The sequence below is a fragment of the Haemorhous mexicanus genome, chromosome 5 (genome assembly GCF_027477595.1).
Source record: "Haemorhous mexicanus isolate bHaeMex1 chromosome 5, bHaeMex1.pri, whole genome shotgun sequence".
Lineage (NCBI taxonomy): Eukaryota > Metazoa > Chordata > Aves > Passeriformes > Fringillidae > Haemorhous > Haemorhous mexicanus.
The window spans coordinates 13199158-13444374 of NC_082345.1; the positions used below are offsets into that span (position 1 = coordinate 13199158).

At 40.5% G+C, this 245217-nt stretch overlaps 2 protein-coding genes across 2 annotated transcripts; both read right to left on the minus strand.

Annotated features, from left to right (window-relative positions):
• Window positions 1-16678: 16678 nt before the first annotated feature.
• On the minus strand, window positions 16679-94699 carry PTN (pleiotrophin). Its single transcript, XM_059845930.1, has 5 exons — window positions 94445-94699; window positions 40886-40995; window positions 39256-39429; window positions 38088-38249; window positions 16679-23390 (listed from the first exon to the last, which is right to left on the minus strand). Exons 2-5 carry the CDS (start codon window positions 40992-40994, stop codon window positions 23338-23340), a joined length of 498 nt encoding a protein of 165 aa, XP_059701913.1. The 5' UTR covers window position 40995; window positions 94445-94699; the 3' UTR covers window positions 16679-23337.
• A 24345-nt stretch (window positions 94700-119044) lies between these two features.
• DGKI (diacylglycerol kinase iota) lies at window positions 119045-243435 on the minus strand. The gene is made up of 32 exons (XM_059845932.1): window positions 243329-243435; window positions 233619-233714; window positions 231032-231106; window positions 228592-228648; window positions 227868-227933; window positions 222066-222137; window positions 221649-221765; window positions 215693-215767; window positions 214398-214493; window positions 212488-212570; window positions 210657-210721; window positions 207521-207630; window positions 206854-206991; window positions 205649-205727; window positions 201675-201730; window positions 200745-200807; window positions 200448-200521; window positions 198773-198884; window positions 195577-195776; window positions 184753-184853; window positions 175203-175282; window positions 173301-173345; window positions 170163-170232; window positions 167664-167704; window positions 165938-166065; window positions 165274-165399; window positions 147609-147634; window positions 133157-133194; window positions 131478-131598; window positions 123997-124033; window positions 122008-122107; window positions 119045-121081 (listed from the first exon to the last, which is right to left on the minus strand). The coding sequence occupies exons 3-32, from the start codon at window positions 231047-231049 to the stop codon at window positions 120965-120967; spliced, it is 2511 nt and encodes an 836-aa protein (XP_059701915.1). The 5' UTR covers window positions 231050-231106; window positions 233619-233714; window positions 243329-243435; the 3' UTR covers window positions 119045-120964.
• Window positions 243436-245217: the final 1782 nt, after the last annotated feature.

Consider the following 245217-nt stretch of genomic DNA (forward strand, 5'->3'; position numbering starts at 1 on the left):
TGGCATAATCAGCCCTCCTTGCACTAATAAACAATTAATCCATAGAAGTGGAAGAGCTACAGCCCTTGAGATTGTTTCTCAATTCAAATAATCTGATGCATGCAGAAAAACAGTTCACTCTCTGCTGTTCATCAAGCTTATTTAGGCTCAAACATGCTAGTGTTATAGATCACCTGACAACAATTTGCAGGGGGGACAAAAATCCTTTTCCCTTCCCTTCCCTTCCCTTCCCTTCCCTTCCCTTCCCTTCCCTTCCCTTCCCTTCCCTTTCCTTTCGTGAAACATCTCCATTCAAGCTATGTTAAAAGGCTCAGTGAGCACTTGCAGGGAGAAGTATGAAGTGATCACAGTAATTTGGCCTCTAATGTTAAAATTTGGCCTTCAATATAAAGCTTTGACTACCCTTGAGCCCTACACATCTTCCATCAGAAATAGAACTACAAAAGCATTTTTCCACAAAGAGCAAACCCATCAGGGAGTATCTCTCCTCAGGATGATGTTTTTCCTTGCAATTCTGAGTCAAGGAGAACCTGAGAAGTTCTCCTTGGCACCAGGAATGCACAGATAATCACTCTCCCCACATATGGTGTCTTCACTCATTTTCCCTCCTCTCATCCCACAGTGTGGTGCTAAGCTGTGCAATCCTTCCTTGAAGAGAAGAGCATTTACTCTGGTGGGAATTGCACATGCAAGCAAGAACTCACTACCAAAAGTAGCTGTGCTAAAGGGTTGCTTTACACTTGTTTTCACTCCAGGCTCAGCTGGAAGAGCAGGGCATCTCATGCACTCCAGCAGAAGGGTAGGGGCAAGTCGCCTACCTCCTCCTGTGCCTCACCAGCTGCTGCCAGAGCAGGCTTTGTGTGTTTGATTTGGCCTTTGCCATCGATTCACACAAATTATTCCTGAGCTGAGTCTCTATAATGCATGAACTCACAGGTCCATTTTCTTGCAGATGTGTGCTCAGCAGAGATTGGTCTATAAAAGCTAGCATCAGCTATTGTCAAATCAGAAACCAGAAATGTTATTAATGAGAATTGTGGTTCTTTTTTCAACTAGCTATGAATCAAAGCTCTATTGCTTGTTTATTGAGTTAGAGGATATTGGCAAAAGGATACCATTATGCCCAAGGAATGTTCTTTCCTTCTTTTTTTTCTATAATGGCACTGCATGCACTGTTATTTTGAAACCTCACTTCCTCTGGATTAAGACAACCTGCACTGCAGGGCATCTCACAGTTTAAGAACAAAAGTGATGAGAGTATCTCAATACAATGGCCAGGCAGAAGGGAGAAATGCCCCTTGCTCTGAGAAGCTGCTGGAAGAACTGTTTATTGTACCATTTCTGCCCTGCCACCAGCATCTCCAGGAGCTCTGAGCTCCTGGCAAAAGAAAACCAGAGCTCAGGAGCTGGGGACAAGCTTGGAGAATGTAGAAGCAAGGGAAGGAAGTGCTCGTCTGGACACTAATTGAGGAGAAGAAACTGAAGCTGATGGGGAGCCATAACAAATTCTCCTCGTGGCTGTTCATCCAGTTACATGAAGGCTGGGTAAATGTTTGCCAGAAAACTGCAGAAAAATCTCTGGAGCAAGATGGCTCTTGAGTGATTTCCTTCTCCTGAGTGAATCTGCTATAACTTAGGAGAAAGAGGAGTTCCTACAGCAGATGTTTAAGAAACAGAGCTTGACAACCACTGAAAATAAGCTTGGCTCCTATCTGCCATCTCAAAAGATACCAAACGTGCTAAAAGATAAAAGAAGAGAATTTTTTCCAGCTGTAAACTCAATTGCTGATCCAGATAGTGGCAGAAGAATGTCATAGTTTAATGCATTTGTATCCCTGGTTATTATGATGATTAAATGCTACTTATTACTTGCTACCTTTGGCAAAATAGAAGGAGTCACAACCAAAGAGGCAAATAAGCTGAAATTTTGCTGTTACAAAAGCAGATTGCTTTCTGCAGATCTTTCTTTTCATCATGTCTCTGCTCCCCACCTTGGTTGCAGAACCCGTAAAACATTATCTTTCATCCTAAATATGCCAACAGTTGTAATTGCACCTGGCAGGAAGCTGGAGACCTGCACAAGAAAGTAGCAAATCCAGAATGCCTCTCCAAATCTCTTCAGTTAAGAATTGCCTGAGTTATATGAAAAGGTAGAAGTGAGAAGGCACTATCCTGATCTAGAGCTGTCCTGATGCAGTGACTGTCTCAATGACATCACTGGTGTAGAGAGCTCTGGTTCTGTTGCTGAGCACTGACCAACAAAACTTTCCAGCTACCAGGGCTTTGCATCTTGCATGGCAAAGGAGAGAAGCTCCCTTTCCTTCACTCACCCTGCAAATGGGAGTTTTTAGACTTGCTAAAATATTTTTATCTCAGAACAGAGCAGTCTCTTGTAGCTCCTGTTTACCAGGCAGATCAGGCAGACGATGCAGAGGAGCAGGCCAACTGGAGCCATGGTATTAATAGTGGTGAAGAAAAGAACATTATCATGTCTAATACAGTTATGGACAGATGGCCTGCTTGTAGCACAGTAATCCTCCAATCCAGTTTCAGTCAGTAAAGTAAGTCCTCTGCCTCAAAATAAAACACTCCAAAGAATGACTCAAGGACCTCCTGCTTCCTTTCGAGGGGCGAGTCTCATTGCAAAAATAAGTTTTCACTTTTTTGGCTGTTTAAACCAGCAGCTTTTCTTACATTGAAGTACATCAGTTTCTCTGGGTCTGGATTGAAGGCACTTGAGATGGTAGTTCATGTTCAGTCTCAGGTGTTTATTATTTCTTATCAGTAAAACAGTTTCACAACCATGAGTTTGGCAGCTTTTCATTAGAAGACACAAAATGGCACACAGGCTCTTGTTACAAGGTCTTTTAAGATTAAACTATGCAATGAAGAGCTGACACCTGGATTATTTTCCCTTTGAACCCAATAACTGATCCCAAAGAGCTGCAATGCAGACTTTTCCGCCCAATTACAAAATGCCACCCAAACCCATGGAGAAGAAGGAAGAAGAAGCATGAAGAGGAAACCCAGGATGACACCCTGTGCCCTCCATCTTGCTTCCATCCACAACATACCAAAAATCCCAACACCTAAATTTCTCACCAGGTGATACATCTACACTACTCTATATAATCTATTTCACACTTTAGTGGATTCTAGTCTATCTTGAAGTCTAGGAAACTTTCTCCATGAATGAGGGTCAAAGTTAGTGCTCCCCTGGGGGTCAGGACACCCCAGAGCATACAGAGAAATATTCCCAGTGCCCTGGGTTTCCACAGAAGTATACAACTTACCATCATATTTTTCTATGGCTACACTGCTTTCCTGTTGAATGTGACTCCCTCTCCTGCATTTTAGCTGCCTGCCCTGCCTCAGTTGCAAGGTGTCTGTGAGCCCCTGCAGAATGCAGCAGCTTGCAGCAAAACCCTTACAGGAACAATTCCCCTGCTCCCTCCCACCATCATTCCCCCAGTGCCTGTGAAATCTCAGCAGTTAGGACTTGTCAGGCTGCACTAGAGCTTTGCACAGCTCAGTTTGAAAGATGCCAGACAAGGTTACAAAAAGGGGAAATTTTACCAGGTACTCTCTTTTTTGACAAGTTGATGATTTTATATGGGAAAGATAAGAACACAATGATTTTTTTTTTTTTTTTTTTAAGAAAGGAAGTAATGATTAGAAAGAATGTATGGGGGAAGGTAATCACTTGGCAGCTGAGAGGCAGTGAATCACTGCTGGCATGTGTCATGACAGCATCTTTGGACTGTGCTAAAATGCCTTATATTTAAAAGCTCTGTGTACCTCTGAGTTGCTTGGTGATGGGCTGGGCACACTGGCCATTCTGAGACAGGGCTGAAGGCAGCTTGAATGTTTTTGGACAGCTTTTAAATCTCATTGGCTTCCTAGCAAGTGCATTCACACTGTACAGTTTTAAATATGACCTTGGAAGGGCAAAATGTAAGGCAGGGTGCCCTCCCAAACTGGTACAGCTCCAAGTTCCTCCTTGCATTCAAATCTGACAAACCAGACCCTGAATTCCCTGCTCTCCCTGCTCCACCTCTACAATGATTATTAAGAGTAGAAGCTACTGTGCTGTCTTCTCTTTTATCTCTCACACAGACTTGTATTTAGATTGTTGCTAATGGCTGTGGCTGCTGTTTCCTCAGCATCTTAGAAATCTTTGCAGCATCCAAAATTCACATTTTCCTTTCTATGCCTACTGCCAAATCCTCTTATTACTGCTTTTTTTGGCTTATTACTGCTTTTTTTGGCTTTTTTTGGATCATACACTGGTTTTCAGTGACCTACTGTTTAGAGCAAGCTCACACCTGCATGGACTATAACATCTCTCAGGTAACCTCTAAGCCATGTAGTTCAGGTACCAGCAGCAGCCTCACTGTTATAAACACAGTAAAATAATCCATGCAATAGTGTAGCTAAAGAACTGCATGATTCTTTGGCCAGTCTACAAGATACTATGAATAAAATTATCTCAGATATCCATATGATATTTTCAAAGTACAAAACAAATATAATCCTAATTTACCAGGGAGCACCACACACATGTATTCCCTCCTTCCCCTGTACCTTGTTTGGAAATAAAACAAAAATTCAGTATGTTAGAGCTGAAAAGCTAAAAACACTAAATCAGAAAAGAAAATACTCATCCCTTGGCAAGCTGTGTCCATCTATAAAGAAAAATAAAGATTTCATGTGCTGAAAAGTGCACAAGACAGAACTCTGTACTAAGGTGGTTCATTTTCCTCCTTGCACCATCTCCTGGTGCATTCTGGATTCAAGGCTGGTGTGAGGATTATCATTTCAATCTGTTCATTTTATGACTAGCACTTCTCTAAATCCTCATCTGTGAGGCTGCACACAACTTCACCTCAGCAAGCTCCTCTGCTCAGAAGCACAGCCCTTGCCTGCTGCCACCCACAGCAGCAGAGTGAGGCAGTGAAGGGGGATGAAAAGCAGTGGGGACACAATGGGGACCAGCCCAGCCCTGTGCAGCTGCCATGCTCAGCCAGATTGCTGCTAACAGAGCCCTGAAAGCAGGGACTAGAAGGCTGGAGCTGGGACTAGAAGGCAGTTCTGTTGTCTGATAAAGCAAGTGGATGTGCTGCACATCCTTGTAATCTGTGATGCTGGATTCCCCATTTTCCATGATTCAATCAATTTTTTGTTGCAGAGAATGGGGGGTGGAGAACAGGAGGGAAGAGCCTGGATAAAAAAGCTCTTTCATTCTTCCCTTCTTTGGACAGTCTGGTTTGTTTTTTCTATCTTGACTGTAGGAAAGGATAAAACAGCCTGCTTTGGGACTTGTGTAAACATTGTTAGCAAAAAGGTTTTGTTTGCTCTTCCCTTCATGATTGAAAGTTACAAGCCATTAAAATCAGCTGTCAATTTTAAAAATGCTCTTGACTGTGCATTTTAGATACAATTGTCACTGTTCAAAAAGCCAGGCACCAGCAACAGCCTGGCCAAAGAAGTGTACAAGAGTAACACTAAGCAGCAAATAAAATACTGCTGATGTAACCCACCCTTTTTCTTCCCTCTTCTCTTCTTTGTTCCACCTGGAGCTGGGCTCATTCCTGTTCCCTCCCTGGTAGCACTGAGCATCCCTTCCTCCCCAGAGATGCCCAGTTCCTCTCCTGTTGAGATCTCTGAGCCTCACTTTTGGTTGTCACTGTGGTCTCTTTCCCAGCTAGTGGGACACTGACCTGCTTCATACACAGCATGTTTGCTTGATTATGGATGCTGCAGCCTCTGTTTCTGGCCCCATGTAAAAATTACAAGAACAGGGCATTACACACAGAATTAGAATTATTCCAGAATAATTCCACTGACAGAATATTTCTGGAGCATCACTTAGATCCCAGAACATTTGCTATTTAACTAAAGCAAGTTTTCCTGCAGTCAGTTTGTGCAGATGCAAACATTTCCTCTATCCTTGACCAGTTATTGCACAAGTGATTTTTCTCAGTAACTGTTCTTTCAGTCACCCCACACCATCAAGATATAGGAAAAAAAAAAAGAGAATAAAACTGACCACATGAGGGAACTGTGGTCAGACTATTCCTGGGGGAAGTTGGATTAATGAAAAGGCCCTGCTCCAGCTTCTTTTTCCTTTGCTGCTCTTTGGATAGAACTTCCAAATCAGAAAGTGTTTTATGGATGGCTTTCACTGCCTTGCTGCCAGGCTGGTAACTGATTCTACCACCTCATTAGCTAATCCATTCCCAAATTAAATATGGACTGGATTCAGCAGGCACATATATAGGAAGGGGTAAAGTAGATGAGTGTAATGGAAGTGTAATTGGTTTTAATGTGATGCAATGTCAGTAAATGCTCTGCATTAATTGGTGTCCCAGGGCAATCTGTCTGGTCTCCAACCTAACTGCTCATAGATGATGGAGCCTGGGGAGAAATATATACAGAGAAAGCTTTTATGTTATTCCTCTGGTGTAAATGACAAATCAAATGACACTGGGATGGAAAAAGGACGCTGAATAAAGCAAAATTCCTATGATGATAGTGTAGGGCTTTTTTACATAGTCCATAAGGTAGATTTGCCCTCACTTGCCTAAGGTTTCATCCACTCAATACAATGACTTGCAGCCCTGTTTTTACCCCAACACGCTCTCTCAATCTTCACTTGATTTTTCAGTAAAGATGGCAAGGGCTATTACTGTGACCAATGCAAAAATGGGATGTAAGTCCCACATCACCTGAAGGCAAGGACAGCAGGAAATTCCTGAGGCTGGCCAAGCAGAAGAGCTCAGCCACAGGTGCTGCCAGATTAGGGAGGACCAAAAAGGATAAAAGCAACCATGAAGTTGTCCCAGCTAAAACTTGCCCTTAGCAGTGACCCTGCAAAGCACTGCACCATGTGGCAGGGACCCTGTGGAAAATCAAAATAAAGGTCTGGTGCCTGCACAACAGGTACAGTCTGTCTGGCACCAAAACATCTTCACTAGTCCACCCAGTAAATGATCTTTTCTAGCCTTTTTCTTCTGTGGGGGAGAAGATGGCTGTGTTGGGAGAGCCATTCAGCCCTTGGGATTCCTGCTGGATGCCTGGGAAGTCACAGCAGACTGTCTTGGTGTCACTGTGTTTGCAAAAGGAGGTCATCTCCAGCAGCAGAGACAGCTAAAAGCTGGAAATGTGTTTTCACAGCTACAGCAGTAAGAGGGGATAAATTCATGGAGTTCACTCTGTCATGAAAATTGCATGACAATGTAAAAAAAGGGAGTAATGAAAAAAAAATCAGTAATGATGTTTTCAAGATGGAAATAAGTAAAGATCAAATAATTTCAATATAAGCTAATGCTGTGTCTTTTGGTCAAGTTCACTTGCATCATAGGCCAACTATGTATATTTTTAGCCATGACTGGAGAGAAAAGCTTCAAGTTATTACTAGTCCCCTGGATTGCCTGGATTTTTTCATCTTCCCAGAAAGCTTTTTTTCTCTTCAGCAATGTATGGACACAGTAGTACAACTTTACTGTCTGCTCATGGGGTGACAACCCATCAGCAATGACTGGTTTGCATTCAGAGTACACACCAGCACCTTACAAACAGGTTCAAATTGCAACTACACTACAGGAAAACAAAAATATATAAGCACATTCCCTTGGCAGAAAGACAACCTTCCCATTTATGTTTCAGAGTATGAAAAATAATTATCTGTGCAGAGGTGTTCACCTGTTACTGAAATTTCCCAGCTTCAAATAAAGAATTTTGTAACTGTTAAAAATGAGGGCATGATGGTTCAATTCCTCCGATTGTCAGGCTTCCATGTAGTTCAGTGGAAATTTAGCCAAAAGCAAAAAGACATGGAGTCTCAGATAAAACCAAAAACTCTCATTAAATCAAGTGTAAAATGCCTTCCACTAATAGTAATTCAGAATTTAAGTGGGTTCCCTCTGAATGCACAGATGCCCTTTTTCTGTTAGCACTCTGGAAAGAACACAGCAGTGTGGTTTGCTGACAAAAAAAGTCAGAATAAATAGCTCATCTATGTCAATTTTTGAATCTGAAAATGTTATAATTTCTGCCAGCAAGGCAATTCTAATAGTTTCACAGACTCACTTAGGGACAGAGGCTTAGTTCATGCCATACTGCAAGTGCATAGCTGAAAAGCCACCAAGAAGTCACACAACAAATCCCTGCAGGAAAATGCTTGCAATTAATTTCCAGTAATGAAAGCACCCGTGTAGAACAGCATGGAGGAACTGTTCAGGAACAACAGACTTATAGAAGAGTGGGACCAAAAGAAAAAAAAAAAAAAAAAGGCATGAGAATTATTTGCTCATTTAAAAAATATTAGTGAGTACAGGATAAATAGGACAACTTAAAAGCACTAATATAGGACTGGTACATGACATTTCAGGCTTTGCTCAATTCTGTGGCAGGGTTCCAGAGTAGAGGAGGGCAGAAGACATGACAGGATGGCAGCAGCCCTCACCTACTGTATTTGCTGGGACCCCGTGGCAGGAGGAAGGAAGGATGAAACTGACCCCATGTTCTCAGAAGGCTAATGTATTATTTTATGATACTATATTATATTAAAGAATGCTATACTAAACTATACTAAAGAATACAGAAAGGATACTTACAGAAGGCTAAAAAAATAATAATGAAAATTTGTGACTCCTTTGAGAGTCCCAACACAGCTTGGCCCTGATTGGCCAATGAGTAAAAACAACCCACAGCAGAAACCAATGAAACAATCACCTGTGGGTAAACAATCTCCAAATACATTCCACATGTGAGCACAACACAGGAGAAGCAAATGAGATAAGGATTTGTTTTCCGTTTTCTCTGAGGCCTCTCAGCTTCCTAGGAGGAAAATCCTGGGCAAAGGGATTGTTCAGAAAATGTGACTGCCACACTCACCTTGGTGGTGTGCAGCAGCAGGACACACTGCCAGGCTCCCTGGGAGTGCCTCTGAGTGCAGGGTCCCTTGGGGCTCTCTTTTCTCTCCTTGAGCTCTGTTCCACTGTGCTCACAGACACCAAATTGCTGTGGCAGGAAAACAGAAGGAAATTTTGTTTACTAGAAGCTGCAGCATGAGACTGCAGTATGAGTATTATTGCAGCTAAACAGCTGGAACGTTTGGAAAACAAGGTCAAACAACCAGGTAGGTGGTGAAGTCCAGCAAGCTCTGTGTGCTGCCTCCACATGGCCAAAAAGTTTTGTGGTCTCGTCCCTTTCTCTTTTTCTGAGTATTGTTCCACAACACTTTAGTTTTAGCTGCTATTTTTTTGCCTTGTTTTGCCTGTTGGGGCTAGTACTGAGGCAGTTTTAGAGGTCAAGCATCATCCCAGCCTTATGAGTTGCCAGTACAGTCAGGGACCAGTGGCATCAGGAGAAAGAACAAATTCAGGGAAAGGAAGACAACCTCTGAACTCCTAATTAATTTGTACTGCCAACTGAAATGCTACCTCTTCAAGGTTTCTTAAATTACAGACAACAGCTCTGTATTTATCAGTCCAGAAAGTTTTGGCGTATTTTTCCTATTAATTTGTCCAATCATTATTTGAACCTGTTTAGATTTTTAACTATGATGGCAAACTGAATAGAAACAGTTCTACAACTTAAGCATACACTGAGTTTTTAACAGAGAACCCAAAGAATTCACATATAAGCTATGTAAAAATATATTTAGATATAGGCTATATGTTGAAATCTATGTATCTATATTAAAAAGGTATGACTGGCATAAACATAGTATAAAGCAGCCATCTCCAATGCATTCTCTGCCTGTGACAGATAGAAAATGAACTCTGCAGGGCATCATTAACACAAATAGTGGATAAAGAAATAAAGAAGGCTGAGAACATTGACTGTGTTTCTCTTCACCATCCCACCTCATTTCTTTACAGCCCACTCTTGGGGGGAAATGGAGATAAAAGCTGCTCCAAATGCTGCTTGTAAACATGATGCCTCTTGCAGAGCATCCTGCCTCAGGGATGCTGCAGTTGGGTAAAGAATATTCAGGATTAGGTCAAACCCAGGCCTTTCCCAGAGGGTCAAGAGGGAAGATATCTCTGTGAAGCAGGGCTCAGGGCTCTTCCAGACCAGCTTTTTAAAACAGCAGCTAGTGCTAACTCTTCCTTCACTATGTTTGCTTTCAGTTGCATAGAAAAGAAGTCAAGATTTCTTTCTAAATATTTCCAACATTCAAGAAATCAAAAAAGGAGTATGGGAGGTTCTAATTAAAAGAATTCACAAGTAGAAAGCTAATGCATGGAGAAAAGCCTTTAGCTCCATCCCATGACTGTTAAATATGTGTTTTGGAACCAGCCCTTCTAATGAGGTGAAGATTAGAAAGCAAGTAGCTCAAAAAGGCATAATGTGCTTTGACAGAGAGCAGAGAGCCTAAGCAGAGGTCCCTCACCACAGAGGTGAGCTAAAGTCCCTAAGCTCTTGGCAAGATATGAGCATGGCATGTTGACATCTTGCTGGGTGTTTGGGATGAATGATGCTAAGCAAGAGAGTTTATTTCAGCCTCTCATTCCAAGCCAAAAGGTACCTGCAATCCATTCTCCTGCCCTTTGGAACCTCTCACTGCAGAGCTGTTGACTGCTTTGAGCTGTAGTCAGCCTGACTTTGTGAGTGCTGTTTTGCAAGCCTACCTGGCAGACTAGGAAAAAAAAAAACCTTCTCTTTCTCTGGCAAGAGGCCAGGGTGTGCCCTGCAAGCACTAGATACACGTAGGAAGAAAACTTATCCTGTCATCTCTCCAACTTGCCAGGCAAAACCTCCTCCAAACTATAAACAAAACTTAAAAGTTCAGTTTACTTTGGCTCATATTCTTTGCACACTTCACTGTGAACCTGCTACCTTTCTTATCCTGTATTTATTCATAATTTCTCATTTTGTCCTTTTCTCACATAGTTCAAGCTGACTTTCTGGTGTAGATAGTGGCTATCCCTTTTTGTCACTGGGGTGGGATGACTGGAAATGACCAATCACATCCTTGAGTTGTCCATCTTGTTCCCACAGCATGACTGTGGTTCAATGGCAGACTTTCTTGTGAATAGAAAGTTGTGACTTGTAGGAATGTCAGTTTAGTAGTTCCTAAATTACATGCTTGTCGGCAATACAAAAAATGAGATTCTTACCCACACAGTTGTTTCTTTTTCCATGGATATGTACGAAGAGTCTCTGCATGTCTAAAGGCAGCTTCTTTTAGTTTAGAATCTTTCCCACTAGACCTATTGCTATCTGTCTGCATAAAAAGTCACCCTCTCTCTTTTTCATAAATCTACTCTAAGTATTAAAAGCATGAGGCAAATTCAGCACCCCAAGCCTTCTGCTCTAACTCATGGATGTGGCATTTCCAGATTAAATGGTTGGATTTGATGATATAAAAGGTCTTTTCTAGCCTCAATGATTCTCTGATTCTCTGGGCTTAATTCTGTTTTTCCAAGGCTCTCTGACACTGGCTGACCCTCTGGATCAATAGCACGGCCAGCCAGCTGCAGCCCCAGGCCTGCTCTCTCTGGCGTTCACACCTCCCAGCTGGCACTGGCACAGAGAGCTAAATATGTGATTTTGTCCTGGCAGAGGCTCCCACACGCCAGGCACTTGGCTGAGGGCTCCTGTCAGTGCAGCTGCTGATATGGGAGCAGGGGGAAGAGCATCGGGCTGGTGACAGCTCACCCGCCTCAAACAGAGAGCAAGTGAGGAACTGGGCTGTGCAGAGGAGGGGCTGTGGGTGCCAGGGTAATGGTGTTTATGTAGCCCCTTGAAATTGAAGAATTTAAAAGGTGTCCAGATGAGGTTTTGACAGAGAAAAGTAGTTAAGGTGCTGGTTTGAGGCCTCTCAGGAGATGCTGATCGCCTTGTGGGACAAAACCCTAAATCTGTCAGCAGGAAGAGCGAGATAAGGAGTGGTCCTGCAGAGCTATTCCCAAACCATCCCACTCTCACTCCATGGCCCCTTCCTGGGCTCGCTTGTTTCCAGGAATTCCTGGCCTGCTGTTGAGAAATGCGGCTCTGCCCTGGTTCCCAGCGGGAATGAAAGGAGCGGGGTGTCGGCGTCCAGCCACGCATTCTCCGGGACAGGAGCTGCCCTGGCACCTGCTGCCTGCCACTGAGTGCCCGCAGCTCGCCAGGGACAGGGCTCAGCCTCCCTCCCTCCCTCAGCTGGGGCAAGGAGAACAAAAGCAGGGACTCTGTCTCCCCTCTCCTCCATGCCAACACCAAGGAGGAGGCAGTGAGCTCTCCACTATCACCTCTGTCCCACTCTCTGGTCCCTCTCAGCTGTGCTGTGTGGGCAGTCCTTCCATCTGGCAGTGGGACTTCAGATAAACTCACTCACTGCTGTAATACGTGGCTGTAGCCCACTTGTCTTTTACCCATTTGGGTCCCTGTATTCAGGGCTGTTAAGACACTTTAGTTTTTAAATTCCTAAACACTTTTGAAGTGCTGCCTTCCAGTTTAGCAGCTTGCAACCTTATTGGAAGGGCAAACTACCAAGCTAAACTCCAGTCAGCCTCATACACTTCATTTCCCTAAGCTCCCTCAGCATCTAGCAAGGAAAGAGGCCCTTTGTGACATCTTTCAGATTTGCTAAACTAGCCCTCTAGTTTGAATCACCTTCTGAATAGACCTGTCATGCTCCATTGACTACAGAGGGAGCTTAAGGACAGCCTCTGAGATTAACCTCTGACCCCACACACCGGGGTGGTGGGTGCTCAGCACTGCCAAACTGCATGAAAGCCTCTGAATCAAAGGTGTTAACTGAGAGTGTATCACTACACTGCAGCATAAATCACAATAATGGTTGTTACATCGTTGTTGTAATTGCTGCTAATAACAACAGCAAGTAAAGTATATTTCTGGATTTAAGATTAGACCGTTTTTCTTCTCCCTTGATGAAGTCTCTGGAGACCTGTAGCATAAATGCTGCAAAGTAGGAAGGTGGCTGCCTTTTCCATTGCCTTTTTCTTACTCTGTTGTACCAGTTTATTGTGACCCTTATGTGAAAGGTTGCAGGGCACCCTGCACTGAAAGAAAACTGACTGGTCTTTTTCCTTTGCATGTGAACAGATAGAGCAGTAGCTTATTTAGGGAGCTTTCCTGATAAGACAGCAAGCAGCAATTGTGATAACCCAGGCCCAGTTCAAATTCAGCTACTTACAAAACAGTGTTTATCAGAGGGGCTGCATGTTTTGTCTCTGAGACACTCAGTTATACAGGGGTGTGATGGACCCCTGTCAGCAAAGGAGGACAGCAGCAAAGAGAACAAACATGGCACTTCATTCCCAGCTAAGGATAGATGGAGACCTGGTCTTGCCACCCCTTTTGGCACTGGGAAGTGTCCTGTTGAGTCAGTAGGACTGCGTGCACAGCACTCATGTAAATTGTTACAGGACTGAGATATTACATATTTTAGGATCTTTGCATATTATATCATGAGTCTCAACACATTTTTCCATGCTGAAAATGGGCCAGTTCACATTTGGAATATATCCAAAATCAGGTCCTGAATTCAACATAAATCCTTTTAAGTATATCTTGTCAGATATACTAAATATATATATGTGTGTGTGTGTGTGTATATATATATATATATATATATATATATATATATATATATATATATAACCTATATATTTTTATATGTCAGATATACTTGGCTTACCTTGCAGCCAGTTCCAGCAACCACCCAGGCAAACCTATATTTGGGACAGGTTTCTTCAGTGCCCCAGTCTGTGTCCTTTCTTGTATTTTTTCTAGCACACGTACCCAGTTTTTTGTTGTGTTGATCTTTACACCAGGGATTCTAGTCCCACTTTTCAAAACCACTTCTCCCCAGAATTTCTTTCCATATCTTCTAGCCCCATAGAAGTTTTAAGACTATTTACAACAGTGACTCCATGTAATTGCTGACATCCTGGACACGTTTCTTCTCAAGTAATCCTGAATTCCAGGTCAGCAGCGTGAGTCCTAAGTCCAAGGAAAAAGTGGAGGAAAGGAAGAAAGCAAACAAGCAAGAAAGAAATGAAAATAAAGGAAGGGGGAACATCTCTTTGGCTACTACCTCCACCATAAATGCTTTGAGGAGGAATTGGAAGCTGGTTCACCCTTCCAGCTGGAGATTCCTACTGCATCAAGCACATCCCCGGGCAGCCACTTCATCCTAGTGACCCCACTGTGCACCCTGGGGCAGCACCCACTGCACTTGACCAAGGTTGAACATCTAGATTCCATGAGCATCTCTAGTGAACTGCAATGAGTCATAAAAATTTTAAAAATCAATGGAATAAAAAAGCTTTCAGCCAGAAAGCCCCCACATAATTATACAGGTGCAGAATGCTTTAAAACCCTACTATTGTAGGGTTTTAAAATTGTGTATCGGGGGAGAAAAAATCTGTATCTCAAAATGCAAGGGTATGCAAGTTAATTATCGTTATGGAAAGATCTTTGCTTTTCCCCCATTCCCAACATGAAACACTTTTCTCTTACTCTGCCTCCAGAAATTCCAGTAATAATCACCAGTAATAAACACTCTTTAATAATGCTGTTGATTGATTGAAAACAATCTTTTTAAGATAGATTTTTTTTTGGTGTGTTTTGGTCTTGCAAAGCTTTATGTACTGAACAGAACAAAAAAAAAATTGTTACTGACCTTTTCAGATCCAAGATTTCATCTTTTGCTCCTGTGGTAGAAATGGTGTAAAGCAGCAAATGAAAAGTGTTAACTAAGAAAGCAGAGACTAAATAAACACAAACAAAAAACATTCTTTGTCAATGGAGATAATAACTTCAGTGATGATTGTGTAGCAACAAAGCCTTCTGTAAATCAGGGTACCCTGTAAGGATGGAGACATTTTTCTGTAAAAGATAGTCTCTCTGTGTATGTGTATTTGTATTTAATGTCAAATCTCATTTGACCACAAATGTAATAATCTTTCTTCAGAAATGCTCCCAATGAAGATTTTATAACAGAATTGTGTTTTACTACAAGATTACAGGGTTTTTTTTCTTCCATTTGGTTTTCACTGGAGACAATTAGTACCAGCTAACTAAGAAAAACAGAGAGAATCTCATGTAGGCAAATTCCCGTATCGCCATAAAAGATAATAATGGATAAAAACCTGGATTGCTATTTTGTGGGAAGGTTTCATCCTGAACATGAGGAGTTCATTTTGCAAATTCTCTGTTCTCAGTGAAATTCAGGTGCTGCTGCATCATGTACAAGGCAAGGGATGAAGTGAGTGTGTCTCTGTGTCTGTGTGAGGGCGGCTATCACGCATTTGAGATTTATTTACAAGTCTATCCTGTGCAAGGGCAGAGGGATGATGAAGTGCAAAAAGGCTTTGAACTGCAGCTGTAGTAGTGCACCATATTAGCTCTGAGGTCTTAAAGGCCTCAAAGAGGCTTTGTGCTGCTAGCAGATACTTGCCTGCAGACATCTCACCCCAGTCACTTCTGACCCACCTAATGAAGCACCATTCCCAAAAGCTTGGAGCACAAAGTGGGAGCAGAACTTGGGTCTCTTCTGCATGAAGTCCTCTCCATTCAGCTACTCCATACATAACAAACCGAAAAGCTCCTAAGACCCTACTCCAGGAAAGCAACCCAACCAAAAAGAATGGGTGTAAAAGCTCTGTTCCATGTTTATAGCTCAGTCAGTATCTGAGGACAGAGGTGGGAAGGACATGAGAAATCCAGAACTGTGTCTCCAGCATGATGGAGCTCAGGGAAGTAACCATGACTTGACACTCCTCAAGCAGATCACATTTCCTGACAGGATCAGATACCTCACATGGAAGTACAAGAGCATCTTAAAACTCTCTCACTACCCTGTAAGCTAAAAATGTAACTAACTGCCAAGCAGCATATTAAAAAGGAATTAACATTTTTCTTTTGTAAATAAACAATAGTGAGTACTTGGTCTCCTTTCCAAGGATAGGATTTCGGTTTCTGAGTCCATTAGTGCTTTCAAGAATGTACTGTCATTTTTTATACCTTACAATACTTAATTTTCTTCCAAACAGTTTTAGAAGCCTATATCAATCTCCTTGTCTTGTAAAAAATGTGAAGCATCTCCCTCTTTTGGCAGTGACTGATGGAATGGTTTTCATGGAGTAATTAATTAAGTATTCTAAGATTTTAACTAATAGTTGGACACAGAAAAAAACACCCAGAGAAATTGGAATGTGGCTTCTTTGTTGTACTCTTCAGTCTTAATCACCTCTCACCAAATGCACACACACACACACACATTAAAGTTACTGTTAAAGTAAAATAGCTGAGTGTGACAAGGCTGGGAATGAGGGTTTACCACTGCTTACCTGATAAGTGTAATTTTTTTTAAAAATCAAACTCTTCATCTGTAATCCATCATTGTGTCAATATAACACAGGTTGAAATAACTGTACAGTGAAACAAGCTGCTTAAAAGAACTAGAAAGTGCCAGGAAATCAGGACAGACAGGCTTTAGTGGGCACAAACCAAAGAAATGTTTCCTGCTAGATTCACTTTCTGGCAGACCTCTTTCTACAGACTAAAACTTTTTCTGAATTTACAGATCTCTTCGTGTGACAAGCCACACCTACAGCCAACAAAAACTAGTATAATAAAGAGACACCATTATATATTTAGAATAATTTCAGAAATTCCAGAAGCAGTTTCCACAACCAAATGAGAACACCATGAGTCTGTGTATTAGTTTATTTAATTTTTTATCGCCACTAAGAGCAAGTAAATTACGCTGATACAATTGGTAAACATATACATTCGCTAGAGCCCCCCAAAATCCCACAGAGCTAAGGGAAACATCAAGGGATGTTACAGGATTAATGCTTTCATTCTACAATATGGATATATGGCTTTCATACAAGTTTTAAAAAATTGAAAAGGTAACACACTGCTAGCTTACAAAATCAATATACAAACTGGAAAAAAAAAGGAAAAGGAACAGGAAAAGAAAGTAACCCATAAGAAGATATCATATAGCACTGGTTTAATAGATATATACAGAATTAGAAATCCATTGAATATGATATTCAGGCTTTGTTATTTTGACTTTCATTTCTCCTTTCGGTTTACCACTCAAAACACAAGAATTAATATGATTTCTCTCTTACTTTTATTTTTCCATCTTATTTTACCTATTTTCCTCACTTTTTATTGGCAGAGAAAAAGACTTTTCCTGTCTGTGTGTATATGTTCACACTTAACTGAAGCAGTTCATCCACTTCGAAGCTTTGAACAAAGCCCTTGTGTGTACTTGGTGTGACAGAAGAGAACATCACTGTGACATTAAGTCCTTTTGGCCATTACAGTGGCATGTGTTTTGCATTCCCCTTGGACACAGCTATCCTTAAACTGAAGTGCTGGCAGGTGGGAAGAAATCTAGTTTTTCATCCTACTCATATATCCTCACTTAAACAACAGCACAGGACAAGATCTTTTATTTCAACCACAGCCTGAAAACATGGCAGCACCAGTTGTGATTCACATTTAAAATTATGTATGCACCTTTCTAGAGTTTTCCCCCATGTATGAATGTATATATTAGTGTGTATATATATATATATATATATATATATATATGTATATATGTGTGTGTGTATATATATATATATATATGCATTGTGCATGTGTGTGTGTATTTAGAGAGCTGCTGTGTCTGATGCTGACATCTGCATTAGGTGGATTCTAGCTCCAAGCTGCAGCCTGTCTCTGCTTCAGGCCACCTCAGCAACCACAACACACTCTGCACTATCACAGCCATTTCCTCCAGCTGTAAAAGTCTAGATGAACTACATGATTGTAATATGGGGAGTGCAATGAATGATCTAATATGAAAAGCTAAATAATGTTTTGTTGCCAGATAGAATAGAGTGAGGGAGTTCAAACAGCAAAATAATTGAATGAAACTGGCTGAGGGTAAAACATCCCTGCAGAGGCTACCCATTTACCTAGCTTCCCATCACTGGATTCAGGGTTAAAGGTTTTGTACAGTCTTTAACTTTCAATGTAATGGGAATACTTGTGTGCCTCCATTTTTAGCTCATCAATAAATCCACTTTTTGGACATGTTTGAAGTTTTGTTGTGGTTTTTTTGGTTTTTTATTTGTTATCATGGGTTAAGAAAGGAGTCAAATCTGTAGGTACAGCTTTTAAATATACAACTCACTCAAAGCCAAATGGTTTAAAGGCTAGGAGATACTTACAGAGTTCTTTAGCCATCTGGGACTCCAAGACATCCAAATTTAAATGGCAAACTGCAGAAAGGGCTAAAGGATTGTAAAACCCCACCAACTGAGATAATAATAGTTGAATGTAGCTGAATTCTCATGCTTTCCCAGATTCTTGCTCAGTTCAGAGTGAGGAGGCCACAAGACAGATGGCCATTTGTGAAGAGTGGCAGAAAGGGGCCATTAGGAAAATGATTCCATTTCAGCATTGTTTAGTTTTGGTCCAAAAGCAAAGTTAGATGCTGCTATGAATGAGACTACCTACATCTTCTCCAAATGCAAACACCCATGGGTGGAAGAGGCTCTCTCCATGCTCTACACCTACTTAGGCAAGTCTTTCACTACCCCTGAAACTCTATGCACCACAATAATTTGATGATAAAAGAGGTCAGTGGTAAAGGATATAGCTGCTTGCCACTATTTATCTAGTTAAGGTGGTTTTCTCTTTTCTATGTTTTTTTTTGTTTGAAGACAGATGCTCCTGCATCAATGTCTCTAATTTTTGAGATGATCATTTTATCATTTCTGTCCCCTAGTAAGCCATGACAAGGTCAAGTTATGAGGACAGTTTCACCACCAATCCATCCTACTAGCAAATCCAGGGACTCTCTTTGCTCAATATCATACTTTCTTGTTCATTGTCATACAGTGATTAAAAAGTTGGTACTGTGTCTTTTAATTTCAGAAGGACACAGTTGGAGGAAATTTGTGGTATAGACTTGGGCTTCCTGTTGTGCAACAATCCAGGATGAAATGGAGAATATAGTCTCAAGGATGAGGAAAGAACATCAACATCCACAGAAGTTTAACTGAGAAGTAGAGTGCCTTAGCAGGCATTGACAGTAAATGCTATCAAAATTATGGATAAGTGTGGGAAGGCAAGCAACAGCTATAATATGTGTCTGCAAAGAGAACTCAGTCTCAACTTCAGAGAAGTGCTGTCCTAGAGAATTAAAACAGACTGAATACAAGACACCTACCCCCACTGACCTACTGTTTCCCCTTGGGAGGATGTGGGAGACATTTTTCATGTGGAGACGCGAAATCCCACTGCTGTGGGATATCAAAATGGTGTCCACCTCACCAATATATTGCTTTAAAAAGTGGTGAGTTTACATTGCTAATGTTGCTGCAGTTCCTAGACTTGAGGGAAAATTAGGTTGTTGTCCCACCCTCAACATTGACATTAGCCTGTATACTATTGTCTCCTTTTGACTTTGTCTCTACATGAACACTTTCTCTTGAGGCTGAAGTGGGACTTTGCTTCTCTGTAACACTTTACATTTGATCTGTTTTCATTAAGGCACAAATAAGGGAAAGCATAAAAACAAATGTGCCAACCAGTAGTTCTGCCTTTTGCATGTAAGGAGCAGGCAATAGAAATTTGTATAAAAGGCTCCTGATTTCCTATCTTTCTCTTCTTAACCGACTCTCCAAAGCTGCCTCTTTATAAATTTTGTAATTGTTATTCTTTCATTTCTTCTAACTTTTCTCCTTTGAAAAGCAGTTCAGCCCAGAATGTCATTATGGAATTAGAATATAAAAATCAGTAAATTACAATTTAGTATCTACCTGCATGTATAACAAACATTTTCCCTTCCTGGAGCCTTGCCCAGAAGTTTTGCTGCACTTAACAGACTGTTAAACAGGCCAGGCTGAATTGGGCATTTCTGTCAGAAGCCATATCTAAGTCAGAAAATGTCCTAGTCCTCAAATATTGTTTTAAATCAAGATATAGACAGGCCTAACTGAAAGCAGCATTGCCTCAGCTTAGTTAGAGAAAGAGAAAGGAGATATACCCAAATATATTCAGGTTTAAACTCGCTGGAATCTAGAATCTAGATGCAGATTCAACCATATCCGATGTTCAGCAACTCACCCATCTCTTTTATAACAGATTTGATTGCTCAGAAAAAGGCTGCCATTTGGGTTTTTTTATCACCTTCCCATACTCCATTACAGCTGTAGCAAATGAAGATGCAAACCACTCCTCGAGAGGGACATTCTTGAAACAAATTTCTGTCCGTTAAACTAGGTAAGCAACACATCTATGCTAAGTCATTTTTCATTGTAATAGGATAGCACCAAGAGGGTAAACACGTTTTTCATCTGAAGTAGCTGCTCCCACAGCACTGTCAGACCAGCTTGCCCTCCCAAAGCAGGGAGGGTAGAAGATTAGAAAGCAGATATGGAGAAGTTTCAGAATGACTGAAGTAGAAACTGATCAAGATGAGTGGGAAGAGGTTTTTTTCAGAATCTTGCCTTTTGCTTTCTTGATAATGTCACTAGTGAAACAAGGGCTCCTTTTAGGTACTGGGAGCCTCCTTTCAGAGCTGACCTGACTGACCTAGTCAATCTTCCTCTGTGTTCAGCCATAAATTACTTTACCACCTCCTGCATAGCTAGATTTTCCACTGAATGTTTTCTTCTGGCTTACTATAAATTTTCTTCATTTTAAGTTTATAAACTATTACTCTAACTGCTGTCAACAATAAGATGCCAATATAGATCCAAACAGATTGGACGAGTCGTACATAAGAAATGTTCTCCTATTTCACACCCTTTGCTGAATTTTCTTCTGGTCCTAACATGATATTTTTTGTTTTGTTTCTTTATTTTCTGTAAACTCTCTCCATGAAGACCCTATGGCATCACAGGAACCTGACTGGCTTCTTTCAAAATCTGTTAGGAATGTTCCTTTAAAAGCCAGATGGGCAGTTAAACGAAAGGACCGTTGAGGCCTCAGAGGAAACACAGGGGAATTTATTTTCTTTATACTCACAGAGGTGGAAATAAGTAGTCACATCTAAGGTTTGCTAAACAACAATCAAAGTGTTGGTCTCAACATCATTCCCAATTCTTGCCAGCTCCCTATGAAACATGGACTAGATTAACCAGCGTGAGACAATGGTGCAACAGTGTTGGCACTCAAAGTTGAGCCACTTCAAGTGAACTGATGCAGCATGTAGACAGACAAACCTTTGGTGAGTGAAAAAAGTTTCCTTCTCCCTTTGCTTTCAACCAGACCTACCAAACCATTAGTTTAAGTCTGAGGCACAAGCACAGGTAGACCTGATTAGACCATGAACAAACCAAATAGCACCCAGAACCACCTAAATATGAGCCTTTAAGATTTTAGATTTGGTCATTGCACCTCCACCATGTGTGGGGGACATTTTTAACTATACCACAGACTCAGGTATGTCTAACAGAATGGTCAAAATAACAAGGACATCAACACAGACTGCAAAACACACCCAAGGAGTCTGGGAAAGAATTGTGAGGCTAGTCTACCTTAAGCTATGTGCAGCCTTGGCTAGGAGGCTTCAGGAGTGTTTGGGAACAGAAGGACTTGCCTCACCGTGAGTCTAGATCAGCCGTACCCTCCGCAGGAGAAAAAAGAGGGCAAGCTCTACAATTGTTACAACTCTTTCTCATAATAAAGGGGAGTGATGTTAGTGTGAAAAGAAAAAGACTCTCTGCTTGTCTACAAGCTAATCCCAAGAGAGAAATGTGATTTACTCAGATGAACACAGCCTGCTGCAGCTTCACCAAAGTCAGTGGGTACCGTGCAGGAGTACAGGGGAGACTGTTCCTCTTGACCAGCCTGCAGCCCACACAAATGGCAAAGATTATTTCTTGCTGCTGAATTTAAAGATTTAGAATTCCAAAGCAATGATTTTGAACCTAACCTGGACACTGAAATCCCTTATGTTTCCTCTAAAAATTTTGGTCTACTTGTTGTCAGCTCATTAAACAACCCTTCACCTTGAGACAGACCAGCCATTGGTCAGATCTTTTTTCTACTTCGTGACTTCCTTCAGGATTCAGAATCATTTAAATTAGGTAAAACTGAACAAACTGAAAAACAGCTGGTTGTAATTTTTCTTTTTTTCCCCTGCAAACTATATTTTAAAAAAATCATAACTAATTTTAGGTTGACTGAGCTTTTCCCAAGGTTTTTTGCTTATATAAAAGTATAAGAAAGCAAAAGATACTGGTTTTGTATTTCCCTTCTGTTTTACTGAAAGATAAACCAAAACTTATTTCATTACTATTGGTTTCAGGTCCCACAAATTGTCCCTTTCTTGGTCAAATATATTAACTACCTCTGGTGGTTTTCAAACAGATTTCTCCTTTTATTTCCCACCAGAAATTCTAACCAGCTATAATTAAGATTAACATGAATATTGCCACTGATACAAAAGAGAGCTGGGTTAGGCAGAATCACAACAATTTCAACTGGATCTTTTATGAAAATTATTTTCCCCCTTCTGTCAAAATTAACAAATAAAATACAGCATTTTTCAGCTTTGATAGGTGAAATGGAGGACACTACCATCCACCCACACTGAGATGCTGAAAAGTGGCAAGTTTTGTCATCATTCCACTTTGAAAAATCATTGCTAGAAAATCATGAAAAATTAGGACTCTTTTATGTCCCGTTGTTGAAAGATTTTAGATTTACTGCCAACATTCAAAATATGGTTAAGGAAAGGAGTGTTACTGGTTTTTACCTGTAGATGGTGACATTTTGGAATGAACATTAAGCACACATCCAAGAAAATACCATACTTGTAAATACTCAACAAAATGCCCCCATCCTTTCCTTAAACAAACAGTTTCATACAGTTATGCAGATGTAATCAGATATTAAGAAACAGGTCTCAATTTTTCAGATATAAGATCCCAATCTTCAATATAAATGCATCCAGCCAGAGTGCTATGTTCACACAGGGTACCACTGGCTTCAGCAGAGCCCCACACAGGCTCTGGTTCTGCTTGCATGCACTAATTACCAGACTGAGACCTATGGCAAGACTTGAGAAAAAAAATTAAAAAGCTCTACATTTTCAATATACAATAGACATAATTTTCTAAATGAGTTTGGAGTCCTTTATTACAGGCCTCTAAAAATTGTTGTTAGGGTTATACATTAAAAATACTAAAGTAATATAAAAAAAAAAGGATTTTTTTTCTGTGTTTGCTTTTTTCCTTCTATGGTACCATTAAGCTATAAATAATTTTAGGATAAGATGCCTAGGTTTAAATGGAACTGTTAACTGATCATGTTTGCTGATGTCCCTTTCTCACATCGCCCAAGTTGACTCCATTAATCCAGCATCTTCTCTTGTTTCTTGCCTTCCTTTTTCTTCTTCTTGGATTCTGTCAAGATATAACAAAAACAATAAAAAATTAGTGTCTAGCAGGCACTGCAATAAATCTCATTTAATACTCGTGGATGTTCCCCTTTTTTTTTTCTCTCCATGCACCTAAGAATTGTCTCCTCATTTTGAACAAAGAAAGGGAAAAGAGAAGGAAAAGAAGAAAAATAACAGGAAAGGTCAAGGCAGTAGAGAAGATGGAGAGGGAGTTGCATGTTCAGTTCAGAACCCTCCCTATGTGAGGGCTGACCCTGTTTGGCATGCAAAGCATTGTCTCAGGAACTTGCTTGGAAAATAAGAAAACAGCAGGCATCTCCTGGAGAAACCGGGTCACGGCTCAGTGGAGAGCGGGAAGAAAGCACTGCACACACTACCCACACATATACCCTTCCCCTGCTTCCTTTCTGTCTCATTGTGAGCCTTTGGCTTTCTCTGAATGTGTGAGCAGCTCCAGACCAGGAGGAGAAAGCTCTCTTGTTTCTCCCGCTCCTCCAGTGCCAACCCTTCCCCGTTCCCCTGGGACAGACACCTATGCGCACTTGGGAGGCAGCGGGAGCTTGGCCTGCATGGGACTCACATTCTCTGAACCTGAGAGAAGCAGTAAGAGAAGCAGAAAAAAGAATGATCAAAACAATTCTTATCTCATTCGCTGCTCCTGTGTTGTGCCAAAGGAGAATGCAATATGGAGATTGTTTACCCAGAGTGATGGTGCTTTGTTTCCTTGGCCCATCAGGGCCAACAGCGAGGGCAGACTGTCGGTCAGCAGACAGCCACAGGATCCTGGGCAGCTGAGTGGAGTTGGGTGTTTGTGCAGTTTCAGTTTAAATGTAGTATAATACAGTATAAAATAATATAATAAAGTAATTCATTAACCTTCTGATATTATAGAGTCCTCCTCATCATTTTCTCCCCATCGTCAGGATTACCCTGCTTTTACTCTAGGCCTGGGGCCCTGGGAGCACGGCCTGTCCAGCCAGCTGAGACTGATGGGATGAGAAAAGGAATAAGGAGCACCTGCTTCTCTCATTAATTTGGGGTACATAAGGGAAGGATGGGAAGGCACAAGGGAAAATTTGTGTGTAGTACTACCACCTGCAGTAACTTTCACTGTACTCTAGGGTAGTGTGGTATTCGACAGGTAAAGGAAATCCACAGAGGGACCTTGGAAATTAAAACAAATTAAGAGGATCAGGTACTCTTGTGTCACATGTCACCTTGTAATGGGGAAAACAACAGCTCTCACTGGGAACATGAGTGAATCCCTATTGACACCAGCACAAAACAGCACAACAGGTACCACAGAGAGACAGAAACAAAGCTCCTGTGAAGCACCTTTCCTGGAACCACAACAGAAAGCAAGCCGACAAAGGTTTGCCTAAGCCTTGATATCATTAACCAAACCAAGCAAAACTATCGTAGAATCATAGAACACACAGAGTTAGAAGGGATCCAGAGGGATCACTGAGTCAAACTCCTGGCCCTGCACAGCATCACCCAAAAAAATCCCACCATGCTGCCTGAGAGGGCTGTCCAAGGACTTCTGGAACTCTGTCAATATTGCTGCCATGAACACCACCTCTGGTTAAATAACAACTATCACCTTGAATGAGAAGAAAAGCACTTGGCCCTTAAGGTGGAATTGTTATTTTTAAATATAATTCTTTTCCCTCTGACTCATTTACATAACATAGTCTAGGAATCACCAGTTGTGGTAAAAACAGCTTGTCTTCATTAAAACCAAGGCAACTACACCAACTTCTTTCAGGTATGGATGGGGCCAGGTACCTCCAGCAGAAGGTGAATTTAGGCTACCACATTTCTCTGATGGTTGTTTTTCCTTTTTCCTAGTGTTTCAAACCAACATTTTTTTTCTCACTTGTTATCACAAAACAAAAATTACTTTCCATAATCCTTTAGTAAAAGTAAAATAAAATACTTGTTTAGTCACATAACCTGCTCTAAAATATCTTTCCCTTAAAAACTCTGCTTAAATTTCAAAGGAATAATAATTATTTAATTTCAAAGAGATAATTTAAAAGAATAATTATATTTTTTTAATTGAAAACTATTTTTTCCCTCTGCTTTTGCATGTGTGTGTGTGCTTGCATGTGCATCTGAATGTCTGTAGTCTGGAGCTATACACACAATTTGACATTATTCCATAACCTGTCATGAGAAAAAGTAATCTTTCATTGATTTAGTATCTAATTTGCTTTCAGGTACAGCTTTCCCTCCACACTGCAAATTTCCTGTATCCCCCCTCAATCTCTTTTACCCACATCCTCCACTTCCTCCAATTTTGCCTCTCTATAACACTGACCCTCCTGGATTCTGCATTGATTGCACTCTCCCTCATACTTTTTATTCCCCACACAACACCACTTTCTGTGAAAGAAACGGTGGCATTTTATCAATCAGACCAGCACTGGAATCTGCAACGTTTATTGAGACCCAGCACAAGCAGCAGGGCACTATGCAGACTTGAACCACATTTACTAAGAGCTAAGGAGACACATAAATGCAGGCAGACTGCCAGCAGGACTCTGCAGAAGAGTCCAGGAGAAGGCTGTGGTCTGCAGGCACATGAATGCACCAGGTCCCCATCATCACTCAACCTGAGGTACCAGGCAGCCCACTGTTTATCCCTTTGCACTCAATGCCTGTGGGTCCACATCTCTTCCTTTCTCAGTTCTTCCCCTTTGTCTGCCTTGTGGTGATTTGCACATCATCCAAACTGCCAAACCCACCTATCTCCAAAGACAAGTGACTCTGCTTTGGGCCTCAGCAGAGTAAAACTGTCATGAGCCAGATGGAATTCCTCCCTCATTAAAAGTACTCACACCACCACAGCTTCATCTTTCAAACAGGTAATCTGGACTGATGCACAGCATATTTGCTCCGTGACAATTGTGGGAGTATGAAAAAAATAAAAGAATGGAAAAAAGGAAACTGCCCAAATATTTCCATGCCCTTAGGCTCTTTTATAATTCCCACCACAGACACCAATACCCATGTGCTGACCCATGAAAATGTTGATGTTCATATGCTCATGCACAAGTCTGTTCACAGCTACACTCTACCTGCTTTGATTATGATCAGGCTATGGTATGTCCATGGCTAACAATGTATAAAGTTGCTTCAAGATGCACTTTGCTCATGTTTTTTCATTTCTCTACATTTGTATTTATCAGGCTTTTATTGTCCTCACCTCTGTTCACCCTACGCTATGATTTCCACTTTTATGACTACTGCTGGGTCACAGCCACACTGGGAACCACATCACCCTGATCACCCTGCCAGTGCTACCCTCCCCAGAATAACCAGGAATGACTGAAATCACCATGCTCAAAAGGCTGCCAAGTTCAAACAATGAGAGTTATCTGCCAGCTCATCAGTCCCAAACTCCAGCATCAGCTTGCTAGTCAAGTTAGGGGAAGATCCCCTAGGTACGCTGTCCAACAGTCCCCTTCAGTTTCCTGTTCCATACATGAAAATGGTCAAAATTCAATTCAGGTTAGCACAGACTGAATGTCAAGACCTTCAGTTCAGCCATTTCCTATCAGGCATCTTAATGTGGTCCCATCAGAAATTACAGTGACTAAGCAGAGCCCACTGAGACAGCCTGGCTGATGGAGAAGCACAAAGCTGATTCCACATCTCACTGGCACTGCAAAGCAGTGTGACCCCAGCAACACTCACCACTGAGCCAGAGGGGAGCAGGAAAAGCTGCCCAGTAAGCAGGGACTATTCTGAGCAGAACCCTGCCATTTTCAGGAGCTTTGGGCCTACAGCAGCATCCTTCTCCTCACCCGCCCCACTGAGTGCAGTATTTCCACAGGCAGAGCCATAGAGCTATGCACCAGCTGTCCTTTGCCTTCAGGGAATGTGTTTGCTGCAGACAAGCACTACCAAAAATACAGAGACACACTATGGTAAAAACACTTAACCAGATGAAACTCAGGTTCACACCAGCCCACACAGACTTTGAATCTAAATCTACTCACTGCCCTATTTGCTTTCAAGTCAGATGGCCCACTTGTGCCAGACACCAGTTGGCGGTACCTTTATGAGCTATCTATGGTAGAATTCAGGGTCCAGAGGGGCAGAAGCAAAGCAAAAAGAAAGATGAAAATCCTGGATATCAGAAGAGCAGATTCTGGTCAGTTCAGGGACCTGCTCAGCCAGGCTAAATATCCTGGAGCAGGGCACATGCAGATAGCAAATTGCAAATGCCTGGTAATCCCTGCAGTGTGCAACATCCAAGCAGTGCACAGCCACTCTGCTCCCCCCTAGAACCAGGGCACTTCCAGCAAGATCAAAACCAAACAGCCCTGCAGGAGCAAACTGTGTCAATGCACAGGCACTGGATTATCTAATCCTTCATCACCAGAATAACCCCACTAATAGTCACAAGACTTGGAATTATTCACAGGATTAAAAACTGGTCATGGATTAGCACTGGACCCACTTTCTGTGGGCCCAAGATGATCAGTAACAAAAATTCCAGTCAGGTTCTTAGCAAGTAAACAAGTTAATTTGATTAGCAGAACTTTCTCTATGCAATTTGGAATTGCAGCAGTCCTCTTTAAACAGTCATCTTTATTCCAGAATCTCATTCTTACAATGCAAGCAGCAAATGAAAGTAATTCAGTTGAGCAGGAGCCACACACCATTTGAAGCCACTCTTAATGTAAAAGGCACAAAAGAGAGGTAATTACATTTTAATGGAAGTCAAGCTTTGTAAGCCAAGATTTGCAGGTCTTAATTTTCATTTGTTGAAAAGAAGGTAACAATTCACTCATGGCACTGCTGAACTCCTGTGCATAAAAGTCAAGCAGTGTCCCCAAAAGTAATATAAATCATACAAAATAGCAAAAGCTGTGCTGATAGAAGGTTAGAGCAAAAAAGTTCCACATCAGATTTTCAGGATACAATTTTCCCAGGGCCTAGCACTCACTCAGTCTTACCAAGCTCAGAGGAAGGCATGTTTTAGAAAGGCCTCTCTACCTCTCAGTCGGAGCAAATTTTCCAAAGCACCAGGTTTCTATGGTGGTAAAGGGCAATGGTGCCATGAGGTGCAGGGAACTTCTGAATTTTGGGGATGAAATGCTTGTCCCTGTGGAATGGAGAAGTCATAGCTTTGGTATAATCAAGGATTTTATACCTTGGGAAAAAAAAAATCTCCCAGAGATTCACACTCCTGTCTAGGAACAGAAACTGTAATACTTTGTGATTTCCAGGACTGTAAAAGTACCTGGATTTTGGAAAACCCTTTAAAAATAGTATTTCTTTTCCTTGTAGAGGAAGAGAACTTTTCATGGTTATTTAAATCCTTTTCTTCCTTTTTTCCTGTACTATACAGCATTTATGTATTCCAAATGGTTTAGAAAGAAAAACTATATTATGGTAGCAACTTTGCTCCCTAAGGAATTCTTCTGAAAAGCCTCTTTGAGAAACACAGTTCTACTGGATGGGGGAAAAGAGCAATAATCCACCAGCTGAACAGCTGCAGAAGGCACCTCTCCAATCAATGATCCTGATGTAAGTTTTACTTCATTAACAGATTAAAATTGATTGCATTCCTTATATTTTAGCCTGTGCTCCTTACCAGCTTTCTCTTGTTATCTGTGTTCCTCAATTCCTTCACACTTGTGCACCCTCCCCTCCATCAGGTTTTGTTCTGCTTCCCACTTTTCTAAAGTTTTGTTTTGGATAGACTTTCATTTGTTCCCGGTTGAACACAAGAATGACTTGATTTAGACCTAAAGGCTGCAGCTGCCCCATTTAGGTCAGAAAGTCATGCTGCAAAGTGTGTTAGGAATGGGGAATAGCCAAATTTATGCTTATAACAAAAACTAACATGTCTAACAAAGGAATGGAACCAAGTCACCACTCACAGAAAATGTGTCAGTAATTTTTCTTTCTCATTAGAATTGCAAGAAGAAATAAATGTAGAGGAAAAATAATCCAATTTGTTCTAAAATGAGCCAAAAAACTCTGAAATTATCTTAGTCAGAAGCCACTTCTTGAACCTGACATACTGATGTAAGACCTTTAAACTCTATCCTTTAACATCCCAACTTAAACTAGTCAGGAATAACAGGGAGCTTTTATTTAAGAGATAATTTGCTGAAACCAAGGATTTTCATCAGAAAATCCTTTGATGAATTTCTTCCTTCATATGTTTGGGAGAAAAAGTTTCAGAACTGCCTATGGAGAGGCACTCAAAAGACCACAAAGACACACACAACTTCTGACTTTGTTCAATGGCCTAATAGCCCGAAGGCAAAGAACATGAAAGTTTCATCTCATTTTCTTTACATCTATGTTAGCCCTTGACATGTTAGATCTTAAGAGTAAGTATTCAGAAGATTGCAATGGATAAACTTTTCAAACCAAGGCTGTTTTGCAACTGAAGCCTGCTACAGGGGTCTGGCTAACACTTTCAGAAGTAGTTCACTTTGCTCTTCCAGCTGGCTTCTCATCTGCCTTGGGTACATTCGCACTGCTGCTTCTGTAGGGCAGGGACTTTCTCAGTGCTCTTCATCATGTTCTGAGCTCAGCACGAGAGGGACACAGTCCCAGCTGGCTCTTCAGCCCCCTCCCTGCCCATGCTGCACACAAGATCCCTCTCGATGCCAGCAAGACAGGTGCAGGCACAGGCTGATACATTAAGGGTTTACTCGATGCATTCACATGTCTGCAGGAGACTGCTGGAGACAGAGAGCTTTAATAATCCATTGGGACTTTAGTATATACCTATACAGAAAGTTATTTGTGGGATAATGTCAATAGAGAACCTATTTCATTCAGTTAGCTCTTGAAAACCAGGCACATGCCCTTCTCAGCTGTGCTTTCTGCATCTGCCCCAGATGAGCTCTACCCTTGGAGCACAGGACACAGAGCTGGCTTTGATCAGTGCTGCCCACTCTGCAGAGTGCAAAAGTTTTGCAGTGAGCACAGATAGAAGGAAAGATAGAGAGATGGCAATGTGGAAAATGAGATGGAGGGAATAAAAAGGGGGAGAGGGGTGGGGGGAAGAGAGCTTGAAAGGAAAGGAAGTGAAGAAATAGAAAAGGAAAAGAACAGAATGGAATGAACAGGACTTTGTGTCACTGCTGGGAACAGTAATGAGGGTGAGCATTTGCTGATGGCATACCTTTTATCACAGCAAATCCCATAGCTTAAGGCATTTTCATGCCTCTTAATTAATGCCAAGGAGGCTGGATTGCTCTTACAAGCCAAGAAAGTGAGGCAATGAGCACATAACAGAATTGACACACACAAGGCTATTTAAACTTTCACCCACAAAGGTCTGCATTAAACCCTAAAAGAAACTCCTGCAGGTACAACAGTGTTAAATGAGAATTTGTCAAATTCAGTTTTTTATCTTTTGAAGCAGCATTGAAAAAGAAAAAATAATCTGAAATACAAATGAGGGGGTCAGAAAAACATGGGGATTAAGGTTTCCATTAAACATCCCAGTGTTTTTCTTTTCAAAAACACCTATGAAAGCTGCAGAATAACTAAAAATTGCAAAATATTTAGTTTAAAAAATATTTCTCCTCTTCCTCTCCTACATGCATTTCCTTCTCCCTGGAATTAGGGTTGTGTCAATCAGATTGATATTATGCTATGATCTGACAAGGCATTCAAATTATTTATCCAAACAGTAAAATTTTTCACAGGTACAAAAGCAATCTCAAGGGAAACTACAGCACAAAGCCTCCAAGAAACACAAGGAAATGGAAGCAGAAAAGCAACCATTAAAAGACATCCAAACTTTATTAGTTATGAGCTACACTGGCAGCTTATAAGCAGCTTGAGGCTGGTCCACACTGTAAGCACAATTGTGTTTTGTTTTTCTCATCTAGCTTATTCTCATTCCCACTGAAATTGAGAAACATCATCTTTCCTCCTGTCAAGGCAGCAAGGAGCCAAATGACAGAGTCATGTCTCAGAGCCTAAAGTTTCCAGTGAGTTTTACTTCACCTTGAAACATGAGCCATGTCCTCAGACTAGCACTGGGAAACACAATCAAGCATTTAGTGCCCAATCTCGCCTCTCTGGACCACTGTTTCTTCTCTTGATTTTCACATTTCCCAGTGCCATAAGGCATAAATTATTCATGGCAAAACTGCTTCTCACAATGTTTATGCAATGCTTAGTACAATGGCACCCTTTTTCAGCTGGGGCCTCTGGGCACTCGTGCAATACAAATAATCATGATGATAGCAACAATAATAACAGCCAGCTATGCTTTTCCCACTGGGCACACACTTCCACTGTCCTGTCCCACAGAGCTCAGATCACTGTATTCCTCTAGAGGCTCCTGGTCAGTGCCAGGGGCCATTCTCCAGTAAACCTGTCTCACCCTTTAGAACCAGAGTAAAACCTCCCAATTTTACCTTTCAGGTTGTTCTTTAACTATCACAGCTGTTTCCTAATATGAGAAAATCCCTCATTTTTATAACTAATTAGTTTGAGCAGATTCTATTATTCTGCCTCCTGTAATACTAATTATTACACTAGCTGCATGCCTGCATGAATAATGAGTTACATTAAAGCTGGGGAATTCTAAAACCTACAGAGGGAAATACAGCATGACTGTGAAGCCAAAACAGGAGACACCAGCATCTTTCAAACAATACAAAATCACAGCTCTAACAAGTCATTTCCTCCCAACAAGTCTGTGTCTCCTCCTGCTGCTTTGTGCTGTTGCACAAAGGCAAAGTTGAGGGAGGGCACCCCAGAAAATGCAATTTGTCCAACATGCAAAATGAAGTTGTCCAATTTCATCAATGCAGCACCCAGTTTGTCTGAGGAACAAATAGCTCAGGAGAGCAAGTCACTCATACACCACTGTCAGCTCCTTGCAACAACCAGCAGTCAAGGCACCCTGCCAAAGCTGGTCAGTCTGCACTGGCAGCACACTGCAAGTAAGATGTTCCCCCAACAGGTAGGAATTTGCCACTGGAGTGCTTAAAAACCATAGGCTGTTTTCTGTTCCTGCCAGCAAAATAAAGACAGGGATACACCTGCCCATTAACACAAGTCCATCTCTATGGTTTGACAAGAAGTTTCCTAAGAAGACCCAAGGTAAAATGGTGTTTAACACTGATGGGAGTCCATTGAGATGACTAACATAAAACCAAGGACCCTAATTAAAGACTGCAGTTTAGACACTCACCTTGAAGTCAATTGTCACATTCTGATAATTTTATTTACATGGTAAAAGTGATCAGCAGCTCCTGATAATTTTATTTGCATGATAAAAGGGAGCAGCAGCTACTAGCTACATGCCTGGATCGGCCACTGATACTTAGTCAATCTGGGAAATCAGATTGACTAAGTTTAGCCTTTCTGATTTTCAATTACTATTTTTCTTCTAATTAGACTTCCTGAGCTCCAAGGAGTGATAGCAGGATTAGCTCATTGCTGCCTATAAAGATATATAGATAAAAAAACAAGGTAGGGCAGATTATTTATACCTCACTCAAGTCTTAAGTAAAACTCTTCAAATTATATTAATTTATTTAAAATACAGAGTGCAGTCATTTCCTCCATGCAGTAGCATGCACACCGTGCCAAACACAGGGAACTGTACTGACACCTTGCTATGCTCTCAAATGCCAAACCTGACCTGAATTATACAGAAGAGATTACAGCCATTAACAGCTCAGTTAGGTCTTGCCTTTATGTGGAAAATCTCTCCAAAAGCTGCATGTTAGAGGATGTGATCTTTGGTTGGCACCCCAATTACTAAAGACAACAGTGGTGTGAGCAGTGTTAATATTTGCCAACCTTAGCACATATTTTTCCTGTGTGGCAAGGACTGAGCTGAGCCATGACAAAGTAACTCTTAGATGTGATATACTGTAAATTGATAAAGAGTTGGGAAGGGAGATTTATTAAAAAGAGCTAAATACAGCCAGATGAAAAAATTATCAGAAAGAAGTTCAAAAAAAATTCAAAAAAAATGAAGGGTACATTGCAGAAATGGCAGGTAAGCTGCTTATTCTATTTAATTTTATTTTAATCAGAAGAATAAATATCTGAAAGTACAACAGTTATGAGGAGAGAGAGAGAAAGAATGAGAGTGATGGAAAGAGTATAGTAAGAAATAAAGCTCATCAGGCAACCCAGCTCAATGAAAAGAAATTCCTCCTCTCTTAGCAGTTCGAGCAAAACGTTTCCTGAATCCTGACAATCCTCCATTCTTCTGCTTTCTGGCTGGCTGGAACCTGAACAAGCATCAATCAAGTCTGGGTGGGTGTGAAGCTGGCCAGATGGAGGATGTCGGAAGCATTTTGTGTTCCTCAGCACAAGTTGGCCATTAGAGCAGCCACTCGACCGAAGTGCCTGAGTCTGTCACATCTGTCAGGACAGTTTAGGGAGACCTTCAACATCACCAGCCTTGCAGACACTGATTAGAATATGCAACTGTGTGTGCTAGAGAAGAGGTGCCTGCCTCCACTGGGATTTTTTGATAAAAATCATCCTTTCATCCTTTCTAGACTTTGTGACAGGCTTTCTCATGACCTCATTTGTGGACTAAATACACCACAAACCGTGGTGCCTGGGACATCACTATCACATTGCTGACAATCTGCCTGCCTAAATGCACAGTATTCAAGAAGGAAAGATGTTTTTCATGCTGTGTTACCTACACTTTAACCCAGCAGCCCAGGACCAAGCCACTTTCTTCCAGTCTGAGACCATGTGAGCAAAGCTATGGAGAAAAGAGCTTGTCAGGAAGCCAGGTAAGATTAAAATTCCTGGTTCATCATCTGCTCTCATTCTTAAAAAAGTTGTAATCCATAAGACAGCTGCTTACAAGTAAAAAGTACTGACATAGACCAGTTGCTAAGAAGAAAATATTTATTTTTTTGGTTTCCAAAAAAAAGGAGAGTGCTGAAAAGGTTTTAAGCTTTTCTATGGATACTTATTAAAGATAAAAGAAATCCATAAAAACACTTAGGTTACCAGTTTATGAAGAAAGAATTTATTCTCAAAGTTTATGAGCATCTCCTGCTTTAACTTGGCACAAGTCTTCTCAGAGATCACAGAAGTCCTGGAAAACCAAACAATTTTATCAACAAATCTGTAAAATTATGAACCCTGAGGGTTTTTTTGCAGGTATGATTTTCCTTCCTGTTAAGAACAGATCCAACTCCTATGAAGAGCAGTTGTTTTTGAAATCATTGAGAGGAGGGAGACTCATCCTACTCATCCACAGCTGCCATATGTTGATGGGCTGAAAAGGTGGATAAGCAACAGCAGAGCAGCGTCTACACTTGAGATCCATCAACTGGCATTTTCCTCAAAGAGCAGAGAAGGTGAGGAGGAATTTCAGACACCACATCCCATGAAGGAAATGTATCAGGTGAAACTTGGTGCACAACACTTCATTGGTCATCACTAGACAAGATAACCTGTCTTACCCACACAATTCCTGGAGTTCTTAAATAATCACATTAATTTTTTTTTAATTTGGAATAATTTTGAAGGTCTCAGAGACTCCCCATGCAAGCAATGATCAAAATTAAAATTATATTTAGCTAATTTAGTGGGTGTAATGAACAATAAGAACAATGAACAATAAGTGGGTGAACACTATGAACAATAAAGTGGGTGTCCCCTGCAGAGAACATGCTTGGAATACTGCTTACATTCCAGTCTCTCCATTACAAAAACTCTTTTGCAATAATAGAAGGAATTCAGGTAAGTCCAGTAGGGAGTATTCTTATTGAGGATAAATTCTTACACCAAGAAATACCTAAGTCAGAAGGCTTAAAAGATGGCAAGTGACAAAAAATTAAAAGAAGATATATAAAAATACCATTGATTGGAGAAGCTAAATAGAGGCTTTTACTGATCTCATTTACAGTATGAAATCAAAAGGAAAATGGATATAATGGAGAGGTTACAAATACAATCTAATAGAATAAAAGTTTCACCTCACTGGAAAGGAGTTAGTCAGGAAAATCACGAAAACAACACTTTTTTTCTGAATATACTGGTATTTTTCAGTGCAATATTTTCAGTCAGTTCACATCTGCTTTTGGTGCTCTCAGCCTGCTGCTGTCAGAGAGGCATTCATTGGTGCACCTCTGGAAGCAAAGACCAGTCAGAGAGGCAACCATTCACAGTAAAACAGATTCCTCAACTGCTGAGCCCCTGGCTCACTGCTCTGCTGCCAGAGCACCCAAATGCCAGCATCCCCTGCCCTGCTCAGCCAGGCAATCCCAGTAGGAATGCCCAGCCCTTGATCAGCACCCACAGATCTAGCTGGATATCAGTACAGACCTTCAGAAAATGACGTGCTGCTTCCAAATAATGCATCATGGGCTTTCTTAGTTATACTCTTGAGGCACTGATGCAAAGTCAGGGGTGAAAAAGGAGCCTGACATGTAACTGTAGACCATTTGAAGTGCTCAGGATATAATCCTTCTTCCCATTTCCAAATAAGGAAATTCATTAAGATTCTAGGTACAGATTGAATGCAGTTTAAATATTTTCCTATTTCTTAGTTGTGGGTTTGGACTTACCTCCAACCTCTCATTTCCTTCACCTCAGGAAGAAAACAAATACTCTCATTCCAGCCAACAGGCCAGCACTCTGATTTTTAACTCAGAAATAAAGTTCAGTGGGGCAAAACTCCTCACACAGTACTAATCTACTTGACCTAATTTCTTCCTCTAGTTCCTCCTCCTGGGGCCAACACACTGCCCAGTGTAGCTCCCGTGTAGTTATACCCACAGATCTGCAATATGGACTTAGCTCTGAGCCCAGGCAGGCTCTGTGTGTGTGACTCCCATGCCTGCTGCTCCTACTAATGCCAACAGCAGATGAGTGAGCAGGTGGCATGCAGGAAGATTTCTAATGCAGATCAGGAGAGCAGAACTGCCCACAGTTATTATGATTAAAAACCCACATTTCCTACCTGTTTCTCTTTTTGCATTCCTTCAAATCAAATAAAGCCAGATTTTGTAATTAAGTCAAATCCCATAACTGGCTGCTGCAGTCGGTCCCAATCCAATTTTCAGTCTCAGCTATAACTCACTCCTAGACTTTAGGATCAGTTAAAGTTTGACTCCAATCCAGCAATTTCTCAAGCTCTGTCTTTAAAATTCTAACTTGAAAATGAGCCTGTGCCACCCAAGAGCACTGCTCTCACAAACAATGCTGCATCAATGCTCTGCTTTGTCCCCCTCTCCCCCTGCTCTGACAGCCACTGACAGGATATAGATACATGACTCAGTGGCAGCAGGACAAGGCAGAGGCTCCAGGGGCAGAGGCCTTCTGGCAGCACCGTAGGAAGCCTCATTCAGTAAACTCCCAAAGGCTACTTAGGCATGGAAACTTAGTGAAAAAAAGAAAACAGCAAAAACATGAAAAAAAGTCCTGCCCCCCAAACTGCTAAACAATAAAATCACACATCTCAAAGCCCTTCCAGCATTCCCATCCAATCACTTCAATCCCTAAACGATGTTTGTTGTCACCAGCTCAAGCAACTCAGGTGGTCTCTGAAAATCTAGTTGTAACTTTGCTGCTCCACAGCCTGTCACTGTCTGCACATGTTCTGGACATGTCTGATAACTCCATGGATGGTGTGCAAGGAAAACCAGTCATGTGGATGGATGGATGGATGGATGCACACACACATGCACACACACACGCACACACACAAAGTGCCTGCAACTTCTCTGGTTGCTCAAGTAGAGCAGGACACCTGTAGGTACTCTTCTGTTCAAAGGTGCACCACAGCCCACAATTTGAAAATTGCTTGTCCCAGGTGCACCTGTCACACTTAATCACATTTATTTGTATTGCTATCCAAGTATTCAGAGCCTGGAATGTGTCAAACCCTGCTGGTTTTAAGTAAACAAATGTCAGGGTAGCATAGCTTTTATAATCTACTTAAAACACATTACTTTTGTATCTCAAACAGGATCTCACAGTTTTAGCTCCCACTATAAATCATCCTATACACATAACACCTGCTATTCCAACAAAAGAGTACATTAAAAGGTTTTAATGATTAGAAAGAAAATAAGTTTTTCTAAGGGCCACCTGGAAACACAAATGCAGGGCATGTGTCTTTCTGTGTAAAAGGAATTATACTGTCAGTCACACTTAAATAAGACATATACAGTCTGTACTCTTCTTCCTGCTATGTTTGAATAAAGAATAAACAGCCCCAAGGGTGCACAATATTTTCATATTTCAGAGTGCAGTGAGAAGAATATCCTTTCAATGTTACTTGTCCAGAGAAAAGCAGTCCTTTTTTCAACTAATCATTATTCAATACCAAACAAAACCTATATAAAAAATGTCTTTATCAAGGGATATTTTTTCATGTTATTATTATTAGTCTGTTCCCATTGACAAATTACAAAAAGAATCTTTACTCTAGAAGTCTAATAGTGTAAGCAAACGGTAACAGTACAGGTGGTCTAAAGTTAAAATTGGAGCTCTAATCTTCAGCTTTCCTTTCAGGTGTGAGACAGCCTTGACTATGCAGCTCAGGAATATTCCCTGCCTGAGCCCTGACAGACAGGAGCAGTGCAGAGCTGAGGAAAGGCCATGAAAGTGCAATATCCCCTACAACTGAGCTCCCACTGAAGCATGCAGGACACCACAAACCCAATGATTTAAGTGAACTACCATGCAGCTTTCAGCAAATGGAATTTACCTTGAGGTTTGGGTTTGGTGAGCTTCCCACAGGGCTTTGAGATTGTGACAGTCTTCTGGCAGTCAGCGTTATGAAGGGCTCTCTTTAAGTTCCCGGTCCGAGTCTTCAGGGCCGTGTTCAAGTCACATTCTCCCCAGGCCTGGAACTGGTATTTGCACTCCGCTGCAGGAAGGGAAAAAAGGGCAGAATTTAAAACACAATGACTCACTGTGAAAACAAAAATGTTGTGGGTCTAATAGGATATCACAGGCAGCTGGTGCTTACAGACAAAAAGATGTGCAACTGAAGAAAAGAATTCCAAGAAAACTTTAAAGATTATTTGCGGTGGTAATTGCAGTCTCCCCCCTTCCCCAGTGCTTTAAAATTTAATCCTCTTGCTTTTGCATGGATATTGCATTTTTTGGCATATAAAGAGAAATCTATTCAGCTATGAATAGGAACAGCAACAACAATTAAAAAGAAACAGCAGTTTGAAATGTTGTTTACATTCCATATGGTTGTTTTGTCATTTGTGTGACACCAGAGGTTACCAAATAAAGCTTGAACAGTTTCTAGAATGTATGTGCACCCATAAACTTCTCAAGTCTAAAACTGCAGCACTGATTGTGTTGGTAAGGTCACAATAATTTCAAAATCATGCAAGCTGTTTACTAGGAAAAAAAGCCAAGTTTGCAAGAGTAATCAAATTTGAGTTTTGGACAGACATCTTGTCCAGGACAGGTCTGACATATCTTCCTGAATTGGTACATACAAACTTTCTGAACTGAATGGTAAAAATGAAATACACTGGTCTGGAATGATAAAAATACACTGGAATCACTCCCACCTTTCACTGCACACGGATAGCCAGCCCCCCACACTCCACAGCACACGTTTTAAAGCCTGTGATAGCCACTGCAGAGGTTCACAGCTGTGAACTTGCACTGCTGCCCCAAACAGGGCTGAACACCAGAGAGCAGATTTCAGCATGCAGGAAGACAGAGTTTATAAGTTATAGGGACTGTCTGCAGAGGAACTCTGAGGAAGCTGCCTTCTGATGCCCTGCATGTTCTAGCTCTGATGAACCTGAAATGCAGGACTAATGCCATCACCAAGCAGAAAAAACAGGCTTGCTGCTCCATACTCACAATAAAAACCAAAATAAATCCCTTAAGAGAGGGATACTGACCTCCAAATTGCTTCTTCCAGTTGCAGGGAATCTTACACTTCTGAGTCTTGGTGGTTTGCTTGCACTCAGCTCCAGTGCGGGTGCCCTCACGTGTCCCCAGGCCGCAGTCGCCGCTGGTGGGCACACAGACACTCCACTGCCATTCCCCACAGTCAGACTTCTTCGCCTTTTTCTCTGGATGAAGACAAGAAACCAAGCAAGAGAAGTTCTCAGTACCCAAAGCCTACAGAGAAGTTGCCTAAACTTAACCAAAGTCACAGCACCTGGAAGGGAGAATAAGAATGACATTCGTAACACAATGGCCTTAAAAGCAAAAGGTCTGACATCCTCTTCACGATTCTGCAGAGACAGGTCAGCCCCTCTGAGGCCAAAGCAGGATGACCATTCAAACTCAGTCCCACTGCCACGTTTACTAGTCCATTCAGATATTCTCAAGTGGATTCTCATCTTCAGAAATCTAAAAACCCACAGGGATCGCTGACCAAAACATGCAGAATGGATCTCACTCAGAAAGCTCTGTCTCCGGTAGCTGGTGGCACACAAATATCCTCAGCTCCAGCTGAAGCACTATACACTAAACAATGAGAAATATATGTGCTGAAATTGTGTATCAGAGGATTTGAGCACCTCCAGGAAACAGCTGTGGGATGCAAATTTTGATTTGCTATATGATGTCACATTTTATAACAGAATACATCAAAGGCAAAGGAGCTACATGGAGAAGTGTACTCACAGTGCTGTTAATTCAGGTGGGTTTGTTGCTCAGGGAAAAAAGTAAGGATCATGATTTTATTTAGATCCTTAAACAAAAGTCTTATGAGAAAAGATAGCAATGTTATCAAACCCAAGGATTCACAAAAATAACTACTTAGGTCCCTAAATCATCACAAGTAATTGTAAATATACTTATATAAATTTTTTTTTCTTCTAAGTCTTGTATGTTTATGCTACCATTTTCTCGTATTTCCACCAAAACCAAAATGGTTAAAAAGTTTCCTTTTTTTACTGGGAACACTAATTCTGATGGACTCACAGTTCATATTATCTGGTATAAGTTGCCTGAAAATAATAAGACCTTAAGAAAAACACGTTCTTTAAAAAATGTCAAAACTGAGTTTGTCAGATATGAATTTTCCACCCTGGGCCAGTTTCTCTTATAATGAGGCCTGAGTTCATCACTGACAGAAAGCAACTACTGCTGGATGTCTGGCTGTCCGTGCAACAGCGAGTTAGTACAGTTCTTTGTCACAGGATTTCCACATCACACAGCATCAGTGTAGCACTGCCATGTATAACACTGAGCAAGTGACATAACTGCTCTTTCATCACTCCTGTTTGGTTCCCCCTAAGTCAAGCATGAAACTATTCACAGAGCACATGTTAAGCTGCTTTGCACTATCCACTGTGTGATAAACCACAGACTCCAGTCTCTGGGGCTGTCAAGCTGCCACTTGACATGGAAACCCCTTTCTGCTTCCCTATTTAACACAGAACAACGTCATAGCCAAAAATCCTACCCTGATGCCAAAAGGTTAACAAATGACCTGATTTCATACCAAAACCAGAAGCATTTGACATTCTCACACGCATGCAATCTTGGGGATTAACTCTGAATCAGACTGGACCTTACCTGGTTTCTCTTTCTTGCCAGCCTCAGTGGTACTCACGGCTGCCAGAAGGAAAACGAGTGCCAGGAGGGCAGCTGCGAACATTCGACGTTGCTGCTGTTGCTGCTGCATTCTGCAGATCAATGACAGAGAGGGGAAAAAATGCTTAGTGAGACTGTAAAAAGTGGGACTCCAACTAAAGCAGTTTTGGGAAGCTCTGCTTCAGGACCACAAGATACAGACAGGTCAAACATAATTAGCTATTGCCAGAATGGGCAATAATCTCCACTCCAGAGAGAATACAGAGATTTTTAACTATTTACCAGCCTCTGTAACCAAAGCCCTGGTTTACATCACTGATGTTTTTGGAGTTTTGCCATGGGAAGTTCTGTAACTACTGCTTGTCTTCTAGAAACCTGTTAGAGAAACAAGGACAGGTGTGGAACTCCTCTCCTCTTTTCTGACCTCTGACTATATAAAAATAAGCAAAACATACACTTCATTTTTCAGTTTACCAATTCATATGAAGTAAGGAACACTCTACTGTCCACCTTGCAAGGGCTGAAGTTCCTATTAGGCTTAAGTGAGATCTGAAAAGGGCTGCCTTCACAAAAACATATAGGTGATATGTGATGCATTATCTTAATTGTCATTGGCATGTTGCTGCATACTTCTTCCTTCTCCTCCAATCAGTGTCTCTTCATAATATAAATTAAGCTAATTGTCTGAAATGCAAAGTAGGCACAGGGATAGGACTTGCACACACTGCTAGAGGCTATCCACAGCATGCTGATAAACCTGAAATCTGGATTTGGGAAGTAAATATTCAAATACAAAAAGGTATTAAATAGATTTGCTTGGGATTGAAGCATCATTCACTAACCAGTCACCAAAAGTAATTTGAAGTTTTCCCTTTCCTGTTTCTGTAATTTTCACCATCTCATTTTGGTACTGCTTATCAGAACACAGGGCCTTCAATACATATGTTAAAAATAAGAAATCTCCCCCTTTTCCTAGAGACATCTCTCCAGTAGGCAGCCAGGTACCAAGATAGTGGACTAGAGATTGCTTGCATGAAAGGAAGGTTTCCCCAATTTTTTGTTTTGTTTTTCTTCAAAACAGGACCCATGACGTTCATGTTACACCAGCCTTCAGAGGGGTAACAGTGGCACTAAAATAGTCTTTAAAACTCAGCTAGACTGATATTTACAGGGAGTTTAATGGCAGCCTGATCTCATTCTGCTGAGCACAGCAACCATGAAGGAGAAATATTTCTCAACATGAACAAAGAACAAAATGTATTTGAAATTTAATTTGGCACTCCTCAGTATTCTCTGCTGGCAACCTCTTGCTCAAATGCAACATAATTATAACTGACATGGAAAACAGGAGAGGAATCCCAAACGTGGAGACTTTTAAGTATCTGGCTTTAATATCATTCTAGAAGTCAGATGAGACAACTTAATAGCTGTGTTGAAATAAAGTTCATTTGAAGACTGCAAGAGGCCTGGCACTCAAATGTCTGAAAGAGCTGTCATTAGCACCAGTTTCATTTACTTCAAAAGAAAGCATCATTTCCCATGAAGAAGAAGAAAGGACCACCATTGTTTCCAGCAAACTCAGAGCCCAGAGTAGAGCACGTGAGTTGCCAGAGATCTTGGGTTTGTTTTTCCTTTTCTTCTGCTGCATGTTTCCACTCAGAGCCTCTCATGTTTCACAGAAAATTAATAAAACCAATGAAATAGATAAATAAATAAATACATTAAATAAGCAATTAAAAACTAAATATGCAACCTGCCTCTTAGCTCAGCTTACTTCAAATTGCTTTTCCATAATCAAATGAGCACCTCTTTCATAAGGAAAGGCTGAGAGAGTTGTGTTTGTGCAGCCTGAAAAAGAGAAGGCTTGGAGCGACCTAATTGCAGCCTTCCAGGACCTGAAGAGAGCTCCTGAGAAAGATGAAGAGAGGAGCATGTAATGCCAGAACAAAGAGGAATGAATTCAAATTGAGAGTAGGGTTGGATTAGATATTAGGAAAAAAATCTTTATGGTGACTGTGATGAGGCACTGGAACAGATTACCCAAGGAATTTGTAGAAGCCTCATCCCTGGAAGTGTTCAAGGATAAGGTGGACAGACTGCTGAGCAGGTAGTCTAGTAAAAAGGTGTCCCTGCCCTTGGCAAGGGGTTGGAATTAAAGGATCCTCGAGCTCCCTTCCAATCCAAACCATCCTATGATTCAAACACAGTTCCCATACTATTTAAAAATGAAACTCCACACTCAGTCCCTTGTCCCTTTCCTTTGGGGGAGCTTCCCCACCAGTAACACTGCACATCCCCTAACATCCCATTTTCACTATAATTTGTCTTTTTACTTCATCTCTTCCAATCAGCTTTCCAGAATCTTTTGTTGAAGGAGAGAGTTAATTTCATGGAAGCACATATAGCAGGAGATACAAACACACTCATATCTCAAGTCACTGTCTGCCGGGTGTCAGAAGCTGAAGCAAAGGCAGCACTAGTGGTTTTACTCTGCAAGATGCCACCAAATACAAGAGATGGTCACAGTTTTGGGGCTGCCTCCTTCATCCTTGCTGCCCACCCCAGGGACCTGGGATGTGGTCACACATACCCCAGAGGCTCCCCAGTCATTGGGAGTCATGGATGATTGTTACTAGGGAAGCTGCCTCATATTAAGTTGAAAGGAACTCAAATTTAAATCAGACTGACATTCTTTTCAGCAAAACAGATGGGGAAAATAGTTAGCTTTTGGAGTCTGAAACATTCCAGAAGCCCTATAAACAAAACCCCACAGAGCCTTAATATAGCATGTTTTCCTAAGACTCGAGACTCCCCTACAGCCAAAACACTTGCCAAATGTCTAATGCAAACACTCAACCTGCAGAGATATAGATATTTTGTCTCTCTGCAGAGACCCAGGCTGCTTCCTGAAGTGCCTTTCCTATACCCACAAGTGAAAAGCCAAGTTGTACAAATGGAGACTTTGCCTCACACCACACCAACACCTCAAATATGATGTAACCAGTACAACCGCAGAAAACCATTTAACTGTTTTGCACGTGGTAAACAGCAAAGGTGGGAGCTCTCACAAAATTACAAGCAGCCCATATGTAGTACTCACAAAACAGTAGGTATTTTTTTCCAAAAGGACAGAAAATGCCATCTACCAGCAAGTATGTAAGTCCAATGTTCAGTTTTTCTTGCAAATATTTTAGTTGGCAGTTAAAAGATAGATTAGGATTAAAACTCACCAGCCCAGACTTGTTTCTGCAAACAATGTATTCTACTGAAAACAACTGTGTCTTTTTGGTTTACTTTTTCAAAATTCAAAGGTGGCAGTTCTTCCTTTTTATCAGATTCTTTGATAATGTTTTCTGTTCAACCACTGATTTAAATAACTGCCAGAACTGGTAACAGCAATGACATAAAATGTGTTACACTATAGACAAAATGGACTCAATCAATGGATATTGATTTTTGTAATGAGCCCTCTGGCTACACCAAGGGTAACAAGTAAATCATGTGCCATGAGAGGAAAGCATCTCTAAAATCCTGTATGACAGTCCCTAAACAGAGCAAGGTGGCAGCATTTAAACAAATTGCAGGGGTATTTACAACCACAGAAAGACAAAGATAAAAGTGAAAGAAAGAAAAGAGATTTTTGAGGCGTGGGCTGCTACAGGAAACTTCAGAGGAGAGAAAAGGTAAAGAGAGAGAAAGAGAGCTTAGAACAGTTTAAATGGGAAGTTGGAACAAAATGAAGAAAAGAGAGTGAGCAATCACATAACGAGCACCAAAATAGAAAAGAGAAAAGTGGTTAATGACAGTTAAACACTAAACCAGAAAGTGTTAAAAAAGCATGAAGTGTAAAATGAAAGGAGAATTGAAGACCAGTTGAGATACACCACAGCAAGCAGCTTCTCGCAGCAACAAGAAGGAATAGGAATTACTTCAGGCTTACAGCTGATTTCACAGTCAATCTCTGCTTGGGAGTAAAAAATGAAAGGAAAATTTTAAAATGGCAGGCAATCAGAGAATTAATGGCTTAATCAACCATCCATCCATGGTTTCAATTACATGTTGAGCCTCAGAAAGAGAATCAGGCAGAAATCATTCCATGGCTGCAGTTTAAGGGACTTTCTGAGCAAGAGCTTGAACCTCCCACTCTAAATCCCACACTCCCCCAGCCTGATTTTACAATCCCACTCAAGTGGGCAGCCCAAGACAGCACAGGCATTTCCATGTTGTTCTTCTTAGACCTCTGGGTCTCTGCTAGAGCAAGTCAAGCTCGCCAGAGTGACTCAATCTGCACTTAGCCAATTAACTCACACCCAGGTACTCCCAAATCTGAAGTCTTTCCTGAACACAAGCATTCAGAACAAAGCAGACAACTTTGGATGAAGCTCTATTGGTGAGCAAGAGTTTATTTTTCCTAGCCTGACTGAAGCTGGCATATGCAACACATCCCAGGATCACATATGCCTTTTACAGGTGGCTTTTTTTGCTGTTAGTGACTTTTATGCACAAGCCCTTCCCTTCATCTGCTCTTTCCAAAGCAACTGGCAAGGTCCCAGATTATAGAAGCAAATATTTCATTATTAGTCCGTATGAGCGCAATCTACCACTCTGAGCAATCAGGTCTTCTCACATTATTACAACAACCTGTCCATATCCTCCAGCTCTTCCAGTATAACGCGGCAACATCAGCTGTGTTGATTATACTGTTAAGCTGCATCTATAGCAAGACTGAAGGTATTGCCATTGCTAATGATGGGCCATGGCCTTTGGAGAGCGTTTGCCAGGGCTCTGGACCAAGGCTTGATGAGATTTGCCCTTTCTGAGCATTCCTTGGCCTGTCCACAGCTTTGTCATGTTTGCTTTAGCTGCAACAGCATTTCTTCTAATTGACCAACCAGCTGTGGCTGATTTGATTTACTTTTCTTTGTCATTGTATGGAGCCATACAGGTTTTGTGACTCTGTTATGATAATATCTTATAAAGAAATGCAGGGCTGGTATGCTAGCAAAGGCCTTGAGAAGTGGAGACACAGGATACAGCGCAGAGGAATACAGACATGGAAGATATGAGATGGGGCACCAGCTTATCAACAGAGACACAAACACTTGCTATAAACAACTGCCTCAAGGTCAGATAAAGAAATTCAGACATGGACCTGGGCAAAACTGGATATCACACAGAATCACAGAATAATGAGGCTGGAAGAGACCTCTAAGATCATCGAGTGCAACCTATGCCCTTACACCTCAACTAGACTATAGCACCAAGTGCCATATCCAGTCTTTTTTTAAACACATCCAGAGATGGTGATTCTACCACTTCTCTGGGAAGAGCATTCCAGTACTTTTTTATTCTTTCGGTGAAAATTTTTTTCCTAAAAAATATATAAAAGATATAGGGGTAAGAAAGATGAAGCAGAAATAATTTCCAATATACCTAAAAGGTGTCTTTAGGAAGTTTAGACATAACAAGACTGCAGACCAATAAAGAGAGAGAAAGGTATCAAAGCATGCTAGCAAACATTAAAAAAAAAAAAAATAACCCCAGGTTGATCCTAGAGCAAGGAAAAAGAAACCAGTAACATGAACATCCTCCTGGACAAGGACCCCAGAGGATGACAGGTCACCATAACCCTCTCTACCACCCACACAATGAAAACACCAACCTGAGGGCTAAGAAGAGCTGGGGAAGGGCCAGCATAACATCAGGAAAAGCAGTTGAATCCAAGTGTATTTATAACAACTGGTGGTGGCATTGTTGTTAACTTTATTATAACACCTGCATAGATATAATCTTTTTCTGCAATAATTACATCCGTACTAATAACAATCCTTGGGTTAAACCATTAAGATTTAAATTATACTAACAATAAATCTTAGGCTTAATATAACTATATAAAAAGGTATGGTTCCTCTTTTGCAGTAAACAATATTTTGAGCTATGACTCCCAGCTTCACACACTATTATTTTCATCCCATGACCACGAATAAAAAGGCATCCCTAGTGCAGACTTAAGAAGTTCCTGCAACCCATTATTTTTCTTCAAAACACTGCTCAATCTGAGTCCTCTTTAAACTCCCTGTCCACTTTAGAACTTTTGCATTAATCCTTCTTTTTTCCTGCTTGAATGAATATTTTCTCATCAAGTCCCACAACAAATACTTTAATAAATTACAGTTTGATTAGCGGCAGATTAGTCACCTCTACAAAATCAGTTTTTAAATGAGCTAGTTTGGGACATCAATCTCCTTTCAGTAAACACATGCTGTGTTTAATGAAACAATATTTCATTCCAGTTCTTAAATTATTCTCCTATTCAAAATGTGCTCTACTTTGCAGTCCATTGAGGGCAGATGTCTGCAGCTACCTGGATCTGCTTCTTTCCCTCTTCTCAAACGTAAATATTTTACTTGCTAAACTGCAGTTGTACAACAGCAGGAAATAAAATCTGATCCATGGTTTAATGGTCTTAGTGAATCTGAAATGCCACATGCCATTTTTTACAGTGGTCAGAGATGGAAACACAAAGTTTTCTCTGTAAAAGAGAAATTAAGAGCAGTTGACTCTTCGGAGTTTTACTACAGAAACACTTGAAGAATCTTTTGCTTCTCCAGGTCTTTATCTCATTCACCACCCACTGCACACCCCTTTGTCCTACCTGATCCCCCATATGGAGAACTGAGGCAAAAGCTAACATGCTTCTGGAGCCAGACCTTTATGAGCCATAATCTTCCAGCTGTAGCATGTTCCCGCTTCCTTCACACACATACACGTCTCCTTTGTTGTCTTTATTTGCACTAGGAGGTTAATAAAATTTAAAAGCTAGATTTGCTCTTCGTTGCCCTTGCAAGATTGAAGCCGGCTTAGTTTTCAGTGAGTCTCAGCAATCTTCTGTGTCTGGACTTTCAAGACACTACTTCACAGGATGATCACTGCCATTTTTTTAAATTTCTGCAAGCTCACAATAGCACTTCAGTGGGCTGATCCCCAGTTAGATATGGAATTCTGCTCTACAGCTTTTCCCCCCACTCTTTTTCTTGAGGAAACAAATTTCAATTCTATTTCTAGCTTGACAGAAATAAATTTTAATCAGTCCTTTATTAAAAAATTTGCATCAGTCCAACACACATCACCAGTTTACTTAATTTCACAAAAGCCAACTTTCAAAATTTAAAACTTTAATCAGATCTATATTCATGCTCCCATGCAACATAAAGCAAATGAGCTTGCGAACACTTGATACAAATGATTATTTTTAGGGATAAACTTTAGGATGAGATATAAGATCATACTGAATCAAATTCTAAAATAGCTCAACTTTTTAGAGTTCTATATTAGGTAGTAAAGAAATCACATCAACACATTTTAGCACCTCTTACTATTAGCACTTTTTACCTTCTAATTTAAGTTGTGAAAGATAAATCTTTCTGTTATGAAAGATCTCCTTCTATTTTACCTGTGCATAATCACACAAGGGCTTCTAACTAAAGTTATCCACATCCAACTTTGGGATGACTCAAATCTAGTAGATGTTTTTCCATACTCCTCCAAGATAAGATTCACATGACTGCCTTATGTACCACAGAATCACAGAGTGTGCTGAGTTGGGAAAGACTCACCAGGACCATCAAGTCCACCTCCTGTCCTGCACAGGACACCCCAAGAACGACACCCTGTGCCCAAGAACATCGTCCAAACACTTCCTGAGCTCTGTCAGGCTTGGTGCTGACACCGCTTCCCTGGGCAGCCTGTTCAGTGCCCAAGCACCCTCTGAGGGAAAAACTTCTTCCTGATTATCCAACCTAAGCCTCTTCCAACCAACTTCAGGCTGTTTTGTCGAGTCCTGTCCCTGATCATGAGAGGGAAGATACATGTGGTATTTTGTCTCAGTACCTGCCCCTCCACTTCCCCTCACTGAAGGCCACAGTAAGGTCTCCCCTCAGTTTCTTCTCCAGGCTGAACAAAACAAGTATACCTGTAGCTTGCTTTTAGTAATTTATTTAGTGGATATCATAAATTTCTAGCTATATTTCCTTTGCTGTGATTTCTCTATTTTTGGAACCTTTCCTGGACCTTCAAGTTCTGTTAACCAGTCATGACTACTACTACAGTGTGGGGGCTAACCCAATAATTTTCATTTGCAAGTATTACACCTCTTTCCAGCTTCTCCAATTAATTTCCCAGGCCACCCACACCTGATATTTCTCTCTATTCTCACCCAAATGTGCTTCAGATTCCAACTTCTCCTCAACTACTTTCTACTGTGGTTTATAATCTAATTTAGTTCTTTGCCTTGTCTACCCTGCCATTGTAGTGTCATTTCTTTACCCAATGCAAAAATCTTTATTTACCATACTTTTCCTTTCCTGAGTAAGAAAAGCAGACATAGATATCACTTACATTTCTCTGCATACTTTTTTTAAGGGTAAAGCTCACCAAACTCTTCTCAGAGCTCAAAATCTTGAGTCTCCATCATTTTATCACACCTTCATGGACCAAAGAAATGCTGTGTTCATTTAAAACTATTACCATAGCCTTAGTGATTCAAGTCCAAGACTTAGCCAAGATTTAAAGAAAGAAAGAATCTTTAATTATAATAACTGACTGTTCAGCCAAATGGTCTCTCTCTGGCTGAAAAAACATGTCTTAATCTCATTTATAACAACAGTGATCTTTCAGAATGATTTTGTTAAAGAAAACCTACTACAAAAATGACGAAACACTGAGTTTTCCTCTTTTGACAAAGTAATTAATTTTATTTTACATAGTATGGAATTATATTTTACACTTGGGTAGGTAGGGGTGAGTGGGTTGGTCAGTGTATCAAACACTCCCCCATATTAATTCAGAGACCTGCAGCCACTGCATTTCTGCCCAAAGCAAAACCTGTGTTCTCATTCTTCATACTTCTGTGACTTTTCTGGGAGGGCTTGGTTTCCTCTTGGCCCACAGCAATGAAATTTTGGCAGCTCCATCGCTAACTCCAAGCACTGGATGCCAGTACTCTGAACCTGTGTGCTAACAAGACAGTTCAAAGCCATGCAGGAAACTGAAAATAAGCTCCCTGCACTTCAGCCCAAGAGCAGAGCCAGCACCCCAACAACAGCCTTCAGGTCCTCATTTGGAAACACACAACCCAGGGCAGCTGACTGGTCATCCTGTCTGGGAAAATGATAAGAGAAGCAGGCAGTTTCAGCCACTTTTCAGCTTTTCTTCTTTCCTTCCTCCACCTTGCTTCCAGCTGGGGGTAGAGAGAGGGGCCACCACACATGGAAGCAGCTCCAGCAATGCTCTCCCTCCACACAGGCGGGGAAAAGCTGGCAAGCAGCGGCTGGCAGGGAAGAGGCAATTGCTTCAAGGTGAGCCAGTGCTGTAAAGAGTTGGGTAAGCAGCAATTCATTCTGCAGTACAGCTGCAAATTTGAAAAACATAAAATTGAGTGTATCTGTTTGTGGCTACAGATCAGCCAGGGAGATGTAAGAAAGTTCTAGAAGGCTGAAATTATATTTGGCAAATTTCCTGTACTTTTTAAACTAACATTTATGCTCAGCTGCAGCACAGAGTACCATAAGAACAAGCAAGAATTAAACAGTTAGCTAAAAAGAAAAAAAAAATCATAGCATGACCCTTCTGATAAGCCAAAGTCAAAGAATTTCAAAAATTGCAGTGTGCAGCTCGGGGGACAACATTTTTCAACATGTAACCAATTCTATATTCTCTTTTCAACATGGACATTATTAAGGGCCAGAAGAATGAGCAATGAGGCCAGGGAACTTTGCCAACGCCATAAAAAGAAGTAGGGAACCTAGAGTTACATGCCTGAAGAAAATTATTAACATGCCAACAAAAAAAAAAAAAAAGGCAAAAAACAAGGACCTATTAACACATCCCATCTAGTTTTGTTCAAGTAAATAAACTAAAGTAATTAGTTCATTTGTGGATAATAGTTCCCCTAGTCTTTGATATTTGCTTAGCTGATTGCATATTTGTCTCTCACATCAGGCTAAGGCAAATACACATACTTTGGATATTTTATTTTTCTAGTTCCCCAGACACAAATGAATAGTTCAAGTTGATAACAGACACCCCTAGGTACATGAGTTCTGCCTTTAAATGCTGAGCATAATTTAGACTGGTGCATGACCCAAGAAAATGGACAGCACAAACAAATACAGATGGAAAATTTCTTTCATTTTTCCAAAATGTTCCATGGGAGAGAATCAGTTTCCACCGGATAGTAAGTCTTTGAAAGCATTCTATGAATTAAAACAAATTTATGTGTGTTTTTAAAAGCTCACTACTATACAACTTCATTCCCTTCCATTAAAAAAATTAAATAATTAATAAATGTGTAAATAACTTCACGCAAGCTATGCAGAGGACCCTATTGCTTCTTTTAGCTGATCAAAGAATAATGAATCATTTATAAAAGGTGGCATTTTCAGGGCTCAAAATTTAGCATTCATGCAATACAGTTGTGAACAAGACATAATGGTAGCAAATAGTTTCTTCCTCAAAGGAAAAGTGTAGTAAGTGGAAACAGTGATGAAAAATCACAACAGGCACCTTGATTAAAAGGCCAAAGAATTAAAAATCTGGAGTGGAAATAGTCAAAACTTCCAAGGGGATTAAAAATGTTATGCTCCTCTCTTTCCAGACCTCCAACATGAGATTTTTAAAAAGTGATTTTATTTTTCAGAAAGCCTAGGGAACACATCTAATATTTACAAACAGTAATAATAGAGAAAATACCCAACTAACAACCTAGCAACAACAACAAAAAAAACCCTATTCAGTGTCATAAACTGATGTTAAGAAACCAGCCATGTCTATAAAGGGATGAAAAAACATGATGTGCTTTCAAAAAAAGCATTACATTCCTTTAATGCAAAAGGGATGGCTGCTATTTTTTCTGCTGGTCCCCAGTGAGTGTACAGAGATCATTTTCTTAGCCCTGGACTTCAAAAATTGTCTTAGAAATGAGATTTTGGAAACAAACATTGCTGTTGAAATCAGTTTCCTCTCATTCCCTGAGCTCCTATTTTGTTCTCATCCACAACCCACACATTTTCTTTCCCTCTTTTGCTCTCTGTGGGTCTGAGCAAGTCTGAATTGATAACTAATACAGTTCTGCTACTTCCTCTTCTATTGACCTTCCACTCCTACTGCTCCAGCTGTGAGGCTGAAGAAACAAAACAAAAATCCAAACTGACTCATATTTCAGTTTATTCTACTATATTTCTAAATCTTTACTGAAAAAGACATTTCAAACCACTTGTTACTGCAGTTTTTTCCCCTCTCTGCTCTTCCCACAACAATCACAGCTGCCATCTCAGTATTGACAAAACCACAGTGGGTTCCTTAGACTTTCACTTCTCCAGGACTAAAGATAAGACACTCCTGGATCTGCTCACCAGGAAGACCACAGGAGACTGGCCTCCATTCCTTCCAAAGGTTTTTGTTTCAGTGACAGAGAGGCCAAGTTTCTGACTGAACTGTCCTGTGCATCCTCTGCATCAAAGTTTCTCTCCCTATGCTGCGGTCAGGAGTATCAGAGTGACTGGTAAATCCTCTCTCTCTTTATTCCCTTTCCACATTGCTCTCACAAGGTGCAAAAGATGTAATGACTTGATGAGAGCAGAGGGAAAACAGGCTCTTAGTGGTTATTCTATCGGCTTCTTACCAGTAGTTTTGCTCTTCCTAATGATCTTCTGGTTGGCTGAGACTGTTAAAACGCAAAGAATTTTTTCATGGTTTTTCAAACTCTGATAAGTGACCTGATCTCAACTACTCCACTACCATGACACTACAAGACCAGAAAAGGGCAAATAAATACTATTTACAGAGAGTCTTCTGACATAAAGAATATTGCTGACACCTCCTTGACTACCCAATGTGTTTTAATCTACCAGAGATTAATTTGGGTACCTTCTGAAAAATGTTAGAGTAAGGAGGGGCACATTCCCATTAACTTGCTGAACAGAATGTAGAAAAGAGCCTCTCACTCTCCCTGTCTATCCAAGAGAACGTTTTCTTTACTCATATAAATTCATTTATTGAAACAGAGCAAGCTTATGAAGCCCCATTTTCCTGTCCATTGTAGTTGTAACAACGCCCTGTGGGTATCACAGCCAGGAAGGAGAAAAAAAAAGGAGCAATCAAGGAGCAATTTTTGTAACTGGGTCCAGAGCCAAAGATCATTACTGATACTGTGAGGACACAAACCATGTGCAGATATACTCTGATGTCACCACAGTCCCATTGGTCACACTACCATTGTGAATAAATCATGGTTTGAGAGCTGTTTAAGCTGTGACATGATTTGCATAATGAACAGCTGTACTGTACAAGCCAAACAGATGCCTCCACTGTATTTTTATTTTCATTTTCTCCCTCTGCCCCAATGAAGACATTTTCAGCTCAATGGCAGTAGGCAAATCACAGCATCTGTCATTATCCTCACTTCTGCATCTATGGAACAGGGATAATAGCACTTGCCTCCCTTAAAAGAACACTGAGAAACCCATAATAAAAATGATTATGTGAAGAGGGGATAATTTTATTAGCCAGCATCAGCTGCAGCTTGCTCTACTTTCCTGTATCTCATGCCTCCATGGTTCCAGGTTTTGAGCAGGGTAGCCAGACTCCCTCAAGCAGAGGAGAGCAGCAGGAACACTGTGAAACTCCCAGTGGCTCAGCATGCTGCTAAAGGAAAGCTGCCAGACTCAGCAGAACCCCCTCATCTTTGATAACTACCTTTCCTCAAAAGTAAACAAATTTTGGAAAATGTTTGAGTTTTGATTTGCCTGAGATGACTGTCAGGTTGGAGAATTTTTACTAGTTTGTTTGTTTTGGTTTTTTTTTAATCTTCAAATCAGGCTCTGGGAAATAGGCCATACCCATAAAGAGAACAATCCATTTTATTTCATTTATTCAGTAGGACTCTGTCTTCTTTGCTGTTTGTCCCTTCAAATGACATTCCAAAATATGCAGTACAGTCAGAAAACTATCTAACCTGAAAGCACAGAGCCTCTCATCAGTGCTCACTATTAATCTTTCCAAAGGACTCTATTTATACTTTTTTTTTCCAGAGAAATTTCTCTTTGCTTCAAGTGACAAACAACAACAACAACATCAGGGCATTGGGACAGCTACGAAAAAATGAATTAGGAAAAAATTAAATAAACTGAAACAAAGGCTATGTGAAATGAAATCTGTGTCTCTGCCTTGTTGTGACACAGGGCTAGAATGTGTATTTAAATCCTTCTCTTCCAGAAACAGGGAGCAGAGAGCAGCAGTTGTGTGGCATGTTATCTCATCTCTGCCAGTCAGCAAAAAGCATCTCCAAGGCACAAATGCCCTCCAGTGTGACACCAGTCAGCAAATAAAGCCAAAAGCCCAGACCTCATGTTCTGCAATTGATTCACAGAAAGACAGAATATTTTAGGTTGGAAATACCTTTAAGATCATCAAGTTCAACCATGATCCTGGACTGCCAAGACCACCACTAATCCAGGACTCTCAGTGCCACATCTTCACGTTACAGGGATGATGACTCAACCACTTCCCGGGCCAGCCTGGTCCAGCGCCTGACAGCCCCTTCAGTGAAGAAATATTTTGTAATATTCCATCTAAACCTCCCCTGGTACAACTTGAGACCATTTCTGCTCATCCTATCACCTGTTACTTGTGAAGAGAGACTGACCCTAACCTTGCCACAACCTCCTGTCAGGTACCTCTCAGCCCTTCCCACTTAGCTAGAACAGGACTGCCTCACTTATCCCAGAGCAATTTTAGCAACTAAGTTAGACCCTCCCTCAAATTCATGAAAGAGCATTCATCATATAATTAAATAGTAGCAAAAATGAGTTGGGATGCCCTGCCATTTCCTTTTCAGTTATTGGAGACAGGCCAATGCTCACCGTGACCTTATCAGGGCTAGAAAGGAAAAACCTTTTCACAGCTGCAGTGAAGCAGCTTCAGGATGTTCACTGATGGTGTCAGCACCACGAGGTAGTGCCTCCATCCATGGGAGATTTCTTGTGTCCTAGAAACAAGCAAGCCAGTGGAAGGAAGGAAAGTACAATCAACATCACTTGGCAGAACAGAAACTGAGGTTTATAGACATGAATCAGCTTGCTTGTAATTATCCACAAGATGTGTGGGACAGAGAGAACTTTTTCAGAGAACATAGTCTTTCACCTTAATGAGGGAAACATCCTAGACAAAAAAATCCCACTTTCAAATATGCCCTGGAAGACAGAGTTGTCCCTGGCCAATCTCTTACCTTATTAGAATAAGCTTCATTTTTCTATCCAAGGTAAAAAATGTCAAATGATACTGTAGCTGCATCATTTCAGATGACAGAGGATGAAGTTGTACAGCATGCAACTTACCTGAGGTGAGACTTCAGTGCAGCCTTTTTGGCTTTTGGACAGGTGAGCTTTTTTGTTACTTTCTATAAAAACCTTTCTATTTTGGAAGTCAATACATAGCTGCGTACTTGCAGCAAAATTTTGGTAGCGGCAGAGTAAGGTTGTAGTCTGTATTATTATTGAAAGGACACTGTGCTTCAGCTACATTCAACAGGTCAAAATGCAACAGGTCAAAATACATTCAGTTCTTTGAAAGTCTATTTTCATCTACTCATCCGAGTGGGAACATGTCTTCACGGCTGCTTTGTCTTCTCTGTTATCATCCTTATCTTCTAGAAAGTTGCGGAAAAATTAGGAAACTCCATTCAAATGAAAAATTCATGTCATCTGACATCCCTGCTCTAAACTGAGGGACACCATTTCACTCTGTCCTTTCAATTACCCTTCCAAGTCTCATCTTCTCCAATCACAGAAATGCTCCCTTCTTCTTTGTTCCTTTACCCTTGTACACACAATTTTAAAGAGAATGTCCTTATCAGTTCTTCTGCACCTCATGGCTGCTTTAGGTTGCAAAGTTCTCTCAAGACTACTAAAACAACCCTTTTTAAACAAATAAAATAAAAAGTCTTCTCTCTAAACTGGAAGGTAGCATTTACTAAACCACTGGAAGGTGAGAGCTCCTAAGGGAAGTTACATTCTTCCAAAACCAGACACACATTCTATTCCATCTATGTCTCTGATACTAAAAATAATTTCTAGCATTGGGAGAACATAACACCACAAGGGGAAAAAACTGGAGGAGGTATTTATGCTATTATGTATTTAACAAATTCTTTGATGGCAAGATCATCCAACAATAATCAGAAAACTGAAATTTCTTGCTAATGCAAAATTTGCAACGCAAAGATGAAACTCTTCTTAACACGTGGGCAGGCAAATACACATTTCACACTGTTCCCATTGTCCTCATTTTGCATCTGCCACAGATCTCAGTATTCAATGTGCAAGCAGGAGACAGAAAATCTCAGGGAGACAGCTGGAGACTTTAGCAGCTAACAGGGGGAGAACCAGACCTATTGTTACCCAGAGAGTCCAAACAGGAGAACTAGATACTCAACAAAGAAAGAAAAAAGTATTAAACAGTGACATTTAAGACCACTATCTTTGGTGGAGAGAGTTAATAGCAAGCTGAGAATAACAAAATGACCCAAGAACTACTTTTCAGTTTACTCAAAATTTACGTAAATAAAAATGCAACAGGTCACACTTGAAAAGCTTTCTACAGAGCTGTCTTTCCAAACCACAATGGCTAAAGAGGTATTTTAGTTCATTTCTTTTTTCTTTTTTTTTTTTTTTGAATGATGCAGAGATTCTGCACAGACTTGCGTGATACCAGTCATACCAGTGATACAGTATATCATCACAGGATTACAGAATCAGCCAGGAGATGCCAGAAAGATAAGGCTGCATTTAGGAAGGAAGAAGTTGGCATTTTTAACCTCCAAAGGGAGGCTACAGCCTGGAGGATGTTGAAACGCTGCTGAAAGGCAGGTTTCATTCAAATTGAGTTCTTATTAACATATAAATAATGTATTTTTTAAAAGCTGCATCTATGCTACATATCCAAATGCAGTAATAACTAAAAGTAAAAAAGAGGAAAAAAAATACAGGCTGAGAAAAGCTCAGATTTCTTGATGATCTACTGATTGATTTTTTTCCCCCAGACAATATAATTTTCCACATCTTTCCAAACCAGACTGGTTTTCAGCAACCAGTCTCTTGATGAAGCTCTTTGAGACCCACCCCTTTGGCACTTTGAACAATCAGCTAGTCACACAAACTTCATGCTAATTTGCCAGCAGAAACTAAAAAGTAAGAGAAAAATCATTTATGGCTATGCTTAATTTAAAAACAAAATTTTAAAGCTTGGAGTATCTGTCTTTGGTAATTGATAGCTGATATTTTGATTACTGTTTCATACTCCTCAAAATAGCCCTAGCTACAGCTCAACAATTTTTCAGGCAGGCACCTCAATCACCCATATAGAGAACTTGTTTTATGCCACAGATATTTCTGATGGCCTCCAAGGCATTTTGCTGGAAGGTGAGATTATAATGCCCTAGGGAATATTAAGGCATTTTATACAACATGTTTAGCTTGCACAGGAGAGATGGGAAACTACCACTATGAAGTGCCTCATAGGACAATATTTATGGCATTCATATATGCCACCTTTGGGCTGAAAATAAAAATAATTCCTAGCCCAACAGAGAAGTAATGTGACTCAGTACTCCCTCACTAAATATCATATTCAAAAGACTGCTAGAAAAGGGAAGGCAGTATGATATAGAGCAGCCTCTCTTCTTCCTTGTATGAACAGCAGATACTCCATAAACTTTTAAACTTAACCTGCAGTCATGCATAGCTACACTATGTAACTGCATTTCTCAGTGAATAAAGTATTTGCCAAGTATTATTCCACAGAATTTTCTTCAGAATGCATCTCCCAGCAGAGTTGCAAAACCCTCCTCTTTGTCACGAGTGAAAGAAACTGCTTGTAAGCACTTCAACAATCATAGAGGCAGGATTTTTAGGAAAAAGTTCCAAATTTTACTGCTCTCTGCATGATGTGTGTGGGGATACTTAAGAGATTCAAGTGGTAAAACTCCACAGCCAAACCCGTGTTTTTCAGACCATGTTCCTAAAGCTGAAACCCAGGTGGTCTCTTTAGAGCCTGCTGCTGAGTGGAGCTCTAGGGATCACAGTATTTACACCATTTGGGATGTACAATTTTTTTCCCCTCCTCGTGCAAACTGCCACTTCTCCTCCCAGTCTTCTGCACTGCTAATACGTGCAGAAATTCAGTACTGTATTTCCCCATATGAAGAACTTGGCAAGGAAAGGCCCTGTGCTCTTGGCAGAAGTTTATCCTGGGATTATGCCAATAAACAATCATTTTCTGGTTGCCACAAGCATCCCATTATTTCAGTTCAGCCATTCAGTCCACTCCAGTTCAGCTCTGTTAGTGCTTCCTTAATAAACCCTTATTATCAGGGGCTTAGGCCTCAGTCATTTGAATTCATGCTCAGCCGGGACTCGGTATTCAGAGACCCAGTCCGAATGTCCTGAAAAAAAATATATAATTAAAACCCTTACTTGGCCACAGAGCAGAGACAATGAAATTTTGTTGGCTGCAAGCTATATTTGCACTCTTAAAGACTTGAGAAAAGCTGGATATTGAGGCTTGTTTTATAAACAACACTTGGAGGCTTCAGTTCTCGCTGAAGAGAAATGCCATGGCAGTCTTTTTACCTTCATCCTCCTTTGTATCTATAGTCTTTGTATCTATGTTGTTTACTACACAAATAAATATTCTTTTCTCATCAATTTTTAACACCTGTTCTTGGGGCTAGATTTGGTGGGGACAGACAGGACCCAAAACCCAAAAGCATGCTGAAGCTCTCATTGGAGTAGGTACAGACTGGGGACAGCACCTGAGACAGCTCCTCCTCCTCCTCCTGGGACACAGCTTGGCTGCTTCAGGGGTTTGGTGCCTACTGAGGAGGTAGCTAGAGACACTCATCTGTACAGCACGGGATTTACAGCTCTGATCCAGGAACCCCAGTTCTCCTGGAAAGCAGCAGGCAGTCTGTCTCACTCAGGGCACCCCACACACACTGAATTTGTGAGGGGACTGGCTCCAGACTTTGAATTTTAGGTCATCTTCATTTCTGCACAGATCAATTAAGAAAAACAGTTTGTTTGGAGATTAGTTATAATTTTCAGACCGTAAAGTTTGTCACTGAAAAACTCAAAACTACCTCCCTCATGTAGTCCATTGTCCTAAACCCCTTAAAATTTAATTTCATCTTGATTTTCTATTCTTTACAATAATGGAGTATAAACCATCAATCACAGTGTTTGGCTGGTCCCAGGCTGGATGCCTCTGTGTGGTGCCTCCCCAGGACAGGAGTAGCAGCATGAATCCCTCAGACAAAGCAAGGGGGGCATCTGTCTGCTCCTCCCCAGCAAGTTCTCTTTGTACAAGTTGGATCCTTCAAGACACAGTATTTAAATGCAAAAAGGTGTATCACCCATGGTTCAAATTAGTAAGGCTTTACTGTGTTCCTTCCCTCCCAATATATCCTCCCTCAATATCATACCATCCTTACCACCCCAGAGGAAAGCTCCAGCGAAACAAATCCTCATCCCCCCCACTCTCTCCTCTCCTTTGCTCTCTGCAATTATAATCAAATATGCAAACCACAGAAAATGGATTCTCTGCCCTGCATCCTAATAAGGATGGCTAGTGCCCTAGGACAAACTGGCTTACGAGATGGGGAATTCACTGATGACTTTTGGAGTTAGGAACAGGGAGAAAATACAAAGTGTGACAAAAACACATAGACATTTTGGATCTCTAAAATTAAATCCTTCTCCATTGGTGCTTCAAGCCTCTCTGCAGGTTACTCCAGAGAATTGCCTGACCTGGGAGGATAGGAAAAGTACACAAGGCTTCTCAAAGAAATGCTTTACTCAAGACAGAATCCCTTGTGAACACTTTTTGTTTCTGTTCCCATAAACTCGACTGAAACTCTTTACTTCTACTGCTGACTGAGGAATTTGGAAAGTAGCATGGCAAAAGCAGCTTTCCAGGGACTCTGCTACTACTGTGAGCCTCCAGAGTAGTAATAAAGACAAGTTAGTGTGTGACTGAAAGACCAATTTCATGGGCTCCTCTCTGGGCCCAGGGACCCTTGTCAGAGCAAAGAGCTCCCAAAGGCTCTGGATTCTCCAGTTCGAGCAGAATTACACACACAAGAATCCTGAAACAACAGCAGTGCCATCCACCTCAAATGAAATCAGTGTCATATAAACCTCTGAAACTGAAGCTGTCTAGAAATGCACCAGACCTTGTAAGCTTTCCACTGCCCTTTATACTCTTCATGAAGGATTAGAGAGCTGAATATATTTGTAACTCTAAATGGTACTTCCCATTGATCCTTTGTTTCTAATTTCTTCCCAGAGGTTTAATAAGCAGAAAAATGTTGTGGTATGCATGGTTTTTACAACTTCTGTAAAAAAGGAATTCCATTTCAATGAGTCTCCCAAGAACACAGTCTATTTTAACTACTGAGTTTTGTCATTTTTCATTTTTGCGAATTTGCAAGAAATACCGATGGAGGCAAAAGGCCTTAACAAAACTGCCACAGCTGAAGTTAAAGGGCAGGTACTGAGGTGGGAAAGAAGAAAAGGTGAGGGATGTTAACTCTTGATTGTTTTAGTGAAAAGCTATGACAAGTCTTTACCAGTTTATTTCTGCACAGCTCAAGCCTGCAATGTAATCAGTCCATCCTTATGCTGCCAACACACCTACCTCCAATGGGAGTGATTTTTTCAGAAACACCTCAGGACTTTATTGCAAAATCCCAACCACAAGGTTGGTATAATCTGCCACGAATTAAATGCATGATTTCTCATTAGGGAAGATAACTCAAGGGTCCTCGAGGTAAATTCATTTGCAGGAGCTGCATAGGTGCAATACAGCATTGCCCTCTGCTGGATTTTAAGCTGTCTACTCATGCAAAAGTTGCCTCTGGCTGAGCTAGAGAGGATGATTTTTAAACAAACACTGTACTAATTGCCATAGGGGAATATCCTGCCACCAAAAAAGGAATGAAATAGTAAATGAATGCTTTTTCCTAAGCATTTTTTTTCCCCACTGGGCTAGCAGTGCCTCAGACAAGAGGCCGTGTTGACTTATCCAGCCCTTCCCCAGCACAGCAACAGTCACAGACTATTATGCATCCCCCAGAGTACTGCAGAGTGACTTGCACACAGATACACAACATATGAACAAGCCAAAACTGAATTGTAGGTGAACTCTGGCTGAATTCTGGTACCCACAAGAGTGGTCAGTCACACATGACTGTCACATCCAACTGGGTGTTACCCAACACACAGCATTCCTGCTATATGCAACTTCTACCAACTTTTCTGGGCATCTCCTGATGAAAACTCAAGGGCTATTTCCAGTCTCTTCACAGCTATAAATACACAGTCTCTGGACTAATGTAGGATGAGTGTGACAAGAATGAGGAAGGATCTCCTGCTTTTGACTAGGATAATTTTCTTCCTAGTAGCTGGTGCAGTGCTGCCTTTTGGGTTTAGTATGCAGGTAATGTTGATAGAACACTGATGCTTACTTATTACTAAGTAGTGTTTATACTAAGTCAAGGACTTCTCATTCCCTGCCAGCCAGCAGGGAGGTGCACAAGAAGTTGTGAGGGGACACAAACAGGACAGCTGAGCCCAGCTGACTGAAGAGCCATCCCATACCACAGAATATCATGCTCAGTATATAAAATTGGGAGAAATTTGCCAAGAGGAGCCTGGCAAATTCAGTCAGTGGGTGGTGAATTATTGCTTTGTGCATGACTTGGGGTTTTATTTCTTTGTTTTATTTCTCTCTTTTGTGCTGTCTCCCTTTTTCATTACAATTATTATTATTGTCATAAGCATTATATTCTGTTTCAGTTCTTACACTGTTTTTATCTCAGCCCATGGGTCTTACCCTCTTCCCAATTATCCTCCTCTTCCAACTAGAGAAAAAGGTGAGCTACTGGCTGCATGGTACTTAATTGTCAGCTGGGGTTAAACCATGACAAAGAGCGAACTGGATGCAACACAATGATATAAAGCAAATTTTTTTGTCAGTTCCTGCTTTTCATCATCTATCATTTTCTGATGATTCCCTAATTGACTTTTTGGTATAACCAACCAAATGCACACACACAGACAAGTACATAGGCACACCTATATATGTAAATGCTTATTTGAACACAGCAGCCTGCAATGGGTTAATTATACTCACATGGCCTAGATAAAGACAACAAATCCATTTCTGTATTTCTTCAGCTATTATTCTTGCTGATGATCTAAAAGACACAGCAGGGCTTTTTGCATCCTGTAGCTTGATGCTGTACAGAATGGGACCCCATCCAGAGAACCAGGACATCTGCTAATTCAGACTAATATACAGGAAGCTGAGAGTTAGCAAAATACTGTTTCAGATAAAAAGGAAGTGCAAAAAGAAGGCTCTTTTCCATTTATACTAATTTCCAGAGCCTACCCTTGCACTTCTTAAGTGGTTCTTTACTTGTTTTTCTCTAACTTTGCTTTCCCCACCATTCTTTCCCCCTTTCACTCTACCTTATTGGCTCATTTCAATCTCAGTTTACCATTTGACTTATTTTCCCTCTTTCACCAAAAATACAGGCAGTATATTCTCTTTGGAATACCTAGTCTGCAAAAGCAGCTGCTTATATCCCCAGTTTTCTTAGGATTCCAACTCTGTTATGTCACTAGTGGCTGTGGGAGAAACCCACTTTTCTTCATGGGTGGCATTGTTAATGGTGATAACAACAACAACAATAAAAACTTCAGTTTCTAAAGATACTTTCTTGCTTCATTTCTTAATGAGAATTTCTGCACTCTGAACAGCCCTTTTCAGCCTGTTTCTCCCTGCAAGGCATTCACAGTTCTCTGTGGGAGGCTTCCTCCTAAAAATAAATGTCATGATTTGTTTTCTCTTATCTTACAGCTAATTAAATTTTGCCACCATAACATTTCACCTTTTCATTGTGCTGCATTTCCAAAGTATCAAACTGCACTTTGCCTTTTTCCTGCTTCTTTTTTTCTCCCTGTACTGCCATGCCAAGAGCAATGGCTAGGGTTTAAAATTAAAATTTTCAACCCCAGCCACATGAAATGAAAAAAACCAAAGGCTACTTTGTTTGATCTCTAGAAATAAGCCAGCAACACAGGTCAAGGTCTGATAATCTAGTGATTTCAGTTTACAAACTGTGCAAAGTAGAAAATTTAACACTGATTAAAGGTCTGCATTATTACACATCAAAGCATTAAGAAGTGAAGTTGCTAAGAATGTACTGAAAGGGTGACAGATGGAAGATAAGAATTATATACATAGTAAAAAGGAAAGGTGATAAGGTTTACATTATCTAGAAATCAATTCTTGAATACAAAGTCTACCTAGATGCCAAACAGACTTTTATGGACCAGGAAGACATTAAAGAACACAATTCACAGCATCAGCCCAATTTTTCACTGCTTTGTGTGGTTTTTTTAAAATTATCTATCCTCATTCAAATGAGTAGGAAAATGATCCATTAATGTTTTATACTCACCTTGAACCAATGACTGGGCAACATGCCAAAACATAAAATCATTCTTGTAATGATGGGAGACACCTAAACATGCAACAATTCCAAAACAGTACCAGTTATTATCAATTGTTTTGGAACTCTCAGTGGTCACTATGGCCAGTGATGCAGATGATTGCTCCAGTCAAAGACTGAGGGAATAAATAATAATGCAAGTATTTCATCAAAGTGATCCAAGGTGCAAGGCAATGTATATAAAATTCTCAATGTGTCACACTCAAGTTCATTCCCTACTTTACATTCTAAAGCACAACCATTCAAATGAAAAAACCAAAACCAAAAAAAAAAACCCAAACCCAAACACATTGCTGCTTAAAACGTAAGTTACAAAGACAAATTTTACTTAAGACTGTTCTTGATCTTTGGGCACACTATACTTCATGACTGAATGTAGTTTTGAATAACTGATTAAATTGACCTTTTTTTCCACAACAGTAGCCATTAATGCTTTATATTGGAAAATACTTGGTGGTGATGATATATCAGAATGCAAACAATCTCCATGTGACCACTGCCCTGTCCTGAACAACCATGGGGGGGAAAAAACCCAAAGATTTTGCAAGGCTTTAGACAGCCACAAATATAATAGTGACAGTAATTCCTGATACTTCTCATAGCAATGTCAGAAAATCAATGCAGGAAAACTATCAAATGGCTGATCTTCCTTTCTCTCACAGGGTGTGGGTGTCCCAAAAGGTCTTGGCACATTACAAAGCAATATGCAGAGTCCCTGCAGGACAGGACTGGAGTGGGAGGACTCTGGCAACGTGCAGCCTCCTTTTGAGTTAAATGTTGCCAATAGGAAAGGGGGGAAAAAATAGTTTGTTCTCTTCATAATTATACCAAATAATTGCATTTGGAATTACTGCCAACAAGAAGGTAGAAAAAGTCCAGTGTAATTTTCAAAATATCTTGCCTGAAAGAAACAGTATATTTAAGCTTTGCTGAGACTGACTTTTAGTCCCTATCAGAGAAAATATCTATGAGGATTGAGTTCAAGTTACAACTGCAATAAGGCATGAGTAAGGTGGCACAGTCCAAGCAGAAATAGAAAGACTTCCATTCAACTCTAACCTTGTGGCACCATAAATCCTGAATAAATTTGGAAAATGAAAGAGTAATGCTGACAGAAGGGCAAGGAACAACCTTCCACTGTCAAAACTTTCTGAAAATTATGCTACTTGTTATTGTTCATCACATGCCAAGAGAAAGCAGAGCCAAAAAATGTTTCATTTACAGACAAAGCCTAAAGTACTGGAAAATTTCATACATTCATTGTCCCTTCCCCCCTCAGTTTCTACAAAAATTAAAATAATAATCTCAAAAAAAAAAAAATCAAGCCAAAATAAAACAAAGCCCAAAACATTCAATGGACCCAGCACTGGATCTTTTCTCATATTTAAAACTGCAAGATCACATGCTCATGTCTGTAAGGCTGCATGCTTTAGAAAGTAAAAACCCACATTAAGAGAACTTGCTGCCTTTAATGAATGTGTGGATCTCACAAACTCCATTGTTTTTTTCTGGCAACTTACTCAGCTGATAGGGTTAGTCAGGCAAGTGCTTGCATATTCAGTCCTAAGGGACTGGTGTGTGAGACACCTAGGGTCACAAAATGTGCATCTTTTATACCTCTGCTCAGTGTTTAGCAAGTGCTGATGACTTCTCAGATGGCAGTGAAGTTTAAATAAGCTAAACATCACTGCAGCTCAGCTCCATCCCGAGTAGCTGGAATATTGGAAATCTCTGGCTTCACAGGGCTCATTAGAAGCTAACTTACCTCATTAACTTTTTGCATTACTGAAGCCACACCATCTTCAGCAGCCAAGCTACCACTCAGTCAGCAGGCCTTTAAGGATCTCAGCCACACACCCTTCATTCTCCCTGTACATCATCAATCTTAAAATTCTCAATCCCACTCCTGAGCAATTAGTTCACTGAGGCTGAAGGCACCTTCAGTGATGCGTGCCAGCACAGGAGGCAAGGGTTCAAACACCAAAATCCAGCCTTGCCATGTCAGGTTTTCCCTTCTGGGTAGTTTGTGACACTGAGACCTGCTGGCTCTTTTCTACTTTTACATTTTGCTACTGAAAGAGAACCTGTATCTGTTTGCATATTGGATGTATGCATATGAGATTGCTTCTGAGAACATTCTAGTCATTCCTTGTTCTAGCAATAGGAGAAACAAAACAACACAGAACACAGAAAGAAGACAAGTTGAGGAAAAAGGATGAAGCATTACCCTGTTTTAAATTCATTAATATTTATATCTTCATCTATGACAGAAAGGAGGAAGAACAGCTTATACTGCCAAGGATCATAACACCAGGTTTCTCATGTATGGATTCAGGGAGGCAAGAGGGAGCGTTCCTGCAGGTAATTAGCCTTGACTGCTAATCACATCAGCCAAAAGTGATGAGAAAATTAGTCTGATGCTCTTCCTACATTCCCTGAGCAGCACTGCTGGTTACTGTGATGCTCTGATGCACAGCAACCTGCAATACATCCTCACCACCACATGGACAGGACTGGCTGTAACTGCAGCCTGCCCTTGGAAAGGATGGAATACAGCCGTGCTTCTTCTACCACTGCCCTCCTCTACCCCTAGGACCACGTTTCCTTATGGGTCAGGGCACATAGCCAGCTATGATTCACCCCATTGATCTGCCCTCCTACTACAACAGCACAAACCAAAGAAGAGCAGTAATCATTTGCTTCATCTTTTCAGAGCCAACATTTGCCCACTTTGCAGTTTTCCAGAAAAAAGAAAAGTCATGATTCAGTCACAACAAATCCACTGAGAAGGGGACAAGGACTTGGATTTACATTTGTCTGTATCCTATGTCTACTAGATCTTCTAAATATATATTTAAAAAGCAGATCTACTACATCACTGCATTTTCACAAGACCTGTCACCTGAAGTCTTATTCATTCCTGAAGGTAGAGAGTGAAGTCCTAGCACACAGATATTGCATATACACCTTATGAGAAACAGTTCCCAAAAGCTGACAGGGATGGCACAAAAGCTGTATGTTAGATACAGTGAGCACAGGAATCAGTCCCAACTCTGTCACTCAAGGAAAGGACTCTGAGCCCTTTCAGGGTAGAGGACTGTGTTACAGATGGCAAAGGCCTAAAACAGATGGTACAAGAAAGGACTTGGAAGCAAAATGACAGTCAGGAATGGGATGGGCCAGGAGACACAGGGACAAGCAGGCTGTGAATTGAGGAGGAAGGTTGATACAGGAAGTCTCTGAATATGAAGCTCAGCCCAGCCAGCTAGGATGAGGACACTGGAACTGAGGTAGTAGCTCACCTGAGAGCAGGCAATTAGTTTGTGTGCCCTGAAACTCAACAAAGAAAATGGAGAAAAAATAAATCCTTCCAAAGATTGTCTTCTCAAGCCAAGATGATGACATCTTAATTATACCGGAACTTACTAAGTTTTAGACTTTAAAAAAAGCACCCTGTAAGATTTCAAAGGATGGAAACACAGAATTTAATAACTGTTACTACTAAACCTTGTAGAATTTAAGTGAAAAGCAATTACCCGTACATGTCAGACTTTCAACCGCTGGAAGATTGGAGTAATTTGATTTCCCCTCAAATAAACATTTACATAAGCCAGAGGCTGTCAGGGGATTTAACCATGGGAGTTCTACGTCAGAAGAGTGGGATTTCCAGCGTCTATTTCCAGATCTGTGATCCAGGCCACCCTATTTCCTCTCACTCCACCTCTCTCCCTGCCACAGCATAGGCTTGTTGTAAGCAGCTTTCTGCCAGAAGAAGGTTGGATGATTAAGGTAACTACCTCACAAGGCTCAAGGATTATATCTTCATCTTCACTGACCCAGAAATAACCTTAGAAATAAAAAGCAGGACTCTTAGTGAAAAAACCTGGAGACTGAGGGCAGGAAGGAACAAAACCATCCCAGGAGTTCAAGCCATTTCAGGGGCCAGTTGACAGCAGACCATTCCAAGGCACTCCTACCAGTTTTCATAGCAGCAATTCATCCTCACAGGTATCAGGGAAGCTGTATTTAAACAGTTCATGGGATCAGGACCTCTTCACATCACCCAGACTGCACAAATCATTGAACCATTCCTCTGCATTTACTGGAGGTTTGGACTTGCCTCCAAAGCAAAGACTATTCTGATTTAGGTGGCTTCCTACCAAATTTAGCCCCTATTTAGGCTACTTTGGCTTCCTGGCTCCATGACCAAAGAAGACACACAGGACACCTAGAAATCATTGCAGACTGAAGTGTTACTCTGGTATAACCCATCAGCAGAGGACCAGCAAATTTCCCTGCAGCTCCAGGCCGTCTTCCACAGCAATTAGGTCTCTTTGAAGGAGCAAGAATATTGTTCCTTCAGACACAGAACTTTATCAGGGATGTCAGTGGCTGCACATGACTGAGACAGCAGCTGAAGTGGCAGCGCTGCTACTCTTAGCTCCTACAAACAAAAAGCTAGTTTAGTACCACTTGTCCCCCTCTCTTTTAAGATAACACACAGCACATGCCCTTCTCCTCACCTCATCCATGCTAACAAGTTTTACAGTCAACATCCTGCCAGGTAGGGAGGCAAAAGTCCTGTGATTTAATGTTCTGCCATGGCTGCTCTTCAGCAAGACACACCTCTAAATGGAAGGCATGATTACTACAGCTTGCAAAAATGCTGTATTCCTGCATTTTGATTCTCAAAATGGCTTGACAGGAAGAAAACTGCTTGTGCTTTACCCAATCAGTCCTACTACAGCTTCTGCAAGGCAGTGTACTCTCCCTCCTCACAATTAAGTCAGCTTCCCCTTAGAACTAGCTTCTCAAGGCAGAGCCAACATTAACAAGTGGTTTTGCTACAGAGAGGGGAAGAATGTATTCCAAGCAGATATGAAAATACCAAGAAATTTAATAAGACTGAGCAAGGCAACACCCTTGAGGGTGAAACTATGAGACTGTCACAGGAAGGAAAGTGTACCTGGAAAAGGAGGATCAAAGATAGCAGAAGAGATAAATCCAGTCTCTGCAGCAAATCAAATTTCTATGCTTTCTGTCGATTGTCTTCGTTTTTTATTTGTTTTAGGTGAGTGGATAGAGGAATAACAGAACCTAAAATCCTGCTGGAGCAGATTTGTTCCAAACAAACATCTCACCAACAAAAGCAGATTAAAATAGGACACAAATCTCTTAAGAGGAAAAAGAGAATAGCCCTGGTTCACTGGCCAGTACACTTGGTACAAGTGGTGCATCTGAGGCAGCTCACAGCACCCCTTCTCTGAGGTGATGCTGCATCAAACTCACCACCCTGCAGGTGCAGGGACACCTCCCATCAAATGCCACAATTACAAACACAATAGCAGCTCCCCTCCCATTCATGTGCTGCCAAACAGAGTCTGAGTGTGCTAAAGTAGGCCAGTATCTTCCTTATTAACAAAGAAACTCTACACTCTCACTCCCTGCACTGCCTCCTTCTATCTCTCATGTAAAAAGACCTCCTATGCCTTTATTCTCCATTTACTTTGTCTCTGGCCTATTTCTGGGGTCCCCCTGGCCTGAGTTTGCATACCTCTGAACCAGTGGGTGCTGTTGCAGTTTTGATCCTTTCTTTCCCTGCCTGGTTTAGCTGCCTTTATTAGCTGCAGCATTTCTCCAAAGTTAGAGCTCTTTCTCTCAGCAGTCTCTACTTTGGCAGGGAATAATGAATATTACAGCTGATTCTCTCCCTCATTAGAGGAGTTTTAACATCTATAGAGTTACCTTTGACTGGCAGGACTCTCACTCATCCAGTAAGGTAAGCCTCCATTCTGCCTTTGCTTGTCAGTTTAGAGTATTTCTGACAAATCAAGCTACTCCTTCCCTATCTTCCCTCGCCCCCAAAACAAACAAACAAAAAATGCACACCAATGTCACACTTTTCTAATAACTTTCCTAGCACCTCATTTTTACCTTCTGTAGTAACTATCTATATACAGCCTCAATTCTTACTTTTACTTCATTGCAAAGATGCAGGGTTTGTGCAAATTAGTCTGAAAAACCCAGTGCTCCTTTTGCTACAAGTCCTTCATTACTGCTTTTTAAACAAGTGAAGAAATGCCTAAGATGAAAAAAAAGAATATGCTACATTACTAGACCAATTACTGGCTACTACTGTCTTATGTACCACACATCAGTAGAAAAACTCCATGAAAATACAGGCTTGGAAAATAAAAGAGACTAATTAAGATTATTATTTTACAAGATTCCAGAATTCATTTTTGTATACGAAGGAATGCATAATAATAAAAAAATACAACAGCAAGAATCTGTCACAGTCGACTTTTAGCCAAGAACCCTAACAGCCTCCAGCAAAATAAATCCACCTTTCTAGCAAAATAAAAACCTCAGAATCCTCCTCTACCTTTAACAGGTTAAGCTGCTCATTACAGGCCCACAGGCAAGCTCAGGGATTCTAGGGAGCAGCAAAATAAGCAGAGAAACCATAACTACAAGGAAAACCTTTCCACCAAGTGTCAAGTACCCTGAATGAGAAGGAACTGAGTCTTTCCAGACATCCCAACTTGACCTGGATACTGAAGGCTTCCTATCATGTATGATTCAGAGTACAGAGACACTTTTATAAACTTTTGTTGCTGATCACTCAGCACACTTTTTGATAGCAGCATACTCAGGACTGCAAAGAACAGCATTGCTCAGTCTGGGATCTAGACAGATTTTACAAGCTGAGAAACACAAAGCTGGGGCAAGGGTTCCAAGCAGGTTCCTCAAGGAGTTTAGCACCAAACATCTGCATTTTCAGTTATTAGAGAAATCTCAAGAAATCAAGCACGTCAGTTTTTTTCCACTCTACAATCAGCAGGCTTTCCTGCTCATTCTTATTAGGCCCAGGGTCATCCTACAGGAAGAAATGGAAGGCTTGGAGATGGAGGGATAACGAGGTCTGAAACGCAATAGTATCAGAAGCAAGATCCCACAACACCTGGCAACTAACAGAAAATTCTGCTTTGAACCACTGGCTCATCAGACAGAGGTGTAAAAGGGGGAACCTTAGCACACACTTGATAACCACCACGATGAGACCAATCAAAGAGGGTCATTCAGAATGTAACAGACAAGGCATGAGGTGCTGGTGCCTCCTTCCAATTCCTCCCCTGCCTAACCAACCTTCAGAGAAAAAACATCTGCAAATGTCAAAATTCAGCAGTTTTTATTTTGGTTTTGGTCTTTTGTTGTTTTATGTTGGCTTTTTATTTTAATTTACGAGTTTCCTAAATTAATGTGTTTACAACATCTAAATTTTGGATGTTTGGAAACAGCTTTATACCCTTTGCTGTTTCACACGGTGTCTTCTGGAACACAGATTTTCACTCAAGGACTGTTTGTGTGATGCCAATAAAACATCCCTCATCTTTGTGGGCCAAGTCCTCCTGGAACCTCTTTGAAAGAGATGAAAAAATAACCTAGTGAAATGCCAGAGTAGCTGGGATTCTTATCTCCACTCAATTTCCCCCTCCCATTTCTCAGAGAAGGGCTGTTTACTTAATCAGCAGATTACATTGGTTGATCAAAGGATGAGGGGAATCCTCCCTAGCTCACACACCCCATCCACATGCAGATTTTGGAGCACGGCCCCACTGAAGCACAGTGTATGGCAACACAAATGAACTACCCCTATATTAAGTCACCAGATGTAATCCTGACAGCAGCTCCAAGCTCTTGGTTTCCTCCTCCTCCTCTGATCTCTCTCTTTCTGCTGCCTCCCTCTCTCTTTGCTTTGATGACTTTGACAGCCAAGTTCTTGGAGAGTTACTCCAGGTTACAACATGTCACCTTTAATGGAATTCAAAGCTCTAATTCAGAAAGTGGCCACTCTTGACCTCTGGCCCCGCTGCCACCCACTCTGCCACCCCCCTCCTTTCTCCATTGCCATGGAAATGAATAGCTGAGCGAAAAAATGGGAGCAGGCAAAGTCTAAAGCTTTTCACAGAGCCCCCAAAAGAAAGATGAATGAAACTCATTCATCACTGAGCAAGGGACCCAGAGAGCAAGCCAGAGGCAGAGCAAGCAAGGGAGAGAGACAGTCTGAGATAGAAAAGGTTACCTCATGCAGGAAGTTATGTGATTTGAAAAAGAAAAGCACAGGAGGTGTGAGGGAACATAGCTCACTTGTAAAAACCACAGATTCCACCAAGAAAGATGCTGGTTTGGGGAGCAGGGGTGGTTCCCTCAGCCCCTTCCCAAGACAGAATTTCTTAACAAAGGATTACCAGGAAAACATAGAAATTTGAGGGGAGAAGGGAGAAATTCCTGAAAAGAAATCTCTGTTAAAGTCTGAAGGATGAACCACTCATGGAAAGGAAAAAATATAATTACAAACAAAGCTGTGTTTTTAGTGTTTAAATTCCATCCAGCAAATCTTCTACTTTAGGGAGAAGTCATCCTTCTCCTGGTGACTTTCTTCCACCTGCCTTTCCTCCCCATCACCTCCACATCACATAGCTTGATTTGTCTTCATGTGTGCTATCAACCAATTTCCAAAGCCATTTTTAGCACTAGGGAGTAAAGCACTCTAGTGGCAATAGCTTAATTCACTCAGACACAGCACCAGTTTTCTGGTGCGTTCCTCCAATTTCCCCATTTCTTACAACCTCACCACAACGCAGAGAGCTCCTTCTTTCCAGAGCACATGAATCAGATGCACAGTGAAACAATAATAATTAAAAACACAGCCAAAGGACACCACATATCCCAACATTAGATGAAGGAAAATGTGCTACTGCAAGCAGTCTTACAGAGCTGAGGGAGCTTGCTGATGCCAGTGGCAGAAAGAAAGGGAGAGGGACAGAAAGCAAAGTCTGAAAGGCAGCAGCTCCAAAGAGCTTAATTTGCCTGCACCACTTGAAAAAGAGATAAGCAGGACAGAAGGAAGGCCACAAGCTGTGACAAGTGATTCCCTAAACCCAGAATCTTTTGCAAAGGTATTAGATAAGAGTGTCATAGATTATACTAGGATATTTATATAATTGATGACTTCCCAGAATAACCAGTCAAAATTCATCTCAAGCATACCAAAAATTAGGCAGAAGCCAGCAGGGCCTTTGGGGATGGTTATGGGAGAAAAGCTGTAAAGGGCAGATCTCAGTAAGAGGCAAATTCTTGCCTAAGACTGCCTTTCAGCCTTATGCCAACAGAGAAAAAATAATGCAGTTCTCCTTTTCAGTGAAGGCCAGTCCAAAGCTTACCCATTAAGCACAACTCAGAAGAGAGCCTACCTAGAGATTAAGTGATAACTCCAGGAGATAGCTGCCCCTTGCAGAGTGATTACCATTCTAAACCGTGAGATTCTTTTTCCTCCTTCCTAAAGCTAATCAGGCATGATTCTCTTTCATTCCTCCAATCCTTTTGCCACTATTTAAGTCCTTTTTTTTTAGCATTAGAGTGAAAAGGTATCTCCAGAGAGGCAGGAATCATTAAACTTGATTCAGTGTTAATTCAGGGAACTGGATGCCAAGCCAAGCTTCCTGGGAATGATGTTAGCACCTCTGCTGGCCACAGAGCTCAGACTCAAGCTTCAGCTTTTGGTTAATCTGTACTACCCTCCGTGGTGGTTCATACCCTGCCCCAGCCTGAGCTACCCTGAGGATTTCTCAGGCAGGGAAATTCAGGCACACAAGCAGAAACACTCTCTTCAGTGAATATACAATATACAGGCTCCCACAGTAAGAGGGAGCCAGTATCTTCACAAAGCTTTTTGAATAAAGAAAAACAGAATTGGCAGCTCGTACACAAATTAACTGAAACTAAAGCTGGTATTCTCCATTGCTTCCAAATCTCTCTTCCATAGCTATCAAAACACAACTATCAAAAACAGAGGTAGGCACAGGTACCACTCCTTTTCAGCGGCAGAATGCCTCCTATTGAGGTGGTTTTTTTACTTTCACTTACTTTTTTCCCTCTGCTACTGGGGATGCAATCCCTCCAAACACACAAAGGTTTGCTAAAACCACAGGTACTGCCTATTAAAGCTGGTGAGGCACATCCCACTACAGAGGGATGCCAGCACTGAAGGCACAAAGCAGAATTGCTGCTACCCCTTTGTGCCTTGTCCTTCATGAGAAGCAGCTTAGCTAAGGTGGAAAAGCTACAAGTAATGCTACAGACTCATAGGCTGAGGACAGAAGGGAGAAAGCCCTGCAACAGAGCTGAGGGAGAAAGAGACCAAGAAACCCAACGCTGATGTTCCTCATATCCTCACACCCTGCCTCATCTTCCCCAGGCCTCTGACCCACAGACCTCTTCCTCTCTCCCCACCTCTATGCAGCTTTGTCTATTCAAAGCTGGCTTGCAAACAGAAAGAGATCACTTAGGAAAGGTTTTTGCTAGGTCTTAAAAAAAAAAAAAATAAATAAAACACCACTGTTTATTCTAGGCATGGCAAAAGTTGACGATGGATGATGCTATTCCACACAGAGCAAACACACAGCTCTGGCATAACAAACTTGTGTGACTGTTAAGAACAGATATCAGTAATATTTTAGAGTTATCATCTAAATGGCTCTTCTCTCTGGTGGCCTCAGGCTAAGGCTTTGAATTGTCCTGAATGAAGATGTCTCTGGTTGATTCCTGCTGTAGGGCAGCCCAGGTCAGCTCTGTGCTGCACATCTGTTTAACATAAACAGACAGATTTTGGAAGCAGCAAATTGTGCCACAAATGGCTCCACAGAGGTGGGAAGCCTCATTTGGTCTTCAAAGAAACTTCCTACACTAAATTTAAAAACCTGAGTGCACCAAACATGAAGGACACCTGCATGTCATTAAGTACTTACTGCTGAGCAGACAGCTTTCTGGGTCACCATCTGTTCATCAAGAGCACCAGCTCCTGGCTGCCTTTCCCCAGTTCAGTGTGCTCCAGGCTTTGAACTCTCAGCCTTGGCAGCTCACAATCACTCAAAAGGTAGCATGGATGGTTCTTCTGTGTCAGCAACACAAATCAAAACACAATGTCCCACGAGAGAACAATTCAACCAGGCACAGTTCAGTAAAGTCTGTTTAAGGATTTTAGGAGCTAATCTGAATGGCTCATAGTGTATTATACTTCTGTTTGTGGTATCTACTGCTGCCCTTCTAATCTCATCAAGCTGCCTGCTTATCTGTAGTTATCTGGCTCAGGTAACACTTATTGTGTGTGTTGTTTAAACAAATGTCCTCTCCTGTGCTAGGAAGTTTGCTACCTAGGCAACTGCTCACAGAAGAAAGTTCAAAATTAAGATCCCTCGGTCTAAACAACACAATTTGTTGAAAACACTTTCTGTAGCAACAGGAAGAGCTACCTGCATAAAGCTAGAGAATAAATATCTCATCAGCTCTAGGAATCCAAATTACTTTCCTGCTGCTCCACAGAACCCAGGTTGGCCCAATCCTGGCACTTATAGCCAAAGTGTTCAGCCTAAAGTTTCAGCCTTTTGAAGCTGAATCACCAGATAGTTCCACTAGATCAACACAATCATCAAAAAAGGCAAAATTAATCACACAGACAAAACAAAAGGGTCCTAATGGCTCCTAATGCTCACTGGGGAGAATGATCCTTGTGTAAAACAAAGCAGGATAAAGAGAACAGAGGCTGCTCCAAGGTCTGTGGAACTGATGTATACCCACCTTCCACATCATAGGTTTACAACTTCTGCTCTATTGCCTCCTGTTGTATTACACCTCACCCAAGTTGTATTACACAATTTAAGGACTGGCACAGTTCCATACTCTCAGAGAGAGGAACAAACAAATTTTCCCATTTGGGAAAATTCTGGTTGGTATTTGATGTTCCTCAATCTTCTTAAATAAAGCCAGCAATTTATTATAGCCATAGCCAGTGCTCAGATTGAACTAGAGTTCAAAGCTGCTAAGCTTCTTCGTTCTTCTCAATGAGAGGAAAATCTGCATTTCCCTTGATTCTGGAAACAGAACTGGCTTATCCACATGACCAGAAAAGCATGTGGTGCTCCCATGAGCAAAGGAAGCCCGTAAGGCTGACACCTCTTCCACCCCACCAAAACACAATCCGCCTGTCTCAAAAACGCATGTTTTTCCTCATTCGCATTCACCTTTCTAAGAGGCTTCATGGAGGTGAGATTTGAAGAGAGGAAGATAATGCTTGGATGGAGACCTGCTGTGCACAAGGACCTGGGTTTCAGGAATAAAGTCTGTGGCCTGCCTGTCTGCTGTCAAGAAAATATCTCCTGATTGGAAAGGAAAGCATGCACTTAGCTAGCACTCCAAAAAGACAAGGTAAGCAGGAGAAAAAACAGAAAGGAAACAGAAAAAAATACCTACAACCAAAATAAGTCCATAAAGGAAAGAGTAAGCAGCTCTCTACTTTGCTGACCTCCCAGCACAGCCCTTTTAGTTTCTACGATGCATGTTTCTCTGCTCCCTCTGCTTTCCACATGATGTTTGACTCTATTTCTCTAGGTTTACAGGAGCCAAGCTACAAATTGATATGATAAAGGGCAACACAAGAGGTGTGACTTGCAACATGTCACAGCCTTTGTAGGAAGCAAATTGGCACCTAAATTACAGCATTTGCATATTACAGTTAAAAAGGGAACTCAATTACTTGCTAAAGCAGGACACATTTGCTATCTTTCAAAACACAACTTCTGCTTCCCTGACCTGCCCACATTTCACCCCTGAGAAGCTGAGAAAAACTCTTCTGTCAAGACAAAATGGATGTCCTTATGCAAAAGCCCCAAGTTAGCTCCTTGCACCAATCTTCTGGTATCCACAACTCCACATTTGCCATTTACACTTTGTAGGATGAGAGATCCACTGCCTTCTAAGGAAAGCTTTTGTGAAATTATCATCCTGCCTTGCACCATCAACACTGTAATATAGTAAATTAGTTTGTAATTGAATTTTTCTTATCATAGCTTTCCCCAGCAAGTTAAGAGAGGCCTTCAGTAGTTGTAATTTTTCTTCCCTAGGAGATATTTATAATGTGGTTATCTGCTCTTCTTGAGTTTGTCAGGCAGACTAAGCTCTTTAAGCTGCAGAGCAAACTTTCTTAGGCACTAGTTTACTGAAGAGTTTTTCCTTTCCTTTGGTTTTTTTTCTTTTGCATCTTTTGAAAATGTTGACACCAACACAGGATGCCTTATCCTGGTGTCCCCATCATCACCATGGTCTGACCCTCTCAGGCACATGCCTAAGATTTGGTTTTAGACTTTTCTCCACAGCTCTACATTCAGAGCTCATCTGCCAATTCCTGCTTCCTGTGACCCCCTTAAAATCCTTTTTAATCACTGCTTTCCAGAAATTTCCACTACATAGATTTCATTCATACATACGGAGATAGAAAGGACTAAAACATGCTGTGCTAAGCCACTTGCATCATTATTTTCAGCATTGAAACACGACAGGGAAAATGTCACTCAACCCTATGACACAGACTTACACACAAAAAAGAACAGGTGGAAAGAGGCTCCCTGCCTTTTCCTGACATCTTTCCCTGTTTCCAGAAGGGTAGAAAGAGGTCCTCAGCAGCCTCAGACCGTTAATAATTACTCCAACGCTCAGTTAGTAATGACTTTTGCAATATTTAACATTTTCCTCATAGACTAAAGTCTAATTGTTCATTAATTTTTAAAAGAAATAAATTAAAATGTGCTTTCAGTCTTCAGCTTTAAAGAAAATACTTGAAAGCATGACCATCGGGTTACATTAAAATAATAAAAACCTCTGCAGAAGGCCAGGACAAAGAATCCCATCGTTGTTTTGGATTTTCTTCACCTAGAGATTTTTAGGCAAATATCCTGACAGGAAAGGGGGAGGACTGGGGCTGTCAGTACTGTATTCAGTGAGTATAATTACACTGAATTAGTGCTAAGGGGTTTAGAGAGAGAGGGAAAAATACTATTCCACAGAGTTAATATAAAGTGGGCTTTCATGTACATACAAACCCACAAGGAGCAAGCTACTGCCTGCTGAGACCCATTTGGGAGCCAAGGGATTGATCGGACTCGGCCAGCCCTCGCTCCAGAGAAAAGCTGCAGTTGTGAATTACTGTAAAGCAGCATTCACATGATTGATGGGTTTACCCCCACCATCACATTTGTTTCAAAGATCCATTTTGTCTTCTGTGGCGACGGTGTGAATTAACCACACTCACAATGGCTGGCTGCACTTCGCCAGACCGATCCAAGGTCCTGGAGTTCGCCGGAGCTTTTATCTCACGCAGCCCTGCGACTGGGAAATGGGGAAGGGACGCTATTGAACACCCGGGCTTCTGAGGAGCACCGTAACATCCACCTCCTAAAGAGGCTGCAAACTTTCTGCCATCAGACCAGCCAGCTCATGCCTGGGGAAGTCTCTGCAGAAGCTCTGCCTCAGATTTCCCTTGCAGTCAGATACTACACCCACTTATCCTTACATTCCAGGGGCCATAAGGTGTAATTATTACATCTCTTGTCTTCTTCACCCAATATGTTTTCAGCAATAGATTTTTTTCCTCCTTTTTCCCAATGAAGAGCAAAAGGAAGCCTGAACTCTGTATCCAGTGAAAGATCCAGAGACTCCACAGAATTTGTGATGGGATTTTTCCTCAAGGTTCAGTAAAAGTAATTAGGATAGGAAAGAGAATAGGAGAGAACAATCATACATGGGCCCAGATCATGACCTGCTTTTAAAAATGTCCTGAAATGTTCAGTTTGACACAAGAAGATGGAATTTTTTAAAGCCCAATCACACTCCTGCTTGGAGACTGTCCCACAGCATCCCAGGAACTGATTTTTCAGCCAGGGATAAATAAATCTGTGTCAACTGCAAACTGCACTGGACTCCTCCTAATTCCCTGGAAGGTACTACATATGTGAATAATATTTTGTTTTCCTTTATGTGGTAAATACATTGCTTAAAAGAGAGGAAAAGAAAACCTCAAAAAACCAAAAACAGTATTAAATACTATTAACTACATCAAGTTTACTGCACACAAGCAAAATGTAATCTTCCTACACACAACTCTGCCAAAGCATTTCACAGGGCATCATTTCATTTCTCTTGCCCTGGTCTTCCATCAGAACACGCCTAATCCTACAGCACTTCCTTTGTATTCACAGTCCTGCTCTAGCTACAAGGATTAAAAAAAAAAAAAAAAATGCATTGTTACTGCAGTCCTTGGTGTCTCACTCACACCATTTCTTAATCATTACCTGCAGCATCCACATCTCCCCACAGTGTGAGAGCCCTTTTTCCCAGCTCCACCATCCCAACAGCTGTCCCAAGACTAGCCCTGGAAAAAGGCTCTAAGAGCAGGACAATGCAGCTTGTTTCCCAATCAGTGTTAGGCCTGGGAGCTTCCCAGGATGTGCTGTCTGGGTTTGTCATAGCACATCAAAGTCCTCTCCTCAGGTTTAGAGCCCCCTGCAATCAATCCTCTTTGGTCCTTTCTTGGACACCATCTTAATCTGCCTTTCCAGCCATGGCAGATGTTCCAGGAATCACAAATTCAAATGTTTTGAGTGGTCTCTGCCTCTTCAGGAGCCTCCCCAGCTCCAAACCAACCCAGCCTCCAAAGAGGCAGATGCTGAAGTTGCACCAAATGGGGTCAAGCACATTTCAGCCACTGCACCCAACTCCCCCTTGGAAATTCTCACACCAAACCGTGCCATAACTGAAAGCAGACAGTAACTAGGGTCAGTCCTTGAGCACCACACAACTCACACAAACCACAGGTGGAGCTCAGCTGTCCTGGAGTGACTGGGTTAAAAGATGAACACTCGGCATTCTTGGCAGCAAATAGGAACTGCTCTCAGTCTCCTGCTACCATAGATTCCAAATATTGTATCTGCGCATTTTTTTAAACCCAAAGGACAGTGTGTTCCATTTTACAGTGAAAAACTCTCTCAATTGCAGAGAAACTGATTTGTCCAGACCCTCTTGACTTCTCCTGACCTTGGCTGCTGTGATTTGCCTGTTATACACACATGCTGTGTGCTTCACCACACACACAGGGAGAGAGGAGAATGGGAACAATGGTAGGTTTCTCTGGGATCTCACAGAGCTGCTGGAAACCTGCAAAGCACACACATGGGAAAGCACACCATAAGACAATGTCATGAATGCTGCATGAGCTGTGGTGAACACCAGAGCAGCAGAGAACACACTTCTGCTGTGCTAACAGGGCCACCAAATCCCACAGACCAATTCCACCTGACCAAGCTGAAGGCTCACTCCAGTCCCAGGAGGCTGGCAGTCCTTGTTTCTACCTGTCATATGACAACAACATTTCCACCGAACTTAAATTCTTCCCTCCCCCACAAATCCTCTAAAGGTGCAGTTCAGTGCAGTGGCATTAGCAGCTGGATGTCAAACACAGGTGTGCTATTCAGAAAGGCCAAGTTATTTCATTTCCAAAGCCTTTGCACAGCAGAGCACTATTCAAACCAGGCACATTTTTCCTCAAGGGGCACCTAAACAATGACTGACTTTAAATAAAAGCTATTTGTTGTCACTCCTTCATTTGCCACACTCAGAGGCACGGTGGGCAAATGTGATCAAAGCTCCACCTTTAGAAGCAAGAGGTTATCTGCAACCTCAGTTGGCTTCTGTCACTCCTGGTGCTGTGTGTGTCACAGCAAAACCTGTAACGCATTTAGTGACTCACATGATGACAAGGAACACTAAGCCCTTGTGCCCATGCACAGCACCCTCCATAAAAGCCACTTGAGCCCATCAAGATTAGGAATGAGCTCTTTCTTAAGTCCAGCCCAATCCAGTTAACAGGCTTATATGGAAATGCTGAGAGACAGGGCTGACAAGTGGCAGTGCACCCTACCTGCAAACACCAGTTTGCTAAAAAGGAAGAACATGTTGGTGCTGCCCAGCTCAGGCTCACAACTGCCTCTTTCCTCTTCATATACTCCTTTACAGATGTTTTTTCTCTAAAGATATGAATTTAATATTGCTTGGGTGACCTTTGTGATTACTAATCACTGTTATAAATCTTGTTCCAGTAGCACAAAGAAAGAAAACCAACTGCTAAAGACAAGCCCATTTCCTGATCAAATAGCCTTTTCTTCCTGCTCTTGGCATATGCTTGCATAAGTTGATTTTCTTCTGCTAAAAAGATGCTGGCATGCATCAAAACAGAAAAAAAAAAATGCACAGAGATGTTTTCAAGACTGCTTGTTGTGACATCAGCTAGTGATAAAGCACTACTGTCCCATCTCTCTCATTCCATCTGTGCACAGGAACGCAACCTGGGGAAAGGGTTGCACATGACCTTCTGCTGAGGAGCAAGCACAGTGGGAGATGTCCAAGGCCTGCCCTCCCCACCACTGCTGAGCATGCAGGATAGCTCCAAAATGAAGGCTGAAACAAAAGCTTCCTCTCTTTCAAAAAAAGAGTTGCTTTGGGATTCCACACTTAAAAGGTAATAACATTAAAGTACCCACAACCTCAACTTACTAAGACTTGGTTTTCCGTAATAGGAATCAGAAAGGGGAAAAGAGAAGAGAATAAACATCATTTTTTCAAATAATATAAATAATTCTAGGAGTTAAATGAAAGACATTTTAGAAATATAAGTGTTACTATGACAAGTTAATATTAAAATAATTTTCTGTGAGATGCATGTAGACTAAGTCAGCATTAGATAAACTGAACACAGTCAGACTTAAGGGAAAATGGGTAGTTTTCACAGGACATTTCCCTTCTGACAACATATTGGTTTTCAAATAGTTATCCATTTGCCACAGCTGAAAAGCATCAGGGCAACAAATTAGATGTATATGGTTGTAATTAGCTCACATTTCTGATATCACAAACAGCTTCCTGGAGCACAGTTTGCCTAGCTGGTAATTTAAAAAAACAAAAAAAATCCCCCCCAACAAGGAAGGAGCACAAAAATTGTTAAATTATACAGCCAATCTAAATCACAATGAGCCTATATAAGTATATACATTAACTTTTACATATATATTTAGTTACTTTGGTGGACCTTCAGATACTTTGGATCAGGCTTTTGGTTAAAATGGTTGGAGGGAATTCTTCTGAAAAGGCAAAAACGTACAATATTGCTCACATACCAGCTAAGGAAGAAGTCAGAAGGACAAATAGGACTTTTTTTCAGGCTTTCCTGGCAGGGAGGTACAGGAGGGGAGAGTTTCCAGACAGAAATGTTGAGCCACAGTTTTGAGGGTGATAATATACAAGCCTCCAGTCGAGACCAGGGCTGATCAATGTGAAATACTTGGTGATCAAATGATGGCGTTACCATTTTCCATAAAGGTGAAAGTGTAATAATTTATTTAAACTATTTCTTGTCAGTGTAACCAACTCACACGATGGCAGTTAGTTTGAAGATTACAGAAGGAAAATCTGCAATGAGTAAGCCCCAAACAATGAAAAAGAATTGATTAAGGAATTAGGGCTGTTTCTACACTTATTTCTAAAGTGAGGACTGCAGCAGTTCAGATACATTTCCACAGGATGTAAACATAGAATTCTCTCACAGTCATTTGAAATCTTCACACCACAGTTACTGCCTGATTCTGGTGTATGACTGGGAGGTCATTATCAGTGCTAAGAGAACCAGGTTTTAAAAATCACAGAATCTGGGAGTCGCTTCTTTCTGTTCCCTGAGATCCATCCTTTCAAAACACATGCCAAGAATTACATAGATATTCTGAAATGATGCCAAAGTGCAATCACTGATGATATTTCTGGTCAGTCAGAAAAAAAAAAAAAAAAAAGCAAAATTACTTTGCAAATGTAGTTTAAGAATTTATTCACTCACAGAATATCTTTAAGAGAAAGAAAATGGAAATGCAGCCCAAGTGAAACTAATAGGAGAGAACAACTTTGGCAGGTGAGACGTAAAATGGAGATTAAGAGGTCCAAGAGCAAGGCTGAAGAACAAGGAAGCAAATGCATAGTGACAAGTAATAAGGCATTCCTTAGGCACACAGGAGAATGGAACTCCAGAAGAGCCAGTGGGTCCTGCAGACTCTGCTGATGCAAAGTCAGTGAGGGCAGGAAGAGAGATTGCACAGAAGTCAAATGGCTCCCCTGCTTCAGCTTTCACTGCAGAGCAGGGAAGGGAGATGCATGCCCCAGGGTTCTACAAGTACAGAACTTGAGGCAGAACTGCCAGACAGAGTTAGGGGAAATAAAATCAAGCAAATGAAAAAAAGAAACTACTTGAGAAATTTGATTGCACTAAACTGCATTTCCAGAGCTGAGAAAAGTCAGTTAAAGGCAAGTGTAAACCAGCTAGTTGGAAATAGGAGCCCCACAAAATAGAGAAGTCTAAAAAAAGCACATTTTTCACAATGATAAATCATAACCTACAAATGACAACTCACTAGCCTACAAAAATGTTTCAAAAACATATCCGGGCTATTTTTTACCAGATGTAAATAGTTCAGATTTTCAGAGACTTTGAAACTGTTAGGAGAGCTTTGTCATCTTGGGACAAGAGGTAACTGTCACTCCTTCAGTATCAGCCAACAGAGACTCCCAAGATAACAATAATATTTTTTCCATACAAATGGGAGATATTTTAGCACCCAAAGCCCTGCCTAGGATCAGTGCAAATGCAGAAGGCTTTTGTGAAGTATCTGATAGAAAGAATGGAAAACAAGTCCACAAAACACTCTGCCCATAAAATGTTGTGTTAACTACAGTATGGGGGTCCTTGTTCTCACAATCCAGGCAACTGGACAAAAAATTCACCCCAGACATATTGAAATCTAATGGGGAAAAAAAAAAAAACACAAACAAACAATATATATATTTATTTATCTGCTTCCACTATATACCAGTCACTACTGAACTAACTTCTAGACATCAAAAAAGTTCTGAAGACCGATGATGTCACATCCCTATGCTTAGCAAAAGAGTCATTTCAGAGTAGACAAAACTTTGGAATAGCACTTCTAAAATTGTAAGCTGTAGTACAAAAAAAATGTTTGACTGTGGAAATTAAAATTATAGAATGCTGGGTTAAATTTCAACTAAGTGTGACTGCTAAAATAAGGGCATGAATTGTGAGCTTAGAAATAAAGAAACAAATATTCTGTTGATTTAGAACTAGGCATGGGGCTGCTAAGGCTGCTGAAAATGAGAAACATGAGAGAATGTGTAATATTTATGAAAGGTGACCTACTGCACTATTTACATAGAAGAGAGATTAAAGAAGAGACAAGTTGAGGTTATGAAAATAAGGACATTATAGACACATGAATTCAAAATTAGGATTCAGGAAACCTCAGCTATTCAGTGTAATGAAAATACATCTTCAAAACCTAAACAGATTGCTTGTGGCTCATCTGCCTAGGGGAAAACCCCTTCCAGATCTATCCACATTTAAAGCCAAGGAAGATGAACACTATTTGCAAAGAGTTTTAAGAAATCCACATAAGCCTCGTTTTACAGAACTCAACCCATGCTCTTCCATCAACTTTCACATCTTTTATAACTGGACTGAAGAGGGTGGTCCATGCCTAGGGAAAAGCCAGGCCTAACCCACAGACTGAAGAGGGTGGTCCATGCCTAGGGAAAAGCCAGGCCTAACTCACAGACTGAAGAGAGTGGTCCATGCCTAGGGAAAAGCCAGGCTTAACTCACAGACTGAAGAGGGTGGTCCATGCCTAGGGAAAAGCCAGGCCTAACTCACAGACTGAAGAGAGTGGTCCATGCCTAGGGAAAAGCCAGGTCTTAACTCACAGACCAACCCAGCTGCTGCTACAGAAGCACTTTCTGCCATCAATGGTTTAGCTCTGCGAGGCAGCAAAGCTGGAACCATAAAGGAATCTGAGCAAGGAAACCAGAGTTCCCTTGGGATCAGCAGCTGCAGCTTGGAAGCTCTGCTACTCCAAAAAGTATTTAGACCTAGAATATATCTTTTAAACCTGAAGGAATATAAGACAGATACAAATGAGATTAAAAAAATATCCCTTTCATTTCATACCAATCACACTTTGCATCAGGCAGTGAAAACCAAGTTTATTCTCTGCTAAGGGCACTAATCAAAGGCTAAAATGTTTTTTGCAACAGAAGTTATGATTATAAGGGGAGAATAAAAAGAAATAAAATAGAAAAAAAAATCAAAACTGTCCTGTGAAGCAATTGAAAAGGACATGCACAAGTTTTGGAGGGAAGAATGAAATAAAACTTTAATTTTTGTTGAATTCTACAATAATAGTAGGAATAATTGCAAATAACAATTATAAATTATTTCAACTGTTTCCAATTATTTTATAAACAGACAATTCTATAATACTTACAATTATTGCAACTCTTTAAAGTGTTTACAAATACTACACTTAGATTCTAATTCTCAAAGTTATGCTTTGAAGAAAATTTTAAATGGATCAGGAAAGGATAAACTTGAGAAAATGCTCCTTGTTGCCCACTGCTGTATTCTACAGCACTTTTTCTGAGACATCATGATCCTAATGAAGAGCACGAGCTGGACATCACAGGGCATCATGAAGAGCTTTCTGTAGCCAATGTGTCTATCTCATATGTAGGCTAAGTTCTTGTTTCCACTCTCTCAATGCCCTTTAAGTGCTGGAAGTGTTCAGATACAAACTGGAATTCCACTGACCTGAAATCACAGATTCAGTAACACAAAAATTTCCATTTCGATAAGCCTTAGATGAAATATTTCAACCTCAATTTTTCTTGACTTAAGACAGATAATTTACATTTCACAGACTTCTCCTGCTCTGAGTTTTTTGTTTGTTGCAGTTTAAATAAGACAAGAAATTCCCACCCACAATTACTTGAGAAATCTCAGTTGGTAAAATCCCAACTGGAATCAGAGCCTTATTGCACATGATGAAAGTGTCAATGCATAAAGATGTGAACTTGTCATTTACAGTACATGTTGCACAATTGGTAACTCTAAAGTTATCTAACACATTTTTGCTATGCATTTTTTTAAGTTTCTCCCAGCAGAGACTTGCTTTTGGGATGTGTGTAAAGCATGATGTAAGGGCAAAGTCTCTACACATTCTCTCTGTTCCTCGATAAAAACCCAAGCCTGCCATACCCACTCATCCTATGGTTGTGGTTAGCACAGGAAAGAGGGGCTCTTATTTAAAGGACTTGAAGACAGAGTCATAAATAATTCAAACTAAAATATAGTACATTGCAACTAAATGAAAAAAAGTAGATGCTGTAAGATGCCACCTTTATTTTTTAAGCCCTTTTCTTGTGTGGCAGTTTTCAACCTACCACTGCTCCCTAAAGCTCTCACCCTTTGGGAAAACCAGTTCAGAGGTGCTGTATTTGGGCACTCAGAAGCAGCCAAAGAAAGGCCAGGAACACGTAGGGCACTACATGTTCCACCACAAAAGAAGAGGTGCTTGTAAATGTTAACTCCATTGCAAAATAATGGAAGTGCCTGTAAATGTTTTTGAAAGCAGCTTCAAAACAACTTTTCTGGATCAATATTATGAGTAAGAACAGGAAGTTCGCTTTCTTATCCCTTTCTGAACTTCTGATTTTTATTTTTTTTCCATCATGAAAGCATGGCAAATTTTCCAGGTAGTTACAAACAGAGAGAGAAAATGTTCCCCTCTCGCCTGACTTTCTGATTTCAGCCAACTTTACAAAACATTTCAGATGTTAAGCCCAGAAGATTTCTCCCCTCAGAGACAAAACCAAGGGTTGATCCCAATGTGAAGATGGAAGCCTCCACCTCTCTTCAGGATAAGCTCAGAAGCTTCACAGCACTAGCTTGCCATTCAGGGACAGGTTTGGCCAGGGGTTATGCACCCATCTGGCCCAGAGTCTGCCTTGGAAAGGTATGGTTATTAACATGGACTGACAGAAGCAGTTTATATTGGAAAGTGGAGGAGAAACCCAGCTCATCAGTAGCTTGACTCTACTAAAAAAAAAAAATAATTATAGAAGAGCAGCTCATGCTTAAACAGGTCTCCAGAAATATACCAAGTGAAGCTGACAAAGGCTCCACGGTAAATTTATAGCTAGAAAACTTTTCACAAGAGCTTTCATCCCACCCACTCACAAAGGCCATGGGTCTGAACACATACTATGTCATCAAAGAGTTTTATTTCCACTAATTATGTTAAACTCTTAAATGAAGTTTGCACAATCAAGCAAAGATTTCACACGCACTTTTACATTTACTTTGTCTAAGTAAATCCCACTGTTTTCAGTGAGGGAACTCGGAGCCCATAAAGATGCTCCAGCAATGCACAAGACACACACAGACTACAGCTCAAATTGGAAGTGATGGAAAGAAGACAATGGCACCTCTTAAAACAAATACACCTTAATCCCAATGACCACTCAATATTAATGAGTCCAAAATACAAACTAAAATCCATGTCCCATTTAAAGACAGACTCTTGAGCTGAACAAATATGAAGGGAGAGGAGCTTGACTTTTCTTCTTTACCACCCCATAAATACAGTTTCCCATGGTATTTGCAAGCACAGCAAAGACCAAATTCAACGCAGATACCCCTACTTGGGTAGCCCATAATCCCTGCCAGCTCTTTACAAATTCTCTGCTGGTGGATGGTCTATTTGGGATAAGTACTAGAAGGAAAATGAGAGCAACCTTCAGGCTCCCCCGAACTCTGCAGATCTCTGGTCAAACTGGCCAGTGGATCGTTGTACTGTAACCAGCTCCCACATGGGTTTCTGATTTGGTTTGTGGGGGTTTTTTTGTCCTTCTGCTGCATAAATAAGCCTAGAAGAGGAGGAGGCCCAGAGCACAGAACAAGTATGCTAATGCCATATCATACCAACTGCCATGCCAACAGCAATCACACACACACAGACACGCTCCTGCCAAATAATCACTTAAGCAAACATCAACTGCAGAGATTAGCAAAAGCGTCTGACAACGCGCAAATCGGACAAGAAACGCGGGCTGAAGGGACAGCTTAGCAAAGTGAGGATTTACTAAGTGAAATGACATGAAGTTCCTGAATCAAAGCTTGCAGCATTTTTGGAAGACTGCTGAAAATCCTATCTGTTGGCTAGTAGATTTTTTCCACCCAGCCGTCCCTACTGCGTATCAGCTGCAGCCAGACAGGCTTCTAATAAAAGCAAGTGACTCTTGCACAAAGGAAAATATCTTTCTGGCCTCTGGGAAGGCAGCAATCCAAGCAAACAACCAGGCACTCAGGTGGCACAGGCTATTGGGAAGCAACCATGGCATCTCAGGGGCTTTTCAGCACCAAAAAGCAAGCTAAATCCCTACAGTAAAAAAAAAAAAAAAACCCTACAGGTTTTCCAGGTGAAACCATCCTAGGCAGAAAAAGAAATTCAAATTATTTCTGTTCAATGTGATGGGGGAAGGTGGAGGGAGGCTACTTTTAAACATGCAATTTTTATTGTGCAAACTAAAGGAACAAAGTGTTTTTCTATCAGATTTAAGGCAGAATACCAGAACAATCTATTATGTCTAATTTACTAAAAGATGCTTCACTCCAAAGGTACTTTCAATGAAAGTAATGAGATTTTGCTTCAAGAAGCACAAGAGTCACAACCATTTAGCAGGATAATGGTGCATTTGTGCCTTATGTTGAAGAATTTGTTGCCAAAACAAAGGAGGAGATACTCTTTCTAAATCTTGGACTGAATTATATGTTCCTTATTCTCATGAAGCTCTTGCTGAAGCATCGACTTTGCCTGAATAATGTTTGTAGGATGTGTGCCTGGTTAAATATTAATCTCTTCTAGACAGGAAGAATATGATTTCTAGTGAGCTGAAAAAGAACTAAATATTGAAATGGAAGAAGCTTGGTTGTCTGAAAGCAAGCTGTGACTTTGTAGCACCATTGCACAGACACCACCATACCAGAACTGCCATCTTTCTACCAAGGCTATTTCTAAATCAATTCCCATCTTACTTTCAAAGACAACAAACCTTCCTTACGAGCTCCATCCCTCACCATCTGACAAAGTGCCTAAATGAGCAATACAGAAATGTTAAAATGGGCGTTTTGAGACAATGTCACTCTTCCCATTGCTGCTCACATGCCATAAACCTGCTAAAAAAAAGAAAAAAAAACAAACCAGAACACCTAAAATAGTTATCTTTAAAAACAAAGTTTTTTGATACAACAAATACCTTCACACAATGTATTGAGCACATTTTGGATGCTCCTGTCACAGAAGAAAAGATGCTACAGACTGTGAGCCTTCTGTTGCTGGCTACAGATGGGTGCATACATTTGCGTTGCACTACTAAGGCTCCCTTGCACTTCGAGATACATGATGTGTGAGGAGTAGAGCTAAAAAAATAAACACATGCATAAATGAATCTGTTGTTCTAGGGATCCAGTAGAAACAAGGAAGCCTTAAATGCAAGAGCCATATCATCTTTAATTGGTTATGAAACTAATGCCACTGTTTGCATGGCTCTGAGGGAAAAAAAAAACCACACACACAAAATAAAAGAGAACAAAACAAGTTCTGTGCCTGATATCCACTGGAACTGAATCTGAGAAGTTAATAGAGTTATTTCTGTGCAGGGACACTCTGGCTTCCACAGATACATATATATTTAGTGGTTGTGTCAATGCACAAGGAATTCAATTCCAGCCTACCCATGGAGTCAAATTATCTGTTTTTTTGCCTTTTTAATCCTTAGGGACAGAAAAGGCAACAGGTAGATGCCTTTGCTAAGTCAGATGATGGAGACAGCAGCAGAGTTGTCTCTGTGCCTTAATGAGCTCAGGAGATGAAGACCAACTTTGCACTCCAGCCTAAGAAACAGTCTAGCTCCACCTCATAGTCCTGTGCCAATCTCCACTCAGCTGGACCAGCCTCCCTTAAACATCTGAGCATCAGCCCAGGTGTGCAGATGAGGCTTTCAGAAGGAAAGCAGAGCCCATCCAGTTTTGTCTTCCCTTCCAATTGTTCTGTCTGGTTTTACTCTCGAGAGGAAAGTTTTTGTACAGATAGGGAATTCCTCCAAAAATATTCCTTGAAGATGGCAAAAACTGTGTTTCATTCATGTGTTTAGCTGCCTGTAGACCAGTGTAAAAATACGGATTTTTACTGGAGTATTAGAGAATTCCCCCTTTTTCTCTTCCCTCCCCACAGCCATTTGATGATGGTTTCATCCACAACTAAACAGGGGATGTTTACAAGGTCCAGGCTATGCTGAAACTGTGTAGAAACTAATGAAGAAGGAAGATTTTTATAATGCTCTTGTGAAACCTTTAATGAGCTCTGAAATAGTGCTGGCAGGCCCCAAAGGAGAAAGGCCCAGTTTAAAACTTTGCAGTTACTAAATGGCAGCGTGCAGGAGCCCCAAGCACTATTTATTTTCGAAGACTATTTTTATCTGAAAATACCCAACTCCCGTAACCCTCTTCTGCTCTAAAAGTCTTGAGCCCTCTGTTGCAGCTGCCATGCAATCAGTGGCACTTGCCAAGCAATGTGCTCCTAAGGGCCAAAATAACACATTAATACATTTTTCTTAATGTAATGGAACTGGATTTTGCTTCAGATATAGTTAGCTCATCTCCTCACCTCAAGAGGTCCAGAATGTGCCATTCTGGGAAGGCTAGGAAGGGCTCTTTGGAGTGGAGGGATGGTGAGGGTGAAAATCCCCTGGCTTTATCAGTAACACAGCCCTCTTTTATTACATTCCCACTCCCCCTTCTCATCTCCCATCAAACTGCCTACAGCTGTGTTCTCTCAATCTTCAGCCTGAAAGACGACTACAGTTTTGCAAAAGTCACTCCCACACACGTAGACATGGAAGCAAATAAAGTTAAAAAACAAGAAAATCATCACAGTGCCACTGCAGAAAGTGGAGCCAGATATTTTTAAATGGCACAGTGGTTCTGTTCCTTGGAGTAAAAGAGACATATTTGCCAAGAGTTAGGTGAAGTCCTGCCGACCCTTTCTACCTTGGTAAGGTGAACCATTGCTGAAAACAAACTGAACTACTTTAATGCCACCACCTGCAACAGGTCCTTTTAAGTCTTCAACGTCCTTATTTTTCACTTGGGAAAAAACTGTAGGAGCCTGAAAAGAGTCTGAAAGGTATTGACGAACTTGGCATCACAAGATCACTTTTTCTGGCAACTCAGAACAAGAAAATATTAAGAAGCAAATTCCATACTGACTGCCAGATCTTATTTCATGAATTGGATCAAGCTCATGTTAAAAGTAGTGGGATTAAAGAGATCTCCAGCCGATGACCACTTCTGTTCAATCTAAAGTCAACACTTTTCAAAGCATATTTGAATTTAAAAAAAATTGATATGGTCTTTATTTAGTGCTTAATACTGCTGACATGAGTAACAACTGCCCTGAAATTTAGTGATATACAGAAGATGTGCCTTTTCTCATGTGGTTTCCCTGCTGCTCTGCCAGTCCACAGAGACACTGCCATAACACTTCTTATGCAACAACTCTGCTCTGTGGGTTATTGTAGTGAAACAAAAACATCCACATTACAGAAGACACTGCTGGCTCCTCTCATTCCATTTTTCCACAGTGCTTCTGCTGAAGAAATTGATGTCAGACAACTAACTCAAATTTCCCCGAACTCCCCTCAAACACACATTGAGCACTTGACAATGCCCACTTTTCTGTTTTCCTCCCCACGGCTCTACTGGAGAGGACTCTCTGTGCATTCAGAGCAGCACAATGAAGAATGATTTCCAAAGCATTAACTTGGAGCCATTGAGACTTGGATGTTTTCAAAATGACTCTATTGTGCTCAAAGGATTCTAGACTACCCCAGCTACTCTAGAAGAGAGTCTTTTTCCCCTTTCTCAAAACATCCATCCCTTGAGCCATCCCTGGAGTGCATTGTTGGGGCCGATTCCATAGTGCAGCAAGTTCCATCAGTCAAAGCTCAACAGATACAAATAATATCAGGATATGGATATAAATTAGTGCGACAGACCCTAAATAGTTTTGACAGGTTTGGTAAGTATATATAGCAACACAGAATGCCATTCCTGCTGTCAGACATCAATATGTAGACAGAAGATTGGGGGCACCATGGAAACTCAGTGACATAAGAGTGGTATTGATTGGATAGAAAATGAGGCTGCAATTTAAGCTTAAGGCTGCCAGAGATGCCAAGAATGGAGAATGACCTCCAGCAGTGAATTTTCAGCATAAGCTCCCTGTGAACAAGGCAGTCCAAGAAGGATAAATCAGGGACAAGCTCACCAGGGATATGGCTCAAGCGAGTGTGGCTCCCCTAAGCAGATGAGAATCACTCTGTGTGTGCACGCGTTACAGTGACCTACTTCGTTCAAAGACAGCATTTTGTATGGTTTATTATGGAGCCCTGGAACAAAGAGATTTCCTCAATTAAAGTCCTGAAATGCATCCTCTAAATGAAAATGCTTTTGATACACTGACCAGCAAGAGGTTGTAAATATCGAGGCAAAGCATACATTGTTAAAGAGCAATTCCCACAGAAAATGCCACAGTTAGGAATGTAGGTAATGAGGGGGCCGGAACAGAGCAGAAGCAATGAGCCATGCCAGCTCCATCCCTAATGCCCTCGTCTTACACTAAAACACTTGTTATGCCATAACACTAGATAAATTGTATTTTCCTTGACAAAAAAAACCCCAACACACACAAACACACACAGAGAAAAAAAATAGCATGAGTTAAATGAGTGCATTTTCAGAGCTCCTGTAAAGAATTATTTTTAATTGTTATCTAAGGAGTCAGGAACAACCATTCCCAGAATGATCAAGAAGAAATAGAGGACGTGTCAAGGAAGTACCTTGCCGAAACCACAACTGCTGGAAGTCCGCTAAGTAATAATATTCATATTTGTGGCAGAAAGATTAATCTACCCAAAACATCCACCAGTAGAGCTGTGTCAGGAATAAGATAAGCCTCCAAAGTGTTCCCAGTGTCAGGCATATGGTGCTGGGATAGCAGCACTATGTTTTGTAATCCTATAGTGAGACAAACCTTCTGCTGGCAATGATGCCTCAGCCACAGACTGCATCTCAAATAACTGGGGATAGACATCTGGATAACAGCAAAAAAACCTGTTTTTCTTAGGCCACTTCTACACTATAAATGAATATTTACCATTTGTAAAAGAAAATTTGTTGCTGGCTTCTCTTTTTCCCCACCCAAGAGCTGACTCGGGAGTAAAGTTGGTGAGTTTCTGTCCTTCAGTTTCACCCAAAGCTTGATACATAAAAAAACACTCAAGAGTTTAGCTCAGTCTGGAAACAGGAGTTTATTAAATCTCCACTTTCCTTCTCTTTAGCAAAAGTTGCTAAATTATGCAGTAGGAATTGGTTTTGCTGCTTTTTGGGGTCAGGTATGGGGGGTTGGGTTGTTTTTTTTTTAATTTGATTAAGTACCCTCTCCATCGCTCCCAAATTTTCTTTCCTACAGCAAATTAACAAATTTTGTCACAAATACACTGGTTCCTTTTTCCCTTCAAACTATTTCTCATGATCAAAAGTTCAGACTTTTTTTTTTTTTAATTCTTATTCTTTTTCAGGGAGGAAACCAAAACCAACAAAACAACAAAACACACAGAAACATTAAATATTTTTGTAATCAGCTCAAGAACCCTGCTCAGAACACATAAAAACCCAAGTATTTCTTCGTAACAACTTTTACTTTCCTTCTCTCTTTCTCTCTCTCCATCCCTTCCCTTCCTTCTCCCTAATACAGTCAATTACACACATCATTTATTTCTTGTTCAGAAAGTTGAGCTTTGCTAAAAGCTCAAAAAAATCAGTGCCCAGAGGGAAAACAAGGAAAGGACATCGACTCAAGAGCTGATGAGCCACAGGTAAAATGTTCCTCTGCTGTAATAGAAGTCATTGCAAGCAAGCAGGATCTAGTTAAAACACCACTATCCATAGCTGCAGGGTTGTGTGGCAGAGAAAGATTTAACTCCTGTCACAAGCGTTTCCCCAGGGCTCCCAAGAACCAGCCAGTCTCTCAGGTGCACAGCCTAGGAGCCAGCTCCCGAGGGTACCACCAAGCTAAAGTGCAGTTGCCATTCATCACCAAGGCAAAGCCTCTGGCAGCGTGGAGGAGAGGTGCGACAGCCAAGTGGAAGAGGTAAAAGGAGCAGATAAGTCCCCGCAGGATGGAGACTACCTCTCCCCTACGAAAAGTTGTACTTTTACAAAGGAAAGAAGAAAGGAGGGTGAGGAGTTAGAAGCACCGAGGCTGGAGACCTGAAACATTTGCAGAGTAACATATACGTTCAACAAAGAGGAAACTGTGTTTTCACCATTGTTAACTCTGATTTTCTCCAGCCTATCCTTCCCGAGGAAGAAGACACAAACTAACGACTCAGATCTATCAGCACTTGTTAGATTTAGGTCTTTCACCTGGAGTAAATTAGGGATAAGAAGGCAAAGTCCCAAGAAAAATATCAGCTGAAGCGCTCGGTCTGAAGGTACAATTTAAACTCCCGAGTTCCAGCCGGGACGTTCCTGGCACAGGGTAACTGGGACTCGCAGGGGGTTTGCGCTCCGCTGCCCTTTTGTCCTCTCGAAAGAGACCTGCCCGAACACCCCTGCCGCCCTTCCCCGCTGGGTCGCGTCACCCACGGCCACCGCTGTCCCTGTCACCCTGCAGTGGCATTTAAACGCTCCCAGGCACCGAAGCACCGCGGCAGCGCTCGCCACCGGCAAAGCGCGGTCCCGTTCCTGCTCCTGGGCACTCCCAGACCTCACCCAGCACCTCGGCCAGGTGTCTCCGGGGGCTCAGGTGTCCCCCTCAGGTGCACCCCTGCTCCCACCCAGCCCCACGGCCCCTCTGGCCGGTCACCCTCTGCGGAGTCCTGCTGGGGCGAGTGTCCCGGAGCCGCGGCAGGGACGAGGGGAAGCGCTTCCCACCCTGCCCCGGGGGAACAAGCACTGGAGGCACCATCCTTCGGGCAGAGCCCGGGAGTGCCCGCCGCTGCCTCGGACTTACTTCGGGCGGCAAAAAGCTCTTCTCCCGCAGCTGAAAGGGGCGAGCCGCGACCGTCGCCGGTGAGCAGCGGCCGCTTCTGCCGCCGCGCGTCCGTGCGCTCCTCACGGACGGGCTCGCCGGCTCCGCTCTCTCTCCCGCCGGAGCTTTCTCGCCGAGATTTTTATACTGGAGGCAGGGAACCTGATCCGCGCTTTGACTCGGCGGAGCCCGGGCTGCGGCGAGGCGGCGAGAGGAGGGAAGGCAGGCGGGCGCCGGGGCAGAGCGAGCGGCCGCGCTGCCCCCTCGTGTGATGCGGAGGGGGCGCGCCCGCCGGGCGGGTCAGCCGCGGGGCAGCCTCGCCCCCGCCGCGGGGCTGGGCCGGGCCGGGCCGGGCCGGGCCGGGCCGGGCTGGGCTGGGCGGGCGCGGGGGCGGGACGGGACCGAATCCCTCCTTTCCACTCCTCCGCAGCTCCCCCGGGAGGAGCGCACCGCGGAGCTGCTGCAGCCGGCCTCGCCCGAGGGTCCCTTGTTAGCCGAAGCAGCTTGCCCTCCTCTTCATCACCCAGGGAGAGGCACCTCGCCCTACAGCCCGGCCGGTGCGGGGCTTCAGCTGCTTTTGCAGGTACAAACGCCCACCGCAGCTTTTGCCTCGATCGCCTTTGGCTGTCAGAGTTTTCAGAGCTCTAACTTCGGCCTCGCTGACTTCCAGCTTGCCATTTTGGCCCCGGGAGTGATAGGCTGGAAATACTGCTCGGCAGTGGGAAGCAAGAAAATAAATAAAACATTAAAAACCCACCGCCGACCCCTTCTCTCTGCTAGCCCCCCACCCCCAGCTTTTAATTTCAACTTGGCCTAAAAGCGCTTGGAGAACACAACTTTTGCCATGCCATTTCAACACTTTTGGTCGGAGCGATTGCTGGAGTTGTATCAGGCCTTTCATTTAGGAGCAGGCTTTTCCAACTTTTAGGTTCATTACATCCACCGAATAAGAGTGTTCCCCAATCCACAGCTTAATTTAAAACTACATGGACTTGTTCCAAACTCCAGGCAATTTCTGTGTAATTCCCTCTCCCCAGAGCAAGTCTCTGCCTTCACTTGAAAGACTGGACCCATTCACTGCTTGGGTCTCAGCTGGGTTTGCAGCTAGCAGCTCCTGCTCCAGGTTTGCACAGAAATCCAGTTCAGATTCCCCTCCTGTTTCCAGAGGAATGAGCTAAAAAAGTAATTTGTCTGGCACCGTACACATTGCATCATCTAACACCTACCATCTGTGACAATGAAAAGCACTGTACAGCCAGTCCCAGAGCGGGCCATTGCACTCACCTGGAGTCCTTCTTAGTAAAGTAAACTAACCCTTTCCATCCACACCTTGACATCTTCTTTTCATCACACAGTTATGTGCTCAGTCCTGGCATGGCTGTTCGGGATTTGCACCACCAGCAGGTTTAATGACACTGATGTAATTTAAAACAACAATTTTGATTTGCAGTGTAAAGTGATGGCTTGAGGTGGAGAGAATATCCTTCCTAGCAGCTGGATGAGTGGAAAGGAGCACTCAATGGCATTTGTGTTTCAGAGCATGCAAGGCTGAATGAATGCCTGCTAGCCAGCTTGCACCTTCCTGAGGTCTTCTCAGTGAAATCCTGGCAGCACGGTGCTAAGCACGACAAGCACCTAGAAAAAGAAACTTTCCATCAAAAAACACCTGGTAGTGGTTGACACTTTGCAGACCCAAGAAATTCTCCATACAACCACTGTAGCACATTTCAGATGATCAATCCTTTCTGAGTAACAAAGTAGGCAAGAGAACAATGGCTCTAAGTTCACCTTGATCGAAACCAAAACAGATTTCATCACAATGGGCCAAGAGATTTCACAGAAATCTGAGTGTTAGCCAAAACACTGCAAGCTCAGCATTTTCATAAAACAGTGGAAACTTTGCAGAAAGCAACTACTATTCACAAAGATTTGCATGATGTTAGAAGCCTCATTTGGCCTCTAAATTTGGAAGCAATGTCAAGAGTTAATCTTTGACTAAATTTGCTCCCAGATTTTCTCCATACCTAGTTTTTCGTGGCTCCGATGTAATTTTCCTGACACTGAGTTTACAGAAACTAGTTTTGTGTGTTGACTCAGAATCTCCAAAATAAAACTGCTAGCAAGTTTAGCAGAGTTTCTCGGGGGACAGATCATTGTTCGAAGCACCCGTGACTGAAAATGGGAGTATCTCACTTTTTGATTGCCAAAAAAGTAAATGTTTTTTAGTGTTCATATTATTTGTTTCAATGACACCTCGAGGCTTGACTGAGGTTTCCATTGCAACAAGCACTGTAGAAATACAGGAAAAATATTCTTTGTCCCAAATTGCTCACTGTGTTGGATACATTTGGTATTAATGGAACATAACACTTGAATTTCTTGACTGAACTGTTGCTGTTGAGATGGAACCTGTTAAGACAGAGGAGACAATGAGACAGTGAATGCAGCAGTCTTGAGAGGACAAATGTAACTTCTTTTACCAAGGAAAAGGTCACCAACTATGTTATTCACAGCCTAAATGTGCCTGTGGCACTGGTTCCCAGGGGAAAACAGCAGTACAGCAAGGAGAAAAGGGATGGATGGAAGATAAGCCATGACCATTTACTTTCACAGAGATGTTTTCTTTAATAAAAGGATATTAAGGTTGGAGAAGCTTATCTCCAGATCTTCTCTGCTGTTATATCTCTCCTGAGTTTTTTTCTCAGACAATGATATAATTGCTGCATGATCTCTGGAACTGCAGACTAGTCAACATTTCTTGTGACATATAGGAAAATCCCTACTGAAAAAATACTTTTCAACTATTACTTTTCTACTCTTGTCACAAAGATAACCGAGAAAAGAGACTTTGCTCGCAAAGATTGTCAGGGATACTTATCTTTAAAATCCCTAACTTTAGTTTACAGCAGCTGGTTCCACTCAAAAAACAGTGGTGAGGAATGGACTGGCAGCTGAAGAAGTCCAGTTTCTGTTTTCACGTATCCTCTTCGCTACCTGAAGCAAAAATGTACAACCTAATGAGTGAGACAGAGCTGAAATATCTCTTAAAAAGGAAAACTGAAGGTTAGGGCCAAAACGAGCTGTTAAAGGGCCTTTGATTGATGCCATAGGCAAATGGTTTCATAAACAACCCAAAAGTATTAGATCCTAATTAGAATCTCAATTCAATCAGTAAAAATTTGTGACAATTTTGGGGAAAGAAGCTCCCAACTTTAGATACAGTTTTTGCCAAAATACAGAAAGCACCCATAATAAGTTCCCTTTAATTAGGCATGGTTTTCCCTTTGAAAAAAACATAAACACCAAATTTTCTCTTTGGAGCTGGAGTTTTTTTTTACTCTTAGGTCATTAGTTCACAACCCACCTGAAGGAGATAGAACTTTGAACAGCAGTTTGCACTTTTTTCCCAAAGATGGCCTTAAAAATTCTGACTCTAAAGTTCAGAGAGCAAGTCAGAGGACAAGGCTTTATGCAATTTTCTCTCAAGAAGAGCTTCCCTGGTTTTGGTCCCACTGCTGAGCATGTTAGAAGGTCAGCTGGAGCTGAGCTTGCCTTGTTTGTTTCAGCTCCACTATAAATATCAATTTCTTTCCCTGCTCTCCCCAACCATCAGCAACAGCAGCACCAGGAAAATGTAACATGATTCCAGGAAAGCAGAGAGGAGAACCACACAACAGTTTAAAGGTTTTTTCACCTTTTGCTCCATTGTTGTTCCCGAGCTATTGAGCTGCCAAGCCCTGGCAAGTGAGTGCCCTGCACCCCGACTGCCGCGCTCAGATCAGATTTCCATTAGTGATACTGAATTATTTAGTGAATGCATTGAGGATTGAAATCAACTACTTCTGAGCTGTGTACCCTCTCACTCTATCTTTCATTTCAAGCCTGCACACTATCATCACAGAGACTATCAATCTTATAATTGGAGTAGAAAAATCCATGGAGTTCAGAAATAATAATTCATACCTTACTCTCCAATATTAAAGTAATCCAGAGTATAAAAAATCAGATTTCCCAGAGGCATGTGGAAGACGACGGCAAGAGCATGAACCCAGAGGAGTTATTCTTTCATGCACATATGCTAAAAACTTAAGATATTTGAAAACAAAGTCAGTGGCCCAGAACTTGATCTTAAGCTTCAGTCACCAAACCATGAATACATGTCGTAACTTTACACATTTGACTGACTCTATTTTCTACAAGGGGATTAAAGTCTTCTGCTCAAAATTATTCATGTGCATACATCTGCATGCTGCAGTCTGAAATCCACAAATATAATGCAACACAGCAGGTCTTTCCAGATCCCCAGCATTTAAAAGGCTGCTCTTCATATGTTGGCTTCTCTCACTACTTTCTTCTTTTGTTTGTGCTGGCAATCCTGGGAATGGAAGTCCTGCATATCCAGGATTTGAAGTTTACTGCATTAAAAATAAAATACCTTAGCTATGAAGAAAAAAAAAATTGCTTTGAGTACATGATCACTTTTTTTTTTCCCAATAAACAAACATGTTCATTTCATTTTAGTTTTGCAGTTTAGGGACAAGTTTAAACCAAAAGAAAATGGCTTTTTATTATGAAGAGCTGAGCAACAGCTACCACTTCTGTTCTGTGTTCTGGGGGTTTGTCACTATGCATTGCAAAATTGAAGCAAAATGCAGAAACAACATGTTTCTCCTTTGAAAGTGAACCAATAAAATTGACATTTTTAATTGATTTCAAACTTATGGCAGAAAATTACTCTACAATTAGAATGCAAATTTCCTTTTCGGTTTCTCCCAGGAAGAACCTGATTTGCTAGTACCTATTTTTTCACAAGGCACTATAGCCATCTGCCTAAATATTCTCTGAAAGGACTGGCTTTAGAAGTAGAGAAGATAGCATTTATAATCCCACCAAATCAGTCCTTGATGCTTCATTAAGGCAATCAGCTAGTATCAGACACAGTACTAAATAGCTTTGCCCTGGGCACTGGACTGAAATAGTCAATTTTACTCTCTGCCAAGCTAGCAATAACAGATTAGAGGCTCTAACTCTACAGCAGGAAAGTGATTAGAAAATTAGAACTAATCTGATCCTTTCCCTATGAGCTAAATCGTGACACACAACATTTTCCATTTAAAACTCTAGTGACCACATTTTGAAATACATAATCACTAGGTTTCAATTGTGTCTATATAATGAAAAAAATATTTATTACTATATTCCCTTTAGGGTGAATTGGTAGTATTTTGGGAGCAACCATGACAACACCCTTTGAATCCACAATATGATGCAACCAGCACAACTCTGAGCCTGAATGTATGAACAAAGAAGAAATTCCATTCACCAGAATGTTCTCTTGTTCTCTGATTTGTTTGTTAGTTTGTAAAGAGTTCACCTGTGTAATTACAATGATCCTAAGCTTCATCTTTAAAGACAAATATAAGTGGTTTTAACAAGTTTTTCTTATGCACAATCAAATGATAAGAGTTCTCCTTCAGAGCAACTGCAGAACAGGCAGCTAAATCCTTGATTATGAATCTGAGGGAAATCACAGCAATAGAAGGAGCACTGAGAAAATAATATTGACAAATAATTATCAAACATATTCAGAAATACCATTGCTGAGGGTTCTTTATAGCTGTTTTTCCCAAGACTCTGGTGGCTTGGTTCACAGTTGAGCTCATCAGCTTTCAATGGTTGCAGTACAAGCTTGCACGTGCTAACAGAGGGGTTTTTCTCCACTTTAGTTAGTGGCAGTCACTGTAGTGAAGGCAAGCTTGCACTGAGACTGACAGTTGTGGAAGTGACAGCAACTCATCCATTAAGCAGGGCATAATAAAATTCAGGCCCTAAAATGGTTGCTTCTGAGGCTGATATGGTTGCAAAGCACTTTAAGAGCTAGCTAAATAGATAGATATTTTCACAAGAGAGTAAAATAAAAAGTAAAATTGTATTAAGGTTATGCAGTATTCTTTCCCTGCTACCATTTTTTTTTTTTTAGAAACAGCTGTGGCAAATGGGAAATTTGGGTGATATCACATCCAGAGATAACAAGCAACCTTCATAAATGTCTGTTGTCAAAAACATAAGAACTGGAGGACGACCAGCTATAACCTGCACATGTGCAATACCTCATTAGTTAATGTAATGGCCAGGAGTTTTTTGCCCATAAGAACAAAATTAGGTACATCTGTTCTTAACTTACTGGCAGTTTCTTGCTGGAGATTTGAGCCAGTTGCATGGCCCTCATAAAGCACAATACATCTTTGATGGAAACTCCTGTGGGATGCTGTTGGCTTCAACGTCACCTTGATCCAGGCTTTCATGCTCAGGAGTTTAACAAAACGTGGCATCATCATTCACTGGTCTAGACCTGGAGTGGCTGTTATTAAAAAAAAGTGCACATTAAAACCTTTTAAAAACATTAAAAATTTCATTCTGATATTAAGGTGTGGGGATTACTGTGGGCAACTCTAACACTTCTGGCTAAATGATGTCAGTTTTTTCCCCAAAGACCTGGATCCCAGCATTATGTGATTGCTTTAGACATGCAGTTTTCAATAGTAAAAAGTGCAAACACAAGGGAGAAAGTCCTGACTCTTCCACTTATGCTTTACAGGAAGATCTCAGAATATAAATGTTAAAACTGCTAAAAAAATCCAAAGTCAAGAAAAACTCTCAGAATATGTGTCAAACTGTGTATCATAAACTTCTATATTATAATATATAATACATAGAAATGTTTAACACCTAGAGCCTTTCTCACAAGAGTTGGTGGGAGTTTTTTCACATTTTTAATTCTTGGAACCGTCAACATTGTGAGAAAGACTCGATAAAATAGCCACACATGTTGTTCTTTTGGTTATTTCCTCTGGTACATCCTTCACTTCAGTAGTTTACTTTGCATATTGGGAATTTGAAGAGGGTAGAACACAGGGGAAAGTATCTTCCCATGCAGAATAATTTTTGACTTCACTTAAAAAATCCTACTTTAAGGCTTATTTCGACAAAACCACTACAGCTATTGCTTGTAATAATTTTGCTTTTGCCGTTCATTTCTACAGTGAAATTATGGAGGTTTTAAAAGGAGTTTGATCTGAGCAAAGATACATGGTTCTACTTTGAGGAGAGGGAACAATCAGGGTAACCCTGTACCATCCACAACTCTTCTGGTGATGAGTTTATTATTTCTACCAAGAAGTGGATAGGAACAGGGTCTCGCCCTGTTTTCTAAGATCCTTCAGGTACTTTAGGCCTTTTGAAGACACCATGGTTTTTTAGTAGTCTTTATGCAATGTTTAAAACAGAGGAACACAATCTTAGCTAAGGTTCCCTTTGTCCTAATTTTTGTATTAATGCTAATTAATTAATATGTGATGTTATTGATGAAATTATATTTAGAACCTAAGAGGATATATGTACTTGTACTTAAGTAGCAATATTTTTGCTTTTTCAATTTCCTTTTCAACACTACATGAGATTGTTCAGAATTGGTTTTACCTCCCCAGGCTACTCTTTTTCTAATTATTCGGCCTAAATGCTAAGATATTGCAAAGTAGACCTTTCCAAACAGTTGAGTTCTGTCTCTTCAGCATTCATCCCTCTCTCTTTAAATAACCTGCATCCTTCTCTTTGTCTAAATGATGCTAACATAAGATCTGATTAGGACAGCATAAATAATGCACATCTAGACATTGCAAGGAGTTGAAAGCAGCAACACCACCAGATTTGTCTAAGGAGCCACAATTAACTGCCTAAAGGCAATACTGTATTTATTGGAGTTCTCCCAATATTTAACAAAATTCCCATGCTTCTGGTACAATTTGCCTATCTCTATTTCCTTCATCATATCTTTTCAGGAGGTAGAACAACATGAGTCTTTCACAAGGAGTTCGTAGGAATGTGTGACCCTGTATCACTGTTGCCTGAATTCTTTCTTTGGTGACATACTTTAGATTTTGATAAATTTTTTCCCTTTTTTTTTTTTTTTTTGGTTTTTTTTTTTTTTGTGTGTGTGTGTGTGTGTGTGTGTGTGTGTGTTGACATCTGTTTTGTTTCAGCTGTCTGGGATAGGAAATGAGGAGCACTTTCCTAGCGGTGTTGCCTGTCTTTACTTCAGCATCTACGGGTACCATTCATTTTCCAGATGAAGTATTGTTTTGGAATGTTGTAAAATGATACTCCCTTTATGTTTCAAATTATTCCTACAGTGTTGGTCAAAAAAATGAAAAACACCTAATTTTGAAGCATAGGCATAGGACCAGGTCACAAATGGGATTGAATGCTTTTTATATAATGTTTTTCCCCTGGTTGTTCTGATGATGAAAGAAGTGCTGGGAATCCATGAACTTGTTAGCAAGTGTGTCTTTTGTGGGTTTGTTTACTCATGAAATTGAAAAGTGAAGATGGGTGAAATCCATGCAAGCTGATACACTACCTGATCCGGACAGGAAAACTCCATCCTCCATGGAATCCTGGTTTATTAGCAGGGATAACCTTTTTTATTAAATCCTAGATGAACCCCCCCCCAAGCTGGATTCCCCTGCTGCCCCAGCCTGGCTAGGAGGTAGATGTGTCCTGAAGGAATGCCCAGATCCCAGAGCAGGCACACTGCATCTGGGCTCTCCTCACTGTGGAGCTGATTCTCACCTGTGGTTTTCCCCTCTAACACAATAAGTGTGACTGAGTCTGAAATATGACCCTGTACTTTGCTACAGGAATTGTTCTAGGAAGGGAAATTGTCCTGGGCTTACTGTTATTAAAGGAAGGAAAAAAAACCCCAAAACAAAACAGAGCAGGTAAATTCACTGGAATTTACATATTCTCAGGCTGCAATTATGATATGCAGCCTGAGAATATACGTGTTTATAATACTTATAATATATAATAAATATATATATGTTTATAAAACTTCAGGATTGCAATCCCCAGGACATCAAGGTATCACCCAAGATGTCTCAAAACCATGACTGATTCAAACTTTCCTCTGATTACAACCATTCAAAATTCAAATCACCCACTAAGATCATTGAACAGAATTCGAGAGAAGCCAACAATATTGTTTTAACATTCAGGTGCTTTGTTATGCAGGATGGTTGAGAAGAGAAAGAGTGTTGGATTTGGAACCTCTTCAGAATTCAGACCATTTTTAAGCTCAGGCTGTCTAAAAAATGAAGATAAATTAAAGAAAATGGAAAGTGATTTCCTGTTACCCTTGTGCAGAATTACTTGACCAACTTGACTGTTAAAATTCTGGCATTCCTAGCTGTTAAAGTCATTAACTAAATGTCCTCCAGCTTGAAGAGGTCTTGTTTCATACATCTCATCAATACTTGAGACACAGGGCAGGACTGAACTGCTGGTTTTGACCCTTATTCTTGTGCCAAATTTTTCACTATGAACTCTTAAAAGCCTTTGTGTAATTAACATATGAAAGGGATTAAATGAGTCACTTTTGGTCAAGGTTTGGGGATTTTTTGGTGTAGTTTTTTTGTGCTGCCTGTTTTTTTCCTTAATTAATATTTCAGAGCAACAGCCAAGAAAGGGCATAATTCTTTCAAAAGGTAATTTTGAAAGATTGAGACAAATGAAAAAAGATGGCTTGGAACAGTAGTTCTACCATAAGGCTAATTAGTTTTCTTCATTTTTTATTAAAAACTGTAGCACATTTCATCTGAGAACTGAAAGCTTCATCCATATTACTGCATGCTCTATACTGGTGCTTATCCCAATGGTTAAGATAAGTTAAAGTTTTTGGGTTTTTTTTAATTAGTAAGGAGAATAAATGCTAAATTCAAGCCTCTGGGTGCTGGCTGGCCTCTGTGTGTGTATGTGTGGGACAGGAACTGGCCCCTCTGCCCCCCTGGCTGGAGCTTCAGCCCATGCATTTTGCCCTCTCCCATTCCAGGACAAGCCATGCTGGCACTGGTTGCTCTTTGCCTTGTGGCTGCACCAGATCTCATCAGATTCCCTTTCTCCATGGCTATTGAAGGAAGGGATGCCAAGAAGAGGACTGGAAGACAGTGGTCACTGAGGCCTGAGTAGGTTGGCTGGGCTGTGTCTGCACAATGACACCCCCATGGCAACCTCCCCCTCACACCCTCGTGGCAGGAAGATGAGGAATTTCCTACCTGCTTACCTGGAAATTCTGTGTGCTGCCTCCAGTCCCACACAGTGCTCCCCCATGGCCGTGTTTGGGTGAGCATGAACACAGCTGTGCCTGAACAGATCATTCTTTAGCTGTTAGGCTCAGCTCACACCGAGATAAAACCCTGCTGTTGTTGTTGTTGTTGTTGGCCAGTGCTGTGGTGTTTGAACCCGTGGAGTAAGCAGCTCTCTCTTTTTCCACTGACTAACAGAGAACACAAGCCTTAGACCAGGCCCTGTAGTGCTTTTTACTCACATTAAGATGGACAGAAGAAAAACTAAACAAAGAGAAAACATTTCCATATCTATTGTTTGAGGGGATCAGAATCAGAGTTTTTCCTGGTGTCCATGTGTATCAATGGAAAGAATGTGACAGGGCTGCAGGCTGTCCCCTCCTTCTTCTCCCAGTTTCCATTTAAAGATCCAACACATTTGAGAAGAACAAATCTGTTTCCTATTTTCTGCACAATAGGGATGCAACTTTTAGCTTCAGGGAACAAAAAGAAAAAAAAAATAACAACCCACAACAACCCTAACAACTGAAAGAAAAGTGCATAAGTTCATGAAAATACCTTTGGCACAAGAGACTGCAGAAATGAGAAAATTCAATGGGAGACACGCAGTGCAATAGAATTTGCCAGATGTGAGGTTAACACAGTGGGAGTCAGAGGACTTGCAGGTCTATTCTTTACACCCACCAGTGATTTCCTGGGTGACTTAGAGCAAAGGAGCCTCTCTTTAGCTGTCTGTGATGTGTTCAGCACCTGACTCTGAAAATCATACACATTTTGTGTTTCCATTTGTCAATTCTTATTCCCTGATCCTTAAAGCAAATACTTTTTTTTTCCTTCTGCTTTTATAAAAATCCAAGGAAAGCCTTGGGATGACCTAAATAAGGGTCCTAAATGCAAGGATCCAACCCTGATAATCCTGCCCTAACCTCAGACTTTACCCTGGCCTGAGTGAAAGACTGGGTCAGATGTCCCCACCAACACAAATTAGTCTACATTTGTATTATACAATTTATATATATATATGTATAGGTTATACAATACACACAACTTGTTTCTGTAATCTAGTGAGGAAACATAACAAAGAGCTTCCAAAAAATCTCATATTGATTAGCAAAAAAGGGCAGCAGCAACAGGAAGGCTCAGCATGCCCAGGTAGGACCAAAGTTCAGATCTGAGACAACTAGAGCTGAACAACATAGTCTGGAAATAGAATGTTAATTTCTCACACCAGAAAGTTTTGTTTCCTCCAGACACAGGTAGTAAGAAAGAATCTAAAGCAGTGAAACTGACTTTGGCCAATGACATTGAAGTTCCTGAATTATCCACCATTCCCAAGTCCTTGGATCCAAGACCTTCTGTAGAACCACAGAACCATTTTGGTTGGAAAAGACCTTTAAGATCAGTCCAACCATTAACCAAACATTGTCAAGTCCACCACTAAACCACATCACCAAAAGCCACATCTGCACAGTTTTTAAATGCCTCCAGTGGCTCCCACACAACCACGTCCCAGGACAGCCTGCTCCAGTGCTCGTCAACCTTTTTAATGAAGAGACTTTTCCTAATATCCAATCTGAACCTCAGCAGGCACAACTCAAGGCTTTCAGGTAGTGGTAGAGAACAATAAGGTCTCCCATGGGCCTCCTTTTCTCCAGGCTGAACAGCCTCAGCTCCCACAGCTGCTCCTCTAAAGACCCTTGCTCCAGACCCTTCACCTTACACGTACACATGGCTATTTTTATAGATATCGTCTTTATTGGATGACTGAGTTGAGACATTGAAAAAGGCTGCTATGTAGAAGGAAATGTGAATCAATACTCTGGAAAGATTAATCTCAGTGTTTGTTATTAATAATAACAACAAAAAAAGAAGAAGATAATCAGATCCTGTATTGCTGGATTTTCAAAATTAGAATACAGGAAATTACAGAAACTTTAAAAAAACAAGTCTTAAAGAAGGTCAGAAAGTATTGGCATTCTAAATCAAACAGTGACTCATAATCCTAGTTAGTCCTTATTCTCTTTCTCCCACATAAGCACAAAGGTGCTTCGTTTCTGGCTACAGACTGGACCTCCTTCATTATTAAAAGGTGACAAAAAGCCATAGATGGTCTCCAGAGCACTGCAACACTGACCTAGCTCTCCCATTAGGAGGTCACTTCTTAGGAATTAGCACTGCAAGGAAAAATCAGGTTGACTGCAAATCCAGTATAAGAATTTCAGGGTGACTTATGGAGTCAGACATACTTCTCACTTGGTTTTGTGTTAATGAAAACTTCAAACTACAAAAAACCCTTTTAAGTGACTGGAAAGACTAACAAGAACTTTTAATGGCAGTGTTACATGGAGAAACTGCTGGTTATCCAGTGACCCCTTACTGTACAACCATCTCATTTAACTGGACACCACTGTTCACATCTGCCCTTTCATTGTACATTTCATAAAAGGCAGAAGGGAGGAAGAAGGAAAAAGAGTGAGCAGCCAGAATAATAACTCCTTATATTTATGTGGAGCCTTGCATCCCATTAGGATGTACCTCAGGGATGATAGTGAGACCCATTAGCAAAACACAGATACTCCTGGAGCTAAGTATGTATTCATAAATGGACTGAGAAAGAGCAGAGCTTGTTAGAACATCATCAGCTCTGTCAGTGAAGAAATTTATGAGGTACATACGTGCATTAACAGTAAGAGAAGGTAATCATACCCTGTTTAAAGTAAACACAGTCCTCAGCCTATTGGATGATTATATCAAGGAAACCCCCAAAATCTAGACACCAAACACTAGTATGGATCACCTAACACCATTTTTGACTCAAGGTCACTCAGGTTTGATGAGCTCCAGGATCCAAAATATTCCGAACTACATTTTTAATTTTATTCTTTCCTTTTTAAGTCACTTCTCCATTCCCTTATCACTCTTAAAAAAGCCAACCAACAGCAACAAAACAGATTCCAACTACTCTGTGCCTTCCATGTTTTGTGGAGAGTAACAGAACTTCCTCCTGAGCAGGTCTGCACCCATCCTTTGGTGAGAAGCCTCCTCCTCCCTCTAAATTTAGCAGAAGGTTTCATCCAAAAGCTGAAACCTCTGTGGCTTACTGTCAAGGTGCTACATGCTTTGTAGGCAAATGGAGAAAAATGGAGGCTGCAGCCAGAAGTTCTTCTGACAGTCAGTCCTACTGATTTTTGTTTGTTCTTTGACAGCAAACTGTTTATAGGAGTTAACCAGGCAGTGCTCCATTCTCCTGGCTTCCTGTCATCTACAGATTGTCCATCTGAATTAACACCCAGCAGCCAGCTCCTGTTTCTTATCCGTGGGAAACCAACCCTTTCTTTTTCTGGGCCTTGGAAATCCCAGCTCACCTTTAATACCACTCAGCTGCTTGCCTCACTGAATGAGAGCAGCAGAATCCGTGCACTTGACCCTCTAATACTTTTAACTCCACACTCACACTGACAAACAAGCACACACTCACACATCCCTGCTGCCAGTGGAGGTTGTGGAGGTGGGGCAGACACAGAGACCTGAAAAACCTCTGAAAGTTTTCTTGTGCTGCTGTGAACTAATACAGCTGCAAATACAATACTCATGGAGCAATACCGAGCCTTGAATGTGAAAACATGAGATCAAACACCTTGAAATTATGGGACTGCTTCCAATATTTACCTATTTTTAGACTTAACAACTTTGGCAATATGTCTTACAAGCATCACTACCTAGTTTAAAAGGTCCCTTGTTAGAGAGAACCACATTTTAACAGCAGGGAAATGCTGAAATCATTTGGCTGCAGTGAAGCTGCAGGGGTTTTGGGGGAAAAGGTTTGAAAGCAAATGATTCCTGTCAGGATTGGGTTTTTTCCTCCCAAGAATGGGGTTTTATTCTTTTCATTGTAGTTACATTCCTACTCTGAAAGCCTCAGCTTTTTTAAGAAACATTATTGTATTCCATATGTAAAGAAAGGTTGCATAAAAAAGGGAATTCCTCACTTAAGTCTATTAGCCTATGAGATAGATATTTGAATATTGATGTCTGTCTGTCTGTGTGTGTGTGCATATATAGTTATGAATTTCACCAGCTCTATTAAAGAATTTTGTAGGGAATGTTAGCAAGAAACAGCCCTGTGTTAGAAAGAGTTAACAGAGCTGAAATTACAGGGCAAATTACAATGGATGAGAAAAGAGCAGTTGGACTCTCTCCACAACATGTGTAAGGCCACACACACTCAAGAATTTGGGGTGCAAACCCAGCAAGATGCAAAGCTGTTTTCCCATTTTTTTAGCTGCAGCACTGAGCAGCTCTGCCTGCAGGTGGTGGAGCACCTCCGGAGGCTGCAGTGGGGCAGCCCCGAGCACATCAAAAAGCACCTCTCCTCCACAGACATTTCCAGAGAGCAGCTGGCAGCCATTTGGTGCAGCTGGTGGCTCTGAAGGATCCCAGACGAGTCAGGGCTTTGTACCACAGGGCTCCTGGACGTCACAGCAGGGCTTGGGAGTTGTTCCTTGCTGTGCAGGGAACTCGTGGCTAGGCTGCATCCTTGTCCAGCCCCAGCCAGTCCTGCACAGGCAGAGCAGTCAGTGCTCTTAGCACTACTCTTATTAATAATGATAATATTCCTAAGCTGTCTGAGACAGCAGGAAAAGGGAGCTTAAGGCATCCTTTAAAAGACAAGCACACAGCTGGCTGCTGGCAGCAGCAGTGAGCATCAAAGGGCTTGGAGTGGAGGAGGGAGGCAGAGCCATGTGTGAGGGAGGTGTTTGGGGGGCAGGCACTGTCCCAGAGAGACAGGACAAAGGAAACATCACAGAATGATTCAGAAATACAATTTCAGGGTGGAACAGCAGAGGCAGGGGAGCTGTTAGGAAATATTGACTTGCAGAGAAGAGAGGTTACAAAACTTTTGTGTCAGAAATGGCACAGAAACTCCTGAGTGAGGCAGGGAGGGGAGCTGCTGAAGACAAGAAAGCAAGCAATGACCATGAAATTCTCAAAAATTCTTCAATCAGACACAGCTGGGCAGAAACAAGCAAAGTTTCATTATATGCCTATGGGTTAGTCCTGAGATAACATGGAGGTGAACCAGAGAATGCACTGGAGAAACTCTCCTGAGATGCAAAACTAAAAGATCCTGAGGTGACCTAGACACCTACATTAGAGTCCTGCTGATCTCTGCTGGAACTCTCCAGCACACACTGAGGGCAATCTGAGTTTATTAAGGGACTGAGAAGATGTTCCTGGAAATATTAAAAGGTATCATTAAGTTTTTCTTTACCATGAGCTTGAAGTTGATTTATCCAGAGGCTTAACACTCACTCCTCTACACCAGCATACACACATATGCAGAATTTTGACCCCTGGGTCCCTTTCCTCCACTGCCCCTAACTCTTTACAACTTCCAAGTCACACTAGTCTTTCCACTCTGTCAGCAGCAGCAATCCAGCTCTGCTGGCAAATAACACAAAGAAACTCAGCCCAGCCAAGGCATGCGCTTCTTCACTTTTTATTCTGTACATTTCCACACAAGTCACAATACAGAAAAAGTGTCCAAAAGGAGCAGTAACCAGCTCTTTCACTGTATACATATTTCTTCCTTACCCCAGTTTCAAATCTCCTTAGTTAGCAACACAGTGATCAAGATACTTGGTATAAATAGGAAATGCAAGAAAATCGTGGAAGAAAATACTTTTTTACTTTGTTACAAAAAGCCCCTTCTCCTTCTTGTGTTCCCCCTCACTGATGATTAAATTACCTGTGCCTTGATTCTCTGTTAAACACATATCCTCCATTCAGGGTACTGCTGCATGCCTTGGGTTCCCTTTGCCAGCTGGCAGCCTCAAGATGTTCCAGTGCATTGTGCACAGGGTCAGGTAGCATAAAAGAGCCCTTTGAGATGTTATTACAACTCCTGGAACAGATGTGGGTTCAGATAATAGGATATATACAAATACTGGAACTCTGGATGCCCACGAAATGTAGGTTAAAAATGCTCATTTGTTATTTGAATGTACTGCTTGGTTCAGGGGGCCAAACACATCATGGAAGGGTCCAGGTTCTGACCACAGTCACATCTTGGTTCACCAGGAGTGAAGCTAGTGCAGAAGAGATCAAAATCTGCCCATGGTGCTTTCTCCACCATCTCCACTATATATGTACATATAAATATATATATATAGCCTGATGAAACTCAGCCTTTCCATCAAGACTCTGTTCATCACCATCCTACTCCTTCCTGGCCTTGATGACTCCTTCTTAGCCTTCCTCCTTTTTGCATGAGGCACTTCCAGTTCCCTAACTCTTTGCTAACCCTTGTCCTTGTACTTTACCAATTTTCATCTCCCATTTGCCAGGTGGCCAGAGGAGATGTTAATATGAAGGGCAGGGAATCTGTTCCCTCAAATATTTCTCTCCATTCTCCAGAAACCTTTTGCATAAACAAACCAAAGTGGTGATTTCTGGACTCTTAGGCAATATTCTGTCATACCAGCACAATAGCAGAGGGGTGACAGAAAGAGTTATTTCTGAGATGGGCACTCCCAAAGGAAACGTTCTCTGCTCAATGAACTCAATATGATGGAATAAAGCTGCTCTAAAATTCAGCAAAATACTCTTCTCTGAAGAGAGATAAACCACCTGAATGCTTTCATTGACTTGAAATATTACCTGAGTTACAACTTTTAATACAAGATAGCTCAAACATGGAAATCAAGCATGAAAAGTGCAAAATAGCTAATTGGAAAATTCTCATTCTCCATCCCTCTTTACTATCTCAGCTTAAAGCAGTTAAACTAAAAAGCATGGGACAGGGCTACTCCTATTGTCTGGAGCAACAAAGGCTCCAGAGGAAGCAGGATGCTATAGAGTAACATTACAAGGCACAATGAAAAAAAAAAAAAAACACACAAAACAAACAAAAAACCCCCAAACTACCAAACAAAAAACCCAAACCCCATACAATTAAAAATTAGTTAATATACAGCATATTTTAGGCTCATAACACAAAACACCTTACCTGTCTGTGTATGGGGGGATGATATTATCCCCATTTTACAGATAAGAAAACTAAGAAAACTGAAAACAGTAAGGCTAAATGATTTACCCAAAAAGACTTAATGGAAGTGGCAGGAATGCAACCTCAAAGCCTTGATTTGCTACCCTTGGCCCTATCTCTTTGACCCCCAGTACCTCCAGAGAGAATCCTGATAAATTCTGAAAGCAAATACTTTCCCTATTCTGTGACACAACCATGTGGCACACAGTTCAACTTGTGTGCCTATCATAAGACAGAAGCATACCATTAAACCAAGGGATTCTTTTTTGCATGATCTTCTTTGTTTTGCAACAAAACAAGAAGTCAGGTCTTGCTGGAAATAAATGCTCACCGAGCTAGTTGTGACAGCCTCATAAACAAAGCTCAGACCTAACATACATTGCATTTTCATTAGCACAAAACTGCAGCTTGAGGAGTGTTTGTGTCCATAGGAAAAGCATGCTTTCCCCCATACCACTGTGGTTTTTCCCAGTGCAAGGCTGCAAAACCACAGCTGTTCTAAAAGTTGTGCAGAAGCCAAGCAGCAATAGCAGTGGCACAAAGACAGGCCTGTAGCTTGTAGCCAAATATTCTGCTCAGTGACTCAGAGAGGACACTGAAACCTCCACGGACTGCCAGAAGGTTTGTGTGGGAGCTGCAGAACACAAGTCCTCAGCTTCATCATTGGCTAGACTTTCAAAAATCTCTCAAAAGCCTCCTGCTTCCAAAAAGCTGTCTGCATCCAAAATGACTGGCACAGGGTTTGCAACACAAAATAATATGGGCAGGAGAAAAATAACCTTCATTTCCCACTGTGAAAGCACATTTCACCTTGAGGAGATCTCTACAGAGAAATGTTGGCAGTCATTTTCCATTCCATATTCCCCTCCCCAGTGCACTGCACCCTGGTGGGTCAGTGGCCAAGCTCCTAAGTCCATTTTGAAAGGGATTTTAACTCTTGATTATTTCATTCTCCAAAGGAGTTACAGGACACAGAGCACATGTAACACGTGGTGTGAGGGCAGCTGGATGGCACCATTACAAAGGCCGTCCTCAGGGTGATTGCTCTGGGAAGACACAGGCAGGAATGCCTGTCCTGAGGCACCAGGAAGAGAATCAAAAAAGATGCCTGGAAGAGCCCGTAAGGAAGGAAGTCAGCTCCTACAGGCTTACTGATGCCCATATGTGTTTACACCCTACCTGGCACTGGTGGGGTGTCAGAACAGGTTCCTTCAAAGGGTTGTTACTTTTGCCAGTGAGGTGAGAGATTGATCTTTCTGCACATAAAGCATCCCCTGCTTTCCCTTTCCCAGTTCTGAGAGGTGCAGCAGCAAGCTAGGGAGAGACAAAGCTCCCAGGAGCTGCTTAGTGCTTTGAAGGCTCAGCCACTTCTTTTCTTTCCTCCCAAAACTGTTGTGTGATCAAAGGAGGCAGATGGAAGAGAATCACTCTGCAGTGACATGCAAACGGAGCAAAAATTCCTGATAAGCCCCTGCCATCTCCCTGTGATTTCTGTGAGCTACATGCTGGGCAGAAAACTGTACAGTAGCAAAGCCAGCCATTTTGCATGAGAGACCAGCACTCTCACTTGCCAGTTGGAAGCAGCTGCCTCTTCTTGCAAGCATAAGCACAGAGCAATACAATTGCATTTGGCCAGGCAAAGATTATTTAACAGGAAAATCATAAAGGGAAGAAACATGAGAGTAGACAAAAAAAAAAAAAATAGACATAAGAATTGTCCTATTGATATTAAAACTAAGTCTGGAAAGGCTGAAATTGAGCCCTCAGGCATGAAATCCCAAGTCCATCATACTTCCCATCTGTTTAATCCTGAGATTACAACTTGGGCATTACAACTGCCCTCAGAGGAGCCTTTAGTGCTGCACATCCAGCTCATTCCTAGAACAGAGAATTTCAACATTCCCTGTCCGTGTCTGTACATGGTCAGAGGAGATCCAACCATCCGTGACTGGTCAAACACAAGTGTCCCAAGGGTAAGCACATGAGGAGGATTTTGACCTTTTCAGTCAAAAATGAAAGTAGAATGAACTAAGGAAAGAAGAGGTGATGAAAGATTAAAGACCTCAGTACAGAAACTCTAAAATGGAGGGAAAATGAAGAAAAAGCAAAGAGCACTGAAGAATATTTAAAATTAAATTTAAATATTATTATTTTCTATTTCCTTCCTGTCATTAGCTGCCAGCAAGATCACTTTTTTCCTTAGCTTTGACATGAATGTACTTCTCCCCTATGCCATGCAGATAAGGTATTACAACAGTAGCAAGACCACAGACGACAACCTCAACTGCACCCAACTTCTGTTAATACAGGCACATCAACAGACTTCCCATTCTGATAAAGGGGAAAAAAATGTCCTTGGAAAAGGACTGAAGCAGGGGACGCAAGAAGAAAGACAGCCCTTCACTTTGTGACCTACAGCAAACATTTATTTTGGTGTGGCATTGCCTCCATTCATTTGGGAGAAAAGACTTTGGCATGGCTAAGGAGCAGGGAGGGGTGGCCTTGCTCACCTTAGGGCTCAAATCTCACTTCACAAAGCCTCAAGCTTTGCAAACAGAAGGGTATCTCCCCCTCCAGACTGTCTGCTGATCTCCACAGGGGCAGGAATACCTCTTCATCTGGGTGACATAAATACTGGACACAGTGAGCACCCCCCTCACTATTACAATTAGCTATATCTAATTATGATACATAATTACTCACTACAGTATTATTCAGTGTTATCTGACCCGAGTAGCATTGCAGCTCCCTATCTAGAAAAGAGCAAAGTCTGTGAAAGCCATTCTTTAGAATTCCCCACTCCCAGGGGCCAGCTTAATTTTGCATTTCTAATTTTGTCATCTTTCATTTTTTATGTGAATGTCACACAGGAAAAGCAGCCCTAGAAAAGTGGGACTGCTTATTAAAGCCTAATTAGCCAAGTAGAAATCACTCATGTCTGCTGCATCAGACTCAAGAGCTTCTTGAGCTTCTTCTCCACACCTACAAACCTAAGTGATTTGTAGAGTTCCTAGACAGGATTTGGATTCTGTAGGAACAGAGATTATCTTCGGCCTCTTCTTGACCACAGGTTGAGGAAAAGAGTGGAAATTGAAGGTCACTAAGGTAGCTGGAATCAGAAGGGCATTTTTCTCATTAAAATGAACTGCAACACTAAGAAGTGAATTTCACATGGTTCATGTGCTAGTAGTTAGGTAATTGCAGCAGCACTTTGGCATTGGATTGCCACAGTGCACACTTCACTGAGTGCTGGGCTACACATCAAGCAGCCTCCCAGACAGGGACTAATTGAAGAGCCAGGTGTGGCACTTCACCAGCAAAAGGAGGCTGGCAAGAGATGAGGCAATTACATATGTAGTATTATATTGCTCAAAGAAATAGTGCTTTTTTTCTTGCTCTTCAAAATGCTACAGCTTCTACATGCTTTGCAAATGAATGCTGAGGCTGTTAAAATATTGCTGAACTCTGAAATAGCATTCCCAAATCAGGGTTCTGATTCTAGCAGATGAGGGTGGCAAAATAGAAACAGATTTTTGAAGAAAGCAGGTTTTTTGCTTTTTTGGGCATTCAGCTATCTTTATGTGCCTGTCAAGAGGATTACTGCCTCCTTAGATTTCCCAAATCTCTGACACATAGGAGATCTAAGAGCATAAGCTGACTGTTTTAACAGGGCTTAGCATCAAAGTATTTTCTGAAATATAGATGTGTTAATATTGAAGCAAATGCCTTTGTTTCAAGCCTTCCTCCTGCTCAGACTTTGGAAGTCATGATGTGCTACATCAGAATGAGGAGATTTTTAAATGATCTGCCTGCCTTCCCCACTCTCTGGGTAACTAGATACATGTGTACTGCAGAGGATGGATTGGTTTTTTGTCTCTTGGTTTGGTTTTTTTTGTTGTTGTTTTTTTAAATCAGGGAAACAAGAAACTGCAGCTGAGACTGGAATGTGGCACCTTATAAATAAGGCAGGAGACAAGATGCACTCTGATGGCTGAATACAGTAAGGTTATTCAGCTCTAAGCCTGCCTAATCACTGAAGTCAAATGTAATGAATTTACTGGTGTGATCAAGCCCCAGGGAGGGAATTTTCCCCTTTTGCACAAATGGCACCACACGTGGGCCCGGAAATTCCTTGGCCAAGGTGGGGGGTGTTGCTCCAGTGCACGTGTGCAGGGGATGAGAGAACACCACCCTCTGTGGGCACCACCACGGGCAGCTGGGCTGGAAACAGCCAGGGAGGGGAAGCCCCTGAGCTCTGGGACCTGCAGAGGACCTCAGGCAGGACTCCAGAGAAATCCAGTGCCGTGGCAGAACCTGGACTAAAAGCAGCCATGGTCACTTGCTATGGCCACCTGGAGCAGCTTGCAGCGCATCACTGAGTTGCTGTTACAATTAAACAGATTTTGGCAGGCAGATCATGGAATTTAAGGCCATAGCAATCCATTGCTAAGCAAAATAGTTGTTAAGAAAGGAAAATGAGATGATGAATACCACAATGAGCACTCCAATACTGTTTCCTATAGCTTTGCATGCATCCAGAAAGGCACAGGAATATAAGCTGTTTCCGGGACTGCTGAAATGCCCAAAGATACTCACATTTGATGCTTTAGACTAATTAGGGAGTTAATAACCCGGTGTCATTTTGGCTCAGATTCACTGAGGAAAATAAAAACAGGAAACATTATCTTATGAATGGAAAAGAATAGGTAAAATAGAGGTCAAAATGTTACTTTTAGCAAGGTTAAAAATTAATCTTATAAAATACTTCACTGCAGATGTTAGTTTGGTGCAAAAGAAGCAAAAAATGGAAGAAGGAAAATGACACACCTCAAATGGATCAAAAGCATAAGGAACTGCTTTTTTCTTGTAGTACATAGAGTACAAGGACAGAATTTCCTTGGAGTTTTTTCAAGGCATTCAAATTTCCAGCATGCCCATACATTTCTTGAGTACTATTAAACTCCCAGAAAACTTGAGGCTACCAACGTATCTTTCCCATTTCATACCCCAGAGACAGATCATGTCATACTTTTGTCATCCTGGAAGGGTCAACACATAAGCATGTCCCACAGAAGGCATCTGGGATGTCTGAAAGGGAAACAGCCACCTTCTAGATGAATTTGTGTTAGAAACTTTCACTACCACACGTTTCACTGTCACAGCAAAGACAAAGACAAAAATGAGCCAAAGAGCTGGGAAATATTACTGAAACAAACCTCCCACAGCCACACCACCAAAAAAACTATGTGCCCCATCTATTCTTACACCACAGTACCAGCTCAGCGAATACACCTGGTGAGATCAGTGGCAAGAAAACATCAATTTTGCACTATTTTCTTTCTCTATGGTCCTTCTGTTTGGCGGTCCTCATGCAGCAGGGGACATCTCATGTAGCCTGAATCCAGGCTACAGCACCATGAGTTGGGACTGAGCAGTTCTACTGTTGCTGGGGAAAAGAAGGAGTGAAAACACCTTGGTTTTCAGTAAAAACACCTACAAGCATCTTAAAGTGCTAAAACACAGACAAGCAAGACACCACATGAAATGGTGAAAGATCCACTGAGTCTGACACCAGTTTTGTAACAGGCAAAATTTGCCTTGAACCCATTTTACATGAGCAAAAACTCAGCCTCGCATCTCACAGTACTGAGGCATGCCCAGAGAAGTTGTGGATGACCCAGCCCTGAAAGTGTTCAAGGCCAGCTTGGATGGAGCTCTGAGCAGCCTGGTCTAGTGCAAGGTGCCCCTGTCCATTGCCATTCTATGCTATAATAAATAAAAAATGTATGACATCATCATGCCTAGAATAACACAAAAAAAGATACCTCTAGCATCGAAACACGAAATAATAAGAGGAAGTGATGCTATTAAATTAAAAAATTAAGTTTATTTTTTCCACATTATAAATACTTTCTTTCCCTCTATTTAGCTCCAAAATGAGATAGTAAAACCAGTAGAACAGAACAATTCAGAAGCTCCTCAGTTCTACTGAAAAAGGTTCCCTTTAATAACAAATTAAAATGGAAAATGGCATTTTGTCAGTCCAGCAATCTCAGTAACTGAGCATCCCTAGGGGCTTTGTCAGTCAAATGGGACAATTTCAGGTGTGTTTGCATGTGTATGTGTGCATCTATATACAGGCATACTGATATTTATCAATATACATATATATAGTAATATGCACACATTATCAGCCACAGCCACTGAACAGATGCTTTTTTAAATCAAAATGCTTTACATGTAATTTAAGTGTACTGCCAGCTGCACGCTGGAATTTGGGCCCTGCCCAGTGCAGGCACGGTTGTACTGTACTAGCCTAGACCCCAAGTGCTCCAGAGATTCAATACATATATGTTACCTTTAACTGCTGCAAAGCCTGCTGCTTCTGGTAATCCCACCACACCTGAAAGGGGTAAGGAATAGTCCTGGTCCCAAACTGCCCTCAGTGAACCAACTTCTGATATTCCTTGCCACACATGAACCATTGTGGAAAACAAGAGAGGTGCTCTGTTACCTGCAGATACCAATCATCACCGGTACCTAGTGCACCACATGTGCAGCGCTTCAGGACACACTGAACATCAAAGGCACCACATCCAGCCCACTCCTGCCCTACCTCCAGTGCTGGGGGCTGTTTTTTATCATACAGTGGCTGTCTCCTGCTGAGCACACAGCATGGGCAGTTCTCCAGAGACACAACAGGCTCACTCTGATTGTACCATCGTACTGCAGCTTTCGGTGAAAAAGGCAAGCCACGCTCTCTCATGTGCTCTGAGCTCCTCTGAGCAGTCCAAATGGCACAAAATTGCTCAGGAAATCTGCCCATCCTGACAAGCTGCTCCAGAGCCAGCCACAGCTGCAGGCATCTCCTGGGCACCAGCAATGAGCTGACAAGGGGAGGACAACTGAGGACAGAGGGACCAGAAGCAGGTCCCTTATCATAATCCACATCTGGCCTCTGGAGGCTACCTGTGATGAAAGCAAGCCTTTACTGCTCCACCTGCTTCATGGGACTGAAGGATCAGGGAGCTCTCCCAGGCTCAGTGACCATTCTCAGCTTGGCCTCAGCACAGGACAGAACCAAGCTCCTGTGCTATTGAAACTTTCTCCATTTCTCAGATCAGTAAAGCAAACCAAAAGATTAAAGTGATGATAACATAATTCTTGTTCTCGTCAAATGTATAGAAATATTACACTAATGTCTTTTCTCATAGCTTGGAAATGATGCAAAGCCTACCATGAAACCACAGCGTGAAAATCTTTCCTTGTGGAAATATCACATACGCCAAAACTATGTTCTGAGTTTTTATTTTAACAGTTGCCAAATTCTGTTCTAATATATATATACATACTTATTTTATCCACAAGCCCCTGGATAATTATCAAGGGAAGTAATTTGGCTTTCATATTTTATTTTTTAAATGAGAAAGGTAGACAGAAAATAAGACAAAATACATTTCATGTCGCCATTGATCTATAGATTACAAATATATATAGTTTCCTTCCAGAGGAAGAAATACTAAAGAAATATTTTGCCCATATCAAATGAACTTTTGAAAAGAGGAAAAAAAATTAAAATATATTGTTCAGCTCCCCCCTCCCTACCACAACAATCACTCGTGCTTAAAAAAAAAAAATTGCATTCATTTGATTTTCTCCACTTCTACCAAAGAAGAAAAACTTATCTGGATAATGACCTGAGTTATTTTCATGGTTTCCAAATGTAAGTAACCCCAGTGATCACCATCTATCAGAGAGCTATCCCTAGCAAGGGATGTGAAAACAAACACTGGTGGATCTTTTGAATCAAACAACAAAGCAAAATTCAAAAATGTATTGCAAGAGTTATGCCAAAAGTCAGCCATGAGCATCTTCATGGGCACTGGTCTGACAAAGTAGAAGTGGAAGCTCTGCTATTTTGTCAACTGAGATATCTGTAGCAATTGGAAACCCAAAGATGAAACATTTTATTTATGCCTGTGTATTTGTTTGCTTTCTCTTCTTTTATGGTTATAAGACAGAGAACAGATGAGTACAGAAGACACAGCTGGCTTTTACAGCAGCTAAGCTTTACATTTCAAACCTATGGTGGGTAACAAGGCAAAGAGCTGCTGCTTGTCTTTCTCCAGGGACAGACTCCCCAAAACTTGGCTCCCTTGAAAAATCAGATAGTTTACAGGTTCAGCCAAAGAAGGTTTTCCCATTCCCAATGTGACCAGGGCAGTGCCCATTTGTTTGTTGGCAGCAGCAAGCCCAGGCTGGCTGCTGATGTTCCAGGTCTCCTTCTTCCCTCAGGCTGTGCTGTAAAGGGGTCTAGGTCTGTCATTGAGTCCATCAGAATTCCCTCAGTCTTCACAAATTTCTCCCCAGTGTAAAACCCATCTTTTCAGAAGTAAAGAACTAAAAAGCCATCAACTTCTAGGCAGGCCTGAAACCTGAGAAGAGCTGGGTCAGCCATTACAGGCCTAAAAGTGATATGAGAAACCTTCCTGATGACTTTCTGCTCTGGCTTTCAGCTGGGTACATCCCATAGAGCTCCTTTCCATACAAATGCCTGTCTCGTGAGGATACCATAACTGCATGCCCAGCAACAATGAGGTTGGGTTTTGTCACTGCTGTAAATATGACTGTGCCCCAAACCCTGGGAAACAAGGCAATAAGCAGCATCCTCTCCAAAAGCAGGGAAACTCCATGGGGGCTAAGTGCTGACAACACAGCTTCTGAGAGGATGGCAGGGGAGGGAATGTAGCTGGTAAAAACACTGGATATTTCTTAAGGGCATCCAGAGCTCCTCAAACATTTTGCAACTGCTGACCATTTGTGAAGACAACACAGAGATAACAGGTAATATTTAACTGATGAGAAGTGAGGGGAACAGGAGAATAAAAGCAATGCAGGAAACTGTAAGGATGGAGGACAGCCTGGTTGGGTGGCTTAATGCACCAGTTCATTTGGATTTTGTTCCCCCACACCTTCCTTACTCCTTCCTTTTTTTTTTTTTTTTTTTAAATAAATTATACAGATGAACATGGGAGAAGTTCATGCTACTTGCTGGAAGCAATAAAGGTAAATTTTCGTGGCCTATGGATTCCACAGACCTTTGAGTGTCCCACCTCATCCATCATGGGCTAACTTATGGAACATAACCATTCCCGGCAAGACTCAGTAGCCCTTAGAAACTGGTGGCATGTCCTCAGGTATTTTCCTCCAGAGTGAGAGACACGTGGGTTCCATCAGTTTCTTCCTCACACGAGGCCCGAGTGCCTCAGGTGCAGTCTCGAGATTTCCAGGGATCCTCTGGGACACTTTCAGACGTCAGACTGCTGTCTCCAGGTCCTCGTGGGAAACCATTTGATAGTTTTGTCGACTCTCCAGGTAGGAGGCCAGATCAGGATCACCAGCTTGCTGAGCCCTGTCCCGAGGGGTCTTACCCTGTAAAGAGAAACATGAAGAGAACATCTTGTGCTAACACATTTAGAACAGATGATTTCTAGGCAGAAGACGATTAACAAGTCAGAAGCCACTTGTCTGGATTGCATCTGTTTCAGAATGCTTTTTGTAATGTACAATTCTGCCATCTGAACAAGAGATGATAGAATCATAGATGACCTCTCTTCCCATTATAGGCAACCTCATAGAGCCCAAAAAGGCAGAAATTGGTTTTGATTGCCTGGCTGCAGCAAAGGTGCTTCTGACTCTGGAGTCCAGAGAACCAACTCACTCTCAAGCTGGTGACCACAGGGTGCTTGTGCTCAGAAACTCCAGAGAGGCAGTTTCTGAACCATGTTCCTAAGCAATCTGTAATGACAGAATATTCCTTGGATTTTATTTTTCCCAGATTACTTTCTCAGTCTAGCTTACACCAAAAGAGTGCTGTGGTTAGTGTTACATCAGTGAGCATAAGGGCAAGCCAAGGCAAAAGAAAATAGGTAGCCATCCTCACAAAGCAAGCCACCACAATAACCAAGCCTCACAGATGCTGTGCAATCAGAAATCAAGGCTCCTGCAGGTGGTCCTTGCCCACAGGCCTCTCTTTTGACCACACAGGAGGAGGATACTGCTGTGCCATGGAGATGTCTCATTCACACCCACTGCACCAAACAGTTTGAGGCCAGGCTCTCACTGTGGTGACAATGACCCATGTTGGGGACTGAACTGAAGTCTCCTGTGTCTGTTTAAATCAATACAGTTTTCTCTATAAAAATAGCTTGCTTCAAAGGAGCAACACACAAGGCTGAGGCTCCTTGCATGAGCCTCGGCACACACAAGGAAGCCTCAGCCATGCCAGCAGCAGGGAGAATGCTGCAGGGTCTCACTCAGCACACAGGGGTTGGTGAGGGCTGATGGAGCTGCCTTACCTTGGAGTCTGTCTTTCTCAGAGAGGCTCCTGCCTCCACCAGGAGCTGGCAGACGGTGCGGTGGCGCTGGCAGGCTGCCTTGTGTAGCGCTGTCTCACCCCTAGACCAAAGCACAGAAAGCAGCCGTGAGACACAGCACAGCAATGCACATTCACAAAGCACGAGGGGCAGAGCATAGACACAGAAGGATGCTGCATTTCTGAGAGGTTCCCTATTGCTGGCAGAGGTAGACTTGTGCACTCTCTCCCTTAACATCTACATCCTTTGACTCAGTAGGAAAGCCTGCAGTGCACAAATAGCAGATGAAGAACCATTCTCAGGGATGGGAAAGAAACATTGACGGATTTTATGTATTCAGAGAACTGAATGTCACATTCCCATCCAACCACCAGCTCTGTTAACTGCTGCAAAGGCAAGCCTGCCACCTTCTTATTTCACAGCAGGCAAAACAGCGACAGGGTTTGTTTCTTCCTGCAATTTCTTTCCTCAACCTCATTCTTGGAGCCATCCTAGAAAAATCCTATCCATCAAAGCTATGACTGGTGCACTTGCTGCCCCAGTTCTGATACCCTGCTCTCTTGGATGTATGAGAGCAAGAACTCTCATGTTCTTCCACCACTGGACTGCTGAGCTACTGTGGGAGATTAAATACATGCTTTTCAGAAAAGAAGATGGTGTGGTGGGAGCATATCTGTTGCAAAGCTTCTCACTCAGACTGGAGCTAAGTCTGACAGGATTCTAAAACTGACTGAAACTGACTTACTCTTGACTGAAAGTAAAGAAATCTATCTAGATTTGCCTAGGAAGAGAGGAAAGAATGCTTTGAGTGGGTTGAAAAGGAGTCCTTAATGCCAGTATCCAACAAGTAGGGCAATTACATAACCTGTGAAATAATAATTTACAAGACATACACATAGCAGGACAAATATTGCACCTACCTACACAGAGTGCATAAAGGAATCTCAACCCCCATCTATGACAGGGGATGTTGAAATCTTAAGAGGCAACCTTGTAATCAATATGCCTGTGCTGCATCAGAACTAGTATCAGAATAGGATACCCTCCTATTTCCCCCTGAGGACCAAAAGACAAATTCATACTGCCAGTTACAGCTTGAACCTTCCCTTTCCAAGGGTTAGAGGTAGAAGAACCTCTGTAAAGGGAAGCCCTCATAGCTGTGCTCACTGACACTCGATGTGGCTGTGCTACACCCCTGGAAGAAAAGAACCAGTCCATCCAGTCCCTGTCACCTCTGGACTTCACTCATGCACCTTGTGCAAAAGGTGTTGTCTGTTAGCAGAGGAGGGCACTGTGGGATGAGAAATGGTAGGCTTGATCCCTAGGAAAAAGACTGTTTTTATTTCATATGTATTACACATATTTTCCAGGATTATTCATGCTTCCCTTACATACTTTTGTGAAACTTTGATTATACAAGGTGTAAAAAAATTGGGAATTGGAAAGAATTTTTTGGGGTTGGATTTTTTTTTTTTTTTTTAAATAAGAAGTGATCTGATTGATGTTTTAACTGCTTGATGGAAACCTTCAACTGCACAAGTCCTGGCTGCTTAGGAGAGGCTAAGGCAGAGCACCCTCGCTGAATCAAGAAGGGACTGAAAAAAAAGCTGTAGAGCAAGAAAAGTAATTTCCTGACTTTTGGAACTTACTCTTCAGGTTGGTCCCTTAGTAGCTGGAGGCCAGAAACATCAAAACACAAGGCAGGGCTTCTATTCGTCTAGAAAGATTAAGGCAGCATGGGAAGCAATAGGGAGAAGGTCCTCTGCAAATCCAATGAATGTTTGTTTTAGGCAAGAAAGCCACATATGGCATGGCTGATGTGTGGTTTTTAGGTGGCCTTCAGTTTGCTTGTTTGGTTTTGAAGAGTTGTGCCATTTTAAAAGCTTTTTCCTTTTTAACAGTTTGCATTGAAAACCAAGAGTCTGCTAGTTTAACACACATCACGCGAAGGACAGAGTAGGTTGTACTTACGTTTCACTGTCTGTCATGTCCAGTAATTCAGATGGACCTGCAAAAGATAGTCTGGTATGTCATAAACCATTTGTCTGCATGACTAAAATAATATGTCCACCAGGAGAAGAGTCTCAGTAAAAATATATAAAAGAAGCCAAGTGAAAGCTCAACCATGAAAGCAAAAATATATGTATTATATATTTGTAACGTCATATTTGCTCATGTAAGCCCTTGCACTAATAAAATTCTGGATGCACAGTCGCTGCTGGAATGTCAGGAACAGGGAGTAGCAGCCTCTAAATTATACTGGGAATGAATATTCATGGAGTTTATTTTCTCACTCTTCACCTTGCTCAATTAAGTGGTTCGCATAAGTACAGTACATTGAAAATGCTGATATACTGGAAACCCTGATATATTGCAAGTCAAAATCTATTGTTGGTATTAGAGGGAAAATGTCATTAGGAAGTTGAAATTAGCCAAATTTCACCCTGAATGACATCCCTGTGCTGCTCCATTTAATAGTGTTATACAAAATGTAGATCAGGGTGGAATATTCCCAGCAGTCTTTATATTGATATGCAAATCCTGTACTCTACTGGTTAGCAATGATCAGGAAAGTAAGATTAAGAAAAACAGAAAAGATTTTTGTTATGTGGGAAAAAAATAATACATTTCTGTTAATGTCCTTTTGTCCTTGATATTTACTACAGGCAGATATTTATAGAGGCAAATTTCATCACTGGATTATAGTGATATGAAAAGGCTAGGACATAGATATCACTTGAAAAAAAACACTTTTCTTTTGCAGTCTGTCATAGTATTCTTCTCTCCACTGCTCTGGAGTGTAGTGTTAGATGGTATAGGGCAGTTAGCAAGGGGAACAGGAAAACTTTACAAGACTTTTCCTTCCTGTGCATGAGTATTTCTCTCCAGCACACTGACTTTGAAATTCAAGAGTCCTCAAGAGCTTACAGCAAATCTCACCTGAAACTGAGGAATTTCACACTACTTGCTTACAAAGGCCTATGCACAACCTCTCCACACTCCTTTTACTCTGAGTGTTTGTCAAAATGGATCAGAGCAGCCTGCCTTTACCTCCCTGCTTTTACAATGTGCACATGGAGTATCACTGGGCCTCCTGAGCTGCAGGCAGCTCCTTCATTTCATCTTGTGCCATCATGAGAAATGGTGATGCTTAGTTCTCAGTGCACGGGGCATTGTGTACCACTGCATACTTGCCATGACAGTTCTCCAAACTCAGTAGCTGCTGTCAATTATTAAATGCAGCCTGACTCAACCACCACAAATCCTCATCTCCACGCTTTGCAGTTGTGTGTTCACTCCTGACTATCAAAAAGAAGAATCAGTCGCTACCCCTGAGCTCCCACGACCACGAAGAAGGATAAAGGGGGATAAGCGGAACCTCTTGTTGAGAGGAAAAAAAGATAATGCCTGAAAAACTAAAAAGACAATTAAAGAAATACACATGAAGAAAAGGAGTCCTTTCCATTTCCTATGAGAAGATCGTGTTCTCTCAAAAATAAAGGTAATTCCCCATAGCTTCCAGCAATGCCACATCTCAGTGAGGGATAAGCAGGAATGGCTTGCAATGTGCTAGAGAAGAGACTGCTACCTATTATTTCTGCTCGTGGCTAGGGCAAGGAAGTTTTTATTGCCAAGGTGGAACAGGGTGACATGTCTGGCTTTATGGGTCATAGAGGTACTTGCCCAGGTAAGCAGAAGAAGCTGTTAAAAGGTAAGTAAGGTAGTAAAACAGAGAGTATTCAGAAGAATATGACTTGAGTGGGAGAAGAAAGCTGGGGCAAAGTGGATCTGGAGAGAAGCCAGGGGTAAAGGAAAACTGGTGTGAAGCAGGAAGCAATAGCAGGGCCAGGACAAAGGAGCTCAGTGCTGAGTGTGTGAGTACAGACCTGAGGAGATGACAAGTACAGCTCCCCAAGTGCACAGGGTGCTCTCCTGGATACTGTCCCAAATTCAGCATTTCATGGGAGAGCCCTGACTCCATCCGAGTCGTACGTAAGGGCCAGATACTGGGGTTAATAATTAGCTGCACGACCCGGTACCAGGATTCTTTAATTTCATTCTCTCTGGCCTGTCTCTGAAGCTGAAATGTCCCAACTCACAGCCTGAGCGGTGCCCTTTACTTCTTTATTTTATTTTCACTTGTGCTTCTCTTAAACCATCTCACGCCCTCCTCCTAATTCCCTTTCCCCTCTTTTTTGGACCTCATTTTTATATCAGTCTCCCTGGCGCTGCCAACCGACCATTCCAAATCCCCCTCTGCCCAGGGACAAAAGCTGCACAGATGTGGGAAGGGCTGGCACTGGGAAAGCTAAGGCACTGTCATCCTGACCCAGCAGGGAGGCGGCTGTTTCACTCTGGGACAAGAGGCACAGAAAGAAAAGGGGACCAAGGCACGAAGAGAAAGAGGACAAAATAACCCAATAGAAATCCGGAAGGGAAATGCATGAGTGAGATTTCTATCAAGGAAAACAGCAGGGGGGGAAATAAAAACAAAAGATGGAAATGTGTGGAGAGGTGGAGGGAGGAAAAAAATAGAGAGAGAAAGGGAAAAAGAGACTGGGTGGTGAAGAATGGCAGGATGGGGACGGGGGACGGGGTAGGGGGAGATATTAACTTGAAAGGAGCTGAAAAGCATGACGCACTGAGGGGGAGCCCAGCTGAGATCACTCTCTTTCCTCAACATCGCCCGTAGACTGTCTGTGTAGAATTATTAACTTTTTTCCTTCTCTCCTTTTGCCCTCTTTCACTCCACCAAAGCCCTTCTCCGGTTTCTCAGAAGGCAAAGCAGCCTGGGCTGGGTATGGGAGGAGGGAAAGCAAGGAGACTGAAAAGCAGCTGCTCCTTCACTGAGCTCACTACAATAAAAAATCTCCAACACTAAGTGACCATATTTCAGGGGCATTTCCAAAATATACAGCTCCACACATTCTTGAAAGGCCACTGAGCCCACAGCTTAGCCGTCTCCAGTGGATGTGGTTACAGCTACCCACAGGAGACCCACAGATATTAACCCCTGCCAGTCCTGTATCCTGTCAGTCCTTCATAGAACCAGGGAAGAAGGGTATTTACTCTAAGCAGTAATGTCAGACATCATCAACATTTCTGTTTATCTGTCAAAACCCTCTTTGTTTATTAATCTGGTGGAGATTATTATCTGAGGGACAAAACTGGATGTGGATCCTTACCTTCAAAGTAGGAGTATTTTTAAAATAACAGTAAACTGGAAACTCAACTATTTCTAGTCTTTCCCCAACACCACACTCTATTTTTTTTTTTTTTTTAACCTGATGGGAAAATTAACAGTGGTCTTTTCTGCTAGTGTCTTTTAGCTCAGAATTTCCACTGTAATATAGAGGCTAGACAGGTTATGGGAACATTCCTTCCTACATGTCTGTCAGCCACGTTACCCTAAAATTTGGTACGCTTGAAATTAAAATAGGAAATGTTATACCTTGTGCCTTCCAGAAAAACTAAATTGTTTTCTGCTCAGGCCCCTTACAAATGACCACTATCCTAAAACATTCTGCAAATCCAGACATATTAACAAGTGTCATGCGATCTCACTCTCATTCAGTGCTGCTTTCTGATGACTGTTCTGAATTTGTCCCTGACACACACCTCTGTCACAGCAAAATTTGCTTTCCCAAAGCCTTCCAAGGAACTTCTGAATCTGGTCAGAATGCAAATCCAGATTCACTGATGGCTCTTAGCTCTGGACATTGCAGTGCTAAGATTTATAAAATCATAATCTTTTTTTTTTAATCAGGGGATGCTTTCTAGTGAAGCAAGGATGCTGAGGTTTGAGGACAAGGAAATGTTAAGGATGGGATGCCCAACATACTGTCTGTTGCAGCAGAACTTCCCACCACAATCTCCTAAGGCAACTGTAAACATCTGTCCTCTCTTCTGTTTAAAATCAAAATACCATAGATGGACTTTTCAATTCTTGCTTGTCTCTTTCTACAAAAGACAAAGACAAGGCAAATGGAATTATTTGTATAATGTTTATAAATTACAAATTTTTCACAGCTGCCAGATAGAGACTCCAATCCAAGTTTGATACCAAATGCAGATGATTTAGGAGGCCCCTTTTCTAACAGAGGTTCTTAAGCCTTCCTTAATTCTGCTTGTGTTAGTCAAGTAGGCAGTTAACTCTTCTCTAATGTACATGCATTAGGATGCAATGCAGTTGCTGACTGCAGCATTAAAAAGCTGCGGTTGTGATACCTGTTGGGTTTGGCCCTCAGTTTCTAGCTAAGCATTTCTTACCTCAGCTACAGACAAGTTTTTAAAGCTGACCCTCCTACTAAAAGTGAAAGACTCCTGATTTAGGTGGGCAATCTTGAATGAGTGATAGGTCTGTGTCTCATGTATCTGCCCTTCCTGCACAGGGGATAGAGACAAACTGTTTTATTGGAGCATCAGCCAGCACAGCTCTTCCTGCAGCAGCAAGCAGCTGTTGTCCTGACACCTACGACATTGGTGCTTCAGCTGCTATTCCAGCCTTGTGCAGGGCCACTGTGAATTATCTGGCAGCACTGCACAGCAGTCCCCCTGTGTGACTCATCCCTACTATTTCTAATTTAAGATAGGTTATTTTCCTCCCCTTAACATTTGAAATAATTCTGATCATGATCACAGAATAACCTTTCATATAAATATGCCCTGCATGTTTGCAGAATAGGCCATCTCCACAAAGGAGACCTTTAGCACCACTACACCTTTTCCTTTCTTTGTAGTTCTAGTTCTATGTGTGTCACTCCTGTACTGCATTGGATTCATCCCAGTGTCTTTCAAACTAGAAAGTTAAAGTTCTGGAGCAGTGGGTTTTGTTTTCTTTTGTTGCTGTTGTTTTTTAGAGATATTCAGAAGATTTTTCCCTGTGTGATTAATAATAGATTTTCTTTGCTGTGTGCTTGAGGGTGTTTTACAGTGGAACTCCTATTCACTCCTATTCACTATCCTCAGCCATGTATTGGGAAGCAGACAAACTCCAGAGGAAGTGTGACTGGGCAGAGGTAACTGCCAGAACAGAAGTAAGACTCATTTTTATGAAATTTTTATGGGTGGATATTGGCAGAAGCAAGAAGCTCCATGCAGGGAATCCCTTAGATATTAGTAGCATTGGATCAGGTCATGTACAGTAATTAATGCTGAGAAGATGTCAAATGCCAGAGAATGCAAAGAAAAACAAGGGCATTATGATGATGATGATTCAGCAAGAGAGCTCATTCGTGGCTGAGAAGTGCCCAGAGTAGAAATGAGTTTCATTAATTGCTTGGTGGGAGAAGAGAGGAGGCCTCTATTAGATTGTGCATTGTCCCATGCACTCCCTGATCCCCAGAGAATGTTAAACAAACAATGCATTTGGAGAAGCCCAGAGGACATATGTCTGGAAAGCTGCAAAAGCTTCCTGCCATCTTTGGGGATAAAGAAGGGAGAGAGGAACTGAGCTGACATTTGCTCAGTCTTCTGATTTGTCTTTGTCTAACAGTCTGTAATCCCTCACATTTCTCTATTTACTTCCAAAATTCCCATGGATTCCCTGCTTACATTCTTATCAGTTTAAATTATCTCACTTTAAATATTCTTCAAAGTAACTGGGTCAGACTGTCACTAAGTTAAACTTTGTGTCTGATAAAAATCCTAGAGACACATTGATGAATTGGCACAGGTCATGTGCAGTGTGAGAAGAGACCAGGGGCAGTAAGAAAATAAAGCAAAATTATGCCTGTCTACAGAATTCAGTGGTACATGTGTGTACTGTGACTAATGCAACAATCCAGAGCAGGTAAATAGAAGGTAGAGTTAGCACTGGTTATGTTTGCTAGAACTGGTGAGAAAACCAGTCATTATTTGGAATAAGGCAAATTGCACTGCCCTATCCATGTGTAGGTATCTATACATGAAGGAGTAAAAGAACAATTCAGCCCCTCTCAGTCAGATTTTTGGGGCATGGTTCCATTGTCCACATACAGATTTTTTGTGCTGTTTGATATACCTATGGGCAAGCCTTGGGATGCACTTGGAATGACAGAGAAGCTTGCTTGGGCTTTGGCTGTCAGTGCAGGTCAGGGCTCCTCTGGGCCTTGTGTGTTAGCTTGTAGACCTAAGCAAATGTCCTGGTCTATGTCCCTTATCTAAGGGCAAATGACACTAGACATTTATGCTTATATAAATTAATAAAGTGCACAGGTAGCTGTTGCCTGAATCACTTTCTGGGGTCCAATGACTACCTTGACTGAATTAGTCATGCTAGAAGCCTGCTGCTATTAAGGATGCCCTCCTCACTTCCATCTGCCACCAAAAGTGCCTCTGTCATTCCAGAGCAAATGAACTAAGTCACAGATTGCTGCTGACAACACAGGAACTTGGACCTACGGAATACCTGACAGCTCTATGTTAATACCTAGCTTAGGGGTCAAGATTGAGGAGATGCTTTGTTGCTTCTTCCTTTCTTAGGAGTTATGCCTTTTTCTTCTCTCTGTACAATTTGTGCAGTACCTTGGAACAATAGCTAACACTTATTCTAATTACCAGGGACAGTCTCTGTGTCCACACTAGCACTGCTGCTGAAATTATGTAGCTGATTTTGACATTCAGAAGCTAAAATAGCCATTGATATTTTGAAGTGGGGTCAGAGAAAAGTTAAGACTAGAAAACTTTTCCTACAGGGAAGGAGGCTGATAACTGTGACTTCAGCTCTATGAGCAGAGCAGTGACTATTTTGCTGTGCCACTCTCCAGCAGTGAGGGAACAAGGTTACAGTGGTTCAACAGGCAGAAGCTCCTAAATGTGACTGCCTCAGACACAAAAAAAAATTGCTGCATAGCCTGTAATCTACTGACAAAGATAAGAAGAGTAAAAAGGAAAAAAGGTCAATAGCGTGATCACAGTCCATAAACACAAAATGGAGATCATAAGTTTTTGCTGTTGGGTGGTCTTGAATCTAACAGACATAATATTCTAAGGCTGGAATGGAAGCTAGAGGAATCTGTCTAGATATAAGGAAGCAGATTCCTTACCAGTGTGTTACTAAATGGTGAAATAATAACAATGGTTCTATGGGCTCTTTGTCACTGTAAATGTTTTAATAGAGAGTTGATGCTTTCTACAACATATGCTCTAATTGAAAAACAGTTCAGAGGATCCCTGTGCCAGAGGCTTTAACTAAAGCTTCACACTGCCTCTTCACAGCCCCCCACAGTTGATGCAAACTTGAAAACACCACCCTCCTCAAAAGCCATTCTAATTCTATTCACACTTTGCCTGGAGCCATCACTCTCATTGCTAGCCCATTCCCAGCCTCCTGCTCACACATGCTGCAGGTGGACATTGCACTGAGGGACAGCATAGATGAGTGAGGCCACCTGCAGCAGCCTGGTGTGGTTTTGCCTGAGCGACACTTGGCTGAGGTACAGCTCTCTGTGGGTCTGCCCCCTGGGACTCACCATGCTCTAGGATGTATTTCACAATCTCACCATTCCCAGTCTTGGCAGCGTGGTGCAATAAGGAGCAGTGATCAGGTCCTTGGATTAACAAATTGGCTCCTTTTTTACAACATTCTATGAACTGGAAGAAAAAAAAAAAAGAAAAAAAAAGAGAGAGAAAAAAACCATACAGAAGGATAAGAAGGGAGGAGCAGAAAACCAAATATGTCACTAAATTCTTTGCTGGTTCTCATTGTAAGTCAGTTCCAAATAGAATAAAATAAAATAAAACATTAATTTAAAACCAGCTTTTAGGCCATGATATAAAACATCTGAAACCAGAAGTATTGACAATTATATGGGTTAAGGAGAACAGTCTGTATTTCCTAAACAATGAGACATTGCTACTCTACTGGTGATGATTTATTGCTTGCTAGGAATGCTTGCAAACCACATCTGGCAACACTGTTGGGATATATTAAAATACATGTACTTGATAAAAAGTTCTGGCTTCTCTGCTGAAGGCTCAAATTTTTCCTCAGCACAGGAGTCAAATATTTTCTGACTAAATCAGAAAACTCCAACTCAAAATTCCAGAAGAGATGAGGTGACTGTCATGGACCTCCCTTGTCACAGTGCCCCCTGTTCAGGGCTGGCCGAGGAGGAAGCAATACATGGGGTAAGAATAAGAGGGAAACAACAACCAGACAGGTCTCAGAAATGCTGCAAACTTTGGGGGAGGGGGGAGGGATTTGCAGTGCAGATCAGGGCAGTAAAAGGAGAGAATTGCTACAGTGAGGACTCATTCATGATGCAGTACACTGAAGAAGGATGAGGAGTTTCCCCATCAAAGCCAACTCAGGCAAAACATTATCAAGAAGTGTAAAGGAGACAATATTTTTATGACGGCTTGAAGGACTGCTCCCTAGAAGCTGCAGCCACAAGAGCTGAAGCAGTGGTATAGAAAGGAGGCAAAATACCTGCAGGCAAAAAGTTGGCCTAACAGCACTGTCATTTTTACAAATGGCTCTAAGCTGGCTTCTCACAGATGAAATTGCAATCATTAATCACAGTCCTCATCCAAATTCGAGAGCATGTTTTCAGATCCTGACTTGGCTACTGAGACAGGCAGCCTGAATAGCTGTCCTATGTGGGACTGCAGTCATTGGCACAAAAAGTTTTGCATGAGTAGTTTTGCCTCCCAAACTTACTATACCGAGGCCCTAATGTTTTGAGACATCCATCAGGTGATAAAACAACCAGCTGAGGTTTGTTCTGCCTAGTCTGGTGGTTGCCTAGGTGGACTTTGAGCGAGCTAGCACTTGGGGCCTTGGCCACCAACCTCAGTGGTGGAAAATATGCTTTCCTGTGTAAGGCTATGTCAGAACTACCCTGCTGTTCAACACTGCCAATACAGTAATTTCCCTGTTACTGACTGGCACGTTGCTCTGTGCAGTGGGCTCTGAATCCTGGGCAAAAAGGCTCTGGCTAACACCAGATCCTATTCACACAAATTTCACACCTCACCCGAATGATGTGTTCCCCTAGTATTCAGGGTTTCCTGGAAAGGCTGTAAAATGGCACTTGCCAGAAGTCTCCACAGCAGCCTGTTTATGATTTGAGCAGAGGTGTAATAAAATGTACAGTATATCTGACCAGCAAAAAACTGAGTAAGTGGACACTCAGTGCTCTGTACCTACCTTCAGTAGATCACCAGATATGACTGCCTGTAAAAGTGCTGCAAAAGACAAAAAGAAAACTGATGTCAGGCAGAAAGCATTATGCATACAGCTTCACAGCTGAGGACATAGCTCACAACACCTACAAGTTAAGACTGACATCTCTCAGTCCACTTGCATTCTCATGTACTACCAGAACCAGTGCAAACCCTGTGCTGACGCATATTGGAAAGGAAGAAGACAACCCATGGTGATGAAAGCTGCATGGACATCAAGCCATCATTTCCAATGCTCTTCTGGAACTGCAGGTTTCTGTCTGAATTTTTCACTTGAGACACTTCTGAGACCTTTCAACAGTGTCCACAAGGTGGACAAGGTCAAGTCTCCAGCACCTGAGCCTTCACTGAAAATACCAGTGTTATCTGCACAGAGAACCTGAAACTGTCTACAGATCTGTCAGACTTTGTCCCGCTGATGGTGTTGTGGCTAGTCAGTCCCCACTACACTGAGAATCCCAAATTCTAGATGACTGAGTGACAAGAGAGAAATTTCTTAACAATTACTTGTATTACATATACATTATGAGATGCCAGAGGGAGCAAGTCCCCTGAGTTTGGCAGAAAGGGTCAAAGACAGAGCCAGAGCCAGTCCTCACCTCACCAGCCTTTCTATTTTAAACAGACATGGAGACAAAAAGAGACAAACAGGACAAGAGCTCACAACAAGGCAGGAGAGAGCTGGGAGCTTCTCAGTACCCACTACTGTCTGTGCTGAGCCTGTCAAAAAACAGAAGGAAGGCAAAAGCCTGGGACGCCCTATTGCCCAGAGAAGCTGTTACAAACCTATCATATGTGGCTGTGTCCTTTTCTCCTCCTTCTCCCTGTTATGATATATATTATAAAGAACAATGATGAATAATCTTTCTGAGAAAGCACTTATGTGGTTTGCATCTTTGAAAGCACTAAATATCTGCCTCAACTCACGCTTTTTCAACAGTGTCTAAGCCCATTTCTATCTTTGTGTCTAGGCAGTGCAATCAAATTAAGCATTTGCCCAAGTGCCATCCTTGATAAAGATGCCAAAAATTCATAGAGGAGTAAGCAGGAACAAGTGAGGAAAGAGAACCACAGCATAGCCCCGCCTCTGAAAAATAACACACAGGAAACTGCACAGTGGGAATTCCATGATGAGCTTGCTACGCCTTCAGAAATGACAAGGCATCCAAGCTAAACACTGCAGAAGAGGAAGGATGTTCAAAGGCAGCTCAATAAATGTCCTTTTCTTTGAAAACACCTGGAGCTACTATGTGGTTTTCTGGTCTCAGTAATGCCTCATGCCCCAGGCACACAGCAGTGGGAGAAGCAAAACCCCAGACCAGCTAAACTCTGTCTGGAGGAAGCAGTAGAAGCAATTCTTGCAGCTTTAGATTTAAGGCAGTTTTTCAGCGACCATGAGTTAAACCAAATCCTAAAAATCCCCCCAACATCTATGAGAGCAAGTACACACAGATTTTTGAAATGGAAGAAGGCAAACACTAGCAGGTAAGAGCTAGAAAATTCTTCACTTTTTATTTTCAGTGGTTGACATCCTTCTTTTTTTCCCAATAGTTCTAACAATTGCTCAGCCCAAATTAATAGCAGAGCAGAATTTAACTCGTGTAATTTGCTCGATTTCCCTCTCTCATTTTGGTCAATCTGGCCTTACTGACACCTTTATGCTTTAGGCTTCAGCAGTCTGATCTTGCAGTAGCCTAAAGAATAAATATTTTGCACATCTCATATGTAAAAATCAAATGAACTGGTGACATGAGTTTTTCATTGCCTTCAACATCCAATTTTTTAAGACATGGCTTCCCTAAGTCACTTTCCTAAGAGGCAGTAATACATTTTGAACTGAAGATTACAGTTCAAAAAAAAAAAAAAAACAGCGAGAGATTCTATGAAAAGCCTGACAAGTTGTGAAAAATCTTCTCCACCAAAAATCCATAATCAGAAGTGGTCTGGTGATAAGGCTATTAGGATAAAGCAGCTCTAAAACAAATTCAACATAATTAGACCAATCTTTTCATCTCTTTCCTAAGCCTCAAATCCAGCAAAGCATTTAGGCAAGTGCTTAGCTTCGAGCTAATTACATTCTTTTCACGCCAAGTCTACCTGCACTCTTAAAATTAAGTGCTTTGCTACAGTAGAACCTATTGGATAAATGAATACATTACATATCAACAAAACCAGCTGGCATAACAAGAGATTACACACCAGTAAAATAATTCAGAGCTGTATGCCCCAACAGAGGAAGATTTAGAAGTTATTGAGCTGGAAGTGGAGAAAGGTTCTTTAGAATCAGGAGCGTGTTTACATAAATATATGAATATTGCTTAGCACACTAACCCCATAAACCCAAATGGGGCTGCTGGGCATACTGAGGAGGAGGGTGAAGATGGCAAAAAATCACCTGGTTGTTAAAGAGGTGGTGAAGCAAGTAAGCAGATGGCATTGACAAGAGAGAGCAGACTGAGAAGTTGGAGAAAAATGCTGTTAACATGCAATGCCAGGCTAGCTTAAAATTAGAAGCATTAAAGTTTATTATTTATTTCTTCTAAGCAACACTGCACTACTGGTGTAATACATAAAATTAATTATGTCACTGTTTTATCATATATAATATACCTTCAGGTCTTAAAGATGTGTCAAAAACCACTTGATTTAATTAATATTTTAGTCAAGTCATTGTTTTCTCAGTTTCTACTAAGAAAAGCATTTCTCATTACTAATAAAAGTGTTGTATTACCTTTTATATTTATTCAGCAAGTACCTTTACTGCTGATGTGACAGTTTGGAAAAAGTGGCAAGTGGGGTACTCTGTTCCTGTATTGAGGAAGCACTTGGGCCCCAGGCTGTCTCCTCAGCAAAGCTCTAACTACCCAACTTGGAAAAGAATCTTCATTAAAAAAACCCAACCAAAGCAACAACAACAAAACAACTCAAGCCACCCCAAAAAACACAAAACCCAAGCCAACAAAAAGAAAAGCTATTGTACCCAGGCCTGCCAGCAAAAAAAATGACGAGCAAAACAAACCCCAGAAAACCACCCACACCAAAACAAACCCCCTCACACACATGCACCTCTCCACCTATCTTATAAATTATTATTGAGCAGATACAGGTGCATAATGCACCCACAGAAAAAAAGACTTGTTGAAAAGGCTGCTAATTGAATTGTGGTGATGCTGCAGGCTAAGAGAGATTGAGACACAGGATAAACAAGTTCTAGCACACTCATGCTGAAAACAATACTTTTCCTAGGGCATATATCACTCATCTAATTTCTATCTTAGTGTCCTCTGCTTCCATTGGAAACAGCTATTTTTATTTCATATTCTAAAAATCTATGTCACTGAGTTACAACAAAGATTTTTTGTTTCCCAGACAAAATTAACTTCTGAAATAACAAATGCTCTCTGGCTCTGCTGGTGAAGCCAGCACCATTAAAACAGTGCTGCAAAGTCAGTAATTAAACACTGGGCGTCAGAGAAAGGAGGAGTGAAGTATTCATACTCCATAACTTCAGAGGCTGCAAGATGGCTGAGAATTCTCCCAGGGTTGCTTGGATGGTCAGAAGAGAAAATAACTCTCCATAGGAAAAAACCTAGTTTGCCCTGCAACAAACAGTTCATGTTGTTCTCCACAGACTAAAGAAGCTCTAGAAAAAATTTCCTCCAACCTGCAACATCTAAATTAAGAGACAAACTAAGGCAGAGAGGGGATCCTTCAGAATGGCATGACTCCAGGGGACATGTCTGATCACCTCCAGGAATGACAACCAAACAAAAGCAAAATGAGAGGTCTTCTTTTAGGGTTTTCCAAGGTGTGGTATTCCTAGCACCAGGCAATACTCATGGTCTTGGAAATTTCAGTTCCTCATATACCCTCAGGTGCAGAATGAGAATGTCTCATCAATGTAAGTGCTAAGGCCACAACTGCAGCACATCAGAAGAATACAGCAGGAGAGGAGCAGAAGTCATCACCATCACCTTGCTCACTTCAAAAGCCATAAAAATTTTCAGAAGCATCACAAGCAAGGAAAAACCTCAAACAACTACCCCTTCCTGCGTGCCCTGCAGAAAAATTTCCTCATAATGCCAAAGCTGCTGATCAGCTTATCACCAAGGACAGACACAGGGTTATCATCACACCAGAAACTTTGCTGCTGAAACACCTTCAGAAGGAACAGGAAGACAAAAGTTCTTACAAAACCTTGTAAGTAACATCTCAGGATCACAAGATTCTTTGCTTAAAGTAGATTGGCATGGGAGGTTGTAAGTAAGTTAGTTGAGTAATCATTAGTGAGACAGTAAAAGGAGATGTTCTGCACTGAAAAGAATCTCAAACAGGGTGGTTCTACAGCCTGCCACTGTCAGTAGCACAGGTGTAATGTGTCTCTTCACTTAAGTTATTCATAAACCAGAAATATCCTCCAGATTTTATTAGTCAGACTGCACACCTGATCTGACTCTTTCAATGCTATATTTGAAACCATTACTTCTGTACCAACTAAGCCACAAAGAATGCTGATAAAAATGTACAACAACTTTGCAGTTTTCAACACTTACAAGCAATTCTTTAGTGAACATCTAAAAATTTTGAATGAAGGGAGCAGAATTATTTAAAATGTGTTATAAAATATAAGTATCACACCAAGGAATTGTCATATTCATAATTAAAATGCAGGCAATTATAGACCTATTAATGAAATGCAGTGTGACAACAGAATATTATTTGCAATAATGCATCCTATCATGAGTTAAAAAATACCAGGGTACCAATGCATCTAATCAGAGTATGACAATATTTAAGCAGATGGAAAATGATGGCAGAATTCAGCTACGATAACTCGAGACCTGGTTGGAGGAGGGTGCTTTGACCAAAGTGGTTTGGTGGGAGGCATCCCTGCCCATGGCAAGGGAGCTGGAACTAGGTGCTCTTTAAGGTTTCTTCCAATTCAAACCATTCTATGATTCTCTGATCTCAAAGAGAATTAGGGCTCATAAAGCCTTTAGCTCTTTCAAAAGACACAGTAAGACAGTTGATAATCTGAAGTGATCAGCTCCTTGCAGAAACCTCATTTAACAGACAATGCCTGCATCTGTCCAGCCCTAAGACACATCTAGTGCACTGATTCAGCATTTGGAATTGATATGCCATCAGCATTTCAGTGCTGAATGCTTCTTACTTGTTGGAGGCAGCTAATAAAAAATATAAGAGCTTTGGTGTGGAGTGCCCAGAATTTAAGTGTCAGTGTTCACCACAATCTCCTGCTAGAATGCTCAGGGGAACTCTTAAGGAATACCTCATAAAATACTGCCTCATTCAAACCTTGTAGAGCTGATAATGGAGAAGAAACTATAGGACAAGGTGACATCATCAGATTTTTGAGAGTTATTAAACTTAACTTGGACTATCATTAGCTTCCAGAACATTTCCAACCCTTTATTGCTGTTTTAGTCTTTGTGTAATTCACAGAGTTAGAAATTTAAAGTAATTACTGCTTTAAATCTTGAGAAGTTAAAAGCTGATCCTGATTAGAAGAGTACTTTTACACAGTTGGAGTCCTGAGCTGTTAAAGATCAGCATTACTGAAAAGATAACAAAAGAAGCCCTCAGGGTTTATTTTTCACCAGTTCTACAGAAATCAATAACTTCTATTTCAATCACTCCAAAAGCTATGCTCTCAAAAGACTAGAGTCCATTCAGAAATACACTATTTTCTCTGTAAAGAACAATTTGTTCATAAAAGGTTTATGACAAACTGACAGTAATGTAACTTACCCAGAAATGTACAGAACTGATTTTTTTTCTACTCTAGCCATGATCTTCAGCCTTGACCTGCAGATGAAAGGGGTGGGGAGTACCACAGAGAATTGCTTTGTGGATTACTTCCCTTCTGAGAGGACTGTGAGAAACAGGCACCTAAGACACAGAGCAGTGAATTCTCTTGGTATTTCTGAAGGGCCTGACAGTCCCATAGAACAATTTTAGGGATCCATGAAGAGAAGTTGCAAATTTCTGCACTTGAGCTTTTACAAAAACTTTACCTCTTTCCAACATTTTATCTGCTTTTAAAGTTACAGAAAGAAACACAAAACTACCTATAAAATACACATGCCACACTGTCTACATAACTGAGAAATTAAATTACAAAACTAATAGTGCTTTGTTGGAATGACTGTGGGCTCACAGGTCTTTTATCTACAGACAATCTCAACTCTCACCAAAGCTGATGATGATTACATATTTCCTTTGAATATAAGCTGAGTGAAAAGAGCAATTAAATTTTTCTTCATGTGTTTTATGCACCTGCAAGTAGTGGAAGTGACAACTGAAAACCATGAAAAAATGAAACAGAAGTTAAACCTTGCAGGTTAAGGGGTCCTCTAGATGCTGGCAAAAAAAAAAAAAAATCCAGAAATAAATGGTAAAACCACTTCTATATTCACTGAAAAGGTACTCACTATATTCACTTCTATATTCACCTAGACATATTCACTGATAAATACTCACCATATATCACTTATTCTGTATTCACTGAATTCACTGAATATAGTGAATATATTCACTATATTTATTGAAATATTCATTGTATTCCATTCACAGGGAAATGGAAAAAGGTTCGTGAACTTGCTGGTGGAGCCCAAAGACTGCAGAAGAAGCATGATGGAAAAATGACAGCAAAAAATAGATGCAGTTAAGAGGTTTCCTGCCTAAGTCGTAATATCCCTTGTGCTGAATAAAGCAAAGACTCATGGAATTTTAATTTTTTTCCAAAATATATCTGTTTGCTACCACTGCCCTAAAGAAACAGGTGCTAAACAAGGGTTCTCCACAGGTTTCCAGATTCAGAAAAGTCTTGGGCTTCTTATGGAACTTGAGGCAATGCCAACAGTCTAGGCAGGTCACAAGAGCTCTGCTGTGAGGCACTATTTCCATGAAAGACAAAAAAATAAAGAGCCTGAGAGCTCAAAATACTCCCAAGAGACCAAAAAAACTGACAGTGCAGCAACCTGCTGCAACCAGGAGCTCAGCAGCACAGCAGCTGAGCAGCAGCCAGGCACACACACCAGTTCAGGAAGAAGGATATTAGGAAGACCTTCACACAGCATCTTCAGCTGTTTCACCTGGACAGGAAAACCTGCATAAGCACACATCCTCTTGGGGTTTGAGAGAGACACTTTTGAAGTCTGCTGGCCCTCTGAATAAGTCATGCCTCAATGACATCTATTTCTAGGATTGGATGAAGAGGTAGAAAACCCTTCTAAACGTTTGAGGGCTTCCCTTAAGTTACAAAAACACTGCATCCCATGCAGATTTAGAAAACTGACACAGTTTTGATTGCACCTGTTTGTCTAACTTGTGAATAAGAGAAAGATATAACATGTAAAAAAAACAATCATTACTCAGGTGGCTATAAATATGCATTATGAACCTTTTAAGAATTTAAAAATTCAAATAACAGCACCAAAACACTGGTAAGAGAGGAGGAGGGGAGGGGAAGGCAAAAATAGCCACACATGCTTGCTGGAGGGAAAGAAAGGCTAAATTCTCACTTACACAGAAGTCCCTTCATACAACTCTGGAAGGATAAAGAGGCTTTCAAGCAGATGTAAATTACACTCAAGCAGCCTTTAAAGCCCCATTTTCACTCAGACCAGTTTAAAGCTACTTTGATGCCAATTAGAGTCCAACCTGAATTGTTTATGTGGCACTAGTGCAGAGCTGAGAGTGCAGTTGATAGTTAGGAGTGAAAGAATTCATACCGTAATGTTGAACTTTTGCTGCAAGACCATTTAACTCAGATTTACAAAAGCAAAGGATGGTAAAAAACAAAAAGTACTTCCTTTGTAAATAGTTCATAGCCCCAAAGAACAGCCATGGATAAACTAAGCACCATCTGGCTCACATCGTCACTTTTTTGCCCTCCTTTTCCATTCCACCATTTTTATTTTTAAACCAAGACAACAATTTATGTCATTCTGAGGAGTGATGCAGTGGAAGGAAATGTCTGTGATGAAGTGAGAACATAAGGCAGGGAAGACTTAGGCTGACTAATGCAGTAATTTTATCAATAGAGTGGCACTACCTTGGCAGAAAGAGAATTCTAGGCAAAATAATTAAGCAGTGGTTTATTTTTAATTTAAAAATAAACAGGACAGTAAAAAAGAATCACTGTGGGCCAGACTATTCCTCTCCTTTGGCATTGTGGACCATTCCCATCACAGGCACTCTTAGCACACTCCCTTCAGGTTTTTTCCACACTGGCTGCCATTCCTTTGCCTGCAATATCTAAGTAACCCTTCCTCAAAAAGCTAGGGCTTCACAGGAGAACTACATCATCCAAAATTCAGTTCAAGAATATTTTTTCTATCCAAGTTCTTCAGTGGGTGATTTCTATCTGACCATGAGCAACCTCCATCAGAAATAAAAGCCAGAAGCAATGTAGTTTGCAAGGTTACCCAGAGCTTCTGCTTGAAAACAACAATTCACATGACATATTCCTCACTCATACTTCCTCCAGAGGGGAAAAGGTTAATGGCAGTGGACATGGGGAAATAAATGGTTTTCTGTTTTCATCTATTACTTATTCAGATGCCCACATCTGCCAGACATCTCCTTCTCAGGTGCCTGCTGACCCCTCAAAGTGCTTGGATATGATAAGAGGGGTGGGTGTAGGCACCTTTTAAAGGTTTTATCCAGAAAGGACCTCCCTCAGCCCTAGACCTGTGCTTTCAAAAATGTTTTCTCTTGCCAGGGGGACCCTGGGTCTGCATCAATACTATCCTCTGCTGAGCTGAGAAGCAAATGAACCAACCCCGAGCAGATCTCCAAGGCATCATTAGCTCAGCCACAGACACTTTCAAAACACTGTCCAGGAGGGCTTTCTTCCCAAAGTGGCTAATTAATCAAAATAAATACCTGCAGTCTGGAGCCTCCCTCCAACCCCTCCCATACTCTCTTTAATTTGCACAGAGAAAGCATTCCAAGACATCTCAATTTGTTGCTGGGTAAACATCTGCAGCACCACCATGAAGAATACAGCATCTCCTCTCTCTCTTTTGAAGGCCTCTGGTGTATAAAATAGCCATTCACTTTTTTATCTTTATTTTTTAATTCTACCAGCACTGAGATGTTTGGATTCATCTGCAGTATCCTGCTCATCCTTTTAATCAGTATGGCAGACTGCTTCAAAATTCTAGAGAACATCCCTTTTCAGACTGTGACTCTCAAGATTAGTGGAGAGTAGCTCCAGAAAGAAGAAAGAAGGGTTAGAGAGAGAAGTCTGCATTCCTACAGGCCACCATGGGCAACAGGAAATCCCATCTATCAGAGGTTCCAGGAAGTGTTATTCCTTCTTGTGCTACTTTCTGGGACTCCTGCAACCATCTTCCTCCTTCCCTGTGTTTAGATTTCCTCTCTTTAATGGAGCTGGAGCAAATGCCAGCTTGGACAGGGCATTCTGCCTCCAAGGCAGGAGCAGATACTGCAGAGCAAAGCATTTTCCTGTGTGGGATGGAGCCACCACTGCCTTCCATGCCCACACTTGATCAGTCCCTTCCTTATAACTCAGATAGCAGCTCCCTCTATTCAGAGGGGTGTCCAGAGACAGAACTACACCTCCCACTTAAAACTTCCAGTTTGAACCCATGTCAAGCAATCCCTGTATAAATTTTTTTCTAATAGAGACTAATTTAGAAGTCACCATTATAAACTCACTTCTAATGCACTCCTGGCTCTACACAAATCCCTCCTAGGTGTAGGATATCCAGGCTGCATGATTCCAAGTCATGGAGTGACTTCATGGCATGGAACCAGCATCTGGCAGAATCTGAAAGACCTTTGAATGTTCCTATTTGTCTTTTCAAGAACAAAACCCATCCTTTATCTTAATCTCTGGTATAATAGTATACTTTGTAATAACTAAGTGTCTCCAAAATTGCTCCACTGAATGTGTTTCCCTCTTGTCTTAATTTCTCAGTTGTCCTCATGAATTTTGATTTTATTGCACACAAAATGCCCAAAACCACAAACCCTAAACCACAGAAATTATGCTGATGCAGCAAAACCACATATATGCTGGAAGTAAACTAGGCAGAAAGCCCAATCTCACTGGTTTATAGAGAAATAAGTAGGAGGGTAGTGATATAAATATTTGAAACCTCTTGTCTCCCAGTCAGGATGCAACTCAGGTGTAAGGATTAAGCTCTCGTTGCCTGCTACTTGAGGTGCATTAGTATAGCTACTTAAAACTGAGTAATTCCATCAAAGGCAAGGTTCTTCTGTTTGAAGTCAGACACAAAATTATTGAGCAGCATCAGCTCCAAGTTGCCATGACATGAGTAACACACCAATGTCCCTACACCTTTAATAGCAACACTCAAGGGTTTGCTGGGATCTTTTTCAGAATACTTGAAATGGAAATATAATTCATTGTACTGTTTTTAAGGTCATTTCCTTCAATTGCTTGTGTAATGATGAAGAATCAACTCAAACACACATGATAAACAAAGAATAGTAGAGAGAACCTTACTTTGGCCTGATGAAACTACAGATATGAATATTTAATGCAGATTTCTGCAGGGTGGATGTAAATAGGAGTGGGGAAGACATGATCCAGTGTGTACACAAAATACAGTGCAACTCTGAAAGGTGCTGGGTGAATGAAGGGTTTGGTAAACCTCAACCATTCACCAAACCATAACTAGATAACAAGTGTGCACTGGATAACCAGACAATGACTGTGTATTAGATGATGTTTTAGAAATCTGCATTCCCATCACTCTACCATTCCTGCTCCAGAAACAGTGGATGCAATAACCTCCAACAGTGTCAGACCTCCTGGGCATATCACCAGGACTTTTTATACAGCAAAAGTGTAGCAGGTGATACCCTTCACTAAAATATGACTTGCCTGGCCCTCCATCGTGACATCTGCCAGGTCTTCTGTGGGCCTGGTATTTGCCCAATGCTGAGTCTCATTTAACCCCAAAACCCAAAGAAAACCACTGACTTCCAAGGTTGCAGGGCATGGAGCTGCACCAAGGTGTACCTCACTGAACAGGTCCTTCTTCAGAGTCATCAATCCCCTGTCTAAACTGGTATGCCTCAAGATTCACTTGGCTTGCATCATTTTGTCAATCAGAGCATTAGAGGCTTAGGGGTTTTGTCTACTCCTTTTGTTTATTAAAAAAAGAAAAAAAAAGCTGATGGATTTCACTCTTTAGTTATCTACTTCCTAGCTACCTGTACCAAGAACAAAGACACAAACCTTAAGAGGCTTTGGGTATTTTTTCTTTTGAAGTTCGGGATTTTCTAGCAGTGCTCTTTCCCTTTCTGTGCCAATTAAAATGGCCCTGTTTTGTAACTGATAAAGGTGCCTCTAACACGTGTCCACAACAAGGAGCATTTTGTGCAGTTACAGCTGTTCAATAGATGCCCAGTCCCAGACAGATGGTGCTTTATCTTCACCCTCTTGTCAAGACAGCATAATGCATTGTCCTGTCAGGGATTAATGGAAGTGCCACTCACATTAGATGCTAATTCTGGTACAAGTCTGTTAGAACACTACAGATGCTACAGCTACTGTTTCCCACTGTGCTTGCAGCAGTCTGTCCACACCGGAGCAGAAGCAGGACATTCAGAAAAAAAGGTGAGGAGCACAATGCAAAAATCTATCCAGAATGCAACCTTGTGGTCAATGGGAAAGAGTAATTTAAAAAGCAAGAAAAGGATGATAACAAAAACCCCACAGAGAAACAGCAGAAGAAAAAGTGACAACTGAATATTAAAGCAGACCAAACAAAGATCAGGAACCAAGAGGGAGGTTAAAAACAAAAAAAAGATCCAACACAACAGAGAACGAGTCTTTTCTACGTAATGATCAACATATCACATCATCAGAAAATCAGCACTAGGATGGTCCATAACAAGGAAGAGCAGCTGTAATACAGGGCAGAATGTAGGTCCAGTGAAGGTACATTATTCCACTGTTGGATCTTCCCTCACTATGTAGCCCAAAGCATTATTGCCTCACAAAAAAAAAAGTAAATGTTTAACATATTGAATAGGTACACAGTTGAGTACTGATTATTAATGAACATATAAGTCTCAAAACTGATTTCAAGGTACATACTCCAAGAATGATATGCCAGGAGATATCTGCATAAACACTTAAAAAGACAGGCAATTCAGAGATAAGTTTTCAGCTCTCTCATGGACCCTCTTTTTTGTTTAGATAAGAGATTTGAGATCTAAGGCTAATTTGAGATGCCTCCACACATGCAGATTCAGTGGACTGAGAACCTTCTAGACTAAAGAGCTTTTGCTGCAGCACTTTTAGCACATTTTCCTTTTTGTACTGTACCCATTTACCATGTTCTGTAGCTGGCATAGTGGGATAGAAGAAATCCAAGTATTGGACCATTCTTTCTGAAAAGTCACTGGAGAATGGGAAATCTTTTGTGCTTGAGAGATGCTCCTAAATATTTATAGGGATGACAAACCTGTTTAGAAATTCCATGGTCACAAAACTTCTAATAACTGGCACTGTCACATCATTAATTGGTTAAGGCCTTTCACTCATTTCAGAAGAGGTTGCTTGTGAGAGAAAGGGAAGAAAGACAAGGAAGAAGAGGCTATTCAGAGATGTTGATCAAACCTGAAAAGCCAAACCATGGCAGCAGATGGTAGATGGCAAACAGGAAGGTTTTGTCAAAAACTCAAATAGTATAAAAATAGTGAAAAGAAGAAAAGCATTCTGACAGCATGCAATACTAACCTTTAAAGATCCACAAGGAAATGCATATACACCGTCTGTTGCTCCACTAATAGATAAAGATGAAGCAACAGAGTAAATGTGAGGGAAATGAAACAGGAAGAGCAGCCCATCACTAACAAGTTTATGCACTAGGATGCAGCTTGAATCCAGGTCCTGAAATAGTATATTAGACTATGATGATTTCAAATCTCTTCTGAGAGTTGGAGACATGAGGTATACTGTTAACTTCTCACAGTCCTGTACTGAATATTAGAAGCTGTGGTCATGGTAAAAAGCAGATGAACTATTAAACAGGAAAACTCCATCTGGTTCACAAAATCAATGAGCTATAAATCATCAAAATCTAAGAGGGCACACCAGGAAATTAAACCTGTATACTTCTGCCAGTCTCATACTTTTATTTGTCACAGGATCTGCTTCTACCAGAAACTAGGAGTGGGCTAGATGGGCCAGATACCTCTTTAGTCTTGCATGTTTGTTCATTTTTTGGCTTTCTTTACAACTTTTGTTACCGAGAAAGGACTCGCCAAGGAGATGGAAGAGAGTTTATAAATGACAATATGTTTGACATCCATTATAGTGGACTGAAAACCTTGGCTGGAGCCAAGGACAATGTGAGTTGATACTTAACTAGTCACTCCACACTCCAAGTGAACATAGTTCAGTGACACACTTCCAGGCTCAGACCTCTTTACACCTCCATTTGCAACAGTCCTTACTATTCCCATCTGAATCTTTCTTGAGTAATGCTTTTGGTATTGGCCAGAAAATGTTCTGATTGGGTGATTGCATACAAATTGGATGCCAGAAGAAAATAGATGTTTCTTTTTTGGACCAAAAGAGTACTCCCAGTTCAGAGCCACATGATGAACTTTCTCCTCTCAGTCAGTCTCCCTTTTTTTTGTTCCTCATTCCTTATGCAACTCTGCCAATGCAATTACTACCCCTTCACAGTATGTCTCTGGATTTCAGTACCAATGTAGCCATATATTGATATACTGTAGATGGACTAAAGTTTGCCATATTATTAAGCAGCTGGTCATCATAAACTCCCTCTTCAGGCCATAGGGAAAGATCAGATCCTTCAAGTCTCCCTCACAGCAAGCATATTGCCATAACCTGTAACTCCTGCTACTCAAGCCATGAGATTTTTCCATGTAGAAGAGCTTAGCTGTCCTAAATTCCATACTGCCCTACTAAACTGACTTTACTGGTAACCCAAGATCATGTGTGTTTAAGTCTTTAAAATACAATGCATTCTGCTCTCAGTGACAAAGATGCTGTACTATGAGAGTAATAAAAAATGTGCTTATCTTTACAAAAATATGTATCATCCTTAAAACCACATATTTTCCACAGGTGAAGCTCTGTACAGTTGGATGAATAAACTGTAAACTCCAGCAATATTTCCATTTGATTAAGCAAGATTCATTTTACAAATGACTCAACAACTTCTGTCAGTCCCAATTAAACTAACCAAATGATCAAGCCCTTAATATCTAGGGGTGAACAAAGTTTCATCAACGTCAAAGTTTCATTTTTATAAAAAATCATCTTTCTCCACCTCAACTGTGTTAAAACTGAGCTTGCTCACTAGTCTTTGGTCTCGTTTTTAATATGTTGTTAGTATCTATAAAACAGATCTTACCTTGATCTTCTGAAGAAACCGGTGACCTGGAATAAAACAACAAAATCCAGTCAATCTTAGGTAAAAGGAAGGTCACAAATAAAGTTCAGTCTCAGTCTGGGGAAAGGGATATGGAGTAATTTGAAATTTTTATTCTTCTCTAGGAGAGGTAGAAGGGAGGACTGAAAGGCATATGACCAAAAAAAAAAAAAAAAATTAAAAAAAAAATAATAGAGCAGAACAGGTTATCTAGCAGCAGATCCTGCAGGCCAGAGTGACAATATGGAGCCATCTCTGTGAGGACTGCTGCAAAGACTGTCTGTAGATACTTGGCAGAAACTTATCTGCTACTGTCACTGCCAGGAGAAAACCTCACAACTAGGGGTAGTCAAGGAAATTACATCTTGGTAGGAACTCATAGTCATTACAGTGGCCATTTTTTGCCATAAATCAATGTAGTGGTTAGCATAAAACAGTAGTCATAATTAATAACAACCCATGCCATCTTCACAAAAGTAACACAACAGATAAAAAAAATAAAATATCTGTACAGATACAAGTACAGTAAAAAGCAACATAGCAGCTGCAACAGAAGAGTTATGGGCTACCCTAACCAGTGGATTAGGACTCTGATAATACCCCAAGAGAGGGAAGGGTTATGAAACACAAGTGACCTCTCAGTGTCCCTGTTGACAAAGAGAAGAACCCCAGTGAATTCCAGGGATTTGCATCACAGTTCCCATCACTAAGGATCACACTCCTGATGGTTTTGGTCACCACTCAGGACAAAAGGACATGGAAGTACTGGCCCTCCATTTTTCCTTTTGCTGCAGTAGCGTGGCTTAGCAAAGCTGAGGCTAACCATGGAGCTAAATCTGGGATGTACCTTCATTACTCAGACCAGACTGACAGCACAGAGTCCAGAGGGCTGGACCATTCCTCAGCACTTCCCCAGCACAGATTTCAGTTGCATATACAGCCTTCCCACCCAATGAGTTTGTTCCTGCAGCGAGTGGGGCAACCTGTGTTTCCTTTCCAAGATATTTAATTTCACAACAATGAGCAAAAATAACAAATTAGAAAAGATTTTAAAATGTTAGTGTTGCCAGCAAAGAGATCAAAGCCAACATAAGAAAAGCAGCCACAGAGGGGTGAAGGGAAAAGAAGGAACAAAGGGGAAAAGAGCACATGTATATTTAACTGAGTCAGCAGGGGCTGGAGGGGGAAGAAGAAGTGAAGCAACCCTTGGTTAGAGGAATAAAGGAGCTGAAGAAGCCATGATCTCATTTCATAACAAGGGTTTGAAAATGAAGGTTGAGGGATTATAGAACATCAGAAGCAGATATGCAAATATGTAGATGCAAACAGGAAAAATTGAAAGAAAAGAAGGAAGCTTTCCTGCCAAAGTATGTAATTTTTTTTTTGCTGTAAAATAGAGAGAGATTTGCAAATAAAGAGAGGAAAGAGTTAGAGCACAGCTGGAGCAATGGTCACTGTGAAAGGAAAAAAATTTGATTGCCTAATTAGGATTCTGGCTGCAAAAGAAGCCAATGTGTCTGTATGGATCAGAATTAATTAATTCTCTACTCCCAGGCTCTGATTGCTGCTGAACATCCTAAGCATGCATCTGAGCAACCTACTCTGCTGCCAGCCAGGCCAGCTCTGCCCTCACCCTTCAGCCATGTGTGTGAAATACAGCAGGAATGCAGGTTACCCAGAGGATTCAGCAGGCACCGCTAGAACTGTCCCGCTTTGGCCAGTTAGTAACAGACTTTTGTCTTTAACTCCTAGCAGAACTCCTTCTGAAGATCAAAAGCCACTGCATTTTCTACAAGGTTAAACAAATTAGAATGGGTCATATCGAGAGGTGAAAGTTTTTAGATACTTGAAGATATTTTTACATGCAGGAGTCATGCAAGGTTCCTTGGCTCACTTATTTTAACCCTCCACCCATTGCTTATGCAGTATTCCACTGCATCAGCAAAATTTATTCCTTTGTTTTGTTTCTTAATTGCCCAGTTTCATCACCTTTCAGTTCTTTATTTGAAACAGTAAAATAAGCAATACAGATTATCCCATAATTTGGCTCTTCTTTATGCTTGGTTAAACAGATGTCATTAGTTCCTTAAAGCATCAACAACAGAAGAGATGTTATTACAACATCAATGCCTTCTCAATTAAAGCATTGATTGAAGGGGAGGATGAAAAATATGTTTATTCGTATTTTGTGTGCCTAAAATTATTATTTATTTTTCAAAATATTACTGGCCTTGTTGCTTTATTGCATGTCTCAATTACAATGTTTATAAGAAATTCAACATTACCACTGATGCTACTAGCAATGCTTTTATTTGAAAGGATCCATCAAGTAACTGTGTAGCCTGGCATCCTGAGAAAATAAGGCTTATATAACCTTATTTATATCAGTTTCATCAGGTTTATATCAGTATCTTGATGTGTACATATGCACCTCTCTGTCTCATTCTGATAAACTCTGGACTTGTTGGTTCATTTCATCCCTTGTTAATTGACAGAGAGCCAATTCCTGCTTTCACACACCAGGAAACAAAATAGCATAAGCTCAACTTTTCTGATGTAGCAGCAAAGCCACAAAGGAAGGTTTTGAATATCCCAGCCACAGGAAAAGCCTCAATGAGAGCTTCCATCCCTGGAGATACCAAAGGCTCCACCACAATAAACTGGGCTTTCTTTTGTTCCACCACTGACATGAAGAATTTTGGCAAAGAGCAGAGAGGACTTCCAGCATCCTCCTACAATTCCAGGCCATACAACTGAGCAAGGGGGAGGGAGGCTTTCCTAACTGCTCAAGTCCTCTCCTAACTACACCAAGGGGAGTCTTGTTTGTGGCTGTGATGGAAGGAAGTGAGGCTGCAGAAACCTCCACACTAAGGAGAATTGGGCATTTTGTGCACTGACTCCTCCAGCCCATGCTTATGGCAGGCTCTCAGGGAAGAAAGAGAGACAGCCTAATGACCTGCTCTAAACCACATCCACTCACTCCACAGCCACAGGGGCTTTCCTGAGAGGACAAAAAAATCCAGTAGATGCTCATATTTCCGGTCACACATCTTTCTCTCAGGTCTGTAAGAGGTGTGAGAGATAGACTGTGGCAGCACTGGTCACCAGACAGGTGTTCCAAGAAGGGAGGATTCTCATCTGGAGCACCCACACAGGAACCATCTGTCGAGTACATGTCAGCTCCCCTCCCAGTATGATCCTGGCTATGTGTTTCACTGTCCTAAAGAAGCAAGTTATCATATTCACAGCCTCCATGCCTTAAAAAAAAATTAGAGAAAAGTCAGAGATACTTGAAGAAAACTAATATACTGTCAAGCTCTGTGGTGTCACCTGGGTCAAAACACTTTGCCAAATGACATCTTGAAGAGATTTTCATTTGGTTAAACAAAACAGAATAAAATCTTGAGGAAAAGGTTCAGGCATCGCAATATCCTATTCTTGACCAGTTCAGAATGGAGTAACTTTTTTCTTTATATGTGTATAGATAAACATCAACTGGGTTTTTCTTCTGGTTTTATCTTGGTGTAAAATTAACTTGTAGAAAGAAAGGGTCACCATCTCCCCAAGAGAGTAAAGGAAGGCCAGATTATCTGTGACTCTCTACATTTCCAGAGCCATGAGATTCAATTATCTCTTCTACCAACAGTGATATTTATTTTCCCATGCATAAATGAAACTGGGGAGCCTGATTTCACATATTTTCACCAGAGGCTTTAATCTGACTTTTCTCCTGCTTTGGTTTTACAAAGAGCCGTTGTTGTAGCAGATAGTTTGAGTAAAGACCTATTTCTGCGATAGGAAAGAGAATCAGAAGGGAGGAGGAGGAAAAGCACGTTGCCAAGAAAGGTCTTATCACCTCTGTTTGCTTTCCATACTGTTCATTGCCCTCCATTCTTACAGGTCCTGCAGCAGTCTTCTCCTGTTGCAGAGTGGCAAACTCAACCCAGAGGGATACCAGAACTTGCAAGTCTCAGCCTGCAAGGGTAAGCTGTGCAAGGTCTGTTCCACTACCCATTATGCAGGCAAAAAAAATACCCTTTGGGCTTAACACAAAATCCTCAAGCATCTTCCAGAAATCAAGGTACACGTCTTAAGAAATGCATTGAAAAGCCATAAAAATTGTGTAAAAAAGCCTGATACATTAGATGCATCCAGCAAATTGGAATACTTACAATATTGAAGGCAAGAGACCTGTCCACCTGAAACCACAACAGGCCTCCAAATTCACTGTCTGATCCAAAGCTCACTGGAATTTTCCCACTCACTCTTGTAGGGTTTGGGTGAATTGCTGCAAAAATCTAATCCTCAGTATAGGCAAGGCAACCTTCAGTATCATACAAACCTCTCTCAAAGAGCCAAAGAGTCAGAGCTGTTTCCAAGTGCACAGCCCAATGTGCAAGCACTAGGTTTGTTCAGAGTAGTTGGGTGGAACAAGGAATATTCATCTCTAAAGAGGGAAGTGCAGAGAATGTCACAATTTTGAGCCTAGTCAACTGAGACTTAGGAACCCAGAGATACACAGCCAGACTCCAGGAGATGAATTCTAACAAAATTTCAGCAAAAGAGTGCATTATTCATGAAGACAAAAGCCTCTGGAGAAACAAAGTTGGAGCTGATGCAAAGCAGCTATTTTAATCAATAAACCTGTAGCAGAAACCACCTGCACCAGACCTATTTAAAACCAGCCATTTAATGTTTAAAGGCCAAATAACAATCTCTATGCGGCAATTCTACTGGGGTTTATGACCATTCCACTTTTTTCCTGCTTAAGGAATATATTCCTGCAAACTTTTTAATTCAGTCTGACAACAGCTGCCTGTGATGAGGGGAGAGCAAGAGCTGTCAAATTAAACCCACTCCTAGTCATTTTGCAAGTGCATCTCTTCAGAATCAAAAGTGGCATTCCTGTTGGGATTTATTCACATATCCTCTGATTGCAAAATGAAGAAAATTTTTAGCACATCAAGTATTTTTAAAATATAGGTGAGGAAACCCTCTCATTCAGCAATTGGTATCAATACCCCTGTAATGTGAGTCCCCTGCAGTCCCAGCTGCAAACAGTACATCATTTTACTGGTAGAAAGGCAGAACTGCTTGCTTTCCTGGTCCCTGACCAGATAATGCTCAGTCTGGGCATGGCACTTAATGAAAACATAAAAGCCTAAGAATTTCTGAGAGCTTCCCCACACTTTCACTTTGACCCTATGCATTCCCAGCTCAGAGTGACCATCAGAGGCTGGAGAAGTACAGCAAGTTAGCAAGTTCAGCAAAGGCAAATGCAAAGTCCTGCACTTCAGGAGGAGTAAACCCATGCAACAAGACAGGCTGGGGTCTAACACCTGAGAAGAAGCTTTTTAGAAAGGATGCCTGATGTTAGCAGAGTACAAGTTGAACATCTGTCGGCAGAGTTCCCTGTGATGAAAAGGGCCAAAGACACACTGAGCTGTATTTCCTTGAGCTGAGCCATTAAGTAGATAGAAGTGATTTTTGACCCTCTACTCCATGCTTGTGAGACTTGAGAACAAGACAGACACTGCCAAATGGGACTGAGTTCCAGAAAGGGCTGCAGAGATGCTGTGGGCATAGGAGGTCCGGCTATGGAAGATGGGTTTGTTCAGTAAGAAGAGAAGCTATGGAAGATGAGAAGAATTCTCCTGAAGGCAGGAGAATTGCTACCTTCAACTACTTAACAGGAAAGGATAAAGAAGACAGAGTCTGGATGAAGAAAGAAGCAACAGTCACAAGTTGGCACATGGCAAATTCAAATGGGATGTTAAGGAAAAAAATCTCTACCATGTGGATGATCAAAGAGAAGAACAGGCTGTGTAAAGAGATTGTTGAATCTCCAGTTTTGCAGATATTCAAAACTCATTTGGAAAAGGCTCTGAACTTCATCTAGCTGGATTTATTTTGAAGATTTGTATTAGATGACCTTCAGAGTTCTTCCCAACCCAAGTTTTTCTGCAATTCTTTAAGTCTCTCTACAAAGCTTTCTGGTTTTACTACCCTGTTTTTCCTGTCATCCTTTCCTCCCAAATATTTCTCACAGACAATAGCCATACTGCCTCACACACATGGGAAAATGCTGACCAGCACAGCCCCTTGAATCTAAGAAATTCCATTCAAATTATTTATCAGTTTGCAGAAATCTGTTTGGACATGTCCTGTAACCTGCAACGACCATCCATAGACAAACACTAGAGATCTTATCCTTTCTTAATTCTGCTAAAGGACAAGATCAGTATTCCTTCTAGCATCTCTGTAATTTCTGATGCCTCATGTTGTAGCTTTTATATTTTCAGATTCTGTACTGCTTTAGTGTGTAGTTTTGAGCTTCATATTAAGGGCTCTCTTCACAGAGTAGGTAGACAAAACAATTCCTTTCCTAGCTTGGGACCAAGGACAACCAATCAAAATCTCAGGCCCAAGAACATAAACAATGTGGATTGAAGAGAGAAAAACAAGAAGGATGGGACTTCATATGCTAAAGCCCTAATTGGACAATTAACTCCAATATGCAAATGGACCAGAACTTATCAAAGTGTGAGACCCCACAACCGGTTGTCCATTTTTGTGACCATTTTGGGTTCATGTTTGCTGTAGTCCTGGCTGGGCTCTTGTGCTGCCCAAGATGGATCTATTGAGGCCTCCTACTTTATTTTTTAGCTCCATCTAGTCTCTGTTCTAGGTCACCCTTCACAAGGCATCACTTCCTTCAGCAGTCTCCATCTCCACCTGCACAGCAATCACTGCCACAGGCTGTTCACAAGCAGTCCAACATAATTTGTGCTTCTTAGAGAAACCAGGGCAGCTCGGATGTGTTCCATGCTGGGTCTCAGCCATGTCAGGGTTCCCTCTATTGTCATATGCCTTTTTGCACTACTGCTTAACTTTTTATCTCTTACCTTTTCTCTGTCCACTGTGGAATGTTTTAATGAAGACTTGTAAGACCACAATGCAGCTATACCTGAAGCTGTACTGACACCCAGAGGAGTTGGCTAGGAATTGCTGCTTAAAAAAGGAATAGAAGATTTTATTGCAGAATGTTATAAACCCAAACATGCCTATCAGTAATTTTTTAAAAGGAGAAAAGGGATAGAAAAATTATCTTTAGAGTTCATCTTAGCTAAAATATTTCCACCTCAAAACATGGCCTGGCATGGTACAAGCTGGCTTGGTATTTGCTTAAAAAAGAAGGTACTTCCAAATGGGCAGCAAGATCATTGTAGGATAATCACAGTTTATTTGGATTTGAGTTTTTGTTTTGTCTTTTTATAAATACTTGGCCTTTCTTTTTCTCATCATCACATGGCACTAAAATATCTCAGTGGAATGCAAGAGAATTATTTTGAAGAGGGTCCTATCCCAGCTAATTTGAAATGCTCTTCTTCCATTTCCAGACTTTAATTAAATCTTCAAAATCCTCACTGACCTAGAGAAAGTGAGATCTAAGGACATTATGTAGTGCTTTAGTGAAACAACAACCTGGATGTCAAGGGATTGGAGGCTGCTTGACACAGGTCAAGACAACCTGGAGCAGGAGCTACAGTGGCTACATTTATGCACTTCCTCAGCATTCTACATGAAAATAAAAGTATATCTATTAGGTAACAAAAGATCTGGCTTTTCCTCAACAGCAAATAAGTGCACTTTTACTTCTTCCAGGAAAATATTAAAACAGAGGTCAATTTGTTAGGATTTCAGCTTTTTTTAACCCACAGAACGAAATTATTTTGCTAAGCACAATGCCATGACAGCCCCATTTTGAGCACCTCAGGTATAACCTGGTTCAGAAGACCCAGCTTCACTTGGCCCTCAAGCTAGATGGAGGTGAAGCTCATCAGCTGCTTGGTGTCTTGATGAAAAGCAGCTACCCAAATAATTTTATACTACCCAAATAATTTTAGGCCCCTTTGGATTTCTAAACAATCCAGAAGCTACCCTAAATGGTGCGTTTCTTACAACAATGCAAACCAGTCACTTTTGAGAAACAGCATTTTGTTCCTGAAACACATGAATCCCTCAGAAACAGATTCTTGCAATTATGTTAAAAAATAAGTCACCTGATTTTCACAACTGCTAAGCACTAAGAAACCCTCACTTTCCTGCCATCTTTTAAAAAATAATCTAAAAATTAAAAAAAACCCTTAGTTAATATGCATAACACAGAGATCCTAGGCAGAGCAGAACTGCAGAGCAATTTACACTCATGCTATAGACTAATTGATGGAGAAAAAACTTCTGTTGGGAGTTTCAGATATGGCTTTTGTGCTGCACTTTTAGATGTCTGGCACAGAAACAGAAATCTAGGAGTCAGGGTTACACTGGCTCCAAGCCACCTCTGGCTCTCTGATTTCAGTACTTGGCATAATTTAGCCAGGTCCATCTGTCCCTGCTTGCCCATGGGCATCAGCACTGCCAGAACCTCAGTAAGGCTCTCTGTTATGGCCCTGCTCCCCTTGTATTTCCCTCCCTTGCACACACCTCAGTGCCAGCACTGCTAAATACTCTGTCTCAGCTACCAAGACAAAGCTGTGGGTTTTAGTGGGCCTTTCCTAGTGCAGAGGAGCAGCAGGCAAAGAGGGACAAACTGGATGTTTTAAGGTTTTCAGAAGTTTCTCTGCCCACCCAAGTCCTTTGGCAGGTATGTTAAAGAGGCACTGTACCTCCTACACCCTGACATACTAGCCCAGAGCCAGGGTACTCAGGCACTCCCAGTAGACATGGAAGGGAAAGGGCAGAGCAGCCATGCCAGCACACACAGCCTGGGAAATAATGACCTTTTCAAGTAGCCCCAGAGAAAAACCTCACTTTGTGCCATGAATCAAGTGAGGGCTCATGTCAGAATATTGTCCCCAGCCACACCAAACACTAATTTCTGCAGGTCTAAAATACTCTATTGCAAACCTCAAAAGATTATCTATTTTCACACAATTCTCCTTTGTCTTTACCTTTTTGACTCATGGTATTTTAGACATTTCCCAGGTTACAGCCACAGCAGAAATACAAACAAGAAAATATCTGAAGAGTTAGTGAAAAGTATGGCTTTTTTAAATTTAACACAGTCCACTCAGGTGAAGTAGTACTCCTGTGTGATATTTTAGAGCAGCTATTTTACCAAACTACATTTTTATTCTCTTTGAAAGCCTGTTAAACCAGAACTTAGGGATATGAACAGGAATAGAAATAGAGTGTGAATGCACCTAATAAGATGTCCAGGTGTGAAAGCTTGAACAGAGTATGCAGCCCAATGTGTGTGTAACACATATACAGGGCTGTTTCTTACCCAGGCTCTGAAGCTCACTGGTTTTGGCTTTGATAAGACAGCTTGGTACTGAGTGAGAACACATTAAGAACCAGTCTCCTCTCCAAGCAGATGGCAGCTCCTTATGGCAGGCACAGAGCACATGGACACAGGCTTGCTATTCCTGTGCAATGCCCAGAAAACTAGGACTGGGAGGATTGGGGTTTGCTTTTTGTTGTTTTGGAGTTTTTTTCCTTACTTCAGCTCTTTCAAATGAGTAAGAAGTACACATAAATACAGACATATGTGTCTAAAACTACAAGGCACACAACTTTTCCAGCCTTGATTGGCTTTTAAGTCTGCCGTGCTGGAGACTATTTGACCTATATTTGTAACAGTGCTTAAAGTATACCCAGAAGAATATATTTTCTGTCAATCATCCTTTATCACCCCAGTAAACCCATCCATCCCCTTTTCCAGCACCTTTAATGTCACTGGGGACTGTAGGTCTGTTGTTTCCAGTCCATAAAGCTGGAGAGAGGGATATTCACATTCTGCAGTGGCATTGTCAGATCCACTATTGCTACCCTGTCCTGCCAGGTACAGTTACCACATGTCCAATGCTTGCAGGGAAAGCAGTAGGCCCTAAAAAATTAAATTATCAAATGTCATTTTCTTTTACCCAGACAAAAAGAAAACGAGATTGTGAGAGGTCTTTCTCTTGATATATTGCTGCCTTCTTTGCTGTAAAGCTGTTTTATTTCTCGGAGAAGATTCTGCTTTGCAAATCAAGGACTAAAGTAGGCAAGCAAGGATGCAAGCAAAGGGGAAAAAGAACACAGTTGTTTAAAAAAAAGGGGAAAATAGACTCTACTGCTTCAGTCTTGGCTATCAGCCAGAGAGTGGAAAGCAGATTAATAACTGCTATGGTAAACCACTTCAAGGAAAGCAAGGTACCCAGCTATCTCTACTTTGCCAACATGATTTTCTTATCCTCTAAATGCAGTCCAAAATAAAAACTTACATTCCACATGGAAAACCTGGCTTTGGCCCTTTATCTGCAGGAAATATTCAGAAGGCATTTTCAAGCTAGGTTGTAGTTGACTTTTTAACATTCAGGTAAGATGGTTCCTTTGTCAAGTACGTGTGCATTCTGTTGCTTGAAGCTGCCTCAAGGAGAGGAGGAGAGCTGGACTGCTTGCATTTCCCTTTTGGAAAGTGGGATGTCAGTCAAGAAACAAGATCTCTCTAAAGAAGCCAATTTGTAGTCTCATCGTGTGTGGCAGTGTTTTGCATGTCACTGTCTGTCAAAATAATTTGCCAGCAGGGTGAATTTCCTCAGCTATGCATCAGGTGTTGAGATGCCACAAAAGTCATTAGGAGGGGGCAGCTTGGTGAGACAAGAGGAAGCCAAAATCCCACCCAGTCTACTCTGGGGAGCTAAATGCTGAGTGATAAGATGTATTGGTAATAAGCACTGAGGAGAAAAAGAGCACTGTACAGGGTCCTGTACTGGATGTGCCCTGTACTGTTTCTGCCATCTATCGAAGGGGCAGATGCACAAACCCACCTCACATGTGCCCACTCTTACTAAAACACCTTTGCCTCAACAGCAGGGGCTGGAGACTTCATTCTTGAAGAAAACACACACTCTCTGCATTGCATTCATTCATGTATAAATAAGGTTATAGACATGCAAATCCAAACCAATTTCTAATTTCTTCTTTTCCCCATTATGGTTAACAAGAGCAGAAGCAAAAGTTCTGCCTTAAAGCTCAGTATTACTGGGCTGGGGTTGTCAAGATGACATGTAAGTACCAATTACTAATGACTGTTGCAGAAAATTTTAAGTAAAACCCATGAATTTTCTACAGCCCAGTTCTCTGTAGAAAAGGCCAGACTTGACAGTAGTGACATAAAAATTCTACTAATCAAAACAGAGGAATAGATGATTAAAGAAGGTTTTGCCTGTATGCAATCACTTAAAGGTAACACCAGAAGCTGCTGAAAGTTTGTTTTGAATAGCTTCCAGAATCATCTGAGTCTCACTGTTTGCAAAGGTCCCTCAGGTCCTGGGCATGCCATCACCACAAAGCTGTGGCTCATCCCCTGACCTTGCAGGGCTTGTGTGAGGCACCACTTTCCTTTGTCCTGCTTTTGTAACTTCAGACATCAGAACTAAATGCCAGGATCTTTCCATGCCCAGAACCATCCCTGAGATGGTACCACTCCAGCTGAAGTAGCACAAAGCCTCTTGAATCCTGAGTTGAGAGCATCTGTTGTCATGTTTTACCCATGCAGAATAAACCAAGAGCATATCTCATGCAGGCCACTCTTTGCAAAAGTATTTCAGTATGAACATTCCTCTCCATTGTCTCTCTTTTTAGCATTGTTTTCCTCTCCCAACTCTGCCTTTCTTCTACAGCTGAGTCAAGGTGTGTCTACTAATTAGACATGGCCAGGAGTCTCTGAATAATTCTTGCATTTTTCCCCACTAAAAATCTCCCAAAACAAGGAATATGGGTAAAAACTCCATGTATACAGAAAAATTTTATTCACAACAGAAGCTTAAAATACATGACATTGTTTACCACACCTGTGCACTAGATTAAAAAATTAACAGGTGCCATCCTTGTAAAGGAATTCTTCATCAGTGGCCGTAAGGGAAGATTTATAGAAGAACTGAAGAAAGGTTTGCCTAATGGTGGATAAATTGTAGCTTCTATCTGGGATGTGTAAAAAATGTTAAGTATTGTGACTGCAACATGCTGACAAATAACAAAAGCTTTAAAAATACAGCACCACATCCCACACCAAAATGCATCACTTTTTTCACACTCAGTCTCTCGTAGGGAACTTTCTTTCCCTCCAAACAATTTCTTATTCATTTGCTGTATTCTTATAATTTATTTTTCCTTGCTTTCTTTGAAGTTTTTTCCTATTTAACCCATGTTTACCTTCTTCTGAATAATTCTAAGTCCTCTTTACAGCACTTTCCATCTTCTTTGGGTCTACATCTTCCTTTCCAGTGCCAACCCCACCTTTTTTACATCACTTTCCTAGCAAGAGGCAGAGTTGCTTTAGGCAACTCTCTCATGCTCCACTTTTAGGTAGTGAGAGAGATGCTATTTGTAAAAGTATCCAAGACAACAGAACAGAAAGAAAAGGGAGAGCTAAGCAAAAAAAAAAGACACTGCACTCTGTTATATTTGAGTTCCATTATAAGGACTACACAGAAGTGTACAACAAAGGTAATAGTGATTTACAACTTCACTAAAATAAGATTTGTTTGAAAGCAATCAGTACTCACGGACCCTCTTCTGCAAATGGAAAGCAATTCTTTAAGGTAGACAAATACCTGCTTAAGACATACACATGTCACTCTTGCAGTGTAATTTTATGAAGGCAGTTTGAACTAAATCTGAACCTGAAAATCAATTCAGATTTTGCTATCAAAAACACCAGGGTGGACAACCCTGCCTATTTAGGAGCTGATGCTGAGTTTTCCAATACAATATTTTTTGGGCAAACCCATGGATTTTTCAAGTCCTTACCAATCTTTGAAATTTTCATTGTCACCAGGCAGTCCCTGCCTAGCATGTTCTGAATCGTCTCTTTATGTTTTCTAAACTTCCACTAAATTAGCATTCTTTCTCCTTTAACATGAAAATTTGTGCCCCTGATGCTCTTCTCATCTTGTAATACATGAAGATTTCTCTTTAAAAAATACCCTAAACCACCTTGTAACATCTGTGTTGTCACACTGATTTCCTGGGCAACGATCAGATTCTTGTGGCTGAGTGAAACACTTGGCATTTAGCCTTTTCCTTCTTCCCTCTGAGAAACTAGATTATTATAGCTTCATAAAGCAATGTCTGGATGGTATTACCAGCTAATTAATGTCTGTTTAGTGGAAAGGGCTGCAGCCATCTTCCAGTACCTACAGGCATTTTTTTCTTCCTCTCCCTAACAAGACCAGATGGCATCCTGGCCAACCTTTGCCCACCCTTCACAAGCCATGCACTTGATCCAGAAAATGCAGCCAGCAGCTTGGGAAACACATTACCATCACAGCTGGACAGTTGCTAGAAGAGAGCTGTTTACTGCCCTGAATGGTGGGAAAATTAATGACTTCAATTAAAAGATGTAGATTAAACCTCTACCAAGATGTAGTCACCTTTTCATCTCTCTTTGGGGTTTTTATTTTATCGAATTTTCCAGGTCTCATCATATGACAGGGTGACAAACAACTAAGAAGAGAAATATATGGCCAACAACAAACACACAGCAGGCTGTAAGGTCTTCTGCATCTCACTGCACCATTTAATCATAGGATGAAACCACTCATGTACACAGGAAGGGTCCAATTTCCTGTATCAGTGCAGTCAGACCAGAATATTTACCTTTTTTCAAGATCAAGCACCTCTAGTCCTAGTAAATTGTCTTGCCAAATGTGTTTTTTTAAATAGTGTTCACACTAATTGATGTTCCTAATAAACTACAATCTGCCCCAGCTCATGGTTACTGCATCAAGACACTGTTTCATGTCCTGTCCAATCCACCACACATCAAAGAGCCATCAAATAAGGGACAAAGCATGAAATACTATTAACCAACAGCTACATGAAAATAATATTAATTCAGTTAACTGAAAACAAAAGCATAATTTTTCTTTCAGAGAGACCCCTGCCTCAAAACCATTATATTCACGCTATGCTTTAACCAAACAAGCTTGTGATCAAAAGCAACACCTAACATTAGAATTAATTTTAGAACAAGTATTCTGTTCTCTGCTTTCATTTATTGAAATGATATACGGGATCATTCAATTTCGAATTTTTAGCTACATTCCTCCATTCCTCACTTGTCAGAAATAATTACTTCATCTTAAAGAAGTTTTGTATACATGTGGGGATGTGTATGTGTGTGTGTGTGTATATATATATATATATATATATATATATATATATATATGCATATACACACATCTATATGTGTGTCTATAGTGATGACAGATACACTCTAAGCATCCTGAAGATATATTATGACCAGCTGTGGTCATACCCTATTTAGGAGAAAAAAATGGCCACTGAGAAAGCACTCCCACTGAGTCAACTATGTCCCTTCTCTCACACCAAGTCCCCTGTCTTTTGCCCTAGGCTATAGGATAACGCATTTTGAGCTGTGCAATATTTCTGACTCGAAAAAAATGCTGGATGCTGATGACTTTTGGAAGACTCATGAGAGCTCTGTGTACAGGAAGAATTGACTGCTCTGTTCTTTGCCATATTCCTGTTTAGGAATTTTGCTGAAATCCTTTTCTCAAGTTTTAATTGAAAAATAATTTCTGAAGGGACAAATCTCTGCAAAGAACCTATGAGCATCTTCAACTGCCAAAATATAATAATGCTTTCTAAAGCACTAATTTTTTCCTTTAAAGTGCCCTGTTAGAGAGATTTTTTTATATTGCTAAGTCCAGAAACTTGGAAATCTGACGTCTCACATCATACTGCAACCCTGTTACACTCAAATTTTATGAAATCTTTTAGTCACATTGCAAGTTTCTATTTTCTTCTGCTGGACTCTTGTCTCAGATTTTCAGTTGAAACCTGCTTGATATCATCCCGTATATGCACTGCACAGCCTCAAGATTTATTTCTTCCACACTGCCAAAACTGTGCACAGAATGCAAAGTGATTCGTGTCCTGCTAAGCATCTCTGACAGAGTCTCCCCATAGTATCCAGGTTTCTCAAGACCATGAAATTTGCCCTCACTGTGCTCCTTTAAGGTGAGGTTGCAGTATTATCTGTATTCTGCAGCTGGGAAAGCAGGCACGATCTTTCCATTCATTTTAGTCATGCAACCCGAAGCAAAAGAAATCCTATTTCTCAGTTTCCAGCCCTCCACACTCTTTCAAAATCTCCTTTTAGTGGTCCCCCAGTAATCAAACCTACTTCACAGTGGACATGCACAGAATGAGGAGCCCATGGTTAACCAGCCACTTGAGAAAAGTTTGTTGTAAATCCTCACCATTCAGAAATTCTGTCACAGATGCTGAATAGAGAAGCCAGTCCCACAGAGCATCATTCAACTGTCTTAAATTTAATAACACCTTGCTGCCTCCACTGCGGTCCCCTGACTCATTTACCATACACCTTCCACCTTGGTAGCTCATGAGGCAGTGTATATTTCAGAGCTTGCCCACCGGTGTAATAACCTGATTAAAGTCAGAATTCTCTGTTCTGGAGAGAAACACCCACAGATCCTTCCCCTGTGCCCCTAGCCTGTCTCATTGATTTCTTACCTATCTGTATTGCATGCCCTCCTCCCTTTCATTATTTCCATTCTGACTCCCCAAATACCTGGTTATCCTTTGTGCTCTGAACAGCTCCCATCCTTTAACCCTGTTCCCCAAGTTCCTGCACATGCTCCCTTTGTGCTTCTACTCCTTTGGCTCTTGCAACCTCTTTTCCTTGTCCCTTTATACACCTTCTCCTGACCATCTCCATCTGACCATGACTGATGCCTCCCTTTTCTCCTTGCTGCTGGAGATCAGCTAATGAGCAGCACAGTCCCACTTCCCTCAGCCCTGCAGGCAGGTCTGCAACCTGAATTAAGCCCAGAGGAGCATAACTCCTCTGTGAGCATGCAGAGACAGACAGTTTTGAAAGCAAAGCTGTTGAATCTGAGGTGTCTCCAAAGAGCACTAACAACCTCATCAGCAGGGCAAATTCAGGGGTAATTTTCAAGACAGCAAAAGGCATCTCCCTGGTATTATGATGACATTTTACTAAATGTCAAGCTTCTAAAATTTCGTTCCAATGAGGTTCATTCTACCACCAGCACTAACACATCTCAGGACAGAACCACTGGATTTATTTATTTGAAGGAAGGTCATTTAAAGGAGCACATTTCCCACAAATCTTGTCTTCAGAAAGGACTGGCTTTTTGTTAAAGTCTTTAATTAAAGAAAAAGAACTAGTCATAGACTGAGACTTAGCATGAAAAATCCTCATAGTAGGCAGTGACAATTCCTCATAGTAGGTAGTGACAGGGACACTTTACTCTGAGCAATGCTACTAGCTTACTTTGTACTTAATAAATTCACCAAATGTAATTGTTACAGCTAAGCAAACATTTCCAGTCATGCTAATGTAAACAAAATCACTCTTATTTTCAATAAGAAATTAGTCCACATGTTCTCACCATCTCTCCACTCTGCCTGGAACTGTCTAAGCATCATTTTTCTCACAGCTTTGCCAACTCCAGATTTTGGGCCCTGCCATTCCAGTCTATGAAAAAATGAACCAGAATTCACCATTCTTGACTTTGCAAAGACTATCAAGAACTGCACCAGAATCCCTCAGGGAGAAAAATCTTCTTGCAGCGCTACCTTGATCACTCTTTCTTGCCAAGACATCTCCTCCTGACAGCAGTTTCCAGTTACCTAGAAAGTTTCCAGTTGGTAGCCTCATAGCTAGACAGCCTGCCATTCCCACTGCACCTGCCCCAGAGCTGTAGGCTCTGCCTGCCCTGTACCTTGCAGCCCTCTCCCACACACATCCTGACAGAAAAAAAAAAAAAAAATCTGAAAAAAGGCCACATAGTATAGAAAAACTAGGAATAGTGACAAAGTTTTAAAACCTGCCCATAGGGCTGCTGATACAGTAGAACTACAAACACAATTATACATTATATACTTGGGGGATAGGAGGAATATGGCCCCAAATCACAAATAACTTTCAAAGCCAGGAACAGAGTTCTGACAGACGTTTCCCATCTAATCTTTGGTAGTGATCCACTGACTGTTTTGAAAATCTGATGTGAAATAACCAAAAGGTTGAGAACAATTTCTAACACAGGTAAACAGAATAAGAGGTATTTTTAAATCAATCTGAACATAGTAGATAGTACTAAGGTAAAAATTTCTTTTATGGGGAAAATATCAAAAAGAAAACCACTGTACAGCCATCCTACATGGTTCAAGATTATATTAAAACCTTTGTCTACATCTTTGACAGCAAGCAGCAGTTCTAGAGGTTTCTGCTTTATCACATTGCATCAGAACTACCTTGAGGGTGAATGCTTTGACCTTTCACCAAACCAGTTGCCAAGATTTTCTTAGCTGGAACTTCAGACATCAAAAATAAGGTATTTTCTTTCTAAAATTTGGATTTCAGTTTATTTAAAGTGGAGGGTGCCACGGAGAAGGAAACAAAGGCAAGAACATAAAATAATGGACAAAGAGGAAGAACGGAAGGGAGAAGCAAAAGAGAAATAGCAAAAAGCATTTGTAATTTCAGCATTTCAGCACAATAATTAAGCTTAAAGGAGACATTAGGAGTTGTATGTGGTGACAGGGACAGTGCACCATCAAGCAGAGAAATGCAGAGGGCTCTTACTGCAGCATATGTGTCTGGCTGGCGTCCTTTTGTTTGTCAGGTACCTCGTAGTGGGGAGAAATCTTCCCAAGGCTGCTGTCGCTCAGCATCCTCTTCCGAACCGCAGGGTTCCACCGCTCCGATATTCTAAGGAGAGGAGGAGGAAGAGAAAGGCATTCACACCCCACTTGGAAGCTGTCTTATGCTCATTGGTTCCCAGCATTTTTCAGCCCATAGCAAGTTGAAATAGATTCATTCACTATGAATGCTGTTCCTAAAGATGAATAGAAGTATTTCTGGTCTGTCAAGAGGATAATAAGAAAGAGAGACACTTCACGGTCATTCTTGGCACAAAGGGCTTCAGGGCTTTATACAGTGGGATCAGAACTCTGACCATGAAGAGAAGTTTGTAACTCAATCATTAGAGATTTATGGCGGGAATAGGGTCAGGTGGTGTAAGGTGGCTAAAAGGCACTGAAGTCCACTAGTCCTGCTGTGTGTTCCAGGAAGCCTAATGAAGTAAACGTTACACTTCTGTTCTCCTGTCATTACCACAGCTGGATTTATTCCTTCGTAATACCTGCCCTCCCACATCTCCTAATCTTTCAGAAAAGTAGATAGGGAACCACCAAGAGATGCCCATCTCTAATACACCTGCTGAAAACCAGATTCCAGCAGCACTCACCCAGTTGCCTGCTCCACTACCAGGTCAGGCATTCCTGGTGGCGTCCCCACCTGCTGAGACATTACCATCTCTGGGTCCAGAATAAAAATCTCGTCCTGCGAAATTTCCGTCACAAAGTGCAAATGTTCCTGTCAGAGTGACACAAGCAACAAGTAATGAACCTGCACCATCACTTGTCCCTCAGAGTACCCAGCTGCCCTAGAATGAGTTGAATGCATGTCAGGTTCCCTGAAGAATATTCAAGGGATTCTGTATTTAAGTGTGTACTCATACACACACACACATTAACATCAATGCTGCAGAAGTCACCAATTTATATGTCATTGATTTCAAGCTAAACAAGATTCCCCATGAGCAAGCTGCACACTCACAGAAATATTTTAAAGGCTGTTCCTCGATGACAATGCCATTCTGATGAAACCTGGAAGTCTACCCATAAAGCCAAGGTTTGCATTTTGAAATGAGGAACAACACCTGAAGTCTCTTCTTTGATTATGGTTGACAGAACTTTTTATCTTTTGGGGGTACTCTTCCAGATCTCCACCAGTTGTACATTCTGTTTTCTCATCTCTATTACCAAAGCTCTCTTTCTCAATCCTTTATTTTTGTTATTGACACTGAAAGCTTATTGTCTTTCAAAACAAAAATAAAAAAACACAGAGTGTGAGTACGCCTGTTTATGTAGGGGAATGGGCAGGAAATTTGCCACTGTTTGTGTGCTGGGGTCAACACACAATATTTAATTTTTTCCTCCATAGAATCACAGGATTGAGTAGGCATTAAAAGTGACCATTAGTACAGTGTCAAGGATTGGAGAAATGCAGAATAAGCCCAACAGAGTCAAATTGCCCAGTTTAAGCTGTAGCAGCATCTTCTTCTCCCCTGCCTTCCCAATGTTATATTACCACATCAAAGCATTTATTTGACTATGTGCAAAGAAGTCCCACAGTGTCTACATGCAGACACTGAACAGGGGAACTCTGAGCTAAAGTCACAGCTCCTTCTACTTAAACTAAAGCACCAGCTGCTTTTGCCAAGAAACAGTAACATGTGATTCAGAAACAGCTTACACAGCTCTCAGGGGGACCAGATACTAACAACAGTGTGAAATCAACAATTTGCACTTAATGCTGAGCAACTAATTGGCCTGTTATGGCTACAAACCAGAAACACCAAAAGCCCTGTAGAATTTTCAGTGTCTTTTAAAATAAATATTCAGATTGTCAGATCTGTGACACAGGTTTGAATCCAGCAGAGATACACGTTGTTTTGGGGTTCCTTGTGAATATTTTGTGCATCTTTGTTCATAATTCTCAAATTGTACCAACATCTTAATTTCCATAGCTATTTCATGGCACACCCACACATACAGCATCAAGACTTCTGGTGCCTAAATGCAAAATTGAAAAGATAAATACAAATACATTGGTGCCACACAGATGCCCCAAGTAAGACTTGATAAGGAAAACAATTGCAGGAAATTCTGATCTGTATTAGATTGGTAGTAAACAGAATGGCAGATGGTCAGCAGATACAAGACTTCAGTGAAACAACATGAATTAGATCAACTAAAAACCAGCCCAGAATTTTTTCTCTACTTCTCGTGAGACATCATGAGTAACATTTTGCAATAGACAGGAAGAATGGCAGGTAATTAATTTTCAGCTGCATTTGATGTAGCTTAAAAAAAACAAACTATAGAAACAAAAAACAAATAAGGATTTACCTGAGATCTGTCAATGCGGTAAAAACGATCAGCAGAAGTTGCTGCAAGACAGAGGAACAACAGCAGAAAATAGTCTGAGCAGGACTGCATGGACAAGCTGGGCTGCAATAACATCTCTGGCTCCTAAAACAGCCCCTGTGTCAGGGAAATCACAGTGGCTCCACAAGAACAGAAGTTAATTCCCGTATGAGTGGTGTGTCTCAGGTCAGTACTGTGACCAACATCTTTGTCAGTGGCACGGAGAGTGGAATCGCGTGTGTCCTCAGCAAGCTCCCTTGCAGCAGCTCACAGCAGCCTTGGTGGAGCATGAGCACACTGGAGGAAAGGGACACCAGCCAGGGGGACCTTGGCACACTTGAGAGGTGGGCCAGTGCAAACCTCATGGAGTTCAACAAAGCGCAAGGTCCTACACAGGAGCCATGGCAGTCCCAGCACACCTACCGGCTGGGTGAAGAAGTGATTGAGAGCAGCCCTACAGAGAAGGACCTGGGGGTGATGGCTGCTGAAAAACTCAGCATGAGCCAGCTGGGTGAGCTTTTAGCCCAGAAAGCCAGCCATGTCCTGGGTGTCAGTAAAAAGCAAAGTGGCCAGCAGGTCAAGGGAAGGGATTCTCAGTCTCTACCCTGCTCTTGTGAGACCCTGCCTGGAGCACTGTGTACAGTTCTGCTGCCCCCAGAACAAGAAGCACCTGGAACTGTCAGAGCAAGTCCAGAGGAGGGCTATGAAGTTGCTATGGGGACTGGAGCACCTCCCTTACAAAGACAGGCTGAGAAATTTGGGGTTGGTCAGCCTGGAGAAGAGAAGGTTGCATGGAGACTTCAAAGCAGCCTTCCAGCATCTGAAGAGGTTTACAGGGAGCCTGAAGACAGACTCTTCATCATGAACTCTGGTGACAGGACAAGGTGTAAGGGGTACAAACTGAAAAAAGGAGAAATTCAGGCTGGATATTAGGAAGAAATTACTGTGAGAGCGGTGAGATAGTTGAACAGGTTGCCCAGGGAACTTGTGAATGCCCCAACCCTGGCAGTGTTCAAGGTCAGGCTGGGTAAGGCCTTGAGCAGCCTGGTCTAGTGAGAAGTGTCCCTGCCCGTGGGAGGGATGGGTTGGGCCTAGATGATCTTTACAGTCCCTTTCAACCCTTAACGTTCTATGATTCTGCAATATTCATATCCCATTAAATGCTGATTTTAAAGATAAGGCTTAATGAAACTGTTGTCACTGAAAACATGAACTTAAAATCAATATTTTAAAAATGTATAAAATGGATTTCAGTCTTATAAGAAGAATTGATTACATTAAAATGTGTGACAGAAAAAGCTGCTTTGTTCCAATGAGAGTTTGGCAAACATATACTCAATTTGATGGGTCTAATGGGATTAATTCAAATTCTGAATCTAAAGAACAATAACAAGCTTAGGAGCTCTTTATAAATCAAATGCTCGGCCACAGATATTGACTCTGAATTAGCAATATGTTCAAGGAAAATTATGCTACTCATGAAAACCACATGAAAATAGGGGGATTCACTAAATAAAGCAGGTATTATGAATCTTGTCATTGCCAAATAATTCATATTACTAATTCCAAAAGTATTTATCATCTACAATGTGCTTCACCAGATGTGATTTTTTTGTATCTGCTTTGCATTTATTTGGGTGAGTGAAATCAGGTTCATTCACTCTGCAGTTTTGACACAAGAGCACAGTGATGTAGCATTGTAGGTTTTGGCACTTCACAGGAATATCAAATACTAAAGACAAAAAACTGAACACATCTACCCATCCAGCTTTCTCCAAAAAGCAAACAGATTTTCACTGTGGCTTTTATCAATGTCCCTCATGAGGGACAAGGAATGGTGATTAGAAATTGCCAAGGAGAATTTAGTTTTGTTTTGAACATTAAAAATTTAAGCCTCCCTATGCAGAAGCTTTTGTAAAAGCAAATGCCATCCATTTCAGCTGCTAATTCCTGTGCTCTGGAGCCTGATGTAAGGCCCTGGTAAGTCATCTGCTTTGACAAAGTCTGGGTCAAATACAAGTGCAGCTCTTCAGCACAGAGTTACAGGGAAAGGGAGGTACATTTCTGTCACCCTAACACTGTAGTGCCTAAAGACTACAGCACCTGCAGAGAAACCAGGGTGAAGAGCTCAGCCTTACACCAAGCAGTGAATTGCCATAACTGGCTGCACTCTGAGCTCAGGCAGTGCATGCAATGAAGTCTGCTCATCACAGCAGAGGCTCTGATAAACCAGGCTTTTAACCTGCCTCAGAGGAACGCCTCTCTGTGGCATGAAAAAGCTACAGCAGATATTTTGATTGTTAGATGAAGGGCCTGTTTAATTTTTTAGAGGGGAAAGGGGGGCTCCCCTCAGCTCCTTTTTTGCCTGCTCAGTGTAATGAGAAGGAGCCCCCTCTCTAGTATTACACTCAGAACTATCCTCCATAAGCACACTGGAAGTAGGCAGCATGCTGGGCACAGCAGAAGTGCACATGCACTTACCATCTAGGAAGCACCATCTAGGAGAGAGCCTCTGAACAGAAAGTACTCTGGGGAAAGAGCTTTCTTGGTCCTGGATAGGGAAAATTATGATATTAAAGAAATGATGGAAATTATGCTATTAAAGAAAACCCAGCAAACTGTTTCTTCTCTGAAAAGAACTATTCTCTAGACTTTGACTTTTTCATTTTGCTTTACTGACATTGCACAATGTGCAAAATCTATGTAACCCAGGAACCAAATGAAATTACTGGGGAGGAATTTAGATCTTCTTCCTGACCTGTACTTATCAAAGACTTAAACAGGCTACTCCGTGTGTTTTTATCTCATACTGGAGAGGCAAAAGGGATCAAAAGGGATCTAAGAGAGCAGAGGATGATCATGGCTCTGCTCCATGCTACCACTGAATGGTCAGCCAGCTTCCTAAATCTGCTGCATATAACATTTAAACACAAACATATTTGTACAGGGCAAAATAGAGTGGTATGGATCTTTGGCACACACCATTTGTACAGACACAAATTCTATCCTTATTCACATCTTCAGCAGTACCTCTGCTCCAGCACCTCTGCAAACGTTGTAAATTCAGGTACATGTCGGCTCAAGATTAAACTTTACTCCTTTTTCAGACAACAGATCACAGAGCAGTATATCAAGTCACATGGCAGGAAAAGAAAAAATAAAAGCAACTGGAAGGATTTTACTTGATCCCATAAACCTTATTCTCATGTACAGCTTATGGTATCCATCTCTGTGCATCACAGAGATGGAGAAAATGGCAGCAAAACATCCCATAAATGAAGTCTAACTGTACATGAGGAGAAAATAACATATCTCAGGGATTCAACAGAATCAGATTTAAAAATCCAGCTTTGTCTAATGTGTGCAAGCATTAGACTTGTGGGATTTTAGGTCGGATTGTATTGCCACTGGAGTGTTTGTCAGAAAATCAAGGATCTCTGAAACCCGCTAGGCTTGCTAACATGATTGTATCTACATGCACAAAGCTTTATGTATCTTAATATTTAGTCCACTCTGTGTTGAATGGAGGGAACTGCAACACAAAAGAGAAAAGGAGGAAAACATCCAATGGTGTGTACTAAAATGCAGTTTATAAAAAGAGGAGAAATAAGTAAAATTCATAGAGTACAAAATGCTGAGAAAATTAAGATAGGAACACTGCTGGCAAATGTCACCTTGAGTCACAAATTGCACACTGTGACATACTCCCTCCAAGACTTCATTACAGTTCAACTACAAAACTAGCTTGCAAAGTTTCAGGCCCATGAGAATGATATTTTGTGAGCATTAAAGTCATTAGAGAAACAAAACAGAATGAGAAAACGCTCCAGTATATTTTTTCTCATTTGCACCTTGGTTTGCTAATATTTCTGCTGACTGCCTATGTTTTGAACTGCAGAGGAATCACACAAGAAAATTGCATTTATGAGATTTAAAAGCACCCATGGCACTTTATTAGTGAGGTATGAAGACAGTTCAATGAGCTCAAGCACCCTATCATGCCCTTTATCCCCCTATTTTTCCCATTTCTGTAATATGTAGAGGGATACCAACAAATATGGAACAAACCTCAAATTAACCTAATGAGACAATTTGCAGAAATGAACCACTGAGAAAAAAAAAAAGAGCACTAGACAAACAAGTACTGAAGACAAAACACAGAAAGGATGCATTTAAAATGTAGCTTCATAAAAAATGAATGGTATGTTAGGGATTTCACACTTCTGTGCACTAGAGAAGATGGCTAGGCAACTAATTTGTATACTGCTGTAACTGCAGAGGTTAGAGCCAAGTATGGAGCTGATTTCTGACATTTCATACTCTCTTGTACATCTCCCCATATACACAGATTTTGTTCTTCATTTTACCTCAGGCAGTTTCCTACACATGGAGCAGTCAGCAGCCACTTAGGTTAATTTATAATGAGTGGAACAGAATCATACATGCTGGTTTATTAGTCAATTTGCTAGACACTAACACTGTTCTAAAACCCAGTTGCAGGGCAATGATTGATGGAAATGTCAAGAATATGAAGTTAGCATTGGATAGAGAAACAAAGAAACAAACCATCAACTGATATAAAGAAGGCCAGTCCAGGAAAACATGCCAAATTGCATTTTCTTATAGTGTCTGCAGTCAGAGCATCTACAGGCATTCTTGTGAAACTGGAAATTTTTCTGCATCCCCCAAGTAATCATTAACCCTGAAGAAATTATCTGCAATTTCACCACAATTGCTTCCTGTAGGTTGGCTCTCTGTATGCTTCTCAGTGAACTCATTCCTGCTGATCCAACAAGATTTGCATTGTTGTTTCTAGGAAGATGCTATCAGCACCATGCAAACTTGTCCTGTGATCCTAAGCACTATTTCAACTGACCATGGTCTGTGCCAAGTTTCCGTGCTAATATCAGATCATTTCAGGAGTCAGTAGAGTTAGTCTCACTCAGTTTACTTCCAATTTAAGCACTCTATAATGAGTTACTTTACTGAGAGAAATATGCATTCTTGAATGATAGTTCCAACTGAAAACACAAGTTCTGTATTGCATAACTTGTAGAATAAAGTTGTAAAACACAAGGAGACCAATTTTAAGAAATATCCACCTAAACTAAAACCTATTTATCTCATGCAGAAAACACACATGCTTAGGAGGGACTAAAAAATTACCCTGAAGATTATGTAAAGTAAAGGTAGATGGCTGTCCTGTACAGAATTAAGAGGCTGGGCCTGCTAAACGTTGTAAATTCAGGTACTTTTTTATCCCTCATTGATAGACTTTATTACAACAGCTATGCAATACAACTTGTCATTGTTCAGTTTCTCAGACAGAGAAACAATTTTACTTTTGTCATTCGTCCTACAGGACACATTTTCTCATTCACTTCAATATGGAAAATACTGCTATTGTAATATCACAAGCATCATCAAGCTTTGCTAATTTTAAAGGTGATTCCATAAAACTTGTCCCAGAGAAAGCAGAACTTGCTTCCAATATTTAAGGGTAGATCAGATAATCAGATAATTAGAAATTCATCTAACATATGGGGTCAAATGCAAAGAGTGTCATTCCCATTTTTAAGCCTCTTTCTGTTCTGATACTAAAAGGAAAGCTTATCTTACCTGGTAATGAACTCTTTGTGTAGTAGAGGTTACTGACTGTAGGTCCTAGCAGGAGAATGAAAGACAAGGCAGCAATGAAAAAGATTAAAGCCACAACAAGAGCTGTTTGTACTTCTACTATCTGAAGTGGTTGGGCAAGCACAAATCATTTTGCAAGTATTTTTCACTGGGTTTAAGCATATGAAACAAACTCCACAGAAAAGTCAAGGAAAGCTCACCTAAAGTTTAGATCTGTATGCATTTGGCCAAAAGAAATTAGTTTCAAATAAAGGAGATTACACTAATGTATCTTACCATGTTAAAAAAATCTATTTGTCCCAAAATAACTACCTAAATTTACAACATCAGGAACAAAATTAATGAAAATATGTCAAAAATCTTTAAGACACTTTTGCAAATATTTCTGAGTGATTAATGTACTTAAGAAAATCACTGACGGTTTTTTCTATTTTAACTCAACCTCATGCCAAGAAGGTCATATCAGAACGATCCTGACATTTAACAGGGTTCAGGCATCTAATTTATTTTAATAGAGATTTTGTCAAATAGTTAGAGCACACGACATAGTCTCCTAAAGAGCCTGGCCTGCAGACTATTGCCTTCCAGTGGCACGGAAATTGGCAGGGCTCGGCAAACCTTGGCAGCTTTACTCCCAGCAAATGGGACTGAGCCAAATCAAGCACACATGCAAAAATTAGTACAAACCCTGCAAAAGGTTGGAGAAACACAGTTCCTCCACAACCATTATGGGTAATTCAACCAAAATATCTAGCTGGGCTTCCTTCAGGGGTTGTACCTAAAACTGCCTGAACTCAGTGTGAGATCACATTCCTAACCTGATGAGATCATCATCATTAGTATTTCACAGTAATTTCCTGTACTGAATACTTCAAATATGCACCACCTTACAATATAGATTTATGACTCATAATAATAGTCACACTCCAGGTCTGAATGTCCAGAAATGCATTTGATGAAGGGAATCCTGGCTGAAATGCAAAGAAGTGAAATCCTGAAGTGAGATACTAAGTTTCATATTCAGACTGCAAGTGTGGAGCTTCAAAATCTGTTTGAAGTCAATGGCACCCAAAGAGTCCAATGGAAGGGATGAGCTTCAGAGTTCCTACATAAACTAGACCAACAATTTATAAAGTTTTATAAAAGTTCATATATAAATTGTTTATAAATGCAATCTCATCAGACGTGTAAATGTTTTTGAAAGCTATCACTAAGAGATGGAAAAAATCAGAGGCAATACATTAATAAAAATCCATTAGTTTTATCACTAAAGGGGTTCACACTTAAAATGATTTGGGCAATGAGGCATTTGGAGTCTGCATTTCCCAAAGTGTATTGTGGAATGAACTCTCATGAGGCAAGGTGTTCAGGAATAAGAGCAAAACTATTGTTAGCTGCATGAACACCCATTTCTGTGTCTTTGAAAATATCTAGTTGATGTTTGCTGTGTTTAGTGGTGTCTCATATTAGTCCATTATTAGAGAATGACATTTGCATAATTAGACCCACTCAAATGGGTCTACTCAAATGGCCACAGTGCTTATCCTTGCATAACACACTTTCTAATCCATAATTGATGTAATTTCAAAAAGGTATATGGAAAGTCCTAGTATTCCATTATAATTCAAGGAAAAGTATACACACTCACCCATTTCAATTTTGTTATCATTTAAAAGGAATCAGTGTGATTTTTGATTTCCTGTTTGAGCAATATTTTTCAGTACTTTTATTATCATATCTTAATTCTAGAATTTTGGTCTCAATGGTAGGCAAATTGCAATACTCTTGATACGTAGTTGTTGCAATTATTAGACCCCTGCACTCAGAACAGAAAGAAGCATAAACTAGATTTGTGAGTGATACCTGAATTCACAAAGGCCTCACCTCTTGCAGACGGTCAATGTACATACGACAAGTCTCCAAGTCACAATCTCCTCGTACAACTATGATCCCTAAAGGAATGGCTGAAAAAAATCAGAAAGAAAAAAAAACCTCTTTAACTGAAGTCTCTTGAACTGCAACAGACTTGTAATGGCTTCAAACATTGTGTTTTTAATATCCACATGAGAGTTTTCTGTTATCTAAACCTTAACAGTTTTGTAAAAGCAAGAACATATTATTCATCATCAGTTTCACCCAGTTATAATTATCAAATATTTCATTTTCAACCACCTTTCATGGTTCCATGAATGAAGTGAAAACATATTCAGTTAAATGGAGTACTTCATCTTCAGATCTGAACATCAAATATTATCTGTAAAACAAAGGAACATACCCCAGGAACAAGAGTTATGGGGGGCACCCTTGTATCTTGAGATGAGAGTGATATTTCATTCTCAGAACTCAAATTCCACAAGTTTAAAGCAATGGAAATCACAGGCTGATACCAGGGAAAACTATCCAATACCAGGTGATTTTTTATCTAAGGCTGCTTTTAAACCAAAACAGATATTATCCCATCTACACACAGAATCAACACATTTCCGTATTTAGACGGGGGAAGGGAAAAAAAAAAAAAAAAGGTAACTTGTGAAAATACAGCAAAAGCTTTCAGGTTAGGGCAAATTTTTTTAATAACAGGAGATTGAGGTATTCACATTCATTCTGTTCTTGCCACCAAAGAGTCCAAAACAAAATCACAAAAAGAAAAATAAATTATAAAGAATACAATAAAAGAGAAAAAAGTGAGTCCACAAGAAAGATACCAAGAGCTACCTACTAAGATCTCATTAAATAAAAAGAAAACAAGTGAAAACTCTTGAGTACCTGATTTTGTGAAAGTGAATTACTGAATAAAGTTCTTTTTTTCTCCCTGAAGGGTCTTTAATCAAATAATGGCCAAAAAATTTTATGGGAGCAGTAGGAAAGATATTTAAATCCTCACATGAAATATTCCAGAAGCAGAACAGAATATCAACTCATAAACAATTTTGATAACTGGATAACAAGCAGCAACACAAAATCACCAAGGTTTCTGAGATGAACAGAAAACCCAATAGTGCTGCAACCCTTCCTGCTGTTGAAAAGAAGTTGATTAAGTGGGAGCAATGTATTTAAACACTTACAAGTTCTTCATTCTGATAGGAGAACAAGACAGTCCTAAAAGATATTAGGGAAGAGAGGTCCTATTTTTCTGGTCCACCAAAGCCTGAAGCACAAAGAGGAGCTCAGTGGCTTGCAGGGAGAAGAGCTGGGGGGCTCCTGCTGCAGTCAAGGTCACTGAGGACCTCAGAGGCCAGCACAGGACTCAGCAATGCTGCCAGAATTGTGTTTGGAAAGCAAATTGAACAGCAGAAGAGTTACAGACCCAGGAAATGGGAGCAGGTATAAAAATCCTGCTCTACAAGTGAAAGCAAGAACATAAAGAAGAAATAGGTGGGAAGGAAGAGATCACACATCTCCTGAAACAACACTGACATCCAATAGTGATGATAGCCCTCCTGCACATTTTCAGAGAGGCCAGGTGGAAACAGTGCTCATGGAGACCTCTGAGATTCTTCCACTGCAGAACAGAGACTGGGACACACGCAAGTGGAAGGAGGGTCAGAAACAGGGCTTGCTTCAAACACTCCAGTGCTCTGGGTTACAGACTGATTCTCTTTGCTTAGTGTTTATTATTGCTTAACCTGTTTTGACAGGAGCCCCTTAAGCTCTTTGCAGAGACTTCCTAATGGCTATCTAGATTCCATTGAACAGATCCCTTTGCAGCCCTTACTGAGAGAAGCGTTTGTTAAATTCATTTATAGCACTAAAATCTGAATTGCAGAAGACATGGCTACACCTCCAACAGCTACAGAGCACTTGGGAGTTACAGCACTGACTCATAGACTGTCACCACAGATGTTTTTTGCTCTCTTCTCTACACTTAATGGGGACTACAGCTTTGACCTGACAAAACAACACAGATAACAGAATTGGAATCCTTAACTATCACCATTCCCAACAGACCAAAAGAGGAGGACCTTAAAACATTTGTAATTCTAAAGAAATCCACTAAAATATCTAAAAAGAAAAAACTAGCATGCAATAGATATCTTAGTGGTGATACTTTGTGAGTCTCATCTAATGATTGAAGAAGTAGTGATTCAGAGCTTGAATTAAATTATGTGATACTGGTTCCTAGTGGACAAAGAACAGTTCTGAAACTCTGTGTGACTGTCCTCAAAAAGAAAAGTGCTGCCTTAACTGTTTGGAAATCGTGAATTAGCATGATCTATGGCATTTGGGGTCAATAGCCAGCTAAGGTGTAATGTGTGAGGTGGGTCTCAAGTGGTTCTATGCCATATGGTTCATGGCCTTTGAAAAGCCTTTAAAGTCATTACTGGATAACACTAAAGTATATGCTAAAATGTTGCTTCCCAGTTTTTGTTGTTGTTATTCATTTGTCGCTTGGTTGGCTCCTTTTGCAAGACCCATTTGGCTTTCAGCAAGGAAAATGTTCACAGCCCTGATTTCTATCAAAAACCACAATAAGCAATCAAAATGCACCACACAGTCAAGACTTACAAAGTGCCTCACAACAGTTGCTGTTCTAAAACAAAAGCAAATGCTTAGTGACTGATAATGGGATAGAAACTCTGGGGTTGCTGCTCATTCTACAAATAGTGCAATAGCATGCAACAGAGGCAAAATTAGTAAATTTATGATAAATCAATTAATGACAAGTAAACATGCATAGCAGACAGTAACATTGTGGGCACTTTCACCCAGGACTAAAGGAGCCTCTGCATTTGCTGTGTGGATGAGGATGTGGTCAGTACAAATTCCTGTGGGGCACAGGGATTACTGGGTATGCCAGGAGAGAGGTGGGAGTGCAAACACATTAAGAGCACAGGCACTACAAAACAACTTTCCATGTACATACACACCATCCACTGCTGTGAATATATGGATAAACCCACCCATGTGGCTATGCCAAAAATAAGGAATAGACTCAGATCATGAGCCAAGCCACAGCTCTCAAGTGCCAGATATTTTTCTCCTGAGGTGCCTGCTCTTCTGGCCATTTGCATCTATCTCCCAGTTCCTCTGTGCTCCCTGAATGATGAAAAAGGATTTTGTCCAGGCAGCTGTGATGAGCAGCAGTGCAAGAACCCCAGGAAATGAGACAGGCAGACAGTTGCTTCATAATCTGAACCAGTACTGCAGAAAGGTTTTTGTTTCCAGCAACACTAACCAAAACCAAGGATCAGCAGGAGGAGGGCTGGGCAGATACAGCAGTATGGCCAGCCTGGTGTTCTAATTAACTGCAAGATTAGGAGTGATTTCCTAAGTCCTCATGAAATTAGCTATGGAATTTGTAAGCAACAAACCAATCTTCCACTTATTAAGTCCCCATTATGCTGAATACCAATAGCTAGTGAACTCTTTAATAGTATTGAGGACACAAATGAAAGAAGCCCAAACATACTTATAAATATTATAAAATTCAATTAACTTACCTGTTTATTGTTATGAAAGGATTCAATTTGTGATCTTAATACCATGATTAACCCACTCAAATCGCAGACAAAACAGCCTTGAGACAGAACATTACAGTAGATGTGAATTCCAGGAAAACTCATTCTGATTCTGACATACCTTAGGGGACTGGGAAGATTAGACATTGGACTGTAAATATTTAATGCAACAAATAAAGGATTCTCACTGCTGAATATGTCATAAGAAAGCCATTTTCCTGAAGGGCTTCCTGATATTAAGATATTAAGAATATGATATTAAGACTATGAAGGATCAAGCAAATACTTGGTAGAGAATTATAAAATATTCCGACATTTATATTAAGAGTTTTGGCTTTTGCCAGTATGGTTTAATAAAACTGAGTTTGTACAAAAAGGATTTTCTTACCACACAAATCTAAGCCACATATCCCTTCAGATCCCTTCTGCTTATTATACTGAGAAAACCCAATTCTCCCTAGGTTCATTGGCTACTAGATTTTTTTAGCCCACTTGCAAAATCCTCACATATAAGGAGGTAAAACACAGTGGAGGATATCAGATTAAAAGTGACCATGTTTGAAAAGGCAGTCATCCACTCCAGTCTCTCAGTGATTTTTCCAATATCCTGCCAAAAGGAAAGAAGCTGCCCAAGTTAAAGGAAGAGAGAACCTGTGCCAAACACCACACAAAAAGGAGCAGATTATAGAAAAAAAAATTGAAGAGCTGGGAATTGAAGCTGGTTGGGAATGGATATTGGGAGTAAGAGCTGACAGCAGAGATCTGGATAAACAACAAATAAGTATTTAGGGTAAAGAAAAAGAGAAGGAACCTGCGCTGTGAGGTCTGCAGAGACAGACTAAGACAGGCAGGAAGGATGGGTGTGGGATGAGTTATCCAAAGGGGACAACCAGGACTGAAAAAGTAAGAGGAAATCAAATCAGAAAGGCACTAAGGAAACATGCAAGTAGAATATGAACAGAAGAACCTCACAGAAATGCCTACACGAGAAAGACAAACTACACTGTGATTCCCTGGAAACTTGTTCTTGCTTCTCTCCACTTCTCTAAGGTAACTATAAATATAATTTTTTATAAATTTATAAATTTTATATAAATATTTTATAAATATAAATGACTATCTCTTCTAGTTTAAAGAAGATGACAAACTTAACACATGACAATTTCCCACTAGCTCAAAAGGCAGAGGACTGTACTGAATATGCCTTGTAAGGTGTCAAGACAAAGTAGGTTACTTAGATTAGATATTAGGAAGAAATTCTCTACAATGAGAGTGGCAAGAGACAGGAATGGGTAGCCCTGATAAGTGGAAGATGTCCCCATTCCTGGGAGAGTTCAAGGTCAGGGACTTTGAGCAGCCTGCTCTAAGTGGAAGAGGTGCCTGCCCATGACAGTGGGTTGGAACTAGATGATTTTTAAAAATCCCTTCCCACACAAATAATTCTATGATTCTATAACCTCATTATATGAAATTGCAATGGCTTGGGTTTACTCCTTCCCCCAACCTCAGAGAACAGCAATTTCTAATATTTAAGTCACTGCTGACTTCTAATCCTCTTGCTTTCACTTTGCTAGGAGGCTTTAAGCAATCCATTCCATCCCTCTCAGTTTCACATCTTATGAAATCACCATGAAGAAATGCCTAAATTAGCTAATGTGTGCACAACACACATTGACAAAACAAAGTTGTCAGAGCAAGGCACTGACTTCTAAGCAGAGTGAAAGTAATGTTTTCTTTTATGGAGCTTCTACAATGTGCCCAAAGAGATCTCCTGACAAATAAATGCCCATTGGTGCATCCTTTACAGGATGAAAGGGAAGGTTTGAAGATGCACAACCTGCCTCATCTAAATCCATCCAGTTCAAAATTGCTTCCCAATATAAGCACATTTCCTTCATGGCTCATCAGGAAGTCTTCTGCTCCCTGCTGACTTTTATATTACATATTCAGGACATAAATACCAAGTCCTAAGGTTGGCCCTTTCTTACTTTGCTAGCTGTTTAAAATCACATGAGCTAATCTCCAAATTAACTTCACTTGTGATATCCCTAAGTTTTAAAGAGTCAGAATTTCTTTGATAGATCAAGGATTGTAAGTGCATTTCTGGTATGAGGAAGCTACAGTATCATTCTACATGTACACACCACGAAGACTCACAAGCTTGTCACTCTGTGTATGCCCAGGTAACTGGTAAGAACTCCTAGGATGACCCCAAAACCCTCAGGTAACCCACAGATATTAGAGGCACACACATTATAGACATTTAGCTACAGATAATCAAAGAGACAAGAATTCAAGGTTAAGCCCCCATAATGTTACAGCATCGTGCATACACACAGAGCAAGAAGACTGCACAGAAAAGGATTGTTAAGTTACAGACAGTCCAATTGTTAAACACATGGAACTAAATTTTCTCTTAAAATTTCTTTTGAGTCTAGTGTGCCATTTTATTCTAGAGACATAAGGAGCAGCTGCCTCTGTGTAAAAGAAAGTGTGGGAAACCCAGAGCTGACACAGGGCTGAGAGTTATTTCTGATACTGTCATCAACGCAATTGGGTATGATTCCTCCTTAATCTTAGTGGTACTGAGGAAGCTAAGATTATTCTCCATGGCTGGGGCACGCACAACAAGTTAAGGTCAGTAAGGGTTGACATACCCTATTAAAACAGCCTGCAACTGTTCAGTTACTGCTCATGGTGAGTTATTTCACTTACATATTTTTATGGTGCAAATCTGAAATGGTGTTGCTAGGAGGAGCTAAGAAGCACTGAAGATCATTAGGTCACTGTCTAGCTTATGTTAGGTTTGTTTGTTGCTTTTTTTTAAAACCTAATTAGTTTCCACATATACCTCCATTGCCAGGAAATTCTTAGTTATATTGGAAAGGAGAAAACAGGCTGTGCCACAAAGATTTTGCTGCCTTAAAAATAACTCAATTGCTCACCCACAGTACTCCTTGGGATCACACTTTACTGCTGTAACAGGAAGCCAGAGAGAGTGCACACAAGACAAGCAGGCAGCAGAGGCAGAAATAAATTCTGTCCATCTAGAAACATCAGTCCACCTCACTTCTTGAGTGAGATAATCTTAGTTGTGGACATTGTAATGTACAATTCTCATATTGGCCAGAGATGGTGAAGCTTGTGACTAAGGTGACAAGTGCTTAGGACACGAATAAGGAGGTGTTAGAAAAGACATCTACATTTGCAGTGAAGAATATTACAACATAACTAAAATGCCAACATATATCCCTTTCTTAAAATGGTGCATCAAAGCATTCATCCCTCCTCACTGAAGGATCAATAAGCGCCCTCTGTAGCATCATTAATCATTCCCCACACAATACTGAGCTGCTGACAGGAGAAAAGAAGGAGCAAGGGGAGGGAAGAAAGGGACAATTCAGAAACAGCATCTGTGTTAAATGCCAGCTGCATTGACAAGAAAAGTAGAAAACAACAGAAGGAGAATGAGCTAAGGACAGTCATGCCCTTCAAAGGACAAAATGACATTCTTTAATTGTTCTGGAGGCTTTCAAAATGAAGTGTTTACCTCCAGCAGAGTGAAGATTAATCTTCATGGAACATTTTGCATCATGAGCTCCTCTATGTCAGGAAGACAATCTTAGGTGAAATAGGTGATAGATTCAAATCAGTATTACAAGCAAGCAAGGGGGATTAATGTATTCACTGTGAGTTAAAACAATCCAGATTATTACAGTGAGGTAGAGCTTTCAAAACTATGTTATGGAGACATGTAAGAGGCAAAAACCATAATAGATTCTTTGCTATTTTTCCTTCAGGGATAACACCTTATTAATTGGCTTCCTTTTCCTGTTCAGATTGCTGTGAGATTCTGCTTTGTTCTCAAATGATTTAGGGAAGTCAAATTGCTTTTAATCCATGTGGATGGAGCATGGATATTAAGTATAGCATTCTGGATTCAGTTGTAGGTATTCTGTCAAAGCCTGAACAAGTACATAAACTTGGTCTCCCACAAGCATCTAGTGAGACATCCATACACACAACAGCTACACTCCTGCTGAAGGAAGCCAGCACCTCTTCAGTAACAACTCCCCAGTAAAAGAGGCATTTAAAGCTATATAACCAGAGAAGTAGGCTTATGACCACCAGTGTATAGTGCAAGTTACATGCCCTCTCACAGGACATTACTACTGCAAAGGTTAAGGTGAAGTACCTTTTCTGATCTCTTTTAGGATAATGGGGATATTTGCTTTCTCATATTCTTACAGTAAGTAACAGTAATGCACAAGCATTACTGGGACAGTTAAAAGAGGACCGGTAGGAAAAACAACTCAATGACAAATATCTGGGGAGAACAGTCCAGTCCAACTGTGTTATATTATCATGATGGACATGCATTAACTTCAAAGATTCAAAAGGATTTCATTACAAATGACCCACCAATGTCCAAAAGCAATCATTTTAACTCTTGATGAACAAACATCTGTTTTTTGAATGACAACCTCTTAAGCAGACTCCTACTAAGTGATCAAATCCATATGAAATGCAAAACCAGGATGTTAGATCAGTTGCTGGCATTTTCTTATAAAGTTATCATTATGAATTTTGGCAGGTGACAAATAACACAAATACACATATACCCCTGCAGTGACAATAGTGTAAGAAATTATATGTTTTGTGTCAGAACATGTAATGGCTCCTAAGGACAAAAAACATGCTAACTACAGACACAGAAAATTTGCATCCATACTTAGGATGGATGAGAATAGCTCTCCTCAGATGGGCAACCCTCAAATGAACCAAGTTGTTTCTGACAGTGTTGGGGAGTTGTGTGTTCAGTGTGGCCTGAAATCTACTCAATGTCAAACTCTCAATTTAAACTTGAAGCAAGTTCTGCTCCAGTGAGGAATAATCCTGATCCTGTTAAAATTCTTCTCAGTCCAGTAAAGGCTTTGATTGCTTTAAAAATGACCAAAATCCACTAACTTCAGTTAAGGCTGTCAAGACCTATGTTAAAATTTAACCTATTTCAATTCTTTTGGTGTAAGGAGGGATGATAAATTGAGGAGGGGTGGGACTGAAAGAGTGAAATGGAAACAGTTTAAATATCTTTCAACATTAAGATAAGCAAACCAATTAAAAGGATTGTCATCCTGTAATTACCAAAGCACTCCGTATTGCAGAGGGAACTGAAACTCTGTTGCACAACAAACACTCATGCTTGTAATTTAATATGAATAATGAGCCAGATGCATAACAAGACTATTAAATTATTATCACTAGCAGCCCTGTCCCTCATTGATTAATGACTTTGTGTGTCACCAAGGAAAGGAATTCCATTTTTAAGTTCAGATTGTCATCATCAATGTTTCCAAAGCAACCACTGTCTGCTTTTGACTTACCCCTAAACGCAGCAATTAAACCATTACATGAGGAAACAAAACAGCAATTATTCTCTGAAATGGAAAACTGAAGGCTTGTAAAGAATAAGGATGTGGGGAACCCAGATTTGTTCCCCAAGATAAATGTACCTGTGCAAGAACCATGTTCCAGGTCAGTGCACATTCTCAATATCAAATATATCATGGTCTCCCACTCAGCTTGAAATCTGATGCTAATCATAAAATCCGGTAGTTTCATATACTAGAAACCCAGCAGAACCAACAGAAAGACATGAATAAAAAATACTTTGTGTTCAAAAACTTATTTTATAGCAAATATAATCACAGGGCAGGAACATATTTAAATAAGAAAGCAGTAGAATCTCTATACGTGATCTCTATAGAAGCTATTTATATTGAGAGAGCACATTTGTACATATGCACATATAGATGAGCATACTCTCGATACTACTCATCCAAAAGTGTGTGCTTGACTCTGTGTTTGGGGGGTTTTGTTGTTATTTTTGGGGTAGGGGCTGTTTTGGTCAAAGTAAGATTTGTACAGAATGTTCTGTACCAAAAGCAGGCACAATCTGGCTTCTTCCGACTTACAAGCTTCCCGGAGCTTTTCCTTGTCGTAATGTAGCCCCTCGTATTCTTGTAAATTAATCCTGTTCACTCTGATCCGCAGGCGATCTGGGATGGAGTGAGGACTGCAAGAAAACAAGAAAGCTTCTTAGATAAAGTGTTCCCTGGAAGAGCAAAGGAAAGCAGGATATGAAGGGATTTCAGTCTTCTCTGAAAGAAGAAAATGCACAAGCCTCTTCAAAAGTGAGCTACATCCCCACAGGCCTATTCCTGCATTTAAAGTTATGACTTTCAACTGCACAACAGCACAGACATTACACCTTATATAATAAGCAAGATCAAGAATCCCATTTGCTGTTTGTGTGAAATCGCACAGGTTTTTTCTGAATTCTTATACTCCTATCACATTACTGAAGGATCCTGATCCAGCATCTCAGATCTGAGAAACAGTCAACAAAAACATGGCTAAGAACCAGATTTCAAAAGTTCTGAGTCTAATACTCAGAACCGAGGTGGACTTTTAAAAGCAAGTAGCAGTATGGCAACCTCATTTTTCCAGAATTCAGTTTGATTTAGATACCTCAACTATTGATAATTTTGAAAGACTCAATAAGTCAGTATCTAGAAATTAAGTTCATATACTTAATATGAAATATCCATCTAAATATGGATAGAAATTTGTCCAGAAAAGTTTTTTTTTTCATTTCACACTAGTTTCTACCTTAATGTAAGCTATTATTTGATTTTTTATGTTTAGGTAGATGCTATGCAAATTAATTTAGCCACACATGCATCTTCCACTTTTAAAGAAAGAGAGACCATCTGTGTATTATAACACACGTAGCAAATGTCTGTCTTATAGGAACTCAGCCCCAGGTCAGTTAGATTACTCATTCTGTGCTTCTACAGACTGTCTATATTTTCTGTTTTAATCTTGTTAGTACCAGGGCTCTGCCTATAGAAATATTGACTAATACACACTGCCTTTTCAAAGTCATAATGCTGTGTACCCATAAATATACAGTTTGGATTCTTTCTTCGTCTCAGTTTTGAACTATTTGATTTATAGTATTTGCACTGCTAGTGAAGGACAAGGCACATCTCACAAATGTTACCTGTGTTACCTCATTTCTAAACACCGGTTCAAATGTGAATTTCCTCCACTAATGTCATCAATTAATCAGTGGTAGACTTATGTTCTATTACAATGGACCTCATTCCAAACTCATTATCACAATGAATGATCTGGGTCTCATGAAAACAGGAGAGGAAAACAGGACAACCTCATGCCAACATCTGCCAAACCTTGGCTAATTGCCTCCCTTCCAACCTACCTGTTGGTGTCCAAACACCATCCCTCACAGGATGGTGTTTGGACACCAAGGGGAGAGAAAGATAACACTGACTTCTGTAGATATGCTGACTCACTACCTAATGCCATGCAAGGAAGAAAAACAAATGTTATTTCTTAGCTTGAAGCCAATGGCAACCTACTGCATGCACAGTATCACCTTCTGAGTCAAATTAGTCCTTTCACCTGAAAAGAAGTGAACAAGGTCTTTTTCTTTGCTTGGAGCTGGCGGAAGAAAAATGTCTAAAATTAAGAACAAATCTAGAATATATTTTTTCTTCCAAGAACCACACACACACTCTCTAAAATTCTCTTTTAATTAGAAAATATTTAAGAGGACACTTGCCATGCTTTTGCAAAAAGTATAATTTTTTATATATAGGCACACTGTATAGCTCTGACTTTGCTTCTGCAGGAGCAACAAGCACACCATCTAAAGTGTGATGTATTTTCTGAGGAGAAATGGGAGCAGGTCCAGTGTAGGAGGGTAATCAGCTGGCAAGTACCAGAGTTTGGTATTCTGTTCTGCCCTCTGCTCACTCCATTTTTTTGAAGACAGGCTAGAACCACTACATAAACAGGTTGTGTGCTAAAACATACACTGGAGACAAACAGAACTTGGCCTCTTGTCCATTTGAAAAGTTTACTTATCTTAGTAAAAAAATGTAACCTTGGAAACAGTAGCTTTCTATAGAAAACGAACTATTACCAGAAATAACAATGCCAGGAGTTCCTTTCTACAGGGTAGAGATTTATACATTTAGCCAGGTCCAGTCACAAGCAGCATATTCATAACACAAGAAAACATACACACACAGTCCTAAAAATGTGTGTGTGTATTGACACATAGACAAAAGAGACATTTATTCAGTAACTGAAGCTTGATGGTTTTGTTCATCAGTTCTTTGCAAACACCCTTTGTTCTCTCATGATAGTCATTGGCTGACACATTGTGTCACTAAATTTTATTACCTATTCAAAATAAATTTGATTCTAAAACTCACAATTTGTATATTCATTTCTTGCACTATCAGACTAGCAGCAATTGACACCAGGGTATATTGTCCTCATCAGTTAAACTAATTAACTCATTCATTCACAGAACTCTATTTAATGGAGCTGAGCAAAATACTTCCACTATCAACACTACTGCAGTCTTCCTGGACACTACATCATAATCCATATTATGATACAAATAGATCAATTTGTCTTTTTTCAGACATACTCAGTATATCCAGAAACCAGAAAGATTAAATACATATGCAAGTCCATGTAAAAGCAAATAACAGGGTGATGAATATCACTGAACAGAAACATTAGTACAGTATTAATAGAAATAGATGTCTCTAAATACTGTGGAAAACAACTTGCTTAACTGCAATGAGAGGAAGAAAAAGCTTTCCACATAAAGCAGCAATTTATAAATAAATTTGGGGAGATTGCTGCACTTTAATTCAACCTAAATTGCTTAAATTACTTACCTCTTAACAATTTTTTTTAAATGGTGTATTACATAGCCAACAAAAAGTACTTGGAAGTACAGATTAATGAAGTCCATTACCTCCTAAAGAATCCAATTAAGAACTCATTCCACAAACACATCAATCCATAGAACTAAATTCTAAATGTCATTTGCCTCATGAGGATGCAAATAAAGATTGAGGTCAAATAAAACATTCTGTTTGTTCATGTTTATTATTTATAATGATTTCATTTAAACACAAACCTAAATATGAATCTACTCCAAGATCTTTCATCTAGAAAACACATTTGGCTTTTGATGAGTTCCTCCTCTAACCCTTATTAATCATCTAGCAACAAGTGAGAGGATGCCAGACAGCTCACTTGGAGCACAGCTGGTTTTCCTAGGACACGTGCTCCTGCCTCCAGTCACCCAGGGAAGAGCACAGGTAGAGCAAGCTTGGGTCCTGCCCAAGCCTGGCACTTCTGCACAGCAAACAGCTACACTTCTGCCATGCCACCAACTTGATTCAGCTGGGGAGACAGACTTGTAAATTATAAATACCCCAATCCCTATTTCAATTATTTATGAACCCAGTGAACCATTTCTTACACTTCAAGTCTCCACAGAGAAAGGAATAATAAGAATAAACAGTCCAACAAGCCTACAGAATCCAGTGACAAATTTCTGATAGATCTTCAAGAATACAGCTCACACTATCCTACACACAAATTTTAACATTATTCAGTAAACAGAAAAGGAAATCTACTCTCCCCCATACAAAAAATACTTGAGTTAAAAAAAAAAAAAAAAACAGTCTTTTAGGGGATGTTTGCACTGACAATGAATGATTAATGAATTACCTGTCTCCTAGAGAAGAAATAAACATGAAAAATTAATTCATTATTCTGGTGTTTAGAACAATTGGAAAGAGGAAAGCTATAGCCAAAAGAGAAAAATGAATTCACCTTACTTTCAAGACCACATTGACAGAGCTTGGAAATGATACATTAAAAATAAGTTTCTGACAACATCTATCTAGAAACATAAGAACTGCCACAACAGAGCAGACTCATTCAGTCTCTCCTATGGAGGAATTTCAACACTTCACAAAAGTTCCCTACTATTTCAAGGTGAAGCTCTTGCCAAACCCTTTACCTACAAAAAAAAAAAAAAAAAAAAAAAAAACAAACCAAAAAAACCTTGAAACTTTAAGCTCTACCACATATTTTTTTCTTTCATTTGGGAATCTGAGCTAGATGAGCAGCTATGTCATGGTGTGCTGGCCCAAAGGACAGTCCCCTTAGTTAGAAGAAGAATTGGAAAGAAAAGTTAAACCTCACAGATGGGATAAGAATTTCCTGACAGAACAAAACAGTATAAGAATAATAATAAATATGATAATAATAAAAATTATGATAAGTGGAAGTAGAGAGAGTTACAAACACGAGAGAAAAAAGGGACGCACAATACAACTGCTCACCACACAGCATATCCCCACACAGCAGGCAGAGCCCTCCCAGGTAACTCCTCCAGTTTACATACTGGGCATGACCTTCTCTGGGGTAAATCATCCCCTTAGCCAGTTTGTATCAGCTTATCTGGCCTCGCTCTCTCCCAGCACTGAGTGCAGCTCCTCAGCAGCAGAGTGTGAGACATGAAAACAGTGTTTACTTGGGATAAACACCACTTAGCAATAACCAAAATATTATTCTGGTCCTAAAACAAAAAAGCAGTCCTGTACAGGGAGAAAATTAGGGAGAGACTCAGCCACATCACAGCCAAAACCAGGACATAAGTGTTATCCCAGATAAGCCAGGTTAACCTGGCTAACCCTAGTGAGTTCTTTGGCACTTTATTATCTCACAATTTCTTCAGCAAACACACTTGGCTTTGTAGAGCTACACCTGCAGAGACACTTAAAGTACAGACACATTCTGAAGTTCCCAGTAGAATCCTGGAACTTGTTTTTCCTCTCCTGCATGCTAACTGTGGTTCTCTCACACTTGACCCTTCCAAGCGCAGGAGGTTCTCCATAAGAAATAATCCCTCTAAACAGAATTACAGAATTTTTTGGGTTGGAAGGGACTTTAAAGATCACTTAGTTCCAACTCCTCTGCCATGGGCATCTTTCACAAGACCGGGTTGTTCAAAGTCCCATTCAACCTGGCCTTGAATACCTCCAGGGATGGGGCACCCACAACCTCTCCGGGCAACCTGTTCCAGCACCTTACCCTAAAGAATTCTTTCCTAATATCTTATCCAAACCTACTCTCTTTCAGGTTGAAATGATTCCACTTGTCATTATATGCTCTTGTAAATGGTCCCTCTCCATGTTTCTTGTAGGCTCCCTTCAGGTACTGGAAGGCCACAATTAGGTTACCCCAAAGCCTTCTCTTCTGCAGTTGAACAATCCTAATTCTTTCAGCTTTCCTCATAGGAGAGGTGCTCAATCCTTCTAATCACCTTGGGAGCCCTCTGCTGAACTCACTCCAACAGGTCAACATACTTGCCATGGTGGGGACCCTGAAGCTGGATGCAGCACTACAGGTGAGATCTCACAAGAGCAAAAGAGAAGGGCAGAATCACCTCCCTGGACCTGCCTGGCCACACTGCTTCAGCTGCAGCCCAATTTATGATTGGCTTTCTGGGCTGCCAGGGAACACAGGATAGCTTCACATTCAGAAATCCACATGTTAAACAGAAAAAACTGATAAGAAATTCTGAGACTCAATTCCCTATAAATCATGTTTCAGAAAAAGAGAAGAAGATATCTCTAAGCATTTTCATCCTTAACTCTGCATTTGGAGAATAGTTCACTTTCTACCACTTTCTCCCTTACACCCTGCCTCTAGTGCTCTTTATTAGATTCTCCTCTTATAAACAGTAACCATATTCAGCCTGAGAAAGTTGATTTTGTTTGGCCTTTGAACATCTAAAAGCAAAAATTCATTTTCTATTACTCTTTCGTTATTCACACAGGTTTTATACACATACTCTGCTGCAATCATTACCCCAAACTCCATAAAGGAATAGTATTTACCAATACAGTGATATTTGTATTTTCATTTATGCAGATTTTGTAATTGAAAAAATAGTTACAACCTACCCACAGTGTTTATTCCACTTGTAGAAGAGTTGTAAGGGCTACACAAGTAAATATCTTATTTTTCATGGTAATTTCCAGCATCAAACACACAAGACAAATGTACTCTCTCTATGCATCTTCTCATCTCTGAACATCCAGCAGGAAAACGCAAGTTTTCACCTTCCTTTTAAGAGACCTTCAAAAATACAACACTTGTATTTACTTACACACCTTGTATAAGCATTTGCAATGGATCACACTACAGTTCTACTGTCTCTGCACAAAAAGACCACATGAGCCTAATAAATTGGCTGCCCTAAACTCCCATGCATCTCCTGCTGCAAAAATCCTGACATTTATCTAAGACAGGCTATAATCCATCACCAGGTCTCAGTAGGATCTGCCCTGCTGTTCAGGACTAACTGGAACTCAGTCTTCTTCTATGTTGTTCAAAAAAAAAATCACAAAGCAATATTTGAATCTCAAAGCCATCATAATCCAAATCATATTTCCATGTTACCTCATGGGTTCTTGTTTTAATTTGCCAGACACAATAATTGGCAGCCCCAGTACAGCAGCACGTTTAATCTATTTTTACAGGTTTTAAGATAGAGAACAACTTTAATTTTCAAATTAGTTTGGGACTTGCAAGTCTTTCTCTCCCTGCTTTATTCTTACAGCTGATGTCAAATGGGACATTAAAATGAACTGCATCAAAACTTGGAGGTCATTTTCCAAGGGATATCTCTGAGCTTGGAAAAAGTACTCATTCTCTTAGACACACAGCTCAATGTTCTGTGTAAGAAATAAGGGTTACCTCAACTTTTTTCTAGAGGCTGATTTAGATGCTGAATTAATTGGTGAGGCAAGTTGGTTCCATTACTTCATGCTTGTCAGCAGAATACAGCAAACTGGACCCACAGAAAAGGCAAACCAAACTGAAAATCTTTCCTTTTTCCAAAATAACAATGAAGAGCTTGAAACTTTCTAAAATTTCACAGAATCACAGAATGATTGGAGCTGAAAGAGACCTCTAGAGGTCATTGGGTACAAACCCCTGCTCAAGCCAGAGCACCTAGAGCAGGCTTATCCAGGACCATGTCCAGGCAGGGTTTGATTATGACTGAAGATGAAGATTCCACAACCTCTCTTGGCAATCTGTGCCAGTGCTCTGTCAACCTTATGATAAAAAGCATTTTTTCCTTATGTTCAGAGGAAGCCTTCTGTGTTGGATTGAAAAGATCTCATCTTAATTGTTTCCAGGAATGATGGCATTAAACCTCAAATGTGCCTGTTGCCATAGATGTTTGGAGAGCTGGCTCATGGCTGAACCTGGTCACCATCACCAGACATGTCCTGCTCACCTTACTTGGCTACTGTGGAACTGTGCCCATCAATCATGCTGTCATCTGAGCTCCCTCTTCTCATATGTCACTGGATTTTACTGCCCCATCTCTCAGCTGTATGACACAGGGTAATAACAAAAGGCTGTGGAACTGTTAGAATAGAAAAAAGCCAGATACTCACACAGTGAAGGAATCAGGGGGAGCCGAGACTCTCCTCAGGTCAGCAGACTGCACTTTATGGATACTATAAGGCAGCAGGAAATGAGTGGCCAGGAGAAAAACAGCACACAGTGAGGACAGACAAGAAAAAAAGGTGAGAGAGAGAGAGAGAAGGAGTGGAAGAGAAGAAAGAAGGAGAAAGACACACAACATTTAAACAGAAACAAAAGGAATGTGTCACATAAAAGTTGAATGAGGGGCCATGCAGATCTCTGAGCTCACACTAGGAAGCCAAGAGCAACTGAAGACATGCAAATGGAGAAAATCACTGCTATGTGGCACACAGGAGCTTTCTAAAGACACAGGTGAGGAGCAGTGAAAAACTCGGCACATAAGTATACAAGACAAGGGATCCCAGAATTTCTTCCACAGGCACTGAAAAATTTCAAAGCAACAGACTTTGGAAGCAGGTCCAGAAATGCAAACAAACATCAAAGCTGAGATCCAGATGGATGGAATTGTCTCCAAGGGTTGACCAACTAATTACTGTTTAAGAAAAAAAATACCCTTACTGGAGATTTTGTATCTACAATGACAAGTTGCTGTTTCCATTCTTCTTGCTCATACCTTAGGGAAACTTGCATTTTATTAATATTCACCTTTAGTGTTTATATTCAAATGATCCCTTTTTTTTTTCGCTTGAATGTACCAAATATGTTTTATCTAAAAGATCTTCCCTCTTCTTTCTCTTCCACTATGCAGGATGCTCTCCCTCAAGCCAAACTGAAAGTCAGTGAGAGCAAAATACATTTTGCAATTCAGGAAGTGTTCATTAAATGAAACTTACTGGGGAATATACTATGCAGGAGTTTCTAATCAGAAAATTATTCCTGGAAAAGCTGAACCACAGTTCCTTTTCTTATTCCCCCTAATTTTTGGTATAGCTCACAACAGTCACATTCTTGGCTCAGTCACAGAAAACCAAGCTGTGTTGTCTCTTTCACATGCTACTGTAATCAATAGTGGAGAACAGGAATGAGAACTTAGCCAACAAGTGTTTCAAGGAGAAAAAAAAAAAACACGGAAGAAGGATGAGCCAGACAAAAAAAATACAAAAACAGTGTAAATCTTCTTCAAGTCTTTTTCTACTCACTCTCATTTTTTATCTGGCAATAATATCAAAGCTGACAATAATAACTCTGCATTTCTGTGACCAAGATAATTTTCTAATTGCTTTCCTGGCAAGGAGCTCAAGAAGAGCTGTCTAGTAATTAAGGATAGCTCCAGACCCACTGACTTATCTCACACATCTAACATTTAAATGACAGTCATTAAAAAAACCCTTCATCTATCATGTTCAATCCAATACAAGGCTTTCTGGGAGATTCCAACAGAACAAGGAGTTATATCCTAGAGATCAAGTAAGAACAAAAAATAAACATATTTAATTACAAATTTCTTCACTTGTGCAATACTGCCGATCAGTATCATATTGAATGGACCTCTTACAACACTAATATGCTTCCTAGATTTCAGCCTGTAACAAGTCATTTACTTTTTATCACAGTAGGAGAAGATTCAAGTCCTCTCTCCTTCCTTTTTAACACCTCAGAGCAAAGCACATACACAGATATATATATAAATAGATGTAAATATCTACACACACAGTTTTTATGTGAAGCTGAGACTACAGTTCCTGACTAATCATTTGCATTTTCCCAAGACAGAGATCTGCAGAAAAATACCTCAGCCAAATCAAAGGATTCTGACAGCAATTTAGTGTACCATGGCACATTGAAATTGAGCTAAACCACAAAGACTATCCCCTTGACAACTGGCATATACTACAAATCTCAATTTCCCTACCACAGTTTAAATTCAGATCTAAAAACCTAAACCTAACCCATGCTAATTATCAGCTTGAAATACCATTAATTCTCCTTTTACATTTGCATTAGTCTTCTTCAGTGCAGAAAAAGATGTCCCACGGCTGCCCTTTGCTTGCACTGAGGAGTTGTGGTTGGATGAAATTGGGCACCGCTGCCCATAGTCAAGAGTCTGCTATTCTCTGCTCAAGAAAGATGAGTATACCTTATGTATTTTCCAGGCAAATAGAAATTGCACACTAGTGAAATGGGTTTCTACTGCAACTTAAAGAATTGGTCTCAGTAAGAGTGCTAAATTGAACAGGAACATGCTGAAAGTAACCAAGGTGGCTTTGATTACATTAATAGATTGACAGCCAGGAAATGACAAATTTTCTTAAGGGCTGGAGTCAAACTTTGAAGTAAAGCGGGATCTTTCTCTAGATATACAGCTGTAAGGGAGACAATTTTTAAGATAGCTGAAGAGAAAAGTGTGCCTAAGACCTTGTCCTTTTTTTTTCCAGTTATATGAGTTAGCCTTTTGGAAGGTATTACATCTCTTCACAAAACTTGCCTCACCATTACAATTGCAACAGAAAAATTCCCCCACCCATTTCCCCAGAAATATTACACCCTCATTGCATGAGTGTTTGAATTAAATGTGGATCCTTAATAACTTTACGGCATTAGTTCACTATCTTTGGAGAAGGGACAGACTGTTTTGCTTCACATTTGCTGTTTTTCATCAAATATTTCAAAGTCCCTTGCATCACTCATTTTAGCAGCAATAAAGACCTATACAAGAATTACAATAATACCCTCTACAAAATAATCTAAAATTATTGTATTGGATGGCCACTTTCGTAGGTCAAAATTTGACTATTTAGGTGTCTTCTGATTAAATTATATCTGCAGTGCTTGTAAAGAAAGTTTAATAATGAAAAGGAATGTTAGTCCTGTGTGTTCCTCTTCACAAGCTACTAGTTTCCAATCTTAGCTTTTCTCTAGTCACATTTACAATACTCATTTCTCATTTGTGTTTCTATACTGGAGAAGGATTTCCTACAAAGTACAAACGGTTCTTTCAGAATATTCAAATCTTTCTCCATAGACTCTGCCAGGCAGCAAGTGCTCACAGCAGAGACTGAAATATGTCCTGATTAGTTCTTGATTGTGGCAATTTCTTACAGGGTCTTCAATGCAGCTTAAAAAGCAGATCAATAAAGCTGAGAAACTAAATCAAAAAAACTTCAAGGGCAAATGGCATACATATGCAGAACCATCAGAAGCCAAGGGGCACACTCCCAAGCCTGCAGAAACCTCTCTAAATAAATAAATACATAACAGAAAGATAGACACCAGTCTAAAAGCAAGAAAGGGGTAACTCAGAAGATAAAGAGTAAAAGAAAGTCAGGTATTTACAACAGAGTGAAAAGGGACTTCAGAAGATGTGATTTTTTTTTTTTTTTAATTTATTTTTCAAATGCGCTGCAAGTCAAGTACATGCAAAATCCATGACAGAATATGCTGCCCCACATGGGCCTCCTGCCTCTAGGACATGCACATGTGCAACTCACTCATTCAGCAAAGGCATGGAGGTTCTCCTCTTGCTTTTCTGCACCATGTTGGCCTGGTTCCTCAGGGAGATGCGGATGAGGGAGGGGGCCAGCCGGCAGGGCTCGCCGTCCACTTGCATGGGGATGGACTTGTACGTCAAAAGCGTCACCTCCCGGCACTGGTGCAGCCGCTCCCCGTGGCCACCCACCTGGAGAGCAGCCTGCAAGAAACAAACAAAATACACAAACAAACAAAACACAGAGCAGGTCTTGGAACCTCTGCTGGTCAGAGTGACCCTGAGATACAGACAAGTCTTTTTTCCCAGCCCAGCAGTCAAAGAAGGAGCCAGGATTCCTCGGCTGTGGTTTTCAAGGTTGTTTATTATTTCTTATCTCTAACATTATTTCCCTGGCCTGCTGAAGTCTGTTCAGCAGGTCAGTCAGAGGCACACTGACTGCCCTCAGAGGCAGTGTGGTCTTTTATACTAAAACCTAAGTGTACTTTATTTACAATAATTTCCCAATACCTATTGCCTATGTTAGACAGTGCATTCCTACCTTAAACCTATCCAAAAGTGCCACCATCACCCAGAAGATCGAGGCTAGGAAGAAGGAGAAAGAAGGACAAAACATGCCCAAATTCCTCCATCTTGGGACCTCAAGCCCCCATTCTAGAAACCTTAAAATTCTACTTTTCACCCTGTAACAAGCAAACTATTATTCTACTTAAACTCTCTTGACTTGTAATTCTTCTCATAAAGGTGGTAATTTGCTCCATGGGTCAAATTCAAAGTCACAGATGTCTTGGGCTCTGTGCCAAGGTCTCTGAGCCCCCTGGCAGGGGCTCAAGCCATCCAGGACAGCCAGAGAGATGTCCTGGGTTCCAACAAGCAGGGAAAAGATAGCTCAGAACAGAGGCAGCTGAGGTATTTAACAAATCCAAAATACCACTTTGCTGGCAGCATCCATTACACAGTACTCCATTTCTCAACTATTCTGAAAGAGCACAATGAAAGCGTTTTCACCCCAAAACTGCAAAGCAACAAGCAGATATCTAACCACATGCATTATAGGACTCATCATCTATATATACACATGTGCACACACAAATAACTGTGCTCATTCTTAAAGGTTTCAATTTGTTTTGGTTGGTTTGTTTTTACAATAACAGTCATGCTAATAATTATTTGCTCTTTCAAATAACATCCCTAATTAGATACATCTGTGAGACAGAAAAATTATTTCCCTTTCCTGAACAGAATGGTCCTTAATGTGAATTAGTAAATTTAAGTTTTTTTATTATGAAAGCTTACATAAGTCAACCTCAACATTAGACAGGCTGAAAAGAGCAAGCAGAAGGACCTTGTTAAAACAATTAAATATCATGTTTAAGAATTCACTTCAAAGAAATTGAGCAAGATAGACAATGAGCAGATCCTTCAAGTTCTAGGCAGATTTGCTTAGGCAGAAATGTATTTTTTTTAATGCATATGACTATTATGAGACAATTCACTCTCATTTCTCAGAGGCAGGAAAAAAATTCTCATATTAATGCAATGCTAACAGAGAACAGTGTAAACACAAGTCAAGGTCTGTGCACTTAATATTTTGGATCAATTGACAATATGATCAATAATACAATAATGCTTTTTGTAAAGTAGTTCTTTCCCTTGGTTTCACAGACCCACTTAGGTACAACAAGCACATCTGAGACATACAAGGCAAGTTAGGATTATATCAACACAGTCTAGGGTTATAATCATTCTTCAGCATGACAACCAAAGCACACCTGTAGACCCACAGTTCTCAACTAGGCTTCCTTTAAAAAGAAACAGAAGCTCAAAGGGCCCTACTTCTTAAATTCAGCCCTAACTAAAATTGCTTGAGATCTGTCTAGCCACTTCCATTGACTAGAACTGTGTTAGTGTCAAAAATAACTCTTCTGACTGAAAACTGTCAGTTTGTACATGCTAAAGTTTTGACAGCATTTTCAAAAACATGTCCTAAACTCCTCTTCATTTTTATTCCACAAGATCTATCAGGCTAATAAACAAAATTTTTTCTTGTGGGTTATTCCCCTAATCCACTAGGCCCATTAAAAAAAAAATTAAAATAAAATAAAATAAAAAGGTCCAGGAAGGTATCCTTGACCCAGACAAACTTCTAAAGGAAAGATTGACCAAGATGGCCTTTGGCTTACTTTGAAGATCAGTTTCTCTTTGAGGAAATAACCATTATCATGGGTATTTACTGAACGTGATATGGACTGAGGGCAGGTCACACAACAAGGGAGTTCAGCTAAAACAGGCTTATCCATCTTTGTTTTGAACTAGCTTACATGAGACAGCAGCAACAAAGGCCTACAGGTATGCAGCTAACTGTGAGCTATAAACATTTGCCAGCAAGTCCAGATGTGGGCCTTCTGCTGGGCACACTAAGCCCAAGCTGAAGTGCCTTAGGTAGGCTGGTGCTAACATGGGGAAAATTGCTAACTCTGGCTGCATTTAACCACCCCCTGAAGACACTGTCACAGTGTTTGGCCACTGCCATAGCAGGATATCAGGGTATTTACAGCAAGATTGCTTTTATGGTATCTCAGTTTTAGTTCACTTTAAAGATGGCATTGGAAGAAAGTGCACTGACAAATTAAAATTGTTGGCTGAATTTCCTTTTCCTAGCAGAATAAAAAGGAGAGAAAAAAATTCAGGCAAGAAATATTAATAAAGTCTTCCACAGCTATTACTAAAGTTTCACAAGACGTTTGGTGAGCACATAGAAACTGTATGTCCATATAAGTTTAAATAATATTTCATGTTTATATACCAGCAGTACTTAAAAATATACTTTAATGCCATAGAAAGAAATATACAAAAGCTAAAGGGAGAAAGGAGTGTTTATTTGATCATAGAACATGCCCACAGTAAAACCATGACTTCATGCTCCTATCATACTGTTCTTACTGTGATAATATTGCCATTTAACTGCAGAGCACTGCACAAGCAAATCATCCATATTTTGCAAGTAATACTTTTTATTATTAAATAACACTTCTCTTATCAGAAAAGAAGTATTTGACTCTGCCATTTAACAGCAGAGCATGCTTTGCCCTTATCTGACTATGGGGAAACAATTCAGTTTTTCAGGAACAAGGAGTATTTTGCACTCTGCAGTGTTACCCAGGGAGCCCTCCCAGGCTGACAGCTTCCCCTGTACTCACCAGTGAAGCCATGGTGAACCCGATGACTTCGATGTAGCCATCGTCGTGACGCTGGGGCTCAAAGTCTCTGTGGTCACCAGGGTTTCCCCAGGGCATTGTGCCAGCACAATACCTACAGAGACAGGTTTGGAGAGCCAGTTGGAGAAAGCAGCTTGCCCTGAGGGGTCCTGACTAGTAGCCTTTTAGCCTGTTCTTTTTGTTCCCAAGCTGATACAACACCCTCAGGCGTACCCACCATAAACTTTATCAGGTTCCTCTCTGAGAGGAAAATGGGGAAACACCAGGAAATAAGTCATAGAGCAGCAGCACTCCCTATTTGCTTTGATTCCTGCTGGTAAACTGTTGAGCCAAAAAGCTGTTTTGCCCCTCTTTCCCCTCTCCCTGCTAGCTTAGCACAAGGAATGCAAAACATTGCATAGCTTGAGGAGGCAGGGAGAAATAAGAAGCAGGAATAGATACAGCTGAGGCATCTTTTTTTTCTACCATCAAAGAATAGATGTAAAAGTGATCTGAAAGGGATAGAAGTGGGAACTTTGGAGAAGTGACACCAAGTAGAAGCTTGCAGTACAGGACTCAAAAGATTAAGGGCTTGGGACTGCCTGTGGAGCAAAGTAGGAAGTTGTCTAAAGCAGTGGTCTCCAAAGTGGGGTACATGCAAGAAAAATCCACAGCTGACAAGACAATTAGAGTGTATGAAGAAAACTATTACTTTTACTTTCAATAATAAAGCACACATTAAAAACATACATATTGCTTGTTATACTAGAATAGATGCACATGTATATAATTTATAAATATACATATATTGAGGTGATGCTTAAAAGCTTTTTACTGACAGAGATGCACAATCAAATTAAGTTTGGAGACTACAGTTCTAGAGAACAGGAGACCAACAACTTTTGATAATTCAGCTTTATTTTTATTACAAGGACACCTTGTAACATGTTTAAAACTGTGACTTCTTTCAGCAGTTTGATATTCCTTAACTGCTAAAATATTTATCCTTCCCCCCTCTCCATTTCTGTCCCCTCCTCCCCATTTGCTTTTTTTTCACACTTGGACTCTAATTAAGAAAAAGACCAGGTATCTGATGTCACCCTGGTTTTTTAAGTTTTTCTAAGCCTTCCTATGTTTACATTCTTGTAACAAGCTTTCTCACACACTTTATGTAAATAACTTATTGCTTTGCATTCTTTTATAGAGAAGGAAAAATTTGATGGACTGTTGGTTTGTCCAGTGTCATTGGAGATGTGTCACTGTCATACTCCAATCCACTGTCACTTTTGGAAATTTATAAATATTAGAGTCAGAAATTAAACTTCCCTCTTTTTTACCTTGAAGAGCTGCGTGTCCACATCATTTTATTTCGTGTCCTATAGCAGCAGTCTGTTCCTTTAAAAACTTGTTTGCAGGTTAGATGCACAGCTTTTCAAAGTGTATTTGCTAAGCATTTCTACTGTATCAGGATATTCAACTTTTTAAGGAATGGTTTTGCTGCACCCTGAACTCTGATGCCATTCTGCATAGCTCATTAACAGCATTATAAGGAGCCAGCTCTCAATGAGGTGAGAAAATGCTTCCTGCACATTCACCCGGCCTAGGAAAACTGTCAGGTGTCTTTTGAAAACTATTGTTATTTTTCTCGCATAACTTGAAGAATCTGTCTTGAGCTTACCTGGGTATGTTTAAAAACACTATACACTGGAACTTCAGCTCCTGGATCTTTGGAGTCAGGTCTGTACCATCACACTACAAAGCCAAAGTGACAGAGCACAGAGAAATTGCTGAATGGAGCCACAGACAAGAGAAGTGTTGCTGCTTTGTAATAACTTTCCCAAGACTTTCCTTGGAATGTGTTGCAAATGTCATGCTCAAAACTGAAAAGTAACAGAGCCATTAAACTCTCACCTCACTCTCTCTCCAAACCTCCACCCCCTTCCCACAATACTATGGCACAATTTCTTATACTCACCACAACTTTAACATGCTTGGATAAATCTCTTGAGCTTCTTTGCAGAAAGTCTGTAAAGGCTGCCTGCAACAGAAATCAGTGCAGGAATTTTCAACACTTCCACTCTTTTTTTTTTTTTTCTCCTCAGTTCTTACCCCTCCACAGAGTGAATTACCGAAGTGCCATCCTTTGGTCAGAGTAACTCCCTCAGAAGACATGATTTGATTTTATTTTTTTACATAGTGATATTCTGCTTTTGAGAGCTTAACTGAAAAAAAGTCCTTGAAAACCCAAGCTCAATGATATCCTGAACCATTAAGCACAAATTCTTGCTCACATGCTTGTTTCCATATTAAAGGCACGTGGGTGTTATCATCTAGAAAGACATTATATGCCATTCATTATCAAACTAGTGTTTACTCTTAATGGCTTTAGAATAAAGTGCTGTCCATTTGCCTCCTGAATGCACAAGTGGGTAATTATATGTGCATATTCACCCATCATTAATCACTCCAAATATCTGATTTGTGCCCTGAACTCCCCACCACCCTACATCCAAGACTGCTCTTCAAAGCTACAAAGATAAAGGCCAAAACTTTGGGAATTCCTCTAGAAAATTCAGTATCAATGCAGTTCCCAAGCCCTGAAAGAAGCAGAGCAGTGCCTTGAGAAGTTTATGAGCCAGAAGCAGAAGAACCAGGATATGACCAGGACTGTGTCCAAAGGAGTGGCACTTTTCTCACCTACCCAGCTCTGTATAATAACAGTACCACACGCTCTTTTCTACAGACACCTGTGTGTGGCACTGCCAGAAACTGCATGAGTGCACTTGAAATTGTGACAGGCAGAATGAACTGGCATGAGCTCCTGATGTGAGAAAATGAGGGCGATGGTAATTAAGAAGACATCCAAGTAAGTTAACATCATTCTGTAAGACAAATCTGTACTTACCCCGGCATAAAACATTTTATTTCTAAATCGGCTGTTGAATTTCTCTGGATTTGCTTCTGTGAAAGGATGAAAAGTAAAAGGATGAACACCCTAATAAAACAAGGAGACTTCATTATACTTTCACATTCTCTGCCAACACTACAGTGCTTTCAGTGTATCACTCACAGAAAATATTACCATAAATATGTTTTCCATGTGTGAGTCCCCCATCTGTGCCTTTCTCTGCTATCAGATTTCAAACACTGATATTGAATCCTTCCCTTTTCTTGTAGAGAGTGGAAATAAAGCAAAGAGGTAACAAGAATTCAATCAGTTAATTTAACACCTCTCAGACTATTCATCATGTGATAGAATAAAATAGAATTTTAAGACTGGTTTCTAACAATGGAGAACAAATCTATAAAAGGTATTAGAAATTTATGAAACAATAACTCATGCTTTGAACCACGAATAAAGCATTAATAAATTACAAGACGAAACAGCCCCTAAATTCTGATGTGTTAGAGTTACTAAGGAATAGACATTTCTACCCAAAGATTTCTGCAGAAAAATTAAAAAACAAAAAAAAAAGAGAATTGGTTACTCTAAAACCTATTTAGAAACCCGTTTCATTTTGATTAGACTCCAAGAGATGGAGACTTTTAAGTCTAGTAGCAATGTACCTCCAATGGTTAATTATTTTCACTGTTAATGTATATGTGGCGGTTTCCAATCTTGAAATTTTCAGTCTTCAACTGCCAACTGCTAAATCTTGTTATACTTCCCTGTCAGATTAAAGAGCCTTCAACTATCAGATATCTTCTCCTCAAGAAAATACTTATAGGCAGTGATTAAATAGCCTCTTAACCTTCTTTCCAATAAACTAAATGGAGTTCCCTTATCTCCCAATATGAGGCACATTTCCCAGAATACAGTTCATTCTTGAGCCTCCTTGGAAACTGCTTTCCTTGTTTGTGGCATCTAGAGATTCCAGAAGCAGCCCTTCTGACCCTGTATTCAGTGATAGTGCAGCTACTCACCCTGGCTCATTGATTCTCTAGTGAGAACATCAAACTACCAAGGCAGTCCTTCTGGCTAAAGCATCCAAATTACCTCTCAAATGACTACTTAAAACAATACTTCCAGTGCTCTTGAAAGCCACTACATCTCACAAAATATGGCTCCATTTTGTAAGGATGAGCTGCTTGAGGTTTCTGATTTGCTTCTTGGCTCAGTTACTCTATCTGTTGCTGCATCTCAGGTGACCCAAACTCAGTCAGGGTCACTTCTACTTCAAACAATTAATTTAATTGCAAAAGTCACTCTCATCTCACTTACTGAGGTCACAGCTCTTTGAAGAGAGTCTCAACACCCCATGCTAAGCAGCAGAAGGCTTCTGAAGGCTTAGTGCCTGTGCTGCACATTCTCTCATGCAAGTATCCCTAATGGTTCCAGACAGCAGACACCACAGCACTGGACCTTACATGGATCTTATGACAAACACTCCCCTCAACTAAAGCCCCAGTTTAGAACAGGAAAAGGAGCCTTTCTGATGTCAGGGACTCAGCAGTCCCTCAACCTACTGGTCCTTCTTCTGCCAACACAGATGAGCACTGGTAGGGAGGAAGGACTGTGATGGAAAATAGAGCCTTAAGTTGAACTAAATTAGAAGTGAATTATTGAGTGTGTATCCAAGGCTCACTCCATCCTCATCATTACTGAACTATCAAAGAAATAGAAATATGGAATGTGTTAGACTCTGTCTGTGTGCAGTGGGGAAGTTTCCTGCAAATTAACAGTCCTGCACAGCTGAGGGATCAGGCAGCATATCAGCAGGGATAAAGTAAATTGCATCTTCCATGCTCTACCAAAGCATAAGGACACCAATGGAGGAAGTTGGAAAGAGCCAGTACTCAGAACACTTCCCAAAAAAGCACAGCTAAATACATCAGACTTGGATCCAATCCTCAAGTCTCAATGTGTTTAGTCACAAGTGTAGAGGTTGCCATGGAAAAGGCCACATTAATATATAGGTTCCTCAGTGACACTGCAATCACTGCTTATTCTAAATATAACAGCTGACCAATATCTACTGCTAAAAGTGTCCTGTTGGCTGAGAGCTCATATCAATTTATCTTATTTTGGTTTTCAGGAATGACATTTGTTTTAATACTATATGTGATTACAATAGTTCTACATAAGAAATGTTTGCAGCCTATGTATGCAGCAAATGTATGTGTCTCAAGAGCCCAAATGCTGTAGCTGTGCAAGTACTTTACATTTTGCTACCATTGCTAAGAATTTCTCTGGATCATCATCAGTAGTAAATAAGTTCATAATCTGCTGTGCAATGCTAAATTGACCAAGCCACAGGATTCCTTGGGCTGGAAGGAGCCTTTAAAGTTCATCTAGTCCAACCTCCTGCAATGGGCAGGGACTTCTTCACCTAGATCAGGCTGCTCAGAACCTCATTCAATCCAACTTCAAATGTTTCCAGGGATGGAGCCTGCACCAGCTCTCTGGGCAACCTGTGCCACTGTTTTATCAGCTTCATTGTCAAAAAACTTATTCTTTATATCTCGTCCAAATTCACACTATTTTTGCTTAGAGCCATTATCCCTTGTCCTACTGAAACAGGACCCATTTTTCTTATAAATCCCCTTCAAGTACTGAAAGGCTATAGTAAGTGCTCCCAGGAACCTTTTCTTCTCCAGGCAGAACAACCCCAACTCCACATGAAAAACAATACAACCCACACAACAGCAACACCTTCAAGGCTTTCCTATAAGCTTTCCTCTTCTAAAATACATAGAATTCACTTCATATATTTTAGCATTTGAGAAGACAAGGATGACACCAGCAGTGAGGACTTGTGCTACAGAAGCTCTCCTGGCCATACATACTCAGACACTCAGCTTGCTCTGCCAAGTGCTTTTTCACCCGTGTAAATTTTTAAAACCCTGGCATGTTGGAATAACATTCATCCTTTATGGGGCTCCATAACCTCATTATTAAATAATGCCTCCATTAAATGAGAAAGTAGCCATGCATTTAATCTATACAGTATATTCACAGTCACATTAGCAATGCAGAGTGACATGCACTCATAAAAAAAAATGCATACAGCTGTCATAATTTCATTCCTGTGCCCTTTTGTGGCCCCTCATTATTATTCCTAAAGCTTGAAGCAGTCTTAAACATCATAAAATATGCATTAGCTCATTCCATCATGTATCCTGCTCTTTATTTAGCCTGGCATTAGAGTGCTATCTTTTCATCTTGAAATGACACTCTGATAGTATGACAGTGACTATGAGGAAGGCTGTGTTTCAAAAAAAACCACCGGCATATGAAGCTGGAATAACCAAAAGCTGAAGGCAGACACCTGAACAAGGTTTGTTTCTACAAGCACACCTGCCTAAACCATATAAATAGAGCTGTTCATATCAGTCCTGAAGCCACAAGTCAGTCTGTACAGGGTGGCACAGCTGCCACTGTCGAGGGGACAAGACAAGGCGCTACAGCTGCTCAAATTCCTGACACTTCTGTGGACATTGAACCCTTTAACTTGCACAGAGAACTCTGGGTCTGTACCAAGTCCAGAGTATGGCATACTGGTCCATAGGTAACAGCTGTTCAGTTTGAGAATACAATTACATTCCTGCCACTTCCAGTCTTGTGGCTCTTCTCTTCCCTCCACTTTCACACTCACACCTGACATATATTATCTCCTTTACAAGAGCTAACACTTTGTAAAGCTTTCCTTTCAGCCCTTTTCCTCCAGTACATTACAGTCTTCTTTGTACTTTTTTCATTTCTTAATCATGAAGTCCCTTGGAAACTCATAATACAATCACTTTTTCTTCTTGTATGTATCTTAAGGTTTCATGTTCCAGCTTTACTTCTGAATTACAAGAACAGGATGTTAAATCCAACTCTATTTCTAATTAATAACTGCCCATTCACAAGGCTAAGGAAATATAAATTCATATTACCTCTGGATTCATGGAACTCCAGTGTAACATGTGCATCAAATCCAAGACTGAAGTAATTATTGAAGACATTGAGGGGAAGCTGCAATTAGATAACACAGAGACATTGAAACAGCATGAATGAACAATTTCTCAACACACCAGGTTTTAACTATTTCAACTTGGCTCATCATGGAAACCTACTAAGAACAAAGTGGAATATATCAGGGAAATGTAAGCAGAAGGTTGCTCTGAAGGTTAGTAATGGCTTGTGGAAAATAATCAGATACACAAATAGACCTACAGTGTTCTATGATCACGTGTGTGCCTTTGTTTACACATCAGAGGGTTCCTTATGTTGTCATTTAGATTTCCCATAAGGCTGCGCCGCTTAACATATCACCAACACAAAGGTTTTCAAAGGTTTTTTTGGCTCTTCAAGCTCAGCATGGCAAATGAAGCTCCAGCTGTGTCCCTCTCATGCCATATATAACCAGGAGCAAGCCAAGTCCCAGAGAAGAAGCCCTAATCCTATTGAGGATGTGTGAGGCAGGCAGGCACACATCTGGCGTCTTCTTTGTTTCACATACCCAGCAGGGCTGTAGAGAGGCAACTGTAGCATCCAATAGATAAACTGGAAATTATGACTGAGAAGAAGAAAATCGTTCACAGAATCAGGAGGTTTTTTAAGTTTTGTAGCATTTTCAACATCTCCAGTCAAAATGTAAAATTACTATGTGATTTCCTTGCAAAAATTCTCATTCTTCAACTACCAAGATACACTAGTGGTGATTACATGAAAACACAGATAGAAAGAAGTTAAATAGAAAAATACACCACCTTGCTGTAAAGTAGGAAACTGCTGGTATCCATTAGCAAAATGCTAAGGAATTAAATTTTACATCCTGTTTTTAGTTTTGCCTAACTGGGGAATGGATGGCAGTTGTCCTGCAACTAGAGGAACAACAATGACCTTTCTGATAAAATGCTAGGGATTTTGTTTCCAGGATTTAATCTTTAACATAAATGTTAAATGCCAGGGTGTTTCAAACAACAAATAAATGCCTTTCACACAATTCTGGAATCACTGACACATGAAAAGAATCAAAGGAAGAGATGCAAATAGAAAATTTAAAAGTTGCAGAACTCCCCACCCATGCTGCCTAAAGTGTAACTCAAAGAGGTTCATAAGCATTCTGTAGCTGCCATGGGAAAAGGCAGGCTCTAACCTTACGTGCCCCATCCTCCAGCTCATCCTGGGGCAAATCAGGGTTGCGCTCAACCTGGAGATTCCAACGGTCCAGCTGGACAATGGTTCCATCTTCTACATGGCACAGGATCTTAGACACTGGCTCATCTGTGTAACCCTGACAGCAGAATGACCGGAGTATCAGCCATGGATGATGAAAACAAATCAAGTTACCAATGACCTACAGACTTCCCTCCTTTCACACATGCCTGAAACGCTTGATAAATTTTTGATCAAGCATTTTAATAAGCAACTACTGAGGTGCACAAGTCTAGGGCAGGCAAAGTAAGGCCATAAGGAGAGGAATTCAAAGAATATCTGCCTTTTCTGGAATAAGCCTAGTACTGTAGTAAAGGATAAATAAAGAGAAAGTATAAATGATGCTTAAATTAGAAGCCTGTTTACTGTTCTTGTTACTTGGCCTGAAATACCAGATACATCTTCATACACTTGTATTGCAACAACAGCATTAGTAATTCAAAATCCCAGACTGCAAACTGAAGCAAACCATTAAAGCAAGCCAGAGTGAAACAGACCTTGGACACAGCCCTGCCTGCTATTTTAGCCAAAAGGAGATTCCACCCCACACAACTAAATCTGAGCAGCAAGTTGGGAACCCACATAAAGGCACCCCAGCCAGTCCTTACCCCACCCCAGTTGAGGGTGCGGGCAAGGTCGTTCCCAGTGCCAAGTGGAAGGACAGCCACAGGAGGTGGGGGGCTGAGTTGCAGCTCATCGAGGATGGACAGGATCCAGCCTACCTATTAAAAGGAAAATTAGGAGAACCTTTAGGAATATTATAGGGGAAAAGAAATATTTTGATCATACCATATTCCTTTTTATGGAGAAGATCAAGTAAAGAAAATCTAAAAATGAATGAAGAATAATATGGACAATTCAAGATAATTATTTTTTTAATTACCATTATTTCAAAAGAAACTCAACCTTTGACAAACAGCTATGAAAGAAAATGAGAGACACATCAAAACATCATGGTGTCTCAGAACTTGCCCTGCCAAGCACGAACTTGCTCACAAGTCTCCCTCTCCCACAGGAGAGACCTTAGTGCTGAATTATTTCATTCAGTACAAGGCATTGTATCTATCTATATATATATATATATATATATATACACACACAATATACAGATACACACACAAACGTATCTAATAAAAGACTAGACTAAAAGGTAGACTGCAGCTCAAGGTTGGAGGCTTTGGATTGGAACAGCAAATCTGTCTCTTTTGTATCCTCAGCTATTAGTTATTTCAGAGAGCTATTTCTTCTATCTTTCTTCTGGAACTACATAAAGCTTTCAAATAGAAATCTATCCAGAAGGAACAAATTACTGTAAATTATTTTGTTCTCATTAAATGGTAATTTTCAATGGGGAGAAAGAACTGTTGCCAAAGATGTTATCAAGCTTTTGGTGACTGAAATTCTTGCTGCAAAAACAAAGGACTGTTCCTTAAACTTCTTGTCACCTAAAAAAAACAAGTGAAGAACCTGTGCTGAATTTTTAGATAAAGAAATAATAAAAATAACCAGAAGATTATTTTTCCTCTTGCTGGTTTTCAAAGATGCAGTTTCTACTGCAAATGTGAGCCTTTAAATAGGACAGAAAGCCTAAATCCTGACTACATCTGGATTGAATTTTTCTTGTCCCAGCTAATATTACTGTGATTTCAAAGATATTCTCAATCCAAAGCAGGGCAGCTTCACAAAAGGCACCCAGCATAGCATGGCCATCAGGAAAAATAGCTGGAGTTTGAAGGACTGCAGAGGAGGTGGCCTGGTAAATAAAGAAACCACCATGCTATTTAGTATTCTAGGATATTTCTTTCTCCAATTCTCTTCAAATTAAATTTATTTTTGCACAAATGGCATTTATCAGATAGCTATTTATCATAACCAATTGTCCAATTATTAAAGCCTTCAGCTGGGATGTGATCCCCTACTTGAGTTCATTGTCTGACAAAAGCCATCTCAAGTACTTACAGCTCTCATGACCATGGATGTCATCAAAAATACTGAGGTCTTTAAAGGGCTTTTCAGAGGTAAGTAATCCTCTCTCTTTCAAAATATCTATACTTCTGCACTGATAACAGGAGACAGAATAAAAAGTCAAGATAATATCAGAAGGGCCAGGACTTCTTAAAGAAGTTGGTCATTGTCATTGTCACTGACTTAATCCGCACATCTGTGCTTCAGCCTCCCACTGCTACAGGTAACATCCAAATACCCACCACTTTTGTAAATGCTTTTAACTGATGAACAAGTTTCAATTTATAAGCACAACGTTGCTATTTAACTTGAGGTCACTTCTAAACCTTGTACATTAGTTGCACAATCCAGGATGACACATACTATCATTTCCCTGTAAACAGAAAGCTCCTGACTGTTTTGAAAGCAAAGCTTTCCACTTCTGCCCTGAAGTGACAATGGAAAAGTTACTATAAAGTTCTGATTCACCTCAATAATGAGAGGTAACATCTGGTCTCATTGCATATTCATTAAGTCCATTTGAGTCAGATTTTTCATTTCTACATGTAATGGCTTTGGGAATAACTAGATATTAATTTGTTTCAAACTGTGCAGCAGCAGAGGTAACAGTGGAGTGCTGCACATACTAATGAGAAGGTGCTGCCACCTCTCGCACAGTTCAGCAAAAAAAAATAGAATGGTCTGACTTAATGTAGTTGTATTCTTTTCTCTTTTAATATCTTAACGATAATTTTTTTCCCCTTCCTCAGATGGGAAAGAAAACAGATGGAAATACTTTTTCTCAGCTGATGCCTCTGGCTAAAGGACTGCCTTTCATGTTTAAAGGAAACGTTCATCATTCAGTAAGAGTCATGTCTTGGTTTCCCATGTACCAGCAAGAAAGTGGTCTTATCATGGATTTTTTTTTCTTCATTCTTGCAGGGGACACATTGATATTAATATCCCTACCCCTGTGGTTTTAAAAGAACAGAAAAAAGCTGGAAAAATCCCCCCAGAAGTTCAAGCTGAGGTGAATTAAGAGAGGGGATTCAGCTCTCTACAAAATAAACCAACCACCTCTCTATGCCCTAAATCATCTATATAGATATGTTCTGTCCAATCACTGCATCTTATGAGTAGTAATTCATTTTCCTTACCATTCTTACTGCTAAAATTGCCATCAAATTCATGTTGAGGAACTGAGCCCCTAGAGATTAAAGGTCAGCTTTTCAAATGTATTAGCATTCAGTGTCACAGACTGAGATTTAAAATATTTTTAACTACTGGAAAGAGAATGCAGTTATAGTAACTCCATTACCACTCATGACCTTCAGACCATGAGCTACAGAGTTTTTCTCCAAATGAAGGTGCACAAATCCTTTCAAGACCTGACCCCATTCACTTATCCAGGAACACAGAAATTGTGTTGTAAAGTACTGAACCTGGATCTGCCAGGGTCTAGCAGGAAGGAGAAGAAATTAAGATATAATGGCTCCCAGACACTAAGTTAGCCCTCAGGTCAAACATATATAGTGAGAGGAGACCAGAAAAGTTAGTTTTTATTCCTTTAGGCTGTACAAAATCTTTATGCATAACGGAAAGAGTGTTTTGGACATGAGAACCTGGCCTCATATCTTCACAGGACAGACGACACAAAATTGAAAAACAAATATTAGATTCCACAAGTGTAAGATAGGTTGTCTCTCTGTGCTTCTGCAGGCAGGGTGAGGTGGGAAACCCACCACTGTGAGGAGTTTAATCACTTGCTCAAAGACCATGGCACTGCCAGGTCCCTGCCACCTACCGTCCCATCCCCGCCACACGCCAGGATCCGCAGGTTGGGCACTTTTCTGTACAGCTCCAGCCTGGCCAGGGAGGAAAAGGGGGAAGAAAAGGAGAAAAATGTAAGAACAGCAATGCAGACATTTTTAATGCATTTTGCTGAGTGACAGTGTAACCACCACTTACTGCATTTTCAAATATTCATTACTAAGAATATGAGTAGAGGTGGAAATTCGAAACCACTTGGATGTGAAATGAGGCCTCCCTACATGTCAGGCAGCACCTCCTGACAAGTGTTTGATCAGTTTAGCATCTTTCAATTTTCATATTCCCTCTAGGGAGGTGAAAATCTTTCATTTTTCTCTTACCCTAAAGTAAACAAATTTAAACACTGAGGTTTTAAAACAATATTTAATGTTTTTCATCATGACTTGTTGAGGTACCATTTCTGAGTCTTGTATAATGTGACAGCTTCTTCAACTAGTGACTGTGTTTTAACACCACAGAAGGCAAGAATATGTAATAGAGTTCTTTCTCTGGATATGTGATCTAAATATCAACAGGAGAGACCAAAAAAAACACCCATTCAAGTCCTGCTCCTTCAGTTGCACCCTTCAGAAAGCCATAATGAAATATTTTCTAATGAAGGTGGGGACATTCACATGTAAAGAGCTGAGTGATCAGAGCAACTAACCCTCCTTTTCCCCATTACACAGTTCTGAAAAATGTATGTCTAAGTTCAAGCTTCTAAACATCATGAGAGAATAGCAGTGCAGGTGCTTCTGCAGGAAAACAAAAAGCTTGGGTGCCTTGAATAGGAAAAATTTGGACTGCTCTTCTACAGGCAAATATTTGATTTTCCATTATTACTGTAAAATATTTATAGTAATAATATTTACAGAAACATATAAAACATATTTATAAAATGTGAAAGTAGTTCTGAACAGATGGTTAAGAAAAGCCAGTATTCCCCATGTCAAGTACCACAGAAGGCTGGTTTATCATCTCTTGGCAGCAAAAATTCAGCCCTTTAAAGAGAGGTACTCTCTCCCTTAGAAAAGGTTTGCACTTGAATTATTGTCTGACTAAGCTGAGTTAGTTACTCAGTGGGCAGGGACAGTTGCACATTGCTGTGGTGTGGCAGTCTGGAGGCAGCCTCACCCCACTGGAATGCTCATTCATTAGGAAATGGTCAGGCACTGGGATCCTCGGCGAGCTTTGCAGCCGTCTGGACCTGCCTCTCTCTGGACATGGGGGCAGCCCCTGACCTCTTCTCACAAAGGTCCCCACTGCAGACCTTCCCCCCTGTTGCATTCACATTCTCTGGAAAAATCCCTTCGCCTAGGATTTTTATCCTGGGAAGCTAAGAAGCCTCAGAGAAAAAGGAAAACAAATTCTTTTCTCATTTGCTTCTCCTGTCTTGTGTTCACATGTGGAATGTGTTTGGAGACTGTTTATCCAACAGGTGATTGTTTCATTGGTTTCTGGTGGGGGTTGTTTTGACTCTATGGCCAATTGGGGCCGAGCTGTGTTGGGACTCTGGAGAGAGAGTCATGAGTTTTCATTATCTTGTTAGCCTTCTGTAAGTATCCTTTCTGTATTCTTTAGTATAGTATTCTTTAATATAATATAGTGTCTTAAAATAATAAATTAGCCTTCTGAGAACCTGCAGTCAAATTCATCATTCCTTCCTTCATCGGGGCACCCCACAAATAGAATATTCCCTTTGCTACCAAAACCTGGATATGTAAACCTCACACAGTCACTCATCCGGCCAAGCTGGATCTTTTCCTGTTTTCCTGACCAGACCAGAAATAGGATGCACAGCAATGAAGGCTCCATCACTTACGCATCTCTCGGCCCTTCCTGAGAGAGATCAAAGACCTGGCGTGGATTCAAATACCACATAAACATTTGAAGAACCTTGGTGCCCTGGCAAGAGAAAAAAATCAAAGGAAGGAAAGTTATGAGCAATTTAATGATTATTGGAAATAATAGTGTGCATTATTCACTGTATTTCAACTGCTTTTCTTTCTTTCTGTGCTTTATAAAGCCAACATAAAACAAGAAGACAAACTAGAAAGTGGCATAGCAAATGACTGCTCTGTAGAATAACAATCCAGGACGAGGTGCACATGCAGGCATATAGACCAATTTCAACAACACAGATAACTAAATGGTCCATAAGAACAGGCAGTTGGGGTCAGACCAAAGTTTCATCTCCCACAGCAACCTGTTCTCCTGCTTCTCACCACCTGCAACAAGAAGAAACCTCTGTTATCCCACCTCACCCTCAGCTATCCATGACAGAAAGAAGTTGAAAAACTGTGTAGCTAAAGTCTCCATCACACTGAACAGTGGGCTGCCCAGTATCCAAGCAATGACAGTGGCCTCCACTATCACCACGATGATCATTTATCATTGTAACCTCTACCATCTAATGAAGCAGGAGTCAAGGACTTTGTGGGGTACAGCTGCCCCAATGGTCTCTCACTCTATGCAGTGTGGCCAGCCCACCACCTAAAGGTGTATTTTCTGTTTTCTCAAACCCTGAGATTCATATTCCACCTCAAACCCCTTCCTTCATGTTCTGCCCAGACACAAAGTGACAGGATCTCTTACTAGTAGCAGGGAGCTAAGAACTCTATGGGCTGAGCTTGTGCTCTAATTCAAGAATGCCTTTCAGACATGGCCTGAGGGTACACATGAGGAATTTTCCATAGCTTTCCCTTCCTAGGGATGGCTCTTCTGCCTGACACCTTCCCTGAAGTGAAGAACCAAGAATAGCAGTCATAGTACCTAGGAAAAGGCATAAGAAGAGAGAAAATAAATGGGATGTTTTCCATAGGTATTCTTCCAGTCTCAGCTGTGTGCAGTTCATAGAACTCTTGAACCAGAGGGTGGTACAGGATTTCATGTTTTTTCACTTCCAAATATCTCCTCCAGCCTGTATAAATGTTTAGCACCCACAACATCCAAATACAAGGAGTTTTTCACTGAACTACAGACTGTGAAAAGAACCAGATTTTTCCTTTTGTTTTCAATCAGTCTAAACAGTTTCATTTGATGTCCTCTCTAATTCTAACAGAGGAGAAAATGAGCAGTGCCTGTACTGCTTTCCATGCTCTATAGGCCTCTGTTGTATCTTACACCAATCTTTTCTATTACAAGGCCCTGTTCATTGAAAGGCATTCCGATTCTTTGATATTCAAAATGTGGCAGAATGAGGGAAATATTCACTTGGGTAAGTAAATATTTCCCTGATTCATTCCAAGAATCCTAAGGAAGAAGTCTGCTGCATTTTAGTCGCTGCAACTTGGTCTCTGTGGTACAGTACAAGTTCACTAATGATTTTTCTTTGATGCCATAGGAACATGTCATTTCACATTCAGTAATTTCAACTTGCCTTTCCTAGCAAAGTTAAATTACTTTTTGGATAAAGTCTAAAAGCTCCACTGGAAACCTAAATTCTCTGTAAAAAGATGAAATCTTCTGAAAAATTCCAAACTATCATTTTAGATTCCTTTCAAGAATCTGAAGATAGGAGTACAGCCACTCAAATACTCAAATATCCATTCCAGTCATCCAACTCTACTGAAGTAGAAGGGCCATTCCACAGCAAAGACCTCTTCTGAGGAAGGTCTTCAGGCTTCTTAAGGCAGGGAGTCCTTTCTATCTGACTGGCCAAGAAAGAGAGCCATTTGCAGAAGCCCTGCTGTTAAACTTAAACTTCACAATCCTGACCCAGCTTAATCTTACCTGATTCCCTCCACTTTTTGGATTGACAAAAACCAGCAGTGGCTTCATGAGCGGAGAGGAGATAGGTTTTATCACAAAAGGCCGGCCTTTGTTATCCTGAGAAACAGAAGCAAGAAACAGCCTCAGTACAAAGGACGTAACATTCTTTGGCATAGCACACACAGAAGACCCAACCTAGCTCTGACAAAACTACCTCAGGTACTGGAAATAGTACAGCCATGTCAATGTGTGCCCAGCTGAGACAACAGAATAAAATAAGAGGGGGAAAATACCATTTCAGGGCTGTTAACAACTATTTCAAAATTCTTCTGAGATTATTTCTGACCCTATTCCCCACAATTATTCACACAACACTAATAACATGTCAGAGACTGTGTTATTTCTAATACAAACAGTTTTTCCAGAGGAAAATAGAATGAGATAAGTTACTTTTTCCATGAATTTCGTCTAACAGAGAAGTTGCATAAGCACTTATTTCCAGATAATCTGCTCTCAAATTCTTGGCCTTGCTGCCTTCCCACCTTTGAAAAAATGCCACAGATCCAACATGACACATCCTTGGGAAAATTATTTGCCTCCCTACTCCCTAGCCCCTGTAGGGCACCCCAGAGGCCAGAAATGAGGGCACTGTCCTGGGCTTTCACAGACATAGATTCCAGTTTCTGGTCTACAGTTCTCCCACCATGCAAGACAGGACTCAAACCAGAGAGCCCTGGCTATGCAGGGGTGAGTTTCCCTCCACCTCTCCCATGAGGCTGCCTGTCTACATAATTAACCCACCCACTAGGAAGGATATGGAAGCAAGGTCTTCCATAGACACATGGTAAATAAACCAATAGATCAATAAACTGCTTTCTCTCTCTGTGGTCCAATTTTAATATGAGATCCCTTGAAGAAGACATCCAAAAATGGATCACATCTGGACCACAGCCTTGCATCAGTGCGCTCACCATGGGTTTCACAACCCCAGTTTCACACCCATGTTCTGCTTAGTGGGAAAAGAGGGTGTGAGCTGAGTCTCTTACATCCCAAGGGAACACTCTTTCTCTAGGGTGCTGGTGCTTCTGGAGTATGGTACATTGTTTCTTGAAAAAAAATCAACTCAGAAAATAAAACTTTCCATACGAGTTTTATCTCTTCCAACAGCAAATTCAATATCATGGAATTTTCCAGGGGAAAAATATATTAAACATTCCACTGGAAAAAAAGGAAAAAAAAAAGCCTAAAAACTTTTAAGTTTGTGTTTAGACATTTAAACAAAAGGAGCATGATATCCAAAGCACTTGAATACCTACTTCATTTCCTCTTTTGCTGGCTTTTCTTTTAAAGGACGTTCTCTTCTTTCGCCTTGTTGAAGTCTTTAAGGAGTTCTACATCAAAAGAAAAAAGAATACATGAAAAGCAAAACAAAATTTAGAAGACAGGCCCTGGCAGAGCCCCTTTACGAAGCTCTTCCATGCATGTCCACTTGGAGAATGATAAGAGTGTCTGGCACATGCTCGAGATTTAAACTACATGCGCTGCATGCTTTACACTTCCACACCACCGTTTATGGAGAAAGCCACACACGGAGACCAGACTGGTGCTTTGGAACTGGAAACTTTCCCACGCTGTGAGGGGGGAAAAAAGATCAGATGCTCCCATAGACTCACATAACACCACATGTTGTACCTGCCAACCCTCCCAAAAGGGGTAGGAGACGCCCGTTTCCCCTTCGGGGCTCCAGTCTCCTGCCCAATCAGGCTCGTCTCCTGGTATGGAGACCACCTGCATAAAGATGTAATAAAAAAACATGATAAATAAGATATTTTTCATGTTTTTTTGTTTGCTTTTTTTTTTTTTAAGGAAAGAAAACAACAAGTTTTAGCTCTGGCAACCATTATGACTCAACATAACGTAGGCCACCATGGCATAGGATGCTGGCACCATAGAGTCAGTTCCAGCCTATTAAGAAACTTGTGCAATCATCTGCTAAGGAACAAACTGAATTGCTGATTTTTAAGGATTTAAGTAGAGAAGGTGTTTGTCAGCTGATTTTTTTGTGTGTTTTTAAATAATAATACCACTTAACTGCATAGGAAAAAAACGTACAAGTGCTTGTATTTCTGCAGAACGTATTAAAATAGGACTTATGTTAAGGCTATTCTCCAGGCAGATGACAGTCTGCTCAGTGACACAGAGCAAAAAGGTGCTTTGGTATGATAAGAATAGCAAAGAGGGGATTTTATTATATTTTTTAATTTATTTTAATTCATTAATTGAAGTTATATCTGCAGGAAATCCTAACCATTTCCATAATTTAAATTTTGTCTTATGGGAAATACAACAAATATTTTTGCACTATTTCAGCTTCTAGTCTAACCATCATCAGGAAACAAAGTAGCACAACGAATTAGAAGAAAGTTCATTGATTTTTTTTTTTTCCCCCCGTATATAAGAAGGAAAGCAAGATTCACTCAGCTCATCTGAAAGTTCTTTTCTGTCCTGACCTTGATCAGATGTGTACCACTAAACAAGCAGAGATCATCAAATCTGTAAAAAGTGACGTTTATTCTTAATCCTGCTCACTATACAACATTAATGGGAATAGCTACTAAGTTTTGTTTAATACACATCAACCACTTTAAGAATTTCAAGACTTGAGTATGACATGCCAGGTGCACAAGTTAATGCTTCCACATCCCTGAGAAGAAAAACTAACAGCTATCTAACTGAAATACCTAAAGGCATTGCCCTCTATCACAGAGACCAAGAGAAGCCTGCCATAGAGCAAAAGGTCCCAAGTTCTCAGCACTTCTGAAGAAGGACATAGTCATGCCTTGTTACTTCCTGAAAATACTAAAGACAAGACAGCCCTATAGAGCAATTTCAGGAATTTGCCCTTTTAGACCATATTTTGAGAAACCACCTAAAAGTTCATAATCTTCCCTATGCTGATACAAAGTGATCTTGAAAGCATAATAAACCATAAAGACTGCACTGAGTACCAAGTGCATCAGCAACCCCATCTGCATGGTCTTGTGCTGCCCAACCTCAGTAGTCACATTGATTGCAGGCAAAAACCTTTATGTCAACGGAAAGTTATGGGGGCATTACATTCACAGCTGCCTCCCATGGGGGCCTTAGCCCATTTCCTCAGGGATTCTCTGAAGGATTCTCCCTGGATTTGGGCAAAACACAGGTCAAAGAGGAGATCTAGTCTACCCACACTCTTGTTAGCAGTGTGCTGAAAGCTTACACGCATGCCAAGGGTAAAGAAGGCTCAGTAAAATCCTGACTAATTATAAAAGAATAATTTAAAGAATGCTTAAATGCAGTTGTCATTAAAGGCCCCTATAATGTTCCTAACAGTGGGGTGGGAAAAGGCATACAGCTATATTAAAGAAACAGTTTAAGGCTAAGCCTCCATTTATGGCTATAACTATTTTCATTTCCATACTCAAAAAGGCACTAAGTGCTACATGTCTACAATGTTATTTCACCTTTTTTCTTTTTAGTTTTTTTCAAACATGCCTACACCTATAGTGTTAACAGAACCTAAAGCTTTGCTGCAGTTATTGCAACCTCATGTCCGTAGCAGATGAACCGCAAAAAGCTGCTTAGACACACACGTGTTTTTTGCAAACATGCAGCAGAGTAACAGCCAAAGAGAATCAGCAGTCTTTGCACACTGAACTGAAGAAATGGATACATAATATCTTGTTCACAGAACAAGGTAATGAGTGTTTTGTAAACAAACAATGTTATTTAGCAAGGTACCTGATAGCAAAGCATACCTTTAAATGGGCACAATAAGTAAATCCTAACTTCCCTCTAGAGAGGAAACCTCTCCTTTGTGGATGTCAGTTTGTCCATCTTCAAAAAGAGATTTTTCATATTATTGAATGGTCGGTATAGCTCTCAGAAAGCTTAGGTAGATGAACAGAGTAATTGGAGTCCTTCTTGTATGGTGTTGGATGATGTGAAGGCCACGGACTACCCTCAGACAAATCCAATGAAACCTTTCAACCTTTTCCTTTACAACATTTCATCCTCAGTTTTCAAAGGCTTTTAGCATACTGATTTTCAAATTACTTTAATAATGAACAGCATCTGGGAAGGTCAATCGTGACCATCTTCTGGTCCTTCACAAACCACTATCAGACAAGCCAGCTGCACTCAGCAATTGAGGAAATATAGAAATAAGCCCAGAAATCTAAGTGTTCACTAGAACTAGTTCACAGTCCTCAAAGGAGGAGAAGAAAACACCAATTTACTCACCTTGAACAGAAAAATGTTGGAATTTTACAATTACTGCCTTTGTCTTCCCAAATAGAAGACAGAGTAAATCACTAAGTCCATCAGTCAAATCCTCCTTACCACCTGCTTTTCTCCCACAACACAGGCATATATCAAGTCCAGTGCCAGAGCTAACACCCCTTTGGCTACCAAACCTCACCTATAACAAAATACCACCAGTCAACAAGGGTGATCTGCTTCACAAACTAGGAGATGGAATTGTTTTGAACCCCAGGAAAACAGAGCTGGTATCAAAGCACTGCTAACGATACAGAAATACTGGAAATCAGTAGAAAAGATACAGAAGTGGCTCACATTACAGATAACATGGAAGAGTTATTGGAGTTTTCCATTCATGTAAGGGGGTCACTACACACAGGGCTACCACCAATTCCAAAACTGTTTGAACCATGCTGAATATTCCTCATCTTTAAATCAGTTGCTTATAAGAAGCAAAAGCTCCCCATTTAGACCATAGATGTCAGCATAAATTTGTTCTTAGCCAATTACACCATGGTGCTTCACTAGCCCAACATTGTTGGTAATGAGACACAGAGTGTGGTCTTTGTGAAGCCTAATATTTGAAAGGTGGTGACCCACGTTTTACAAAATAAGCATGGAAAACTATTTTTATGGCAATCAAAAAAAAAATTGTAAAACAGGGAGAGGTTTTGCTACAAAATGCCATCTTATTTACTTCAAGGAAACCACAAACAAACAGGATGCAGGCACCACTAAAATCATTTTTATATGAGCAGGGAATTCAGTTCAAGAGTTGTCTATGACCAATGTAAGTAGTTAATTAGAGCTGAGGAAATATTTTATACCCAAAAAGCTTCTAGCCATATTTATTCTGACTGCGAAATACGTGAAAAACACATTGTTGGTTACACATTCATTATTTTTTAATGTGAAGTCACAACAATTTGTAAATATTGTGTTTGTACTCTCTGGATCAAGCAATGTGAATATTTCATAGTGTTTACCAAACATTTCTATAGGGTGAAGAGGATCATAATACACAGAAGTAGAGCTGGTCAGAAACAGCAGGAGAGGAAAAATATTTCCTAAGAAAACAATAAATAAGATAACAACACTTCTGCCAAAAAAATCTGAAAACACATCCAAAAGATTCACCGCTCTTTTCTAAAGTAATAAGGATGCATTTCCCATAACTCCAATGGGTGCTATTAGGAAGCCTCATGGAAATGCACCCACTGTCTGTATTAAATACAACTTTGATCTATTTAATGCTCCAGTTACTCAAGATAAGGTTTTGCATGCTACTGACCATGAATTTCAAGGACTACAGATGTGATTGCAAGTTAATAATCAAGTACTTTCTCTCATGTGCTCATGACTCAGGCACACAAAGCTAACAGCTACTCTCTTTTGGCTTAACATTTAAAGCCTTTATTTAAAAGATATTTTTCCATAAATAATAATTACCTAGATTAGATTTATTTTTTAATTTGAAGTTTTTAAAAAAAATGGACAAGCAAGCAAATTCTCTACAAATATTCTAAGGAAGATATACCCTACTTTGGGCAAAAGCCAAATCAAAACAAAATTACACATCGGGGATTATTGGGGTTTTTGTTTGGGTTTTTCCCCTTTTTCTACTAAAAATTAAGTAAAATAAAAACTAAAAGAATTGAAGAAAAGCTTCTTTTAGTAAGGTCAAACATGGATACATCTGTCAGATACCACACAGTTGCTGAAAATTAGCCAAGGATATTAAGTCCCTGCCAAGGACTCAAGCATTCCTCAACAAAAGAGAAAAAGTATTACTCTGGAGGAGACTGAGTAAAACAGAGAAAGAAGAGTTTGGGGAAAATCCACAATTGGCAAAAAAGCCTTTTTTCTCAGAGTGGAGGTGGCTAGGAATATTGCAATGCTCTCTCTTGACCCAAAGGAAAAACAGAGGCCTCTTTGGTTGATTTTTTGGTAACTCTATCCATGTACTTCCTCTATCCCTTGTCTCTAACAGCCGGCTTCCTACTCATGCCCAAATCTGTCACATCCCTAAACTGGAACTAAGGCCAGTGTCACAATTTAGGCCTTTTTCTGGTTTCATGGACTACTTTTGTCTTAGTGCCTTGGCTACAGCCTGAACTTCTTAGCTTCTTCTTGACAGCCAGGAGGCAAAAAGTCCGGGTCAATTCCCAAGGATGGACCTTGGAAATAAAAAATATTATTCTGAAATAAAATTAAACAGTATTTCTGACTCCCTGATATGTTCAGCGTTTGTTTCTTTCAGCTCAGCTTGGAGTAAAAACAGACTTTCAAAGAAAAAAATTATTCTTGCATGATGTGAACTCCCTTTTAATTTCTGGCCAGCTCTCTTCTGGATATCTTTTTTCCCTCTTGTGTTCAGCAGTGAATTAGCCACTCCAAGACCTATCACTTCCATCACAAAAGCTTTGAAGTCCAATGCCTGTTATGTGCAACAATGAGTGTGTGGGTTTGTTTACTGCTGAATGTGCAAGCCCTGGTGCAAGTAAGACCTGATTCTTTACATGTCCATTAAAGGCAAATTCAGAGGGATGCCAATCCAGACACAGCCAATTCCTACTGCAGTTCAAGTGGATGTTTGTGAAGTTTTTCCCTGTATTTGCTCAGCTCTATTTAATGAAACATGCTTGACTGCCTACCACACAGGGGATGTCTTGCAGTATGCTTGCTGAACTCACAGTTACAGGAACAGTTCTGAGCTGAATTAGCTCAGAACAAGTCATGTTTGTGGCTGATCATCCCAAACAGGGAAATTTACTGAAGGACTAGATGGAGGGGAAGGAGGATACAGGTTCATAACCACCATGAATATATGCTGGGTTTCAGGGAGAGAGGCGAGGTTGAACAAGCATGCCTTGGTGAAGGAGGACCAAGCAGAGAAGCCAGGCTGGCCCTGCACAGCCAGACAGGCCCTGCACAGCCAGACAGCTTCAGAAACAGACATCAGCATGCAGTTACCTGAGGTTTCTTCACCTTAATGATCCAGGTGGGAGGCACAATGACAGCAGCATGAGCCCCCAGGGAACATGGCTCCTCAATGTGATGTAGCATGAAACAGGTGACTTTGTTATGAAACTGGAAGAGAGGGAAATACTGGAGTCAAGAAAGACAAAGGAGAAACTTTGAGAGGAAGAGGATGATGGTACAAAAATTGGAGCAATATTCCCAACTCCATCATCTTCAAGACCTTCAATAGCTGGAGATTTAGGACATGTAACTAAAGATTATCTTCCTAAGACATGCCCTCTTAGAAAAAAAAAATTAAAAATACTTAAACAAAAACAAACCAAGACAAACAAAGCACCAAATCAACAAACAAAAAACCCCACAATCACTCCTAGCTAAACTCAGTCTCCTGAAGTATTTTCCACTTACCGCCAGCTTGCACCAGGAACAACTGATGGCCACAATCTCTTTACTATGGAAGGAGAATTTCTGCTGAAAGCCCTAGAATAACCAGGGGGAAAAAAAGCATTAAATTCCTTTTGACTATAAGAAAATATGTATCTCTAAGTCTAGCCAGGTGAGTGTGCTAGGCAAGCAGATTTTTGGGGGATAAAACAATTACAGGAGGTAACAGAGAAGGTTCTTCCACTGGGGTATATTCATAAAATTCTTTTAAAAGGATTTCTGCAAAATGTTTCACTTATCCTTAATTTTTTTTGTAGTTAAAAACAATGGAAGAAATAGAGAAAAAATGTCTATTATAATTTTTCATGGATTTCTACAGACTTGAAAGTTTCAGATTTTCTGTTGAACTAAGTGTTCTGTCATTGCAGCCTTGTTTGTTCTAAATATAAATAAGAATTTTTATTTTCCTTTTTTACTATTAAGTAGAATTATCTTTTTTTTTTTTTTTTACAACAGAACAAAATTAACTCCAATGTCTCTCGGAATGTTCTGACAGGGATATGAAGCAATTAGGTTTATAGTTTTATTGAACTATAATAATTATTGAACCATAATAATTATTGAACTGACTCAGATTAAAATCTTTCCAATAAGTTCCAAAAAAACCAGTATGACTTGATTCAGATCTCACAATTAAAATAAATTATTTCGTTGCATTTTTAAAGCAAGAAAAACCCACCCCAACCAGAAAATGCAATTTTATTCCCCTACAGGGGAGCTTCTTTGTATAGAATGCAATATGACTTTGCTGTAAATTCTAAAAGACAATTGGATCATATATATCTTTCTGCATGCAACAAACAATAAGATATAGTCTGTAATTTTGAGCTGAATTAAGGTTATCTTAGTCAGAAAAAAAAATTGATTTGGGTTGATGGCTTGAGAGACGAAAAGTCCACAATTTCAGTGAACAGTTTGTCAGTTGTCTTTACTGCTTAGATTTCAGATTTGCAGCTGGTTGGATCCTTTACTCATGGCCTTCCATCATCCTCTCTCTACCTCTGTAAGTAGCCCATCACCACCCAGAATTTTCTAATTCAATCTCTCTACCAAGTGATGAATTTGTGAGCCAATTTTCTTTTCAACAAGCTGAGTAATACCTAAATCTCCTACATGCCTGAAAATGCCCAAGACCTAATGCAAAAAAAAAAAAAAGTTATAAACTGATTTAGTAAAGTCTAACAGGTCATTGCCTCACTGCTTCTGTTATTAAAGTCCTTCTTCCCCTGCAGGACAAATGAGCCTATTAGAGCTAGGTGAAATGAAAAGGTCAAGCACACCAAGAAGAATTAAATAAACAACCAAAAAAAAAACCCACGCAGAGATGCCTTGGTCTTCTGAAGTGAGGGGTTGAGCTACAATCTGTCTGTACAGGGTGGCTGAGAACAATTCTGTGGATACTCAGAACAGGAGGAGGCTCTACCTGCCTGCTCACAATGCAGAACTACATCATGCAGCTTCATCTACAGGTGTCCCTAGCATGCACTCACACCAGTTTGCCACATGGACCTCATCACCAAGACCAACTCTTGAAAAGGCATGTGTCACCTCCAGCTAGATTTTTGCAGTTTTGTTTCAATCCTTCCCCTAATGCCTCAGGGTTTACTTTCAGAGAAATTCAAAGAGTAGATTTTTCATAACGACTGTGATTTGGCATAATCAGGTTTAGGAATTGAGTGTAGTGAAGTGGCTAAACAGCGACAAGCTGGCCAGATACTTTTGGCTGGTCACATCTTGTCTGCCATTCAGTGTGAGCATAAGAGCAGTAGCTGTGATACAAATGCTGGAACAGAGGTCTGACACTGGACAAAACACTCTTTCCTCATTTACTTACTCTAGTGCTTCACAATGTTTCTCCTTGTTCCAAAGTCCATTAAAATAAAAAATAATTATTTCAGTCCCTCATGGGCACAACGTGTTTTGGTTTTTTCTGCCTCACAACATCAATGGGAAAACCCTTCTCTCCCAAAATCTCCAATAATAAAAGTCTAAATTCAGTACATTAATTCCACAGCCCATCAGCTGTGCATTTTAAACATATGGACTGAGCAGCTTGTCTGGTTCTGGATGGATCATTTTTCATTTATTTAGTAAGTCATTTGGCTTTTAGGGAGTCATTAGAGAAAATTATACAGCAATAAAAACATATTAATGATAAGTAGCAATAAAACACCACTTTCCTTCCTCAAGTTGCTTTACAAATGTGAACTAATTCTTTCTAAGGATAGGAGTTTCAGGTAAGATGGCATTTATTTGAAAGCTAGCTTCATAAATAAAGTAATTGATAAAATAAACCATGCACTGTAAGTCACAGGGAGATTTGTCAGGGACCATTGGACTGAAACATAGGAACCCTTCATATTTCACTAGAAATCATATTTTCTGCCTTCTCTGAATGAGAAGAAGCACTGACTTTCAGATGTCTTCAATCATGCAAGGAAGTCTTCTATCTCAAAATTTCTAATTTGGGGCAGAAAATGAATTTCACCTTTCTGAGAACATCAGGCTAACAGTATATGATTAGCACTGATTCTCAGCAACCAATCCCTCCACAACACATGAAACTCCATGTGAGCTGCTCCTTTGGAAATAAACAGTTATGCACACCAGAAAAAATGTACTTTGTAGGAAAAGAGTGCCTGAATGGCCACAAAACCAACCTGTGTTGGTATTCCAACCTGTCTGAATAGTCTGGATTAAAGTACAAACTAACATAGACACCTGTGCACCAAAGAGAGCACCTAAGGATTACTAGGTCTGATATGCTTTATTTTTATCCACAGAAGTATTGATTACTCAAGACTAGTTTCACACCAATGTTAGGGCTACTAATAATTTTTTTGCAAGTATTTTCCTACAAAAGATTTTCTCTTTTTAGTGCTCTTAGAGATACCCTAATGCAGCATAACTGTAGGAGAGACAGGTATTATTACAACTCAAATACAGACTGTAACAGAAGCATTTGGATGGTGATCTCTGCTAAAATAACAAAGAACTAGAATGGCCTTTCAAGCACTGGAAATTTCAGTCTTAACTTTACATTCAGCCCTGCATCAATCCACAGGCCTTTAAAGGGACACCAGTGACAGAGACACACTGTAGGCACACATTGCATCTGTGTGGAAGACACTCCACTCTGGACACCACAGAAGGTTAAAAAAATAGTGTTTGTTTAGCATTATGGTCCAAAATGTGTTCTCAGTCTCAGAAAACCCCTCAGCCACTGATAACTGGAAGCATATTAGAAAGATTCCTTTTCATTTATCCTTAAGCTTCTAATACTGCACATAGCTAAAAAATGGATGCTGGACCACATGGTCTGAGCATTTTTATGTCATATTATAGAAAGAAAGAAATTATCCTGATTTCTCTGATGATCTCAGCTAACAAATAACTAACAGCTACAAAATTGTCTTTTTTTTCCATGTCTTCAAGAGAAAGAAAAGAATTCTTAAGCATCATGAATGGTGTGGATGCCATTGATTGGGAACTCTTAATTACCATCCCTTCCAACACAACAGCTATGAAGGATTAGAAAAAGACCTTGTGTGTGACAGATTTGAAACAAACAAATGTAGTTCTTCTCATAGCATGTAGTTAAGTTCAGGAATTTCTTGCTAAAGGATGTTTTAAATGCTACAACTTTACATGAACTCAAGGTTCAACAAGGCAAGGCCACAGGGAAGATTATCATAGATTTTTAACTATAAAGGCATGATTTCTGGAAATTCATGAGATAAAAACTGAAATACTTCTCTTGGTTACACTGCACATTCCAGGTCCTCTTCCCTGGTACCAATTTCTCTATATAATACTTCAGCAAAAAATCAGTGAAATCACCATTGGGAAGAGTAAAAACCTAAAGCTTAGATGAGTTTTTATAAGCTGTATTTGCACTAGCAATAATGTGTAACAGGGTAGCACAGGCTCTGTTAGTACTCAAGAGAGTAGACACAAGTATTTTCAGATAATTTTACTTTGAATTAGCTGTAGTCTGGTCCTGTGGACTGAATTCCCACCAGTAACTGCAGAGTGAACTTCCAATTAAGTTTAATCTAAAAGGAATTCAGTTCATTTGTTACAAGACTGTCCCCCATGTGAGCCATTGCAAGTGATGATAACATGGAAAATTTATTTCAAACTGCACTTCTGATCTAAGGTTGAACAGTGACAAACCCCTGTGGACTCAGTTTTTCAGGAAGTGCCAACCATGGCACATAATGGCACACAGAATATAAAGCCACAAGGCTGTGCTAAGGAGATGGAGTGCATTAATTCCTATCCACTTGCTTATGGTTTGAAGCATGAGAGGGGAATATCCTGAAAACTTTCTTTATTTGAACTGTAATTAATGATCACTAAAATACTTAACCATCCTATTCCATGCATGAGATAGGACTGTTATACAGCTATAGCAATGAGATCTACCAGAATCCTTAAGTATTCTATGAATAATATTTTTTATTGCTTTAAATTTACTGTCATTCTGTTTCTATGATAGTTTCCCTTTTCTTACAAGACAAGAGAATAACAAAGGTGGCTCTTACTTGGAGGTTTTTGAAATGTTATAGTAGAGAATATTTTTTTTTTGCTGTAATAGGAGACTGCTTGGAGAATAAATATAATTTAGTATTTTAGTTATAATTTTATCTAATTTTTTGTTTCCTGGCAAAAAACAACTCTACTACAACATACTTATCTTATTCTTAACTGAATATTTCTTATTTAAGGCGAAAACTGAGATTTTCTCTGAAGTTTTCTCTATTGTCTGTTTGATGGTTGGATTTGAAGACCTTGATCAACCAAGGCTGCCCATGGGTACATACCCAGCATAAGTTTTGATATGATACCTTGTGAGTACTCTCACTGCAAAATCAACTCCAAATGCCTGTAGGGGAGATCCAGGCCAAGAAGGCAGAAAAGGATGGCAAAGTCATACCACAAGAATGCTGCGTGCAAACTGCCTTGCTGCACCATTCCCCATGGTACTTGCTATAAAAGGGCATCACATTTTTATTGCATGTCCTATTGGTAGCTGAAAATCTGCATAAGTATGCAGATATAAATCTCATTTTCCTCTGACTGAAGCGCTGTGCCATGGAGATGAGACCTGGACATTCTAACTAGTTGTAAAGAGGGAGGCAGAAGTATAATATAGTGCTAAAGAAAGGAAATGGAATACTTGTTAATCTAATGTTTAAATATCTCCCAATATATTTCAGGGGTTCATAATATTTCAGAAGAAAGACCTTCAGTAGTTAAAGTACTTCTTCCCCCTTTTTATAGTGTTTTAGAAATAAACTTTTGCAATCTATGAAGCAGAAGAAACACAAAGCAGTCTCACATATCTTAGAGGCTGCTGGGGCAGAAAGAAAGCAACAGCCTTTCTTTTCCAAGAGCCTAAAAAATAGGCCATCACAATTTTGGCACAGAGGACAGCACTGCAAGAACATCATATTAGTACAGGGTTAGCTTAGCAATTAAAAAGGCTCAAGGAGTCACAGCGTTCCTCCTCCTCACTTTCAGCAGCCAGTACACCACAATCTCCCAGGACAAACGCTGTGCTCATTCCTGCAGATGCAGCTGCCTTTCTCTTCCCACGTGGGAATCAGAGCTGTAATGCTCAGCATCTCAGGCTTGTCATTAGCTATTAAAAGAGGCCAAGTGTGTGTGATAGGAAAAAAATGCAGTGACTGGAAGGACCTACTGGCTACCCTAAACTCCTAAGTGCCCTGTGTTGTGCTTGTGCTGTGCAGGAAGTCTCACCTTTCCACACTGCTTACATTTGCCCTCCTGCCTCCGCCGGTGCACCCAGTGGTGCCGCACAAAGTTCTGCAAATAAGGACAAAACAGATGTGTTAGAGGAGCATGGGCACCTTGCACTCAGTGGTACCATCTATGTGACATTTGTTAATAGACACTAAAGAAAAAGTCCCTTCAGCCAACAGAGTAATTCCTGGAGCAAAATGTACAGCAGGCACTGCATAGAATCTCAAAAACCACCAAAACTGTAGGAGGAATAAGGACAAGGTGGTGTTTTCTTTATCTCATTGAAATAAGGCCAGAACTACTTCCTCAGTATTTAGGTTTTCAAGTCTTTGATTTTATGTTTGAGGTACTTCTAGACGGGGAAAAAAAAATATTAAGAGAGAAGAAGTGAAAGGAGAGGAAAATAGTTGTTTAAAAAATAAAAATACTAGCTCAAAGGTCAGGAAGAAAAAAGCTACCAAAAAAAAAGAAAAAAGGAAAAAGGTAGAATAACTGAATGAATGGGCAAAAGACAACAGAAAGGTGAAATGGTTTCTGTCAGCGTAAGTAATAGAGTGCTTCAGCTCGAATTCATTTTACATTTATTCTGGAGAGGGGAACATGCTTCACTGGGAACCAATTCTCTGTCTAAGATTCCTCTCAATCTCAAAGCACTTCTGCAGCTGCACACCAGGGGGACCAGCACACATGTCAAATGAAAAGAAATTTGTCCATTACTCACCTCTCTTGGAGATCTGGAGCCTCCTTCTCGGAAAGTTGGTTTGCAGCGAAAATTAATCTGGCATTGAAATAAAACTGTTAGAACTTAAAGTGAGCTGAAAGAAAATTTATTCCAATATCTTCATCTAGGTTAGACTTCCAAAGTACTTATTATTTATTAAAATACTAGCTTCACTGGGTGAAAAAAGATACTTACCTGGATGTCAGAAAAATCTCTTTTCATATGCCATATTAATTCTCCTTGGTAGACCTCTACACAGCCCCCATCTTCACTAATGCTATTGCTGCCTACTCAGTTCAAATATTTCAACTGCCTCCTCCTTCTTCAAGAAGGAAACTGCTTTGTTTTCCTGAAAATCATTTGCAAACAAGTGCAGACTTCAGTTTAGGTCTGGAAACGTGCTGGAAATTTCACTCTTCACTCAAGACCTTTTTGCACATCCTGTATTTATGTCTTCATAAACAAAATCTGTAGAGAAGTTGCAGTTTACATAAAGAGCCATGCAAATACTCGTTAATTTCTACCTTTTCATTAGAGAAGGATGTTTGCATCCACTTCCCCAGCCACAAATCATTTGGGGAGCATTGTATTGCCTCATGCAGTGGTGTTGCCACTCCAAAGAGAGCAAGAGATCTCATAAATGGAATATATTTTTGGGAAGGTGAAGAGAAAAAAAATATTTAATAAACAAGAAGGTAGTCCTATGAGAAAAAGTTTTGAGAAAAGAAAAACAATAGGAATAAGAATAGAGGGATGTAGACACTAAAATAGGCACTGAAGAGGAGAGAGGCCTGCACAAAGTCTAAAGGATATGTGAAGTAAGGATGCACTAAATTAAACAAATTCAAGTTTGAGTTGACTATCCTTCAAAGAATTAAACATTTGAAGACAATGCACAGCTATGTTTTTGTTACAAACATAGAATGACCAAGCTTCTCCAAATTTAAATACAACCCTCCCCATATAAATAAGTTCTTCCCTCATTTAATAGTTGCCTTCAAAATCATAGTTCTAGGGAGAAAAACAAAAATAATATTTTTTTTTAAGGCACACACAAAAAAAGTAAGCAAAATAACTAGTACATATAAAGAAATAAAATGGATTATAATATTAGTCTTCCCTTGCTCTTCACCTGGAATTGCAATTTGTTGTTTCACTGCTCAATCATGGCAGGTTGGAAAGACCCAGCTTATATTTATTTTTCTTAAAATTAGCACCTTGGCAGAGAGGGTCAAGCAGAAGACTTATGTACTAGTTTTAAACTTTATAGATTTTGTAAAAGCCCTCTGCCAAGAGGGGGTTTTCATGGTCTCCAAAACAGCACAGAGAAGCTGGGTTTTATCTAAGTGCTCATTTTCTCTGGCTGGCAATGCCACCAACTCACTGGGCTTTGGAAAGTCAGCACTGCTGGTGATGAAGGAAATCATGAAAAATTCACTGGTAACATTTTGTGCTGAAAGCATGTGCTAATGTTAATTTCACTGTGGATAAAAGCATCGGGGGTGGAAATGGTACCTCTCCAACTTGATATTATGGCAATCACTGTGGGATTTGTCAACATGAGTCCAAATACTTGGAAAGGAAAAAGCCCTTTCCTTATAGGGTTGCTGCTATAAATTTGTAATGCATCAGCCTCTTTTATGAAGAACAACATTGCTAAACATTTAAGAGTGAAAATGAAGCTCTAATGAAAGCAATGGGGAAATTCCCACACATATTTCTTTGCACATATCCCACCAGGACTGAAAAGGGTGGGGAGGAGATTTCTCCAGCACATTTCCAGTTAGGCATAATGAAGACAAATCTCTGAGGGGAAGACTGAAGTCAGTGATAGATATTATGTAGGTGCCTGGGTGTGATGAAGGACCCCTGAAGGAAATGAGAAGCAGGACAGATGATCACAGAAATAATGGCAGTATGAAGGAAAGGTTTGATGTTTTCCATTTTAGAGACAAAAAACTTGAATTCAGAAGTTTCGAAGAGAAAACAATACAGTCTAGTAAATACAGGGGGGAAAGCTCACACTAGCACCTTATGCTGTGCTGCTCATAATAAGTATAGCTGTCATACAATGAATTACGCTGGTTTTAGTTGGGGAATTGTAAAAGGCCAATTTTGTACATGACCGGATACTCCATCTTCAAGCTTGAATTTTTCATTTAGAAGCAGAGACAATTTATTTTTTAAACAATGAAATTGTGAAAGCATTCTCTAGTCTTTTCTTTGTTTGGTTTTGGGTTTTTTTAATGGTTCACAGGGTTCGAAGAAATATACTTTAAAAAAAAGATGGAATTTTAAGCCAAGATTTGTTCACACATACATTGTTAAAACAGCTGTGAAAACTTAATTTGGTGCAGAGTGTTTTCCAGGCTGAAACCTGACTTAAAAGAATTAAAAGCATGTTGGCTACATCAGGCTCCAGAAGATGGCAATGTCTCACCTTCTCTAACTGCTCCATGCAGGCATTGTGGACCACGATCTTGCAGGCAGCACACTTCCTCCGCAGGGCAGACTTCTGCAACAGGAAAGGGACAGAGTGTGTGTGGAGCTGAGCTATGCCCGGGGGGAAAACAACGTCAGCTGAAAAACAGGAGATGTTCTGCTCCCTATGCAATACACTTAATGTTTTCTTCCCTCCTTTGGTGCTCTCAGCTGTGTAAATAAATAAATAAATAAATAAATAAATAAATAAATAAATAAATAAATAAATAAATGAAATCTGAGGCTCTTCTGGTTAAAACCTGAACTTTTGTGGGAAAAAAAAAAACCAGGCACAGAACAGCAGCTTGTGAACTAGAAGTGAATGCCTCCCTTTAGGTAGTAGTCAGGGTAACCCTGCAGAGCATCACTCTAAAAGTGAGCAAGCATCCTATGAGGATGATGAGCAAAGAGGAGAAAAATTGCAAGCCAGAGAACTCGGATCTGTTTGCAAGAGGTCATTTCTTGCCTATCATGAAATATTTAATTTGATGGGCCTGACCATTGCCTTGCAGAAAAACACTTGGGTACTTGGGTTATTTTAGCAGAGAATGATAAAATTCTCATAGAATACTGTTAAATGCTTATGAAATGTTACAGCAGGGACAAAATTCTCAATTATGCTGGTTAGTTTTATTAATTTCAATAGTGCTTTTGAAATAATTTCCATTGAATCCCCTGGGCCAAAGCATATCAAAGGCAAGAGAATACATCCAGAAGAGAGAATGTATTTACTTACTTTACTTCCATAAACTGAATTTAATTAACCAGATTGAATTAATTTTCATAGAAATTTAACTTCCAGACTTGTGCTTGAGGGACAAAAGATTTATAAATACACAGTAAGTTGAGATTTCTTTGCTTCAGATTTTTTTACATTCAATTTATTCATGTCCATTTAAATCTCTAATAAATTATTTCTTTATAATTTTCAGCATATTTTAAATAAGCTCACTAAAAAATAACAGGGAACACAGCTTCAGCTCTCATTATGGAATAATTAAAATAATTTTATGAATTATCTTAATTATCTGGCTACACCCTAACTGTACATGTTCACATGCATATTGTGTTCTAATGTTTCACCTGAAGAATCATGGCATTGTATAGCAGACTAGGCTTTCACCTGTTTCATAACTTGGTAAGTTCATGAGTTTTATCTCTGTGTTTGCCAAGTTTGTTTTCTATCTCTGTAAAAACCATACATTATTAAATTTCCATGCTACTTTCAATGCAACATGGAAATGTAATCACGAGGAAGAATTTGTTCAGTTTTAGGAAGTCAAAAATCTCCTGAGAACGCAAGAACCGTCATACTGGGTCAGACCAAAGGTCCACTCAGCCAAAGAAATCCTGTATCCAGGTTTTGCCAGAACTCAGTGTCTCAGGACCAGTGTAAGTGCACAGCAAACACACAGTGACACTTCCCTTGAGTATTACCATACAATCAGCAGTTGCTTCAGTACTACTCTGAAGGAGGCATAGGCTTCTCAGGCTTGGCCTTAATGCTATATATACACCATAATGCACCCAATTTGCTTGAGAAGTTTTAGGAGATAGATATTAAATTTGTGCGATGGAAAGCACAAAAGTGAGCTATGGAAAGCATTTTGGATCACATTGCCCTGAATGCTGGGGGTGATGAGTGAATCAAAATGCTTTGATTTGAATTAAATGCTCTGAAGGTGGCGAGGGTAGTAATAAAAGCAGAAAGGCAGTATCATGAAGAGTCACTGATGGTAACCACAAACATCCCAGAGAAGAGGAATTCCCTTTAACCTTTTCAATCCAAGGGCTGGGTTACTCCCTTAGAGCATTGCTTCAGATCAAGGACATGACCACAGGATCCCCACTCTCTTCCCGAGCTTCCTAAATACCAAAGTGAGAGGGCTTTGGGTATTTTATTCTCTTTTGATGAAGCAATTTAACTGAAACACTAGGCAGAAAGAGCTCCTGAAGTAGCCTCAAAGTGCAACAGTCAAAGAACAGATACTCATGGATCTGAGACCACTCCAATGAAATGTTTCCATAGACAGCAGAAAAGCTTCAGCAGGAGAAAGCTAACCTTGAATATTCCCAAACAGGAGAAGGTAAACACTCATATACGAGTGCACTCATTGCTGGTGAACACATTCAAGAGTTTGAAAAATTCAGTACAAACCCTTGCAGCGATTAAAATTGCAGAAATTTAATCAGTTCCTCCTCTCAGAGGCTACAACAAGTGATATATTTGTGTATATTTTCATGTAAAATAGACTAGTGTCTTAATATTCCTGAAACAAATCAGTATTCTACTCTTTTTTTTTCCTCCTTTCCATGTTAGTAAAGCTATTCATTACATACTTTCTCACTGTGTAAATAATCTGGGTCAATCAAAACTGGTTTGGGCCTTTTTCCTGAAGCAATAAAGTCTTGACCAAAAGCCTTTTGCCCTTTTTGCTCTCCTTTTGGAACACAGGCAAACAATTCAAGCTCTCAAGCGACTGAGCACTGCATCAGTCTGAAGCCAGGCTTGTTACCTCAGAAAAAGAAATCCAAAAATAACTCACTGAGAATTTGACTTGGCAGCTCTCCTCCCCCAGGTAGCAGAGGTCCCCAGAAACATTTGTCTCTAGCCACAGATGCTCTCCATTCACAGCATTTTCCTGGGAAAAAGAAATAGTTATTAATCTGTTTTGTGAAATTCACCCATGTGAGCATATGGGGGGGGGGGGGAAATCTGATAATCTAGAAATTTAGAAAGCTAAAATAAACTAAAAAAAAAAAGGCCAAACAAAAACCAACTACCACACCACCAGGTATTGCTTTGGTTTTCTACAACACAAAGCCATAGCATATAACAGCGTTACCCTGGCTGACCAGCCCAGCTTAAAAGATGCTGACAATTGGTGTGTTCACCAATCTGAACACACTTCAGTTAAACTTTGCTGATGTTCTTCCCACATGCTGCATAGTTTAACTGGAAATTCAGATTTCATAAGCATGGGATGTACACAGAATTTTAAAGAAACAGAAAATTCAGAGAGATGAAACAAAAACACAGCTAATGAACTTTCAATGGGAGAAACAAAAAAATTTGAGAACCAGGCACAGGAGTAAAAAACAACATGCTGACTATAACTTTAGGATGATAGGACAAACTAGACTAGAGAAAATGTTTTCCTTGAAATAGCTGGGTCAGCACTCTATTTGTGAATACCTCAATAAAGCCTTATACTACCAAGAGAGACTAAACTTGAACCCTATACATGAAAGAACAACATATTCATCTGAGAATGCTATCAAAAAAAGTCTACCTAGCACACTGACAATTAGGAGTGATCAACATCTAACATCTAGGGTAACATTTAATTTTGTCTTGACAGCCTCATTTGACCAAATTTGTACCTTGATTCTATTCAAATTCTTGTTCTAGAGAAACTTGATTGTAAATAGACCGTGGGTTTCACTTGCCTGTAATCCTGATGTGAATAAAAAGCCTCAAAGTCTACTGTACGCTACTTGAGCAAATTCTGTTCAGCCAGAATTAGAGCATGATAGAAAATGCTTTGACAGTCTGACATTTGCTTCCCACACTGCAGAAGTCAGAAATGATGATGCTCACCAAACAGATGGCGTCCGACAGCAGGATGCTCCGAAATAGCCATCTTGGAGAAAATAATTTATTTAAAATACCACTGTCAGTTTCAAAGTGATAAAATGAGATAGCTTCTCTTGCTATGCTGATTGCTTAGGTAATACAGAAAAGCAGAAGTAGCAAAATGCTTTTCCTTCTGGTGTGCATCCACAACAGCCAGGACATAGGCAAGAGTGCACATGGTGCCTACCAAAGCCATGGTGTTCACTTCCAGTAAAACCAGAGGACAAGACCAACACCAGCTGTTTTTTGGTGAGAAGTCTACCTGTCTGCAGGTCTTTAACTTCATCAGAAGTGTTCTAATTCCCAGAGTACCATAGTTTGGATAAGGATTTTCAACACTTTTATAATGCAAAACAATTTCTAAGAACTTGCACTAGCTTAAGAAATTTTTCAAGCCTTTCTTAAGGGGTACATAATTCAGATTGTTAGCTCCATCCCTCATATGTGTCCTTATATTGCAGCTATTTTCTCTTCAGCAGGAGGATACAAGCCCACTGAAGAGTGCTTGACCTGAGCAGATTCTCTGCTGACAAAACAGTGTCAACTCAAAATTATAAACAAGAGGTAAATCTCATAGGATATAAAACATTCTTAAGAAAGACCAACTCTGAAAGCTAAATAAGAAAGCACACAACTTCTGGGACAGAATTTATAACATGGAATAAAAATCATATTAAAAATTAGATTAACCACCCCTTCATTTGGACCAGGTGCACATAACTTGCCATCAGGATTTCTAAAGATAAAGTGGCCTATTTCCCTAACCTGGTTTGGACTGTTTGCTCTCTACTGTTCCAGATTATATCAGAGATTTACTTGTCTAACTTTACATCACCATGTAAATAAAATTAGTTAGTAGTCTACAAGGATGACCTTCACAGTTCATGTTATTACAGAATTCTACCACAACTAGGCCAATAAAAATGTAAACAACCTGATCTGGTATGAGTGGCACACCTCCAGACACCTGCAACCACAGAAAATTTCACAGCACTGCATGTGAAAACTCACAATTTCAATTCCAGTAAATGGACTTTTGGAAAATCTTTCATCCTGAATCAGAGCAAAGAGCTGAGATTGCCCAAGATGAAACACCCTCCCTCAAAGTTCCTTCCTTCTCAGTTAATTTTTCTCAATAAGATCAAAGGGAATTATTTGAACTTCACTGTTTAAAATTTAACAAGGCTCTGTAATTTTTATGATGAGACACTCTTTTGCCACTTATGAAAATCATGATATAGTCAAAGGAAGTTCTGGGACATTTTGTAAGTCAATTTTTTTTCATTTCTAACAGAAAATTTTGACAAAAATCAATACATTTCTATGAAGAATTTAGACTTCAAAAAAGTCAGTATTTTCTACCCCAAAATTTACAGGCAATATTCCACAACATGCTGGACAAAAGGGCACTCATCACCACCTACCAACACAGAAGCTAACAGAGGTCCCTGATATGAGCTCCTATCACCTCTAGGATGATATCCTGTTTAACACAAAGCTAAACCACAGTAAAGGCTCTGTCATCACTTGTATATTTTGACACAGCCTTTTTTTTTTCATAAAAAGTTTGCCAGTTTGGTTTATTTTGTACTTGATGTCTTTCGTTGGCTTGAGGATTTAATGGCTTTTAAAGAAGCAGCTGCTCTCTTTCTGTCCCTGAAGACACAGACACCAGTCTCATGCTCTTGCCATTTTCCTCATGTTGACTCTGTGCCTGTAAAGCTACACATAAAATCCATTCAGCTAATGAAAAAAAAACTAGATATCTTAATTGTGGCATTCACATTTCCTGGAGAAATCCTTTTGCCCAAGATTTTCTCTGAGAAGCCTCAGAGAAAAAGGAGAACAATAATTATCTGATTTGCTTCTCCTTTGTTTTGCTCATGTGGAATGTATTTGGAGATTGTTTACCAACAGGTGATTGTTTAATTGGATTCGGGTGTGGGTTGTTTTCACTCACTGGCCAACTGGGGCCAAGCTGTGCTGGGACTCTGGAGAGAGTCACAAGTTATCATTCTTATCTTGTTAGCCTTCTGTAAGTATCCTTTCTGTATTCTTTATCATAGTTTAGTTTAGTATTCTTTAATATAATATAGTATCATAAAATAATACATTAGCCTTCTGAGGACATAGAGTCAGATTCATCATGGCTTCCTGCCACAGGGGACCCAGCAAATACAATATCGTATCCACCAAATCAGCTAGACAAAATGACTCACCCTGTGACCACATAACTTTGGATCTGACACAAAGAGTGGTGGGTTAAAGATGGCCTCAGTGGGGCTGATGCTTTTGGTGCCACCTCAGCTGATCCATCAAATCATGCTTTCGGGCTGACACATTTTGCTCTGACTTGCTATGTGGAAAATGGATACTGTCCATCATTGTGGATAAAACAGCAATGACTGTGGCCTAATAAAGAAAACTGTGAACTTTCTCTTGTCTCCAGATTCCCAGCCTTCACAAGTGTGTGAACTCAGTGTCCTGGGAAGAAAACGAGCCCGTGCTCAGTGAAGTGGAGGCAGCAGTGCTTTCCTGGCAGCCTGGCTCACAGGGGACACACCATTCTCAATATCTCTCCATCTCCCAGGTGGAGACTTCCCATTTGATTGCTCCTGATCCATTACCACCTTAATAGCAAACAAAAATAATTTCAGTATAGCAAACATTCCTTGCATGCAAAACAAGCCCCACACACAATCCCCCCTGAAGTGGAAGAGAAATAAGAATTCAAGGACCAGGAGTTTGGGAACCATGTAATTGTATGCATGTGTTCATGACTTGCTGTGCATATTTCATCCACTGAACTAGATTTCTTCAGGCTCTCCAGCATAGTAAATATCAGAGCAAGACTTACCTTTTTACTAACACCCACCACTATTCTCCATACCTCACTGTTCTTTAGACTGCAGTCAGCATGGTTTCAAAAGCAATGAAGATAAACCTGGCTGTTTTAATTTGCCACCTCAAGCAGCTGTACTTATTCAGCCAAACAAATAAACCAGTCAGCCCAACCTTCTAGTTCAAAAGAGCTGTAAGTCCAATTGTAACAGGAGGGATGGAACTCTCCTCCACTCCTGCTATGACTGACATTCTGCAAAAAACTATTTAAGAAAAATCTCTAAAATAAATCAGTAAGAAAATTTTCCCTTTGTTAACACTCCAGCAAGAGAGAAGAATCTTCTTGCAAATATGCATTTGGGTGATACTTGTGATTAGTGTGAAATCAGTGGTCATCAATCTAAACTTAATTAAATATACTTGCAAGTAAAAATTATTAATTTTGCCCCATTTCTTTAGGAAATGACTATTGAGAGGACACAAATTTGTTTGGATGTCTCTTTCCCAAATATCTTTCTGTCATGTTTGGATTATGTTTCACCCTTAAGTCTGAAATTTCAGAGTTTGCAATACTTGTGTTGCAAACAGGAACAGTGCCTGAAATATTTTTCTGTTGATTTATATTCTCAATTTTAACTCCATCTTAGCACATTTTAATTTGGGAATATTTTTCATGTAGAGGTCACCTATTCTTTAATTATTGCAAGTGTAATATGTGGACATAGAGCAAAATAGAACAGCATAGGGATAGGTTTCTCCTTTCCCCCACCATGCTTTCCAACATCTCTGCATCAATTGCCTTTTGAGATCCCCCTAAGCCTCAGCTGAGAGATCACCTATATACAGAAGCAGAATGACAACATTTGTCTTTATGGGGCAGCAATGTTCAGGTGCTATCAACAAAGATGATGATTACCTATGTCCTCATGAACCACTGCTTTGGCTGATAACAGTTGTACTGCAGCAATAAGAAAAAAATACATGTTTTCTGGATGGGCACCTTCTGCAAAATCACTGCGTCCTCTACACCACTGGAAAAATACAAAGATATGGCCACCATTCTGAAATATGACAGACCTCTTTTCTCTTTAGAGCTCTCTGGAAAGAATATTAGATCTCAAACCTTCATGAAAAAGAAGCAAAGTAGAACTACTGACCCAGAACACAGCACTTCAAGTGTCAACTGCACACAAAAATTCAGCATTTTTTAAATATGCATGGGGCTTCCACTCATCACTGCATAATTTGAACTAGAATTCCTATCATCTCTCCGTCTTTTTATGTGATTAATGGAATACCCTGGGATTCTTCTTTTACCATGAGAGCAAATAAATATAAACATCTCTTTTCAACTGAATGCTTAATTTTCAATTTCAAAACTTAGCCTTGAGAACCCTCCAATGGAAGAAAAGCCCATCCTTCAGGGTTAACATTAGTATAGCTTTTAGGAAGTTATGATAAAGAAGCCAAACCATTAATGGGGAAAAGAAATAAACTTATCTAGAATGAGGGAAATGTTTCATCATATGTAAAACATGTACTTCTGTATTAACACACTGATTATCCAAGCTTTAATACATCATTAGGCACTCCCAAATACTTACTGTCCATGAAAGTAAGCAGACAGAACTACAGACAAGTGCCAAAAAGGCACAGAATATAATGCAAGACTCCTTTAAAAGTCACATTCACTAATTTTAAACACCTCACTGATATAGGTGACTTCATGTCCATTTGTCTAGTCCATAATCCAATCAGTTTATCTACAAGAATGTTAAGGAAGATGGTGTCAAAAGCCTTGCAAAAGTCAACACAATTGTCTCCCCTCATCTACCAAGACAGTCATTTAATCTGTTAGTGCCTGACCAGCCTATCTCCCCTCCATATATCAATGCTGAATACTCTCAGTCACATCTTAATATTTTTGGAAATTACTTCCAGAAGGATTTGCTCCATAACCTTCATAGAAATCAGGGTAAGACTGATTAGCCTGGTATTCCCTAGATACTCCTAACCCTTCCTGAAGGCAGAATGGACATTTGTTTTGTTGCAGTCCTCAGAAACATCCTCTGACCATCATGACCATTCAAAAACACCAGGCTGTCCTAGCAGTGATATCAGCCAGCTCCCTCAGCACCTTTATGTGCAACCCATCAGGTCCCACAGACTTCTGTGTGTTCAGTCTAAGTACTCCTTGACCTGATCACCCTCCACAAAAGCAGGTTTTCCTTCTTTCAGACCCTGCTATCAGTGACCTGGGACTGCTCAAGGCAGCTCTTACGAGCTAAAATGGAGGTAAAAACAAAAAAAAAAAAACAGGTCTGAGCAATTCAGATTTTCCATGTTCTCCACCCTATTCAGTGGCAGGCCAACATTTTTCCTGCTCTTCCTGTCACTGTTGATTTGCCTACAGAAACCATTCTTGTTACCTTTCCTATTCCTGTAAGATTCTACACTAGATGAGATCTGGCTTTCCTTACTCCATCCATGTGGAATCAGGTAGTGCCTTGTACAATCCTCCTGACCTAAGCCTGCTTCCACATATTGCCAAATGTCATTTTTCAGTTTCTACTACGACACACGGTTTTCTGTTCTTGTTAAGACCTAAAAGATTTCTGGCTTTGTCTTTTATACGCATAATTTATGGTATAAATTGTAATATTTCTCCTCTAAAACCATTCAGCTTGTACCCAGAGGACACCAATTTGTGCATTCACAGAGCACAAAGCATAGATCAGTCAAGTTTTCTCATTGACCTCCAATAATTAAAACTGAATACCTTCAAATGCTTCTTAAGTAGTAGAGGAAAGATTTTGAGTCTCATTATCATGGGACAAGGAAAGAAATAAGCATTAACAGAAAAAATACAGTATGAAAAAAAAAAAAAGAGTGATTTGGGGATGTTCAACACTCCACTATTCCAAGTGGCTGTCAGTAGTTTTGTAGGCACCATAGAAAGCAAGAGCTAGAAGGCAGTAGTTAAAAGAAAATTACAGGAGAACTTTCTGTACAAACTTATGGTTATAATCCCTGGTAGAACATGGCAACAGAAAAAAACAAAAAGACCTGGATCCTCAAGGGTACACAGGCAGTGTGTTGGGTGGCTCAGTGTGTACTCACTTGAGAATCTGGCTAGAATTACCTACTTTATTATTTAACACTTGGGAGTGATGTCTGAAATGAAGGTGTGTGGGAGAAAGGGATAGGCATAAACAGACCCCAGTGGCAGCCATTTAGGTCAATTCCTTTTTGGTAAGGCACCCCCAGCACTCCCCTCTGGTTATTATAACACCTACTCCACACACTGTATTCTGTATGGCCCTGGTGTGAAAAGAGAACCTTAAATTATACAGCAAAGCTACAAGTTAACTTGAATTAAGAGCAAAAAATGTGATTAAACTGGAGATTTATAAGTATTTTAGGGAAAAGAAACCTCAGGGAAGAGAGACAATAGCAAAAACAATAGTAAAGAATACTGGGGAGTTTTGTGCAACAAGTCTTAGGGGACATGAGAATCATCATCTCTGTTGTACAGCTAGAGAGGCTGATGTACTGAGAGGAAAAACAACCCCTCTGAGCTCACTCACAAGGTAAGTGACAGAGCAGAGAATGGAATCCCATTCTTTGCCTCAGTGCCTTGTTCACAGGTTCATCTGATAATGGCAAATCATCTGAAAGGAGTTCTCAAAAAGGAAGGCAATGGCTCGGGAATTCTTTCCAGTTATTACTGTGAAGACTGTGGTAAAAAATATTTCCTCCCTTTAAAGTCAAGAGACAATTTATGCTCATGTCACTGAGACTTTGGAAAGATCTCCCGTCATGTGTCCTTGGAGAATCATCCTCAGAAATACTGAAGAAGAGGATGATGTATATGAGGATGCAACACACACTGATCAATGCAGCCTTCCAGTGATTAAATACAAAAATTTCTTGTCTGGCTCTGACACATCAACTGAAATATCTTTTCACTCTACCAAATATACCTCTGGACTTAATTTAAAACTTAGTGGTTTTTTAGTTTGTTGAAATTCACTGCATATTGAAAACCTTTGGTCCACTTCAACCTCCCCATATGTCCAAACCTTACTTCCATCAAACCTCAGATTTGAGAAACACCTTTCTCCCTTTTATCAGTTACTACAGCTGGTCAGTTAAGTCTCCTCCTAACCACAGATGTCTCCCACTCACTATCATGTCCCTCTCCCCACATGACACAGAGTTGCCTCCCTTCTCCAATCAAAGTGTGAAGTAAAACAGCAATACCAGTTTGAGGGGCTACAAAACAGCTAAGAAATTATCCGATCAAAAATTTAAACCCTAACCACGGAAGCAAACTACAAAAAAAACCACACACAATTAAAACCCAAAATATTTAATCAATATTTACCAACTTATAGCAACTCCTGCTGTATTTATGTATAGGGATCACATCAGGTAAAAGGAGTAATCATCATGGGATCATGGATCACACTGGTAAAGAACTACCAGACAATTGGCTGAGGAAGGGCAAGCTGTGGTTGTTGGACTTGGAGTTCCTGGGCGAGGGGGGGGGGGTGTGGTTGGCAGGGATTGTTGCTGTTTTTTTTTTCTAAAGTACAGTTTTCAAAGATGTTTAATTTAGCTGATGTGCTTAACCCTTCACTTATGTGACTGATCCTTCAGATTTCTACTGAACAGATGTGATGATTCAAAACAGGCATTTTTACTGCCTTGATGAATCAGCACCTGGGTTTGCTGGAGTGAAGGATCAAGGTATTCTCCAAAGCGCTTCCAAGAGGATTCTATGCCAGCTTTCAAACTGCAGACCCTCATAGCGAATTTAATCCAGTTTCTTGCAACACAGCCTGTAAAATTTCATCCCTTTAAACTCTGAGTGCAACACCTGGAGTTCAAGAAGAGCAGGCAATCTAAAAATCAATTCTGTTTTGATATAGAGAACAAAGATAAATATAAGCCATAATCATCAAAACAGAAGTTATCTTCAACTAGAGGCTGCTTGGGTGGCTGGTTCCTTGATAATGCAATGAATCAACCTCTTTACCAATAGCCAAGTGTAAAATCTTCTGTATGCTTTGCTTTAATTGAGACATTTGTGTGACCTGCTGGCTTGTGCTCATCTTTTTATCTCTTACCAGTGCATAACCACATGGAAGGCGTGTGGGGATGGTTCAGGGGAGGTATAGACTTGCACTAGTAAACACAGAGAGGGTGGCCAAACCCTGGAACAGTCTTCCTAGAAAGGTGGTTGATGCCCCATGCTTGCCAGTGTTTAAAAGAGATTTGGACAATGCTTTAACAATCTGCTTTAACTTTTGGCCAGCTCTAGAGTGGTTCAGCCCAGAAACATAAAGAGCAAGACGAGGGGTGGAAACATGGTTTCCATGTCTACACACTTGGGCCCAGAAAAAATCTAATCATACCAACAAAGAGCTGTGACCAAAGATTTCAATTACTTACTCTGCAGATGCAGACAACTTGACACGTGTCTTCATAAATTTTGGCTCATCAAACAGAGGCACAAAACCCTGCTGTGCTAAAATTAGATCAACCTTTTTCAACAAGGAGGTGGGAAAATGTAACCAACTTCCAGGCTGGAAAATCCGTCCTTTTTGCTCAAGTCCCCACAAGTTTTCATGTCTCTGCCTCATAATAGAAGCATATTCCTAATGACTAGCACTAATTCTGATAGCAACAGGATGTCTTATATTGATTTAAGGATGGAGAGAGCAACAACTAAAGATACTGCTCAAATTAACTGCCAAAAAACCAAACACGTACAGTCCACTCTAAGGCCGCTCTTGGTTCCTTCACAGGTCCATTGGTGACTGGAATGTTGAGGGAATGCACAGGAGCCAAGTGCTGGAGGCCTGACCTGGAGATTGCTTTCCTGCAAATTGAAAAGAAAAAGACAAATAAATTGAGTGTATATATGAAATGCATATATAACAAATATATCTCTAACATAACTACCCAACATCGTCCCCAGCCTTCTCCTGAAATCAGAAGAGGCAGCAACACATTTCATTTCAGCTTCAGTGAAATGGTGCTTGAATGCCATCTCCTGCTAAAGCAGTTTAGGAAAAGAATAAAGCAACCTGATCACTGGAAATTACTGTTTAATGGAGATCAGTTACTCAGCTGGCACTAACCTGAAATATCAAATCCAGTGGACTGTCTGTGGTTATGTTTGCCAGTGTTAGTGGAGTCCTCATGCATTTCACCTATTCCTCACACACCAACTAGATCTGTCAAATCAATTTATGCATAATTCCAAATACCATTCATAGGAGAGACAAAATATGAGTTTATACAAAGAATCAAACCCTTTTTGCTTTTACTCAGCTTATAGGCTGGGAAAAGTCTTTCATTCAGCATCCAACTACATAAAACAAGACATGGGGACACCACCAAGAAGGGAAGTCAAACTGCTACCTTCTTTGATCATTTCAGAATCCCTCAAGGAATTACAGATGCATTCCACTTATATTTGTATTTCAGTTCTATCTTTCTGGCCCAAAGTAATTTTTACAGCTCTTGAGGCACAGATGTGACCTTCCTCAGAAGTCATAGGTGGCAACCAGAAACACTCCTGAAGCTGGCTCAACAGTGCTGAGGGGACATCCCCCTGCCTATCTCCCTTCAGACATCCAGCCCTGACAGAGCTGCCTCCACCAGTGAGCCCCCAGGTGGAAGGACAGTATGCTGCCAATACAAAGCCCAGCTGCACCTGAACAGTCTATTTCCTACAGCTTCCCAACACTATTGCATTGTACATATTAGAACCTGATGGTAGTGGCCAAAATAATCTCACAGCTTCAGCTGCAGTGATTCAGAAGAGGACAAATATCATCTCAGAGAGACATCTCCCTTTGTAAGCCAAATACACACATCCTCCACAAAGTAAAATGACAGGCTGTTTGTGTAAAGTGCATTTTTGTGATACTGCTCCCACAGCGCTGCAGCTATTTTTAGCATCTCCTAATCTTACCACTCTCCCAAGGCAATAAAGGTCAATTGAGCCAGTGGAGACAATCCAGGTCAGCCATATGCTAAATAAATCTTTTCATTGTCCTGAAAATATACAGTGCAATATATATCTGCAGGAAAGGAGCTTGGAAGCCTCGCTGCTCACAGCGCAGTCCGGAAAAATCGAGGGAACTGAAGCAGAATCTCTTAAACCCCCTCTCTTGTGGGCAGCATGAACAACTCAGAACATTAACTTCAGTCTCTGATCATCCAATACCCTCTCTCTACTTAATGTGGGCAAGACTTTGACATTAAGGGTTTTTTTTCCCCAATATTTTGTATTTGATAAAAAAGGGGAAGAAGCCCAAGAAAAATACTTTTACCATCTGGCAATGTATCAGGAGGGAATAGTTTTGCAAGAAAGATTTTATGCCAAAATATATAAGCACAACATAAGCTATACATCTCAATAACTGGATTAAAGCCTTAGAGGAATAAGCTACAAGAAACTAAAGAAATGTTCTTCAAATATATTTTTCAAGAAAACTTCCCAATATTTGGCAGTTTCTTTCCAAGCTGTTTTTGGTATCAATGTATTTATTCAGGCTTCCTAAACACAGGAGTACATTCTTGTTTCTATTTGTGGTTCATAACATCTTCATTTACTTGGGTGGAAACAGGGCAGTATCACTTTTTCCACT

Excerpts from the sequence above, each read along its gene's own strand:
- DGKI (XM_059845932.1), bottom strand. Across the intron at positions 210,722-212,487 it reads CAGGAAGGGCCGAGAGATGC|GCTGGAGCTGTACAGAAAAG; the intron begins GTAAGTGATGGA and ends CTCCCTGGCCAG. Across the intron at positions 200,522-200,744 it reads CCAAGCATGTTAAAGTTGTG|TGTGATGGTACAGACCTGAC; the intron begins GTGAGTATAAGA and ends TTGGCTTTGTAG.
- PTN (XM_059845930.1), bottom strand. The coding sequence starts at position 40,994 with ATGCAGCAGCAACAGCAGCAACGTCGAATGTTCGCAGCTGCCCTCCTG. Across the intron at positions 39,430-40,885 it reads TGGCAAGAAAGAGAAACCAG|AGAAAAAGGCGAAGAAGTCT; the intron begins GTAAGGTCCAGT and ends GTCTTCATCCAG. Across the intron at positions 38,250-39,255 it reads CTGGAAGAAGCAATTTGGAG|CGGAGTGCAAATACCAGTTC; the intron begins GTCAGTATCCCT and ends CCCTTCCTGCAG.